Source organism: Staurois parvus, unplaced genomic scaffold (genome assembly GCF_062004578.1).
Source record: "Staurois parvus isolate SC_StPar_1 unplaced genomic scaffold, SC_StPar_1.0 ptg000089l, whole genome shotgun sequence".
Classification (NCBI taxonomy): Eukaryota; Metazoa; Chordata; class Amphibia; order Anura; family Ranidae; genus Staurois; species Staurois parvus.
The window spans coordinates 3761528-4049885 of NW_028317885.1; the positions used below are offsets into that span (position 1 = coordinate 3761528).

A 288358-nucleotide genomic window follows, 5' to 3' on the forward strand; every position below is an offset into this window, starting at 1 on the left:
AAAAATGTCAATTCTCCAGCACATTCATAATCCTCTCATCACTGTGTATGCTGACCCAGCTACTTTCCACCCACCTCACCTTCCTAACAGTCTGTTGTGTAGCAGTAGAGGGAGGAGCAAAAGGGGAATAGGTTAGCTTCTCTCAACATTCTCACCTAGAAGGAAGCCTTGCAAGAATGTACAGTGTACCCAGTAAAATTGTAGATATAATAAAGAATATAGAGTACATATAATTGACACACACTTTTCATACCTAAAGTATGTGCTATTTCACAAACCTTTTAAAACTGCTTGAAACTTCCTAAGGATAATTTTGCTTATTAAAAATTTTTTAGGCAAAAATATGTTGGCTTCCTTTTGACACAACAGTATTAAAAGCTTGACAGCACTGCAGCAGAGTATTTGAAGATCTCTGTATTTGACGTGAAGAATGGCACATTTGGGTTTTTAATAAATGGATTTAAACTGAAAAGAGCATGGTAAAAAACACTTTATTGACATATAAATGGGTACAGAAAAAAAAATTAAAAGTCATAAACTGACAAATATGTACAGCTAATATTCTAACAGCAAATTCAGTTTTGGCCAGTTGATCCAAAGCCACCAGCACCTCGCTCTGTCACATCCAAGGTCTGAAATGCAAAACAAAAAACGGAGGATAAGGATTTCAAAACCAAAAAATGTAAAGCAAAGAATGCAGTAGGAAATGCTACAACAATGTCTGGGAGTTTTTTGTGTTCAGCTATTCACCCTCAGCTTCGCTCCACCTACAATCCTGCAGAGAACGTACAAAGGAAATGGTAGTCACATAACCACTGAAAAGTAAGCCAAAAAGGCCAGCTATTTCTCATGGCAACAGCCACTATATGTAAAGTGCATGTTTCTACTCCGCCCTGTGAGGATTCACATCGGCTTTGAGTAATAGCTCACCACTTTAAATATCTGGACCTGTGTGACAAGAAACCCAACTGGCAGTATGGTGACTGCCAGTATCTCCAGACAAGGTGTACCAGTACTTCTGAGAAGGAAATCTTGTGAAATCTACATGGATAGATGCATGCTGCAAATTTTAATTCAGAGATGACATACACTTTAATATAAAATATCTGGCTACACCTATTCGCCTCCACTGTCTTGCAGGCATGTAGAAGTGCAAAATTAAGGCTTACAACACTAACAAACATTTTGTGTTCAAAACTAACATGGGAGTGGTATCAATTTCATACTGGTATTTGTCTTCTGCCCAATCCATAGCCATTTGTCAAAGCTCTATAGTTGCTGCCATGGTCCCTCCAGAGAAGCAACTCTGAACCAACAGAACCTATCCAAAAGCAGTGAAGTTATAAAAAGGAACATTGCAAAGCACAGAAACAATTCGTCTGGCTGAAAGGGTTCATGTGAAACACACAGGTACATGAGTAGGCCTTCTAGTTTTAGAATTCTTATGGTTTCATAATATTTGAGAAATTGTTTTGTAAACAATTAAAAGAGGATATCTACTGGTCTATATACCTGTTATTTCACACAAAACACAAGGCCACATCTCATGAAGAGTGAAATAAATCAAACTCACCTTAACCTCCTCCAGATCAGGATATAGGATTCGTTCACAGATCAACTGAGCTACTCGATCGCCTTTATTAACTAAAAGGAAAAAACAGTTTATGCTTTGTGTGTAGTGTTCTTTTTTTTAAAAGCTAAAAAGATCATAAAGAAGTGAAGTTGAAATGGTTAGCATTTATTTGCTCAGATATACATTAGTTACATACTGGCAAGGAATTATATTGACTCACTTAACTGTCTTTTCTACACAGCTATAAAAAGACATTTCTAAAATACCTGGATTTTGTGTCAGCAGTGTCCATTCAATTTTAATAGCAAAATGACTTTTATACATTCATTTGGCCAATTTAAAGCCTAACTGCACGTTTAATGTTCCTTTAAATATTTTGTTTACTGTACCAACAAGTGCTTACTGGGCGCTGTATTAGCTGTACGTATGTTACCTCATTTACATACAGTATACAGCGCTGTGCACCATCAGTGGGACGGGAACATCCCATTGCACTCATGGGAAAAAAACAAAAAACCCCCACACGCACTGAGCATTGCTCAGCCATTCACAGGAAGCTTCATATGTGTCCCCGGCGTCTTCAGTGTGGGCACCCAGCTGTGGCAGTTTGTGGCGTCATAGCCAGGCGCCCACTGCGAATGCGTGAGTAGCACTGCGCTTTATGAATGGCTCTGTAGTCTTCTGAGATCTGTCGTGCGGGTGTGGGGTTGAGGACAACTTTCTCTTCCAATCACTTAGGCAATTGCAGTAGAAGTGGGAGGTTACACCTGTCAATTTCGGGTACCCACTCGCCAAAAGGTGCCAATCCTTAATGTAGAGCGAGGGACCAGTCTTTAAAGATGAACTTCCCCTTTTGGGTGGCGCTCCACTTTAAGGTCTACAAGAAAGCATAGGCCTTGTGCAGGTTAAACTGAAACACGCGGCAAAGTGATATGCTCTCTCCCACTATTTGAAGGGATTAATAAGTTATCAGCCCAAAAATCTCAACTTAACTGAGCTGTCTGCCTAAGTAACTCACAGACATTGTAACCATAACCCAAAACTTTACATTTTGACAAGACTGATAGGAAGCAATCTTCTATACTTGAGGCAGAAACAACTGAGTACTGTCCGTGATTCTTTTTTTATTTGCAATAACACAATTTTGAGGACAAGCTTTCGGGGTATGTCCCCTTCAAGGTCCGAGCAGTACTATACTTGAAGAAGGGGACATACCCCGAAAGCTTATCCTCAAAATTGTATGTTAGTGCAAATAAAAAAAAAAAGTATCACGGACAGTACTCAATTGTTTCTGTCGCAAGTGCACGAATACGGCTACAATCACCTCTATACATAAGGGTAATTATCAGTGTGACCCAGGCTTTGTGCCATTTGCAGCATTCTACGTAGTATCTATGGAAATTTGTGGGGAGAAAAAAAAAAAAAATAATTTACAGAATGCTCCTTATAACAGCATGTGAACAAAGATATCCTCTGAAACATCACTTATTCCCAATTGTTAAAAGCCAACTTTGCCATTATTATAGTCTGCTCTAAGCATATCTAAATCCAAGACCAAAATCTGGATGTTTTGAAGCTTACCATTCCTTAGATGTAATGGCTGAATGATATCTTCCCCCGGTGATCCTGCCATGAACACACTACCTGTCCTACCTGGGGCAAGAACTGTGTGGCATCTAGAAGCAATTATGTCGCCCTAGGAAGGAATTGTGATGACTAAACACCTCCTCCTCTGATTCGCAACACTGGGAGGAGGTGTTTTATAGTCAGATATCAGTTAGCATTGTTCCCAGCTAACTGTCCATAGAGTAGCAGAGCACGGGAATCACACACTTCTTTTTCTGCACTTGTCGAACAGATATATCAAACGCTTTCAATGGTAGATTGAAAAGATTTACATAAAAGGAGGCAAAAAAAGGGGGAATTACAGTGAGAGGTGCAATTTACATACAAATTAACTGTCCGGTTGCCACAATGTCTTTGCATGAACTGGGTGATATTCAGAAGTCAGGTAGCCAAAAATATTTTAAATGGAAGTCTTTAGTTCATAAGTATTGTATTAGTATTCAATAATAACTACACAGGTTCTTGAACTCCAAATACGACTACATACCTTTAAAGGGTTCGTTGCCAAAATTAAACAACACAACACCAACATTTCCTCTATAGTCTTCATCAATAACTCCAGCTACATTTAAAGAGAAGCATAAGAGAGTTAAAAATGTGGCATGCACTATGATGAATAATGACAGAAAATGTATCACTAAGAAACACACCCAGAGTAAAATATAATCTCCTTGGAGGAAAAAAGTGCTCCTCACAACAGGAGGCCCAGACATTTATGCTGAATTGCCTTTGCGATGCAGAATGACATTTTGCATTGTGTAATATGGGTGGAAAGCCCGTTGCAGCCATCAGTGGAAAAAAAGTCACATTGGTGCTGGCAGGTTAATTTGATGGCCCTTAAAAGCAAGCTCCTTCTGTGTCAGTCTCTTGGCTCTAAAAGCTGCCTACGCCTTCCAGCTGTGGAAGAGAGCACAATGTTGTATTGTGCTTATTTCTATAGAGTATTCAAAATCTTTGGAAAACAAAATATTTCTAGACTAGCAGGAGAAAAAAAAAAAAACCCACAGTATACTGCACACACATAATACAAAACAAAAAGGCAAAGAATTTGTTTGCATTTTATTTCATGTGCTCCGTTGTTCACTGCAGCTTTGATATTAGAAAAGTATATGCAAAGGAGGGTAACAATTCTTAGCCACCAATTACTTGTTAAACTTTTCAAAAGGTTCAGCTATTGCATTGGTAAAATAATAAATGTACTACAGTATGCATAATCCTATGGACCGCTCAGCTTAACAGAAGTGCCCAGTGTTGTCCCACCTTCTCCAAAAGGATACCGAAAAGGGGAAGAATGGCACATTGCCTCATTTCATGGCATCACAGGTCTTTTAGAAATGAAGATACTGGACATGACAAAATTACAAACTGGCATCCAAGTTGGAAGATTTTTTTTTTTTCTGTATGCATTAGTGTTGTTCGTGCACACAAGCAATGTGTAAACCACTTATTTAAAGCTCAACTCCAGGCAAACAGGTAGAAGACCTAAAGAAAGAGGACGAAGATAAGATACAAGGGATAGAAAAGTGTGTGTGGGGGGGGGGGGGAACCCCCTCCACACCTCTTATGAATGTTACTGCTGACTCTCCTCTAATATGCCATGACCTTATTAATTGCTATAGGTGAGCTGTATTGCCAGCTACCCTACAGAAAACAGCTCTCATAATGAATAGGACTGAGGCCAATCAAGGAGAGCAAGCAGGGATGATCTTGATAATAAAGACTGTGTGGTGCAACACAGAGAACCTGGTGAAGATTGCTGGCGCAGGGAAGAAGCGAATATTTAACATGGCAGGCTGCATTTGGGCAGTGGTGGGTTAACAGAACACGTTCACAATTTTATTTGTGGGCACACTGAAATAAAAAGTTGCATGTATACTATATTGTTTTCTATGCACTCTGGGTCGTATTACACATATTTAGCATGAATTAGTATGAGTGGGCAGTACAATGGTTGACAAATCCTCAGTGTTAATTTAGCTGGAGCCCCTGAAATCATAACAGCCAAAATTGTTGGTACCGACTGAAAGTAAAAGGAATACTGAAAAAAGTTTTTTTTTTGTTAAAGAAAAAAAAAAAAAAAAAAAAAAACCAAACAAAAAAACTCCCTATGCATGTATACCCTTTAGTCTACAATGCAATCCATGTATCAACCCTAAACCTGCCTTGAATCTCGTTCTCAGGAAGTCAAATCTATGTACATTGATCTATGTACATTGATCTATGTACATTGCAGGTATTTTAACAAACTTGCACATTCCTAAAAAATTTTTGTTGGAGAAGCCAAAAATCTGACTTGCATCTTCGTGCATACTTTCGGAAAAATCAGTACCATATTTTTCACTCGATAAGATGCACCCCCCCCACAAAAAAAAAAAAAAAAAAAAAAAAATGGGGGGGGGGGGGAGAAATGTCTGTCTTATGGAACAAATATGGAGTGGCCAGCTCAGAATTCCCACAGCCGGGAATACCGGGCCGGCCACTCGGCTTTACTGTGCAGAACGCGCTCCTCGAGACTACCTGTTCCTCGGTCCAGCAGTGTCCTACTTTCACCGGCTGTCTTCTCTCCATGGCGCCTGCATCTGCAGTGTGGGCACCCGGCTGTGACAGCTTGCGACTTCACAGCGGGGTGCCCACTGTGCATGCACGAGAAGCGCTGCGCTTTGTGGATGGCCCCGTAGTCTTCTGGGGCCTGTCACGTGTCCCACAAGACTACAGACGGGGAGGGTTTGTGTGGAAGGGGGACGACAACTTGGCGGAAGTGGGTACATGTCAAATTCAGGTACTGTGTCCGCAGTCCATTGGTTCAGAATATATTTTTTTCTGGGGAGGGTAGGATCTGTTACTATTATAAAATTTAGCAAACAGGTAATTTTTCTCCTTCAATGATGTGTTCATGAGGCTGCACTGAGAGGCAGCACTTGTGGGAATTGATGAGGAGGCACTGATGCTAATGCACCGACAGGCAGCAATGATTGGCAGCACTGACGGGCACTTTTGGGGCTGCCCTGATCATCAGTGCAGAGGTCTGCTTTGACAGTTGCCGGTTTCTGGAAGTATTTTTCTTATGCTGTGACAGCGTGAGGAAAGTACTGCCGATAACTGGCAAGTGTATTTACATGGTGGTTAAAAGGACACAGCAATCAGACAGCGCCCTCCCAGAACTGGACGACCGCGCTGTAGCTGTCATTCAGCTATAGGGCAGTAGTAAAGTGGTTAAATAACATTACAATTACAATAGGAGTTGTGTCGCAATTGTATGTTTTATTTACCATTTTTTTTCTTCCCCATGAAAGTGGAGTTACCTTTTAACTTCTTTCCAAATTGACATTCGAGTGGAACTAAACTCTTTAACTTAATCATTTCCAAAAACAGTTCCGTTCAAGGCAGGATAGCTGTAACAGTTGTTTGTGCTCTCAACCTGCCATCAATTGGCTGGTGTTATAGTTGCTGGTATGTGCAGCACCATCGTAGCTGCACATCAGAGGCCAAGAAGACAGCTTCATTGTCTGTAAAAGGATGGGAGGGTTTAGTGGTCTTAAGCCTTATAAAAAGGACCTCAACATCCACCGTGTATTGCTTGTGACTGCTGACACAACCTTCGTTTGTTGGGAACATTAGGGCAGTAATTTTTAGAAAGTTTATTAGAGGTTACATTTTAATTTATAATACAGGTGAAATGAAAAGACAACTCAGCTTTATGCTTACATCCACAGTGCCCTCCTTCCTTTGCCAGGAAACAGGTATACAGATTTGAATACCTGATCCTGTGATTTCCACCAGTGCTACTCAGAATGTCAGAGCTGCCTAGGACTGAACCAGGATGGAAAAGCACTCCAGTTTCCTCTGTGCTCAGCTGGGACTGAAGGGCACTCAATTTTCTGTTATCAGGTTCTAGTCTGTATATGTGCTGCCGGCTTCTTTCAAAGATAGAAAATTAAATTAGCTGTGTATCGAGATCTACATGTTCCAGTGTGCACGGAAGGATGAGACTTGTAGTTTGCCACAGGTTGAAATCACATTGGTTCATGATTTTTATTGCTATGTACATAGACATTGAAGGAGGCCATAGACATTATAGGACATTCAATTTACCAGATCACACATGTAACTGATCCACCCTCTGCACTGAGACTACTTGTTCCTTCCTGATGATTGATGATGTACACCACTGCCATGGCGTTGTCAGACCAGATTCAAATCTAATGGAACTCAACAGTTTGGTCCCACACTGAAAAGGAAAAACCATATCGGCCAAAGCTCCAAAATGTTGATGGAGAGACAGTATTTCAACAACCAAGTCCCCTGCAACGATAAAGCACCAAGGGCTGATAGCCCTACAGAAAAAAAAAAAAAAAAAAAAAAAAAACCCCCACACAAACACCTCGTAAAAAATGTTGGTTAGCTGGAATGATAGGCACACGTAGGATTCCAACTTGTGTGGGGCCAAATGTAAACATTCAGCTGTGGATTGAAAGCCACAACAAAACGCTTCCTGCAAACAAGTTCCGAAGTCCAGCATTTTGCCAAAGTGCTGTATGTATATGCACCGACAAGCAGTTCATGAATTAAGCAAGCCAGGGGGCTTCCCAGCTGAAGTTTATCACAGACACCCGCTACATGTGCTCAGTGACCTGTAGGGTCAATGAATGGCAGAAACATCCCTTATAAAGAATTAGGACCAATCAGATATGGTTTGGCAAAGCAAAATTACAGCCAAAATCAGATGTATGGTACCTGTCAAACAGAACGTAGTTCTAGAAAAGGGGTCTTCAGCCATTTTCATCAGTCAGGTCCCTAAACTCAGGAGCATTATGTATGGGTATTGGTAGTTGCAAGACACAGCTGGTTCCACAGCTGAACAAATTCCTCACTAACTGGGTACAGAGACAGCACATGCTTAGGGGAGTAAAGCAACCATGTTTCCAATCTTCATACAGGAAGAACTTGAATTATGGGTGAAAAAGAAAAGCCTTTGCAGCCTTAACAGTCCTATAAGAACCAAGCCCAGAAAGTCAGGCGGAAGGCTGATCTTCAAATTGGTATATGCTGTAGAGACAAACCGTTTTCTTCACCTTGGGGAGTAATAGCAGTGGATGGTGACTACTCATTGGTCAAAGGCTTGAGTGACTCAGAAACCAAAGTCTTTGGATCAAATCAAATATAGAATCTGCTGGACAGGGAGCGGTAGCACACTTGTGGCTTCTGGAATGGAGTCTGAAATCAAAAATGGGCACAGGAATCAGCCCCATTCGATTGAGCCAAAGAGGACTGATAAGTGATCAGACACAAAAGAAGAACTCTGAGTAAAAACACCTTTACACATCCTTGTTGCTGATTTCCTACTGTCACTGAATATGTCATCCATCCTCTCGTTCACTCAGTAGTTGCTCTGAAATAGCCTATTCGTTTTCAAATCAAAACAACTAATGCTCTTTGGTTTTTCGTTTGTAAGACCAGTGGCTGCTATGCCTCCTATTCTCCCAGCCACTGGTCTTGGCACATCCCTTCTGTAGATCTTTCTCCAGGAAGCAGCAATGCCCTTCAGTCCCACTTGCAGTGGTGGGCAGACAAAGATTCTAAGACACATTCAACATGTACAAGCTAGTGTACCCACCCACATTCACTACAATTCCCTGTGGATGATGGGAACGGTTTCCTTTTACTGCAGAGAAGAGAAGATTCCTAGATTGTAAGCTCAAAAGAGCAGGCCCTCGAACCCCTCGTGTATTGTATTGTTTCTGTCTTGTCTCATGTTCTGTCCCCCTTGCTATTGTACAGCGCTGAGCAAACCCTTTGGCGCTATATAAATACTGTATAATAATAATAAGTAATCCCCGTTACATCTCCTCCTTGGCAGTGCAGATGCTTTTATCTTGAATTACAGAGATGAGGCAATGAAAATTCAATTCGGCTTTTCTCCTTACTGTTAAGGATTCTCAAAACTGTATTAACAGCTTAGTGTAGGGGGTGTATTAATGGGTGACTTTTCTTATGTTTCCCAGAGTTCTTCTATAAAAAATTAGAAAGCAGCATTATTTCAGGCTACAGATGTCACCATCGGGGGAAGGGCACTGCAAGTTGTTCCCAGCCAGTTAGTGGAAAGCATGCTGGGGGAACCCGGTGCTGCGAGACAAACTGCTCCCAATTTTTGAAAAGCAGACATGTTGCAGTCACACCCCAGTAAAGCACTGGGGTAAGTTCAGGGGCAAGGACTTGAGATGTATGGGGTTTATAGAAAATAAAAAAAAGCACTAGAAATGAGCGATCACACGGACACTGATCACTCACTTCTCGGTCTGCTTAGAGCTGAGACCAGTGACTGTCAATCACTGCTCTACTCTTCCAGCCCTTACTAGTGCTAGAGTGCCAGGCTGAGGAGGTGGGTGCAGATGGTTTTGGTTCAGAGCCCCAGCCAGTTGTAAATCTATCAGCTGGGTGGATCACAACAATATCAAATGAATCCTTCCAGAGCCTGGAGCAGCTCTGCCACAACAGCTGACAGCAGGCAATATCCCACTATAAGATGTCACGAAGTCACAGGAGAGCAAAAGTGTGTGTGTACTCCAGTCACTGTATGTTCTACATGGCTCCTTTCTGTAGGAACATCCGTGGAGAAAGGCTTCCCGAAGGAAAAAATTGTTCTGTCCCACGGTGTTGACCCCTGCCACAGCAAAGCTAGTAGGAATGAGGAATAAAGGTGCACAGTGACGAATGAAAATGAGGGAGTTACTGGTGCCCAGCCAGAATAGTCTAGCAAAGTTTGTCTTCAGAGGCAGGGCAAGCAACAGAGACAATGCCCACCTCTGAATCTGGAAAGCACTCCACAGATAACATAACTAGAACTGAGTCATGGAAAGTGCCCCCATAAAGCCAACTGCCCCAGGGTCACTTCCTTCTAGACTCCTCAGTCATCACCACCACCAATGTAGATAAATCTTGTCTAAAGAAGGGGAATATAAAAAAAAAAAAAAAAAAAAAAAAAAAAAAAAAGTGTAACTAGAAATAATCAAAAAGGTTAGCCTTGAAACAGCACAGCTGAAGAAAAGATGTTCAACCTCATGGGGCGCTAGCAAAAAACTGAGGCATGCTGGTAGAAGGTATTATAACTGAAGTTCTTTTGTTTGCCACTGTTCAGTCCTCCTGTAGCTGACAGTCTAACCTAAGGCCCCATGTACACGGGACACTTCTGAACGATGGAAACTGACTGCTGGAAAATGCAGGTTAATAAAAAAACCGTCTGTTTAGCTGCATTTGCATACTGCGTTTTGTTTTTTTTTTTGTTTTTTTAAGATAACCTCAGGAGACATTCCAAAAAGTCCAGAATGCACTGAAAAACAGTAAAAAATAAATATTTCAGACATTTTGAGAGAAATAGAGAGAGCAGAAGCAGAGAGAGCAGTATTTGCTGAGATTAGCGGTCTTTTTTTTGTGGTGTTTGGATGTGTTCCAATTAATTTCTGTGCAGAAATTATTGCAGCAGTGTCTAACATTTTTTTTCATGCAAAACCTCAAATATGGTGTACCAGGTCCATATGAGCACCGGGAAAACACTTTGCATGCATTTTTCATGTTGAAAAAAAAAAAGCTCTGGACAGCATCTGGAAATGGAAGAGTTAAAACATTTTTTCAAACGCCTATAAACGCAGTTAGCGTTTGAAATGCTGATAAAGTCTACTGCTGAACGCAAGTTTTCTGCATTCAAAAAAACATCTGTAAACGACGATGTGTACATAGACACATAGGAAACCATTAGGGCGAGTACAGGGGCTGCTGAAAAAAAAGGGTGAACAGCCCCTAAAACATGAGATTATCAGCTGCAGTGTACTTAAACCCTAAAAGTGTAAGACTTCCTGTGTCCCTCTACGAATGATAACAAAAAAAAAAAAAAAAGTTTCTAATTAAGGGCAACATTGTCTGACCAAGAAAACTTTGATTCTGACTATGGTATCTTCCAATCAGATCTAGGTGCAGATTCCTTCCTGTACTCAGCTGCAGGTTAAAAAAAAAAAAAAAAAAAAAAACACACCCCACAAAGAAATGTAGTGGTAGAAGTTATTAATTTAAAAGTACATACCTCCAACATCAATGAAGTGTTTGGCAGCCAAACCAGATCGTGGAGCTGAGTTGGTAGGGAAAAAAAACAAAAACACAAAACCTGCTTAAAATCGATTCTCACAGCATATACAGCTCACATTTAATTTACATGAAACAATGAGAAATAGGAACACACACTTTTGTTTTGTCAAATAAGGTACTTTTGAGGATTAAAGTGTAACTATCTAAAATGAAGAAAAAAAGTTGCCTTTAGAGTGGAAAGGGATTAGAACCCATCAGTTTGTATTGCTGTCTGTGCCCCCATTAGGGAGATTCACCCTCTCTCTTTGTCCTGTTCACCACTATCGCTGAAAATGAAAGAAAATCCCAAATTTTGGGTTGTCCCCAGAAAAATAATAGGGGAAATCTTCCAATGGGGACACTAGTTCTGCTGACCTGGGGGCCCAAAGAAATTCCCTTAATTTGCAGGGATTTCCTTTCACTTCCTGTTTGGACATGGTACAGGAAGTGAATGGAAATCCCTGCGATAGGACACAGATGGCAGAGAAAAAAAAAAAAATATGATAGCGGTTATTACCCCTGGGAAGAGAAAAAAAAAAAAAAAAGTTGCCTATAGTTCTACTTTAACAGGGCAGAGCTTACACATACGTAGCCGGAAGAGGGGGTAGTTTTAGTAGTTACTGTGTCACAATATGTAAATGAAAAATAGAAAAACAAAATTAACAGGAAATGAGCAGAATTGCTTCCTGAGACAGCCATCAAATGCAGTGGGTTTCAGATTTGAAGATATCTGCTTTACTCTTGTGCCAGTAGTAACTGTACAACTTTCAATCTCCTCCCCGCCGCCCTTCCTCTTCATTTGCAGCATAGCTTATACAGCCTAGATGATCGGGGAGGGGGTGTCCCACTGCTTTACTGCAGTGAGCCCTTTTTTCATGATCTACTTTACAGGAACATGCTTGGGACTACAACACACCTTTATATTTATTTAAAATGTTCATAAAAAGCTTCATGTACCGTGACAATTCTCACATCTGTGGGTGCAAGCAGAAACTATGAACCATGCCGCTCTGGAAGAAACCGCATTTACCTATAGAGGATATTTTCAGGTTGCAGTTCTCTAAAGTCATGAAGGGGTTATAGTATGTGATAATTTTAGATGGAGTGCTCCGGAAACCTGTCTGCTCAATTGACTGTCATCACTCTGCAAAGATCTACCACGTGCTCTCCTTATATAACCCACCTAAGCACTTCCTTTTCAGCTCTCAGTAGCAAAAGCATTTTAGTAATTAATGCAGTGCTCATCTGCTGTGTAGGGGTTAAAGGATGGATAATATAAAGACATTGTAGGGAGTTGCAGCACTGAAAATGACTTGTAACACCATCAAACTGCATAGAACTGGATTATTTCAGCTGGGAATGTCACTTTACATATTATCTGACTCACCAACTCGACCATAGCATCCTCTTGGTACACAGATCTGAATGTCAGTTTTGACAATAGCTTTGTCATGTGGAGCAATTGTATATTCATAAGCGCTACAATATGGAGAAAACACAAATATGATTTATGTGAGAAACATGGACACCATATATTTTAATTGCTCAAGTTTTAAAGTGGCGTAAAATAACATGCATTGCATAAAACCCCTTCATGGCTGCATTTACACAGAACGCGCACCACTGCAGATGCATGGCATGAACAGACACAAAGAAAATAATTTATCTATGTGCCGTGGTGTAGAGCCTGTGCTGACCTATGCAGATCAGAGGACATGGTGTCAACAGGCCTTAAAGAATAAGTTCACCTTTTGGAACAAGTTACACCTGTTTTTATGGTGGACCATGTAACATGATCCCACTGCTGCAGCCCGATGTCCTCTCAAACTGTGACAGCCGTATGGGAAGAGGTTCCCCATACTAGCTGTCACTTTTTGAAAACAGCATGGTTGTGCGGAGCTCCACCCACACAGCCGCATCTTTAGTTCATTCACAGAACTCTGAACTAAAAATCCTGACAACCTTTGTGGCCGTGTGCTTGTAGTTTTCAATGAACTACCATGATGCTGTTGAGCGCAGTGGTAGTACATTGATTCTTCCTGTCACAGAGTATCTGCTTGGCCATATGAGCACAGATAGGTTTGCAGAAGTCCTGCATAGCACCAGTAAGCCAAGAAAAAAATGTATATATATATATATATATATATATATATATATATATATATATATATATATATATATATATATATATATATATATATATATATATATATACACACACACACACATTTATTTTTTTCAAAAGTGAACTTATCCCTTAAAGAGAAAGACATTTTTTTTTTTTTTTACGGTATGTCTCCTTGGCTCTCAGGAGTACATTTGCTTTTGATCTCCTGTGACCAAGAGTCAGCTGGCCTATTGTCTGCTATCAGCTGATGGGGCAGGGCTGATACTGTCGGGATCCACCTGGCTGCCTGATTGACAGTTAACTCAGCCATTCAGCAAGCAGTTGACAGCCAGAGCCAGCCACGCCCACTTCCCCCCAGCCTGTCACTGCAAGAGCAGAGCAGTGACAGTCACTGGTCTCTGCTCTAAGTGGACCAAGGGCTTAGCGATCAGGAGACTTGGGATTGCTCAGTTCTCAGTCTGAGGACCAGTTCACACAACAAAAATGCACTCTGGATATGTTTTTGCCTACAGTTCACGCCACAATCTGTTTAGGTGCATTTTTTAATGCGTTTTACTGTGTTCCAGTACAGCTGTGCAGAAAAAAAAAAGTAGCATGTTCTAATTTTTCTTCTGCACCAGGAACTGACTGTATTAATGTGAACTAGAATTAGGAGTGCATGAAAATGAATGAAAATTATGGTGCCTACACTGAAAATTCAGACGGAACCAAGATGCAGCAGCACTCAGTCTCCTCTACAGTACTGGCCAAAGGACATTTTTGGCACCTGTTATCGGTTCTTTTTTTTTTTTTTATATCGGCAAAATGCAGGTAGGGCTTATTTCGGTTTAAACAATTTAGCAACCGAAACTACAGTGCACCCCTAATTGGAATACATGGAAAACACTGCGCATGCATTTTTGATTCCGGAAAAAAAAAAAGGCACTGGACTGCATCTGGTGTGGTCCAGCCCTTAGAGTTGGTGTGGGATAACTACAATGTCACACAGATGCAGCAGTGTGGAGGAGAGTAGGTTTGTTTCTTGTGTACCCCAAACTTCTCCTTCAGGCCTCATGCACACTGAATGTTTAGCCCCTGTGCATGAGATCCTGGCTTCATGCACCATCTAGTCTCTTAAAGAGCTTGATTCTTCATTCAGTACAAGTGCTAGCACCCATTCTGCATGCAGGGGGGTGTTTATTTTCTTATTTGCATCGAGCTGTGTGCAGGCAGCCTATAGCGGTAGATGCAGTGGCTGAAAGAACACAGTCATATGTGAAAATCTGACCAGTGTGTCAGTGAAGCTGCACAGCCCCGAATGCACACTGTTTGCATTCCAGGCCATACAGCTAATCTTGCCGAGCTCTCAAATTTTGATATGTGGCTGTGTCCGTGTAGCCACTGTTGCTCTAAAATCTTTTATTAAAAATACTACAGTGTAAAAGTTTCAGTTACAGTCAGTTGTCATGTTTCATCCTACATGGCTTTAATGAATAAAGCTGTGTGGGCTGAAACGCATCAGCTGGCTGGAACTGAAACTTTACATAGTTAGTCTGCCTGAAAAAAGACAAGTCTTTTCCAAAGTTCAACCATAGAAAAAAAAAAAAGTTATAATCCTATACCCACAGTTGATCCAGAGGAGAAAAAAAACCCAGCAAAGCATGATCCAATTTGCTCCTGCTGGGAAAAAAATTCCTTCCTGATCCCCCGAGAGGCGATCGGATATTCCCTGGATCAACTTTACCTATAAATGTTAGAATCCAGTTATATTCTGTGTATCTAAGAAAGAATCCAGGACTTTCCTACAGCAATCCACTGAGCTGGCCAGAACCAACTCTTGAGGGAGTCTATTCCACATTTTCACAGCTCTCACTGATATGAACCACTGATTTATACATGTTCATATCCCCCCTTAACCACTTGCCTACCGGGCACTTACCCCCTTCTTTACCAGGCCAATTTTTCAGCTTTCAGCTCTGTTGCACTTTGAATGACAATTGCACGGTCATACAACACTGTACCTATGACATTTTTATCATTTTTTCACACAAATAGAGCTTTCATTTGGTGGTATTTAATCACTGTTGGGTGTTTTATTTTTTGAACTATAAACAAAAGAAAAAAAATTCTTTGTTTCTGTTATAGAAACAATTGAGCACTAATATGGCTACAATCACCTCAAGAAAATGGAAGTTGTTTCTGTTATAAAATTTTGCAAACAGGTAATTTTTCTCCTTCACTGATGTGCGTTGATGAGGCTGCACTGATAGGGTGGCACGGATATGCAATGATGGGCATTGATAGGCAGCAATGAAATATGGAACATAATCACCCCAATCGTGGCCATCAGACGCACGTTTTGTTGCTCGCCAAAACATGAAGGACAAAAACAAACAACAACCCCCCCCCCCCAAAAAAAAAAAAAAGCATAGCTACTTTGGCACAGGAAGGCTGACCTATACAGGTGAACATTCTGTTCAATGCTGTAGGCAACAAATGCAAAATAAACCCCCCCCATGCTTAAGCATGACATGCGGGTGTGAATGAGCCCTCCAATCCATGCTGGTGTAGTAGCAAGATCAGCCCCCCCGAACATCTGTCCCCTTTGCAGCAACTGCGCATGTGCCTGTTGCAGGCATAAGAAGGCGATCGCCGATCGCGCTCTGTAGCTTACAGCTGCCTGTTAACCCCTTTTAGGCTGGATTCCACTGATACCAACCGCTGAATCAGATCCCTCGGATCACTGGTGTAAATGGAATCCAGCATAAAAGGGGTTAACAAAGGCAGCTGTAAGCTACAGAGCGTGATCGGCTTCTGATGCCTACAACACACACGCGCAGTTGCTGCAAAGGGGACAGATCCTCAGGGGGGGGCTGATCTTGCTACTACACCTGGTTCTGAATTGAATGGGCTGCCAGAGCCACGTGTGCAGAATCATATATATGGTGTGTAGGAGGGGCTGATCCGGGCAATAAATAGATGGAGAGTCCTCCCCGGAGCTGGCAGCTCTCCTACAGATTGAACCCCTGAGAAGCCTCCATAGGAAGACACAGAGCCCTCTTACCTGTACAGGTCGTACCCCGCCGCCTGGGCGGACCCTCTGGTCGGGGTGCAGGCATTCTCCGACAGCTTGGCGAAGCGCAACACCGACCGGCTCCTCTCACTCACATCACTTTCTTCTTCTTTAGGCCGTTTGGCGGGAGAGGACGGCACCGGAGTGAGCGGCATGGTGGAGAAGGAACACAGTCAGCTCTAAGGAACCCGCCAAAACGTCTCCACCAATAGCAGAGCAGTCACATGGTCTTACACCCCTCCCCACACAAAAGTACAGTGAGCTACAACAAAATGGCCGCTACAGCGGGGACGCTTCTTATAATACCACTACAGCTGACGGCTGCTCCGCCACCGCTATAAGTATACATTCCAAGCCCACAGCTGCTTTAATATCACACTGCTAGGCTGAAATCTAAGTCTTATCGGGCAGTCCCCCCTCAGGTACTGGAGAACTAGAAGTCCCAGCGAGCGTCTACTTACTCGTGGAGCTTGTCGTACATACCTCGCCTGGAAGTCGCCGGGGAGGTGTGAAGGAAGGGCAAACATGCCGACCTCCGGTACGTCTGACACAGCCGGACCCGGAGGGTGCACAGGACACTTACCGCCTTGGCCTGCATGACCGGATCACATGACTAACACACGGAGCCGTTCTGACCAATCACAAGCGTTTTACACGGCCCGCTAGAGGAGGGAGGAGGCTGCAGGAGCATGCCTACAAGTGTCCCCCAGTCCCTGCGCCCCTCTCCTCAGTGTAGGTTGATGTAAGACCTCAATAAAATGGTGATAATTAAAGCTGGAACTTTGTGTTTTTGTAATATAGTTGTGTTATAGATGGAAGGTTAAATATACTTTTAGTTGTCAACCACTTGCCCTTCGGGCCACTTCCTGACCAGGCCACCTTTTGTGATACGGTGCTGTGTTACTTTGACAATTGTGCGGTCATGCAACGCTGCACCCAAATTAAATTTACATCCTTTTTTCTCCTACAAATTGAGTTTCCTTTAGCTGGCATTTGATCGCCTGTGCAATTTTTTTTGTGCTATAAACAAAAAATAAACCTCAATTTTGAGAAAAAAAAGCAATATTTTTGATTTTTTGCTATTAAACATCAGTAAAAAAAAGTAAAAAATAATTTCATCATAAATTTAGGCCAAAATGTATTCTGCTCCATGTCTTTGCTAAACAAAAATCACAATACATGTAAAGGAGTTGGTTTACGTGAAAGTTATAGCGTCTACAAATGGCGGCATATATACTGGATTTTTTTTTTTATATAGTAATGGCGGCGATCAGTGACTTATAGCGGGACTGACACTGGGAGAGAACTGACATCCAAATGACACTAATACAGTGATCAGTGCTAATAAAAAGCACTGGCACTGTACTAATGACACTGGGCAGGAAGAGGTTAACATGAGGGGCGATCAAAGGGTTAACTGTGTGCTGTTTTACTGTTGTCTGTGTGCTTTCCTGTGTCAGCACACTGCTTTGTATGGCTGTGCTATGCACAGCCATACAAAGCAGCATGCTGGAGCAGACAGGAGAGATCTGTATTGTTTACATACAGACCTCTCCCCTGTCAGGGATACTCGGCGATTGCCGGGTGCCGGTGGGGAATCACCAGCCAGGACCCGGGGTTCAACAGCTGAAACCGTCAAGGGCGGCGCAGGTAGGACGTGCACGCCCCCTACCCAGAAATGCAAAATCATGTATATCTACATGATTTTGTGCAGCCATGCTGCCCTGTAGCAGTAGTTCTGTTATAGGGTGGTGAGTAAATGGTTAAAGCTGAAGTTTATACTTTTGGGGATGCGACATCACACATTAGTTCTGTGTCATGGTTCTTATCCCATTAGGCCTTGTTCACACAGGGATCTGTATTCTACACCAGTGTGGGGCGTGAGGCCCACATTTGCTTGGGCAAGGCATCCCATTCATTTTAATGGGCTGCTGTGCCACATGTCCCGCACAAAAAAAGGTGCATGCAGTCGCAGGAAAACCTGGTCATTTTGCGCATGTGGTTTCCATGCAGTTCCCGCACTGGCGATTGCGCTGCAGGCTGAGATGCTCAGGGGTGACATCCAGAATGAATGGCAGCCCCGTGTGTCTTGCAAGAACAGAGTGATTCGACTGCAGGTGGTTGCTGGTGACGAAACAGGTGCAATTCTTGCACCCGCAACCAGCCTGCGGGCTTGTGTGAACCCAGCATCACAGGACTGGGATGTACAGGCGTTCCCTACAACCGCATGCAGTCAGTCCCATAGCGGTCAATTGGGATGCAGCAGTTGCACAGACACAGCCGCTGCTCCCAATATGATATCTATGTGGGTGCACAGCCCTGAGCACAACGGGTTGAGCCTTTCCCAGCCACAGCTTGGTGGAGGATCCTACAGGAACCCCTAGTAACCGCTGGAGATAGCCCAGAGTTCCACCAAGCTCTGGGGGAGAGAGGCTGGTCTAAATTCTTTGTGCTGGAAGATGTCCCTCCTGTCTCTATACTAGGTTCACATCTATGCAGATTGCGTTTGATGCATTTTCTGGGAGCATTTTGCGTTTTTTTCACACTTGTTTTTCATGCAATTTGTTTTGCATTGTTTATGCATTTCGTGATTTGCGCAACTTTCGCTGGTTAAGGAGTGGATGGCCACCGGCTTCCTTAACAACTAGCGTACAGTCACACAACACACAAAATGCATAAAAAAGTATAAAAAACTCAATACTTGCGTTTTTGGTGCTGTTCCATTGAAGTCTATTACACGCAAAACACAAATTGGAAAAAAGTCCTTGAGCCTCAAAACGCACAGATGTGATCTAGATCCATAGGAAATTATGTTAAATGAACTAGGGTGTGTTTCTGCCAAATGGAAAACGCAGTGAAATCCACATAATTGTGAACCTAGGGTAAGTTCCGGTTCACACTGAGCTTGAAAGAGTAGGGCCCTCTTACCCCTCGTACGCTGTCTGTTTTTGTTGTACTGTGCCATGTATTGTCCCCCCCCCCATTGTACAGCGCTGAGCAAACCCTTTGGCGCTATATAAACTCGATGTAATAATAATAATAATGCAGAGCGGGAAACACAGCGTTTCCTGTGCGTTTCCCACACCGCATAGCAAATGCAGCATTCTGTCATCTGCAGCCTTGGTCTCTGAAGAGCTATCCACATCTGATTTGCTCTTTAGAGAGCATTTGACAGATAGCGCAGAGGCTTTTTTTTGCCTCCTCACCTCCTGCTTTAATCCCTTGATCCCCACAGTAGTGCATTGCATCCGGTTTTGAGATGTTTGCAGAGCAGCCCCATTCATTGTATGGGTCTTTTTTGTCCACTGAAAGCAACAGATGGTATAATGCCTGCCATGGTTGTGAAACAAAGCATCGTGGCCATGGCACGTGTACACCCCCACCCAGCTACTGCCTCTGCAGCTAAATGGTGTAGTGATTGGGGGTGGTAAAAGTGCAGCTCAGCCTGGGGGATTTACTGCCCCCTACCCCTGCTAGTGTGAAGGAGCCCTAAGAGCAGATGATCTCTGTTTTTTCACACAGGACTTGCTAAAGTGAACTAAGTAGAATTTTTCAGTGATGGAGTTATTACGAAAGAGCATGTAAAACATAGACAGAATTTTTATTTTTTCTTTAGTTATGCTACATCAATGTGGCTGCAAAAATGGTGATACACTTCAAAGCTTATTTCCACTTTTGCAGTCAAAGTTTCAAACAGCACGCCTAAAATTTTTTTTATTAAATGTCTCAGGAGGAGGTGTCATGGCTAATAGCAAGGTTTGTTCAAGCAATGTTAGAGTGAGCCTGTCCCAGGTCTGTCCTCATTAATATACAATGTAACAAGCCCGGCTTCTGCATCTTTAACCCTTTTGTTAAGCCAGCCAGAGATAGATATAAACTCGGCCGGTTCAGCGGGGACCAGCTCTGATTTGATCCATCCCTGGGCAATCCATTGGTCAACTTCAGTATAACCAGCCTGTCGGATTTTTTGCATGAGATTTCTACTGGCAGCTATAGTCACTAGCAGGAATCTGTGCGTTCTGCCGGCAGAACACAATACCACTGCAGGAGGGATTCCCCTATCAACACTGACTGTGTTAATGGGGGAATCGAGCGATTTTCTTTCCTGCAGAAAATCACATCATCTATGGCTTACCTTAGGACAGGCATGGAGGAATTCAGAAAGGGTGTTATAGACAGATGTCATGAGAACAAGTGCCCCCATTGGAGGATTTCCCATCTATTCCTGTTCTGGTGGCAACTAAACGTTCATATAAATTCACAGAAACTTTGGTGTTTAGAACAATTAGAAAGATTGAAACACTCTAAGAGGAGCACAGACACAGGGGCGGACTGACCATTTGGAAACTCGGGCACTGCCCGAGGGCCGGGGGTTAGTAGGGGGCCCCATGAGATACCCTGGTACCTTTTTCATAGGCTTTTTTGAGTTTGGGCAAGGACACGGGCCCCATGATCCCCTATTGCCCGGGAGCCCCATGAGTTGTCAGTCCGCCCCTGCACAGACAGCAATAAAAATCTGATGGGATCTAACCCCTCACCACTTTATCCAAAAAAAGTTTGACCTTTAGTCATACTTTAAATAAAAGTCTTACCTATTTAGCCCTAATAAAATATTTCTTCTCCCTGCTCACAATAGATTTTTTTTTACTCATTTAAAAATATGTTCATACGTCATTTGTTGTACAATTTTGTTCAATTTCTTTGTTTTTGTATTTGTATTACTGTATATTTTGTATAGTAAATCGTAAATGATTAATTACTTTTTTGTAATTCATTTTGCATGTTTGTTTAATTATTTACTATACCAAATATAATACAAATACAAAAAAACCAAATTAATAAGTACAGGTGAAACTCGAAAAATTAGAATATCGTGCAAAAGTTCATTTATTTCAGTAATGCAACTTAAAAGGTGAAACTAATATATGAGATAGACTCATTACATGCAAAGCAAGATAGTTCAAGCCATGATTTGTCATAATTGTGATGATTATGGCTTACAGCTCATGAAAACCCCAAATTCACAATCTCAGAAAATTAGAATATTACATGCAATCAATAAAACAAGGATTGTACATAGAACAATATCGGACCTCTGAAAAGTATAAGCATGCATATGTACTCAGTACTTGGTTTGGGCCCCTTTTGCAACAATTACTGCCTCAATGCGGCATGGCATGGAAGCTATCAGCCTGTGGCACTGCTGAGGTGTTATGGAAGACCAGGATGCTTCAATAGCAGCCTTCAGCTCTTCTGCATTGTTCGGTCTCATGTCTCTCATCTTTCTCTTGGCAATGCCCCATAGATTTTCTATGGGGTTCAGGTCAGGCGAGTTTGCTGGCCAATCAAGCACAGTAATCCCACGGTCATTGAACCAGGTTTTGGTGCTTTTGGCAGTGTGGGCAGGTGCCAAGTCCTGCTGGAAAATGAAGTCAGCATCCCCATAAAGCTCATCTGCAGAAGGAAGCATGAGGTGCTCCAAAATCTGGTAAACGGCTGCGTTGACCCTGGACCTAATGAAGCACAGTGGACCAACACCAGCAGATGACATGGCTCCCCAAATCAACACAGACTGTGGAAACTTCACACTGGACTTCAAGCATCTTGCAGTGTGTGCCTCTCCATTCTTCCTCCATACTCTGGGTCCTTGGTTTCCAAATGAGATGCACTGAGCAACAGACAAGGTCTGTTTTTCTTTAGCCGAGGTAAGACGCTTCTGACGTTGTTTGTTGTTGAGGAGCAGCTTGACAAGAGCAATACGACATTTGAAGCCCATGTCTAGGATCCGTCTGTGTGTGGTGGCTCTTGATGCACTGACTCCAGCCTCAGTCCACTCCTTGTGAAAGTCCCCAACACTTTTGAATGGCCTTTTCCTGACAATCCTCTCCAGGCTGCGGTCATCCCTGCTGCTTGTGCACCTTTTTCTTCCACACTTTTCCCTTCTACATAACTTTGTATTAATGTGCTTTGATACAGCACTTTGGGAACATCCAACTTCTTTTTCAATTACCTTTTGAGTCTTTCCCTCCTTATGGAGGGTGTCAATGATGGTTTTCTGCACAACTGTCAGGTCAGCAGTCTTTCCCATGATTGTAATTCCTACTGAACCAGACTGAGAGACCATTTAAAGGCTCAGGAATCCTTTGCAGGTGTTATGGCTTAATTAGCTGATTAGAGTGGGACACTTTGAGCCTAGAATATTGCACCTTTTCACAATATTCTCATTTTCTGAGATTCTGGATTTGGGGTTTTCATGAGCTGTAAGCCAGAATCATCACAATTATGACAAATCATGACGAGGTTCAGTTGTACAGATTTTGAATGCTCATGGTTACTGCATCAGTAGTTATCAGACAAGGCAAATGTGTTGTTTGCAGAAATCTGCAGCAAGAAATGGGTCTGGAGCTCAGACTGAAGGTTGAGCAACACATTGATACAAAGACTTATGCAGGCCATAGACAGGGAGAAAACCGGCCGTTTTGTTTAGAAAAATGAAAAATCGTTTCGTTCAATCAGCCGACGTTACCACCATTGGTAAAAAAAAAGTCGGCTGATTTTCGTCCCGTCTACGGCCAGCAATAGAATATGCAGAAGAAGAAGAAATAGAATATGTAGAAGAAATAGAATATGAATAAAAAGAAAAATAGAATATGCAGAAGAAAAGAAATAGAATATGAATAAAAAGAAGAAACAGAATATGAAGAAGAAGAAGCAATAGAATATGCAGAAGAAGAAGAAATAGAAGAAATAGAATATGAATAAAAAGAAGAAATAGAATATGCAGAAGAAGAAGAAATAGAATATGCAGAAGAAGAAGAAAATGTTGCAACATTGTATCTATTTGTATCCATTTCGGATACAGATGTTTCTATTCGGATACAAATAGATACAATGTTGCTATACTTTTAAATGTCAAATATAATATCGGACTGAAATTCTTTTTTTTTCTTCTACTTCTTCATATTCTATTTCTTCTTCTTCATATTCTATTTCTTCTTCTTCTTTATATTCTATTTCTTCTTTTTATTCATCTTCTATTTCTTCTTCTCATTCATATTCTATTTTTTTCCTTTTCTTCTTTTCCTTCTTCTTTCATGTCACTGCACATGCGCATTTTTTAAAATCGGAAAAAGCTCAGCAGATTTGTCCATCATTGCTGCGAAAATTGACAGAATGACAAATTTGGCCGATTATTTCCCAGTAGGATCGATAATTGAAAAGGGCAAAAATCACTAAAAATGACCGACTGATTACCGCACTAACGATCTGAAAATCGGGCGATTTTTTTTTTTGCCCGATTTTCGGACATTTTTCATCCCATCTATGGCCCGCATTAGACTTGATGAAAGGTAACATTGTGACAACAACAAGATCTGTAGAAGAAATTCAGATGTTCAACAACTTTGTGAGCAAATAAATGCCTATAGAATCTTCACAAAAGGCTTTTTTGTCTTTTCTTTCTGATTTGCAGAATGTCAGGTGATGTCAGGGCCATACTGAATTGTAGGAGTTTGAAATTATTTGTGGGTCAAGTCCTTCATGTTGGAGTTTGTGAAAAGTAAATCTGGGTACACACTATCAGTTTTTTTTTTTCGTTCAGAAAAACTGAAGAGCTTGAGAGGAGTTTGCTGTACTAACGATCTGATGTTAGTTCAACGATCTCCCCGCAGGGCTATTGTGTTCTCACAGGGGGACCGCCCCAACAAAACACATTGGTCAGCGCTGGCAGCCATTGGCCAGCTTCTCTCTTAAATCTTAAAATCTTAAAAATCTGTCCTTGGCCAGCATAAGGGGGAGGTTGGAGGCCAGATTTTTTTCTTCTGTTCAATCATTTGGAAACAAAGGAGTGTATTTGGCTGGCTATAAGGGGAGGTTGGAGGCCAGATTTTTTTAAAATATCTTCTGGCAAAAAAAGAGTGTTTTTGGTCAGCTATAAGAAGAGGTTGGAGGCCGGATTTTTCTTTGGTTTTATCATCTGGAAATAAAGGAGTGTGCTTGGCTTGCTATAAAGGGAGGTTGAAGGCCGGAGTTATTTTTTTGTTGTTTTGTCAACTGGAAGAAAGGTGCGTTTTTGGCCAGCTATAAGGGGAAGTCAGGGGCAGTTTTTTTTCGTTTTGTCTGGCTATAAGGGGAGGTTTGTAGCCAGATTTATTTTTTTTTGTTTTATCATCCAGAAATAAAGGAGTGTGCTTGGCTGGCTATAAGGGGAGTTTGGAGGCTGGATATTTTTTTAATAATCTGGAAATAAAAGTGTATGCTTGACCGTTTATTAGGGGAGGTTGGATGCCAGATTTTTTTCTTTTTTACCATCCAGAAATAATTTTCTTTTTCTGGAAAGGCAAGTGTAATGCTGATTCTTCTTTCTCGTCTTTTGCTGCAAGATTTGTGTTTTCATCATCTGGAAATAAACTAGTGTGCTTGGCCGGCTTAAAGGGGAGGTTGTAGACCTGAATTTGTTTTACTACCTGGTAATAAAGGAGAGTGTGTTTTACCGGCTATAAGGAGAGGTTGGAGGCTGGCTTTTTTTTCTTTTTGGAAAGATACGTTTAGTGCTACTTCTTTTTAAAGGTTTTTCCATTTGCTGTTTTGGCCCTATACTGTAGTGGTAGGTTCTCGTGAAACTTCCTAATCCAAAAAGGTGTTTTACTCACTTAATATCATGGTCATATGATGTTTCTGGTCTCGAGTCTGCTCTCCTCTGTAGAGTGGGATAGTCCCTCTTTAGGTGCCCACATCGCTTTCTGGCTGGTGTGGACACTCCACATTGGCTTTTCATCAGCAGAGTCCTTACAGGTTCCAGAAGACTGCAGTTGAGGGATGAAATCACAATGTGAGTGGAGCAGACAGCGATGGACAGACTGCAATGCTAAATCACTGGTCCCTATGTCCAGGTGAGGTTTAAGCGAGGAACACAGGGATTGTGGATTAGGTAAGTATAAAAGGGTTTTAAGAAAAAAAAATTTCTAAAGAAATGTCAGTGGGTAGAAGGGAAGGATAGGGGAGGGGTTTTACTCAGCCCAGAGATAGGTAGTAAAGTGGACTAAATCAAACTATAATTTGGCAAGTCATCTTCCTAAAGCTTACCATACATGTTACTATCTGACTATACCACCTCCATTAGATCTACCATCAACTATGTAGAGTGAGGGCCTGGCTGACTGGATACATATTGATTGTATAGTTCATGCGGGCACTCATATTAAATAATTTTGGTAAACCAAAGCCAATTGTATGGAGATTGTATGGTGAGATTGTTATGTGTATGGTGAACTTAACATAGATCCTGCCCTGTACCCTAGCTGTAACTGGGAAGCAGCATGTCACTGGCCAATCCTACTAATAGGCAATAAAAGGCTTAAGTAAGCTATAATAGGTTAGCTTTACTAAAAAGGCTGTGGGCAGGTGCAGTTAGCTAGCTGGCCACTGAATGGCTCTGTTCTCATTATATGGAAAAGGGAAACGTTATAAGCCAATTATAGCTCCCTTTTTAGAAAAGTCCCTCCTTAGTGTCATAATGGGTGTAGTCAGCGAACATATTAAAGCCAGGATGGGAGGAGCCTTAGGCAGTCAGATCATGGGAGTCAAAAATCCCACCAGCATGCAAATGTAGTCTACTAATGCAGAGGCCGTGTACAGGGCTGAAGGTCAGGGTGAGAGCAGCCTACTCTCAGAAGAGCTAGCTGTAGTCATCCTGCCTCACTGAACACAGTCTAACTGGACTGGGGGTGGGATGCAAAAGGGCTTTTAAGAAGTATACCGACACTAGAGGAGTAACTGCAGCAGTCCTGTCCCTTGAACAACATAAACGGGAGTCATGAACTGGATGCAATAAGCCTAAAAGGCAAGTCAGAGCCCTCCGAGTGAGTACTAATCACCCTGGGGAAGAGAGCGTTACTAAAGAAAGATGGCTTAACAATGACATGCAATGTGAGGCTTTCACATAATGACTGCTACAGTACGTCCACTGTGTATAGTTAGCAAAGAGTGCCAAGTGACCCCGGACAATATGTCTGTGTGATGTGATTTGTCATTGACATCTGTGAACATCAACAGTAAAGTGCAGTAACTGAAATCTTTGTTTGGACATTCCTTTCTTGAGAATATAAAGGCCAGTGGCTGAGAACATCATGGGAAGACCTCTGGCAAGGAGTTGGGCACAATATGGTGAAGGCAAACAACTACCAGCTGGTGGGTCTCATTTCTATGCAAGAAGAAATGGGGCGGGAGCTTGGATATTTGGCACCAACACCCAGGCAATCAAAAGCTCCCTTACAAGGTAATGTGAATGGAGGATGATGCAAAAGAAGGGTGGAACTAACTATAAGAGCATCCCATAGCTACAAAAATGTAGTGACATAATGAAAAAAGCATTACATTTAATACTACAAAAATAAAAACAAACACAATTTTGACAAGCCCTTTGATAAGAAAAAAGTCCCGCAACAAACATCCTCCATCCAATATGTCATCTGCCAATGTAGATCCACAACAATCGCCATATCCGCCACCTGCCAACCCACCAAATGACAAATCTTGTGAAGGACAGCTGAGCATAAACAAAGGTATGGGGTCTCCTCACTGACGTCATTGACCAACTATGACAATTCATCAAGCTACGCTGCATAGACAAGTAACCCATGTAACCAACGAGTGCATGGCTTTACAGTGGTACCATACACAATCCAGAAATGAAGAGAAAAGCAGCACATGAAGTAGATTCAGCAGCAGAATTTATTGAAGTCCCATATCAGCAAAACAATTACACCATTTCTAGAGCACGTTGGCCCTCTTTTTCAAGGTGATTCTGTCACCTTGAAAAAGAGGACCATCATGCCTTTGACAATTTGGAAAGTTATTGATCAAATATGGACATTACAGCTTTATTCTTCTGCTGTTAATGGTTGTTAAGGAAGCTGCAGGTGTCTACACCTGCAGCAATCTTAGCAACCGGTGAGAACGTGTTAACAACAAAGCCAGGGCTTCCCTGCCACTAAATGAATGGGGCAGTATGACATCAATGGTTGCTACGGATACTTAATAACCTTTGACAAAACGGACAAAGGAAGCTGTCATATGTAGTAGCAGGAGAAAATCCCAATACAATATGTGAAGTTTTTAAGTGATGATAAACAATAAAACTGCGCTAAACTGTGTATAAACACAAAATGCTGCCACTCTAAAAATGAATAAATGAAACACATAAAAGAACACTTAGCAAGTGATCAAGTAGCGTATAAACTCTTATCCATGTGAAAAATTACAAATACATATGTAAATAGAAAAATAAATAAAATAAAAAATAATAAACAATAAAAATATATGAAGTGTATAGTCCCAAAAAAAGTCCAAATGATATTAACCACTTCAAGTCCGGACACTTTCACTCCCTTCCTGTCCAGGCCAATTTTCAGCTTTCAGCGCTATCACACTTTGAATGACAATTGCGCAATCATGCAACACTGTACACATATGAATTTTTTAGCATTTTTTTGAGACAGATAAAACTTTATTTTGGTGGTATTTATTCAGCACTGGGATTTTTATTTTTTTGCTATGTAAATTAAAAAGTCCAAACATTTTGAAAAAAAGTGTTTTTCTTATAAAATTTTGTAAATAGATACTTTTTCTTCATAAATCTTGTGAAGATTTAGTTATCTTTTTAGCAAAAAAATAACCCAAATTGGTTTATAACCAAAAATGATAATTAAAAAAAATTTTTTTTTACATTTTTATTTTTTTTTTTATATTATTTATGTTTTTTTAACATACTGTCACCCTAGTGACACTGTACTACTTGTGGGGGGGGTGATGATTTTTTTTTTTTTCATTGATTGCTTTTACACCCATAAAGTCTGCAAAAGCAATCATTTCTCTTTCTCTCTGGCTGCATTCTTGCAGCCATTGAGAAATACTGTGAGAGCTGTGATTGGTCACAGCTTGTCACATGGTACAAGGCTGTTGTGAATGGCCCTGTAACATGTGACCTCAGTGATCATTCACAGATTTCACACGTAGTAAGCAATGATGTCAGGAAGTGACATCTTGTTTACTACTATTCATGTGATCACTGATTGGGCAATCAGTGATCATATGATCAGGACCTCACACAGTGGTGCAGCACACTCCCAGGGAGCACACACAGGCTAAAATGGTGGGCGCCATTTATGAACGGCAACCTGCCCCTGCACTGCTCCCTTCCGGTCGTATATATACATGGGCCGGATGGGAAGTGGTTAATTTATCCACCAAAAAATTCTTCAAAAACTCCTTAAAGGATCACCACCACGTGTGAAAATATTTTTTGTGAAAAATATGAGGTTCCCCTCTCTCAGGTGTACACTCACCAGAAAGTGTTGCCTCCCACTCTCTTGGTTGGCAAAATTGTCTTAATAGACATTCTCCAATGGAAACAAGAGATTAACCAGACCATTATATTCCAATCTCCTTCCCTTTCAAAATGACCAATATATGAAATTTGGCTCCTTTCAAACAGGCTAAAATTCTGGTGTATGGACAAGTTCATGGACTAAAATTTTAAAATTCTGGTGTTCGGACTAAACTGGGAGCTCTTCCCTGCTAGCAAAATACTGGTAGCGACCCAAAATATGCAGTTGCAAGTAATGGTAGCTGGAATAAGTGACAATTTCATCTTATGGGGTAAATCTATGAACCACCAGGGAACTGCTTGGAAGTGGGGTAACCTACAGTGGAATCAGCTCCTACTGGTTCTTCCTGCTGACCTCATGTCACTGCCTACTCCTGCAGAGGAACCATAGAGATCGACACTCCCAGAAGTGTTAGTTTGTCAGCGGACTTCAGGGGACAATTTCTTGTGATTGATGCAGTGTTCAGTAGTGTGGTCGGCAGAAGAGGTGAATATCCAATCTCTTCTTTACATGTATGGCCTTTTTTTAAAAAAAAAAACATAAAGTATGTGATAGGGTCATTCTACACTGTTCAAATACACATACAGACTGAGTACCGTCTTACCTTTCAAAGCATCTGTAATCCTGTCCAGCCACTTCTTTCATTTCTGCGAGACAGCACAGCCAGGTAGATGACACCACTTATCCTACCATACTAAATTTACACTTGCTCCTAAAGTGCTGTGTTTGGATCGGTTTTCAGAGGCATTTGTCAGAAGGTAAGGAGGTGATGTGGTGCCTACTCACTGCTGGTTTTCATCCTATAAGTGCTGTACCTGCGGGATTGCACATGGTTGTGGGGTGTTTTAGGTATTTCCTCATTCACATGAATGGGTCATGTTTGGCAGACCTACTGACCACCAAATGCGACAAGAGCAATAACTTTTGCTGCAGGTATGAAGCCAAGCATAGTAACTGCAGCACGTGAACATCCCTGTTGGCTGCCTTTGGGTGATGGGGGTGCTAAAAGCTTTTCTAACTGGAAATATCTGTATCGAAGCTCTTGGTTCCTGTCTCCTGAATCTTGCAACCTCTCCAGAAATGCACAGGCATCAATCATACATCATCTAGTGTAAGGAGATAAATCTTTAAACTGGTATCCATTTTCTATAATGCCTCCATTTCAGATATGTAACAGTTTACATGTAACAGCTCAAGTTTTGTTTCTCAGGAATTGGTTTTTATTTCTCTGTAAACTGATGCACCTTATATGGTGCCCCTCAGCTATTTGTAGTTTCTGTTCTTCATGTATCTACACTGATAAGAGTGGAATGTTTCATTGGTTATCCTAAATTAAGCAACGCCTGTTTAGTTCTGTATTGTTGAGTTCTGTATATAATTTCTTACTTTGTATTAAACTTTCAGAGATACAGCTTTTACACTTCGTTGTCTGGAGCTTTATTTCTCCTGGATCCAGAGGTAGAGATAATCGAGGACAGGTTAGCTACAGACAGAAATTGATCTTTTCATCTAGAAGAGCAGTCACTAAATGGCGGACCGTGGTCTGCGAATGGCCCCAACAGCACTGACAGATACGCCACTGAGTAGGGTGGTCGTCACGGCAACATTACATCATGTTTGCGCCCCGCCCATTTCAGCTCACTATCTCCCTGGCTCCTGCTCCCTGCCTGTACACAAGCGTCCAGCAAGGATCCCGGCACAGCTCCTGTCTGCCCTCAAGGTAGGGTGTAGTCTTACAGGGGAACTCTGATGGGCACATTGAATGTTAAGGGGCACTCTGATGGGCACAACTATTTGTCAAGTATAAATGAATAGGCTGCACATTAATGATTTAATCCTTTGTGACGTAAAATGCATTAGAGCAGGAAATGGAGAGATGAGAGCATTGGTGAAAGCATCAGTGTGCGGCCCGTTCATTTCTACCCTACTGGTGTAAGGCCAACTTTAGAGAGGGTATCCTGGTCAACTCTTGAATAGGTACCTTTATGAATGTTGTTTGCTATCAGTGGATAGAGGAATAGGTATATTTATATTGGCACGATATGAATTATGGCTTTAAAAAAACACATCTGTTTACTAGACTGAGGCTTAAAAGCAAAGCTAGTACTTGTAATGTTCTAGTAAACCTCAATCAGACATATTTCCATACTAATGACAAACACCAAATTAAAAGTTTTATTATTTTTATTGATTTATTTTTCAACAGAAAGACAAATAAAAACATTACAAAGCATTCTAGATGGAAAACATCAAATCAAATATAGTAAACATAAAAGCAAGACCAAAAGTGCCTCAAGAGGAAATTTAAAGATTTAACAAGCATGAGAAAATAACTTAAATATATTTTTCTTTACATATATTTAAAATGTCTGCTCTTAAAATGGATCTACTGTAGAAATGTGAAACTTTATTACTGATTCTACAATTTGGATAAAAATATAAATTGCACTTGTATTTTCTAATGTACATGCCGTTCATGAAGTGTAAAATATAACAATTTCCTCTTATTTCCCTGTGTATGTATTGCCATGACAAAAGCTATTGCACTGAACTGCATGTGACCACGAAGAGCCAACCAAAAGTCTATCATGCATACTGGTATTTTTTCATTTAAAGCAAGATTCTCAGAGGCAAACTGAGAAATGCTCTGTGCTAATAATCGTGCTGTTCACATCCTTAGGGATACATATATAGCTAGATTATCATAAAAATATAAAATATAGTTTATGTTTTACAACTGATATATTATGCTATTAAAGAAAGCTAATCTTAATACCCACTTTACACATAATAGAAGAATGCAGTTAAAATATATTATCAAAGCAGCAGAATATTAAAATTTAACAATGGTAATTTGCACTTTGAAAACAAGATTTTGGTTTTGATGATTATATTAGGCAGTCTCATCAATTCAATGAACTTAATATTAAATTTGATTTATTGTTAAGATCAAATACTTGCTTTTTTTCTTTTTGCCTTTACTGTAGAGCTTTACCATTATAGTTTACATTTTAGAAATCTAGTTACGCACTTTGAATACAAGTAAATATTGACTTTAATATGAAGATAGGTGAAGTTTTAGTGTTAGGAATAGAACGTTAGTACACTCTTGTGATTTCCTCTAACCAGAAGTACAGGTGGAAGATTTTTAGAGAGAATTTCCACCCATGCCATATAAAGGTGATCGGATACTGTTCCTTTTCTTGCAACTGGAAGGCTCCTGTCAATAGAAAAAACAAGCATTGATCATTAATGAGACTCTGTCATTAACATACAGATAGGATTTAGCTAATAGATATTCTCGATTAGAACAAGACTAAGCTGCAGTTTCAAGGGCTTGTTGCATCTTCAATTAAAATGTACCTTTGATAGGGATAAATAGATGATAGGTATGCTCTGGCTGTGGTTGTTACATAGATACATAGTTAGTTTTTATAGTCAACCATAAAAAAAAAGTTATAATCCTATACCCACAATTGATCCAGAGGAAGGCAAAAAAAAACAAAGCAAAGCATGATCCAATTTGCTCCTGCTGGCAAAAAAATTCCTTCCTGATCCCCCAAGAGGCAATAGGATATTCCCTGGATGAACTTTACCTATAAATGTTAGTAGGGAGTCTATCCCACATTTTCACAGCTCTCACTGTGTAGAAACCTTTCCGTGTTTGGAGATTAAATTTCTTTTCCTCCAGACGTAAAGAGTGCCCCCTTCTCCTCTGTGATGACCTCAGGGTGAATAGCTCTACACCGAGTTCACTATATGAACCACTGATGTATTTATACATGTTGATCATATCCCACCTTAATCTCCTCTTCTCAAGAGAGAATAAATTCAGTTCCTCTAATCTTTCCTCATAGCTGAGCGCCTCCATGCCTTGTATTAGATTGGTTGCCCTTCTCTGTACTTTCTCCAGTTCGCCAATGTTCTTTTTGTAAATTCTACATCCTACTTGTGCTGCTCTCATCAGTTTCTCATTTGCAAAGCAGAACTAAAGACAAAACTTTTTTTTTTATTATTTTGGAGAGAGTAAAAGGAAGGTTATAGCCCCTGTACATTTCTTTCCATCTGTGTCCCATTGAGGAGATCCCCCTTCATTTCCTACCCCACAGCCAGAATAGGAAGTAAGAGGAAATGCCTCCTATGTGAAGGAATCTCTGACTGTCAATTCCTGTTCCAGTGATAATCCAAAATTTGGGATTTTCTTTCACTTTTACTTTTGATGATAACAGTAAACAGGACAAACAGACCAGAACAAAAACATTACAGGTGTTCTAATCCTTCTCCATTTTGTCAAAAATTTGAAAAGTTAGTTTAGTCATATTTTAAACAATCAAAGTGATCCTTCCTACCTTGCAATTTTTCTTTACATACAGTCAGGTCCATAAATATTGGGACATCAACACAATTCTAACATTTTTGGCTCTATACACCACCACAATGGATTTGAAATGAAACGAACAAGATGTGCTTTAACTGCAGACTGTTAGCTTTAATTTGAGGGTATTTACATCCAAATCAGGTGAACAGTGTTGGAATTACAACACTTTGCATATGTGCCTCCCACTTCTTAAGGGACCAAAAGTAATGGGACAGAATAATAATCATAAATCAAACTTTCACTTTTTAATACTTGGTTGCAAATCCTTTGCAGTCAATTACAGCCTGAAGTCTGGAACGCATAGACATCACCAGACGCTGGGTTTCATCCCTGGTGATGCTCTGCCAGGCCTCTACTGCAACTGTCTTCAGTTCCTGCTTGTTCTTGGGGCATTTTCCCTTCACTTTTGTCTTCAGCAAGTGAAATGCATGCTCAATCGGATTCAGGTCAGGTGATTGACTTGGCCATTGCATAACATTCCACTTCTTTCCCTTAAAAAACTCTTTGGTTGCCTTTGCAGTATGCTTTGGGTCATTGTCCATCTGCACTGTGAAGTGGTGTCCAATGAGTTCTGAAGCATTTGGCTGAATATGAGCAGATAATATTGCCTGGAACACTTCAGAATTCATCCTGCTGCTTTTGTCAGCAGTCACATCATCAATAAATACAAGAGAACCAGTTCCATTGGCAGCCATACATGCCCACACCATGACACTACCACCACCATGCTTCACTGATGAGGTGGTATGCTTAGGATCATGAGCAGTTCCTTTCCTTCTCCATACTCTTCCCATCACTCTGGTACAAGTTGATCTTGGTCTCATCTGTCCATAGGATGTTGTTCCAGAACTGTGAAGGCTTTTTTAGATGTCGTTTGGCAAACTCTAATCTGGCCTTCCTGTTTTTGAGGCTCACCAATGGTTTACATCTTGTGGTGAACCCTCTGTATTCACTCTGGTGAAGTCTTCTCTTGATTGTTGACTTTGACACACATACACCTACCTCCTGGAGAGTGTTCTTGATCTGGCCAACTGTTGTGAAGGGTGTTTTCTTCACCAGGGAAAGAATTCTTCGGTCATCCACCACAGTTGTTTTGCGTGGTCTTCCAGGTCTTTTGGTGTTGCTGACCTCACTGGTGCGTTCCTTCTTTTTAAGAATGTTCCAAACAGTTGTTTTGGCCACGCCTAATGTTTTTGCTATCTCTCTGATGGGTTTGTTTTGTTTTTTCAGCCTAATGATGGCTTGCTTCACTGATGGTGACAGCACTTTGGATCTCATCTTGAGAGTTGACAGCAACAGATTCCAAATGCAAATAGCACACTTGAAATGAACTCTGGACCTTTTATCTGCTCATTGTAATTGGGATAATGAGGGAATAACACACACCTGGCCATGGAACAGCTAAGAAGCCAATTGTCCCATTACTTTTGGTCCCTTAAAAAGTGGGAGGCACATATGCAAACTGTTGTAATTCCTACACCGTTCACCTGATTTGGATGTAAATACCCTCAAATTAAAGCTGACAGTCTGCAGTTAAATTACATCTTGTTCGTTTCATTTCAAATCCATTGTGGTGGTGTATAGAGCCAAAAATGTTAGAATTGTGTCGATGTCCCAATATTTATGGACCTGACTGTATATGAGAATAAATTCTACTTATTGTAGTACGGAAAAACTGTTGTGAAAATGCCTCAATACTCAGACATTTGTACCACTTCCTTTATGATAATATCAACTTATTTTTCTTTAAGGCTAAGTTCCAATTTAAAAAAAAAAATAAATGCACATATTTTTGCAGGTAAAAAAAAATGTGCATTTATTATTTCTTCTAAAGAAGCCTGCAGAGCATTGCACCCATGATCAGCAGATTGTGGGTGCAATGTCAGGCCCCTGAAGAATCTCAGTATAGCTGTCTGTCCATACCTCCTCTACAGGCAGACAGTTACTAGAGAGCAGGAAGATCAATGAACTACAAGTGTGCTCATCAGTACCTTTGTACTTTCTTGAGAATTACAAGCCATCTGTTATGGTGGTAGGTGGTAGTTGTAGCTCATTCATTCACAGATCACAATGGATGACACAGCCGCATGGGCAAAGCCCTGCATGGCCACGTTTTCTTTTCTTTTAGTTTTTTCTTTTGTGGTTTTTTGTCTGGGGGGGGGGGTTGTTTTTTTTTTTTTTTTGTTAACTAGGTTTGTCTCAAGCATGTTTGAAGCTATTTACCATTGACTGGCTCAATACCTCTGCTGGAAGTTTATTCCAAGCATCAACTACTCTTTCAGTAAAATAGTACTTTCTGAGATTAGTTTTGAACTTTTTTCCAGTTAGTTTAAGGTCATGATCATTTGTTCTTGATTTTGGTTTCCTGTTGAAAATACTGCCTTCTTGAACCTTATTCACCGTCTTAATGTATTTAAAGGTTTCAATCAAGTCTACCCTTTCCTTTCTTTGCTCCAGACTGTACATGTTAAGTTCCTGAAGTCGCTCTTGATATGTTTTATGTTGACATCACGTCACAATACTCTGGAAGTTGGTGATGAGTTTGACAGATAGCAAGACTGGCTCCAAAGTGTAAGTAGGGACAAGGTACCCCCTCAGAAAGTGACTGATAGCATTGCTTGACATCAGGAATTATGTGAAGCTACAAGGATGGTGGCACTAAGACTATGCTCCAATGGCCGCACAATACTGATTCTCGCCAGTGGTTTTAAACACTGGCTGCACACACTGTGTACCACTAGAAACAGTTGTCAGATATGTACTCTGTACAAATCAATGGCCAATGTTGCTGCTGTTCGCATGTTGATCGGTTCCATGTGAATAGATTCTCCGACCAAACCTGGAAGCAGACAGTGTGGTGCATCCATGGTCAGCATTTTTGCAGAGTTCTGACCAAACAACAAACTAGTTGCAGCTAACTTGCTGAATTTTACGCGCTAATAGCACAGAGTGTTGCTGCATCCAGTGGTCGTGCTTAGCCACCTCCGGACGCAAACTGTGCCCTTGGTCACCTGCGTGAAAGTAGCATAACTGCTCAATTTCAGCAGTAGCAAGAAGCTGCCAGAAATAAACAAATATGTATGTGAGGACCTTTATAAAGCTTATGGGTACGTTATATACATAGATTCACAAAGATATGGCAGTAGGCCTAGAAATGTTAGGGCTTCTTTAAATACTGTTGTTGCCTAAACTGCTAAGGCTTTACACTTCCTATATAATAATTCATGTCATCAAAGGCTAATACCATTTCATTGTTTAACTTTTTAAAACTATTTATAACAAAGGCACTCAGACATCTGAATTTCAAACTTGCGTGTTCTTTGACGATTGGAGGCTGAGACCAGTAGACCCAAATACTTCATACTTACAAAACAATGAGGTTTGCAGATCGGGAATGTTCTTGCAGAAGTTCATTAAGTCTTACTTGTCTGTAACTCTGCAAGTGAAGAAAAGAATATAACAAAACTGAGCACTTAATGGATGTGACATACAGTTTTACAGGGTTCCTGCTTATATAAAATGTGATGGGTCCATTTACTGCAGCAGAAGATTTGTAGGATGTGACCTTACTGCCCATTGTATTTTACTAGACAATCTGGTCACAGTAAAGGAACAGAGCTCAGAACAATCTTATGCATTTTGAATATCTAAAGGCTTGTTCATACCATAATGTGCTATAATGTACGTAATGACTTGGATTACAATACAGGTTACTGCAATGCATTGTAAGGCATTGTAGATTTGCCGAGCGTTGCCACGTAAACTTAAGGCACCCAATGCAAATCTAAAGTACATTGATAGCCCAAATATCTTTTTTTGTTTCTCTTATATTTTTATTAAAAATAAGGAAACTTCACTGGGTACAGACAGAGAACATTGGTAATGTAGTGCTGAAGACCATTAAAGAAAATAAAAGAACATATGCACAATACAACAGGAACGTGTAAAAATGTAAGAAGGAAATCTGGAGAAGGGGGACGGAGAGGAGAGAAAAAGGGGGGCAAATGTAAGTATGTAAGTGAAATGGGGATAGAGAGAAAGAGTTAAGGGGAGGGTTACCTCACACCCCATCCTCCCCCTCAAACCTCCTAGTCTTGGGAACCTGATCAAAGAAAATAGTATTGAAGGCGCCCAGGTATCTGCTGCAACCACTGGTATTTACAGGGACTAAGAAAAAGGAAAGCCCAACCATTCCTAGGGAAAGACGGAAGGCAGAAAGCCTTCCCTAGCTAAAGGAAGGGTTTCAGGATCGACCAGTCCACTTAACTTAAAAGGAAGCACAATAATGCATGAGATGCAGCACATTTCATTATGGTGTGACTGGTCCCAATATCATAACCAATCTGCAGAACTGCCTGGTTTATTTTGTTTCAATAGTTAGTAACCAACATTGACTGAAAAGAAATAGACATGATTTTCAAAATCTGCTTCACCTGCTGCTCTTGCCATGTCTAAACTGGATTCTGATATCTTTTTTGGAGCTACAGTGATGAGATACAGTATCTCCACAAGAATTCCTAGTTGCTCCCAGCTGGGGCAGTCTTTACAAAACCACATAATGTAGAACAAAAAACTAAAGAGGCCTGCTGCATGAGAGTAACACGATAATGGAGTCTACAAGAAAAACATAAAGGAAACTTGGACCACCCAGGGAACTAAGGTCAGTTTTAGGTAAATCCTTCTTTGTAAACCTAAAACATTATTATTATTATACAGTATTTATAAAGCGCCAAGAGTTCGCTCAGCGCTGTACATTACAATGGGAGACAGTACATGCAACAGTACAACAACAATACAATGCGACACATGAGGGGTTCGAGGGCCCTGCTCCTTGGAGCTTACAATCTAGGAGGGAGGGGATAGTGGTACAGGACAAAATAGCTGTGGGGGATGAAGTGGTGGGAAGAGTGGAGTAAGTCGGCAAGTAGCAGGGGGTGGGGTAGGCTTCCCTGAAGAGGTGGGTTTTCAGGGTGCGCCTTAAGGAGAGGAGAGTAGGTGATAGTCTGATGGATTGGGGTAGGAAGTTCAAGAGGATGGGTGACGCTCTGGAGAAGTCCTGGAGACGGGCATGGGAGGAGGAGACCGGGGAATTAGAGAGAAGGAGGTCTTGTGAGGAGTGGAGAGTGCGTGTTGGGTGGTACTTGGATATTAGGTCTGTGATGTAGTTTGGGGCAGTATGATGGACAGCTTTGTACGTCAGTGTTAGGATTTTGAATTTGATCCGTTGGGCAATCATAAGCTAGTGGAGTGAATGGCAGAGGGGGGGTGGCGGAAACGGAGCAGTTGGTGAGGAGGATAAGTCTGGCTGCCGTATTCAGGATCGACTGAAGCGGGGATAGCCTGTGGCTATGAGTTGACTTTGTATAAAATGTTTACTAATACCCTTCAAAAATGAGCAAAGACTCCTGGTGATGGTTCAGCGCAGTACTGGTAGGATATGGAGCCAGAAATTTCAGTTTGTGATTTTAAAGATAACTTATGAGTTTTTTATAAAGGAAACCATGCTTTGTTTGATTTCCCCTCCCTCCACTTACCTTTTATTTTTTCCCCTGCTGCTCTGTTTACCCATTTCTACAAACTCTACACCTTGGCGCCGGCTGCACGCATATATATGGCTTCTCGGTGGGTGGGCCATAACGGTAAGAGGCAATCAGGAGCTTTCCGATCATATGACCACTGTGACAGCCAATCACAGCAGTCACATGATCACAAACCCTGCCTCCCAGCATCTAATACCCCTAAAAGGGCCAGGAGGCGCTGGCGCCAAAGGGTTAAATACCTTTTATTCTTCTGTCAATGCAGCATTTGATGACTGAGAAGCCAATGGTCAGACTTGAGTCCTGTCATTGGGGATGGGCTGGGAGTCCTTAGCTCTGACCAACCCAGCTTTTAGCTGGAGCTGGAAAAAATAAAGCATTTCCTTTTCAAAAGAGATTTTTATTTATAGCTAGTAATGTGCCCTTGAACTTCCTAGAAAAGTTGATTATTCCAGGAAGAGTCTATTTCCTAGCACAGCTCCCTCCCCCCACCATCCCGCCTTGTCATAGCCTTCTCTTCTTCTGAGTTAAATTTTTCATCGTGCTGGCCCAGGCCCCACCCCTCCCTTCATCTCCTATATAACCTTTCAAGTATCTGCTAGGGAAGGAGCATAATAAATTACGATAGAGTGTCACTTGAGTGATGGCTTTAAGTCTGCTGAGGATTGTCATCACAAGGGGGAGGCCTTTACAGGTATTTATTTATTACAGGTACTTATATAGCACTGTCAATTTATGCAGCGCTTTATTTATATATATTTTACATTCACATCAGTCCCTAACCCTCAAGGGGCGTACAATCTAAGGTCCCTACCTAAATTCATACATACATACACTAGGGCCTATTTAGACAGTATCCAATTAACCTACCAGCATGTCTTTGGAGTGTGGGAGGAAACTGGAGTATCTGGAGGGAACCCACGCAGGCACAGGGAGAACATGAAAACTCTAGGCATGTGGTGCTGCGTGGTTGGGATTCAAACCAACGACCCTAGTACTGCCAGGTGGAAGTGCTAACCATTTAGCCACTGTACTGCCCAGGTATATAACACACATAAAATACACAAAATGAAATATAATCTTATAGGAAAGCTTTTTGTTGAAATGAATAGTCTGGTGAAAAGGTCTCTTTTAGGGCTAAAGTTGGGTTGGGCTTTTAGAGGTTAATGGTTAGGAGTTATGGTTTGTGGTTACTTTATGGGATACTGCTTGTTCTGTCCCCTCTCATGTAATTTCTCTGTGTTGTATTGAACTACATCAGGTTATCATTTTTCTGTAGTATGCTAACATCTAGTGGAAGCATTGGGCCACAGCAGCTTGTTTACTAATGTGATTTTGGTATCTTTGTCTGTCCTCCCTTCCTGTTTAATGCTAGTTAGCTCAGTCCTGGGTAGTCACTCCTTCCTTCCATGTTCCCTCGGTGTTAATTATTCACAGAGCTTAGAAAAGTCATTGTCTTTTTACACGTCAAAAGACTGGAAATACAACCTCTGTACTGCAATTAGAAGAAGTAAAATTGCATTGCATTCAACTTCTGTGTCTTATTGAAGAATTAAGCTGCCTATGGATGGTGCCAAGGTCAGCAGTTGATCATACTGTCTGGACAGACTGGGTCTAAGGAGGTATGCCAATGCAAAAGTTAATTGTTAATGCAGAACTAAACCATCCTCTCCTTTACAGCCACGAAAGCTGCCATGTCAGCCTCTGTTTGATCTGCAGTTGCCATGGTTTTGCACATATGATCATTTATGACACTAGCCATTTGATGGCTTGATGGTTAAGAGTACAAGCAACCATGACAGTTATTGTTCATGGCACGCCTTGAGTGAAAACTGTGTTGGGAAACTGTCAAATTAGTGGATTTAGTTCCTGTTTACGTCTAAGGGTAAGGGAGCCAAACGTGAGTATCACCAAGTTCTTCAAGGTGAAACATAAGATACCACCAATTTAATACATAAAACATATGTACCGAATTTGAGTTCACTGGAATTTTGTTCTTGGTCAGAATTATTGGTGGGAAAGTGTCTCCCAAAGCTAAGATTTAAGTTCCTTTAGCTAAATGTTATTATAGACTTGCTGTGTTCCTTAGGATATATCTAGCAGACTGCCATTGAAGACACCGAAAATTAGAGTTATCAGTTGTATTGTGACATATAATAATCAACTACCTTCTCTTTGAACATTTCAATCTCAGAATCTGTTATTTTCCATGGATTTTCTCTTCTTATTTTCTCAGCAGTAGGTACATCTTTGGCGCTTTCGTGGAGTCTGTAAGGTTCAATCATCTCTTCGAAAAACTTCCAGCTACAAAACATGAACAAAAGACTGTTAAATGGAGGCCTTCCGGCACCTCTAGCTATGCCTTATGACATTTTGCATGAGAAAACACATTACAAAAATTATCAGAAAATGAAAAAAAAACTAGAATTAAACCATAAATTGACGCTTTTGCGGAGGTTGTAAGAAATGGCTTGCTATTAGGGATAAAAGGCCAATATACATTTTCATCCAGCTACCCATTCATTTTCAAATGACAAGAAGCACTTGGTAGTAGACAGATGGAAAGTGCAGCAAAGTCTGGTGAATATTTCAAATATTATGGCACATAGCGATACTCAGTCATACACGAGACAAGGAAACACTTCAAAATGTATTTGACACCAAAAACATGCGATCAGACTTTTTTGGCTAATACTCTGTAATTATTACAGTTTATGTGTGTTAGATGAAATACACCTCTCATTCACAGTCATGACTAATTATCACATCACTACGGCTAATGGATTAAACTTGACAACAGGAAAAACTAAGCAGGATAGGGATATTTTCTGCAGGTAGAAGTCACAAACACATCTGACAGATAAAAGATGTCCTTTTCCCTGAAATGTAAATACATAGTCAAGTTTGTACTCTACAAGGAGACTTGTGAATGCATTCTTAAATACACAAAATATAAAATGTATGTAATAACAACAGAGATGGTTGATCCAGGGGATATTTGTTTGCCTTCAAGGGACCAGGAAGGATTTTTTTCCCCCACTGGAGCAAAATTGTACCATGCGTTATAGGGTTTTTGTTTTCCCTTTGGATGAACTCTGAGCCTGGGGCTCAAATATATACGGAGCCGGTTTGCAGCACGATTTCAATCCCAGTCTGGTGTGACTTTGCTCAGTGGTTCAGGTGAAATTCAGGTGTGAATTGTTAAAGTGTATGACATTGGAAATCACACCTGAACCAGGCTACAAATCGTAATGGACTGTTTTTTAAATCGTACTGAGGCCGGCCCGCACATATGTGAGCCAGCTCCATAGAAAAGCCTTTTGGTTCATGTCATGCGAATCAGTTGTGGTTCAAATGTACTGTATGTATATGTGAACTGGGGCTGAGTTCTGCATATGGAGTTTTTCTATTTTCTGTTTATTCATTTTATCTGTTGGTTGACCTAGATGGGCTTGTGTCTTTTTTCAAGCTAACTATGCAATCTCTGGAAGAATCCTCCTTTTCCCTGTTTCACACTACTGCGGGCTATGCATCCTGTGTTTGCGCGGGTATGACAGCCCACTGATTTGAATGGGCTGCTGTGCCCACTGTCATGATCCACCCGGCGGTACCTCTAGCAATCCACAGGACAGGATTCTCCAGAGCGCGGAGTCTAAGTCCCAGTCTGCTTGTTCACCAGGGCTCCTGATGATGGGGATGGACTTGGAGCAGACAGTGACCAGGTCGCGGCCCCTGAGTACACCCGCCTGTGGTAGAGGGATCCGCCAGAGGTATATACTGGTAGAGAGCCTTACGTGAAGAGGCGGAAAGGCCTGAGCACTGATGACCGGATCTGTGCAGGACGGATGGATAGCAGAGTAGCAAGCATGGTCAGACAGGCCGATTCGGTAACGGAGGGGTCAGTGAGGTACAAGGTAGCAGGCAAAGAATAGTCAGGTCACTCACCGGGTTCGGTAACAGGAGTTCAGATCAATAGGGATATCCAGGAGAGTAGTCAAACGAGCCAGGGGTCAGAGCAGAAGATGGTCAGCAAGGTCAGGATCAAGCAGGGTCGGCAACAAGTCAATCAGCAGATACACAGGAACAGGATAAATAGACCATACGGCAACTAGTGTCTGTGCAGAGCTGGTTTAAATAGGGCGCCCAGCGTCGTCATTGGTGCCAGGCGCGCGTCCGCGAACGCGAGTGCGCACGCGCGGCCGTGGCCCAGGTTCTACCGCCAGCCGATTAGAGCGCATTGCCGTTCTGCGCATGTGCAGATCCGTGCGCCGTCACGCTTGCTGACACCCACATTTTACGCAACCAAAAGGTGTATGTACCTTTTCCAAAGTGCATGACCATGAGAACTGCGTCTTTTTGACCATGCAGTTTCCGTGCAGTTGCTGCACCCACAATTGCGCTGTTGGATGATGTGTGGGGGCACCCCGGTGTGTCTCACATGAGAATCTTGTTGTGGCTGTGGGTGGCTGTGGGTGCTAGAATCGATGCGACCAGCCCACAGTGTGTGGGCTAGTGTGAACCTAGCCTTACAGATAACTAAAAAGATAACTGGTGTCTGTAGTTACTTATCTGAAAGGCAGAAATTACTCACTTCTCGATAAACCCATAGCAATCTCTGGAGGAACCCTAGGGTTTTCTCGGGACCCTGGTTGAGAAAAGTTGGCTTAGACAATAGAGTTGGGTTACTAAAGGCAAATAGGATATTCACTTTGGATGGGAGGTTGCTTTTTGCAAGGGAATTTTTCCCAGAGCTTAGTGAATAAGGTGAAGCTCTGCCGACTTCCATCATGCAATCACATGCAAGTAAAAATGCTTTGCAATGTGAAATTTTACCACATTCAATGAGCTCTGGGGAAAATTCCCTTACAAAGTGAAACTTCACTTTCAAAGTGAACAGCCTAGTTATCTTTAGTAAATCAACCTCAATGGCTCAACATGTACTACCGAACCCTTGTCTAACCTATGTAGCCTTAAAGCGGAACTACACTGTATCTGGGTACCACAAGCCAAAAACACTATTTAATTCTATTTTTAATATTCAAAGCAAACTCCCCCATCCATCCATGTCTTTATGGTTTATTTTGATAAGATATCACTTAGAAAAAGACCCCCTAGCATGTCTGGCTTTGGCCATCTTGAGTAAGGGCAGATGATTCCTGTACCATTTACTTCCTGGAATCCATCTGGCAGGAGAATGGGCTTAGCTAAGAAAGCTGCTCCTCATCTCCAGAAGACCAGTGGCGTCCTTATGGGGGTGCGGGCCACACTGGGTGACACCATCACAGGGGGTGCAGGAGCAGGATTCCAGCAGAGCTTCTGGGCTCTGTGAAAGTCCTGGCCATTTATTGGGGTGATCCTGGATTCCCGGCACAGTGATAGCTGCCCCCGGTGTAGCTGTAAAATTAGTATCCCGACCTGTGAAGATATGTATCCCCTGAAGCAACTGTGCATGTGCCGGTTTCAGGCCAAAGAAACCGATCGCCGATCTCTGACTTTAGCACAGAGCTGCCATAGTTAACCCCTTACAGGCTGCAAACCGCTGAAGCTGATCCCGCGGATCACCATGGGTTGCAAGATCAGTTAACCCCATATAGGTAATTGATCTTGCAACCCATAGTGATCTGTGGGATCAGCTTCAGCGGTTTGCAGCCTGTAAGGGGTTAACTGTGGCAGCTCTGTTCTAAAGTCAGAGATCGGTTTCTTCTACCTGAAACCGGCACATGCGCAGTTGCTTCAGGGGATACATATCTTCACAGGTCGGGATACTTATTTTACCATTACACCAGCACCACTCCTTCCTCTCTGGAGGGGTGACACCACGTGTTACCGCACCGGGTGACACCAACCCTAGGGACAGCTCTGCAAAAGATTCCTGGGATGTATGACATCATTTGCCATGGCATGAAAGCCAAGAAGTAAGTGAAGAAATGTAAAAAAAACAGTTTTAAACAAATAAATATAATATACCTTCCAATCTATTTACTAATGCTAGCAGCATAAGGATTACAAATAGTCAATGTTGATTTAGAGAGTGAAGTTCCACTTTAACTTGTTTTATTTAAAATATAACTGCAGTCAGTCACAGGGGACTGAGCTGATCTTGATGATGTAGCAGCACAGTTAAGATTTGTATTGCAAACCCTATAAAGCAGCTCTTTTGATCTGTTTGTAATTGAAATTGTGGGTTTATTTACTAAAAGAATAGAGGCTGTTCACTTAGCAAAGTGAATGTTCACTAAGCATAGTCAGTAAGGTGAAGTTGTGTTCATTTAATTAACTAATCATATCCTAGCAAAGACCTCTCTTTTTAAATTCTTTCATACCTGATTGGTTAAACAAAGTAACACAGGCTCCAGTATCACCAGCAAGTGTGTTCCAAGTCCAGCAAATTACAGACAAAGGGATTAGGAAGAACTAGTACAGTATAGTAACTGGAGTAATAAAGTTTTATTAAAGATATTTTTTTAAAACTTAAAATAACAAACATGTTATATTCGCCTGCCCTGTACAGTGGTGTTGCACAGAACGGTCCCAATCCTCTTCTTCTCAGGTCCCCCGACGGCGATCCTGGCTCCTTCTTTTCTTTCTTTGTCCCCATAGCAAGCTGTTTGAGGGGAGATTTACTAAAACTGGAGCACTCAGAATCTGGTGCAGCTGTGCACTGTATCCAATTAGCATCTAACTTCAGCTTGTTCATTTAAGCTTTGGCAATAAAACCTGGAAACTGATTGGCTTCTATGCAGAGCTGCACTAGATTTTACACCGTGCTGATTTAGTAAATAACCCTCACAGTCAGGGGTGTATTTACCACAAGGCAAACAAGACACTTGCCTAAGGCGGCATTTTTCAGAGGGGCAGCACCTTCCCCCAGATGAAGGGATGGAAGAAGGGACACGCGTGCCATGGGACCCAGGTGGGATCAGAGAGAGGCTGCGGGCTGCTTTATGGTGTATGTAGAGCCTTACTCTCATTCCCGGGGATGTCTGGAGCTGTGGAGATGAGTATCTTTCTCTCTATTGCTGGGGGGGGGGTGTAGTGGAAGGCTTTCCCAGGTGGGAGGCAGGGGTGCTGTTGGTCAATGTTAGGCTCTTTCCGCGGGAGAGGGAAGGGGGTGGTGTTGGTTTGTGTGCATGGGGGCAGACGATCTTTGTGTTGCCTACGGCAGCACAAAACCTAAATACACAACTGCCCACGGTGTCTGCTCGCTTCCAAGCTGTGTTTCTATGGAGCCGTGCTTCATAGACTCACACAGTGGGACTTAGTCCCACCCCCACTTCCTCTCCACTGCATTTGATTGACAGCAGCAGCCAATGGCTCCTGCTGCTGCTTGAGTGCTGTGTGAAGAGGAAGAGAGGAGAATACATGCAGCCATGCACAACACTGGATCCCTTCTATGCTCTCTTCCCCTTCACCCAGTGATAGTGATATATAAAACAATTTTTACCTTAATGCATTAAGGTAAAAAATGTTTTTTTTAGCTTTAGTATCACTTTAACAGCTAAGCTCCTTACAGTACATGTTTCTCAAGGGTTAATTCTAGGTTTTTAAGGGAGTGGCCTATAATTATATAGCTCTGTATAAATAAGCTGCGATCTCAATGTAATATCCATAAAACCAGAATAAAATAATCAATGTGGTATATACAGTATGTTCATAAGTATGTAAGGAAAATATTGATTTTATAATTATTTTGTTCTGATTTTATGAATAGTAGATTGATTAGTGTATAGGGAGATTGCAGTGCAGTAAAATTTATTCACACATATATTTTGCTGCGTTGGTTAATACATTGAGTACCACTGCTGGTCAGTTGGTTCTAGGTGTGGTGAGAGTGAGAGTTTTTTTTAACCACTTGCCCTCCAGAGGATTTACCCCCCTTCCTCACCAGGCCATTTTTTGTAATACGGTGCTACGTTACTTTAAGTGACAAATGCGCGGTCATGCAATGCTGTACATAAATGAAATTTATGTCCTTTTTTTCCCACAAATAGAGCTTTCTTTCGGTGGTATTTGATCAGCTCGGTATTTTTTATTGTTAGCGTTATAAACAAAAGACTGACAATTTTGAATAAAAAGAAACAATATTTTTTACTTTTTGCTACAAAACATATCCAATAACAAAATGTTAAAAATCTAATTTCTTCATAAATTTAGAGCAAAATGTATTCTGCTACATGTCTTTGCTAAAAAAAAAAAAATCCCAATACGTGTGAATTAATTGGTTTACGTGAAAGTTATAGTGTCTACAAATGGAGGCATATATACTGGATTTTTTTTTGTTATACTAGTAATGGCGGTGATCAGCGACTTATCAGCAACTGTGGGACTGCAGCAGGCATTCTGACACTGGGTGGGAACTGACTAACTGTCATTGACATCCCCAGTAACACTAATACAGTGATCAGTGCTAATAAAAGGCCTTGACACTGTACTAATGACACTGGGCAGGAAGGGGTTAACATCTGGGGCAATCAAAGGGTTGACTGTGTGCTGGGAGTGTTTTACTGTGTGCTGTGTTTTACTAGGGAGACATGCTGCTTTGTATCTCTCTGCTGTGCAGAGAGATACAAAACAGCATGTCCATGCTAACAGCAGAGAGACCTGTATTGTTTACACACAGGTCTTCCCCCTGTCAGCTTTCCCCGATGATCACCGAGTGCTGGCCAAGAATAGCCGGCCAGGACCCGGTGACTGACATCTCTAGCTACCAATAGCGGCGAGGGTAGGGCGGAGTGCGTGCCCCCTACCTGGAAATGCATATCACGTATATATAGGTGATTGTGAGCAGCCCTGCCAGTATTTCTGCTATAGGGCAGACTATAACTAAAGAAATGAACACTGTATTGAAGTAATTGTCTGACCTGTGTAATACAGTAATGTTTACAAGTATTTGTGACTATATTTCTGTAGTTGTGATTTTAGTCACAAAAGCAACAACAGAATAGACAAAATCAGTGGAAAGGGGAACAAAGTAAAAAAACTCCATACCTTTCTTTGCTTGGCTTTGTATTAATATCTGCAACAATGTATATATCTGCAAATTTGATACGGAATTTACTCAAAAGTGCTGCCATCCTGCAGAAATAAATATTAACATATAAATGGAATATTAGCATGGTTGTTAGGCAATTTTCATTCAGAAGAAAATGCATCCATGTATCTTCCTTTACATAGCATATCATATACATCAACCATCAGTTGGAGAAAAGGTAAACTCTAGATCCTAGCGAGAATGTATATATTTACATATTTAAGGAAACATATTAATGGTGCTCTCTGTCTGTGAATAAATCAAATGTCTACACTTCACTTCATAAAAGCTTGGCAACATGCATAATTACGTTAGTTTTTCATCTTCAATACGGTTCACTTTTCCTCCAATGAAAATTCTCAGTTTACAGTCCTTCCATTTCTTTCTGAGGGTCAGAATATGTGGGATAAGAACAGTCAAGCCTACAAAAAACACATTTAAGATAGTCTTCAATGTCAATATTAAGTATGCATCCATAGGGATTTCATAAGAATTTGTCACTATGCAAGGCTCTAGTGAATAGAGACCATTACATGGTGAAAACTTTGGTTACTATAGATTGTTTTACTTTTTTATGCTTTGTCAACTGGCTAAACACATGCTCCTTGGTGCTTATTTTTTTAAATTTTTTTTATTTATTTCAGGTACTTATATAGCGCCGTCAATTTACTCAGCACTTTACATATATATTGTACATTCACATCAGTCCCTAACCCTCCAGGAGCTTACAGTCTAAGGTCCCTAACTTACATTCATACATACACATACTGGGGCCAATTTAGACAGGATCCAATTAACCTACCAGCATGTCTTTGGAGTGTGGAAGGAAACCGGAGTACCCGGAGGAAACCCAGGCAGGCACAGGGAGAACATGCAAACTCCAGGCAGGTGGAGCCGTGGCTGAGATACAAACCAGCCACCCTAGTACTGCCAGATGGAAGTGCTAACCATTTAGCCACTGTACTGCCCATGAAAGATTTATGAAAGATTCAGAAAAACATATTTCACAGCACCACAAATTCCAAGTAGAAGAATGTTGGGTGGATGAGTTTCCAGTTATTTTAGCCAATATTGTTGTAGGTGTTCAACCAATCCCAATCAATAACGAAAAACATAAGAGCTGCTCTGCCTAGTTGGACATGCAGGTGGCAAGCGTGTGTCCACATTAGGATTGACTTACTAAAGGAGTAGAGACTGTTCACTTAGCAACTTGAATATTCACTGAGCTTAGTAATGCGATATTCAATTCAATCAACTATTCGTGTACTAGCAGAAATCCTGTGTTTCTTATTTCCCTCATACCTAATTGGGTGTTCAGATTGAACTGCCTCTTCTTCTTTAGTAAATCAATGCTTTAGTCTGACTTCACCGGTTGTGTCCCATAATTTTAGACATTTTACCTAAGTGACATGATTTGTTCTGTTGGCATATACACTCACCGGCAACTTTAGTGCCAAGAAAACATCCCCCATACCATGACACCACCACCACCAGCCTGAACCGTTGATACAAGGCAGGATGGATGCATGCTTTCATGTTGTTACACCAAATTTTAACCCTACCATTTGAATGTCGTGTCTGAACCAGTCTGACCTCAGACATCAACAAGCCACTTGGAGCTTCCCCCTTCCCACTCTTGAAGAGGTGTCTGCAACCTCTTATATTAGGCTGCCTGATCTCTGCATATGCTTTATAATATTGTGCTATGGTACATTCGTTTAATGGCAACACCCCTGTACACACTGGTGTTTATGTGCCATTTTTGTGCTTCTTCATACACTGTTTTGTAAAATCTCAAAAACCTAAGAAATTCTTTGACAAACAAATATACTCCCAGATATATCAGATACTAGCTTTGTTCTGATTACTTTTTTAATAATAATACAAATGAGTGTGGTCTTGTTGCTAACTGAATACAATCAATACAGACTAACTGTCATTTTCGGTAGAATTACTAACTTCCATAGAATGAGCAACATGTTTAGTTACAACACATTAGTCTTTCCTATTAATTCATTATAGGAATGCAGCATAGAGTCAGTGGATCTTGATAGTATTTCAGTATTTCTTACCTCCATCATCAAAAAGCCACCACACATCAATTGTGCCTTTGCCTTGCTTCTTCTTAAACTGCTCACTAGCTTCTACAAGTCTTTGGTTGTATTCGCCAGCAGGCATGGGTGGAAGAGTGTTGGCATCTGAAAAATACAGCAAAACCTAGAATTGCTAAATCTGCATAATGACCATATTTACAGTACAAGAGGAACTTGTCGGCAAAGAAAATATAGATTTGCTGATTTCTCCTTCTGATAATGCTACTTACTTGGTTGTCAAGATGATCCATTGGTTAAAATACTTTCTGATCCATTGACCCAGTACTAGTATGATGATAAGGAATTCTGACTTCCTTCTAACATCTCTAGCTTGTTCTGGGTCAATGGTTCAACAAGTAAGGCTGCTTTCACACTGCTCCATTGAAAAAACCTGGTAAAAATGCTTATATTTTTCTTTTGCTGTGTTTCCTGGGTGCCTATTACCCAGTATGCACCTGTGAAATTTGGACATGTGACCAAAGAAAATGCATAATGCATTTTTATGCTTTTTCATTCATTTCAATGGGAGGTGTGTTTTTGACATTTGTTTTTTAACATGCACCAAACATGCATCATAATGCTGCAAGCAGGACTTTTAGAAGTGAAACACAACTAACCGGTGTGAAGAATTCCATAGGATTTAAATTGATGCATTTTTCATACATTTTTCTTCTGCTTTTTTTAACTGAAAAACTGATTAGTGTGAAAAGGCCCAAATGAAGCCAGAGACAGCCATTTTAATAAAGAGTTCCCCATATCTATCTCTGTACAAGTGTTCTCTATAGCAGAACTAAAAGGGCTTGGTACTTACCTTTCCAATGGTCCCTTGCTGGTGCCGGCATCTTCTCCTGTGTGCTGGTCTTCTGACGCCTTCATTGGCCCATGCGGGATGTGGCCTTCTTCTGCGATAAAAACCTGCCTGCTTGCTTTTTTATACAGTGGGACTTCAGCTCTGCTTTAAAGTTCTGCCCTCTATGAGAGAAAATACATGTAGTACTTTGTCCCATGATTCTAAGTGCTTTCAAACCTTAGTTATGAGATCCAACCTGCCCCCTCTCCTCCTGCCATGTTCGATCCAACAACAGCTATTAAGGAGACGGCCATTTCATAGCTGCAGCTTGCCATGGCTGTGAGCACTTTACTGAGCCAAGCAAGAGCAAGAGGAATGTAGATAGAGGGGGGTACAGCGTGTTAGCCTCTGCATTCAGCTTGCCATTGCTTGTCTTGGCAAAGTGCTCACAGCCCTGACAAGCTGCAGCTATGAATCACCCATCTCCTTCCTAACTGTTGTCAGATTGGCAGCAGCAGGATGGGGGGGGGGGGGCAGGTTGGACCTCAAAACTAGGGTTAGTACTTCATGTTCCATAAAGGACAGAACTGTAAAAAATTATAATAAGATAGATCTTCTTTAATCACTTCCCAACCATGCTATAGCTGAAAGACAGCTACAGCGAGGTTGTCCAGTTCTGGGAGGGCATCCTCCCAGAATGCGCCCCCAGTGGCGTGCACCCGGCGCTTCCGGTGATTAGGTAAAAGTACGATCACAGCGGCCTTTTACCATGTGATCAGCTGTGTCCAATGACACAGCAGATCACAATGTAAATACAGTTGCCGGTTATTGGCAGCACTTTCCTCACGCTGTCACAGCAAGCATGCACCTCTCGATCTCGCACCTGCGCAATAAGGACACTGCATGGTGCAATTTGTTTAGAACAGGTTGCCGTAACAATGACGGCAAAGGCGTACGTTCCCACCCCGTTCTTATGGCAACCTGTCCTTCCTCCGCCGATGCTACAACAGCACTGTAATCAAAGGGAACGATTTCCCTATTTAAAAACGTTGCTGGTCTCCACCTGGCATTGCGTCTTTTCTGGTTTGGAAATACTGCGATGCTACAAGGGGGGATGCTCATTGATTCCTGGGATTGGTGACTCATCGATCCCAGGAAACAATGGATGGGCGGATATGACGTACCGCGCCGCAAACAGATATAACGGAAGTTCATTTACAATGCCAATTAAAGATATGTAAACTTTGGAGAGAAAAAAAAAACCTGCCAAACATTTTTGGGGCACCATAGTTACATAGTTAGTCTGGCTGACAAAAGACAAAAGTCCATCCAGTTCAACCATTAAAAAAAAAAAAAGTGATAATTCTATACCCACAGTTGATTCAGAGGAAGGAAAAAAAAACAGCAAACATGATCCAATTTGCTCCTGCAGGGAAAAAATTCCTTCCTGATCCCCCGAGAGGCAATCGGATATTCCCTGAATCAATTTACCTATAAATGTTAGTATCCAGTTATATTATGTGTATCTAAGAAACAATCCAGGCCTTTTTTAAAGCAATCCACTGAGCTGGCCAGAATCAACTCTTGAGGGAGTCTATTCCACATTTTCACAGCTCTTACTGTGAAGAAACCTTTCCGTGTTTGGAGATTACATTTCTTTTCCTCCTGATGTAAAGAGTGCCCCCTTGTCCTCTGTGATGACCTCAGGGTGAATAACTCTACACCGAGTTCACTACATGAACCACTGATATAATTATACATAGAAATCATATCCTCACTTAATCTCCTCTTCTCAAGAGAGAATAAATTCAGTTCCTCTAATCTTTCCTCATAGCTGAGCTCCTCCATGCCTCTTTTCAGTTTGGTTGCCCTTCTCTGCACTTTCTCCAGTTCCCCAATGTTCTTTTTGTGAATTGGTGCCCAAAACTGAACTGCATATTCCAGATGAGGTCTTACTAATGATTTGTACCGGGGTAATATGATATCTCTCTCTCTGGAGTCTATACCTCTTTTAATACAAGAGAGGATTTTGCTCGCTTTAGAAACCGCAGCTTGGCATTGCATGCCATTATTAAGCTTGTGATCTACCAGAACTCCCAGATCCTTCTCCACCATGAATACATACATTGAGAAAAAGTTTAAAAATCAGGTGGAGCTCTGCTTTAAGGTAAGGATTAACATGATTAACGTGTACATATCCACAGTGACCATTAAAAAAAAGGAATCTTTACTGATCTGATGTAATTACACTGAAATTGACTGGTGGATATAGAGGAAGTTACTGTGTTTAATGTTCTTTTCTGTGTATTTCTGACCAAGCACTTATGTGACAGTTCAGGTAAAAGATTCAGTTGACTGTAACATTACACATACAGGTGCATATTGGGATGAGAACCTTGCAAAGTTTAGGAAATGTCACTTTCAATTATTTAGTAGACGGACATTTACAGCACACATTATTTAATGGTATCAGTCTGCAGTAGCTGCATGTGTTTTATAATTGTGTCTGTCTTTCAGCATGTCACCCACTGTTGGCAAAATGTCTCCTATATTTCACTTACAGGGACCTGCACAGCTCATCAGACAATCAGTGGCAGCACATCACTTTCAGAGCATTCTTTTTGTCCAGTCCGTTCTGTGACATTTAACTCAGAATAAAAAATGGATGAGCCATCACACAACCAAATGAAGATGACAAAGTTCGCCTTTTATCTTGCGGAAAGCCAAAATGTACAAAACACTGAAGTAACAGATATACTACATTTTGCACATTACAGCACTCTCTAGAAAGTAAAAAGATAATGTTATTGTCACTTTTGTTATGCCAGCCAGCCCTTGGTTCTCACACTGTATTGTCTTAGTCTCAAGATTGTGAATGAACAGTTATTTAAAGCGGAACTTTAGTCAGAAAATTCAATCCTGCTATGTAAAACATTTAATATAAGTGCCTATACTGTATAAAATCCAGCAAAACACTTTCTCATCCTGCTCTGCACATGCTCAAATGCTCTCTATTTTTTGGCACCGTGTCGAAAATATAGCGGCCACTCTGCTGACAACCTAAAGATTTATTACTGCTCAGGGGCTCTGGGCTTCAGCAAAATAGCAGCTTCCAGCAAGAAGAAACAGGAAAAATGTTGGAGGCTTTTCACAGCATAAACTAGTTTTGGAAGCATAATTATTAATGTGGAATGTACTGTATGCTCCTTGTTAACCACTTGCCCTCCACAGGATTTACCCCCTTCCTGACCAGGCCATTTTTTGGGATTAGGCACTGCATTATTTTAACTGAAAATTGTGTGCTCATGCAATGCTGTACATGAATAACATTTATGTCCTTTTTTCTCCACAAATAGAGCTTTCTTTCGGTGGTATTTGATCACCTCTGCATTTTTATTTTTTTAGCACTGAACAATAGACCAACAATTTTGAAAAAAAAACCAAACAATATTTTTGACTTTTTGCTACAAAATATATCCAATACAAAAAATAAAAAAAATCACTTGGTAAAGCCAGCAGGGCTGCGCAAAATCACATATGTGATTTGCATTTCTGGGTAGGGGACGTGCATGCGCACCGCCCTACCTGCACTGCCATTGGTGGCTAGGGATGTCAATCACCGGGTCCCGGCTGGAGAGTCCCTGCTGGCATCCAGCAATTGTTGGGGAAAGCTGACGAGGGAGAGACTTCTGTGCAAACGACACAGGTCTCTCTCCTGCCAGCAAGGACATGCTGCTTTGTATTTCTCTGCACAGCAGAGAAATACAAAGTAGCATGTCTCCCTAGTGAAACACACACAGCACATAATGTAAGACAGCACACAGTTAACAGCCTAAAGATTTGCTGCTGCTCAGGGGCTCTGGGCTTCAGCAAAATAGCAGCTTCCAGCAAGAAGTAACAGGAACAATGCTGGAGTTTTTTTTACAGCATAAGCTTGTTTTGGTAGCATAATTATGAATGTGGAATGTACTGTATGTTCCTTGTTAACCACTTGCCCTCCAGGGGATTTATCACCCTTCCTGACCAGGCCATTTTTTGTGATTCAGCACTGGGTTATTTTAAGTGACATTTGTGTGGTTATGCAACGCTGTACATAAATGAAATTGATGTCCTTTTTTCTCCACAAATAGAGATTTTTTTTGGTGGTATTTGATCACCTCTGCATTTTTTATTTTTTGAGCTATAAACAAAAGACTGACAATTAAAAAAAAAAACCCAATATTTTTGACTTTTTGCTACAAAATATATCCAATAAAAAAATGTAAAAAATCAAATTTCTTCATAAATTTAGGCCAAAATGTATTTTGCTCCATGTCTTTGCTAAAAAAAAAATCCCAATACATGTGAATTAATTGGTTTACATGAAAGTTATGGCATTAACAAATGGCGGTATATATACTGGAATGTTCTTTTTTATACTAGTAATGGCGGCGATCAGTGACTGATAGCAGGACTGCAGTGGGCATTCTAACACTGGGGGGGGGGGGACTGGCTAACTGCCACTGACATCACAATGAAACTAATACAGTGATCAGTACTAATAAGAAGCACTGACACTGTACTAATGACACTGGGCAGGAAGGGGTTAACATCTGGGCGATCAAAGGGTTAACTGTGTGCTGTTTTACATTTTGTGCTGTGTGTGCTTTACTAGGCAGACATGCTGCTTTGTATTTCTCTGCTGTGCAGAGAAATACAAAGCAGCATGTCCTTGCTGGCAGGAGAGAGATGTGTGTCATTTACACAGAAGTCTCTCCCCTGTCAGCTTTCCCTGATGATTTGCCAGGTGCCAGCAGGAACTCTCTAGCTGGGACCCGGTGACTGACATCCCTAGCCACCAATAGCAGTGCGGGTAGGGCGGTGCACGTGCGCATCCCTTGCCTGGAAATTCAAATCACGTATATATATGTGATTTTGTGCAGCCCTGCCACCCTGTAGGAGTATATCTACTATAGGGTGGTGGGAAAGCGGCTACAGAACATTATTTTTTATCAAGTTGTTATAGGTGAAGTTCAACTTTAATCAAACTTTAGAGCTACATTTCTCAACTGTTTTACCCTGAGAAACCCTTGAAAATCCCTTAGGTCTCGGTGGAACCCCTGTTAAACCAAATATTCTGGAATAGTGCAAAAAATGCTCCTTAAATTGGTGGTTAGTGGGAAGAATAAAGTCCTTACAGTGGTTATCTAAATGCCAATTTTATAGGCAGTTAAAAAAAATGAATTGGTGTCGTGCTGCTGGCTTTACCAAGTGGTGTTGGCCCTGGAACTATTGAGGTATCATCAAGTTGAAGGTTAACCTCCCTAGCGGTCTGATTATGTCCATATTTCTGTGCTCAAAGCGGTAAATTTTTTTGCATGGAAATACGTATTTTTTTTATTGTAGGCCTGTAATTTTTAGGAATAACTCACTGAAATCTGTCCAAACAAGAGTCTAGTAAACATCCCCAGTATGTTACAATTTGAAACACGAAATCATAAATTATAACTTAATAAATAATCATAAAAAATAATAATATAATAATAAATTTAATTCACTAATATAATCAAACCAAAAACACTGAAATTTGAAATATAGCGCCAAGTTCGCACATCACTGAGCAAAGTCGCAAAATAGTTTTCAGTGTCTGATGACGAATTTCCTCACGAATCATTATCACTCAATTCTGCTAGTAGTTCTGATTTACTATCGCTGTTCTCTAGCTGGTCTAAAACCGATTTTGACCTAAAGGGACGCTTTTTGGACGCCTTGGACGCCATGGACGTTTCTCAGTTTCCAGGCAGAAAGAACACTAAAATTGTAGGCAGGGCACAGGACAAAGCACTCAGGACAAAATGTATGTGAAATGGTTTGATACAGTAATGTTATACTATGTGATTTTAATGAATTTAGTGAATGTCACTTTTTGTCATTTTCAAATTTCCTGCCGTTCCGTCCCCCGTACGTCCCGACATCGCAGGGGACAAACCCAGAAGACAGATGCCGGCATCCACCGGAGGAGATTACAGGGGACACTGCAGGAGAGACATTGCGGGAGCGCAGGACAAGGTAAGAGAAGAACAGATACTGGAGCAGCGCCGCATGGTAAGCCCGAGTGTAGCTCGGGGTTACCGCTTGTGGTACTGAAACTTTACCCCAAGCTACACTCGGGAATACCGCCATGGAGGTTAATCAGCCACAGCTCAATGAACCCCAAGCAATGTCTGGAGCAGTGTTGTTTTATACTTTTTTCAGTCAAGGCAGCCTTTAAAATATGCACAATCTTGAGGGACCCCATTCTAAAATCACACGTAGGACACCCAACATTAGAGCTGATTTGTTCTTACAAAAGAAATACAATACACCTTTGCACATTGGAACTGACTAGTATTCTTGCATTTCTCTTCCTCACGTAGCTAACATGACCCCATTGCTAATGAAGAGGGGCAGTGAAGGGGCAAACAAGATTGCTGTGCAGGGGTGCAGCGTCCTCTTTATCAACTGATGATGCCATCAATTGACTGGCCCACATGGTGCCCAAGGTTGTAATGCTTACTGGCAATTTTTGGGAAATTTGGGAAAACTCTTCAGCGTTTTGCCAGAAGCTGATTGAAAATGGCTGCACTAGAGGATTTATAAATGTTTCCACCTGAACCCCTCTCCTAAGTTTGAAAGTTGGATAAAATATGTCGGTCTCACCACTAGATGGGAGAGGATGCAGATCTGAAATAATGACAATCTTAACTGCACCCCAATTTCTCTTTTTTAGAAGCTAGTACAAGCACCCTTAATGTCATGTTAATTTGTTAGTAAGCTTACATGATCATAATTAATATACAGTATATACTGTATTTTATGTTTATACCAGCAAATCAATCATTGCATCTAAAAAATGCTACGAACCCTACATAACAGCTTACTACTGCTTCTGCCTATTTATACATTATCTATACCTGCAAATAGAAAAGCCTAATTTTCTTTATTTCTTGCAATCAACCTGTATATTTTTTAAAACTGTGATGCGTATTACACATTACAGTTTAAGAGTTTCTTTCCGTGTATGGCTTTCAGAAAAAGTGGAGCAATATTTCACCACACTTTCAGGGGAACACATGACTTTTATGCTGCAGCATCAGTTCCTTGTGACTTGGTGGCTCAGACAGCAATTACAGTGATAGATGGCCTGTCATAAGGATGCTAAGAGTGGAGATTAGTAGCGCTTGACATCTTCAGCATTGCACAACAGAGTGTAATGGAAGGGGTGATCATACTTTCAAAGATTTGAGATGTATCTATTGGTAACATTTTTATCTTCTTACAATAGAGTGTAAAAAAAATTATCAATTCGTTTTATTTATAATTCTATTATATTAATAAAACAAGCAATAGTGTATGTACTTGAAATTTTGCAGGGCTTTATTATCAACTCTTACATTTCCAAATTGAATTTTATATTTGTATTGTTGTAAAATTTCATGGTTCCATTATACATTATGTTTTATAGATCCATTAGCGATTGAATAAAAACTATTTTGCCTGTATTAAAGTGTGCGCTGTGTCATGCAATCCTGAGCTCATTGACCAAGAATCTTAACTGCAATCCGCCAATCAGTCATCAATCAAATGAATTTATAATGCCAACATTTTCTGCTTATACAATTCAACACTTATCTCTGAGACATCTTGGACAGTGATTGAATGACCCTTTTCCAACAGACAGACTCAACACTGTCATTTCATATTCTACCATCACCAAAATGTATGACCTTATGTTAATAATTCATACATAGGGCTCACTTCGACAGGCTTCAATAGACAAATAAGGTGTGCTTTTACCATCAGTTTGAGACGCTTCTGAGGTCAATCAGAATTAATTACAGGTGCATCTGACTTGAAGTTGGCCTGCATATGACTTGCTCCAAACTGCTTTGTATTCCCATAGACTTGTATAGGGAGAGAGGTCTACCAACACAGGCCTTTATAACTCCTAAAAGTATCATATGGACTGTTAAGCAGTTGATTTTCAAAAATTGGAGCAAAAATGCCCTTAGTAAAAATGAATCAGAGCACCCAATCAAATTTCATCCTATCAACCAATCTAGCTTGTTGCAATAGGCAGATATATATTTTTGCTCTCCATTTTTATTGGGATTCATCTTTGTAAATCATCTTGGTACACTGTTTTCTGTGTTGTCAGAGCTATACACTATAAAGCATATCTAGTTCAAAATACTACTAATATACACAGCATGATTTTGTCAGTAGGTCCCAGTCTATGATTTATGGCTGGGACCTGCTGAATGACTGTATCCAATCACAGCCCAGAGGCCTGTGTTGACAAACAACACAGGGCTCTGTACAATGGGAACGAGCTCTTAGATTCTTCTCCCTCCACAGTGCTAAATAGCAAAAAATGGCTTGATCATGAAAGGGGTAAAATTTTCCTGAGCTCAAGTTATTAAAGCTTACTCAAGCCAATAAAGAAAATACTCTTTGGGCTTGCTTCTTGTAGGTACATTATTTGGTTTATGTCTTTTATAATTTTCTGTTTTAATGTTTGTTTGCTCTGATCATTTATAATATTTAGAGAAATATCATATGTGGCATAAGTAATTTTTAAAGGGGCTGTAAGGAGCTAAAATGTGAAAACATTGACTTGTAATAGGGCTGTAATAGCTGTAATCTCTAGCAGTCCCATGTAATGTATCTCCAGTCTCCAACAACTCCTATAGCATTTTTGTACTCTCTGATAATCTTCTGTTGCTTGTTTACAGCCTCTGACCATTTTGTGTAACAATACATTCACTGAAAAATATATGCTGCTGTTTGGCGATGCCAGGGGCTGCATTTGAGGCCCAATACATCAAGTATGTTGACCATCACTGCTATAAAGGTAGGAGCCCAACACTCTAAATTTATCATGGGAGCTATTAAAAAAAATAGAGAAAAAAACTGGAACAAAAGGTGTGGTCATATCAAGAGTTACCATTCAGCTGGTGCATGTGAGTGAGAGCACTGGATTAATAGAAATGACACATTGGTGTTTTTGGGTTTGACCCAGACTGGGTCTTCCTCCAAAGGGGGTGGCAAACAGTGGCTGTGCCATGTAGAAAAGGACCTAGTTCTGGTCCTGCCCTGCTATCACTCTAATAGTCTCAAAAGAGGACCTGCAGTAGATAGTAATGCTTTGGGATGGGTGTTGAGGAGTGCCCAGTATAAAAATCCATGATTAAAAGTTTCAGTCCAAAATTTTATTTGAAAAAGAATATCATGAGAAGACAACCCATTTCAGGGGAAATGCCTCCCCCTTCACCAGGGCTGAAGTAGTAGATTGGAATTGGACTAATGGGCTGAGCTGTCAGCTTTATTAGATCAAGCCTAAGGCAAGCCATAGATGATGCGACGATTTAATTTCCTGCAACCACGGGTTGTAGGAAAAAAAATGGCTTGCTTCCCCATGAACATATCAATGTTGAAAGGGGATTCCTTCCCACTTTTTTATTGTGTTCTCATGGTGGGGAGCCATCTTTGCTGGCAGAACACAATGGTCACTGATGGCAGCTATAGCAAAAAAAATCTGACAAGCTGGTTGTACTGAAGTTGATTGATGGCTCAACTTCAATACAACCAGCCTGCCCATATATAGATCAAATCTCAGCCAGTCCCTGCTGAACCGGCTGAGATTCGATCCACCTATGGATGGCTTAAATCACAGGTATCCTAATCGAACTTACTGTTAGTCCTATTCAGATACACTACTTCAGCCCCAATGAAGGGGGAGGAGTTTCCCCTGAAACGCATAGGATTCTCTTGATGCTCTTTGTCAAATAAAAATTTGGACTGAAACTGTTTTGTGTCATGAGCTTTTATACTGGGTGCTCCTCAACATCCATCCCAAAACAAAGTGACCAATCAGACTTTGGATTTTATTCTCAGGGGGAAAGATATCTTGTACCAAACCAACTGTGAAACATCCTGTACTAGAGGAATTCTAATATTTGCAGTAAATCAGCGTCCGCGGCAAGTAAAATAGATTCCAGTACTAATTGGTTATTTAACAATTCCAAATACGCTTCCCGTAGGAATCATCTGCTTATGAATAAGAATGAAATGCTTTATTATTTAGATGACCTGACTTACAGTATCTTATATGAAGCAGAATTTGTAAGTATTAAATGCATTGTTGCATTTTTGGCAATTTTCCCAAGGAACAGAATAAAGATAATCATATAAAATACTGTATATCAAATTCAGTTATTTGCTGTAATTAGTGTAATTCGATTTGCATTACTGCAATACTTCACACATTATGTAATTATTATATTCCAAAAAGAGAGACACAATTAGGGAATATCAAAGAGTTTGAATTGGAAAGGCATTGCTTGAATATCAGACAATCACATTTCACTGATGTGTATCAGAATTTGTCTGATTGTTGCTATTTTTCAGAGAATAAATAGTTTTTGACAAGATAACTGTAGCGCTTCTGTAATCAAAGTGTGGCAGTGTATCTAAATCAATGACCCTGTCAGCACTGGCAATCACACATTCATTGCGTGCATCTGGTATTAAAATCAGTTTAGTAAGGAATAAAATGACATCAAATACAAAACATGTCATTGTTTTCATGGTACGTGACTTGATTCTGAAACAGGGCATTTGATAAATTGATTAAATGGCTTGTTGCCATGAAAACTGTACATAGTGTATATTATCTTCACAGAAGAATCATTGAGCTAGGCTTGTTTTTCATAAAGTGTATTTCCACTTTTGCAATCATCACATTTGGGAAAACTCCACTAAATGTTATATATTCCCATTCATGCAGTATGCCTAAATGATTTCATTTTTAAAAAAATATATTTTACCTTTTTTTAGATGTTTCTCAGTAGAAGGTTTTATGTACGGCTTCAAATATTATGTTAGAGTGAGTCTGTCCTAAGGACAGGTTGAGTTTCCTCTCATTAACCTTGTATTGTATTGTTACTGTACTGTCTCATGTATTGTCTCCCATTATAATGTACAGCGCTGAGCAAACTATTGGCGCTATATAAATACTGTATAATAATAATAATAATAATTAACATACAATGCAAGAAGACCAGCTTCTAAATCTTTAACCCTTTGTTAGGAGATATGTGTTCAAATCTAGTTTACAACTGATAATGCGATCTGTCAGGACAGTACAGAAAGGTTAAGGCATGCCATAGATTATGCAATTTTCTTTCCTGCAACCATGGGTTGCAGAAAAGAAAAATACTTGATTCCCCCATCAACACAGTAGGTATTGATGAGGGAATGCCTCCTACAGAGCTATTGTGTTCTTCCGGTGGTGGTGGTGGTGGTGGTGGGGGGAGCAGCGTGGAGCCGTTCCTACCGGGAGAACACAGTGGTTATTGCTACTAGTTATAGTGCTGTCAACAATAACATTCTAAAAATCTGACATGCTGGTTATACCCAAGTTGATCGATGGATCGACTTGGGTACAAGTAGCCTGCTTGTGGATGGATCGTATCTCAGTCAGTCCCTGCTGAACCGGCCAAGATGCAATCCATCTATGGCTGGCTTAAGTGATGAAAAACAAAGTTACCCAGCCCCCTAATAAATAACGAGAACTAGAAGGATTGTACAATACTGGAGTTTCAAGAAAAGAGCATCCAAAAAAAGGTAATAAGCATTTTTAAAATATTGGTTTTAAAGTGATTCTAAAGTTAAAACGTTGTTTACCTTAATGCATTCCCTGCATTAATGTACAAAATGTTTTACCGCTTGTTGTGTACCCCTTTCCCCCCACTTACCTGAGTTCTCTCTTGATCCAGTGCCGTGCCCAGCTGCAGGACTCTTCCATCCAACTAGTCTCAGAGGAGACTCAGGCAGCAGTGGTAGCCATTGACTCCTGCTTATATCAGTCAAATCTTGAGAAGAGGGAGCAGGGGGCGTGGCTGAGCCAAGCTGTGTGTGTCTATGGACACACACAGTCCAGCTCAGGAACGCACCTGCATGGGTGCCCCCATAGAACATGGCTTGCTATGGGGGCACTCGGAGGAGCAGAGAGGGCCAGTGAAGGACTCAGAAGAGGAGGTAAGGAACCACTCTGTGCAGTACTATTGCACAGAGCAGGTAAGTATAACATCTGTTTTACTTTACCTAAAAATAGGCTTTACAATCACTTAAAGTTCTGCTATGCAAATGGTAACATAAAACAATCATAAAGTAGGTGTCACGTGTTGAATCACACATCGCACAGTTCCCTGCCGCAGCCAGCACTGCACTAGTCTGTACGGTAAAGCGTTGTGTTCTACCATGCAGGCTTGAGTGAATGCAGCCTAATAAATGACAAATGAAGCAGTTATGTTGGATACATTTCGGCATGCTGTTTGAACGATTCATCATTCTTATTCAAATATTTGTGCATAGTCAAGTATACAAAAAAAGAAGTAAGACCTCACAGAAGCATATAATTGATTTCATTCAAATACCAGCAAAAATTGAGTGGTAAGAATCTGTTTTTTGTGTGCACTGTCCATGGTGCTGATGGCACTGCACAGATTAAAGCTGTAAAAAGCCAAAAACAAACAAAAAAAAATGACCTTTATTTTTACCTTGTGACACTTAAGGTGTCTCCACTTCACTGGAAGAGCAACATGGACACCTCGACAGTAGCATTGTCAGTCTGAGGTAGTGTTAGGTGCACTAGGAAGTTTAGATGGACTTGACTAATAAATTAAAGCTGAACGCCAGCTAACATTTTTTGATTTGTTAAATAGCAACAGTTTTGTCCCCCCTTTTGGGATAAAGGTTTTTGGGCTTAACGTGCTATTAAAGGCTGAAGGTTTTTACCTTCAGTATTCTATGCATGAAGGTAAAAACCTTTAGTATGCAGCTACACCAGTAGACCCCCACTTATAGTTACCCGAGACAGATCCCGATCTAGTGATGTGCATGAGAACAGAAGCTCTCCCAGGTCTCTTTCTCTCTTCAGTGGCTGAGACAAGGCAGTGGGAGCCATTGGCCCCTGCTGCTGTCAATCACAGCCAGTGAGGAGGGAGTGGGGGGCAGGACTGAGCCACGTTCCGTGTCTCCCATAGACACACATAGGCGGCTCGGGAGCAATCATGCACAAGTGCCCCCAGAGCAAGCAGTTTTCTGGGGGGGCACTCAGGAGGGGGGAGAGGCCAGGAACGTTGGCAGGGAACTCGAGACGGAGAATTGGAGCTGTTCAAAACCACTGCATAGAGCAGGTAAGTATGACATGTTTGTTATTTTAAAGAAAAAAAAACCCAAGCCTTTATGACCACTTTAACTGCAAGCAATCGCAGTTGGACTAATGCAATGCAAGAATCTGAATATTCAGGAATACATTTTTATAACTGTAAATGCTTACCTGTGAACAATTGATCCCCCTCTACTTTGCTTTTCTTATGAATCTGACCTTTTGGCCTAAAAATCAGGGCAGAATACACCTGAGGCCTACCCTGTCAAATCTCTGTCTTCAACAGGGGCGGACTGACCATTTGGAAATTCAGGCACTGCCCGAGGGCCCAGGGTCAGTAGGGGGCCCCATGAGATGCCCCTGGTACCTTTTTCATAGGCTGTTTTGAGTTTGGGCAAGGACACAGGGGCCCCATGATCCCCTATTGCCCGGGGGCTCCATGAGTTGTCAGTCCGCCCCTGGCCTTCATATCTTCTAAATGTGCACAACAGCATCACAGCCCCACAGTGGAGAGGAGTCAAAATTATGGGGCTTGATTACGTGATACAGATATGCACATTTAGATATAGCAACAAATGCATCAAAGTGTTTTTCACAGCAAAAAGACTGATCTTGTTTTTGCTGAAATTCCAATGATAGTCTCTAATTTCACAATGTGTCACTGGTAGGTAAAAAAAGTTCATCCTTAAAAGGGTAAGTTCATCTTTTCGTGAAAAATGAAAAATGAAAAGGTGAACTAGCTCTAAATATCCGGTCACATCTCTACACCATGCTGCACATAGCCATGATTCCCCATGCTGCCATTGTAGCGGTCTCATAAAACAGCCCCAGAGTATGACCAATGAGAAGTGGTGATTTCTTCTAGGATACCATACTAGAAGACAAAGCCTCAGATGTGATTCTCATTGGTCAGCAGGGTCACCTGGCTGCACTGACCAATGAGTGCTTGCCTATTTATGCATTATGATGGATATTAAATCAGGTGCTATGTATTGCATTGTATAGTGTTTGAGCCACTACACTGGAGCATCATGGCCATAGGTCATGGGTGGCCAGGATATTTCGTGTTAGTTCACCCTTTCATTTTTCATGAAAAGCTTTTAGGCACGTCGAAACTGCTTAGTGATTTAGGAACTGCCCCAGACTGGGTTGATCTCACTGCTCCTGTTGTGCTGACTTTTTGGAGCATCATCCGGCCCACCGGTGATATAAATTGAGGGAAGGCTGAGGTCCGAGATTCCAACTTTACCCATGGAGAGCCCTCTAAGAGTTCCTGTGCTCTGCTGTTGCTCCCGTTTCCAAGAAAAGTCCAAGTCATCTTCCCTCTGTACCAAGATCCCAGGATGCTACCATCTATTGACTATGCCACCAACCATGGACTATGCCACCATCAATGGACTGTCTAAATTAACTGTCACCTGAAGGTTTTTCTTGGCCATTTATTAGTTAGTTATGTTCAAGACACCAAGAAACCAGCCAAAGCGTGGTACCTGGGTAAGGTGATGTGTCCTCTGGTAGGGAGAGAGTTGCTATTTAGGCTCCCTCCCTAATGCCTCCCTCCCATAGCAATCAGGAGCAGACTAGTGTTATGGAGGTCCTCAGCCTAACTGCATGGTATGGAAGGGGAAGCGTTAATGAAGGACACACATGAGTTCCATGCTATGTGTCTGGCGGGATCCCATTCTGTTACTGGGAATGAAGTAACAGAAGTACACGGGCTGGTGGAGGTGGTGCAGCTCTACCTAGCACTCTGAATGGAACACATAATAGTCACTGTGCATGGAGCTATGTGACAACAATTTTTCAGGAACTCAGCTTCATTCTACATGCAGTGTTCACTCTAAATCAGGAGTTTGCCTTAATGATAACTGCACACGTAACTGCATTTCACCTAGTGCTGGGCATTGATGAGCATGCCTTTGGGCAAGATACCCCTAGTGCATGGGCATGGTAGGTCCCACCCACAATATGGCATAGTTGGTATAACCCAACCACCCTACAAGCTGAACGTACCCTTAAAGGTAGAAGAATGCAATGCACCTGACTGCTGCACCCAGGTTCTGTGTGACCTGTCACCAGGGGCAGACTGACAACTCATGGGGTCCCAGGCAATAGGGGATCATGGGGCCCCTGTGTCCTTGCCCACACTCAACCCACACCCAAAAAAGCCTATGAAAGGTACCAGGGGCATCTCATGGGGCCCCCTACTGACCCTGGGCCCTTGGGCAGTGCCCGAGTGCCTGAATGTAGGGGCGGACTGACAACTCATGGGGCCCCCAGGCAATAGGCAATCATGGAGCCCCTGTGTCCTCACCCACACTCAAACCACACCCAAAAAAGCCTATGAAAGGTACCAGGGGCATCTCATGGGGCCCCCTACTTACCCTGGGCCCTCGGGCAGTGCCCAAGTGCCCGAATCATCTGTCACAAGGTGACATGATGATCACATACCTTTGTTCATAAGTAAAACAGGGTTAGGTGAACTGCTGGAAGAATTACATCAGTGCTCCTGCTCTGAACTTCTTTGATGCATCAATCCAAAGTACCTGAAGCTACAGAGATCAGTGCAGGCATGTTTTAAAACTTGGCAACTGCTGTTATGAATATCTGAATACTTGAATGCGCACAGCCTGCTAACAGTCTCACTTTAGGACTGCACAAAAACCAGTGATGAACATGAAAAAAACAAATGTTTAAATTAGTCCACTTTAAGGGTTCACTTTAATGAATAAGCCTATCAACATTAACAGATAATCAAAGTTTACCATGAGAGTAAAGAGCTAATATGCTGAGTTTGAGAATCACAAAGTACTGCTGCCATTAGCAAAAAAAAATCACTCTTTAATAGCAATATTCAATAGGTTTTTTTTCTACGTAAAGCATATATCACATCTCTGCTAATTTATATATTTTCCTGCAATCATTTCACTTGTGAATACATAAGAAGGAAGCCAGACTGCTTACAATGCAATAAATGTAAACTCCCTCCAAGCCAAATGCAAATATTGCTTTTGCAAAAGCACGCTATTATTTAGGGGGAGCTACTTTGACAGCTGAACATAACATAAATAGTTATAAGTAGAAATACTTGCAATGTATATAAATTACACGGCTATTTCTTTGGGCCCTAATTTTAATTTAGATGAAGTCATATATTCTTCTTTTGGCGGAACCATTTTGCAAATTGTACAGAAAATGGAATAACTTTGCAGAAATTTGTTAAGGGAGAAAAAAAACCTTAAACTTCAAGTTTTTGCAATGTTACTTTTCTAGTGGTGTGCTGACTCCAATCAGCAAGGGTAAGACAGTGGAAAACAATGGGAACAAAGGTTACCTTTTTTAGAAGGGTGAGATGTGAGATTTAACTTGGAGGATTTACTGAAGAATCGGCGGAATTTGCTATTCCCATCTTGAAATTCACTGTCTTTAATTGCAGCTTCCAGGGCCAGTCTTTCTTGTTCCAATCTCTGGAATTCCTCTGTGAATTTAAATTACAAAAGTGAGTAATTGGAAATAAATTGTGTAATAATAATAATCATCATCATAATAGAGTATTGCAGAGTACAGAGTATCTTTTTGGTAATAATAAAAATTGACAAGGGTTGAAAAAGAGATATATATCTTACACACACTCGGGTTGATTTACTAAGGGAAATTAGACTGCTTACTTTGCAAGGGAAGTTTCACTTTGTAAGGGAAATTGCTCCACAGCTTAGTAAGTTTCACTTTGCAAAGTAAGACAAATAAAAAAAAAAACAGTTTTTTTTTGCTTGCATATGATTGGATGATGTAAGTCAGTAGAGCTTCACCTCATTCGTTAGGTTCTGTGGAAAATTCCATTCAAATGTGCTACTTCCATTGCAAAGCAAACAGTCATACCCCACTGCACCATTACAAATCCTACACTCTCCGGCCATTTTATTAGGTACACCTTGCTAGTACCGGGTTGGACCCCCTTTCGTCTTCAAAACTGCCTTAATTCTTCATGGCATAGATTCAACAAGGTGTTGGAAACATTCCTCAGAGATTTTGGTCCATATTGACACAATAGCATCACGCAGTTGTTGCAGGCTTGTCGGCTGCATATTCATGACGCAAATCTCCTATTCCACCACATCCCAAAGGTGCTCTATTGGATTGAGGTCTGGGGACTGTGGAGGCCATTGGAGTACAGTGAACTCATTGTCATATTCATGAAATCAGTTTGAGATGAATTGAGCTTTGTGACATGGTGCATTATCCTGCTGGAAGTAGCCATCAGAAGATGGGTACCCTGTAGTCATAAAGGGATGGACATGGTCAGCAACAATACTCATGTAGGCTGTGACATTTAAACGATGCTCAATTGGTACTAAGAGGCATAAAGTGTGCCAAGAAAATAAGCCCCACACCTTTATACCACCACCAGCCTGAACCATTGATACAAGGCAGGATAAATCCATGCTGTCATGTTGTTTACGCCAAATTCTAACCCTATTATTTGAATGTTGCAGCTGAAATCACGACTCATCAGACCTGGCAACATTTTTCCAATCTTCAATTGTCCAATTTTAGCGAGCCTGTGCAAATTGAAGCCTCTGTTTCATGTTCTTAGCTGACAAAAGTGGCACAGGATGTGGTCTTCTGCTGCTGTAGCCAATCTGCTTCAAGGTTCAACGTGTTGTGCGTTCAGAGATGGTATTCTCCTCTGACCTCTAACATCAACAATGCATTTTTGTCCACACAACTGCTGCTCACTGGATATTTTCTCTTTTTCAGACCATTCTCTGTAAACCCTAGAGATGGTTTTACATGAAAATCCCAGTAGATCAGCAGTTTTTGAAATACTCAGACCAGCTAGTCTGGCACCAACAACCATGCCATATTCAAAGCCACTTAAATCCTCTTTATTTCCCATTCTGATGCTCAGCTTGAACTTCAGCAAGTAATCTTCACCACGTCTAGATGCCTAAATTCACTGAGTTTCTGCCATGTCATTGGCTGATTAGCAATTTGTGTTACCAAGCAACTGAACAGGTGTACCTAATAAAGTGAGTGTAGAGTTGCGCTACACCATATTGAGCTTAAAAAAAAGATATGTGTTTCTGTTGTTGCTATTTCACAACACTTCTTGTTCTGTCTTTCACCTTCTAAACAGGCAGGAAGTGAAGAGAAGTTTCTCCAACCAGAAAATAGATCACAATACAAATTCAACAGAGATTCTAGTTTGGCCCAAAGAAAATAAGGGCAGGCTGATATATATTCAGATTCATATCTTCTATATACCTGAATTGGTTTTATGATGTAATAATAGCATATTTTAAATTATTATCCATTCACCATAAACATACCATATAAAAGGTCCATTTTTATTCTAGCCATTCAATTCAATCTTTAATGTGATTTTAAATTTCATTTTTGATAATATCCTTCATCTGTCACAAATTGTAAGTTGAGACAAGTTAATGGGCTGTTTGTGTCCTGCATATCATACATTACAAATGGAGAGAAGGGCATGATTCACATTTAAGCACAAAATATTTTCTTACACAGTACAGTGATGGGAGCAATAGACTGTGGTAAAGGTTCCTCTCCGGGAAAGTTACCTTTCATTGTACAAGAATGAAGTAGAGAGCTAATCTTCCTTGTCAAGGAAATGGCCTATCTAAATGGCTCCTACACAGTGGATGGTCGACTGATACCGGCCTTAATTACCCATCATGGCACCTACGATTGCTAATGCTCTTTTAATTAGGCTCTGCTATAATAATATGATGAGTGCAGTTAATAGGATATACTGTTACTCATGCATATGATTCAGTAGTAAAGGTTATCTGTTCTCATTCTTTTATAATGTGGCAATCTATTATGTTGGGAATTTTTCCTATATTTGTAAAGCAGTTTTTATATATGAAGTCTTAGTTCAGGAGACTTGTGTGGCACTACAGGGAGGCAGAATTATGGAAATTGTAGCAAACCAAATAATATGGCTGTTGTCCCAGAAACCAATCAGATATCTCTATTTTTCACTGGAAAAGAGAAAATGAAGCCTGACAAGCTAGATCAACAGCTCCATTCTATGTTTTAGTTTTCATAAACCCACCAAAATAAATTGGTGCGGTCAAATGGCCAAGCTGCAGAGACAGGAGAAATTAGGCACTGAACAGCCTCCCACCTATATGCTATCTGTCAGGTTTCTATGATAGCGAGCCCTTGTAGAAAGCCAACTCAGGGTTCCCCAGGGTGCAGCATCACTAGCCTGCTTCTTCACCAGGGCTCCTGATGGTGAGTATGGACTTGTAGCAAACTGGAACCTGGTACGCCCAGCTGACAAGACCACTCGCACATGCAGAGTACAGATGCCAGGAGACAGAAGAAGATCCAGGAAACAATCCAAAGTCAGGGCAGGTAAGGGAAAACACTAGACAAAGTCAGGGTTGGTACATGGGTAATAAGGCACAGAGTACAAGTAATATAAGACAAACCAGGAGCACAGAGAAACTAGGAAGTTGCCCAGGCAATGCGGGCTGCACTAAGAATGTCTATATATAAGGAAGCATGCTGGGAGGTGGGCAGGGAAGTGATAGATGCGTAAAGGGATATAAATCCACAGTAGAGTAGGCAATGTCCATAGGTGAACACAGAAGCCGGCAGAACATGAATGGAGTCACGGGTCTAACAAAACCACTGGAGCAAGGAGGTAAGAATTTCGCAAAAAGGAAACTGCAGGCTAGACCATGACATCATCTTTATTGTTCAGCTTGGCACAATGTGATTATCCATATCTTATATCCCCAGGGTTGGTGGAGATACTGGCAACCATTGTAGTAGACCACATTGCATATGGTGATAGCTGCAATCTTCTTGGTACTGCTCAATCAGCTTCTGCTTTGCACACTGAGCAGAGGGGTTTGCTTACTCAGCATGACCACAATTCAGAGAACGCCTTGTATTTTTTTTAATGAATGCAAAGCTTTCTTTGATTGGAATAGGGTAGATTGTGATGCCATCTGCCCCTCCTCTCCACTCCACCCAATTAGAGAATTCCTTGTATTCACTGAAAAAAATTCAAGGTGTTCTTTGAATGGAGTTGATGCTAACTGAGTGACCTTTCCATGTTCAGTGTTCAAAGGAAAAGGTTGTTCAACCTGGAAGGTGGATTTCAGCATCCCCAGTGGCCCTCCAGATATAAGATATAGATAGTTACGTTGTGCCAAGCTGAACCAATAGCAATAAAGATAATTCCTAAAGTTCTACTTTAATACTACCAAAAAAGGAGTGTAGGGTTTACAAAGTCACCCTACATTTCAACCAAAATATTTAAAGTCAAACTCAAGGTAGAAAGAAAACATTAATTAATGCAATGATGTGTATATTTACAAAAATCATCAAATGTATTTTTCAATGCAACTAGCACAGGGGTCAGCAACCAGTAGATCATGATCTACCAGTAGATCTCGGCCAGGTGACTGGCAGATCATGGTCAGGGCTTGCCGACCCGCCATCCACAGCATCAGAGTGCAGTGCAGAGGGACTATTTGCAAAGTTGGAGCTGTAGTAGGGAGCAAGAGCTGCATAAGCTGATATCTCTTCTGTAGTGCTGACTTCTATACCCTGTCATGGTTGGTGGGTGTAGCACCTACCCAGCATTACCCATTCAAGTGAATGAGGCTGCTCTGCAAGTGCCCTGCAACATTGCGCAGTACAGAAAACAAGGGGTTAGATGGGCAGTGGTGTGTTGCTTTCTCACCAACTGCTTTAACCCCTTGGACCCCCCAGAAGCATCCAGGTGCAGGATGCTTGCAGAATGGCCCCATTTACTGGAATAGGTCATGATTGGGAGGCGATAGTACCCACCAATAGCAACAGGGGGGTTAATTCCTGCTGTGACATGTGAACACCTTTGGCTTCTTCCTCAGCAGCTAAAGAGGGTAGGGATTGGGGGCGGTAAAACTGTGACTCAATGACAGGGTTTTACCACCACCCAACTTTACGTGTGAACAAGCAATAAGGGTGCCGCTGCTGGATGCAACTAAGGGCTCATTCACAAGTGCAGCAGGCACAAACCGATCCAAGGGTGTTTGGCAGGTGGTGAGGAGGCGATATGTTGCCTCCTCACCACCTGATTTATTGCAATGCAATGCATGTGATTGTCACACGGTAGTACGTTAATTAGTGATTTAAATCGAGTATGAAGAGGTGACACTGTGCCCGGTGATCTTTGACTTCTCCCATGTTGTTCAGGTAGATTTTCGTGCATACCCTTATGAATACGTGCGGTTGCATGAAACGTGAGCTGGGTGAGCAAAGTACGATAATAGACCAGACCACATTCCAGAGGGTTTCCTGGATCCATACCTTAAGAGGGGTTATCTCTTACATGCGCATATTGATTGCGCATCTGGTGAGTGCGCAGTCTTATATCGATTTTGGATATCACCACGTTTATTTGTCAATAGGGATCCTCATGATCCTCTCAACACTCAACCCACTGGGATATTGTGGACTGGGCACTCATGATTATCTCTGAATTAGTCACGATATAGTGACATATATTTTGTGGACTTTAATTTCTGAACTTTAATGTATTTTGCACTATGATGTGTTGTTCACAATAATTTATGCAAAACGAGATACTGGTTTAAAACCAATTTTTATTTTATTCATTTATCTAGGATTCCATAGTGCTGCACCTTTTGTTTACATATGAGTTCCTATACTGTATATGTATTTCAACTGCTTGCCTGGAGTTTGGTGTCACATGCCTGATGAAGGGGTCCTGCGAGACTCCAAAAGGTTGCCTTGCTGTAACTATGTGATCATTTATTAAAACATTTGGACCCATATTTGTGATCCTCGGTGTGCTGGTGACATTCTTCCTTGTAGTCACACACAGAGCCGTGGCTCGGCCCTGACCCCTCACTTTCCTGATTGGCTCGCTGGCTGTTAATGATAGCAGCGAGAGCCAATGGCTCTTGCTGCTGCCTCAGCCAATTAGAAGAGAGAATCCCTGGAGGACTGAGGCTCTGCAGGACATCGCTGGATCGAGAGGGGGCTCAGGTAAATAAATATTAGAGGGGGCTGGAGGTGATGATACACTCAGAAGGTATTTTACCTTTATGTAGAGAATGACGTAGCCCCCCCCCCCCCCCCTCAAGCTCCTGAGGCCTCCTGGCCACACATCCCAGGAGGCTCTGGGTCAGCAGTAATTATTTAAAGAGTAATGGATCAGCAGTCTCTTCCTACTTCTTGCAGCCAGAACCCCCCCCCCTTCCCTGCAAGAACCAGTAAGGGATCCTTCATACTAGCAGTTGAGGGGCTGCTCTGCAATGCATGCGGTTGCAGCACAGTAGTGTAGAGGTCACAGAGTTAAAGCAGGTGGAGAGGAGGCAATACAATACCTCCTCACAGCCTATCAAATGCTCTCTGATGAGCTCACCAAACATGGATTGCTCTTCAGAGATCAAAGCATGTGTGAATGAGCCCTAAGAGACAGACGGCTAATAATGAGTTCAGGGAGCAAGATGGTGATGCAGAATTGGGTGACAGCAGTGGAGCAATGAATCACTACAGGGTGCAGTGGATATGCTAGATGTGTGAGCTTGCTTAGTAAGCATAACCCAGCAAACCAGGTAAAAGGGAATTGGAAAAAAAAAACAATTTTAAGGTAGATTTCTAAAATGTTCATGTGTAGCACTGGCAAGTGCTGGTTAGTGTTAGGCAATATTTGACATTTAAATGAAGGACCTGGGGGTTTCTGTAGTTTGTGATTAAATCAGTACCTGACAGCTGTCGATAGCACAAACATCTTCCTTAGGAGATAGTTCACCCTTTCTAGTGATGGGTGTCAGGCACTGGAGGAAGCACAATGACTTAATCCACAGGTTAGTCTCCTTTATGTGGGCTCTGGTGTTCAGTTTGTAAAGAACTGATGTACATTAGTGGGATAGAAGAGTAACAGCTAACAGTGCTAGTGCACTGATCCACCTACCTGGGAATACAAAGCAAGACAAATAATGTGCAATGAGAATGAGCAATGGGGTACTGGAATACTGCAAAGGAAGGAAGAGGGATACACAACTGACTAGTGTGGGAAGTACTGGAACTTGAACACATTTAAAAAATGTGGCAAACCAGAACCCTACAGCCTGACTTTGGTGTTGTTGATGTCCTTCTTCCACCCTACCTACTTTACTTGTTTTCAACCCTTCTCTAATACATTTCTATACCGTCTTAATGCAGAGGTCCTATTACTTTTCTCTTTATCTCTATTTTGCAGCAGATTTATATATACAAATGGAATCAGCAGTGCCTACTGTATCTGTATCAATGTATCGCCTAATTTGTAATGAGACATCCATGGACAGTGATTTTCTGATTCAGCTGATCTGGCTAGGATCAGCAGGGTGAGAGGATAGTTGTACAACTGATTGGCTCTGATGTTCTGCAGTAATTGGTGTCTCCACACTTCCTAATGTGTGGTAACAGTGCCTGTCCTTCATTTACACAGACAATTGCGTATTTTCTGCACGGAATGCAGAAAGAAGAAGACCTTACTTAAAATACGTACCTGAAGTACTTGGGTTTAGATCCCTGGTGCCCAACATGTGACCCTTTGACATTTTTTATGTGGTCCTTGGGGCCCCTGAAGACACTATACTGTATTTCCCTAATGCTCTGTTTTAGCAATGATATCTAACAGTCTCATGTAATATGTCTCCAGTCTATTAGTGTCTCTTCAAGCATGATCCCTGTCTCTAACAACTCCTATAGCATATTCACAGTCTCTGATAATCTCCTGCAGCATGCCTGCACTCTCTGACTGTCGTTTGTATCACGTCCATAGTCTCTGACCATTTCATGTATCATATCCATAGTCTCTTACCAACTCTTGTATCATGCTTGCAGTCTCTGACCAGCTCTTTTGGCATGCCTGCAGTCTCTGACCATCTCCTGTATCATGTCCACAGTCCCTAGCCATCTCTTGTCATCACCCTTTGGTGATGTTGATGGTTGCACTTGAGGCCCCCCATATATAGAAAGATGACCACCACTGGTTAAGATAGACTTAGATGTGTTAAGACCTGTGCAGTTCTTCTAGTGTGCACAGTGGCTAAGTGGTTAGCCCTTCAGCCTAGTAGCAGTATGGATGTTGGTTTAAATCCCAACCACGGCACTACCTGCCTGAAGTTTGCACATCCTCCCTGTGCCTGTGTGGGTTTACTCCAAAGACAATGCTGGTAGATTAGTTGGCTCTTGTATAAATTGTCCCTAACATGTGTATGAGAGAATAGGGACCTTTGTAAGCTCCATAATGGTTAATGTAAAATATTTATATGTAAATTGTCAGCACTATATAAGTACCTGAAATTAATATGTATGGATGGAGCGGTGTTCTTTTTTAAAATGCTGCACATTTTTGTTTGTAGGCGCAGCTGTGTGTATGGCCCCATCGATTCCTATATTGCATTTAGATGCATACAGGATTCTGTAGGTATCTAAATCTAGCATTTTGTGAATGAGTGTGAATGAGCCTCAACTGTTTCTAAATAATCTCATAGATTGTTCTATACAATACAAAACAACAACATAAAAGTAAAATGGATATAGTGGGCGGCTCAGTCATTAGTGCTTTGATCTTACAGCATTGAGGTCCTGGATTTCATAGATTCATTATCTACTTAGAGATTGTATGTCCTTCCCCTGTATGTGTGGGTTTGTGGTGGATTACTTGGCATCTGACCAGGGGTGTATTTACCACAAGGCAAACAAGGCATTTTCCTAGGGTGGCATTTTTCAGGGGGGGGCGGCACTGCCCCTTGGAAGAAGGGATGGAAGAAGGAACACACGCGGCATGGGGACCTGGTGGGTTCTGAGAGAGGCTGTGGGTTTCATGACGATGTATGCACAGCCCGATTCTCGTTCCTGGGGATGTCCAGAGCTGTGAAGGTGAGTGTCTTTCTCTCTCTCGCCATGGGGGATGGTGGCTGGTGTATGGGGGGCAGTGGTAGTGGAAGGCTCGGGTGGAGGGCATGAGTGTTCTCGGTCAATGTCAGGCTCTTTCTGCTGGGGGGGAGGGGGGTGCGCCAATTTTTGTGTTGCCTAGGGCAGCACAAAATCTAAATACACCACTGCATCTGACCCTAGTCTGAATACACAGGAAAAGCATTTTGTTTTCGTTCCTTAAAGCTGAACTTCGGGCATGATCTAAATTGCATTCTTACATTGGTACAGCCTGGACCAATGTAAGTATGCATCTCTCATACCTGGGGGATTGCTGGAGAAGCTGACAATCACTGTAGCAGTCAGAACTACTCCAGTGATCACTGTGATCTTCCGGGTCCTGTGCCAAGTGGTGGCCCCACTGCATACTGACCACATGGGGTCACTTGCTTTGCACTGCCACCATTTACAAGGCAAAAAGGAACACAGCGCCTCTAAGTGTGTACTGTAGTAGTATTTAATAAAAAGATAAGTAGTAACTCACATCTTAGAAATAAAAAGCATACTCAAGTGGTGAAGAGGTAAAATGTCTTATGCCAGATGTTTTGGGTGACTGTACCAGAAGGAGATAGCCTAGGTCTGCCAGCAGATGGTGCTATGTATGTGTAGCATGGGTGGTGAAGCCTGGCAGAGTCTCCAAGATGTCCGAGATGAAAGAGTGTGCCGGGCGACGCTCGTCCCATGCATGCCCAGAAACGCGTCGTACATTGATGACGTCAAACGCCAAACGTGACCAACCTTGGACATCTTGAAGACTCTGCCAGGCTTCACCACCCATGCTACATATACATAGCACCATCTGCTGGCGGACCTAGGCTATCTCCTTCTGGTACAGTCACCCAAAACATCTGGCATAAGACATTTTACCTCTTCACCACTTGAGCCTGCTTTTAATTTCTAAGATGTGAGTTACTACTTATCTTTTTATTAAATACTACTACAGTACACACTTAGAGGCGCTTTGTTCCTTTGTTCCTTTTACCTCAGAGTACACTTCGCTCCATCACAGCTTGCCCTCAGTGCCTACTGGACTATCCCTACCCATTGGAACTTCTTACCACCTACATGGATTACCGCACCATGCACCTGTCATTCTCCTTTTACGCCATTTACAAGACACCTGGGATTTTTTTCAGTGAGTAAAATGTGTTCTCTGATTGGACAAGGTGGATATTGTGACATCATCGCCCCTCTTCTCCACTGTATCCAATTAGAGAACACCTTGGGAGTGAAAACTCTGGTGCAGCTCTGCATAGAGACCAACCAGCTTTCAGGTTTTATTGCCAAAGCTTAAATGAGCAAGATGAAGTTAGAAGCTGATTGGCTGCCATGTACAGCTTTTTTTTTTAAAGTCTGCAAACGTGCAACTATAACGAAAAACCCATAAGTGTTCACAAAAAAAGTGCAAGTGCAAAACACCACACGAAAAAGTGCACTTAGGGGTGTGCTTTGTCCTTCCCCCGCAGGGGATGGACCACTACCCTGATCCCCCGAGCCACGAAACTCCTGACAGGGACAAGGTTCCCATTTGGTCCTCCTGGCCAAAAGGCCTGGTGGACCACCGTTCCTTGTGTCCAGCCGAAGCCGGACACCCAGTACTTGGTCAGGGGGCTCTCCCGAAGAGAAAACCCCCTAGGGACAGGGGAGGAAGGAACCAGAAGGCCACACATCCTCCCCCTAGACTTCAGGGCAGGCCCGAGGACCCACACCCTCCATCCTGTGAGAAAAACACACACATAAGTAAAGAAAAAGTGACAAAACGTGGGAGGTGTTAAATTAAATAAATAAAAAATAAAAAAGTGGTCGTGCCAAATTGTGCACAGACCAGGCCCTGAGGCCTGTAGCAAAAATTGCCCTGGTCCTAGCCAAAAGGCCTGGTCCTAAGGGCGCTGTGCAGAAAAAGTGTAAACACAGTGACCATGTGCCATCTTCACACTGTGGGGTCCCACACCCAGGTGTTACCAGTGACACCCCTGAGGCGACTACTCAGGGGGCACTGGTTTGCGGACTCTCTGCCTTCCCGACCCCTGGCCAGACAAGGTAGATCCCTTCAAATCAGGAGGAACTGGGTCCTTCCGGTCTCCTCGGGGGAATTACTCCCAGGCCCCAGCTTAACTCGTGGGCTCCCGGTTTCTGTCCCGCCGGTACTAGCCGTCCAGACCCCCATCATACCAGCAGGGGTACTATACAGTCATCCCCGCAAAGCTAGAATGACCGTGGAGCACCCCTACTGGACACTGATAAGAACAGATACTACACTTGATCTTAGCCAAAAGGCCGAGAAGCGGTGTACAGCTGCACCAGCTTTAGTAAATCTCCCACCTTGCATTCATTAAAAATAATCAAGGAGTTCTGTGGATGGCGGCATGCCAAGTGAGTGACCCCTCATGGTGAGTTTGAAGAAGGGAAGCTACTCAACACAGGGACCTGGAAAATCATGGCGAGTATTGTAATAGTGCCATCTACTACATGGATTGTCAGCTTCTTCTCAGATGTATACGTACAGTACATTGTACCAAGCTGGACCAATGTAAGTATGCAATTAAGATCATATCAGGAGTTCAGCTTTAAAAACACGACAACAGCTGAAAAGGTTATCATAAGTCAGTATCACCTCAATGGCACTAAACAGAGAGCAGTAGATGCAATAATAAGTAAAAGGTATGTAAAGCAGATCATGTCATCTGTTGCTTTACAGATATGTAGTATCCCAATTTTTCCAGAAGATGGCAGCAGATCTATTCCTGCACATTAGACATTGGATCTCACTCTTGTCTGAAACATGGAGCTAAATAAAACACCTGTTACATTATTAAAACAGAAAACACTTGAATAACATGAACTAGACAACATGTGTTTGTAGAAAGGAATAAATGAACTGATTTGTAAAACAATTAATTAAAATTTATGATACCCATAAATATTTTTTTCCAGATTGGGAATTCCAATATCCCCATTCTAAAAAAATAATCAATACATATCCACTAGTTAATGGTCCTGTAATCTATTTTACACGAAATTGTGTTTTTCTGCCTCCTTATAACGTCTTCCTCAAGCTCCTGATCATCTCCCTTTCCCTCTCACTTTCATTTGTTTGGAACAAGCAGTGCACATTAGTTGTGGTCATGTTTACTGCTCTACCCATATGGAAGAAAAATATATTTGAAATATATTTTTAAAATATTCATCCCAAATATATTGACATATATTCGAAATACTACAATTTTGGCCATATTCTATATATATATATATATACACTGCATGTTGAAATGCGTTTTTATTACAAAATATATGAACAATATTTTTACAAATACAGTTCAAATATACTGTAAGTCTTTAAAAATGCAAATGGACATTTTTGGAATGCATTTACAAATATATGTAAAAATATATGTTAAAATGACTTTTTTATAAAATATATATATATACTGCATTTTGAAATGTGTTTTTATTACAAATATATGAAAAATATTTAAAAAAAATACATTTCAAATATACTGTATGTCTTTAAAAATACAAATCTACATTTTTGCAATGCATTTAAAAATATATGTTAAAATGACTTTTTTACAAAAAAATATATATATATACTGCATGTTGAAATGCGTTTTTTATATATTACAAAATATATGAAACATTTTTTTAAAAATATATCCTTCAGATTTTTTTTAGCATATAAAAAAGTAATTTTAACATATATTTTTACATATATTTGTAAATGCATTCCAAAAATGTAGATTTGTATTTTTAAAGACATACAGTATATTTGAAATGTATTTTTTTTAAATATTTTTCATATATTTGTAATAAAAACGCATTTCAACATGCAGTGTAAAATATATATACATACATAAATATATATATATATATACACAGTATATATATATATATATATATATATATATATATATATTGAACTATATTTTGAAATATATTGAATATGGACAAAATTGTAGCATTTCAAATATATGTCAATATATTTGGGAAGAATATTTTAAAAATATATTTCAAATATAATTTTCTTCCATATGGGTATGCATCCACACCACAAATCTATCTGTAGGCCATCTTAGGAGCGGGCAAGAGAGGGTGGTTATGATCCTACATAGAGTGAGACCATGGAGAACAAACTTAACCACCTTCTATCAGATTACAGCAGCAAAAAAAAAGAATTGTGGATTTGGAGGAGGCTGTGATCAATAGCAGGGATTTTTCTGAGTTAAGAATCAATACTTGAATAGGATTTTTTATTTAGCCAGAGTTTTGTGTCACTTTAAACCCTGCCTTATGGCTGACCACTCTAACAAGTCACCTCCTGCGCTCAGAGTCCCAGATCAGGAATTAATGGACAGACCATCCTTGGCTAAACATATCCACCAAATGAGAAAATCTGTGCAGCCATTTTAGAAGGCTGAGGAAGCTTAGGACAATGCTGCAAAATAAGAACAAAAGAAGGCGCACCAGCCATGCGAGTTACCGCAGTGACAAGAAATTTATTGAAGGATAATACAGATGTATACTCACAAACGCCAACATTTCATAAGCACGTAATATCCAATACTGGACAATCAGACCAGAGTCATGTGCAAGTAAAGGAAGATCCTAACAAATGGCTGACGCGTTTCGAAGGGAGATCCCTTCTTTCTCAGAGCCAGCAGAGGCTCTGAGGAAGAAGGGATCTCCCTTTGAAACACATCAGTAATTTTTTAGGGTCTTCCTTTACTAGGGACTTGCACATGACTCTGGTCTGATTGTCCAGTATTGGATATTACATGCTTATGAAATGTTGGCGTTTGTGAGTATACATCTGTCTTATCCTTCAATAAATCTATTGTCGCTGAAGTAATGTGCATGGCTGGTGTGCCTTCTTTTGTTCTTATTTTGCAGCGACCCTGATTCAGATCCATCCTTAACAACAAAGGTGGTCCCCTATTCCCACACATATCAAAAGTGAGATTTGGCATTCAGCTGCAGTGTGTGTAGTAAGTCTATCCAGGATGATGTAATGGCATCTATGGGAGTCCTATTCTATTGACCTTGATTGATGATGAATTAGATTTGACTTGTATTGTGGATTGCAGAGTTTATACTTAGCTACTGCTTATGTTATTTTTCATGGATATCCAAATTCATCTTTTTCGAGCACCAATATGTGAATGAGCCGCTATATCAACTGGGATATTAGAAGTGCTGAAGAACTGTGACAGCTGGTTGGCAGCAGGCACTGTTCAAACAACAGTTTTTGGCCCGGCTACTTCAACAAAAATCATAGTTACATAAATAGTCAGGCTGAAAAAAAAGACACAAGTCCATTTAGTTCAACCAATAGAAAAAATACCTAATAAAAATCCTCCATATACACAATCCTATACCCACAGATTACCCAGAGGAAGGCAAACCCCCCCCCTCCAAAGCAATCCGCTCCAGTGGGGTGAATTCCTTCCTGATTCCCAAGAAAGCAATTGGATATTCCCTGGATCAACTATTCCTTTTCCAATTATATTTGGTGTATTCAGAAATACATCCAGCCCTTTTTAAAAAAAAAACAATCTACTGAGCTGGCCATAACTAGTTCTTGAGGGAGTCTCTTCCATATTTTCACAGCTCTTACTGTAAAAAAGCCTTTCCATATACAGAAGGTAAATCTCTTTTCCTCCAGATGTAAAGAGTGCCCCCTTGTCCTATGTAATGATCTGAAAGTGAATAACTCGATGATACACTATACGAGGTGACAATTTAATTCCTGGATTGTCCGTGGTGTAGCACTATGGTGGTAAGTTACATAGACCCTACCCGTGCTGCCATTCGCGGCTGTCAATCACTGGGTCCCGGCCGGTGATTCCCCACCGGCGCCTGGTTATTACCAAATATCTCCGACGGGGAGGAGGGCTGCTTTGTTTACCAACAGTCCTCCTCCCTGTCAGCTCGTGCACACTGCTCTGGATGGCTATGCACAGCACAACCATCCACAGCAGCGTGCTTACAGTGAAGCACACTGACATAGCCCCCTAGTAAAACTCCCTGCACACAGTTAACCCTTTGATCCCCCTCATGTTAACCCCTTCCTGCTCAGTGCCGTTAGTACAGTGTCAGTGCTTTTTGTTAGCACTGATCACTGTGTTGGTGTCACTGGGGATGTCAGTGACACCAAGTCAGTTCTCCCCAGTGTCAGAATGTCCGCCGCAGTCCCGCTATTACCGCCATTACTAGTAAAAAAAAATTTAAATTCCAGTATCTATACCGATATTTGTAAACACTATAACTTTCACATAAACCAATTAATTTACATGTATTGGGATTATCTTTTATTATTAATATTATTATTATTATACAGGATTTATATAGCACCAACAGTTTGCTCAGCGCTGTACATTATAATGGGAGACAGTACACGAGACAGTACAGTAACAATACGATTCAATACTTGAGGGGTTCGAGGGCCCTGCTCCTTGGAGCTTACAATCTAGGAGGGAGGGGATAGTGGTACGGGAGGAAATAGCTGTGGGGGATGGAGTGGTAGGAAGAGTGGAGGAGTTCAGTAATTAGCTGAACTCAAGGATCCCTTGAGAAAAAGTCCAGGAAGTGACGAAACGTGTCGGGACACGTGACGTCTGGCGCACCTACGTTGACCGGAAGTGTGATCGCGGCCATTTTGGAAGTGGGAACATGTGGTTGTTTCCTTGCTAAATACATACTATTGAGCTGTGTCTTTGCCACTGGGAGCTGTCATCTTCTAATTTTAATGTAAGGTGTTGAATAAATGTTACTATATTTTATATACCATCATCTCTAAAATCCCTGATTTATTTCATGAGGAGAATGGAGGAGAAATCATAGGAATAACTTGGACCTTGGAGAATGTTTGCATCCTTTATGTGTGAAATGCCCTTCTGATACTGATATAGGGTAATTATTCACTGTTACACGAGTTGGGGTGGTTTATTATGATTTCACAATCAATTAGGATTTTTTGGATAGAGTGGTTTGTAGTATATCACTGTTTGATATTTAATGTGGTTTACACATTATTGGAGTGAATCACTGTTGTTTGTTTGCAGTGTTCACAAATTAGAGTGGATTCATGTTTGCTGGATAAAATGTTTTATTTATTTAATATTTTATTACTATAATAATATTGAATATATTTTATATTTTTATTATAATTAATTTTTATTGTGGTATAATAATTTTTTTTTTCTCTTTCTCACGTGTGTTTTGCACAAGTTATGCAGTTTTGCATGATTCACTATTAGTGACACATTGATACTTTAACTAAGGGTAATACACTATTTTGAGTTTATGTTTTTTTGAGGTACAAGAAAATCGGGATACTTCACGGTGATTAAAATAAAGAGAGACATTCTTTTTGGAGGAAGAAAAGACTTTATTATATGGAATTGTGTAAATATAGTGTGATTAAAGACATTTTGGAACACTTTCGAATGGGTATTTAATATAGGATATTGGAAAGAAAAGGTTTATATTCATATTTATGTTTGCTTTCAAGGGTGAAAGTGATTGACTTTTCTTTTTAGGAGCACTATTGGTATAGGTAGTCTGGTGCTGATTGATAGATTTATATTGAAGCCGTGAGAGTGTATCAGTTGGCCAAGGGAGGAGGTGTAGATGGAGAAGAGAAGGGGCCTGAGGACAGAACCTTGAGGGACCCCAACAGAGAGGGGGAGTGAAGAGGAGGTGGCAACGTTATAGGTAACACTGAAGGAGTGCTGTGATAGATAGGAAGAGAGCCAAGAGAGAGCGGAGTCTCGGTGGCCAAGAGATTGTAGTTTTTTGAGGAGGAGGGGGTGGTCAACCGCGTCGAAAGCCGCAGAGAGGTCAAGGAGTAGGAGCACTGAGTAGTGGCCATTAGCTTTGGCGGTGAACAGGTCGTTGGTGAGTTTGAGTAGGGCAGTGTCGGTGGAGTGTAGGGGGCAGAAGGCAGACTGTAGGGGATCACGGAGGTAGTTGTCGGTGAGGTGGGAACTCAGGCGATTATAGACTAGGCGCTCTAGGAGTTTGGATGTAAATGGCAGCACGGAGAGGGGTCTACGGTTGTCCAGGTCGGTGGGATCCAGGGAGGGTTTTTTTTAAGTATGGGAGTGACGTGCGCGTGTTTTAGAGGGGTGGGGATTGTGCCAGTAGAGAGGGAAAGATTAAAGATGTGTGTGAGGGAGCGTAGGATGGAGGAAGAGAGTGATCGTAGGAGTTGTGAGGGGACAGGGTCAAGGGAGCAGGTGGTGAGGCGGGCTTCAGAGAAGACCTTAGTGACCTCTTCAGTGGTAGCGAGGTCGAAGGAGTGGAGTGTTGAGGGGGTTTTAGTGTGAGGAATGCTGGGGGGGTGGAAGTCTGGGCAGTGGCGAGGTCGAAGAAGTGGAGTGTTGAGGGGGTTTTAGTGTGTGGGATGCTAGGTGGGGTGGAAGTCTGAGCAGTGGCGATGTCCCTACGAATTGCGTTGATCTTGTTTTTGAAGTGGTTAGCAATCTCGTGGGCGGTGAGTGAGGTACTGTGTGGAGGTGGGGGTGGAGAAAGGAGGGAGTTAAAAGTAGAGAAGAGCCAGCGAGGACTGGAGGAGAAGGTATTAATGAGGGTAACAAAGTAGGCTTGCTTGGCAGTGTGAAGGGAGGAAGTGTAAGTTAGGAAGGCATTGGGTGAATGCTTGTTGGGATCTGGTTTTGCGCCATAGTTGCTCCAGCGCACGACTGCGTCGTTTGAGATTTTTCTTATGGTCAGTCTACCAGGGTTGTAGCTGTCAGGGTCTAAAGCTTCGTGTTGTTGGGGGTACTAGCGAGTCTAGGGCGGCTGATAGCGAGTTGTTATAAACAGTAGTGGCCAGGTCAGGACAGGGGAAGGATGCTGTCATAAAGTTGGTCAGCAGCGGAGTGGAAAGGGGCAGGGTTCAAGTTGCAGAGGTTTCTGCTGGTGATAGTTTGACGTATGGAGGGATAGGTGTTTGATGACGAGGAGACTGTGAAGGTGATGAGATTGTGATCAGAGAGGGGAAATGGGGTGTTTGAGAGGTTATAGGGAGTACAGTGGTGGGAGAAGACAAGGTCTAAGGTTGTCAAAATCTGCCTGGCGGCGTCTCTATTGGTCCACAGTACAGAGTTCCTCAGGGCGCGGGGTCTAAGTCCCAATCTGCTTATTCACCAGGGCCCCTGATGGTGGGGATGGACTTGGAGCAGACTGAAACCAGGTCGTGACCCCTGAGTACGTCCGACAATGGTAGAGAGCACCGTCAGAGGAGTAAGAAGTAAGGAGTCTGATGTGAAGAGGCTGGCAGACCTGGTAACCAGGAACGATCCCTGCGGGATGGATGGATCGTCTGGGTGGCTGGAAGCGTAGTCTGGCAGGCCAGGTCAGCAACGCGTGGGCAGCGAGGTACCAGAGGAAAAGGCAGAGAATGGTCGGGGTCACAAGCCGGGTTCAGTAACTAGCGGACAGCGTGGTACAGAGGGTCAGGCAGAAGGATGGTCAGGCAAGCCAAGGGTTAAGCAGGATACAATCAGCAGGGTCAGGTACAATGCAGAGGTCGGTAACGGAGAAACACAGGATCAGGTATCAGGAACAGAGCACAAAAGACCAAACGGCAATTTGACATACCTCTAGTCCCGTTTAAATAGCCCGCCCTGCGCTGTCATTGGTGCCAGGCACGCGTCCGTGATCGCGAGTGCGCATGCATGGCCATCGCGATCACCCAGGTCCTGCTGCTCACTGGTTAGGACGCATCGGTGTCCTACGCATGCGCTGCCCGGCGCATCGCGGCAGGGACACCGATCCCTGACAAAGGTATTTCTGTTGGAATGAGTGCAGGACTGAATACACTGCACTAGCTCAAAAGAAGAGGTTAAGTGGAGGATCGTTTAGCAAAGACATGTAGCAGAATACATTTTGGCCTAAATTTATGATGAAATTTGATTTTTTACATTTTTTTACTGAACATGTTTAATAGCAAAAAGTCAAAAATATTGTTTTTTCTTAAAATTATCTGTCTTTTTTTTATAGCTCAAAAAATAAAAACTGCACAGGCGATCAAATACCACCAAAAAAAATCTCAATTTGTGGGAAAAAAAGGGCGTACATTTCATTTGGGTACAGCATTGCATGACCACGCAATTGTCAGTTAAAGTAACGCAGCGCCGTAACGCAAAAAATGGCCTGGTCGGGAAGGGGGGTAAATCCTCAGGAGGGCAAATCGTTAAGTATCTAAATTTTGTTGAGCCGCCAGGTCCACACACTTAGAATTCTGTCCGACTATTTGAATGAGCAGAAATTCTAACAGTGTATGGCCAGATTAAATGAAGTCAAAACTCCTGATCTGCATATTCCAGTTCAGTGACTTGGAAATGGTTGAGCTGAAAGGGTCGACACACCTGCCAGTCATGTGGTATTATCAGTAGCAGATCAGCAGTTGCAGACTCCTACTTATTTCTGTTAGGTCCCATTCATCTCAGCATTGCAGGCAATTCCAGTAAAATTGCGGCAAAATGTGCATATTCATAATGGCACCCCAAAAAGGCGTATTTTTTGCACAACAAAATGTGCGAGAAACACACCAAATCGCGTTGTCCAAAAGCATGCCAAATTTGGATCTAAAATAAGGTACAGGAGCTACTTTGGCATGTTTTTGGAGCAGAGGGCAGCACATTCAAGTGAATGGTGTCACCCCAGAAACATGCAAAAAATCTTGCAAAAACACGACACTCCCACGCTACTAGATATGAACGGGGCCATTAAATATGAGACGTTGTGAGAAGAAGGGAAAGGTCCATGCTGATATAGAAGAAGCCCAAAGCAGATAATAATAGGAAGATCATTGTGGAAGACAGATATATATCTCTAGGCGTAGGTTGCCTTCATGCGTTCTGTCATTTTTTGCATCAAAAGCTGTCTGAAAATGATTGCTGTTACTAGAAAATTGCTTTGTGTATGGCTGGCGTTAGCAGCACAGAGTTTAAAAAGACAGGGAGAGTATATCACCCCATATGGTGACCATACACTTAACAAATTTAAATATGAGCATAATTTCAATAGATTTACTGTCCAATCAGAAATACGACTGGATGTTTGAAGTAATCATTCGATGCACCATGAACTTATCTATCTTATCAAATAATTTACTTTCCTTTGATCAGATTTTCAATTTGCTCTAAATAGATTTGCCACTAGAGATTAAAGAAAAGTTTCTCTTTAGACTGGAGTTCTCCTTTAACTACTTCGATACCAGGCACTTATACCCCTTTCCTGCCCAGGCCAATTTTCAGCTTTCAGCGCTGTCGCACTTAGAATGACAATTGCGCGGTCATGCAACACTGTACCCATATCAAATTTTTATAATTTTTTTCATGCTAATAGAGCTTTTTTTTGGTGGTATTTAATCACCACTGAGTTTTTTTATTTTTTTCTAAATAAAACACCTGAAACATCCTTTTCTTCATTTCTGTTATAAAATTTTGCAAATAAATAACATTTCTTCTGTATTTCTTTGGTGTAACTGATTATAAAGTGTTATTTGGAGTTTGGCTTCAATTTGTACGTTTCTTTAAATCAGCTAACACATCAAACACTCCTCTCCTTCAGACTGACAATGATGCTGTCTGCTGTGCCCCCTGTGCTCCTTCACCAAGAGTGGGGGCATTCTAATACAGGAGATGTGTTACTGGCCAGATCACCAGGTGAAAACAGAGGGGGAAAATCCTATAAAAGAAAACTAATGCAGCCACCACATCTAATTGTGCCATATATTAAATATTTGATTTTGTGTTTAATAACATTTTAAGTTATCACATATTACACCAGCAGACTAATTTAATAGGACAGAGCTTAGCACAGTAACCAATGACAACCAAGGAACTGCCATTCTTTATCTGACTACAAGATGTTGATATCAACCTGAATTAAGGCTGCCATACAAATCAATCTGTGGGTGCCCCTGCGGGGCTCCACAAAAGTCAGCCAGACAGTGACTGTAGCCTATCAGATGCAGCCACTGTTCGGGCATTCTGACAACCATGGGTGCTGGCTGTCAGGGTATAATAGCCTACAGGGGAAATTGATTCATGCACATTGCTTAGCGCAGATGGAGAAATGTGAACAAAATACTGTACATCTATGCATGTATGGCCAGCCTTAGTTCTTAGGTAGGCTCCTACAAACCTCATATAGTCATATTGCCCTGCCTCGTTAAGTAGAAAACTACCAATACACCCATGCATGGACAAGTACTCAGACATCATGGGACAACTGGGTTCTTCCAAATGCTGGCTATATTTAAAAGGTCAAATTTAAATTAGAACTAATGGCAAAACTTTCTTGATTTTGGATAGAGTAACCCCTGACAGTTATTTATTTTTGTATTTTTAATTTTTTGCCATCTGTATCCTATTCCCTTCACTACCTGTCCCTCAGACAAGACAGGAAATGAGAGGCAAACCCCTCAAAGTAAGGGCATCTCTGGTTGTCACCAGGGTCATCGGAACTAGTGTCCCCATTGGAAGATTTCCCCTCTATTAACCACTTCCAGTCCGGCCCATGTAGATAAACAGTCGGATGGTAGCAGTGCAGGGGCCATTTTGGACTGTGTGCGCTCCCTGGGAGCGTGTGGCACAACGATCTGGTGCCCCACTGTGTCCGGAGGACCAATCGCTGTACGGGACCTCTGTGTGAGGTCCTGATGATGTGATCACTGATTGGCCAATCAGTGATCACATGAATAGGAGTAAGCAAGATGTCACTTCTGACATCATTGCTTACTACGTGTGAAATTTGTGAATGATCACAAAGATCAAATGGTACAAGGCTATTCACAATAGCCTTGTACCATGTGACAAGCTGTGAACAATCACAGCTCACACAGTAGTCCTCAATGGCTGCAAGAATGCAGCCAGAGAGGAGGGGAAATGATTGCTTTTACAGCCTTTATGGGTGTAAAAGCAATCAGTGTAAAAAAAAAAAATCTTCATCACCCCCCACAAGTAGTACAGTGTCATTATGGTGATACTGTACTGATAGGGTGACAGTATGTTTAAAAAAAAACCCCATAAATAATTATATAAAAAAATAAAATGAAAATGTAAAAAAAAAATTTTGGAAAATTATAATTTTTGGTTTTAAACTAATTTGGGTTATTTTTTGTTACTAAAAACATAACTGAATACATTTTGGCCAACATTTATGAAGAAAGATTTTTTAGTTGCAACATTTTATAAGGAAAACACTTTTTTCAAAATTTTGGGACTTTTTCATTTATATAGAAAAAAAATAAAACTCCCAGTGGTGAAGAAATACCACCAAAATAAAGTTTTATCTGTCTCAAAAAATGCTAAAAAATGTATATGGGTACAGTGCTGCATGACCGTGCAATTGTCATTCAAAGTGTGACAGCGCTGAAAGCTGAAAATTGGCCTGGACAGGAAGGGGGTAAAAGTGTCCAGACATGAAGTGGTTAATGTTCTAGTGACAACACAAAAATCTGGGATTTTTTTTTTCCACAGATGACGGTAAACATGAAAAATAGATAGGGTAAATCTCCCTAACAAGGACACAACCGCAATAAAACCCTGACAGGTGTTTGTCTTTAGGTATTCTTTAATATAAACCATCTCCCCAAGCCACATACCCATTACTAAAATCCACGGTCTTCTCAAAATGAAGAAATAATATCTTTCAAATATTGTGCTATATTTTATAAAATTACATATTGGGCTACACATTGCTTCTCTTTGGTATCTGCAGAATGGAGAGTGACAACGTATAAATCACGCATGTTATCATCATAACCGAATGTGTCACCGTGTGCTACAAACCATTACTATACTGGTTCAGTCCACCAGTTCCAAGACATTTATTACTATCATAATTGATGTCACTTTCATTGAATGTAACATTTTCCTTTACACTCTGTTCCCCACTATCATAGAATGAGTTATGACAATGCTAGGTAGACAGGAGGATGTGTATTTTATCTCTTTTCAATAAACAGATTACAGGAAATTCACAGCTCAAATGTGAGTTAATTATGGTTTTATAGAAAACCTATAATTTATAAGCATCCATCTCTGGAAATGAATGAAACAAAACTGTGATTAGATACTTTTATCTCCTATAATTGTATCTGCCAGAAGCAGATCGCTGGGTGCTGGCAGAAAAGGCCATGTGGTTTCATTGGTTACCAATTTCCATAAAGTTATATGTCGGTGCAGAGGTAAAGGTAACATCCCATATATAACAGTGATTGGCACACATCGTGACCATCCTGTCATAGGATATACTGTATAATATGATGTATGAGTGTGTTGGGGGTGGCTTTTCATTTTTCATTTTTTTTTTTTAACCCAGCATCCAAAATCCCCTAGTCTATATACTGTGTATATACACTCACCGGCCACTTTATCAGGTACACCTGTTCAATTGCATGGTAACACAAATTTCTAATCAGCTAATCCCATGACAGCAATTCCATGCATTTATGCATCTAGACGTGGTGAAGACGACTTGCTGAAGTTCAAACCGAGCATCAGAATGGGAAAGAATTGGAATTTAAGAGACTTTGAATGTGGCATGGTTGTTGGTGCCAGACAGGCTGGTCTGAGTATTTCAAAAACTGCTGATCTACTGGGATTTTCACACGAAACCACATCTAGGGTTTACAAGGAATGAACTGAATAAAAGCGGCAGTTGTGTGGATGAAAATGCCTTGTTGATGTCAGAGATCAGAGGAGACATTCAGATGGTAGGGTCAGAATTTGGTGTAAACAACATGAAAGTATGGATCCATTCTGCCTTGTATCAACGCTTCAGACTGGTGGTGGTGTAATGGTGTGGGGGAGATTTTCTTGGCACTACCAAGGTGTACCTAATAAAGTGACTGGTGAGTGTATATGAGTGAGGGGACAAAGATCCTTCTCCAGACCAGACTTCAAGATGATACCCTCCAGCAAAAAGAAACCTCCAGGTTTCCCCCTCTTTCCCTCCAGCCGACTTTCAGCTGCTTCTGGGAGAGACACACAGGGCATCATTCCTGTAATTGCTCCTCCACTACACCGATCCCCCTCCCTGTCCTACCCATATCTGATTTCCATGTCTGCTGTCCCCGGAAATGGATCTCAGTATATCCTTGGCTCCTGTGTGTCCACACTGTAATCAGAGGACCAGGGAGGAAAAGCTAGGCGGAGGAGGTTCTGGGCAGGATCATTACTCTGCTTTACCTTCTAGGTGGTTAAAAGTGATGGTGGTCAGGACAGGAGAATACATGGAGAGTCTAAAGGACAGCTGGGATTTGGAGGGAATGTCCCTCTTCTTAAAGAAAAAAAAAACCAAACACTATTTTTAACCACTTAAAGTCCAGACACTTTCACGCCCCTCCAGTCTAAGACAGTTTTCAGCTTTCAGCGCTCTCACACTTTGAATGCCAATTGCTCAGTCATGCAACACTGTACAAAATGAGATTTTTATCATTTGTTTGAAACGGAGCTTTCTTTTGATGCTATTTCATCACCACTGTTTTTTTTATTTTTTGCTATATAAATGAAAACAGTCTGAAAATGATGACAGAAACCCTGCATTTTTCATACACAATTTTTCAAATAAAAAATATTTCTTCATAAATCTAAGCCAAAATGTATTCTGATTCCTTTTTTTGGTAAATAATGGGAAAAAAATTATAGTTTCTAAAAACATTTTTTTCTATATTTATTTTACATACAGTCCCGGTATGAGTACATTGTCACCATAATGACACTGTACTACTTGTAGGAAGGTGATCAGGATTTTTTTTTTTTTACACTGTGATTGCTTTTACAACCATGCTGTCTGTAAAAACAATAATTTTCATTCTCTCTTGCTGCTTTCCTGCAGCCACTGAGAAATATTGTGAGAGCTGTGATTGGTCACAATGCACAAGGCTGCTGAGAATGGCCTTGTACCATGTGATCTCTGTGATTGATCACATAGCTCACAGCAGTAAACAATGATGCCAGGAAATGACATCTTGTTTACTACTGTACATGTGATAGATGATTGTCCAATCAGCACTCACATGGTACTAGGGCCACTCACAGTGGCCCGGCACAACGATTTGTGTTCACAGGGAGCAAGCACAGGCAGCTGATGCGGGAGGGGGGGGAGGGGGGAGACACATTTAGAAACCTCCACCTGCATTGGCGCTGCTCCGTCCGGCGTTTTTGTGGATGGGTTAACCATGTCAACCCCAGCCTGTATATGCCTATATACCCCTTCATTACAAGACCTGATAATTTTAAAATTTAAAATTTCATTAGAATGAGGATGGAATAGGGGGAGCAGTGGTAGGTGGGGCTGGTGGTGAATGGTGTGGAAAAAATGCATTATCAGTGGGAGGGGCTTCAAACTTCAGGAGCCAAAAGTATGTAATTAGATTTAGCAAGAACTTTGTAAGTTATGTTGTGTTTGTGTCCGATAATAATGATTTGGGTGTATTTTTAGTGAACATATAATTTTGATATTTTTTTGGTGGGGGGGCTGTCAGGTAGGCTGTATGGGGCACAATGATTTCTAACAGCACCCCTGCCAACAATTGCTGAAGCCCACACAGCAATTCCAGTACACAGGCTGCAGAAAACTCTAAGCAGGCTTCCTAAACATTTATCACCTCTTCAGCCACCTTCTGGGTACCCCTCTCCCAGGGATTGACTAGGGTCTGATACATATTCATAAATGAGTGATTGACCCTCCTATTCTATTTTCTGGAAGCCTCCTCCAGAAGGAAGCCGACAGGAACAATCGACCACTGACCTTAGGGAATCCCTAACCAGACCAAAAAAACAAAAAACTAAATTTAGTCTATGTTTTGACAGGGCACTGCACATGCACAGTCTCCCAGGAGCTGCTGCTACAGAGGAATATCAAGCCAGATTAGCTGCTGGGGGGGCACACTTCTAAGGTCTGGCCCATCCTGCCATGGCGTAGGGGACCTAGCTTCCAAGGAGTTTTTTTCAGAGCTTTGGACTCTGCTTTGGTCTTGATGATGTCAGGATCCTAGACCATTGGAGCATGGGGGAGAAGAAGCTGCAGGGACTGGTCTAGCTGCAGGTAGGAGCAGAGGTTCGGGTAAGTACATTTTCTTTTTTGTTCCTTTAGACCAAAATGAACCCTTGCAGTTCAGGCACAGGGATAATATTTTAGTTGCCTGGAGCTGAGCTTTAAAGGTGAACTAACACTCTAACAGCATACGGTTTTACAATAGCCTTTGGATACTCCTTACATCCTCCACGGCAGGAAAACCTAGACCTTTAGAAATGTGCTCCAACGGCCACTCTGACGTGTTCAAACGCCATGTGTTTGCAAGGTGTAAGCCCAGCTATTGCTGCTACATCAGTAGTGCAGGGTTTTTTTGTACTAGATCAGCTGCTGGAGGTGCATTTCTAATGTCTGGCCCATCCTGCCATGGAGGGGGGTCAGCTACTGGGGACGTTTTTGGGACATTGCATGGCATGTATGGGGGGGGGGTCAGGATCTACTATTTGAATAGAGGAATTGGTATGTAATATGATGGGGATGCTGAAATGCATGGGGAAATAGCCATTGAAGATGAACAGTGCCTGTATATTTTTACTGCACAACGTTTTCATTTTATTTTTTCTGAAGGTTTATTTAAATTCCATCAGTCACAAATTTATTAACAGAAGTAGGGAGAAACCAGCAAAGATAAAACAACACTTGTATTTGTAAAAATAATAAAAGCAGCGGTGTCAAAGGAGACTCAGAATAGCTTAATAACCTATAAATGTTTCCTCTGTTATTTCATTCAATCATCAATGGTTTGTGACACTTTCAGCATTCTTACCTCTGTTAAACCAAGACCTGCTTCTTCAAAAACAAAGCACTCACCTTGAGCTTGAAGCACTGCTGAGATGTCAAATCCCTGGCTGATTCTCACAATTACAACTCCATATTCAAAATCAAAAGCATCACTGTGAAGAAAACAGATCTCATTTAGGTTACTGTTTCACAATAATGAAACATTTTATTTTCTCTATTGCAGCCTTACTCAACCCTTTTACCCCAAAGGAACCATTTAATTTATTTCCAGGCAGGGGCGGACTGACAACTCATGGGGCCCCCGGGCAATAGGGGATCATGGGGCCCCCGGGCAATAGGGGATCATGGGGCCCCTGTGTCCTTGCCCAAAATCAAAAAAGGCTATGAAAAAGGTACCAGGGGCATCTCATGGGGCCCCCTACTGACCCCGGGCCCTCGGGCAGTGCCCGAGTTTCCAAATGGTCAGTCCGCCCCTGTTTCCAGGTTTCCATTGGTGGTCAGAGTGCCACTTGCATAGACAGCTAAAAAGAAGCTAGCTACATGTGTCATATAGCTGGCTATGCCAAGAGGTGTTAGCCTTGAAACCATGCAGGCACCATCAAATGGGAGGTCAATTAGCCACAGCTCAAGGAACCCCCCCAAGCAACCTCTGGAGGAATCTTGGTTGAGAATGGCTGGTCTTAAGGAATAGTACATTACATTATTACTATATTGGGACCTATACACGCAAAAAACACTGAAGTGTAGGAGTAGGAAGTGAAGAAGATGGCATTGTACTTGGCCCTTCAAGCAATGAAGGCGGTCCCATGGAACCCTGGTCGACAATGGCTTCTCTAGTAGTTCTTAAGTATTTACACTGTTTTGGGAAAAATTCAAAGCAAGCTTTGTGTTTAGTAGATGAAATGCATCAAAATATATGAAAAACCAAATAATGTCCATGGCGATAAATAAGTGGCATACAAATTTTTTGGCATTCACTATTTCACTTTTTATCTTGGTTGCCACTCTTTTTTGCCACTTATTTATTGTCATTGACAGCATTTGTTTTTCTTCTATGTATTTTTTTATGTAATTTATCCACTGAACACTTGATTTTTTTTGCATTCACTATTTGGTCACTGTTGCCACGTGTTGCCACTTGATACACTTATTGTGGATTCACTTTTGTTGATATTCTTTTGCACATTAGTTATATAGTTCTATGTGGATTGTTCACTAATTTTTGGGTTTATGTGATTGCTCATTAATTTATCGGTAGTGCAGCATTTTTTACACATATAATCTTTTACATTTTTTTTGTATTTATGTGTATTGCTTATTCACTTTTAGGATACGTAGCGCAGCACCATTTCTGTTCATACATGTATTTCACTATCTTATTATAGTTAGGTGCTAGCAGCCACTTAGTTTTTGGGTTAGTTTATTTGGCAGCACAGGAGGCTTTTCTCTTTTTTCTTTCTTGTTGAAACTTTGTGTTTGCTGAAAGTAAAAACTATCGTTTTTCTTCAAAATTTTTGGTCTTTTTTTGTTTATAGCGTGAAAAATAAAAAGCGCACAGGTGATCAAATACCACCGTAAGAAAGCTCTATTTGTGTGAAAAAAGGACGTAATTTCATTTGGGTGCAGCATTGCATGACCACGCAATTATCAGTTGAATTAGTGCAGCGGCAAGTAGCAAAAAGAGGCCTGGTCATTAAGGGGGGTAAATCCTCAGGAGGGCAAGTGGTTAAACCCCAGCTCCAGGAAATCTGAAATTTCAGCTTGGCAGTGGGGCTGCACCTATTCTAGGGGAGAGTAAATGTACTTTTACTTACCCAATCTTCAACTCCTCTGGCAGACGCTGCGCCCCTATGCTCCAGCAGTGGGCTGAACAGCTTGGCCCCAGTTAACTATTTAAAGACATAGTAAACCTGGAGGTAAGCTCTAAGACACCTTTATGCAATCACCAGAAATCACCAGAAATATAGATTGCACAACATGGTGGTTCTACAATTTCCACACTCTTCATCCTGTTTTTGTATGTTCAACATTGATGATTGGATTAAGGTGTCTTAAAGTGTGAAATGGTGTATCTTCCCGGCTCTTAATGGAACTGAAGAAGTCATTTGATAAGCTATGAAACATCTTCAACAATGCAGAACAAGTCGAGTTGAATGTAACTTACTACTAGCTATATGTTTTGTGCTATACATACAAATAATAGTTTAAGTATCAATTCAGAAACGATTTCCAATGTCAGGTGTAAATGCCACAGAAATAGGTAGCCCCTCAAAATGTTGCTGTTTGGCCCTATCATCTGTAGTCACAGTCATGTGTCCAATGGATGGGCCTGGACAAAACAGCAGCTGTAGAATGCTTACTGTAAGGCAAAAGCTACATTTTTTAGGTTAATATGTTTGCAGATGTTTCCAATAAGATAGAAAATCTTCACTGTTTGACTTCAAGTCCACCTTTGGACTTTGCAGGGCTTAGCAGGAGTTTATTTACCAATGCAGATCCCACCATATTTTATATTCTTAGTCAGGGCAGACTGACAACTCATGGGGCCCCCGGGCAATAGGGGATCATGGGGCCCCTGTGTCCTTGCCCAAACTCAAAAAAGCCTATGAAAAAGGTACCAGGGGCATCTCATGGGGCCCCCTACTGAACCCGGGCCCTCGGGCAGTGCCCGAGTTTCCAAATGGTTAGTCCACCCCTGTTCTTAGTGCATTTCTACTTAGATAGTGGATACAACAGTGTAAACACAGAACTTTAAATAAGGTACTTTTATACTGTGTGTTGTGATTTGGTGATTCCTTTATTTTTTTCAATTCTACACCCCCTCGCTCCCCGTTTGTAGTCTCATGTGCAATGGTTTTCAACCTTAATGAGACCAGGGACCGGTATATTCTTCTAGGACATTCTGTAAAATGTGGGAAGACTCTGGATGGGGCTAAGGGTCACTTTGGGGAGATGAAGGTTCTGGGGGGGGGGGGGATTAGGGGACTCTTCAACAGACTGTATGACTCTGTAGGGTACATTTTTTTTTTTGAGGAAGTTTGGGGTAACTGTTGGGAATGGAGTCTCTGGAAGGGACCAGGGTTTTTTTCCGGAGGCTAGGAGTTCAGGGGAAATTTTGTAGATTGAAAGACACTTTAGAAGCTAGAGGGCACTGGGAGACATTGTTGGGGGCACTATGGGGGGTAGAGACTATGCAATAAGCTAGGGAGAGAGCACTGCGAGGGGTTGGGAGTCACTGTGAGAGTTTGGTGGTCACTCTGGGGACTGAGCGTTCGAATGGGTCTGAGGCCATTGTGACAGGTTAAGGGGCTCTGCTGGCCAATATGAGAGGTTGGGTGGCACTGTGGGAGCTGGGAATCACTGTGGGAGCTGGGGATCACTGTGGGAGCTGGGGATCACTGTGGGAGCTGGAAATCACTGTGGGAGCTGGGAATCACTGTGGGAGCTGGGAATCACTGTGGGAACTGGGGATCACTGTGGGAGCTGGGAATCACTGTGGGAGCTGGGAATCACTGTGGGAGCTGGGGATCACTGTGGGAGGTTAGGTCATATGCAGGTAGCTGTGTAACAGTGGTTCCATGCTTGGTGAAAGAAGCTTTTTGATGATTTTCTTTGCACAAAGTACAGACCACAACCAAATTGGAGTGTTATTTTTCTGTTAATGAAACAAGGACCCAGTGGAACAGTGTAGCCTAATGTAATTTTACATCTGTAATGAAAAAAAGCACCTGTGAATGGCAAATAAACAATGCACATAATATTGCACATGACATTAGAAAACTCATCAACTCAGTAATCCATGTAGAGCAGCAGAGATAAGTAAAAAAAATTCTCTTGATTTGTGGATGCGGATAGTTCTGAATTATTTAGGACAAACGCCAAATTTGCCACTGTAGTTTTTTTCATATTTGTACACTTTTGTTTTATTTTAGTGAAACTTTTTATAAAGTTCTCGTGAGAAACATACAGAATATCTATTATGGCAGTTTAAATGACGTTCTGGACTTCTTTTACAAGTGAGGCGGCGTTTACACAGCATGTGGTGTTTGACAACTCGCCTGTCATTATCGCTGTCACAGTTGGGCTGCATTTTTAACACGCAAACTGAGAATTATGCTAGCCCTATCTAGTGTTGATATAGAGCTTCAACCAAAGGAAATGCATTATGCATTGCAAATGTAATTCTGGTGCAAGTGTTTGGTCTGTCATTTTTATGTTATGCTGTTGTGTTTTTGGCAAGATGCGATTCTACGGAGAGCAGGTGTTGGCATCACCTCGGCTCAGTGAGCAAGTGGAACAGTTGGCAATTAGAATAGCATCCTCAAGTAAATATTGATTTTTTTATTTTTTACGCAAACCTCGGTACACCGCCTATAACTAACACGGGCAAAAACAAATAATCTGGATCTAATGTAAAATAATGAAATGAATTGTATGCATATGCCTCCACTTCTTTTCCTAAATGGAAACAAATGGCTATTGTATGTGGTTCTGGCCTGCAGGCAGCTAGGAGGAAACACTCACTGTAATAATCCCACGTAGTTTGCCAGGTCCACAGCGCTGGCCTGTCTCCAGTCCTTCTTAAATCCCATCACAAGGGTATTTGGTTTCATTCTGCCTAAACCAGCCGCCTGTACACAAAAAAAAAACAATTATAAATCACTTATTGCAATTATAGAAGAGGAAATGTTTACAATGTGATAATCTACTACAAATCACAAGGTAACAAATATAAGCCATTGTTCTAGAGATCAATGTACACATTTCACATGGTATGGTATGAACATTTGATTAAAGTGTTACTAAACCCACCATAGAATCATTCTGTATATACAGTAAAGCATGTTTGTTATACTCACTGTGGAACCTAAGGGGTTAATCCTCCATGTTGTGTAAAAAGGCTGTTTGATTCTGTCTTATCTAATCCTCCCCTTCTTCCACAGTCACCAATCTATCTGCTGATAGTACAGAGCCCTAAGAGGTACTCTGCACATGCTCAGTTTGGTGTATTCTTGGAGAGGGTTCATGTGATCAGCACAGGGCCAATCAGTGCTGTCCAGACAGAGGGTCATAGATTATGCAGCCTCATAGGACAGTCAGAGGAAAATTGTACTGTCGATCACCAGGTCCCACCAGGAGATTCCCCGCCGGCACCCGGTGATCGCTGAAGAACACTGTTGGAGGAGAGGACTGTATGTAAACAATACAGATATCTCCCCTGTCAGCTCCAGCATGCTGCTTTGTATTGCTCTGCATAGCATGCTTACACAGTAAAACACACCCAGCACACAGTTAATCCTTTGATCTCCCCAGATGTTAACCCCTTCCTGCCCAGTACCATTAGTACAGTGTTAGTGCTTTTTATTAGCACTGATCACTGTATTAGTGTCACTGGGGATGTCAGTGACAGTTAGTCAGTTCCCCCCAGTTTCAGAATGCCCACCGCAGTCCCACAATCTCGCTATAAGATGCTGATCACCGCCATTACTAGTATATAAAAAAAAAATTCCAGTATATATATCGCCATTTGTAGATGCTATAACTTTCACATAAACCATTAATTTATACGTATTGAGATTTTTTTTAGTAAAGACATGTAGCAGAATACATTTTGGCCTAAATTTATAACGAAATTAGATTTACAATTTTTTTTTTAATGGACATGTTTTATAGCAAAAGGTCCAAAATATTGGGTTTTTTTCAAAATTGTATAGCACAAAAAATAAAAAACACACAGGTGATCAAATACCACTGAAAGAAAGCTCTATTTTGTGAAAAAAAAGGACATAAATTTTATTTGGGTACAGCATTGCATGACCACGCAATTGTCAGTAAAATAACGCGGAGCCGTATCGCAAAAAATGGCCTGGTCAGGAAGGGGGGTAAATCCTCAGGAGGGCAAGTGGTAAACCAGTGCTCAGCTGGACACTAATAGACATCACAAGACTGCTATATACTACTGATGAGAAAATGTATTTAGCAGTTTGTATTTACTAAAATAACTACCAATTTCCATGTTTTGTGAGAGACCACATATAGTGAATGCAGGGTCCTGAGTTTAGTAACACTTTAACTGCTTGCTGACTGTGCTATAGCCGAATGATGGCTACAGAGTGATCATCCAGTTCTGAGAGAGAGTCCCAGAACCCCACCCTCTGTGCGCCCCTTTGGCACACACTAGGCATGCTCTGCAATCACTATGTCCTTCAGAAACAGCTGATCACAGATCAAGGTAAAGGGCCAATCACAGCAGCTCTTTACCATGTGATCAGTTGTGTCCAATCACAGCTAATCACATTATAAACAGGACTTTTCATGTTCAAGAGGGCGCTTACACCCTGAAGGAGCAGACCAGTTTTAATGGCCTCTGATGCCTTTTTGCTAGCTGTTTTCTGGAGTATCCCAAGGCTCACCCCACCCAAGTTTTGATCAGCAAATAAACTGCAAAAAGACAAGCATAAACTGTTTCCTGACTTGAGTGACTCTGAACTACCATGTGCCTGGTTGCCATGTGTCTATCAGGGAAGAGAACCTGGGATTAAACAGTCAGCTGGGTCTGGGGTGTGTGCTACACTTGTTTACATTGTCATCACTAATCACTTTGTTCACTAAAGACCGGCACCTGCTCTCTGCTCAGTGAAGACCGAGAATGGAGCGATCAGCCGTCTTTGATCACTCAGTTCTCGGTCATAGAAGCATCAGACCGATGCTGCATCCACCAAGGTGAGTGTACAGTATGTGTTTATTATTTTGAAATGCCATACTGCTCTTTTAACATGTTCTCCATGATCTCTTTTTCTAACCCTCCCCTTCCATTTTCACATTTAGTTAGTTTTTATTGGGTACCAAGTCCCTTTTTCAGCATGTACTTGATCATCTTTCCAGTTCTTCACCTAGACATTGTGCTAGGACCACACTCTCTTCACCCACAGCCTCTTTGGTCACACATTACAGGAGGCTACAGGTCCAGTCTACTCCAACAGGCTAATCTTGTGCCTGCACAGTAGGGAGCCAGCTGTGAGTCATCAGGAAGTGACAGCCATCCAAGATGGCGGCATGGAACCTAAAGAACTGTGGAGACTTTGGGTGCTAGGAAGACAGCACTTGACCTCATGGACTAGTACTTGTAGCTACTGGCTTTTATTTTTATAAAGATGACTAAAGTTCCTCTTCATATACTGTATATAGTGTTGTATTTTTTATTGCAGAATAACATGTATACTGAAATTACAGACACTGAATTACCCATATAAACTGACACCAACAGAAACAGACACAAATGCTTGCAGACTAGAAGTTTAAACATCTGCAAATGACATACCAGTCAGTACAGAAATGATGGGCCTTTTTATGAAAGGTCCACAAAAGTGTGTGCCTGTACAGGGAAGGGGTAGTTTGTCTCTCCTTTTCTTTCTAAATGGTTAAATGGTTGCGGATGAATGAAAATTATTTCCTTGCAATTAAGAGGATTTGAATTTCAGCTGCCAAGCTGTCATTTCAATAGATCTGTAACTTACTATCTGCACAGCACATATTGCTTTCTAGGGGTTTTATTGTCACAGAAATGACAAGTTTGTTCCTGGTTGACTTTATAAGTGTGCAGCTGTGATATTTATCACAAAAAACGTGTTGGGTTTTATTGATTTTTGTCATTCAAAGACTAAAAAAGCCATCATCATTTTGTGGGTGTTTTTTTAGATGGAACATGAGCAATATGCTTATTTTACATATCGTTTTCTAGTTGGAAAATTCATTTCTTTACAGTATTTCCACACAATGTGCACAGTTACAAAGACGCTTATTAAACTTTTTAAGTATGGAATAACAGAAAAGTTAAAGTGGACCTATCACCTAGACAGAGAGAGACAGTTATTTTCTGTTTTGACATGTATTCTTGAGAAACCTGATAAATAATGCATGTTCTATACAAAAGGATTTACTAGTGTGAACAAAATAGATTGGAAACCCCTTTCATGGACATACTTATTTTTAAAGGAGGGATTTCCCAAGGTTTTTTATGAGTGTCCACGACCAGACCTCGTTCCCGTTGACTAAAGGTGGCCACAGATCAACTGAAATTCGGCCAGTGCAGCAAGGACCAGCCAAATTTCGGTCCATGTGTAGTCTTTTCTGTTTTACAGATGTCCATCTACCTTGCTTCTGTGGATGGAGAAATCCATTCATTTTTTTAATTTAGTCCACAGGCTGGTGGAAAAGAAAACAAATATTCTATGACAAGCTTAAGGATGAGAAGGTCCAAGTATTCTAACCTCAGAGCTGCTCTTACAAAGCAAGTTACTAAACACCTACTTGAGCCCAATCTTGATCCAGCACTGTGCCCGAGGCCATCGGATCAGCTCTCTCTCCCCCTCCTCACTGGACTCAGTGAGAGCAGCTGGAGACATTGGCTCCTGCTGCTGTCAATCAAATCCAGTGATGAAGGAGCAGCTCAGGATCAAGCTACTTGCTGTGGGGACACTCGGAAGGCAGGAGGAGCAAGGAGTGCCGGAGGGGGACCACAGAAGAGGAGGATCAGGGCAACTTTGTGCAAAACCATTACACAGACCTAGAATAAACATGCTTGTAATTTAAAAAAAAAGAACCTTTACTATCACTTTAAACTTCGGCTTTCTTGAGATACGAAAGAAGACAAGAAGGCAACATATCACACATACTTCTATTCCCTCTGACCCCATCACATATCCTGCAGCCATAATCTTCTGATGTTTGATGGAAAAGTGGTCTATGACTGGATCAGGCAGACCTTTCGTTCAACCACATGTTCTCCATTCATAGATTGCTTTCCATCCATGAAATAGAAAACTTCTATGAATGGAGGGGTCAAAAGGGCGGGCATAGTCATGATGAGTACCTGTCACAGGTTCAGCTCTGGTATTAACCCCCACAGCACCAGAGGATTATGGCTGCAAGGTATGGGAGGGGGTAGAGGACTTTGGTTTTCGACTATGGAAAAGTAAGTAATATCCTTTGCCCCTAAACCTAGGATTTAATGTATATGGAAAAATGGATTTATGTTTTTTTAAATCTATCTGGAAAAATGGATTCAATCTTCATCATCGCTCATAAGTGTGCATATATCGACAACACACTGGCATATGACATGGTCAATGTGCAATATTCCAGAAATAATCTGTGTTAATCATAACGCACAGAAAATGAATTGTTTTTTTACAATCTCTGGTTAAAAATGCATTCATTAAAAATGACCCACAACTTTTTTTTATAATCAAGTTTTACTCTATAAAAGCTTCTAAATGCATTTGGCCATCATTAAAAATGTAACAGTGTATAAAACAGTCAGAAAATATGTCAGCCCTGGAGCTGTCCAGTTAGTAGCTAGCACTAGTACACACTGTTACAGCAGATTTTAATGATGGCAGAACATGTTCTGAAGTTTTTATGTTTGCAAGGACATTTTCTTCATTACCAAATGTTGTGGATCACTTGCAATGACATATTTATGCTATATGCAAGGCTCAGAGTTCCTAATGTCTCATCTGCTGAAATTCGTTAAAAGTGATTTTCTTCTAAGATGGAATATGATATATTGTTATTGCTTATTGACACTAACAAGGTAACTGCTGTGTATGGAGGTCTAGTAATTGCTGTTCTGTAAAGAACATGAAAAGGTCACACAACTCTAATGCTGTGTGTCTTTTAAACCCATTTGGACAATTGTATTCATGGTAATAGCTCATGTTTTACAAAGGCCTAGATCTAGTTGAAAGTTTCCATGTATACTTGAAAGTCCACATTGCCAGTCATGCCTGTTCTCTACAGTCTGGGACAGGGGAGGACTGGCAACTGGGGCCCCCAGGCAATATGGGATCATGGGGCCCCTGTGTCCTTGCCCACACTCAAAACACACCCAAAAAAGCCTATAAAAAAGTACCAGGGGCATTTCATGGGGCCCCCTACTGACCCCGGGCAGTGCCCGAGTGCTTGAATGGTCAGTCCGCCCCTGGTCTGGGAAACCTAGTGCCATGGTTCGCAGTCTATGCAATGATTAGAACACTTGTACTATGTAACATACTGTATGTATGGGTTGGACTTAAAAAATATCTTTACAGGGTGAGATTATTGCCAATTGTGACCTGAGGGTATATTACAGAGTAGTGTACATGGTCATTACAGATCAGTTAAATTAATTAATATCAATTTGTGCTTGTATTAATTTCTTTATGCAAAACAATGAGTAGCAAACACATGGCAAATTCATGGATATTGCATTGAAACCCAAACACATAAAAAAGCCCTTAAAGAGCAAATGGTTGAATTCATACAAGGCCCTTACAGACATCTAAAAAGATCATTGGTGTCATGCAGCTGTCTCTGCCAAGTGGCATTGGCCCTGGAACTATGTGGGTACCATCAAATGGGGGGTCAATTAGAAACTGCTCAAGCAACCCCTAGCAACCTCTGGAGGAACTTTGGTTGAGAATGGCTGGTTTAGAGGAATACATGAAATGATTACAATTATGTGGATCTATACAAGCAAACAAGACTGTTTGAAGAGTAGAAGAAGGAGGAAGTGAAGAGGTAGGCATTGTACTCGGCCCTTCCAACGATGAAGGTAGTAGTATATTTTGAAAATGCTACATGTAAAGGTACCAAAAGACATGCAATAACCCTCAGCCAATCTGATTAGCTATGGCAATCTTCTTATCTAAGAGTGGAAGCAGACAACACTGGTCTGGAATGTGTGTTAGCTTAGATCTGGCTATGTATCTCTCTTCCTCAGCAGTAAGGAGCAAATGGAAGAAAGTTAGAGATATTGTTGGATTGACAGAACATTGGACAAATCTGATGCCTATGGCTGCTGTAGTCCAGAGTTCCTTCCTACTGTCTGCATGTCCCTTTAGAAGTGCTAGTAGCTTAGCATGTGGAAAAAGAGATTTGACAGGTTGAACCATCATTTATCATATCAGAACTCGAACCTTTCTAGTTTCACAGTTTCCTATTTAAAGGATAACTAAACCCAACAACAAACATACAATATGTTGTAGCTTATAGCCTTTACATGGGGTGATGTATTAGGTTTCGTTTAGTAACCATAGAAAATCATTGCTGCTCTTCCCAGAAAATGCAGTGCCCTTGTCACTTTTTGTGAACTGCACCAAAGAAAATTTTCCTCCCTAGCTATCTTCAGTATACCCTTCCCCCATGTAATGAAACTAAAGCGATGCAGACATGTTTGTAGTCCATATCAGGAGAACAGCTTAGAAGGACCAGCTTGGTTCTCTACAAAGGTACAGTGGAGGAGCCCATATAGAAGAAAAATATATTTAAAATATATTTTAAATATATTCTTCCTAAATATATTGACATATGTTTGAAATGCTACAATTTTGGCCATATTCAATATATTTCAAAATATATTTCAATATATATATATATTATTATTATTATTACATCGAGTTTATATAGCGCCAAAGGGTTTGCTCAGCACTGTACAATAGAGGGGGGGAACAATACATGAAACAGTACAGCAACTACAAACAGCACACGAGGGGTTAGAGGGCCCTACTCTTTCGAGCTTACAATCTAGAAGGGAGGGGGTAGTGATACAGGAGGAAACGGCTGTGGGGGATGGAGTGGTAGGAGGAATGAAGGAGAACGGCTGTTAGGTGAGGGTGGGGTAGGCTTCCCTAAAGAGGTGGGTTTTCAGGGAGCGCCTGAAGGTGAGGAGGGAAGGTGACAGTCTGATGGATTGGGGTAGTGAGTTCCAGAGGATGGGGGAGGACCTGGAGAAGTCTTGCAGTCGTGCATGGGAGGAGGAGACCAGGGAGCAAGACAGAAGGAGGTCCTGTGAAGAGCGAAGGGTACGGGTAGGGTGGTACCTGGGAATCAGGTTGATGAGGTAGTTAGGGGCAGTGTTGTGAATGGCTTAGTAGGTCAGAGTGAATAGTTTGAATTTGATGCGTTGGGCAATAGGGAGCCAGTGAAGGGATAGGCAGAGGGGGGTGGCAGAGGTGGAGTGGTTGGTGAGGTGGATGAGTCTAGCCGCTGAGTTCAGGATGGTCTGAAGCGGGGAGAGCCTGCACTGGGGTAGGCCGGTGAGGAGGGAGTTGCAGTAGTCGAGGCGTGAGATAATCAGGGAGCGTACTAGTAGTTTAGTGGTGTCTGGGGTAAGGAAGGAGCGTATCTATATATGTTTGTGTGTACTGTATGTTGAAATGCATTTTTATTACAAAATATATGAAAAATATTTTTAAAAATAAACTTTTCAAATATACTGTATGTCTTTAAAAATACAAATCTACATTTTTGGAACGTATTTGCAAATATATGTAAAAATATATGTTAAAATGACTTTTTTGTATGTTAAAAAAAAATCTGAAGAATATATTTAAAAAAATATATTTTTAAAAATATAAATTTTTTTAAATATATTCCTCAGATTTTTTTAACATATAAAAAAGTCATTTTAACACCAATTTTACATATATATGTGAATGCATTCCAAAAATATAGATTTGTACTTTTAAAGATATACAGTATATTTGAAATGTATTTTTAAAAATATTTATCATTTATTTTGTAATAAAAACGCATTTCAACATACAGTATATGTATATATATATATATATATATATATATATATACACACATATATATATATATATATATATTTATTGACATATATTTTGAAATATTTTGAATATGGCCAAAATTGTAGCATTTCAAATATATGTAAATATATTTGGGAAGAATATTTTTAAAATATATTTTTCTTCCATGTGGGAGTGATGTAGCCACCTAAAGACAGGAAGTGTTTTATTTGCGAGATCACCAGGTGAAAATAATGCAAAAGATGTTTGAAATGAAAATGAATGCAGCCCCCACACCAAGAATTGGTAAGCTGCAATATATTACAATTTGGGGTTTAGAGGCCGTGGTGATGGTGGTAGTTGGGGAAGGGAGGGGGGTTATACCCCCTTACAAAACTTGCTGAAATTCTTACACATTAAAAAGTGCTATCCATTCTTATTTGAACACTATTCTTCTACTCCAAAGTTTAAGGCACACTTTCATAGCTGCATGCAAAATGAAGAAACCCAGAGCAGCCGTATAGATTATCTTTCATTGAGGAAACATTAAATCTGATTGCCTGCTCCTAATAACAGTACTTTGCATATCATCAGTACTTCTTGTATTATCTGGGGGCAGACATTGAGAGGTTCTATGAAGAAGGTTTGTAAAGCAGTCAGTCTTCCGTTGTCACACAGTCTCACCTGCAGGAGTGTTCTTGTTCCATCTCTGAACGAGTCGGCAGCAACGGCAGCATAAAATGCTTTTCTCTTGCTTTTATTTAACCATGTCTGCTTCTTGATCATCCCGCTGTTCATTTCTTTTACAGCCTGTTTGCGCGGCCCCTGAATAACATAATAAAGGTTCAAGGGAATGAAACATTATCAAATGATACTGGAACATTGCAGCTCAACTCAATCTTTGGAAAATGTTTTTGTGCTATAACCTGAAAATAAAATGACTATATTTACTTTTATGACCCACAATGAAGAGCAGAGACATGTGAGGTTGCATATTACCAGCTTGGGATGAGTAAAAACGTGAAGAAAAATTATAATGTAAACAGTATGTCAGTGACCATACACTGACTAAATTGTTCATCTTCTATTGGACAGCTGATATTCATTTTTAAAATCCTTAAGGTCCTAGCTATATGGAAAATCTTTTTTTCAATAGAGCTTACCCACATGGAAGAAAAATATATTTGAAATATATTTTAAAAATGTTCCTCCCAAATATATTGACATTTATTTGAAATACTACAATTTTGGCTATATTCAATATATTTCAAAATATATTTCAATAAATATGTATATATATATATATATACACACACACACTGCATGTTGAAATGCATTTTTATTACAAAATATATGAAACATATTTTTAAAAAAATATTTCAAATATACTGAATATACTGTATGTCTTTAAAAATCCAAATTTTTTAAATGCATTTACAAATATATGTAACAATATATGTTAAAATGACTTTTATATGTTAAAAAAAATCTGAAGAAAATATTTTAAAAATATATATTTTTTTAAATATTTTTCATAGATTTTGTAATATATAAAAAACGCATTTCAACATGCAGTGTATATATATATATATTTATTGAAGTATATTTTGAAATATATTGAATATGGCCAAAATTGCAGCATTCCAAGTACAGTGTATATGTCAATATATTTGGGAAGAATATTTTTAAAAAATATTTCAAATATATTTTTCTTCCATGTGGGTACATTTGGACATCTTATCTATATCTTGTTTGTTCAGATAGCACTTGACCGTACTATCGTGTGCTGTTTCCAGAACATCTTCTGCCCATCATCTTACAAATGTGGAGAATTAATAGAGAGGTTTCAGGACAAATATATGGCTGTTCTTTTCCTGTCATAATTTTTTATTTTTTTCTAACCAGTACTGAACTGGGATTAAAGTGCATAAACACTTTTGCGGTCAAATTTTAGGCGAGGTTCACATTATCATGTGTTGAGAACATGTGCACATTCCCGAAACGCGAGAGAAATGTGCTGCTCTTTAGCAGGCACACAGGGGTGCCTGATGAACTGGCTGAGATTTGAACCGTCTATAGGCAGCGTTACCTTTTAGATGTTTCTATGGAGAAGATATTATGTCTGATTGTAAACATTTCTGGACAATCTCAGTGTCTTTGTCATCATACAGACTCAGGTATCCCTCTTTAACATACAATTCAGGGGGAAGGAGGGCATTTTCTAAAGCCAGCCATAGATGGAGCGATTTTATTTCTTGCAACCATGGGTAGAAGGAAAGAAACTCGCTCAATTCCACCATCAACACAGTGAGTGTTGATGGGGAAATCCCTCCTGTGGAGCCATTTGGTTCTCCTGGCGCTGGGGGCGGGGGAGCCATCCCTGCCAGGATAACACAGTGAATACTGCCATCAGCTATAATAGGTGCTAGCAATAATCGCATGTACAATCCAGCAGGCTGGTTGTTCCCAAGCTGCTTAATCAATCAACTTGGATACATTCAGCCTGCCCATACATGATTTGAATCTTAGCTGGTTTGTGCTGAACCGGCTGAGATTCGAATTGGCTATGGCCAGCTTTAATTTTTAACTCTTTGGTAGGACAGACAGCATTCAAATCTAATTTACAGATGATAATGGAGACCTGTGAACACAGTACAGACAAAATTAAAGTGACTGCTTCATGTAAACATGAAGCAGTGAGCATGCTGGCACTGATCTGTGGTTGATGGGATTGAGCCTCCAGTAGCACGCCTCTAGTAATTTCACATCCCTGACTTTCATAGATAATAAGTGTCAGGAAAGGCCTGCCCATAGTGCAGGTGAAGTTCCATGGCGCACAAATATGCACATGTGCAGAGTCCTTGCGATCTGAACAGATGTGCAGGCACTTGGACATAGGTGCGAGCATGCGCACTTGTCTCGGATTATTCTTCTGTCTCCGCTCCTATCTGATTGATCTTTCCTTGCTGACTTGATCTGTGACCTGACTACTCTTCTTCCTGCCGCTGTAAGCCTGATCTGCCTGACTGATACCGAACCCGGCTCGTCGGACCCTGCATCCTCAACACGCTGCGCTCGAGTATCCATCCATCCCGCACGGCTACATCAGAACCCTGCTCCTTGCATACAACTCATCAGCTCATCAGCTATTACTGGACTGATCACAGGCACTCATACCCCACCGTGCTCCTGCGACCGCTGTCTCACCATCAGCAGTCCTTGAGCCGGAGTAGTACGGGAAGCCTGCCTCTTCATGTCAGGCTCACTATCCAGGTACGTGACAATAAGGGAGCAAAAACAATCTCTAATAGGTAAGCCTGCATAATCAGAATACGAGATAACTGTATATTTTAATATTCTTTGTTTAAGCCCAGTTGTTACAACCAACTTCTCCTTATGTCAAGAAATTATCAATCACATCTGCCTAGGACATCATCTTTAAAGGTTTTTTTCCTTACAACAAACACTTCACAGCATAAACAGAGTCCTATGTTTCTGGTGAAAGAGTGTGTAATATCCAAAAGGGCTGGTCTTGTCATTGGTGCACCAGTTAAAACCAAGCACTGAGGTCTGCAACGATAAACAGAGAAATTACACTTACATACTGGTTTACAATGGCAGAGTAGACTACACAGTGCTGAATTATGGGAAGTACCTGAAATTTTTTACATGGTCATCTATGATGTTTAATTCCAAGGTAGCGTTTAAGGCATTTGTGTAGTAAAGAGCTTGAGTTGAAGATCCCCAATTTACATCTGCATAGGAAGACAAAAATCTGTTAGTGAAGTTTGATATTGATGGAGAATGAAGTGATAATTGTCTAAAGACCTCCGTCTCTATAACTCTCTGTTTACACTGTAGCACATTAGGTAAGCTTTATAGGTGGTATGGTGCAAACACAATGCTGTCTGGAGGAACCCATAGCTCAGGGGTGCTCAACCCATGACCCGCGGGCCACATGCAGCCTGCTGAGCCCTTTGAGGTGGCCTGCTACCTCATGCTCTAGGATGGCAGATCAACAAGGCCAGATTGTGATCAATGGGTTGTTGACTTGCCATCCCAGAGCATTAGAGTGCATGGAACAGAGAAAGCAAACAGGCCTGGAGGGACCAGAAGCTGCATAAGTCAATGCTTCCTCTGTAGCACTGGCTCCTGTGCCAGGTGGAGCGATACCAAGTGCACATCACCTAGGACCTTTCTAGCAGACTGAAGAGCGATGCCAGCAGAAGCTGTAAGAGGACAAGGCCAGTGTATTAACCATCATATACACTGCACATTTGAAATCAGCATATTAGCATTAAAAAAAGGAGTTATTAGACTGCTTTCACACAGATCCACAGGTGCAATACAGTGCACTTGCGGCTTTTATGTGGTTTTGCTGCACTGAGCCATAGACTTCTATTATATTCTGTGGGGTTGGTGCACTTTCAGAAAGTGCACCACACATGCAAGATATAATAGAGGTCTATGGCAAAGTGCAGATAACCCACAGGAAAGCCATTGGTGCACTGCAGTGACTTTAGCATGCAGCAGTGAACTTTGCTCCATATTTTTTTTTCAAGGACATCTGCTTTGGTAGGTCTTTGTGGCTTTTCGGTAGCGTGAGACCTTCTGCAAAGGTCAGACCTAATATCTGAGATCTATCTGACCTATGATCATCTTTGCTTTGTGATTGTCTGACCTGCGGTGCACCAGGAGTGCGGGTAAATCGCAACGTATCAGTGTAAAAGCAGCCTTATAGGGGGCTCATGACAGTAAGGGCTCATTTACATTTGCATTTGGGGGGTGGTGAAACCCCAAATTTAAGACATTTTTTATCACCCCCCCCCCAACCACTGGTGTAGTGACAGGGTTTGCAATGGCAACCACGCTCCATGCTTCAGAAGGCCAGTGTGGCCTCATTGTCATATTCTGTTTTACACTTTGACAAGAGGGGTGGCCATTTTCCTCCTACAACCTCTGAAATCTGGCTTCTCCTCCTCTCCCCTCAGCATTCAGCAGCTGCAGCAAGAAAATGTTCATTATGCTATTTCAAATAAAAAATTCTATATTCGGAACCATTTTATTTAATTGTTGCCCACGAATGGTTACCAAATCACTTAAGTGGCCCTCACTCTTAAAAAGGTTGAACACCCCTGCCATAGATATTAGCCCCTTCTCATAACTTTGGTATAACTGGACACCTGCTGGGTCATTTCTCGGTGACTTTAGCATGCAGCAGTTATCTTTGTTCCATAGATTTTTTTAAGGACATCTTCTTTGGCAGGTCTTTGTGGCTTTTGGGTAGTGTGAGACCTTCTCCAAATGTCAAACCTAATATATGAGATCTATCTGACCTATGATCATCTTTGCTTTGTGATTGTCTGACCACTACAGATAGAACTGTTAACACAAATTTAAGTGATAGCTAGTACTAAATCATCCCCAATTTGATATTACTTAATATATTAGCTGCAGGATCTCCTAACATATTCTTTCTAACTGTTCCAGTACAGTTCCCTGACTCAGGAGTCAAGTGTAAGGTTGAGGTGGTACACATCTTTCCAGATAGAAAAGTGCGGGGAGGAGGAAGGCTTGTCCTTGGCTATCTCTGTGTCCTACCATGGCCTAGTGAGTTGCAGATGGAGCTTCCACAGTATGTAACCTCCAACAAGCAACTGAGTATATTACATTTTTATCCTTAACATTTATAATTGATATGGCACATTTTCATTCTTTCATACCTGGTTTCTTGTATGTCACATAAATATACAGAAACAATTCTATGCCGTATGTGATGACAGCCGCCCACCAGTTGATGACGAACATTACACCACAACAGAGCATGGCTCCAAACAAAGACACCCACATGTTGTAATATTTGAATGCAGGTCGCCAGCCTGTGTAAACAGAAAACCATTTTTTGTATAAGATTTTGGATTGTGCACTATGAAAAAAGAAACATGACTAAAAATTGTAGTTTTCTAAATCTTTTATGTGGTATTTTATACCCCTACATAAAAAGAGTTATTTCTTCTAATTTTTTTAGTATTTACGAACAATCAGTGATTTGTGTCATTTTCCAAGTAATAGAATTTAACAAGGAGAGTTCAAAATGTTTCCACACTTTTTGTGTGGAAACTTTTTGAAGAACCCCCGTATATTGTGAACATTGCTTACAATTGTGTCTTTAGCATATACAGTAGTTACATTGTTAGTGAGGTTGAAAAAAGACACAAGTCCATTTCAGTCCATTCAAACAATAGAAACGTTGAATAAATAAATAGAAAACCTCCATGTACAAAACCCTGTATCCTTGCTGATTCAGAGGAAGCAAAAAACCCTATAAAGATCTTTTCACACGGGGTAGACTCTGCTTGACTCCAGTTTGCTCAGCGGGGGATCTATCCATTGATCCCCTGCTGAGCAGAGCAGAGAGGGTGGATGACAAGTCCGTGTCTGCTCCGTTTATGCAGAGTGGACATGGACACAGACCGCTCTGCTCTAAGGGGTGCCCAGGTGTGAATGGACTGGCCTTCGTTTTTTTTTTAACTGAGTGGATCAGATTGGGGGTAGGCAGGTGTGAATGGACACAAGTCTGCCACTCCTTAGAAGTGAATGGAGGGTCCAATTGGGTCTGCCTGAAAAACGGACAGGCGGAACCAATTGGACCGATCTTTGAAAGGGCCTAAGGCAGCCTTTCTCAATCTTTTTACCCAAAAGGGTTAACATAATATTCAGGTGTCTGGAAACCCCTGCTGAGATTAACCCATCATGGGTCATGAGGAAAATGCCCCTTACATTGGTGGTTAGTTAAAGAAATGAGCCCTTACAGCGCTGGTTGGAATGCCACCGTAACAGTCAGGTTAAAAGATCACTGGTGTCATGCTACTGACACTGCCAAGTGGTAATGGACCTGGAACTATGAAGGCACCATCAGATGGAAGGTCATCTAGTCACAGCTCAGAGAATGCCTATCAAGCTCTAGAGGAACCCTAGAGTTGGATGGAACCCTGGTTGAGAATGCCTTCTATGAAGCATGACTCAATATGCACCAAGCAGGGGGAAAAATTGCTTACTGGTCCCCCAAGGATATACATCAAAGGAATACCTTCAGCATAAGCTTTGCTATGACTGAGTACCACCTCTGATCCTACAATCTGTATGCAACCAATCAGATTTCAATTTACTGTAGTCAAGTCAGTAAGTGATGAATTTCATTTGGTTCATAGGCATTACTGCAATAGGAAAATAGTTTTTTGTCTTGTTATATGCATATCTCATAATTTACTATATAAAATGCTCTCTTTTTACCATAAAAAAAATTTCAGCTCTAGAGAGGTTTAATAAACACTGCAGACTAATGTCTTTTTTAATTCTCTTTATCCCTGAGCTGCTTGTTTCTTGCCAATATCACCATCAAATATCAGGTTATTATTACTGGCTTAGTTAATACTGTGTCATAATTTCATATAGCTAATCAATAAAACGATGCAGAAATGTGTGTTTTTAGAGATACGGCTTGTAAGAAGAATATTGGCATTCCTGTCATTACATATTCTATAAACGCTCAGGCAAGGTTCAGCGAGATGCTAGATAATGGCAGCTCCCTGAGCTGACTACTGCCTGTGCTCTGCCGTTATTTATTTTATGAGTTTGTGTAAGCGAGTGTCCCCTTTGTGCTTATTAACATTCAATTTATCATTCATACAGTATCTTGCGTAGTGTTTTTACAAATTATTTTTTTTTCAGAACTGTAAAACCCAATACCCAGAAGTAATGTACAGTATAGATGTCATATTTCTATATTTGGAATGTGACCATTTACTGTATACTAACTAATCTGATGTAAAACTGTGGCCTTCTCTGACCATTTATTGCTCTGTCATATCTGACAATGCGACACCTTCATACAGTAGTAAGGTAAAGTATTTTGCTAAACCTGAATCGAACTCCAGCCCAAATATTTTGCTCTAGATTTGGATACCGTGGGGAAGGGTTAGAGCCCCTGTCAGGATTTTATTGCTGTCTTTTTTCTCACTGCAAATACTTCTAGAAAGACAGACAAATACATCTTTGCTGCAAGGGAGAGCTGGATGTCAATATTTCTTCATATACACTCAGCTTCAAGGATGGCTCAGACCTTGCCAGGCCCCTTTACAAATTCAAGGAATCCTTACATCAATCTTGCAGTATTAGTAGGGGTTTATTTAGTTCATCAAACAATGTGCAAACAGCATCATATAAAGAACCTTTGACGCGGTTTGCACTTCTAGTGCTTACTCATAGGGTCTCATAAGAATTTTACAAGAGTTGTGAAACGCGCCCAGATTCTTTGTATGATGCTCTTTGTACACTGTACTCTTGAACTAAATAAACGGCCAGTGATACTGCAATACTCATTTTAGGATTCCTTGTGTGTGTGTGTATTCGTTAGCCACCAGGATAGGAAGTGTGTAGAAATTTCCTAGAGGGTACACAGATAACAATTAAAACTGAACAAGGAGTCTAACCATTCCACTGTGCAATTTCTGTCTGTGCCAGTATTAGATAAAGGACCAATTCCTAACTTTGGGTTATCAAAGGCTTAATAGGGCTGCTACAGGGATTACCTGTAAGCATGCTAAAGCCAAAGCTTACTGGTTTTTACATTTAGTACACATAAAAATGTAGTGTTTGTATACCCACTTTTAATATCTCCAGCGACGGCATGATCCCAGTACCTTTTTTTAAAAGCCAACAGTCGGATCTCTTGTAATAGCAGTCAGAGTGGCTAATTAGCTGCCTAATTGCTATTACAAGCAGCTTTACGGAGCAGACAGACGGCAGGAACCATCGTCAGAAGCCGCGCCTTTTTTCTTTAATTCTTTTTTCGGGGCGGCGGTGGGCATTGTGATTGATGTTGGATCTACTGCGGGGGACATTCTTTAATTTTTTTTCCTTTTAATAAAGGACTTGCCAAAGACCGTGTTATATCTTTTTTCACACTACACTTTTTGTTTTTTGTGAATGAGTATTGGGACCATGTACCCCATACTCATTCACATGGGGGGGGGGCGGGATCTGGGGGCCCCCTTGTTAAAGGGGACTTCCAGATTACAATAAGCCCCCTGCCCGCAGACCACCACAACTACCGTCAAGGGTGTGGGGAAGAGGCCCTTGTCCCCATCAACATGGGGACAAGGTGCTTTGGGGGGGAGCCCCATTGTCCCAAAGACCACCCCCATGTTGAGAGCATGTGACCTGGTATGGTTCGGGGGGGGCGCTCGCACGTCCCCCTCCTTTCCTGACCTGCCGGACTGCATGCTCTGATAAGGGTCTGGTATGGATTTTGGGCGGGACACCCACGCCATTTTGTTTTAAATTTTGGTGTAGGAGCTCCCCTCAAAATCCATACCAGACCTGAAGGACTTGGTATGAATGGAGGGGGGACCCCACGCCGTTTTTTAATTTATTATGGTGCCAGTTTTTAAATTAATTACCGCTTTTTTTTTTCTTCACTATAGCTCAGAGGTTCAGCTCTCACTTTCTCTCCAGCTAAAAGAGAGAATGTTTCCTTTTAGTTTCTTAAAAGAAACAAAGCTTCCTTTAACTCTGGGGAAAGTGACAGCTAATTCTGTGAGCTATAGTGAAGAAAAAAAAAGCTGGCAATTGCATTTAAAAATCGGCACCGACATACACTTCGCATTGCAAAAAAAATTAGTAAAAAATGTGTAAACCAAGGCATTATTTTCAATGGATTTTCATTCGTAAACTGAAAATTACATTAACCAAGGCGTTTGTAAACCGAGGTACACCTGTATACAGGTGAAACTCAAAAAATTAGAATATCGTGCAAAAGTTCATTTATTTCAGTAATGCAACTTAAAAGGTGAAACTAATATATGAGATAGACTCATTACATGCAAAGCAAGATAGTTCAAGCCGTGATTTGTCATAATTGTGATGATTATGGCTTACAGCTCATGAAAACCCCAAATCCACAATCTCAGAAAACTTGAATATTGTGAAAAGGTGCAATATTCTAGGCTCAAAGTGTCCCACTCTAATCAGCTAATTAAGCCAGAACACCTGCAAAGGGTTTCTGAGCCTTTAAATGGTCTCTCAATCTGGTTCAGTAGGAATCACAATCATGGGAAAGACTGCTGACATGACATTTGTGCAGAAAACCATCATTGACACCCTCCATAAGGAGGGAAAGCCTCAAAAGAAGTTGGATGTTCCCAAAGTGCTGTATCAAAGCACATTAATACAAAGTTATGTGGAAGGGAAAAGTGTGGAAGAAAAAGGTGCACAAGCAGCAAGGATGACCGCAGCCTGGAGAGGATTGTCAGGAAAAGGCCATTCAAAAGTGTTGGGGACTTTCACAAGGAGTGGACTGAGGCTGGAGTCAGTGCATCAAGAGCCACCACACACAGACGGATCCTGGACATGGGCTGAAGAACAAACAATGTCAGAAGCGTCTTACCTGGGCTAAAGAAAAACAGACCTGGTCTGTTGCTCAGTGGTCCAAAGTCCTCTTTTCTGATGAGAGCAACTTTTGCATCTCATTTGGAAACCAAGGACCCAGAGTATGGAGGAAGAATGGAGAGGCACACACTGCAAGATGCTTGAAGTCCAGTGTGAAGTTTCCACAGTCTGTGTTGATCTGGGGAGCCATGTCATCTGCTGGTGTTGGTCCACTGTGCTTCATTAGGTCCAGGGTCAACGCAGCCGTCTACCAGGAGATTTTGGAGCACTTCATGCTTCCTTCCGCAGATGAGCTTTATGGGGATGCTGACTTCATTTTCCAGCAGGACTTGGCACCTGCCCACACTGCCAAAAGCACCAAAACCTGGTTCAATGACCGTGGGATTACTGTGCTTGATTGGCCAGCAAACTTGCCTGACCTGAACCCCATAGAGAATCTATGGGGCATTGCCAAGAGAAAGATGAGAGACATAAGACCGAACAATGCAGAAGAGCTAAAGTCCGCTATTGGAGAGACATAAGACCGAACAATGCAGAAGAGCTAAAGTCCGCTATTGAAGCATCCTGGTCTTCCATAACACCTCAGCAGTGCCCCAGCTGATAGCTTCCATGCCACGCCGCATTGAGGCAGTAATTGCTGCAAAAGGGGCCCAAACCAATTACTGAGTACATATGCATGCTTATACTTTTCAGAGGTCCGATATTGTTCTATGTACAATCCTTGTTTTATTGATTGCATGTAATATTCAAATTTTCTGAGATTGTGGATTTGGGGTTTTCATGAGCTGTAAGCCATAATCATCACAATAATGACAAATCACAGTTTGAACTATCTTGCTTTGCATGTATTGAGTCTATCTCATATATTAGTTTCACCTTTTAAGTTGCATTACTGAAATAAATGAACTTTTGCACGATATTCTAATTTTTAGAGTTTCACCTGTATATATATTTGTCTCTGGTTACCAGGCACACTAAAGCCATGGCTAATCTTGTACATGGATTATACTGACCTGGAGATTTTGCATATGAAGCATGAAAGCAGGAGAAATTGATCAAAGCATATGAGGCCAAGAAAAAGTTTGAGATGATGGGGGCAATGGTGTTCAGTTCAGCTGTAATAAAATGCAAAGGAACATGTTAAATATAGCCACAGCAAAGGTACTGTAAACTCATTGGGGTTGATTTACAGAAGGAGCAGAAAGTGTTCTCCTAGCAAACTGAATGTTCAATTAGTGAAAAATGTACAGCTGGGTTCACATCAGTTATCCAATCACATGCAAGCAAAAATAATTTACTTTGCACATAACTGGTTATTCAGCATGAACACAACTTTCTCAACATAATTGAACATTCACTTAACTAACAAAACAAGCTCCAATAATTTCTCTAAAGCAGAACTAAAGTTAAAGAGGAACTCAAATGTATCTAAGCACCACAAACTGAAAATTTAATTAATTTTTAATATTTAAAGCAAATTTACCAATCCATCTATAGCTCCATGCTTTATTTTGTTGAGTAATCATCTTTAAAAAAACACCCCGCCCTAGCATTTCTAGCCGTGGCCATTTTGAGTAAGGGCAGATGATTAATTTAACATTTACTTCCTGGAATCCATCTGCTCTTAGCTCAGGCATGGAGGAAGGAGGGTGTGCTTAGTTGAGAAAAGCCCCTCCTCCTGTCCTCCAGATGAAAGAAAACAAAATACCCATGAAGACTCCTGGAATGTATGACATTATTTTGGTCTAGGCCAGTAAGAGGGAAGCAACTGAAGAAATGTAAAAAATAAAAAGTTAAAAGAAGTAAATATAATATACCTTCCTATCTATTTACTAATGCTAGCTGAAGGATTTAAAATAGTAAATGTTGACTGAGTGGGAGTTGTGCTTTAAAACTTTGTTATTTTGGATAGGGTAAGGGAGGATTATAAATCTGGCCAGTTTTTTGCCATCTGTGTCCTAATGGAGAGATTGCCATTCACTCTCTGTCCCATATCCTCAACACTACATTAGAGGAGATCCCTCCAAAGTAAGGGGAATTCCTGGTTGTCACCAGAACCAGTGCCTCCGTTAGCATACCTCCCACGTGTCCCTCAATTGAAGGGACTTTCCTTCTTGAAGCATTACCCCCTCAGGGGTCACTGAGTAATTTTTCGGTTCCCTGTCTTGTCTGATCCCTCTCTAAAAGCCCAACCCCTGCTGACACCACCTTAAACCTTGAGTCAGAGGAACCTTCTGACTGCCAGTAACCCCAGCCCTGAGATATCCTTCCCCAGCGAGTAGAAAAAAATTACCAAGCAGAGCAGCTAGATCGCTTTGGGCTCTCAGAAGCAGGTGACAGGATTCAATTCCGAGCTTAAGAAAAAAAAAAACTCTGGAACTAAATAGGTCCCTTTAAAACGCAGTATAATATCTGTGTGCTCGATGGGGCCTGAGTTGGTGCACTTTAAGAATTCAAATCCCTCTGGAATAAAAACTAGAAGTTCTTTAATAAGGTGTGAATAAAAAAGAAAGGAGCTGCCCTTTTAAGTGGTAGGTAGCTTGGACAGTACCCCTTTAACGCACAAGTTGAGATGTAAATTTATGCAGGGATTAAAGTATGAGCAGAAGCCCTTTCTGTAGGGATTCATTTCTCTTGCGACCCCAGCAGCTATCTGCAGCAGTGCAGGAGCTCTTTGGTAAATGTGTGCCAACTGTAATGGAAGCAATGATGTGGCTTAACTTGTGGAAGGCAAGACATGGCAATGGGCTCTTGTGATTGGATTATGCTGAAAGTGTAGTAACCAGTAGGCTGGGTGAACTAGGCCTTAACATGTGTAACTTGTGAACAATGTCAGTTCAACTAGGCAGAAAGCAGCAGACTTAAATAATGCCATTGGCAACTTGAATGGCTTGAGAATTAAACTCCCTCACCCGTTCCGTGGCATTTGTAAGGTGGCTGATGGTCTCTTTGTAGATGAGTGCCCTCAGTGTTCCTACAGATCCTGTTTCAGAGATCACTTCAGACAGCAGCACTCTGGACCACCGGCCGGCTTGCAGGGTTGTCCACCAGGCATGTCAGCAGTCAGCAATTTCTCCTTTCTCCTACAGTTTCTGCAGCCTGGCCTGGCCTGGCCTAGACCTCCTGCATCCTGCACATGCTTCTCTTCACACCTGCTCTCCCCGTTCATATCCTGCTCTCTGGTTCCCGGGCTTCTGTATTTATCTGCCCCCACCCATTAGCTAACTTTTCTGGGAAATGTAGTTTATTAAACAAGGAAGTCCTGCTATCAGCCTGCATGTCCAATAAAGATTTTCTTCAACAAAGTCTGCATGACTGAGCTGCAGGAAACTGTCATCTTGTGTCCATTTAACATCCTGCAGGGTGTTACACTCTTTTGCTACCAAATCCCTCTGTCCTTCTCAGTTGTCCTCTTTTTGAGTTGATATATAGACCCCTAATAAATGCATTGTTTAACTACCAAATGTGTTATACACTAAACTTTTCATTCTATTGCTGCCAGAGCCATTTTTGTGTTTTTTGCACACGTTTAAAAAATCGTTTTAGCCCTGAACATTGCATAAACCCCCAAAACATTATATATTCTCTGAATACAGAAACCCTAGGGAATAAATAAAATAAACAGATCTTCTGGGAGAATCAAAACCTGATAAACTTTGTTACCGTGGGACACAGTAAATGCTGTGCTATCATCATACTGTATATGTCATTTTTAACTTTGAGTAAGTTCTACGAGCAACATAACTAACCAATCAGGATAAAGGCCAGTGCAATCACAAAGGTAAGAACGTATCCTCTGATAGGCTCGTTGTTTTTTCCATGTCCTTTAGCGAAAAAGTGAAGTGCTCTGTAAATGTTATCCTTGCAGAGAGCCTGTGGGGAAATCAATACACGCACTTAACTTATTTTGTTGCAGTAAAAATGTTCCAATCCACTATATGACCCTTCATCACAAAGATAATTTACTGCCTTGAACTGATTACAAAAAGACTGTCATCATAGGTTGCATTAAATTTTATTGGTGCTGCCATATAATATTTAACCAGATAATCAGTTAGACTGTACCTTTTGAAGATGCAGTATAAAATTGTTAACATCTCTTGTAATTTGAAAGTGGTGTCGATTGTGGCACAAGTACCTTTTTTCAGCCTTTAGAACTAATATTACATGCCATTAACCTATTATCTGAATGCCCCTTTCATAGTATTAAAGCCTACATTTTCTACCTCTCATAACCCCTGCTCAACTCCTTTATTGTTCACATGCTAATTTCTGTACGGCATGAAATTAAACAGTAATAATATACACAACTCTTGAGATCAAATCAATTCAATTAAAATCAATTTCTAAAAAGGATCTCCAGCAGTACACATTTGTATATCTAGCTTTGTTGCAATATACAAGTTTTCAGGATTTCTTAGCTGAAGGGTCTTATTAGCATTAATGGTTCCAGTAAAAAGAAACTATCCTGCTGTTCTATTATAACTATTAATTTTTACATTTGGACTGAGCTATGATATAGCCTATGTTAGTGCTTCTAAAATGTATTAAATACTGTACTTTATAACAACATCCAATATTTCTTTTTTGTCCATTGGGGGACACAGAAAGTCTTTTACCCTTGGCTTATACTGCCATCTACGGGAGGCATGGCCACAAAAAAACCCCAAAAACTGTAGACTAGCCAAGGATAACCACTACCACTGTAGGTATGCTTCAGATTTTTTCCAGCATCAGGGGGACAGAAGATGTTTTTATTTCAGCTGCACTGTTAAAAGACAACGCTATTTTTTCTTAATTTTTCTTTAATAAACACTCTTCATGACCTGCTCTTAGGCTTGCTTTTCTAATGCTGCAACGTGACCCTGCTAGGCTGAACATTGCTTGGCTAGTCTGGAAGTGACCTACAGGCACTGGGCTATGCCTAAGGCAGTTTCAAGTCCCTCTTGTGGTAACAAGTTAGCCAAGAAGCACTTTCCAGGTCCAGAGCTGTTGCCTTGGCACTTGCCCTGTCTCTGATTACTCACTCTGTGAGTACGCCAATTGGGGTGAGCACCAGGAGCAACCTAATTTTTTTGGATTGCTGGGTGTCTTTAAATTTCAACTTTCCAATGGTTTCTGCCCATCAGCAACCATCTTTCTGCTGCAGCATCTGCATTGCAAATATGAAATATATTTGCTCTCCCTAAGCACTTATTAGTGCTTATCCATTTGAAAAGGTCTTTGTTAAACTAAGGTCTTTTCTGTTTGTGTACCTGCCAGTGTCCCAGATTTGGTGGGAAGATGCACCTGTCTTTAAAGTATTATTAAAGGCAAAACTTTTTTTTAGTTTTGGACAGAATGGATATCGATTAGAACACCTGCTTGGTTTTTATTGCTACCTCTGCCCCCATTAGGGAGATTCAACCTATTGGTCCTGTTTACCATTGTCATCAAAAATTAAAATAAAATAAAATCCCAGATTGTGGGTTATCCCCAGAACAGTAAAAAGGGGGAAACCTTCCAATGAGGACATTAGTTCTACTGACCTGGGGAGTCCCAATGGATTCCTTTAATTTACAGGGATTTCCAAACAGGCAATGGGACAGGAAATTAAGGTAATTCTCGCTAATGGATCACAGATGGCAAAAAAAACAAAACAAAATGACAAGGATTATAACCCTCCATTACCCCTTACTCTATTCAAAATTAAAAAAAGCTGTGGCTGATCCCATGAGCATAGAACATTTGGAGCAAATGGTGGTAGCTTAAATTTATTTATTTTAGGTACTTATATAGTGCTGTCAATTTACACATATACAGTATATATTGAATATTCACATTAGTCTCTAACCCTCAAGGGGTGTACAATCTAAGGTCCCTAACTTACATTCATACATACACATAATAGGGCCAATTTAGACAGGAGCCAATTAACCTACCAGCATGTCTTTAGAGTGTGGGAGGAAACCCATGCAAGCACAGGGAGAACATGCAAACTCCATGCAGGAGGTGCCATGGTCTTGAATCGAACCCACGACCCATTTACTGCAAGGCAGATGTGCTAACCACTAAGCCACTGTGGATTCTCGTCTTATCAGTCACATGCATCTCCTGTTTGTACACATGCAGACTATACATTGGTTAAAGTGCTAGGTATTGTTCACATGGATGACACCGGATTGATTTTCAGAGGGTGGTTGACAGGTAGCTAGGAGGTAACATGTTGCAGTTGAATGTTCTTTTTTAGGTAGGTGGTACCGGGAGAGTGTAAAACTGACTCAACCACCTCTTTTTACCTTCCCCTGGCTACCCGTGTATACAAGGCCCTAAACTGCGGAACCCCCATCTAAGAAGCGCTTGTTCTGTATGGACAATATCTTTTCAGAACTACTCTGGATGCTATTCTGAGGGACAATACTGGTGATAAGAGAACCCATTTCTCTTGGCCAAAGAACCCCAAAGCACAATCTAGGAAGGCTTATGTAAGGGACCACCTGGCGGCACCTCTAGCAACCCACTGGTCAGGTTTACTAGAGCGCGGAGTCTAAGTCACGGATCACTTGTTCACCAGGGCCCCTGATGGTGGGGATGGACTTGGAGTGTACCGAGACCAGGTCGCGACTACCGGATACACCCACCAGTGGTAGAGGAGTCCGCCAGAGGCTCCCGCAGGGTGAGAGCCTGACGTGAGGAGGCCGGGAGATCCCGGTGGGATGGACGGATGGACGGATGAGCAAGTGCAAAGTCAGACAAGCCGAGTCGGTAGCCGGGGGGTCAGTGCGGTACAAAGCAGCAGGCAAAGAATGGTCGGGTCACACGCCAGGTCAGTAACAGGAGGTCAGATCTATAAAGGGGCATTCAGGAGCGGGGTCAGGCAAGCCAGGGGTCAGGACAGGAGAAATCAGCAAAGTCAGGCAATCCGGGTCAGAAATACTCACAATACAGGTTCAGGAACAGAGATCACAGAAAAGACCATACGGCAACCAGTGACAGCACAGGGGGGATTTAATTACCGTGCCCTGCGCTGTCATTGGTGCCAGGCGCGCACCCGCGACGTCGCAGCAGCTGGCCGGGACCTAGCGCCCACATCCCCGCATGAGACAGCATACTGCGCCTGTGCCGGGACCAGCGCCGCGGCGATCCCTGACAGCTTATCTCTCGCATGAATTTGAGAAAAGGTTCTTATTTGTTACTCTGCTTCTGAAACCTCCAAATCCAAGCCTAAGCATGGCTCCTAGTCTGCCCACGAGGTTTGGAGTTCAAAGTTTCTGCTCGTTGTCTTGTTTCAGAGACCTTTGGCCTCTTATTCCTTGATTAAGATCTTTGTTCGAGGAATCTCTCATGTAACACCCTCTGATCTTTTCTTTTTGAATCCGGGGAATTTGGTTCTCTTGGTACTTCAAAAACCACAATTTAAACCCTTTAGATACAGTCCTCTCCCTACGCTTACCCACAAGATGGTATTTCTTGTAACCATCACCTCTGTGAGGTAACTGTTTGAGCTAGTGGCCTTTTCTTGCAAAAAAACTTTTCTGATTTTGCACAAAGACAAGTTAGTGTTAAAGCTCAGAACATCTTTTCTACCTAATGTAGTTTATACTCAGCCAGGAAATCATTCTTTTGTCCCTCTGTCTAGATCAAGTTCATCAAAAGGAGATTTCTCTCCATTTGCTGAATGTGGTTTGCGTTGTGGGAGGTAATCTCTCAGCTACTGCTACCCTTAGAAAATCTGAATCCCATGTTGTCATTCCAGTAGGTCCCTGCAATGGTGAACTGGCTTCTAGTTCCACCATCTTTAGGTAGCTGATACAGATAATTATTCAGGCTTATGGTCTCAAGGATCAGGTTCCACCCTTTCCTGTCAAGATGGGCTCTGTAAGATCTGTGAGTGCGTCTTGGGCTTCTTGGCACCAGGCAGTCAATTATAATATTTGCAAGACTGCCATCTTGTCTTCAGTTCACACATTCTACAAGTTTTGCCAAGTGGATGATCAGGCCTAATCCATTGCCAGCTTCAGGTGTAAGGTCCTTCGGATGGTTCTTTGTGCTGCAGGTAGTCCGCAATTCCGTTGTTTTATCTTGGACCTGTTACCATTGTTTTGTTATGTTGCCCACTCCTCAGATGAACTGCCTTTGGATGTCCCAGAATGGAAAGACTGTGTTGCTTGGTGCATGAGAATGAAGTTAGGATTTCAGGATTTGCCATAAAATCCTTTTTCTGGAGACCACTGAGTGACACAGGTCCCACCCTTTGTGTTTCTGATCATGCTGTTGGTACTGCTTTGCTACAAAACTCTAGCAAACTGTCAGGAACCTAGTACTGCTAATGCTAATTCACATGTGGCTCCCATGAAAATAATTTTACCGTAAACACAAAACCCTGATTTTACTACTATCTGCAATGTGGGTTACCTTTTTTCAATTACATGAAAGTATTGTCAGCACCCTCTACAATTATTTCCTTATTACTTTAGAGATACTATCACAAGATGTCTGTGAATACTTTGGAGGTTGGCAGAGCAGGAATTGCTCCTAACATGAGATCTGGTCAAAACAATTTACCAACTAGAAACATTATATATATATAGTGCAGCGCTGTAATTAAATAAAATTAAAATTAAAATATTTCGTAAAGTCCTTTCAATAAAATCAAAATATGTGCAGGTCTCCTCCTCATTAGGTGACTGGAATCAAATGGGAAAAATGCGCACTCACCGACCGCACATTTATAATGCGCCTGTGTGTGATTTTATCATATATCTATATATCATATATCTAATTTTATGGTTTTATCAGTGTATTGTTGTACACAGCATCTGGAAAGGACTCCTTTAGTCTTGGATGTCCCTGAGAGTCTTGAGGGCATTTAATGGTGAAATGGGGTATAATATAATTTTTGCGACCTACAGGTCGGTGTAGTTAACACCCCCTTTTTTCACATTAGCCCCTAGGATGGTGGAAAAGGAATATTTATTTGTTTCTGACCTTTATTGATGTATCCCACCCTCTCTGTGATCACTATCTCATGGCACCAGGATATTATGACCTATGATGTTAACAGAACATATCCCAAATTTATTATAGATGTATCCTTGTGGGATGCCTGTGTGCATATTTTAACCTATTTTTTACCTATTTTTTATGTTCCGTTATTTGCCCCTATGCCATGGATATAATTATTAAAATTACTATAAAGAGGGGTTTTGGCTTCTATGGCTTCTGTAGCACCATAGTTGTGCGTTCCCACACAGTTTAATAGTCCATCTGTGTTTGGGGGAGGGTATCTACCTATGTACCTGTGAGAGGGCTATCCGACCTTCTATCACCAGCCAGGGGAAATGAACTTTTGAGTATATGCCCGTTTTTTACTCCTTTAACAGCAGCTGTTGATTTTCACAGCTTACTGTTTATGATCCATGGCAATATGGCGGCGATCGGGCGGCGCATGCGCAGTTTAATACTGCACAGCCGCGATCCACGGTAAAATGGCGGCTATTCGCGCATGCGCAGTTCCGCTTTTTGATTATCGGACGATGGAGCGGGATTTTCGCGCATGCGCGAACCGCGTTTAAAAGGAAGTCTTACTGTCACACTGCTAGTGGCGTCCATCCTCTGATGAAGTGCCGTAGCACGAAAGGCCTCAGGAGGAGCCAGTAGCAAGTGTGACTTCCTGACCACTGAGACCAGGAGGAGGTCCAGTGGTCTCTGATCTTTACTACAGCCGGGTTAGTACATGGTTTACAATATTTTCACTCTTACCAGTCAGCATATCGGCTAATGGTATCTGTATGCACATGTGACCCTGGCTTTATGATTGTTGCTCCAATAAAGTTTTGAACCCACCACACTATTGGCGTTCCCTCTTTTCTTTGACTCTCCGGTTGGAGGGTTTCAGATCTACATCTACCATTTCTGGGGTACCTGGAACCGGAAGGGGGATCCCTGTCTACCTATCATTCGGGGCGAGAGGGTCTCTGGATCTGGAGGTATTGCTGCACCCAAGGCTGATGTCAGTGTCTGAGAGGGAGGATCCATTGTGTTATCTGGAGCTGAATGCCAGGCCGGTCCTCTGGATAAAATCACACACAGGCGCATTATAAATGTGCGGTCGGTGAGTGCGCATTTTTCCCATTTGATTCCAGTCACCTAATGAGGAGGAGACCTGCACATATTTTGATTTTATTGAAAGGACTTTACGAAATATTTTAATTTTAATTTTATTTAATTACAGCGCTGCACTATATATATATAATGTTTCTGTTATGAGGTCCAGTGATCCCTTGAAGTGTTCCAGCAGCTGGTTCTTCTGAGCGCTCGCTATATTCATTATTAATTTACCAACTAGAACTGCCTCAACTAATAACATACATCTAAAGCAGTTGAGAATCTTCCTCTAAAAATTGTGTGAATATTCACTTTAATTATCCAGTCATTCAGAAAGCAAATTTCTGCTCATCTTGAATACTCACTCATGTGCAGATGCTCTTGACATGACTGGTTAATTAAAGTAAATATTCAGGCACTTTTTTAGTAAATCAGCCTTATAGTTTAACCATTTGCCGCCCGGCCAATGGCCGTTTGGCGGCTTGAAAAGCGCTGCAGCTTTCCGGGTGCACGCCATTTGGCGTGCTCCCGCACATGCGCGGTTTGCGCGGTTGCAGAGCGACGCAGCAGTGTTATCTGTCAGCGCCCGTGCACCTCGGACACGGCCGATGACAGATCCGAGTACCGGCTCCCGTTGACCAATCACAGCAGGTCACATGACAGTTGTATACAATGGATGGCTTCATTCATGATGCCATCCATTGTATACTAGTTCCTAGCTGTGAATGGTCACAGCTAATCACATGCACATGTCATGTGATTAGCTGTGACCAAATCACAGCTAAGCACAAAAAAAAAAAGAAAAAAAAAAAAGCTGAATGAATCGATTTCATTCAGGTAAATGCTTGCTTATAGCAAAGTAATTCTTTGCTATAAGCAAATTGTGTAAAAAAAAAAAAAAAATAAAAATACTGATCACTTCCCCAAAGTAGTACAGTGTTACTATGGTAACATTGTACTATTTTGGTCATAGTAAAATATGAAAAAAAATCTTAAAAAAAAAAAAAAAAAAAAAGTAATAAAAAATTAAATATAATAAAAAAATAAAAAAAAATAATAAAAAAAAAATATATTTTTTTTTCATACTGTCACCAGTCAGTGTCGCTGTTCACCGCCATGCCAGTTATATGATGACGCTGTACTGCACTGGTAACAGTATGTAAAAAAAAAAATAGTGAAAATAATTTTTTTAATTTTTTCATTTTCCGAAAAATTATGACAAAAAAATACAACTTCAAAAAACTCGCCATGCCTCTTATGAAGTACGTCGGACTGTCTACTCTGCAAAAAGGGGTCATTTGGGGATATCTGTACTATTCTGACATTCTTGGACCTCAAGATATTAGATTGGCTGTCAGTACTTCAGGATTGATCAATATTCAGATATATACCATAGTTTGTGAACTCTATAACTTTCCTACAAACTAAAAAATACATCCTAATTTGGGTTATTTTCACCAAAGACATGTAGCAGAATACATCTTGGCCTAAATTTATGAAGAACAATTATTTATTTGTAAACATTTATAACAGAAACAAAGAAAAATGTGTTTTTTTTCAAACTTTTTGGTCTTTTTTTGTTAATTTAGCAAAAAATAAAAACCCCAGTGGTGATTAAATACCACCAAAAGAAAGCTCTAGTTGTGTGAAGAAAATGATCAAATTTTAGTTTGGGTACAATGTTGTATGACCGCGCAATTGTCATTCAAAGTGTGAGAGTGCTGAAACCTGAAAACTGGCCTGGGCAGGAAGGTGTAAAATTGCACGGTATTGAAATGGTTAAACATCATTGTCAAGTTGGCCAAATGTGTCATCCCTTACACTTAAAAATTGGTTGAACCTCTTTTAGCAATAATAACTGCTATTAAACTTTTTCTGTAGCTGCTAAACAGACATCTATAATGCATTAGACTATGGACCATTACCTTGATATTCTCATGTAAACCTTCTTGCACTGCAGTTTTGATTTCACTGTTCGTTGTATGATGATAGCAAGCTATCTTGGAATTCAAGCAGCTCAACAACCTTTCTTCACCATGTTTCACAGTTTGAACAAGATTTTGTTGCTGGTGTGTGCTGTTTTATTCTCCAAAGATTGTGGTGCATACTTCTAACAAAGTGTTCTACTTTTTGTCCTTTCCATCCATAGAATATTTCCCATGGTGCTTTATGGACCTTTCAAGTGCTCTTTTGTAAACATAAGATGCCCACCAAAGTTTTTCTTTTTGGAGTACATCCATTAACATATTTTTTTATGTACACATGAACACAGATGTCTGGTGTCTGGTCCTGTTGTTGAAGGTTCTTTACATTTGCCCTAAAGTTATTTTACAATGACAACTTAAACACATTTTAACTTCTTGCCGACCGCGCATAGCCGAATGACGGCTTCACCGCGGCCGGCCAGTTCTGAGTGGACGTCATATGACGTCCTCCCAGAACGCGCTCTCCTGCGCGCCCCAGGGGGCGCGCACCCAGCGATCTCCATGATCGCTGTGTCCTACGGACACAGCTGATCACGTGATGTGGTGAAAGGCCGATCCCACCGGCCTTTTACCACGTGATCAGCGGTGTCCAATGACACGCTAATCACAGGGAAATGCAAGTGCCGGTTCTCGGCTGCACTTTCCTCACGCTGTCAGATCGTGAGGAAAGTACTGCCGAGAACCGGCAGTTGTCAGAGCGGGGATCGGCACCGATCATCAGGGCACTGATGATCAGTGCCCTGATGATCGGTGCCCAGCAGTGACACCCGCAAGTTCCGCCCAGCAGTGCGCCCACTAGCCCCGCCCACCCGTTCCCAGCAGTGCCCCCACCTGTGCCCAGCAGTGCCCCCACCTGTGCCCAGCAGTGCCCCCACCTGTGCCACTCTGCAGTGCCACCTACCTGTGCCCAGAAGTGCTACCTACATGTGCCCAGCAGTGCCACCCACCTGTGCCCACCCACCAGTGCCACCCACCAGTGCCCACCAGTGCCACCCACCTGTGCCCACCCACCAGTGCTGCCCACCAGTGCCACCCACCAGTGCAGCCCAGCAGTGCTGCCAGTCAGTGCCACCAGTCAGTGCCCAGGGGTTGTGCCAGTCAGTGCCGCCAGTCAGTGCCCAGAAGTGATGCCAGTCAGTGGCGTCTATCAGTACCCATCATCAGTGTCACCTATCAGTGCCGCCTATCAGTGCTGCATATCAGTGCCGCCTATCCGTGACCCCTATTTAGTGCTGCATATCAGTGCCGCCTATCCGTGACCCCTATTTAGTGCTGCATATCAGTGCCGCCTATCCGTGACCCCTAATTAGTGCTGTCTATCAGTGCCGCCTATCCGTGCCACCTCATTAGTACTGCCTATCAGTGCCCTTTAGTGCTGCCTATCAGTGCCCATCAGTGCCGCCTATCAGTGCCCATCAGTGCCGCCTCATCAACGCAAATCAGTGAAGGAGAAAAAATACCTGTTTGAAAAATTTTATAAAAGAAACAAATAAACTTTTTTTTTTTTCAAATTTTTTGCACTTTTTTTAATTTATAGCGCAAAAAGTAAAGCGCCCAGTGGCGATTAAATACCACCAAAAGAAAGCTCTATTTGTGAGAAAAAAATGATCAAAATTTCATATGGGTACAATGTTGCATGACCGCGCAATTGTCAATCAAAGTGCGGCAGCGCTGAAAGCTGAAAATTGGCCTGGTAAGGAAGGGGGTATAAGTGCCTGGTAGGCAAGTGGTTAATAGAAAGGCAGACTCTGTCAATAACTAAAGTTTTCTAATAGGCCAGGACACCCTTGAACCACATCATCCTACTAACTAGAAAACATGGGTAAAAATAGCCTATTGTCAGGATTTTATTCAGAAATTTCACAATATTTTTCCATCAAAGACCTTGACTGTTTAAAACTTTTGTCTAAAATTATATAACAATGTAATATGATATTTCTGACATTTGTTAAATTTGGCTATTTTTTAATGTCATTATGAAAAAAATAGATAAAAGATCTGGTCAAGTTTTAAGAGCCACCATTGCACAAATTCCAACATTTCATTGCAATTGTACTTACTAATCATTGTAGTATTTATGATTTTTGATAAACCACAACACTTGATAAACGCAACGTTTTCAGGGCAAGCATTCGGGATGATTCCTTCTTCTTGGTTCAAGCAGTGCCTTTTTCTTTCTTCTTGGTTCAAGAAGAAGAGAACACCCCAGAAGCTTGTCCTGAAAGTTTAGCTGTTAGTGCAAATAAAAAAATTATAATGGGCAGTACTCAACTGCGTTGTTGCAAGTGCACCTATATGACTCTGACCACCTTAGGCCCCTTCCAAACAGAGCAGACTCCAGGCAGATTCCACTTGCTCAGTGGGGAATCTGTCCAATGATCCAACAGATTCCCCACTGAGCACTCCGCTTGCTCAGTGGGGAATCTGTCCTATGAGCAGAGCAGTGCAGGCGGATCCTCTTATGCAAATCGGACACAGCCCGCTCTGCTCTATGGGCAGTTGCATGTCAACAGACCGGCTGTCCACTTACACCCAACTGCCCTCTGATCCGATCCACCCAGACTGAGGGGAACAGATCTCCTTCCATTTGTTTTTGGCAGATCAGATTGGATTGGAGGTAGGAGGGTGTAAACAGACACAAGACTGTTTACACCCACCAGCCCATACAGCAAAAGGGAGGGTCTGATCGGGTCTGTCTGCAAAACTGACAGGTGGACCGGACGGCTTGCATGAAAAGGACCTAATATTCAAGCAAACGTTCAAAATAAGCGCTGCGTTTCCACTTCTGGCCAGCAGATTGCCTACAGGAGAGTGTGATCTACTTGCAAACAATTGTTTTCTATGTAGATTTACTTTCCAATATTCTAGCCCCATTCAGGCAGGGATCTGATGACTATTCAGAGTGAATGTGTGAACCTCATATGAAACAGTGTACACAGTGCAAGTTTATAAAATAAATATGGTCTACAGACAAGCAGGAAAAGGGTTATCTTATACCTGAAATACTTTCGGTGCACTGACTAGAGATGCCAATGCTGAAGATAGAGTGGCAGAAAAAATACCAGCGATAATCAGAGGGCCAAATCCAGACACCATACTCATCACCTAAAGGATAAATGATAAAGAAATAATGGGAATCCTGTTACAGTACAAATACAAAGTATGTTGCATGTTTGTTTAATTTTTTTCTTTTGCATAATTTTGTATAATTTCCTGTATGATTAGTTAAACCCACAAGTGCTTTTTTTACCACTACTATTCCTTTGTATTGGCTTTCAGACTTACAAAGGCAGCAATTTAGAAATTGGATGAAAGGCTTTACATTGTAAAACACTTTTTGATAGATAAACAGTGCAATTTATATACAACTATATAGATTAGACCAAAATGAGGAACAAGTGAGAAGGAAAGAGGGACAAGGGGATCTTGTTCCAAATGAGGGACAGTCCCTCGAAATCACGGACAGTTGGGAGCTATGTAAATGTCCCAAACACAGGTAGTGTGAGTTTGGTTCATTACATTTGTGAGCATGGGCTACTTTACACTAATAAAGGCACATAGCTGCATACAGCCGCCTTCACCCATTCATGTCTATGGGAGGCTGTACACAGCTCCAGGACATCTAGAAATACGCAGTGTGTTTATGCTGCATAGGCAAATGCTCCCATGTACATGAAGCCTTAATATATATTTAAGGCCTGAACAATATAATGCCACTAACAGCTCATTTACACTTGCTTCAAAATGTGGCATTGGACACACTTTTTTAAAGAAACACCCTATGTACCAATCAAAGCTCCTGTCACTAAATAAAATGGTTATCTTACAGTCCTGTTTACACACCAAGTTTACTTTGCTTTGCTTAAAAAATTATACCCCATGTTGCTTTCTTAGTGCTTCAAAGTGTCTCCAAAACCTCCATAGAAGTCTATGACAAAGCTCACTAATAGCACCTGTAGCTTTGGAGAGGCTTTTATTCAGCTTTAGTTTTGCTTTGTTTTATAGGTATTGCTAAAATGCGATATCCCAGGAATGCACTGGGAAGCCAACAAACGAACTGGAAAGACGTCATCAGCAGTCACTTCAGGTTCATATGTATATATTCTGGAAGTGTCTGGTGCAGACATCACATCTGGTGTGCAGTGAGGAGCAGCAGAAAGGTGAGCGGGGTCCAGACTGGAGAAGAGAAACTAGCAGACAGCACATGTGGTGTGCAACATGGGAACACAATAGCAGAAGGAGAGTGGGGACCTTAAAAGGACAAATTAGCAATGTCACGTGTGGTGTGCAGCATGGGAGCAATATAGCGGGAGGTGAGCGGAGACTAGAGAGAGAGGAGGATCACCAAACCAGAGGATCAGCAGAGCTTGGGGGGTTACTACTGGGGGGGGGGATCAGCAGAGCTAGGGATTACTGAGCGGGGCATCTGCAGAACTGGGGGTACTACTGAGCTGGGGATCTGTTGAACAGGGGTACTACTGAGCTGGGGATCTGTTGAACAGGGGTACTAATGAGCTGGGGATCTGCATGGGGGTAGTACTGAGCCAGGGTTTAACTGGGCCCCTTTAAAACATATAAAAAATCAACAAACATACAGGGCATTTGCCAGGCTTCATTAAAGCTTCAAAAAAGCATCAACAAAACATCAAAAACACATAAAAAATGCATGTTAAAGTCGAAGCAAGTGTAAATGAGCCCTAAAAGAAAGACTGCCCTAAAACAGCAAGGCTTCCACCAGAAGCAACTTCACTGATGAACCTTACAAGGCTACACCATCTTGTTTAACCACCCGCATGGAAACAGTTAGTAGGAAAATATCACATAATTGGTTATTGAGGAAATGAATCTAAACTGTTTCACTATTATGAATTACATTGACCTAAAGGCACCACTGAGAAGCTAAACAGAAAATTATTGGCTATACTGAAAAGACGCAGTAAAACACTCCATTATGTTTTATGCCTCATACAATGTGCATTGTTATAGTAGGTCCCATTGATCAATACTCACCTGCATGTTATTCATCAGCCCGTAGTTACATTTCTGAGTATTACATACAGAAAAATCGTAGCCGAGTTGGCAGGCGGCAGACCCATTGCAGTATAAGGCAAATGTGATCGTGTCATTGATGTTCCCGGTGGCGTCACGTACTACTGATGCAGCTTCAGAAAAATATGTTACATTGTTATATATTTTAATATATTCATCATTATTGGATTCAACAGATAAAGACTAAACATAACCATTGTTAATGCTCTAACTGTAAAATCTGATTTGACTGAAAATGTATTTTTGCTGAGCTAACTCATGCTTAGATGAAAGACCTACGATATATATTGTCTTGGGTCATATACAATGAGGCAACCTTTGTGTAAATTCAAATAAAAGAGTTTATTACAATAAAATTCTACTTCTAGGCTCCTTCGGCACCCAAACACACAGTGTAGACAGTGATGACCGAAGGAAATTTGCTCTGCTGCATTATCATACTGGAGCTACAAAGGCAAGTATAATTTTACACACAGATGGTGTGTATCAGCCCCTTCACATAAAAAAAAAAGCAACTATTTTGGGTAGAGATTTTAGATCGTACATGGATTACAATTTATAGGTAGCAAGACTTTAGGAAATACTTTATGGGAACTGAAAAAAAATGACTCTTTAATGACTGGCATAGTGCCACTTTACTGGTGTAAGGCCAATGTGGTGCCTCTATTTAAAAAGGGATCAACGTCTTTACAAAGTAATTATAGACCTTTCAGTGTAACTTCTATAGTTGGGAAGATACTAGTGAGTTTAATAAAATACCACATAGATGAGATCTTGCTGGTAAAAAATATTTTAAGCAACAGACATCCTGGATTCATGAACAGAAGTTGTCAAACAAATCTGATTTCTTTTTATGAGGAGGTGACCAAAACCTTGGACAGAGGGGTGGTGGTGGACGTGGTATACTTGGAGTTTGCAAAAGCATTTGACACAGTTCCCCACACAAGGCTAATATGTGTTTAATTGGTTAACTACTGTATGTGGCAAATGAGGTTTAATGTTGATAAATGTAAGGTTATGCACTTGGGGGTTAAGAATATGCATGCATCATACATACTAGGGGGAGTACAACTGGGGGAATCAATGGTGGAGAAGGATCTGGGAGTTCTGGTAGATCACAAGCTTAATAATGGCATGCAATGCCAAACTGCGGTTTCTAAAGCGAGCAAAATCCTCTCTTATATTAACCACTTGCCTACCAGGCACTTATACCCCCTTCTTTACCAGGCCAATTTTCAGCTTTCAGCGCTGCCGCACTTTGATTGACAATTGCGCGGTCATGCAACATTGTACCCATATGAAATTTTGATCATTTTTTTCTCACAAATAGAGGTTTCTTTTGGTGGTATTTAATTGCCACTGGGTGCTTTACTTTTTGCGCTATAAATAAAAAAAGTGCAAAAAATTTGAAAAAAAAAGAAAAAGTTTCTTTGTTTCTATTATAAAATTTTTCAAACAAGTAATTTTTCTCTTTCACTGATGTGCGTTGATGAGGCAGCACTGATGGGCACTGATAGGCGGCACTGATAGGCAGCACTAAAGGGCACTGATAGGCAGTACTAATGAGGTGGCACGGATAGGCGGCACTGATAGACAGCACTAATGAGGTGTCACGGATAGGCGGCACTAATATGCAGCACTGATAGGCGGCACTGATAGGTGACACTGATGATGGGTACTGATAGACGGCACTGACTGGCATCACTGCTGGGCACTGACTGGCGGCACTGACTGGCACAACCCCTGGGCACTGACTGGCGGCACTGACTGGCACAACCCCTGGGCACTGACTGGCGACACTGACTGGCAGCACTGCTGGGCTGCACTGGTGGGCAGCACTGGTGGGTGGGCACAGGTGGGTGGCACTGGTGGGCACAGGTGGGTGGGCACAGGTGGGTGGCACTGCTGGGCACAGGTAGGTGGCACTTCTGGGCACAGGTAGGTGGCACTGCAGAGTGGCACAGGTGGGTGCACTGCTGGGCACAGGTGGGTGCACTGCTGGGCACAGGTGGGTGATCTGCTGGGCACAGGTGGGCGGAGCTAGTGGGCGCACTGCTGGGCACAGGTGGGCGGAACTTGCGGGTGGCACTGCTGGGCACCGATCATCAGGGCACTGATCATCAGTGCCCTGATGATCGGTGCCGATCCCCGCTCTGACAACTGCCGGTTCTCGGCAGTACTTTCCTCACGATATGACAGCGTGAGGAAAGTGCAGCCGAGAACCGGCACTTGCATTTCCCTCTGATCAGCGTGTCATTGGACACCGCTGATCACGTGGTAAAAGGCCGCTGTGATTGGCCTTTTACCACATCACGTGATCAGCTGTGTCCGTAGGACACAGCGATCACGGAGATCGCCGGGTGCGCGCCCCCTGGGGCGCGCAGGAGAGCGCGTTCTGGGAGGACATCATATGACGTCCACTCAGAACTGGCCGGCCGCAGTGTAGCCGTCATTCGGCTATCTGCGGTCGGCAGCTAGTTAAAAGAGGTATAGACTCCAGAGAGAGAGAGAGAGATATCATATTACCCCTGTACAAATCATTAGTAAGACCTCATCTGGAATATGCAGTTCTGTTTTGGGCAGCAATTCACAAAAAGAATATCGGGGAACTGGAGAAAGTACAGAGAAGGGCAACCAAACTGAGCTATGTGGAAACATTAGAGGAACTGAATTTATTCTCTCTTGAGAAGAGGAGATTAACGGGGGATATGATCAACATGTATAAATACATGAGTGGTCCATATAGTGAACACAGAGGGCAAGGGGCACTCTTTACATCTGGAGGAAAAGATATTTAATCTTTAAATAAAGAAAGGCATCTTCACAGTAAGAGCTGTGAAATGCGGAACAGACTCCCTCAAGACCTGGTTCTGGCCTGCTCAGTAGATGCTTTAAAAAAGGCCTGGATCCTTTCCTAATTGTGCATAATATAACTGGATTCTAACATTTATAGGTACAGTTGATCCAGGGAATATCCGATTGCCACTTGGGGGATCAGGAGGGAATATTTTCCCCTGCTGGAACCAGTTAGATCATGCTTTACTGGAGTTTTTGCCTTATTCTGGATCAACTGTATAGGATTGTATAATTTTTTTCCCTTTTATTGGATGACCTATATGGACTTGTGTCTTTTTCAACCAGACTAACTATGTAGATATGGAACTATGTAACTTCTAGATAATGCTAGTTTTAAATAGCAGGCCTGCATAGGAATGTATAACCCTTGGGCTTTTAGAAGCATTAAGTAACCTTTGCCAAACCAAAACACCTAACCATGGACAATGTGGCTTGAGCCCCAGGGCCTTATCAGCATACGGCTATTGGAATTGGTGTGGGTATTGGAAAATAGAGGTTGACTATTACCTTCAACCCTTCACTTAAAAAGGTCCAATGGCCAACACAGGACTGTCCATGTGCTGATGTTCTGTTCTGCAAATGCTCCATGATGCTTAAAAGCTTGGAGAGTGAAGCATTCATTTACTGGCCTTGCAGTGTTAAAATTGTCACAACAAAAATGTCCTTTGGGAGAGGGCTATTTGTATCCTATTCTGAAATTATCTATCAGCCCAAGCACAGTGTTGGATAATGGGCTGCCCTATGTACGAGGCTTGAAAAATGCACACAAAACCCGAGCGGGAACACGCGTTTTTGTTACACTCAGGTGTGAATGACATGTGCTTGGGAGGAAGTTTTTAAGCAGCAAGGATGACCAGGGAGGAGAGGTGAGTGTTGAAAAAACCCACTGTGTCACGGATAAAAATGCACGCCCACGGCAACTAGCTGAACGAGGTGTGGTCCGTGACTTGGGGTAAAGAGGGAATAAGGGGGGAGCATATAAAACTAGCTCCACTGTGATCCACTTTCATAGCCCGCACTGCCTCTGGCCACCACTAGAGGGAGACTCCATTCCAATCCAGCTGGCTGACCACACACAGGCAGATAGGAATCTTACATACAATCTGGTGCACTCTAAGGGTTGGGGAGCAACCTAGCAATTAGCACACCCTTCTAGGATTCCTCCAGCTATCCTACAAGCTAGAACTCCGGTGTTAATCACTCTTCCACTGTCCACACCCCCCCACACACAAACGGTAGCTTGCCACCACCCAACATTTTGTCCGCAGACTGGTCTGCTTGGTCACAAAACACACACAGATCTCCGTCTAGCAGATTTGCTATGTTACAATCTTCATTCGATCTGCCAACACGCAGTGCAAATGCATACAGGTTGGCAATGAACTTAGACCGAGCACATAGACATTACAATACAACAATCTCTCTGGGGATATGAGCTTGAGCTTAAGTACACAGAAGTCACTTATTAATTTTATAATTTTATATCCGGAAATTGGTAAGTGCATAAAATATGTATTAAGAAAAAACAGTCATAGAAAATATAAAAAAGACAAAAAGATAAACAATTGGCTATTCACTATGCAATAAAAAGGGAATAAAAACAGAAATAAAACGTTCACTAAGATTTATTCTGCAACTGGAGCAAGTCAAAGAAAGTCCTTGATTTGCCAGTCAAATGGATCCGGCTCTGTAGGAATTACATATCTCAGGGTCATCAATTTATTGAAATATGGATGTGGGTTGGACTTTAGCCCTTGGTCAATCAACCCCAGGGGGTGTTCCTGTACCAGCCCATAGGACGTTCTGTGTTCTGAAGTGCCCGGAGCTGCATGGGCCAGGAATGACTCACTGGGTCAGGGATAGAACGTTCGACACCAGCACACCAGTCTGATCGTGACAGTACCAATCACTGTTCAGTTGTCGCAATCAGGCGCCAAATAACCATTTTGTGTGTTTCTCCAGAATTCTACAGAGGCTACAAATACAGTTTTACATGGACACGGAGCCTAAAATGTGTCCAATCAGAAGTAATTATTTTCATCTATATGCAACTAATATTTTAGACTTTGTGAGAGATGAAATAGATACCTCTGATCTGTGGATATAACTCAAAGCTGGCAGACAGGACTTTGTTAAGGACCCGGTTGAGAGGTATAAGACAGGTATTTGAAAAACCTGAACCCTCAGCAACTGGCTGAGGATTCAGATTTTACCACCCCCTATCTTGACTCCCTAGGGCAGCTGCCTGATCTGCCTTATGCTGGCACTGGCCCTATGTGTTAGGGCAGGGCTTGAATTTGTTTGGAATCTAGGGGCCGTTAGAAAAGTTTGGAGACAGGTGGGGGGGGGGGGCATGACAAGTGGGGGGCAGCAGGACAAGAGAGGGAAGTGTCAGGGGATGGGGGCAGTGGGATAGGAGGGGGGGCAGTGGGACAGGAGGGGGGCAGCAGGACAGGTGGGGACAGCAGGACATAAGGGGGGCAGCGGGACATGAGGGGGGGCAGTGTCATGGGGGGGTCAGTGCCACAGGAGGAGGGCAGTGGAACAAGTGGGGGCAGCAGGGCAGGTGAGGGGCAGCATCACAGGAGGGGAATTGGCTGGGGGGTGGCTTTCATGGGGCTGTGTGGGGAGATCAGGGGGATTCTTTGCCTGGGAGTGGTGTGCACTGACAGGCTCTGCCTGGACTCTGAGGGTGCGAGGATACTGGGCTGGGCTCCAATCTTTGGGGCAGGAAAGAGGGGCAGGCCGAGGACGCAGGGTGGGGGATCACTGGGCAGTGTGGGTTGGTGGTTTATGGTCAGCGCAGCAACCTGGCGCCTGGGATTTGATGAGCCCTGTGTTAGGATACACTTGAGGTTCTAGAATAATGGCAACGCCTGAGTAAAAAAACCCTGGCATCTGAGAATAATTTTGTATGCGAAGTGAATCATTTTGTAATTTTTTTTCTTAAATATGGTTATATAAATCCAACAAGTTAAGTTCTTCCCCTAAAGGATTTACTAGAGGTGTGTATTAGCACCCAGAAACATCTCATCACATCTAATGGCTATGGGTACCTTTACTTTTATAAATATCAATAATACAAGGAGATTATACCGTATTACAAATCAGGAGACTGGCACTCACCTGCACAAATAGCTACCGCCAGATAAGCAATAGTTGTGATAATGATGGCAAGCATGGTTCCCTTGGGTATAGCACCTTGAGGATCCTGACAAAAATATCAAAATGTGAGTTTAGCAACAATACCTGAAAATGTGCATGGTGCTTTTGCTGCAAGTAAGATATCACTTTGCCTTATGTGTCTAAAATGGCCTACTGTGCCAACATTATTGTAACAATGACAGCTATCCGCAGGGCCTTTTATTGCCCCTTCTTACTCTGGCCACAGATGTAGGATTTTGCACAATTTCATGTACCACATATAAAGTGAGATTCTGTGTAATGAAATACTAATTGCTTATTCTTTTTTCCTTACAGGTTTATAAATGTAAAAAAAAATGGCATGGGAAAAGTTGGCTGACACTCTAGGCTTAAAGTGTTTGTAAATCTCAGACATCATATATAAACAAAGCATATCTCTCTATAGTATATACTCAATTAGGAGCTCTAAGTGTCATTTCTGTCTGCTGCTTTGTTCCTCTGCTACCAGCATGAGTCACTTCTGACATGTTTTCCTGACACCAAGAGAAAAATGGTGACAGGAGAGGGACCTTCAGCTGATTGACAGCCTCAGCTCTGTTGCTGTGAGATGTGTGAAGGGGGGTGTGTCTCTTCCCTCCAATCAGCTCTCAGAGCTCTCAATGAACTCTGCAGTGTGTGATTTCAGCTCTCCGCCCCCTTTTAAAACTCTCAGACAAGCTTTAAAATTCTGCACTTTGAACAGCTGTAGAGAAGAGAAGGCTAAAGATAGACAGGTACAACTTATGTACGAGGATTTGTTTCATCTGTGTATCACCTTAGCCAGTCACTTCACTGGATACATGTAAGAGTTTACAACCACTTTAAAGCCTAATTGCAGCCAGAATAAAATAAAAAAGCACAGAGACATAACTTACAGTCAATAGAATGTGTCCCTTCTGCTTATGACTCTTCTATTGGGTAAAATTCCCCTCCGTCTATGCCTCTTCCTACCCCTGCCGCCATAATCTTCTGGTGCGGTGGGATTAATAGAACTAAAGGGCTGTCACCAGATCTCACCAAGGGTGCCCAACTATGCCAACCCTTTCCACTCAGCTATGCCATTCATAGAAGCTGTACCACAGTGAACTATGAATGGAGGATGGGCAGATGATTGAAAGCTCCACCTCCTCCATTCAGAGATCCTGTTTCATCCATAGCTGGGCAAATAGGGCAAGCATAATTGGGCACTCTTAATGAGAGCTTGAGACAGCCCTTTAGTTCCATTAACCCCGCTGCATTGGAAAATTATGGTGGCAGGTGTGGTGGACCATGAACGGAGGAGGTTTTCACCTAGCAGAAGTGGGAATCAGCACAAGTTATGCCCCTTGCGCTAATTTTTATTTTAGCTACTCCTACTACTTAGACTTTAAAGAAAATTTCAACTTTGCAGCCAAGTTGGCATAACACCTACTTTATATTTGTTACATGTAACTTAACATTTTAATTGCTTTTTTCTGGTAACTCCAGCCCTGAAAATTCCTACTTTATATGGGGAGAGAGGGGTGTGCTTTCCATATTCAACCCTATCTGTACTATGCTGGTAGATTTCATTATCAGTTGCTAACTAGATTCGGACACTGTGGGGGAGATTTAAGACTGGAGAGTGCAAAATCTGTTGCAGCTCTGCATAGAAACCAATCGGCTTCAAGGTTTTCTTTTTAAAGCTTACTTGAACAAGCTAAAGTAGCTGACTGGCAACCATTTACAGCTTCACCAGATTTTGAGTGCTCCAGTTTTAGTAAACCCCCCCTGTCTGTCTTAATAGAAGGTTAAAATCTAGAAGTTGGACTTTTGCATTGTATGGTAATGAGAGGAACTCAACTTGGCCATAGATGGTTCAAATCTCAACTGGTTCAGGAGGGACTAGCCAAGATTCAAGCCATTAATGGACAGGCTGATTGTACCCAAACTGATCCATCAATCTTGGGTACAACCAGCATGTCGAACTTTTACATGTGATTATAGCTGCTAGCAATAATTACTGTGTTCTCCCAGCAGGGACGGCTCCCCTCGCCTCCGCCGGGAGAACACATTCTCCCAGCAACACTGACTGTGGTAATGGGGGACTGGAGCTATTTGCCATGGTTACAGGAAATCAAGTGGCATCATCTATGGCCTGCCTCAGCCTATCTTTAGCCTTTCTACTGAGACCAGACTCACTCTGAACTTGTTGAGAAATGATTGCAGTGTTGCCATGACACTTTGTCCTAAGAAACATCCAAAAGGTAAGAAATATTTTTTTTAGGTATGCTGTGTAAATGGAAAGACATAACCAAAATATAATGTGCATTTCTCAAATTTTACTGCAAAAGTGGAAATACACTTTAAGCACTGGTTTGCCTTTTACAAATCTGGACCTACATAGAACAGACCAGGTCGGTGTACCTGCAAGTCTCCTGAAATATTTGCGCCTGCAAGAATTCCAGTAGCTGCTGGGAAGAATATGGCAAAGACAGAGAAGAAGCCTTCTCCATTCCTGAAGTCTGGTCCAAAGTTTTCAGCAAATATTGAAGCTGTAAAGGAAGAGTACTTGTTTATTACTTTGTAACCTTTTGCACATGGAAGCCATGAATAAAGATAGTGATCAGTAATAGGTAGCAGGAGCAGTGAGTTAGAAAAGAGATTACAGTCCCTTGTGTTTGCTATGCAACTCCAATATAGTAGGGTAATATACTGTAGTAGCTGTGTTATTAGTAGTGGCTCCTCAGTCATAGAGAGTAGGCTGTATCTACCACCCTCCTTAGCAATGTATATTGCCATCCCTAGTAAAAATCAGATTCTGGGATAAAACATGTATAATATATTAAAGCTAACTATAAAATGCATGGGTGTAATCTTTCTGGAATCTTGGTGTCCTTTGCGTATTTCTTCCAGATCTGTGTAGTAATCCATCATGCAGGAGCTTCCTGTGATAAAGATCAGTCAGTTTCTTCTTTCTCATTGTGCAAGGTGACCGGTCTTGTATCCACTCAGCAGAAAGCCTGTAGTGAGTGGTGCTGCTGGACACCTCCCATAGCTCTGCTCTCTGCACAAGCTATGTACAGCACATTGATGATCTTGGGGTGCAGCTGAATGAGAAACATTGAGGGCATCAGTTCCGCTATATGCCACCCCTCCTGTCCATCTTCCCTTTGCTGCCTGCAGGCCTGGCAACTTCTGTGCTCTCCCCCCCCCCCCTCTTCTCTGGTCCCCCCTGTGCTCTTCTCTGGTCCCCTGTTCTTCTCCGGTCCTCCCCCTCCCCATGATCTTCTCCGGTCCCCTCTGTTATTCTCCAGTTCCCATGCTCTTCTCTGGTCCCCTGTTCTTCTCTGGTTCCCTCCCCTTCCCCATGCTCTTCTCTTGTCCCCTCTGTTTTCCTCCAGTTCCCATGCTCTTCTCTGGTCCCCTGTTCTTCTCCTGCCCCCCCCCCCTTTCCCCATGCTCTTCTCTGGTCCCCTCTGTTTTTCTCCAGTTCCCATTCTCTTCTGTGGTCCCCTGTTCCTCTCCAGTTCCCCCCTTCACCATGCTCTTCTCCAGTCCCCTCTGTTTTCCTCCAGTTCCCATGCTCTTCTCTGGTCCCCTGTTCTTCTATGGCCCCCCCTTCACCATGCTCTTCTCCAGACCCCTTTGTTTTTCTCCATTTTCCATGCTCTTCTCTGGTCCCCTGTTCTTCTCCGGTTCCCCCTCCCCTTCACCCTGCTCTTCTCTAGTCCCCTTTGTTTTCCTCTAGTTCCCATGCTCTTCTCTGGTCCCCTGTTTTTCTACGGTTCCCCCCCCTCCTTCCCCATGCTCTTCTGGTCCCCTGTTTTTCTACGGTTCCCCCCCCCCCCTTCCCCATGCTTTTCTCCGGTCCCCTCTGTTTTCCTCCAGTTCCCATGTTCTTCTCTGCTCCCCTCTGTTTTTCTCCAGTTACCATGCTCTTCTCTGGTTCCCTGTTCTTCTCCGTTCACCCCCCCTTCCCCATGCTCTTCTCTGCTCCCCTCTGTTTTTCTCCAGTACAAATGCTCCTCTCCGGTCCCATCTGCACGGGGGGTTCCCCCCTCCCCTCTCCCACTGGCTGCTGCGGTGGGTAATGTCAGGATGGAGAGCAGGGAGGGGGCCGGTAAATATGTCATTTACTGGCCCTCTCCTTGTCTAGGATGACAGAGTCAGTGATCAATAGTTACACTTTTGGATGATGCCACAACTACATGACAAGGTTAAACCTAGTTTTGCAAAGGCACTTACCTCTTGGATGGTTATCTTTCAGTGCCATGCTAGCTAATGTAGCACTCGGGGCGTTTGAGAGCCACACTCTTCTGTACCTTTCTTTCTTCTGGGATGGCTTAGAGCAATTCTCATTGGTTAAAATGGTCACATGTCAGCACTGTCCAGTGCCCGCTCACCAGCATGATACTACACAGCCTCTGGGCTGTGTACTGCATTTTTTAGATGCCAAGACTGCTTCACTGGCTGAGTGGGCAGCAGAAGACAATCAAGGATGGAAAAAATTGCAGCACGGAACAGGCATGTGGGGAGGGTGCAGTGAGTTAGGTCACCTTTTAATTTGTTGTGAAAAGGTGAACTAATCCTTTAAAATCTCATATTTTTAAAATGCTTAAAGTGTTACTAAACCCAGGACCCTGCATTCACTATATCTGGTCTCCCACAGCACACAAAACATGGAAATGCAATTATTTTAGTAAATATAAACTGCTAAATACCTTTTCTCATCAGCAGTTACATCAGTCTTGTGACTCCTATCAGCGCTCAACAGAGCACTGGTTAAAGCTTGCAGGAGGAGTTTTCTCTAAGAGGATGCAAAACCCCTGACCTTTGTCTGGACAGTGTTGATTGGCCCTGTGCTGATCACATGCACTCTCCCAAGAAAAAAATAAAACCTCTCTAGCAATACACACTAAACTGAGCATGTGCAGAGTATCCACAGACATGCCTTATCAGGAGACAAGAGGGGGCACTGGAAGAAGGGGAGGATCATAGAGGTCAGGATCAAACAACCTTTTTTACACTGCAGAAGATTAACCCCTTAGGTTCCACAGTGAATATAACAAGCATGCTTTACTGCATATGCAGACTGATTTTACTGCTGTGAGTTTACTAACACTTTAAGTAAATGTAAAAAGTTAGTTTAATTTTTTATCTGCATCATTAAAATAATACCTGGTGATCCTGCTAATACGGTCACAATGCTATATCCCTGTAAGTAAACTGTACTCCTGTGTTGTCACACTGGATTCTGATGGAGACTACAAGTGGCCATTTCAACACACATTATGCAGGCATGGCCCACTGTTGTCACCATCAAGAAACCCACCTTGAGACATGTAGTGCTGCCATAGCAGCATGTAGCTAGAAGATGACTGCAAAGGGGCTGGGGGAGGTCAGCATCACATAGGTGTAACAAAGGATGAAATAAAGCGTAAGACAAGTAATTTAGTTGTAAAAATGGCAGTTGTTTATGCTATACAGTGCTTTAGCCAGCTTTGGGATTGATTTGCTAAAACTGGAGAGTGCAAAATCTGGTGCAGCTGTGTATGATAGCCAATCAGCTTCTAACTTCAGCTTTTTAAATTAAGTTTTGTCAATAAAACCTGAAAGCTGATTGGTTTCTATGCAGAGGCTGCCCCCGATTTTGCAATGTCCAGTTTTAATAAATCAACCCCTTAGTCCTCATGCACACTGGATGTTTTTACAGCTCCTGTTTTTGGCTTTTGGTGGTTTTGTTCTACAGCCAGTAAACTCCTCAGCCTATTATCCTATGTGTCCATACACACATAGGCTTTAATTAGTGTTTTTTTTGGCAGGGGTGTTTTTTGGCAGGGGTGTTTTTTGGCTGGAAAAAAACCCAGAACTTGGGTTTCTAGAGGAGTTTTTTAGCTGTAAAAACTGTCTGACTCTGAAAAACATGGCAAAATGCAGTAACACATGGGAAAACAAGGCAAACCAGCGTTTTGGGGTGTTTTTGTGTGTGTAAAAAAATGCTAAATGCCAAAAACTGCTGAAAAACTTGCATTTTTAAAGTGACTTTACACAGCTAATGCTACCAGAGTTGTAAAGACGCCCAGTGTGCATGAAGCCTAAATGTCATTCAGTTAGCATTTACACCTTCTTCATGATTTCAGGCCTTCAAAGACTTAGATACTTTTGGGGCTCATATTGAAACCAAGAAAAAAAAAGAGGGAAAAAATAAAAACCCTTTACCAAGATAATCAGGTAATGTAAGTTTGAATATAATAAGAATGGTAAGTACCTTTAGCGCACAATGCCCATACTATACTTGTTTTAAAGTGATACTAAAGGTTCCTTCTTGTGTCCCCCCGCCAGAGCTCCTTCTGGAGGAAGTTCCTCCCCCTTGCTGAGTGCTCCCAGAGCTAGCTGTTTGCTATGGGGGCACTCATGCCTGCTCGCTCCTGAGCCACCTCTGTGTGTCTATAAGGCTGTGATTGACAGCAGCAGGAGCCAATGGCTTCCACTTCTGTGTCTGAGCCATTGAGCAGGGAGAGACCTGGGAGAACTGCTGCTCTTGTGCACATCACTGGATCGAGATAGGGCTTGGGTAAATATTAGGGGGGATGATTTGGGAGCTGCACAATGAAGATTATTACCTTCATGCATTGAATGCATGAAAGTAAAAAAAACCTTCAGCCTTTAGAACCACTTTAAATACAAAATATATGCAATCGTCGTTTACCTTGGTAATTAAAGAATCCTCGTGATCTCTTTTCCTCTGTAGTAGGGATAACGGTTCCAATAAAGAAATTGGCAATGGCAATAAGCAGTATGATCAGCAGAAGAATCTGAGCCTGGAAGTAAGAGGAAGGTTCAGTGAGTGTGCTGACAATTTAGTGTCTGGATTCAGATAGAGGAAACAGGTATACTACAGTCCATCAGTTACAGCTCAGTAATAGAAAAATAGCAATAAAATTATATATGTCATCATTTTCAAAGCTTGTCCTGGTACAATTTCTACAATATAGAAAGATGATAAAGCCAGCATGTTTCGTATATTGCTCTTCAACAATAAATGTACAATATTGCTTTAAGTTTCAGCAGAGCTTCGCAAACCAGAGTTATAAATTGGGGAAAGTACTGTATTTGCAGTTAGCTTAGCCTTGAACTGAAATTGTTAGTTTACAATGAGCCCTATGTAATAAAAGAATTAGTTCGCTTTACAAAGTGTCTGCTTCTGAAAAAAAAAAACGAAAAAGACAAACTAAATACCTACTTAAAGTGACACTAAATGATACAAACAAACAAAAGGGTGCAGAGGCCTAGTGCATTACCAAAAATTTTGTATTTGAAAATAAAACCAAACATATACATACTCACAAAAGCCGTAGGCTATCCAGCAATGTACATCAAGCCAAGTGGTCCTTAATTAGAGATGAAACTCATATAACTCTGACTTCCATTAGACTTGCAAACTGACGCGTTTCGAGGGACAGGCCATTCTGAAGAAGAGGTCATGTCCCTTGAAACGCATCAGCTGGCAAGTCTGATGGAAAACAGGGTTTTATGAGTTTCATCTCTAATTAAGCTTTCAACGCTGGCGCCTCCGGGCCCTTTAAGGATTTTCAGATGCCGGGAGGCAGGGCGGGGTTTTGGGGTCATGTGATTTGCTGTCACGGTGATCACATGATCGGAAAAGGTCCCGATCGCAAGGGGAGATTGGGACCTGTCTGTAAGACACCGACATATGTGCTGGGAGCACGCAGGGCACGCGCTCTCAGCACATATGTGTTTTCAAATAGTACATAAGGCCCAGCTGTCGAGAGGCCACATATTTGCGTACGGTCGGTGTCAAGGGGTTAAAGTGGAACTTCACTCTCTCAATGAACATGGACTATTTGTAATCCTTATGCTGCTAACATTAGTAAATAGATAGGAAAGTAAATCTTATTTACTTGTTTTAAACAATTTTTTTTGTTTCTAACATTACATCTTGGTTTCTTGCCTAGGAAATTGATGTCATACATCCCAGGAGTCTTCTGGAGGGGAAGAGGGGTTTTCTCAGCTAAGCACACCCTCCTCCTTCTATGCCTGAGCTAAGAGCAGATGGATTCCAGAAAGTAAATGCTACGTGAATCAGCTGCCCTTTGCTCAAGATAGCCATGGCTAGAAATGCTAGTGGGTGTTTTCAAAGTGATTTCTCAGCAAAATAAAGAAGAAAGACCTGGATGGATGGGGAAGTTTGCTTTGAATATTAACACCTTCCCATCCGGCCTATAGCAGATTGACAGCCGGGCGGGACACTCGCTGTTGTGACTGGGCGCCATATGATGTCCTGTCAAAACGAGCCACGCAGCGGAGCGATCTGTCCAAGGGACACAGCCAATGACATATCACTGCACCGGCCCATTGCCAGTGTCATGTGACCGCTGTGACCAATCACAGCAGATCACATGTCAATTGTATACAATGGATGGCTTCCTGTCATGCCATTCATTGCATACAATTATGTTGTTAGCTGTGACTGGTCAAGGCAGTCACATGATACAGACAGGGCCAATCACAGCCCATCTGTATCATGTGATCAGCTTTGCCCAATCACAGCTAATCACAACAAAAGACTTAATGAATCCGTTTCATTCAGTAACAATGATTGCAAATATCAATGAAATACATTGGTATTAGCAATCATAATGTGTTAAAAAAAAAATCTGATCACTTGCTCAGAGTAGTTCAATGTTACTATGGTAACATTGTATTGCTTTGGTCACAGTGTGCTGAAAAATAAAATAGTAAAAAAAAAAAAAAATGTAATAAAAAATAAAAACAAATGATAGAAACATTTGAAAAAAAAAATACAAATTCAATTATTATTATTATTTTCACCAAAGAAATGTAGCAGAATACATTTTGACCTAAATTTATGAAGTAATGTTATTTATTTGCAAAATTTTATAACAGAAATTAAGAAAAGTTTGTTTTTTTAAAATGTTTGAGGTGTTTTTTTTTATTTAGCAAAAAATAAAAAACTCAGTGGTGATTAAATACCACCAAAAGAAAGCTCTATTTGTGTGAAAAAAATGATAAAAATTTCATATGGATACAGTGTTGCATGACCGCGCAATTGATCTGATTCTGGGTTATATTAACCTGACCTTCATGTAAATGGATAAATATGGTTTTTGCCTTTTGTTATAACTTGAACACATTAATAATTGCACTAGCAATGTGTATGTAGCCTAAATATTGATATTTGCACTGTTTTGCACTGAAAACGGTAATTTTATGTATTGTTTTTGAGATGCCAGTAAAAAAAGTGGCTCTGTAAATTTCATGATTTTTGCCAGTAAAAAATATATATATATTGATGCTGTCAGCAAATTTTGGCCTTCCTGTCAGTAAATTTCTCTTCGGGGTGTTGGCAACACTGATCGAGGCTGCCCTATGCAAAACTATTACACAGAGCAGGTAAGTATAATATGTTTGTTATTTTAAAAATCTTATACAGTCGGTTTAAGAATACATAGCTGAATAGAATTGCTTTAACCAATGTTTAGTGTCACTTTAAGTGCTGATACCAATAGATGTCAGTGTTCAGGAGACCTATTCTGTGGGCTTAGTTAACCCCCAAATCTAGAAGCAATCCATGACATCAGGGGGTTTATTTACTAAAGCTGGAGAGTCCAAAATCAGACTCCCTTCTGCATAGAAACCAATCAGCTTCCAGGTTTCATTGCCAAAGCTTTATTGAACAAGCTGAGGTTAGAAGCCGATTGGTTTCTATGCAGATGGGAGTCTGATTTTGGACTCTCCAGCTTTAGTAAATAAACCCCACTGAGTCTAATTTATTATGGGAGTTGAGAATGTTCACTCAAAGTAAGAGTGATGATTCAATTTAATTATTCAATCACATGAAAAGAAAATTCCTGATTATTTATTTCATCTGCATGTAATTGGATAATTGAAGTGAATCTGCACTCTGTCGTGAGTGAACATTCTAATCTCTTTCAGTAAATCAGCCTCAAGCTCTTAAAATTGACCTCAGATAGATCGAATCTCGTCTTGTTCAGCATGGACTGTATGAGATTCGATCCAGCTATGGGTAGGCTGATTGTACCCAAGTTGATCCATCGATTGACTTGGATACAACCAGAATGTCAGATTTTAAGTCTGCGGTTATTGCCAGTAGCAGTAATCATTGTGCTGTCCACGCACCCTCCCCCCCCCCACCCCATCAGGAGAACACTATATCTCTGCAGGAGGGATTCCTGCACCAACACTGACTGTGGGAACCCATGGTTACAGGTAACAAAATCACATAATCTATGGCCTGCCTAGGTCATGCCATGCCACCCCCATGCCATGCTTTGAAGAACTTTTGTAGCCAGTAGAGAGGCAGTTTTTTATGGAAGTTATATTACTTTAAACCAGAACCTAACTGTATCTGAGCACCACAAACTGAAACTGCTATGTAATTCATGTTTAATATTCAATGCAATCTCACCCATTCATGTCTCCATGCTTTATCTTATCAAGAAATCACTTTGAAACCCACCCCCCTCAGCTATGGCCATTTTGAGTAAGGTCAGATGATTCATGTAGAATTGACTTCCTGGAATCCAGCTGCCCTTAGCTCAGGCAAGTAGGCAGCTGAGAAACCCTCCCCTCTTTCAGATGAAAGAAAAAAATGCCCTTGAAGACTCTTGGGATGTATGACATCATTTTGGCCTTGGCCATGAAGCAGGAAGCAACTGCAGAAATGTAAGTAAAATAAATAAATAATATACCTTCCTATCCATCTACTAAGGCTAGCAGCATAAGGATTAAAAATAGTTCATATTGAGTGAGTTTAGTTCCAATTTATTATTTTGATTCATGAAGAAGGGGGAGAAGAGTAGGATGTTCAAACCCCCCGGTCACTGCACCAGCTGCATGGGCATTGACAGATAATCATTCACAAGGGTAAGTGCAGGAAAGACTGGGGGGGGGGGGGGTGAGGGTTAGTAGGGTGTTACTTTACCTAATCGATTTTTGTAAAAAGGTGAACTTACACTTTAAGATTGCTCTTCACTTTTATGACCGCAACAGAAGATAAGCATGTATCAACCAAATTGGGGACACATGGCAATAAAAAACATATATATTGCTGCTACATGTAGGTAGTGTAAGTATATGATAGTAAGTAGAAAAGGTAGGTATTCAAACATATTTTTTAGTTTCCCTGCAAATGAATTTTAGAAGGGAAATATTTGTGCAGAGATCTTTTAGGTCTGAGAATCAGCATACTTGGGCTTAAAATGCAAAGTGCAATTAAAATATATAAAATGCAGCAGCCTACAGCGTCCAGCCAGAAAACACTGTTCATTCACCTAACTACAGGTGCATCTCAATAAATTAGAATATCATCAAAAAGATAATTTACTTCAGTAATTCAATTCAAAAAGTGAAACACGTATATTATATAGCTTCATTACACGCAGAGTGATATATTTCAAGCATTTCTTTCTTTTAATTGTGATGATTATGGCTTACAGCTAGTGAAAATCCAAAATTCAGTATCTCAGAAAATTAAAATATTGTGAAAAAGTTCAATATTGTAAACTCGTGGGGGTTAATTTACTAAAGCTGGTTCACTCAGAATCTTGTGCACTTCTGCATAGAAACCAATCAGCTTACAGTTTTTATTGCTAAAGCTTAACTGAACAAGCTGAGGTTAGAAGCAGACTGGCTACAATGCACAGGTGCACCAGATTCTGAGTGAACTAACTTTAGTAAATAAACCCCATGGTCTCACACTCTAATCAGCTAATTAACTCAAGACACCATTTAAAGGTTTCCTGAGGCTTTAAATCATCTTTCAGTCTGGTTCAGTATGTTACACAATCATGGGGAAGATTGCCGACTTGACAGCTGTTCAGAAGACAGTCATTGACACCCTCCACAAGGAAGGTAAGTCACAAAAGGTCATTGCTAAAGAAGCTGGCTGTTCACAGAGTGCTGTATCCAGGCATATTAATGGAAGGTTGAGTGGAAGAAAAAACTGTGGTAGAAAAAAGGTGTACAAGCAACAGGAATAACTGCAGCCTTGAGTGAATTGTGAAGCAAGGACCATTCAAGAATTTGGTGGAGATTCACAAGGAGTGGACTATGGCTGGTGTCAGTGCTTCAAGAGCCACGACATACAGACATATCCAGGACATGGCCTACAACTGCCGCATCCCTTGTGTCAAGCCACTCCTGAATCAGAGAAAATGTCTGAAGTATCTTACCTGGGCTAAGGACTGAATTGTTGCTCAGTGCTCCAAAGCCCTCTTTTTGGATGAAAGTAAATTTTGCATTTCATTTGGAAATCAAGGTCCCAGAGTCTGGAGGAAGAGTGGAGAGGCACAGAATCCAAGTTGCATGAGGTCCAGTGTTAAATTTCCACAGTTGGTGATGATTTGGGAAGCCATGCTATCTGCTGGTGTTGGTCCACTGTGTTTTATCAAGTCCAAAGTCAGCGCAGCCCTCTACCAGGAAATCATAGAACACTTCATGCTTCCCTCAGCTGACCAGCTTTATGGAGATGCTGATTTCATTTTCCAGTAGGACTTGGCACCTGCCCACACTGCCATAAGTCCCAATACCTGGTTTAATGTTCATGGTATCACTGTGCTTGTTTGGCCAGCAAACTCGCCTGAGCTAAACACCATACAGAATGTGGGGGCTTCCATAACACCTCAGCAGTGACACAGGCTGATGGCCTCCATGTCATGTCGCATTGATGCAGTAATTCATGCAAAAAGAGCCCCAACCACGTATTGAGTGCACACTTTACTGTACATGGACATACTTTTCATAGGCCAACATTTCTGTATTAAAAATCCTTTTTTATTGGTCTTATGTAATATTCACATTTTCTAAGATACTGAATTTTGGGTTTTCACCAGCTGTAAGCCATAATCATCAAAATTAAAAGAAAGAAATGCTTGAAATATATCACTATGTGTGTTATGAATCTATATAATATATTAGCTTCACTTTTTGAATTGACTTACTGAAACAAATTAACTTTTTGATGATATTCTAATTTATGGAGATGCGCCATGTCTTTGTAGGTTACGTACATCCTCAGTGCTCCTTGCGGTGACTTATTGAATAAACCTGATTACCTATACTCATTACTGAAAGCCATCTTCATGGTATACTGTACATAATGATCTCCAGTTTACTAGAAATCTCTGATCAATAACTACGAACGACGATTTTGAATAATAGTTATTAAGAGCCTAGATGATGTAATCCACTTTTCAAGACCTGACAGGCTGAATTGGGTACACTAAATGTATTCCAGTATATAAAGTTAATCAGTTGCTATGGGTTGTTGCACAAAATCAATAATGCCATAGATATAAATTGAAAAGTACTTGACCCGGTAATTTCTTTATAGTCTGTGTGTGTGTAGAGGATATATAACATGACCTCTGATTTATGTTGCTGAACATATCCATGAGTTAATGGTCTTCAATGTGCCACAAATATTACCTTTCCCAGGAACAATGTTAAAGTCCAAAATAACATAAATGTATAATGCAATTAAAGGTGAATGACTTTTCCAACTAAATTTCACAATCTAAAAAGAATTTATGACTACATATTCCGTACTTTACATTTTTAACTATTGTTATTATTGTAACCCTTGACAATTTCAAGATATTTATAATGTAAGTGGAGACAAATGGTAGACATTGTAAATTGTAGGTTTATGACACACTTACAATGTAGCTGCTATTGTGAATAACGTTACAAAGACAAGTTCTCTGAAGGCAAGATAGCGGAACAGAGGACAAAAAAGTCACAGTGTGATGGTCCATCATATATTATTACCAAGTTAAACATCTGTGGTAGTTAAGTCTGAGTTTTATGATATTTAGTGACTGCTCTTAAGTAAACTCATCTTGATGCAAAGTTCATGTCTTGAAGATTCCCCTCATTTGACTTTCCATGACACATTGAAGTGGCTATAAAATATGTTGGATAACCTCAAACCAATCTATATATACATTTATGATCCGCCATTAATATACAGACTACCTGTTGATGATAAACTTGATGCATGTATAAGTTATCGAATAGTACGTACATTTACTTAATTCTCAATATCTAAACACTTTGAATCCTCTGCAAAAATGAGTGTAAGTCTTTTACATATCAGGGACCCTGTCAGCAGGGATTGGCACCCCTTTTAGTAAGGTCCTTCCTTTGCCTATGGCAAGTGGGTGGAGTGTGGTGTCCCTATAAAAACATGATATGGGAGGAGTATCAGGCAGGGAACTGAAGGAAACAGGCTACCCCTCATTTACGCTATGTAGATTTCTAACCTGAGAAGGAGAGTACCCTTTGGGGTAGGCTGTAGAGACTCAGAGAGAGAACTTATTAGAGGAGGACCTACAGGGAAGAATATGGGAGAGTTACCAGATATTCTTTGTTATGATGTTGATCTGTGTTCTGTATATGGAGCCATTGAGTTGAGAAAGATGATATAAGGATTAATGGTGCACTGAAATGAAAATTCTGGTTCCAAAAACCAAAACCGAAAATTCAGGATGAACTTTGCCAAAAACCGAAACTGAAATGTCTGTTTATGTGGGGGGTGGGGAGGCTCAGATTTTGTTTTTTTACTTTTAATGGGTGTTTTTATTAATTTGTTTTAAGTTATGATTTTATTGCTATCACATAGGGGACCAATAGTCGCCTATGTGATAGCATATAAGTGACCGGTCCTCTTTGTAGGGGGAGGGGCAGTGTGTACAAGCAGGGGGCAGGAGAGGAGCAGTGTATACAGTGGGGGAGCTGTGTATACAGACAGGCTCCCTCACTTGCTGCTGCTAAATGTCATTGCCAGTTTTTAAATGCACTTGGGGGCTTTTTTTTTCTTCACTTTAAAGCTCCGAGAAGGAGCTGTCATTCGCCTCGCCGCTAAAGTAAACAAATGGGCGGGGTCACTATGCAATGTTACTGGATGACCCTGCCCCTTTGTTTACTTTTGAGGCAGGGCGAATTGCAGGTCCTTCTTGGAGCTATATAGTGAAGAAAAAAAAGCGAACAAGTGCAAGTGGATGGCTTAGAACAGTGTTTGGCAAGATGTTAGTCGCAGCATACCTGTCAACCAAAGCCATGTTAGGGCATGAAAGGTTTTGGAAAAATGTATTGAGCCCTAATTCCACCAAGGTTGATACCACTTTCCTAGGCATGCTTGAATAAGCATAGCCCTCAACTATTATATTTTATCATTAGACAAACATTGAAACCACAATGTGCAGTTAAAGATGGCTGCATGTGACATGAGTCTTGGCAATCTCAAAAGTCCCTCCCACTTCTGATCTTCTGATTTACCCAAAAGTATCCAAGATGGCCAGAAATTGTAACTCTTTCTGCTTTATTATGATTTTCTAATATGCAACTGCCCTACGTACTGGCTCACATGCACTTTAATGAAAAATGGGCAGCACAGTCGCTAAGTAGTTAGCACTTCCGCCTGTCAGCACTAGGGTTATCAGTTTGAATTCCAGCCATGACACTACCTGCACAGAGTTTGTATGTTCTCCCTGTGCCTGCGTGGGCTTCCTCCAAAAACATGCTGGTTGGTTAATTAGCTCATGTCTAAATTGGCCCTTATTTGTGTGTGTATATACACTGTTCAAGAAAAATTAAAAGAACACTTTGAAAGCACATCAGAACTCAATAGGGAAAAATATCACACTGGATTTCTATACTGATATGGACTGGGTAATGTCTTAGGAACATAAGGATGCCCCATCGTTTGATGGAAATGAAAATGATCAACCTACAGAGGACTGAATTCAAAGACACCCCGAAAATCAAGTGAAAAAATGATGCAGCAGGATAGTCCATTTTGCTGAAATTTCATTGCAGCAACTCAAAACTCAGTAGTTTTATGGCCCCCCACGTGCTTGTATGCATGCCTGACAACATAGGGGCATGCTCCTAATCAGATAACGGATGGTGTCCTGGGGTATTTCCGCCCAGATCTGGACCAGGATATCATTGAGCTCCTGGACAGTCTGAGGGGCTACCTGGCAGCGTCAGATAGACTGAAACATGATATCCCAGAGGTGTTCTATTGGATTTAGGTCAGGCAAGTGTGGGGGCCATTCACTGGTATCAATTCTTTCATCCTCCAGGAACTGCCTACATACTCTCGCCACATGAGGCCAGGCATTGTCATGCACCAGGAGGAACCCAGGACCCACTGAACCAGCGTAGGGTCTGACAATGGGTCCAAGGATTTATTCCCGATACCTAATGGCAGGCAGGGTGCCATTGTCTAGCCTGTAGGGGTCTGTGTGACCCTCAATTGATATGCCTCCCCAGACCATCACTGACTTACCACCAAAACTGTCATGCTGAACGATGCAGCATAACATTCTCCATGGCTTCTCCAGACCCTTTCACATCTATTACATATACTCAGGGTGAACCTGCTCTCATCTGTGAAAAGCACAGGGCGCCAGTGGGGGACCTGCCAATTCTGGTGTTCAATGGCAAATGCCAATCGAGCTCTATGGTGCCGGGCAGTGAGCACAGGGCCCACTAGTGGACGTTGGGCCCTCAGGCCACCTTCATGAAGTCTGTTTCTGATTGTTTGGTCAGAGACATTCACACCAGTGGCCTGCTGGAGGTCATTTTGTAGGGCTCTGGCAGTGCTCATTCTGTTCCTCCTTGCACAAAGGAGCAGATACCGGTCCTGCTGATGGGTTAAATACCTTCTACAGCCCTGTCCAGCTCTCCTAGAGTAACTGCCTGTCTTCTGGAATCTCCTCCATGCTCTTGAGACTGTGCTGGGAGACACCGCAAATCTTCTGGCAATGGCACGTATTGATGTGCCATCCTGGAGGAGTTGGACTGCCTGTGCAACCTCTGTAGGGTTCAGGTATTGCCTCATGCTACCAGTAGTAACACTGACCCTAGTCAAATGTATAACTAGTGAAAAACAGTCAGAAAAGATGAGTAGGGAAATATACAGTATGTTAGTGGCCTCCACCTGTAAAACCATTCCTGTTTTGGGGGTCGTCTCATTGTTGCCCATTTAGTGCACCTGTTGTTAATTTCATTAACACCAATGCAGCTGAATCTGATTAGCAACCCCCTCTGCTAATTAACTGACCAGATCAATATCCCAGGAGTGTAATTGACTTGATGCTATACTCTGACTAAAAAGTGTTCCTTTCATTTTTTTGAGCAGTCTATGATTGTAAGTTAGAGACTGTTCTGTGTGTGTGTATATGTATATATATATATATATATATATATATATATATATCGCTGAACAAATTGATGGCACTATATAAGTATCTGTAATAAATAAAAAATACAATTAACAGGTGTGCCTAAGTGGTCTGCTCCTCCACACAAGACTGCAATCATTCACCAACATTCTTGTTCAACAAATTCATTCAGCCTTACTGTAGCTTTAACCCCGGGTACTTTGTGTCCCAGGTTCTCTTCCTGCTAGTGCCAGGTAAACAGCAGGTTTTACTCTTCTGGAATAAGAGTCTACAGGTTGCCTTTTTTAAAAGTTAATTGCAAATCAACTTGGATGGGGACTAGGAACTATGGGATACTCCAGAATACTAATTCCGAATGCAAGGACACTACCTCCTTAGCAGCAGCGACTTAACACAGCAAAGTATTAGGAAATGAAGTGGACAGCACTGGTAAACCATTTGCAATGTCCCAGACCAGGCAAGCCTTAATTGAATGTGGCACGGATTAACAGCAGCAATAGTCACAAGGTTCCCTGTACTCAGTGTCCCCAAGGCTTGGCTGTCTCCCGTAGACTCCAGTAGGCAGACTCTCCCATAAAGCTCCCAGATAAGATCCTCAGGGGTATCCATCTTTTGGCTAGCAAGGACTTGAAGGATAGGCCCCCCAGCTGGGTACAGCTGGAATCTCAATGAACGGGTTGGATCCTCAGTAGCATGGCCAGGAAGGGCAGGCAGCCCTTAGGGATGGGAACCTCTCCTCCAGGGAAAAGGACCCTGCTCTCTGTGGCTCCAAACTATTTATGCACTCCTCAACCACTGGAAATCTCCAGAAAGAAGGGAGAAGCAATCAAACTTACAGCCTGCAAAGCCCAGACCAGCCTAAAGTAATCACAGACTGCTCTGCTGGTTACAGGAGAGCTACATCACTAAATTTGTTTAGCAGCCTATCTAGCAGGGTACTACATTACATTTTTGCCAACATTTTAATTTCTTCTTTTCACATTTAATTCTTGTTTCAATAAAATGTTCAATATTTTAAAAGAGGAAACATCTTAAGATTTGCCAGCTAATATTTCCACTTTGAACTAGATGAATCTAACAACTTACAGTGATTTCCTATGAAGAGCTGCACAGTTCTTTCATCTACATCCACACTCCCTACAGATTTGCTGAAAGTTTACTGAGAGTATTCTGAAGATTCACTTAATCCTTTCATTTTCCATTTGCTGTAATTACTCTATGCAATATTTGCCAGTGGCCAGCAAAAGGGGCTAAATTTGTTCATCTGTTATAAAAAAAACTTCTTGGTTAATTTTTATGCCTTTGCTATGCTAATATTTTAGTGTTTTAGGATCTATTGCATTCTGAATTGGAACTAGATATCCATTACATTGGAGTAAACCCACCATATACAGCACATAGAGTTATAGTTGCTCCAGTAATAATGCATGTTTTACTTTTTTATATTATGCAGTTTTTGAAGACAGCATAAAATGTTGCAATATGGTTGGGGTCAATAAAAGAAAGAATAATTAATGCAAACAAGAACCCATATACAAAAAAACACTCAAAGCACTGCGAGACATCCCCCTGTAATCCAAAGCATAGATTGGGTGTCGACAGGGGTGGACTGACCATTTGGAAACTCGGGCACTGCCTGAGGGCCCTGGGTCAGTAGGGGGCCCCATGAGATGCCCCTGGTACCTTTTTCTAGGCTTTTTTGAGTTTGGCCAAGGACACAGGGGCCCCATGATCCCCTATTGCCCGGGGGCCCCATGAGTTGTCAGTCCGCCCCTGGGTGTCGATGTTCAAATAAGTCCATCCAGGTTAGCAGAAACAAAACGTAAAACAGAAGGTGAAAACATAGCACACTGGGAAGAAGCCACTATATAGAGAGGCAAAGTTAGGGCTTCAGCCTGAACTCCTTTTGGCTATGCTTTTCTGACATATATCGCTCACCTATGGGGCTTAAACATAGAGATGAGATCAAGCCCCATAACGGGGGCAAAACATGCAAGAGGAGCAAAGCCAGGAAGAGTTCAGACTAAAGCCATATCTTTACCTCTGTATAATGGCTAGGTTCTGGTGTGAGGTGTTTCCACCTTCTGTTTTCCAATACAAACATGGAGTCACATACACATGGAAAATGTGATTTGAAGCCATTTAGTAATATGGAGGGTTATATAACTTTGTAAAAATTGATTGCGTATCAGTTGTCTTACCTTTGCTTCCCACTCCATGCCAGCTACAGAGATGCCAAGCAATAAGATAACTGTTATTGTGCCCACAATCCTGATGTCATTCATGTCATCCACCATAAGTGCATTATTGTCCTAAAGAGAAATAAAAGAAAAACAAATTGTATATCTGCTTGTGTGCTATTCATTCATTCACACAGTAAGTCAACGTGCGTCACACACAGTAAAGAACTATTAGTATCATTGACGAATATACCGTATGTGTGTGTGTATATATATATATATATATATATATATATATATATATACATTTTATGCCAACATAAATGTAGTTGTAAAAGTATAACTTTGTTTTAGAAGTTAGCAGTTATTTTTTTAATAAGGTGTCAAAATGACATTTTCCGTAGGTCTGCCATGACAGATGGTCCATCATATGACAGGAACATGATGGAACTTAATTATAAGTTTAGAAGGGAGCACATATCTTAATCTCTGTTCTTAAAAGTCAAGAGTTCTATTGTTTTAAAGGAGTTCTGGTGTATGAGATCTGTTTGCTCTGAAATATCCCTGCCTGGCAAAATATAAGTAAAACAAGTGAAATAAAATGTTTAACCCTAGTCTGTCCCAAATCTAAGGAAGTGCTAACAGCACTGGTATTTTCTAAAAAAAAACAAACAAACAAATCAATTAATTATGGCTACCTCTATAAAAAGTATTATATTTGATATACAGATAAACTCTTTTGAGCAAAAAATGGTGTTTCACTTTAAACTGATTATTATAACAATATGTAAAGCGCTTTAGATGTCCTCAGTCAAACTTACGAACGGAAGGCAAACATAATGTTAATGTAATAAAAAAAAAAAGGATATCACTTTAAATTGAATGTTTAAAGCCTGAGCTTAGGAAAAATGTGTGCTGGTGCCAGCTGAAATAGGGGAAATCTGAAGTCCTTTGCTCTGCTTTCATACCCCGTGTCTGTAATCTTCTGCTGCTGCCGGGGTTAATAACAGTGCTGGACCTGTGACAGGCACTCATTAACAATGCCAACTATGCCCTCCTTTCGAGCCCTCCTCCTCCATTCATAGGAGCTGTATTATAGTTTCTATTGCCAGCAACACAAATAACATATAGTGTTGTAGTAATGTCCCTTGTAATATATTTTTTTAACATGTTTTGATTAATCTTAGGCTTTAACCACTTGCCTTCCTGAGGATTTACCCCCTTTCCTGACCAGGAAATTTTTTGCGTTACGGTGCTGTGTTACTTTAACCGACAATTATGCGGTCATGCACCCAAATGAAATTTACATCCTTTTTTTCCCACAAATATAGCTTTATTTTGGTGGTATTTGATCGCCTGTGCATTTTTTTTTATTTTTTGCGCTATAAAAAAAAAAAGACCAACAATTTTGAGAAAAAAAACAATATTTTTTACTTTTTCCTATTAAACATGTCCATTAAAAAAATTTTAAAAATCAAATTTCGTCATAAGTTTAGGCCAAAATGTATTCTGCTACATATCTTTGCTAAAAAGCAAAAATCCCAATACGTGTAAATGAATTAGTTTATGTGAAAGTTATAGCATTTACAAATGGCGGTATTAATACTGGGATTTTTTTTTAAAATTTTTACTAGTAATGGCGGCGATCAGCAACGTATAGCGGGACTGACATCCCCAGTGACACCAATACAGTGATCAGTGCTAAAAAAAAAGCACTGACACTGTACTAATGGCACTGGGCATGAGGGGCAACCAAAGGCTCAACTGTGTGCTGTTTCACTATGTGCTGTGTCCGTGTGCTTCACTGTAAGCACACTGCTTTGAATGGCTGTGCTGTGCACAGCCATCCAAAGCAGTGTGCACGAGCTGGCAGGGAGGAGAACTGTTTTGCTTACAAACAGTTCTCCTCCCCACTGAAAATGCTTGGCAAGGACCGGGCACCTGTGAGTAATCACTGGCCGGGACCCGGTAATTGAGAGCTGCAAACGCAAATGGCGTCGCGGGGAGTGCGTGCGCGTGCCCCCTACCCGGAAATGCAAAATCATGTGTATATATACGTGATTTTGTGCACCTGTGCTGCCCTGTATTTCTGCTATAGGGCGGTCGGGAAGCAGTTAATATTCTTGTGTCTGTTTTATATGTGCTTAACTGTGGATGTAATCAGGCCTGCTGAAAAAACAGAAAACTCTGCCATCTTCCGTATAGGCGGAGTGGATCTGAGGCAGTCCCATAGAGCAGAGTGGAGTCTCTCCATGTCTGCTCTGTATAAACTGAGCGAACATGGATGTTTCATCCACCTGCTCTACTCCAATCAGCAGGGTATCAGTGGACAAATCCCCTGATCATCACAATGGAATTTGCCCCATGTGAAAGGGACGTAAAAAAGGTTTCTAAAAGTTACTAAGATCCACAATAATGAGTGGATAACACTGAACTTCGAAGAAGAAAGCCAGCTGAGTTACAAACATATGCTGTCATTTTTGTAATATGCTAGTAATCTCAGACTGTCAAAAATGTGAAAACAATTGTAAAAATAGACTGAAAATGGCTGTACCTGAAATGAAAACAACATAAATTTAATATGTGTAAACTACGTAATTTTGTTATTATTTTTTTTTGTAACGAATGGTTGATTAGCAATTATTGAAATAAAACCATCTGATGCTATATTATAAGGATATCTACCTAGGAAGAAAACAGCAATTTAAATATAAAGCATCCCAGAAAAAAGTATGAATAAAAACAGCTCTTTTCAATATCCTTGTAAAATGGGACACAAAACAAGGAACATCTACATGGAGTGACTTTGAAGAAAGTGTTTGAGAAAAAACAATCACAAAACTACTTAAATACACTTGAGTTGTTTATTACCCTCTAGAAAGATTAATGATCTCGGTGAGTCTATTCAAACATCTTTATAGATATTAAATTTCATTTTTTAAAGGCAATAATACTCACTTTAAGAAGCTCCACAACAGTTTCTGAAAATCCGACCACATACATAGCTACAGCCACAGCGTTGGCGAAGGCAAAGATAAGTCCTATGGATCCACCAAATTCTGGCCCTAGACTTCTTGATATAAGATAATACGCCCCACCTAAGGAATATAACAAAAGCTAAAAGCTAAAAACACTGCAGCAGTTAGGGGCAGCATTAGGGGATAGTCTACCAGAACTGCCAAGTTCCCTAAGCAGACCACTGATGGATGGGATACATTGTGTATTATTTAACCTGGGGCACAGACAAGAAAAGAGGCATTAATATGACATCCGTGCCCCGTACACATACAGAAAAATATATATGAGAGGGGAAAAGGAACATTTGCTAGTCGTGATAAAAAAACAACAGGGTTTTCTATATTTGCAATAATTTTAACTTAATTAATGGCCAGATCTATAGGAATTAGATATGCATCGTCTAGTTAGTGTTGGGAATAAATATAGTGGTGACCAAACCACATATATAGGCATATGAAGACATTCTACAAATGTAATTTTCTATTCCCAACTGGCATTTGTGCTCAATACATGGGAGCAATACCAGGAAATTACCTAATCTGCTAGAAAACTGGCTTATATATGAGAATCTTAAAGTACACCCTTTCTGTTATAAATGGTGTTAACATAAAAGACCAAGGACATCCAAGGGAGCATGCCATGAAATTACTTATCTGTGTTGAAACAGGAGCAGCACAGAACAAGTTAGGCATTAAAGGTGTTTCTCGTAGCCAGTTTGTTATATTTTTCTTTTATTGATTCTGTTAAGCATTAACTCATTGAAGATGTTATTGGTGACAGCTCTGTGAAGGGAGAAAGAATGGGTCCATTTATTGAACTTGGAAACTTGAGGGAGCTATTCCCTTTGCTGCACCCCATTATTTGCTTTTATATCTAAAATCATTCAGGTTTAGTCATTTTCAGAATGCAGAAATTCAAAATTGGCCAATTAGTCAGTAATTACTGGACATTAATAATTCAAAGAATATTCTAAGACATGCAGTAACATCATTAAGATGTGAGAAATAGAAATAAAGATGGAATATTTCTGAAAAAAGGAGTTGGAAGCAGGCTTACCTTAACTGAGATGGCTTGTAATGCAGAACTTATTGATATATATAATACTTAGAATGTATAATCCTATGTATTCTAATATACATTCATCTTGAATGGGTAGGAAGGAGACTGGTAAGAAATGTTATGATAGAACTCTTCTGGATCTGTGATACTGCCTTGCTGAACAGACTCGTTCTTACTTACCTTCTTATTTTACTTACCTTCTGCCACAAGCTCTGCCTGATTGGAAATATCATACTGCAGTTACCTTAAAGAACTAGTTTGCCTTCTAGCATGCAGACTAAACTTCTGTCAGCCAAAGAAAATTCTGCCATAATAAAGGTGAACAGTAACAGTTAGGAGTCTCCCAGCAAAACTCGTAGCAATGCTCTAGGGCAGTGGTCTCCAAACTGTGGCCTGGGGGCCGGATGTGGCCCTTTGCCCACCTTTATCTGGCCCTTGGGGCATTACTCTATCAATGATGGAGCACTAATCCCCCTACTAACACCATCAATGGGGCAGTATTCCTCTAATTGATATCAGCAATGGGGAGCTTTTCCTCCCATTAAAACCAATGATGGCACTGATGCCAGGGCATTTTCTACTCCAACTGGCCACAGTCTAGCCCCCCCTAAAGCCAAAAGCACAGTAAACTGGCCCTTTGCTTAGAAAGTTTGGAGACCCTGCTCTAGGAGTTTCCCGGTCAGGATTCATGAGGTAAGTAGATGGCCTACATCTATACAAAGGCCATTTTTCAACTTTGGTCACAGCTGCACAATGTGTTTTTATCTACAGATGCCCCTGTAAGCAGTTTTTTTGGCAAAGGTGGGCTATGCCTGTGAACATCTTTTGAACAAACATTTTGGGAGTAAGTAAGGGCACAACAAGTGTAGTGGTCACCAATGGACAAGCCTCCTCACTTGGATGCAGTGTTTAGAAGAGTACTGGAAAGGGGTGATAATATGATGGTCATAGCTGCTTAAAAGATGACTGTACTTGCTGCATGACTATAACCCTACAATATTCATGCTCTAGTTCTAAAACTGTAAATTTAAATAGGTACCTTGAATTTAAGATTATCTGTTTTCCACTGCCTGGCAGGTACCGACCATTATATCCTTCGGCCTTGGTATCCAGTCAGTAACAGTATTGCCACAGAATTGGCAATACTCTGAGATAAAGAAAAGGGAAGAGGGACTGTGTTCAGCCCTGTACACACATTGAGAATATCGGCGATTGATCACCCTTTTTTTTGCATGCTAGTCTCATATTGAAAATTCCCGTATGACAGAATACAACTTCGGAAGTGATGTATAGTATTGTAAAGTATTCTTTCATTTCCGAGAATGTGCATTCTTGGTCACTCGATTTTTTTTTTTTCAGCTAAATACTGTACTGATTAAATGAAAATCGTTTGTTCATACATTTTTTGTGCTCCTCCATTTGGATATCTTTGCATGAACTGTCGTGATTGGCTCTCAGAAGCTGTGTACTAATGATCAGATTATCGGATAATTGCTCCGAAAGCAGTATTTTTTCGGCCAATTTTCTTTTCGTGTCTACGGAACATTAGGTTGGTTTACGTTGATTATTGGCCAGCCTGACACAGATCCCCTCCCCCGCATCCTTTTTCTAGAGTATGCACCTATCCATTGCCTTTACTAAAGTTACATATACACTAGTAGAATTTTGTTCCAAAAATGGTCATTAACGTTTGTAATCATTAGTGGGGTCAATTTTGACGTTCGTTTTTGACCGTAGTGCCGTCAGAATTTGAATGATCAGGATGGAAAATATTTTTCTCCAATGAATGACTGTTTTAATAGTGTATTTGGTTTTCGTTTAGGAAAATGTGTTTGTTACAAAACCCAATGTTAAAAGCAATGAAATTTTGAAGCACTTTCAAACGAAATTTGTCCAGTCATGAAATGTACACAGAATTCTAGTACAAATGTTCGAACGAACAATCATTCGAAAATCCATTGTTGCATAATAGCCAGCTTTACTGCATACAAACACAGGAGACTTTAACCACTTCACCAGTGCCTTACTGGTAGAGTAGCAGAAAACAAAGGAGCTTTCATAACTAGGTACTCATTTATATTTATAATTCTTCTGTACAGGTTATACCTATTGAAAGTACCGGTATGTTGTTTTGTTGAAAGTACCTTTTATTCTTTATTTTACAGGCAACTGTTCTTATTTATTCATGTTCACTGGTATCCAGTAGGTATAATTCTCGTTTCAGTGAACCATCATATAACTAGTCTACTATTCTGCAACATAGATCCAGTCACATTGGTAGATATTCCATAGAAAGATGATAAAAATCTACTGATTCAAGCAATTTAAATGGGCTATAATGAATTACCCTTTCTATTACAGTATATTGTATGTCCTTGGTAACAGCAGACATTTTGTATGAACTTTGGGCTTAATATACTGTATATCAATAGGTATTGACCATATAATGCTATGCTGAAAATGTACCATTTTGTTTCTTTAATAACGGTGTTCATTAAATTGTTGCAAGTATAAGAAAATCGTATTTGTTCTGATAATAATGGGCATATCAAAAATATTGAAAATTTCAGCTGCCAAAATATAAAGAGTAAGAGGCTCGGTCATTGTATGCCTGTTGTTTTTCTCATGCTAAATGTAATCTCTGTGTAAACCGATGTGTTCACAGATGACTGTATTCGGTTTCCTGTGTGTGTGTGTGAGATGCCTTCTGGGCCTGCTCCATATTCCTGTTTGGTTGCTCTTCCAGAGCAAGTCCTCTCTGTACATTTTTTGAAAATGATAAATACAGATTTAAAAAAAAAAAAGGAACATATAACAATGAGATCTTCAAGTGTTACCATTTTCTACTATAGAAGTACTTACCTCCTCTGACTATGCCATTGGTGCATATGGCAGACATAGAAAGACCAGTTAATGTGGTCACCACCACGCTGAGACATATGACGACCACTCCAAGCCCTGAAAATAGCAAAGATACTTGAAGTTTACCTGTACCATACACAAGCGGCCAGCAAAGACTTCTTCTGTACCCAAGGATAGGGCAACACATAATCCTTGACTGTCCTGTAATGCACTTTATTTAAACACACTTACCTTGTTGGTAGCTCAGTTCTACACAGACACAGTAGGGAAGATGTGTTTACATTTTTTACAATAAATTGCATTTTAGTGAGCATTACTACAGTGCCAAAGTGACATTATTAGAGTCACACTATCAAAATTCATGAAAAAAAGAGAAATTATACTTTTTTTCATATATTTTCAGTATCCTAGCAATAATGAATCCGCCCTATTGTGTCTGTGTGAATTATCAGGCTTAGAAGACTTTAATAAATTACTGATCCAAAAAAAATCATAATGATTACAAAATATTGTCGGTTTTACAAATAAATAAGACATAATTGTTCTATGTAATAAAATGTTATTTGTTAAAAAAACAGTAAGTTCCTTTTCCCCAACCTGCCTGAAACCAATTTACTTGCCTCATTGGTATATTGGTGATAAAATATATTAGTTGCCTGAAGTCCCAACAGTTTCAGAGAACACTGTTCGTGTCTTATTTATTTGTATTTCAGAATGTAATTATAATATCTCAACACACTTTTATGTATTGTCCAATCCTTGATTCCAGCCAGTTGTGCTGTCCATTCTTCAGAAGATACCACCTGAAATGTCCTTAAAAAACAGTTGTATCTATGACATTTGCCCTATTCTTCAATGGTTATATCTAATACTATCATTGTAAGTCTTTACAGTTCTCTTGGGGTAATTTCAATGTATACAACCATAGCAAGGGTTAAAATTGTTTTTTACTGCCAAGTTCAAATGTGACATAGAATGTAATGGGCATGGAGCTGTTTGGAATTGAATTGCATTGCAGTCACTAATGCTTTCTGTAATGTTCTGAAAGGCTACATCCAACTTAAAAATAAATAAACACACATATTTTTGCATGAAAAGCATTATTTGTTTGCATAGGAGCGTGAAAAGCTTTGCATCCGTGATCAATGGATTGCAGGTGGAATGCCAGCCTTCTCCAGAGAGCTGGAGGAAGTGTCCATGGACTATGAGTGTGGTAAGCACCACACTTGTATTCCATTGACAATGACAAGTCTGTCTGTAGGAGCAGACGGGACTTGTAGTTCATTCACAGATCTCTGTAAAAGAATGATGTGTTGTGCATGTGATGCCCTATAAAAACATACCATTTTCAAAAGTGACAGCTGTTGGGGGGAAGAAGAACCCCCTCACATTGTCAAGGGAAGGTGGGGGGGGGGGAGTTTGGAGATGTGGATCTGCATTTTGTTACACCCTACAAATGCTGCAAATGGTGGAGTAAGGCTACGTTCACACTAGCTTTACCGCTTCCCAAATGCCTCGGACAATTCTGCACATTGCAGCACATGGTGCTGTTCTAACAGGAGCGTTAGCGTAGCGTAGCATTGCGGCAAAACGGATGCCTCTGGTCGAGTCAGGAGGCGTTGAAGCCTCCTATTCTAGTCTATGGTGCCGCGGGCGTTTGCAGAGCGGTAACACCATTCAAACTTCATTATAGGCATTTGTGGGGCTTTTTTAACGCTCAGCAAATGCTAGCAACCGCCGCTAAACCACGCATGCGGCATTTGCAGATCACTTGCCGAGCGTTAAAAAACGCTCCACAAATGCCGGACCAACGCTTGCCAAACGCTATAGGGGCATTTGGCAGGCGTTGGTAAAACAGTCAAGTGTGATTGAGCCCTTAGCGTTTAAGGCTTCCCTTGAATGGATATTCACAAGATGTAAAGCTGAGACACCTTTTGCTCTACCTTGACATTACCTTGATATATTTTCTCCATATTGGGAGGACCCACAATGACTTTCCAGGCCTGAACTCAGAACAGTTAGAATCTCATACTTAGCCATGCAGAGATCCTATATTATAAGTAGCCTTAACTTTTTACCTCCACGGACAAAACCGTTGGTTGCAATTGCAGAAGTTGACAACCCAGTAATTGAAGTTACCATGGTGGCAAGAAGAATTATGATAACTCCAAGACCTGTTAGTGGTGAAAACATCAAATATTTTATATAGGCATCTCATCTTAAAAGTACACTTTATATCTGGATCATCGCAGGCTAGAAATCAGGGACTCGCTGTACTGAGAAAACGTACTGAACTCCTGAAAACATTATAGAACAAGTTACTTATGATAAACTTGTGGACGTGTGGAGCCATCCTTCCTGAGTAAATCCTGAAACTGGGTACTTAGGAGAAAGACTTAAATACTGACTGAGATGAACTGCGGCATCCGTATATAATCTCCAGAAATAAATTCTTCCACTTGGTTCTTTTTTTTCTTTTCCTCTTTTTTTTGGCTCTGTGCTCCAGCCGATGCTAAAAGAAAAAGCCTCCAGCGAGCCAAGTGTGTGATTACCTTAAAATAATGAGATTCTGAACTGGCTTCGACCTTTAGAGCATTCATGGCTCATATTTTATTACCTCCTCTGACACATCCATTTGTGGCAATTGCAGAGGTGGACAGGCCAGTTATAGAAGTTACTGTCACAGCTAACCCGATGATAATGACACCAAGACCTCAGTGAAGAGAGAAGAATACAGTCTGTTAGCTATTTCAACATGTTCTCCATTTTCCCTTGTACAGAACATGCAACTCTAATAAACTTATAGAATTCCTCTATTAGTATATCTGAGACATCATCATCCCTTTAATACAATATCATCTGAATATTAATAGCCACAGTCAGCAGGTTAGCAGGATATTGAAAAGCTACAAAAAAGCCACTTGAGTTTTTCTACCCTTAAAGCAAAGACGATGAAAAGCTAATGTAGTGCAGTTGTAGCTTTAAAGTACAGATAAAGGCTTCTATATGACAGTATAAACAAATTCCAAATCCAGATACTATGTGATGCACAAGCCTTATAAAGAAAAAAAAATGTCTTTACCTTCCCTGACTGAGGAAAATCCTCCTTCATTTGTGTCTCACATGCTCGCCCTCCCAGACACTGCAGCTTGCAGTGGGAAGGTTTTAATGACAGAGGCAATGCTGTCAGTCAAGGAAGCAGTGGGCAGGACTAGGTGTGGCCACGTGTTGATTGACAAGCTGCAGGCTTGCGACTCAGCAGTGACAACGCTAATAGCGATACTCCCTGTCAAATGTTTTGGCATACTCTAGTGCAAGTAGTTACAACATGAGAGAAGTAGCTATGCTTTAAATTCAGGAGTAGTGCAACATCATTGCGATCACAGGAATCTGCATTAGGTGGACTTCACTGGCAGGATCAACAGATATTTGTGGAACTTTGCAGGAGAAACTAATTGTAAATGCACTTACGATTAAAGGGTAATTCCAACATCATTTCTGCTCCTTCAGTTTCTGTTGTACCAATCTGCTGTGCTGACAACCTTCCACTATGCACATACACCGCCTTGAAGGCTGTGCAGCTACATGATACCAACAATGGCTAGAAGTCACGTTTACCTGTTTACCAATTTGTACAATTTTATGCTCTGTACATAGCCCTGGAGGATGTAGAGCAGCATAATGTTGGCAGTAGCTAGATGTCATTGGTTAGCGTGGTCATGTGACAACACTCACAATGAGAGTCTTTTCTTACTTCTGAGACTGGAGAGACTCTCATTGCTCAGTGCTGTCAATGATAGCATTGTATGGATCATTACACTGGCAGATGTGGACCACATATGATTATTGGCACAGCAGATAAGTGCAGCCGGGACTAGAGGAGTTGGGAGGGTATTGAAAATTCAACTTTTACATTTTGGTGCAACGGTGGAATTACCCATTAAAGGAAAAGTGTTGGTGCCAGGACTTGCATCACTGCTGGTGGCACTGTGGTTCCCTGGGCTGAGAGTTGTTATTCTGGTGTCCACCAGCAGCAGGTGTCTCCCAGCAGCTAGCAGATCCCAGCAATCAGTTTCCACCTGATGCTGGCTGCTGGGAGGGTATTTAGGGCCTCCTTTTTAGTGCCTTATGGCTCCAGTGCTTTGCTGCTGCCACACTCTGTTTGCCAACGATCTGATCTTGCTCCTGCCCTGCATCCTGTACCCTGCTGCCTCTTTCCTGTTCCCCTTGTATCTGATCCCAGTTTTGGTTCCCCCTTCCCAACTGCCCCTCTAGTTTTTCCTGCCTTTCTGTGTTCCTCATTTTGTATATATTGTATATAGTTAGTTGCTAGTTAGTCTTTCTGTTTGTTAGATATTAGTCAGGTATCCTGTCACTGGGTTTTTGGGTCACTTATATTTTTATGGTTGCTGCGTGGTGGTGTTTGGAAGAATTTTGTTCCACCGTAAATAAGTCTCACTTAAAGCATATGCAGTCTGTTCCCAGTTTCCTGAGTGTTGCCTTGCAGATCTGGCCATCCTTGCTGTTGATTCCTGAGACTGGGAATAAAAAAACTAAAACAGCTATACTCACCTCTATGGCTGCAGCATCAGTGTGATGCTGCAGCTGTCCCTTGCTGACTCAAAGCCTGAGAACTCAGAGAGCACTCAGTTCTTGGTCCACTCTGAGCAGAGAGCATTGACTGTCAATCACCACTCTCCACTTTGCCCCTCCAGCACTCACTGGAGTGCCGAACTGGGGAAGGGGTTGGAAGTGGCTGGCTCAGGCTCTCAGAAGCATGAGAGGCTGAGCTGCTGAGAAGGCATCTTGGTGGATCCTGAGATTATTTTCGGGATCCTTTCAGAGCCTTGAACAGCTCTGTGGTGTCAGCTGTGATGTCGGTTGATTCACAGATAGCAAAAGTAAGTGCACTTCTTTGACTAGAAAAGTATGGCCAAAAAAGCTTTGGCCATACTTCCCTTTTAAGTGCTGCAGTACGTTTTAACGGTAGGCCATAGTTCTATATTAAAATATTCATTGATGTACTTTAGTGAAGTACCTAAAATTATTAGGAATCCAGAATACTTCAGTTTATATGGCAGGTTGAAGTAAACAAGAGAAATACAGCGGCTGCCATTGCTGAGTTGTGCTTCTGAAAATGATTGTTTCCTGGAGGCAACTGTGACTCTGTGGCTTTCTTGCTTTCCAAGTCACTGACCCAAAATGAATATGTGGATGAAAACCTTTCACTTTTCTTTCTTGTTTCTTTTCCTCATATGCATATTTATGATGGGTCAGTGACCCCAAAAAAAATTAAAGCAAGGGGGTCAGGAAAACATTTTTTTCCGAAGACAATCAGCAAAAGGTAGCATCCATATTTCTTCATTTAATGGTACACATCCTCTCTCACCCACAGAGGGGTATGTACCATTTCTGGTTCCTTGCCCATTTTTGGAAACAATGACCTTTTTTCTTTTGCAGCTACTTGTTTAACAAAGAATATTACATTAAAACAAAGTCTTTACGAGAGTGTGGGAGCTGAACAAATATATATTTAGGTGTATTCACTTCAATTGTGGTTTCAAACATGGCCTTGCCTTGGGTAGGGCTGTAAGCAAAACATTTTAAATAGTAAAAACCCCAGACACGTCTGTATAATCTCAAGCAGCTTGAAATTAAATGACTATTGGAAAACATTTATTTTGAAGCAAGGAAGACCTGTTCCTCTGGGTTACAGATTCACATCAAACTAACTGAAAAAATAAATGACGCCAATTTATCAGAAAACAGAAAACTGCCAATGTGCCATCTAACTATAAAATGACTTAAGAGGTTAATATTAAATATACAGCCATGCAGCATAGATCTGCCATGTATAATACAAAATCAACTGTTTTTTCAATAAAAAAACTTTTTAAAAACATTTTCAACACTCTGCCATAGATAAATAACTTAAAAGAGGAAAATCCTTCTGGCCTCAATCACACCTGGGAGCAAAGTAACACTTCTTAATGACCCAAATAAGTTACCAAACTGCCCTTAGAAAACTAATTGTGCATGAAAGCCCAAAGCAAAGAATTGGCAGGTTTCAAAATGCTCCCTTTTTATGAGAGGACAGAGACAGGGCTGTACCCCTGTGGCTATAAGGTTTCATTTGCTATGCATCATAAAATCACTGAGTACTTAATTGTCAGGCACAGCATATGCTGAAGTGCAGGCCAGAGAAAATGAGAACTTTCAGAATTAGTAATATTTGTCTTTTGTGTGAAACTATCTTTCTATACATCTCAAATGACTCAGTTCTGTTTTATAGTTTTGGCATAAGATATTCTCATTAAATGAATGATGAGCGCACAATTAAAAAGTGCCTATGGGTAAAAATGTCCTTATCTTACCATTTGTGCACATTGTGCAATTAGAAGGATGTATTGGCTAAACTCTCCCTTTCAACACTTGAGGTCAATTGGGGTATGCTTGTTCATGGACTGAAAAATTGTTCCTGCTGTGTGGGCTTTACAGGTCATTAATGCAATGGGTGCATTAGCTATCCTGTTCAAACAGGTGTCCCTACACCTACTGTATGTATGCATTGTGGTGGATGAATAACAACTGAATGAAAAATTGTATATTTTATAAGCATCTGATCTACATTTGGTGTTCTAAAAAACTTATAAAAAGGATCAACCTCATGATATAAAAAATGAAAAGTGTCATTAAACATTAGAGTGTAACTCCAGTCAAAACCTAACATAGCTAAAGTCTATAACCACCCCCATTCTAAGTCTACTCTATCTACCCTGTAAAAGGAAAGATATCTATACTTACCTATTCTGAAGTCTCTCTAGTCACATGATCTCTCCAGTGGTGGCTTCAGTGTTGAGGAGAAAGCAGCAACAACGGCTGCAGAGTCTGTGCATTGACACCACCTCTAGGCTTACTATGGGGCAGCTGTAGTCAACTGCCCCACCTCTATGGTAAAGCCGGTGCTGGGACCCGATCACGTGACCAGATCAGAGCGACTTCAAAATAGGTAAGTATGGACGTTTCCTTTTACAGAGTAGATAGAATAGGCTTAGAAGGGGGGTGGGAACAGGTTTAAGCTTGGTTAGGTTTTGACTAGAATTCCACTTTAAGGCTGTTGTGATCTGGCAATGCCAAAGCCGGTTTAAGACCAAATAAAGCCCTAAACAAGCTTTGCATTGTCCATCCTCCGGAAACCAACGTGCCTACAAGTATTCAACTATTCCAATATTATTAAAGCAGTAATACAGACAGGCATAGATGTTCTTCTTTATTACTGCTTTATCATTTAATATATTGTAAACTAATTTATCTGAATTAATCTCATATGCCTTGATTAATTAGAAGACCCTCCATCTGCCTTTTTGCTTCTTTATACCCTAAAAACCAGTAAGATTTTCCACTTTCTGTATACTCGTTCCACTCTAATAGATTGTTAGGTCCCCAACCATATGTAGCCCACACTATAAACTAACAGATTGTATTCTCTGAAACCTTCTATATCTCTCCATTATACCCAAACAGATTGTAAGCTCTTCTACCTTCTATATCTCTCTGGTATACCCCAATAGATTATAAATTCATCCGGAGGATGGAGGGCCCATTGACAAGTATCCTGATAGACTGTAAGCTCTTTCACCTTCTGCTTCCCCCCTTATATTCTTCTATTTCTCTCCCTCATACTCTAATATTGCAGATTGTAAGCCATCACTCCTACTGAATCCTCTGTTCTACCCTAATAGAATGTAAGCTATTCTGGACTGGATCCTTCCTGATACCTTAAAGTGATACTAATTTCTTGTTTTTTTTCTTAAAAATAACAAACATGTTGTACTTACCTGCCCTGTGCAGTGGTTTTGCACAGAGCAGCCTGGATACTCCTCTTCTCAGGTCCCCCACAGGTGCACCTGGTCCCTCGTTCCTGTTGGGTGCCCCCATAGCAAACAGCTTGCTATGGGGGCACCCGAGCAGGTGCACTCCAAAGCCTCTGCTCTGCGTGTCCATTCACACACAGAGCCGCTTCTTGGCAGCGCAGGGCAGGGCAGCCCTCTCCATCAGGAGTGAGTGTCCCTGGAGAACTGAGGCTCTTGTGGACATCGCTGGATCAAGAGGAGGCTCAGGTAAGTGTTAGGGGGCTGGTACATACAGAATGTTTTTTACCATCATTCATAGAATACATGAAAGTAAAAAACCTTGAGACTTTACAACCACTTTAAAAGACTGTAAGCTCCTCTGCCTTTTTTGTATCATTCTTCATACTCTGATATATTTTAAATTCTTCCAACTTCTATATCTTCCCATACACCCTAATAGACTGAAAGCTGCTCCACCTTCTGTACCCTCCATTATACTGCAAGTTCTTCTACCTTGTTAATCTTTCCCTCATACCCTAATATATTGTAGATACGAGTAGTAACAGTGCTGCCCAGCCTCTCCTAGTGTCCCAACAGCCTTGGCCAGGAGATTGGTGTGTGCTGCCCGGTAAGGGGACTAAAATCTACTTGCACTCCAGAAATCTGCAGTATTGCAGCACATGGAGGTGAAAAGCAACCAGTTCTCAACTCTTGCCAGCTCTCGAATTTTCAATTCGGCCACCACTTCTCTCTTCATGTGTGAAATTGGCTATGCACGTTACAATCCCATTGTAAAATCTCCTTTACTGAAAAAACATGTAGCCCAAATATCTGCCTGATTTACTACAGACTGAATGGACTGTTAGGGCTCCTGCACATGAGTGTGAAAAATGTAACATTCTTATCCACTGCTGATGTCACCTGTGTCCTTGCAATAAAATGCCATTTATGTTGTATTGCTGTCGGTATGTAAATGCTGCTCAAACATTACATGCGTACAGAGCACTTTTTTATGCAGGATCTTTCAGCCAGCTTCTGCCAGTAAGATCCTGTGTAGCAGTTGCCTTTTTTTCATATGACCATGTGCATGTACCCTTGCAGTATGTCCTTATATTGTATAGTATTAGTAGATCTCATGGAGATTTTATAGATTTCTAAATTATATTCTGATCTCTTTTGGGAAACAATGACCTTTGTGAAAGGGCTTAGTACTCTATAAAGATCTGAATAACATGTGCCAGTGCTATATAAATATGGCAAATAATAATACTTACCAATTCCAGCTTGACCTACAATCCATGAGAGGCGAATGAAAAGCATCACACCCCATATGTTTAACATGCATCTGACCTGTGAAAAAAAGTACATGGAAATGAATTTAGGGATGGAAAAGCAAAACAGTTTAATTCCATTGAAAGGCAATTTTCTTTAGCCACTACAGAGCTCCACAAACCATATGCAGTGGCCACTTTCTAAGGCCACCTCTCTTGTTCTGGGTTTGATTTTGCACACAAAACAGCCTACATTTTTTGGTCAGTACTGACTGAATACCATTATGTAGTAGTTCCTGCATATTCAGCCTGAACTATTTACATATGATAGGATGCTTCTATTTATTCATGCTGCGAGTTTGGACCCTACCACCTGTGTGTTGCAGTACATATTGAAGTCTGTCAGACTAGGAACTTTTTATCAATCTGCATTTGTCCAGTTATGGTAATGTCATTGTCATCATAAACTCGATCTTCTGTTCTTAGTTTTTTTTTATGCATTCTGTTTATTAAGGGTTTTACCAATTTGTACATCAAAACAGATATACAAATTACAATAAAAAAAATTAAAGAAAAGAAAGAACATAATATATCCAAGGCAGCCCAGTGGGCTAAGTAACATCATGCAGGGTTCCTTAACAGAGGGTAAGGCACATAACCCTGTACAATGCATGTCTAAGACATATTCAATAGAATTTGTTTATCAAGACTGAGATTGAGTCTTCGATTGCAATGAAAGAAAGCTGGACCAGAGTCCCCTGAGCCTGAGAATATTGTGGAAATATATGCCTTGGGGTGGTGGGGCTTACGGGAGAAAGGAGAAGATAAACGGGATGGTAGAGAGAAGCTGGGAAAGATATTTAGGGGGGGTATTGCTCCAATCCCCTACCCGGCACTGAACTTTTGTTTTAGTTGACAAAAATGTGTCCTGGCATGCTTTTTTGCTGGAGTAGTCTATACTCTTCAAAGTGTACGAATGATACATTGTTTTTTATGCAATATCCTTTCCGAAAAGTGTTTTAGGAGCAGTGAACCTTCTGCCAGCTAACACTTGGCTGGATGTTGTGTATTCTTCTCTAACCTCCCCCAGTAAAGAAGTTCTTGCCCTACTGAAATGGCAGTCACTGGATTTTTTTTTTTTTGTGTTTTTCACATTATTCAGCAGTTTGTGAACAGTCTGAGAGTCTGCAACACCATGTCTAGCACTTACAGTCATTCCACGGTCAAACTTGCTTAGATCACAAACCCTCCCCAGACCAAAGTTTGGTCACACAACAACCAAACCTCCCAAGCTTGTCTGGATGTTTTATTTCAAGGTCTCAAATCTTGTAGTGGGCTGTAGTTTGATCTGGCCTGCAGCTGATGTGCGCAGTTTCCAGTCTGATGGGGATCCCAATGTAAGGGGAAACCTGATGTAAGGAAGGACTTTGATGGGGACTCTGATGTAAGGGGGACTCTACTGTAAGCAGACTTTGATGGGGACCCTGACTCTTATGACAAAGGTGCAGACTGATTGTATTTTTGTTCAATCTTTATTAATAGTTCAAGTTTACTTAGAATTTCTTTGCTTTGTTTTACTGAAGTTATTTCCTTGGTGTTCTGTATCAAAGCATGCAGATTACAAAAAACTCCAAGTAAAACTTATTCATTCATTTAAATTTTATTCATTCATTTATAAAATTATTTTTATTTTGGCTACAGAATATTTTAAAAATGGAACACCCTACATTAATATAGGTTGCAGGATATTAAACAAACACAAGATGGCAGTCTTCTGCAATTCAGTTATGCAGACTCTATTAAAGCAAAGCCTTGTTGAACATGTATGCTGGTAGCAGGACTTCTGAGCTCACACAAGGAGTAAACAGACTATATTTCCCAGAAGAGCTGGCAAAGGGGCAGGAGCAAATATATAGAGAGGCCCGGGAACTGTACCGGAAGGAAGTGAATGGTGAGAGTCTGAAGACGGGTGTGTGTGGAGAAGGCCATTTTTGCCTTCATTATTTGTGTTAAAAAGACTATACCTAAATTCAATATCACTAATCTTTATATGATTACACCATCTTGATGGAACCTTGCTCTCACATCAGAGGGGAGCTGAAACATAATAAGACTTGTAAACCAAATGCATTTAAATAAATCTTTCTTATTGCTAGGTGATATATTTTTTTCAATGGACAGACTTACCAGTACACCTTTTATCCATCCAAACTTTACAAATCCACCCTTTTCTTCTTCTGCATTTTGCTCTTCCTCATTCATGACACCTTCTCCATTGGAAACTGATCCAGGGGTGACTGCAACATCCTATATATCAGTAAAATAACAATTACCTCTTTGTCTTTTGACAATGTGCAAACGAAAATTAGTAATTAAGCATATGGCTTCATGATCCTGTAGATCTCGCTAAGCACTATAAATTATTTCAAGAAATATTTTTTTAAAAAGGCATATTATAAGTGATACCACTATTCTCTAAAAAAAAAAAGTAACAATAATCATGTTCTCTAATGTATGTTCTGTTTTGTATAAATCAAGTGACATATTAATTGTATAGTAACAATTCACATTGTAGAAACAGTGGGAGGGGGAGAAGAAAGGATGTATTGTGTTATTCCAGTTTTCAACTATAACTTAATTGGAGGGATGGTTCCTCTTTTGGAACCAAATAACTTTGTGCTTCTGCTCTCCTCAATAGCCCTTCTTCTTTTTTGGCCTGATGTATAGACTTCTACAAAATGTATTGATTAAGTGTGTATACTACACTAAACCTTTTATCTAACCTCTAAATGACAGAAGACAGTAAAATTAGTGGTGAACTCCAGGAATTATTTGATTTGCATACTTACATTTATTCCGGCATGGCACAATGTAAGTATACTGTATATCTATCTCATACCTGATGGACCTTTCAACTTCCTGAGTTGAGAAAGAGGGACACCTTTTAGCCCAAAGTTTCTGGAGATAAAAATGATTTATAATAAAGCTGAACCCCAGGAAATATTTGTATTGCATACCAGTTTGAGAAAGTATGTATTACTTATACTATACGGGTCGTTAGGGAAGCTGGAAATCACCATAGTGGTTGGCATTGGTATAGTGATAGTTTTTCCAGGTCCTGCTCAGGCTGCCCCACTGCACACTGACCGCAGGGGGTTTTCTCACATGGCACTGCTGCTACCCATAGAATGTTTTGTATTTTTTTTTCATGGAGATTTGATGTCATTGTCCCTCCTATCCATCTTGTCCAATCAGAGAATACCATGTATTCATTGAAATAAATATGAGGTGCTCTGTAAATAGCTTTGGTGCCCAGTGAGAGACCTTCTGTGTTCAATGTTCAGTGAGGCAGCCGCTTACATAGAACCAGAAGATGGTGGCTATTATTTTATTAGGGCTGACTGCTCCAGTGATTTCCAGCTTCCCCAGTAGTTCATCAGGCATGAGTAATACATGCTTTGTATTATAGATGGGGAGATTTACTAAAACTGCAGAGTGCAAAATCTGGTACAGCTCTGCATAGTAACCAATCCGCTTTCAGGTTTTTCTGTTAAACCTTAACTGAACAAGCTGAAGATAGAAGCTGATTGGCTGCAGTGCACAGCTGCACCAGATTTTGCACTCTCCAATTTTAGTAAATCTCCCCGATTGTTTCAAGTTGTTATGCAATACAAATATTTCCTGGGGTTCAGCTTTAACCAGTCATTTGAATTTCCTGCAAACTTTGGGCTAAAAGGTGTCCCTCTTTCCCAAATCAGTAAGCTGGGAATGTTATTCTCCAAATATAAATATATTGCACATAGTGGTGTTGATTTACTAAAGGAAAGGTTCACTTAATAATAGTAAATAACGTGAAACTTTGTTCATTTTGAATACCCAACCACATGTAAGGGAAATGAAAAAATGAACAGGATTTTTACTAGCATATTTTGGGTTGGAAATTAAAAACAATTTCACCTTATTGCTAATGTTCACTTTGCAAAATGAGCATTCACTTCACTAAAGCTGGTCATGCACTAGTAGAGTATTTTCAAAAAGTTTAATTTATAAGCTCATTTAATCAATTTTCCAAATGTTAGTGGAGTCAAATTAATAGTTGTTTTCAGCTGCAGTGATGGGGTAATTTGAAGGTGCAAGATGGAAATTTTTTCTCAAACAAATGAATTTCTAACAGTGAATGTGGTTTCTGTTTGGGGAATTCAATTCACTACAAAATCGAATGTTAAAAGCAAATGTTTTTTTTAAGTACTTTCAATGGTTTCTGTCATGTCTTCAATGTACTGATGAGAATTTTCGCACAAAAGTTCATACAAATGTTATTTCGAAAATCTACTAAAAGTGAAAAGTATTTCCACCCAACTATGCTACATATACTTAAACTGGTACTTAAACTCTAAAAGTTGCAGACAGGTAGGGCTTTTATGACATAAGAGACCCTGATGGTCTCTTCTGTCATAAATGCTTCCCCTACCTGCTAGCTGTTATGTACACCAATCCGGTGCACAGCCCAATGGGAATGTGACTCCTGTGCACATGTGCAGATGTAATGTCACCACAGCATGGCCATTTAAGCAGCTGAAGTGGCAGAACCCGAAAAGAAAACCAGGAGAAGATGGAAGCACACAGGACCAGCGCAGCACTGGAGGACTTAATTTGACACGTAAGTCTGCCATAATATGCAAATATGCACGCTGACTAGCACATTATGTTAAAACCCACCTAGGGACCCATGTAATGGAAAAAAAAAGAGAATCTGGTTAAATACTACCTAAAGCAGAAGTATACTCATCTGTTCTCCAGCACTGTGATGTCCCATGGCTTCATGCTGGCCACTGACATCTTCATCCAGGAGGATTCTGGGTTATGATCCTTGGACATTTCTATTGGCCTGGCAAAGATGACATCAAACCCTTGCATGCACAGGAGTTCAGTCATCATGGCATTGCTGAAATTATTTTATTGCAGAAGAAACATAACATGTCTCTTCTGCATTAAAAAACCTGCATGTTCTCATTTTTTTTCTAGGTAAAGTTCCACTTTAAAGTCACTTGAATATTATTTGAATATTTTTTTGGGGGGGCTTTTTTTTTCAAATGCTGTCAGCAGTTGTTTCATGGAAAATTTCCTAAAAAATGGACAGAATAAGCAATCAGGTAGCTTTATTAAAATCTGAGCTGTGAAGTTGAATTCAGCTGAATTATGACCGTGCCAAGTCATGAAGCAGAGTGGGTAGAGTGCATAACATTTTGACAGCTGTATGCTTCATTTCACAGAGAATATAAAAACATAAATGACAAAAAACTTTTCTCTGCAGGATATAAAACGTCCTGTTGTAAATTAAACACACACACACATGGCTTTAAATACAAGACAGAAGCAATTCTACACAGCCTGAAAGGAGTATTTTTCTGTTCTTTTACCAAATGCATTTTCCTGAGTTTCCAAAGTAGTATTTATATAGTATGAATGTGAAATTATTTTCTTTTCCCATTCCCAGTGTAGAGAGAACTTAATGCACAAACAAATGATCTCCTGCAAATAGACCACTAATTTGGTTAACCCCCCATATGCCTGTGTCTAGATGACCTGGTGCAGTGTTTTGTATGCATGATGGTTGTTAACACTGGGAGTCAGTTAACAGGGAACATTTTCAAGCAGCTATAAATACCAATGTGCCAAATGCATACCACTGATGAATATGCATATCTCTATTTGTAGAGCACATACAGCCACATTTAACTGACAAAGAAAAAAAACTAAAGTTATTGCCACCTGAAACCAGTTGATTCTAGAATATTTAGAATTAATGCATGCTTTCACACACCATTACCATAAATAACACTTCCTAATGTTCTATTAATGTGCTCTGAATTCCTCTGTTTGCAGTAACAATTACTCATTTACCAACAGATTTTTCCTAAGAAAACTATAAGTCATGCAACATATAACTCTATGTACAAATCGTTATAATAAATGAAACTATCAAAACCAAAAAGATTGCATAGGAATTTACAAGAAGATAGTATACTGTTTCCAGGATATAAAACATGTCCGTTCATGTATTTAAAAATAAAGCAAAGGGTCACAGACCCCCTTCAATAACTGAACCAGAGGCTATATGGGATAAAACCTTAAAAGTTTGGGAAAAAAAAAATCTATATGCTCACTTAGGTGGATGCAGCATCGGACCACTGCCACCTCTAAGACAGAGAACTGAGAGATCAAAGGCCACTGATTGTTCAGTTCTCTGTCTTCAGTTAGCAGAGAGCTGGTGGCTGTCAGTCACCGACTCTCTCCTCTGCCCCTTCAGCGCTCACTGGAGAACCGTGCTGTGGGGGAGTGGGAGGGGCTGGCTCAGGCTCTCAGTGGCTCACTGAAAGGCAAATCTATATGCTTACTTAGGTGGATGCAGCATCGGACCCCTGCCACCTCTAAGACAGAGAACTGAGAGATCAAAGGCCACTGATTGTTCAGTTCTCTGTCTTCAGTTAGCAGAGAGCTGGTGGCTGTCAGTCACCGACTCTCTCCTCTGCCCCTCCAGCGCTCATTGGAGAACCGTGCTGTGGGGGAGTGGGAGGGGCTGGCTCAGGCTCTCAGCAGCTCACTAAGAGGCTGAGCCAGCTATCAGTCCTGGCATCTGGGTGGATCCCGACATTAAAGTTGAGATCTCTCTAGAGCCTAAACCAGCTCAGTGACGTCAGCCAAAAATAGATATTAGCCCATTGAATATGGGTCACAGGAGTGCAGAACTAAATGCACTCCTGTGACCCACAGGAGAAGTAGGGCCAGAAGGGCTTTGGCCTTACTTCTCCTTAAAAAGGCAAATTCAGAAGGTCAGTAGAAAGACCAATGGTGAGGTGCAGGAAAATATCATCCAATCTGATCAATATTTTTCTCTGATATTACTACATTATATCCTAAAGTGTACCTAGAGTCAAAACTTCAAGTAGTGAAGGAGTAAAACCCAAATCAGAGTATTTTTTTGCTTTCTGTACCGCATCAGGTAAATTGGCCTTCAATTCATATCCCAGACACGCAACAAAAATTTAGATGAAATCTCCCAAAGTGAGGGAAGTTCCTCATATAGACAACTGCCCCTGAAACAGCTGTTCCTCATGGCAGATTTCCCCCTACCTCTTGATTTGGGGAACACTAACAGTTTGGATTTCACCTCACTTTCTTTCTTAGTGAATTTAGTCACCAGCACAAATAGAGGGCTGAATTTCCCAAATGGGGACAAAGAAAGCATTAAATACTTAACAGAGGGTCTAACCCTTCTCCACTGCAAAACGAAACAAACATGCTTCACCTGAAAATACACATTAAAATGATTGATTGATATTGATTAATATGCCTGTAAATGTACATTATTTTTTGCCAAATATGAAAAAAAAATTAAAGTTAAAGTTTCATCAAAGGGATACTGTCATGTTTTTCTAGGCCAAGACTGTAAGATTCCATTCAGACTCTAAAGCTAGCTATACACAACTGGCTTTCTCTTGTCCAGCCCATGGCTGACTCAATAGATTCCCCCATCTACTTTGTCAGCATGAAATAAGGATTCTGCACTGCTGACTATTGTTTTCAAGCAGCTACAGCACCAATGGATGTTTGAATACTCAAACAGTGACTACATCTGATTAGATTTATTATTGGGTTGAAACTTTTCCACCTGGCCCCTTTGTTTATGTAGTCATGGTTTCTCGAGTTGGGTGGTACTGACAGGGTTGAATTTAGACCAGTTCAGCAGAAATAGGCTAGTTCAAGCCTTGTATGACCAGCTTTAGGGATCTACAGTAGGTTTAAAGCAGTTAATTTGACTTTCCCCAAATGTTTTCTGATGGAGAATCTTCCAGGTCCAATAATAATTGATTGTCCACTAGAGAATGTTTAGTGAAAATCATATTCTTTGCTGTATAAATAGACCCCCAAGAGCAAAGTATATCTAATGCTAATGCTAATCCTTGTTTAGGATTAGGATAGGGTAGGGCAGGGGGGTCAAACTGGCAGCCCTCCAGCTGTTGCAAAACTACAAGTCCCATCATGCCTCTGCCTTTCAGAGTCATGCTTGTAACTGTCAGTCTTGCAATGCCTCATGGGACTTGTAGTTTGGCAACAGCTGGAGGGCCGCCAGTTTGACACCCGTGGGGCAGGGAATGATCAAATCCATGTCAGTCTTTTTCATCTATGTCTGTTTGAGAGAACGACCTTCACTTCCCACCCCACAGACACATCAGGAAATAAGAGGACAGTGATTACCAGAACAGGGGCGGACTGACCATTTGGAAACTCGGGTACTGCCCGAGGGCCCGGGGTCAGTAGGGGGCCCCATGAGATGCGCCTGGTACCTTTTTCATAGGCTTTTTTGATTTTGGGCAAGGACACAGGGGCCCCATGATCCCCTATTGCCCGGGGGCCACATGAGTTGTCAGTCCGCCCCTGTACCAGAGCAATGTTCACATTGGGAGATTTCCCATCAGTCCTGCCACTGCCCTAAACTAGTATGTAGTAGTAAGGGACTGGTGGCTTTCTACTTAGGGTTAGCATTTATGAGCATCAAACTCAGAAGCCAGGCACATGCATCATGCTTTTATGTAAAATGACCTGCAGGTGCATTTGATATGTGTTTACTATTCATTTGAACTGCACTCCTATGATGATGTATAGAGAAACAAGCAAAACAACAAGCCTGTGTGCACACATGTTTTTATAGTGTATTTATGTGCATTTTGAATGCATTTTCAAGTATTTTTGTTTTGGCAAATGACTAGCAATATCCGCTGTGATTGTTGATAAGAGAAAGAGACTGAATGTTTAAACCCAACTCCGATCAGACAAAAAATGATCCCTTGTAGTGGTGCTGCTCCCACACTGCATAGGTTAATTGCTTGTTTTGTCTAGAGGAAAGGAGAAACAGTTCTACTCCCCCGGCAGGCGGCACTACTCCATGATCTGGCAGTGCATTGTCCCTCAGTGTCCTCGTGTTCCAAAGCAGGGCTAGGGACTCAGCTCTGCTCTTAGGACTCTAGACTGCTGGATCAGGGGGGTGCAGAAGCTAGGGGTCACTAGTCTAGTGGTAAGTAAATCTCCTTTTATTGTTCCACTAGGCATAAATGAGCAATTAACCCCTGCAGTATGGGCACAGTCACAGTGCAAGGGATAATTGTTTATTTGGCTGGAGCTGTACATTCAGCACAAAACCACACCAATAATGCACAAACATGCATTCTTAATGTGCTGCCATTGAACTCTGTGAGGCCAAAAAACGCAATGGAGTTGATTTATTAAACAGGCTGTTCAGTTTGAAAGAGAAGTTGTTCTTTTATGGAAAATGTTCCTCAGAGCTTAGTGAATTCCGTTAAATTTCACTTTGTAGAGAATACCCTCCCTTCTTGACAGGGTGCTCGGTGTAACCCTGGACCCTCTCCTTTCCTTTCAGCCCCAAATCCAATCACTGCCCAAAATATATAGACTTGTACATTACATCTCTCTAAGATCTCTAACATATGCCTCTTTTTAACCAATGAAACCACAAAGCAGAATATTCATAGGCCTGACTCTACACAGGTCCCCCCCCCTTCAGTCTATCATGAATGTTGTTGCCAGATTCATCCACCTTTCCAACTTCTCAGTGTCTGCTACCCCTCTCTGCCAATCCCTTCACTGGCTTCCAAATGCCCAACAAATAAAATTCAAAATACTATCAATAGCATACAGAGTCATTTACAACTCTGCCCCAGGCTACACCAATCTTGTCTCAATATATCACCCAAACCATCCTCTCCTCTCCTTCCAAGACCTCCTGCTCTCAGCTTCCTTGTCTCCTTCTCCTATACTTGTCTCCAGGGCTTCTCCAGAGCTTCTTCCATCCTCTGGAACACTCTACCCCAATCTGTCTAGCTATCTCCTATTCTGTCCACTTTTGATGATCCCTGAAAACTCATCTCCTCAGGGAAGTCTATCCTGCCTTTAGCCAACAACTGAATCTTTTAATTCTTCCATTATCTCTTCCCTCACAGTTATTACCTTTTGTTCCACTTGCCCCTCCCTATTAGATTGTAAGCTCTCAGGAGCAAGACCCTCTGAACCCTCTTGTATTGAATTGTGTTGTAACTTTACTGTTTACCTTTATAATGTAAAGCACTGCGCAAACTGGTGGCGCTATAAAAATTCTGTATAATAAAAAAAAACAAAAATAATAATACCAAATCATGTGCAAGGAAAATAAAATAAAATTGTGCATTGGTGCTTATTAGTCTGTAGCTAGATCCTAATTGTTAGCTAGGAAGGCTGAGTAGTAGCCTGGGTATGATAGCTAGCAGGGGTCAAATTGTGGTCAGAGCTGAGAGGCTCTGCAGACCAGTTCTTTGGGATTTCCCCCTGCTCTAGAACTTGAAAGAAAGATGTAGAAGCAGTGGGCAGAGGTGAGGAGTGGCTGGTCTGTACTCTTAGAGGATGATGGCCAATCCCCAACAGGAGGCTTGGCAAGGGGCCAGGACAGCCTTTAGACTAACAGAGCCTGTTCAGCAGCAGGAGAGGTTGGGTGGATGATGGAGAGGAAGTGAGAGGCTGGAGAGCAGGAGCCTGAGAGAGGACTCAGATGGAGAGGGGCTCGGCTACAGACAGAGGACCTTGGAGGGAGGAAAGCTTGGGACTTCACCTGCCCCCAGAGCAAGGACCACCTGTGCAGCAAGGAAGGAGCGGCCCAGCTAGAAGACCTGGTAGCAGCCATATGCCCACCAGCAGCACAGGAGAAGGAGTAAGTAAGTAGACCTGCACCCCCTGGGCTAGTAAAGGGACTCTAGTGGGAAACTGGATTAGCTTTCCTACTCGGGACTGTCTCACACTGCAGTGGCAGGGACTGGATACCCTGCCCAGGGATTCACCCAGTACAGCTGGATGAGGAGAGGATTCATTTGGGGTCTGGGGTGGTACTACAGGAGATGCTGGCTAGTTCTCCAGAAGATACATTTTTGCTGAGTTTGTCCTCTGTTGCCATTACCCTTGGGCTTCCTGAACACCCCTTACCCCATCCAAGTTTAAACCCCTAATAAAACTTCAAAACAAAGCTCAAGGACTGGATACTGTCTCCCGGATGCAAATCTGTGTGAAGAAAATGCATTTTGACTGGCTGTGCAGGACTCTAGGGGGACCCAAACTTCAGCAACTCCTAAGGGGGTAGTGCCACTATTCTATATAGATTCAAATATGCAATTAAAAATCCATACATTACATTTTAATTCCTTCAAACATATCTGACAAGTGCATGACAGCAGCAAAGAAAGGAAAAAAAATGTTTTCAAAGTATTCACTCCAGTGAACTTTATAAAATAAAGTGTTTCTGGTGGAAGCTAGACAAACAAAAGAGTTGTCACCACTTTGAACAGCAAATCTGCTGTAAATGTAATCTCTTTATGGTCTGAATGATTTCACCCCAAGTTTGAAATTGTGATTTAGGGACATTATCTCTAAAATTCGCAGATAAAATAAACTACATTGATTTTCAGGTCTTTTGTGATATACTCAGACCTATCAGAAATAGGGTCAGTCCCAGTTCTTAGGAAATAACTCATGGCGTGACCATTCCTTATACCAAGCAGTAGGTAGGATTAATTTTCCACTAAAAATGTTCCTTTAGAATTTAGTGCACAAAAAGTGTCAAATTTATGGGGTCATTTGGCACAGTTAGAGTATTGTTTGCTTGGCCTTGGTGCAAAAGCTACTTGAAGTAGAATATAACCATATATTAGAACATTCAAAATGTGTCTTTGATTGTTGCCTGGGTAACTTTTTTTGTGAATAATGCAGCATTGTTCACAGAACTCAGAAAAGAACCTAACCTTTTATCCTTGAGACCGGATTCTCCTAACTTAAGACACAGCCTAAAGCACATGACAAGCGAAAGTTGAAAATGCATTTTTCTTCGAGAAGGGGTCTGTCTTGTTTGATGTCATTATTTATTAGTGAAAATAAGAGTACTGATATCAGTTGACATATCTTTGTCCTAGCATCTAGGTAGATAAAATAAACCTCGGACAACATTCAATTTTGAAAAGATTTATTCATGTAAACTAATCAACATTTGGGTTGTCAGTCTGGCTTCATCAGAACATATCATCTTGGTGAAGATGGATTGACGTGCCGGTTTATTCATTTCAGCTTGTACCATTATGCAAATGAACCTTTTCTATACTTACAGGGGCTGCCAAGTTGATTTTATTTATGGAAATTCATACAGCAATGGGTTCAATGTTCTCCTGCATGCAAGCAAGATTATACTGTTCGGCCTAATGTATGCTTGGAAATTTTTCCCTAATAAATGCCCTATGCTTCACGCAGACCAGGTTTTTTTGTTGTTTACTGTTCATCAAGTTCCTTGTCAAGGCTTGCAGACAAGGCCTTCTTAAAATGCAGCGATGAAACGTCTTATGATTTCTTAACTGGAAAGTATTGTTGGTGGATACACAAATGATATAGGTAAGCCATAAATGTGAGAAGATTGTCATCCAATCCAGGTGATAACGATCTACCCAGAAGTGATTTTATGTCTATGGGTGCCTGCAACAAAGAGCCTCTGATTGCAGGGAACAAAAATCACCCTTGTTCCCCTGTGATTAGCATGACAGCAAGTTGCTCCATTCTGCAAATACACAGAATAAATGTGTGTGGCCTCTTTGACTAAGCCCACACGGGTGAAATATGTTGCAGGGGCTCTTCTGTGGGTGGAGAACCGAGCTGAAGCCAATTCTTATCATTTTTCACTATTTTAGCTTAACAGTCTGTTGATCCTATGTGCTGCCAGGTGCCATTTTCTTCTAGACAGATGTGCAGTAGTTAGTTCTTTAATCTACTTTCTTATGTGTATGGTCTTCCATACATTATTATTATCTAGCAGGCTAGTCTGTTAGGAAAACTGAAACAAAAGAAGAAGTTGTCCTTTACAGAGCTAAAGAAAAATTACCTTCAGACTCAGCCTAGAAATTTTCACAGCGTGGACCTGTCCAGTGCTCTACAGCCTCTGCTTAAAAATGTCCTCAGTCAGGCCTGGTGACATCTCTGCATCTAGTCTGCATATGCACTGTAGCCACATTCATTCCTTTGACTTGTCAGTATGTAAGCTGAGGTGACTACTGTTTCTTTTAAGGCCACAGAGCATTTCAAGGGACATTTCTTCAAAACTGAGACACATAATTACAGTAAGTACACCCAGGGCCACAAGCCTCAGTGTGGCCAAGCTTACGTGCAGTGGGGATGCCAAAGCTTCAGCCACTCCATAAGACACACTCCATCTATCTGATGAACCAGCTTTTACCCTTTAGTGTAAAGGCTCACTCTAAAAGGTAAAATAAAGATAGTCTCAAGTATAGCTCAGTATAGTGATAATCTTTTCCTTTATTCACATAAAGTAACAGGCATTACAAGCCGACGCTTTGGGACCTTGCACAATCCTTTTTTCAAGGCAAGGTATCTGCCATACTCTGCACTGAAAGAGGGATCCTTCGAGGTTCCAAAAGGTTGACCTGTGATGTCTGTTATTATGTGAATAAAGGACAAGATTATCATTATACCGATGTGTCCTACTGAAGATCCTTATTTTACAGTGATGATGGTGGCACTATTCACTACAGGAACCTACACAAAATGTGCATGAGCCTGTAAAGAGTGATACAGATACAATACAATCTCATTCTAGGAGGTCAGTTGAATCTTTTCCCAGAAGTTCATTCCCTTTAGACTCCTGTATCTACATGTCAGACCTAGGGTAAGAAAAAGCATCAACCTTCCTTGACGTGACCACAATTATGTGCTTGATCACACCTCAACGTTTTCTGCTAACACACATTCATAAATAGCAGCTCTATTACTGCTGCAGAAAACACATAAAAATTGACATCCTTGAACCCTCAAAATAAATCGTCCTGCTCCCTGGACACCCACCTTGATAGACCCCCTTTCCCCCCTTCTTAGTGGTGCACCCAGTGGATCGTGGACACTGCTGATTTAAGATCTTTGCAGTAGCTCCTTTTCTACAGAAGTGACAGCTATTTCTAAATCTATTCTGGACCTGCCACTGGCCATGGTGTGTAGGTGGCTACTGGACTATCCACCTTGAGCTTGATGTGTGCTGTCTCATATATAAAAAGCGAGAATTGCCACATTGTTTTTATTTGATGTCAACTTGCATGCACTCTTACTTTTTCTTTCTGTTATTAGCATTTCAGCTTATGGATGCCCTCCATTGTTGGTTCTGCTGGATCAAGTATACCTCCTACTGCCTCAAACAACCTTCCATTTTGCACACACTTTGGACAAGAATTGCTCTTTTGCCCCCTGAGAATGTATATTTTACGTACTGTGCACTTGTTTCCACCCTTTTCATTTTTTTTGCATCATCCCTACACTTAACTGTAACTTAAATGTACATCAATAACCTGGTAGCTTTCATAGTCAGTCTCTAACAACACAGTCTGAGAGGCATATCTATAAAGCAGTACATTTACCAAACATCTAAAGGTTAATCTTTCTGGTCAATTTCTTTTAATACACAGGAAAGAATTCTACAGCAGTGAATATTTATTATTAGAACTTTTTCTGCTTATACACAAGAACGTGCATTTATGAGCAGCACAGTGGCTAAGACTTCTGCACTTGGTTTGAACCACATCCCCACCTGCCTGGACTTTGCATGTTCTCCCTGTGCCTGCGTGGGTTTCCTCCGTGTACTCCAGTTTTCTCCCACACTCCAAAGACATGCTGGTAAGTTAATTGGCTCTTGTCTAAATTCGGCCTAGTATATGTATGCATGAATGTGAGTTAGGGACCTTAGATTGTACACTCCTTGAGGGATAGGGACTGATGTAAATGTACAATATATGTAAAGTGCTGCAAAAATTGATTTTGCTATTAAGTACCTATAATAAATAAATTCCTAAAGCTCTGCATGTTTGGGTCAGAATGCCAACATTTGCTGCACTTGGTTTGAATGTTATGCAACCCCTATGAGACACATGTTGTTACATATTTGTTTGCATCATTTGCTAAAATTACATATTACACAAAGTTGTTTTATATCAGGGTGCTTGGCTACATTCATTTTTACAGTTTTTCACTAGAAGAATACAGAGTTCCCCCTTACATTGTCCATTATATCCTGTTTGCATCACAGTAATATATCAAACTGCAGTACTGAGGGTGGATCAGTTACAGGTGTGAACTAGTAAATTGAATGTCCTATAATGTCTATGGCCTCTTTCAATGTCTATGTACATAGCAATAAAATCATGAACCAATGTGACTTCAACCTGTGGCAAACTACAAGTCTCATCTTTCCATGCACACTGGGACATGTAGATCTCGATACACAACTATTTTAATTTTTTTTGTTTGAATCAAGCCGGCAGCCCATATACAAACCAGAACCTGATCACAGAAAATTGAGTGCCCCTCAGTCCTGATACATCAAACTGAACACAGAGGAAACTGGAGGGCAATGCTTTTCCATCCTGTTTCAGTCCTAGGCAACTGTAACATTCTGAGGAACACTGGTGGAAGTCACAGGATCAGGTATTCAAATCTGTATACCTGTTTCCCGACAAAGAAAGGAGAGCCCCATAAAGTGTATATGAAAACGTTACAGATTTTCTACAGCAGGGTCATATGTGGTCTCTGTGGATGTAAGCACAAAGCTGAGTTGTCTTTTCATTTTACCTGAATTAGAAATTAAAATGTACCTCTAATAAACTCTTTCTCAAGATCATTGCCCTAATGTTCCCAACAAACAAAGGTTGTGTCAGCAGTCACAATCAATACACAGTGGACGTGGAGGTCCTTTATAACTGCAATCGTTAATGCACAATAAATCCAGATATCAGTGTGGCTCTCCATATTAGCCAGCCTAAAGCCGCCGATCTGTCCTTTAGTGGAGATGACCCCAGATCTTCAGGCTCTGGGTCCCAGACAGCTTCTGATCTTTTGCCTCACACAGCTTCCAAGTCCATCTGCTAACACAGATGACTATTCTCTGGGTAGCAATTACACACAGTGGCCCAGGGAAGTTTTAGGTCTACTCAGTATCTGTACCCAGTATCATTAGAGCAGAATTAGAAATACTCAGAGGTGGTTGTTTGATAATTGCAATATAATTCCAGGGATAAGTAACCATATGGCAGGGTATTTATCCATCCTCCATGGAGTCTGCTGAAAGCCCTGAATACAAAACAAGTGTTTGCATCTTCCACACTATTACCAAAACCTAAAGCATCATTCCCTGAAATTCTTATATAATACATTACCAAAAGTATAAAGAAAACAGAAAGTGCACCGATATACAAGTGGTTTATCAATTTATTAATAATAATTCAGCAGCAGAATGTTGTACCATGTTAACAATTAACAAAAGTAGAAATTCATATTTAGAATAATACCAGTTATAGGCTAACTACATAAATAGCTGTGCAAGCTTTCAAGGCACTGTTTTTTTTTTTTTTCAAATATTGAATGGAGAAGAGGCCAGTGTGCCTAAAACGTTTTTAACAACAATTCAACACAGTAGAAAACTTAGAAAGGAGGGCAGATTGCTCTCAGAATGTGAAAATCTCACCCAAAAAAATCAAGATACCCCAAGATTCCCCTTCCAGGCATAGCATCTTATAGGCATACTTGACTGTGCAGCATTGACCCCTGATGTCAGCCCCTGAAAAGGGCATTTTATGGCAAACTGTCCAGCTTTTGTCTTTTAATTGCTATTAATAATGTGATATTAACACGGTTATGTTGGTACAGTCTTGTGCCTGCTTTATGTTTTCATGTAACACTGATAGTGGAAAGTCTTTCCTAAACATTTCAATAAAGTCTGAGGATCCAGGATTCTTTCTAAGGAAATGATTGTTTGTGGTTGTCACAATTGCTAATTATAGGTTTGTTTTTGTCTTGAACTCTTATTGACCATGATATATGTACCAACAATGTTGTTGGAATACTTAGCCAATGTCACTCCTCCCTCAGCTAATGTTTGTTCTCTTCTAATCTCATGCCTATTCTCCCCCCCAGCCCATGTCTATCTTCCCCAGCTCCATAACTCCATTGCAGCTTATCAACTGTTTTCAGACCTTGAGGAAAGTTCAATACTGGTTCTAATATAGATCTGTGAAGTCATTGATTTCTCTAAGTACATCCAAGTTTTATCCTGTGTTGAGCCCTGATGAACGGGGAGTGTTGTTGCCTCTGAGACACTTGGGTGGGTTTTATATGACTTTTTTTCAACAATTAAAATGACCTTGGACTCTTTTATCCAATTTTGATCTGGCACTTTCTGTATTTTTATGGTTTGAGCTCCCTTAATCCTTGTCTGTCCTCCCTTCACTTATGTCTTCTACCAATAGCCCATGCTTGTCCTCCTTATGCCAATGCCTGTCCTTCCTCACCCCTAGTACACCCTCCCTCAACCCATATCTCTCCTCCCTCAGCCGATATCTGTACTCCCTCACCTCTTGGCTGTGTGTTGAGTTATTTGGGGGGACAGCAAATTTACACTGTTATACAAGCTGTACTCACTACTTTACATTGTAGCAAAGTGTCATTTCTTCAGTGTTGTCACATGAAAAGATAGAATAACATTTTTACAAAAATGTGAAGGGTGGACTCACTTCTGTGAGATACTGTATATGTAACGCACTGCATAAATTGACAGCACTATATAAGTACCTGTAATTAATAAATAACATAGAAATGTTGTTATATTGAAAACCAGAGCATGGCTTGACTATTAGTAAAACAATTTCATGATCACTGTAATTTTACTCCCATTTGGCACTGTTTGTACCCCTGTTGTGTGTTTAGCCTGGATGCAGAGGATTTGGTATCTTGGTGCATAAGATCCTGACGTTGTGAATGAGAATGATAACTGTCCTGCAGATGCACCTGTATTGTGCTACATAGCACACTATAGTCCAGGGGTTGTATCTAGGACAATGCTCAGAAATAACAGCATAAACAAGGGAGAACTGTGCTTGCCCTGGTGCCATACATTGCAGCTTCTCCTCTGCTGTTTACTTTCCATGTCTAAGGACTGCATATTCCATGGTACCTTGCTGCCTGCAAGCAATGATTCCTGTCCTGACTCCGCCTCCTTAAACTCCTCCTCTGAGTACCTCTAGTTCAGAAGGCAGTCTCTGTGAAATGTGTGACACAGTAGTGCCTACTCACAGGACATAGTGAATGCATGTCACAGATTTCATGGAAGTAAAGGCATATGGATCTCAACTCCTTGGCACCGTCACCTCCCGACCCTTTAAGGGGTTTGTGATGTCAGGAGGCGGGGCGGGGTTTAGAGTTATTGGCTGTCACATGACCGGAAAGGTCCTGACTGCAAGTAGCGACTGGGACCTTTCCGTGAGGCACCAGTAAATGTGCCAGGAGCATTCAGGGCATGTGCTCTCAGCATATTCTTTGTTTACATTGAGTATGCAAATATGCAGCCTCTCGGCACCAAGGCCCAGTCGCAGAGAAGCCACATATTTGTGTTTTCCTGGCACCAAGGAGTTAAAAAGCAAGTTTAAAACCTTGAAGATCATTCAGAGTAATAGAAGTAGGCTAGAAATATTTAAAGTACAATGTGGAAAATAATATATGATTTTACATTTTGATCGTAGATATGCTTTGAAAACAAATAAGAATGACATAGTGGGCTTTAAAAAGTTGAGACTCGATAATTTCCAACATAGGGTCAGCCAGGGCCTGTGCTACCACTAGACAAACTAGGCAGCTGCTTAGGGTGCAGCCATGGCCAGGACCGCCGATAGGGCAGTAAAGCCGGCCCTGCTGTAACATTAATTTTATTTTCCCTGGGCTCCATCAATTTATTATGAGGCGAGGAGCAGAGTGGGACTCTTTTTTTAATTTCGGGTGCATACTGCTAAAGCCGTGCTGCGTTTTGCACTGCTGATCAATGGCGGCCAGCCACAGCTGCTCACAGCCTTTCACTGATGGAGAGATTCTTTCACTGGCAAAGTGATTATCCCTTCCTCAACTGGAGGAAGGAAAGAAAAGGCAAGGCTGTAGCCCAGTGGTAGGAGGTGATTCAACAAAGAGATGGCTGAGGGCACAGGCAGCAATGGGAACCTGGTGCACAGGCAAACTCACAATTTCTGTTTTATGGGACATAGAGATATAGCCATACACTGTATACAGACAGACATTCTGCACCTTCTGTACTGTGTAATAATCATCATAATAATGATGATGAACACATAAGCACAATGAGGTGCCTCCTGATAGTTCTTATTTACACTTGTGTTTGAGGGACATTAAAAATGTGTGGCTGAGACACACTTTTACCATCCCCCAACCACTCCCCATTATGCTGCAACGGCACTGCCACCGTACATTTTTAATGTCCCTCAAACACAAGTGTAAATATGAACTAACAGGAAGCATCTCATTGAGTGTGTGTAAATCTGACAGGCTGACTGTCGGGTTGATCTAATAGCTGTGCAGCCTCCAGATCTCTTCCACACACCCCATGTGCCCTGCCATGCTTCCCAGGTTCTGCTATCCCATCAGCAGACCTGCATGCTGGGTGCCACTGGTAGAAGGGAGGGAGATCAGCGAACACCTGTTCACTGATCTCCCCTTCCTGTTAATGACCCAGAACCAGTGTGTAAAACATCACTTATGGGTCCTGGTGTCACTATACCCAGACAAGATTGGACTATGTTATCTGGAGACAAAGCCATCTCTTACAAACTTCAGCCAATCCATGAAGAAGAAATATCCAGCCAATGGGGTGCTGTGCATGCCATGCTGAGTGCAACATCACTTCCTCCCAGCTCTATAATCACTCAGAGCTAATGTTGGCAAGTATTAGCTCCGTGTGGAGTTTTATTTATTTATTTTGAAGGTTTATTTTTTTTTTTGGGGGGGGAATGGGGGAGTGGTGCATGTAGCTGGTCTTGCCTAGGGTGCAAAATAGTCTAGCACTGGCCCTGAGGGCAACCTAACATTTACAGGAAATGAAGTCATCTTTGTTGATTAGGCAGTGAAATGGTAAATGTGTGAGTGGTAATTAGCAAGGCAATCTTTAAAAGTTCTGAAAAATCACTATGAGTCAGTGTTTTTCCATTTATTCAACAGAATATAGAAAAGCCAGTTGTAATACATGCCTTGTAAAACACCGCCTGAGTAAAAACAAAGGGCTAAACTATATCCCTGGTGTAGCTATCTTGGCAGTGACAAGCTGATCTCTCATCGCTGCTAGTCTGGAATCTGCCCTTCTGTAGGCAGCCAAATGCTGCTAATTCTCAGGAGTTTCTGATGGTTCATTTGGGAGAAATGAGAACCTTGAAAAACTTTTCACGTTGTTTAGTGCCTGTCCATATTACAATGTTTGGTGTCTCATACATTATCCAGATGTCAAAGATGCAAGTATAGTTTATAACAAAAACTCAAAAGTGTCAGATGCTCTAAGCAATTTATAACCAGTAAAGCTGGCTATACACATATAGATATACAGCCCTGGCCAAAGGTTTTGAGCAGACTTTGTGAAACTTAATATTTGTGCCATTCTTAAAACTTTTGGCCAGGGCTGTAAATAATTTTTTTTTAGTCTGTGAGATAAATTAATTTTAACACATTCATCCATCCAAACTATACAGTGCAGAATGGCAAATTCTCCCTGCCAAGTGATTGAATTCCAACAGGAGGCGCCACTGACTGTCAGAATACCTGAACAGTGCCTGCACCTGATTGGATCCAAGTACTGTTTGGCTGACTATCTTCAACAAGCTTCTTTGACAAAAGTTGATTGCATAATTAACTTTTGGCAAATGGATCGTGGTGGCAGGGCCATACACTGCACAAATTTTGGACCAGCAGGAACTGACAGAAGTTCAAGCAAAATATGACCAACTTAAAGGTGCACATGGGGGATAACAATTCACTAGATCAAGGATCTCCTAACATTTGAAACAAAGACTCAGTTTATTGTCTTTCAGATCTTAGGGGGACTGAACTGTGGCCACTGGAATTGGAAAGTGCCCCAGAATCAGTGTAAGCAATGCTGGCTTTTGGTGGTCGGTAGAAGCAAAAAACAAAATTACATAATACCAGTAGAAAATAGTACCCCATCCTTGGTACTAGTGGGTATTAATGGGATTATAGGCATTATATCCTAGATTGTAAGCTCGAAAGAGCAGGGCCCTCGAACCTTTCGTATATTGTTTTGTTACTGTTTGTTATTGTTTTGTTGTCTCATGTACTGCCCCCCACTATATTGTACAGCGCTGAGCAAACTTTTTGGCACTATATAAATACTGTATAATAATAATTATTGGGAGAAATAATGCCAATTTGTTGGTGTCAGTGGGAAGAATACTGCCTTATTGTTGGTGTCAGTAGGATGAATAGTGCCTTGTGTCAGTGAGAGGAATAGCACCACAAGGGCAGGATGAAGGCAAGCAAAGGGCTACATCCAAACTGGTAGGCTGCAGTTTGGAGACCACTGCACTAGACATTACAAAAGTCCCTAGCAGTTTATTCAGCTAGCCAGCACAGGAAATCAAATTATTCACTGTTTCTAACATTTGAATTACAGAGAAGCTTTTGCATACATTTCCAGATAAATCTAAAGCTACACTGCCATGTCATGGCACCTCTTTGCTCCCTAAGTTTATTTTATAGGAGCCCCAAGACTGCCTCATTGAGAGTAGTTGTGGGCATAAGGTGGTAGCCCGAACCTCCTCAAATGCACATCAACACTCTAGATCAGGGGTGTCAAGCTGGCGGCCCTCCAACTGTTGCAAAACTACAAGTCCCATCATGCCTCTGCCTTTGGGAGTCATGCTTGTAACTATCTTGCAATGCCTCATGGGACTTGTAGTTTGGCAACAGCTGGAGGGCCGCCAGTTTGACATCTGTGCTCTAGATGTTATAATTTGTATAATGCATCTTTTTATATGTGTATTGAATTAAGCTTTGAGAAAAAAACAAAAACGGAAGCTGGTTGGTTTCTATGCACAGATATACACCAGATTTTGCACTCTCTAGTTTTAGTAAACCAACCCTATTGACTCAAGTGTGTTAAAGTTATTAGATCGCAATGACAACCAGGTCAGCAATGGAAACTTACATATCTCTCAATAAATATCACTTTTAGCACATGGAAAGGAATGAAGCAACTGTTGCTCTCTGTTGGTAGTTGAGGTTTCATGATATTGCATTATTTCTTGTACCTTGCCTCCAATTGGTTAAATTAAACTCTGTTAATCTTTAGTCTGTACAATTCCTCTGTTGACGTAGATGAAATGATATTTCTTTATAGCAGCTAAGAGGAATTATTCCAGTACTTTAATAGCTGGCAATGCAAATTCTTATAAAGCCATTTTGATGTCCTTGGGCTCAAGTTGTAACTTTCGTACTAAAGTTCTATGCAAAACTCCTTAACAGATTTCTGTACTGTGTGTTGCAGTTTGCAATATGTTTGTTACTTAAAGACTGCCTACTGTCTCTAAATGTAATTAAATTGTAATTGCATAGCTGGGCCCACATTTAGAGGGCAAGTCCACCCACAAGCAATAGCTTAGAGGAAGTTAGCCTCTGGCCTTTTACATGTCCTGATTAGTGCAATAATGAAATCACCCTGCAATAATTTTTTACTTTGTTCATGTCTACCTGGACATTTTGGGAGGTTCCTCTTATCTTTGTTCTGGAAACTTCTGGGACCTCACTGATCAGTCTAACATCCACCAAAGCTAACATATTCGTTTTTATTGGATTGACCTGTTAATATTAAGATAGGATTTAGGCTTTATTTGTAAAAGATTGGTTTAATGTTGACATTAATGAAATCCAGTTTTTTTAAAATGGGTATAAAATGAGAAAGGGAGAGATCCATGTTCATAAACCTTTTTTCGGATATAAAAAGGACAACCCAAGTATGGAAAATGGTGATCAAAAGTATTTATCCAACAGAAATGTCAACCTTTTTAAAAATACTGTTGATACTAATTAACCCCTTTTTGGGTTCATACAAATAAGAAGTGTATAACTCTGCAAATGCCCTGATGAGTCAGGAGCACATGCACCACCAAATGCAGCTGAGAAGAACAAGGTACTTGTAGGACATTTATTGGGCACTACTGATATTAGGTATGCTTTGTAACATGAATGCTGTATCTAAAGAATAATTAATGTAAAGGACCTGTTTAATAAATTGTCTGAGCTTTGGGATTGCAAGATTTCCAATGCATGGTTCCTGTACAAATGACTTTTCAAAAGACCATAATGGGGGGAATATGGAAGCTTTCAATACTGATGTCTCCCTGAGAATGTCAATTACCTGGCTGACTCTAACAACACTAACATTGACTTGTCACAAGACTGAATACATATAAAAGACTCTAAATATTCATAGATGTTCTAAGTCATGTGATGTAATATTAAGTATTGAAGCCATTGGATCATCATGACAGTAACATAGCTAGTATTTGCAGCAGAAACCTTCAGCAATGACAGCTTCTATACCACTTTATTACAGGATAAACTTTAGCTGAACTTTAGAAGTATAGAATGATATAAAATAAACCGTACTATTTTCATGGGAAAGGTGAGGTTACACAAGAAGATTTATTCATTTATCAGCCTTATGTGGTCCAACAACAATAAGACACTCTGCTGATCTTCAAGCTGTGCTGTTGTGCTGGGCCTATTCAGGTGTCATTTGTACTAACAAACTATTTGAGATAACATAAAAAATCTATTGCTTCCCTTAATAGAAAGTCTCTGAATCCCTTTAATTTGCCCAAAGAGTAATCATTTTGTGTCACTGATCCGCTCTCTGTCCTATTTTATAAAAATGAACAACAAAAATAAAACACGGAATGCTTGCTTCACTTGGCTTACCTTTGACAGCTGCTCATGGATTTCTGCCAGGCTTGGGCGACTTTTCTTCATCCCTGAGACGCTGCCAGTGTTTCTGTAATAATCAATCTTGGGAACGGCATCCATCGTGTTGTGTCCAAATGTTTTCATGTAGTATGTGTGGCTGTGAGTGTCATAAGGATGGAAACCTATTTCTGTCTTAATGGTATCTCCATTGTGTAGAATGTTGTTAAACATCTCCCTATTCCCTTGCCCATAATTCATTCTAAGCCCATTGTCTTCCCCAGAAAAAGATGTTTCCTCATATTGTGGTGGGTCTTTATCTCCTTCACAGGCAGGGTTGTCATAACCCTCATTAACTACATTGACCTGAAAACGTGTCGGGCTAATGGGTTCTGTGTCTGAAAATGTGTGAGAATTATTCATGGTGAGTGACACTGTGGTACTATGTGCACTATTGGTAATTTGTGCACTATGCTAGTGGTACAGAACGTCCAGTACGATGGTTACAAGGTCATGATAACTCCTTCAGTTCTCAACAAAGATTCCAGGTTGTCCAGACTCAGAACCAACCTAAAGTAATGAAAAACAAACCTACTGTGAGGGCATTTTAAAAATACTGTTGGATGTTTATAATTTACGTACATAATAAGAGTGAAAGAAAGGGACATAGAGACAGACCAATCAGATGACAGGCATTTTTTATGGCAAAAGGGTGGACTGAAAGATAGGTAGATAAATATAATAGAATTAAAGTAGTTGTAAAGTGGTAAAAAACCTTCTCTGCACAGCATTCCCCCCTGTCACCCTAATACTCAACTAAGCCCCCTCTTGATCCAGGGATGTGCACTGGAGTTTCGGCTATCCTGGGGCTCCCTCTCCTTATTGGCTCCCACTGCTGTCAATCACAGCCAGTAAGACAAAGAGAAGAGAGAGGGAGGGTTGTGTGAATGGACACAAGCAGCAGTGGCAGGGGAGTGCGCATGTTCAGGTACCCCCATAGCAAGCTGGAAGCTGGATGAAGGGGCCAAGAGTGCCTGCAGGTGACCCGAGAAGAGGAGGATCTAGGCTGCTCTGTGTAAAACCACTGCACACAGCAGGTAAGTATAGACATGTTTGCTATTTTTAAAAAAGAAAATTTAAGCCTTTAGAATCACTTTAAACTGACTCTAAACGATATCCCCATTCTCCAAAAATAATCCATACACATCCCTTATGTAATGACCCTGGAATTTAATTTTCATGAAATTGTTTCTAAAGCTGGCCATACATAGATCGAATCTCAGCCGGTTAAGCAGAGACCAGCCAAGATTCGATTCATATATGCACAGGCTGACTGTACCAAAGTCGATCCATTGGACTTTGGTACAACCAGCCTGTTGGATTTTTCTACATGCGATCGCTGCCAGTGACTATAGCCGCTAGCAGTAATTAATTTGGGAAGGCTCCCTGCATAGCCCCTTCCCCCCAGCAGCAAAAATAATAGCTCTGCGAGAGGCATCCACCCATCAACTGTGTTGATGGGGAATTGAGCGATTTTCTTTCCTTACACTCATAGAAGAAGGAAAGAAAATCAAATAACCTGTCGTCTGCTTTACTGTGTTTTTCTACGTCATTGTCTTTGGCGCTATATAAATACTGTATAATAATAATAATTGTAATTTCCTGACCCTCTCAATTTCCCATCACTTTTGTTTGTTTGGAATGAGCATTACTCCATTAGCTGCAGTCATGTGCACTGTCCTGTGCACAGTGATCATCCCATAGCCCATCTTGGGAGTGCGAGCAAGAGAGGTGGCTACATTCCTACATACAGTGGGACCATGGATAATGAACATAGCCACCCTCAGATCACAAGAGCAACAAAAAAAAAACAACAACATTTGGAATTGGAGATTTGGAGGAGGGTAGAAGCCTTAGGAGCTACTTTTGTGAGTTAGGAATGCATACTTGAAAATATTTCTCTTTTTTAAATCCCTTTCTTTCACCCACCCCAATGTCCTTTTAACTGGGCTCATATGCATGGGGGATGGAAAGGTCTGCCTAGTCATGTGACCACTGTGATAAGGTGTCACAGTGGTCATATTCCCAATCATTAGCATAGACTGAGAGCTGTATTGGAATATTTGTCTCTGTGAAGTGAGTGCGCTCTCAGCACAGAAATCTCGACTGCCATGGATGTATATGTGAGGCATGTGAGTGTTAAAGCCTACCCTCTTTACAGCCACATATACAGTATGTATTATATGGGTGTCAAGAGGTTAAAAGAAGAATTTAATCTCAATTTAAAGGTAGTTAGGCACCATAGGTAAAAAATTGCACAGCCAATGAGATAGATAGATAGATAGATAGATAGATAGATAGATAGATAATATATAGTTCTAATTGTACAAATAAATCTCTTCATATTGGAAATAGACAAGGCAGACAACAGGTACATTGATAATAGACAGAGAGATCGCTTTATCATACAAATATTTGCAATGAACATTGACATTGGTCAAAATGTATCTTGGCTCTTATGAACCCCATTAGGACAATTACATCATTGTGATTGACGTGTTTACATTGGGAGCTTCTGAACAGTGTTCACAGCAGAAATATCAAGAATCCTGTAATTGTGGAAGCCTGTTGACCCCCATAGCATAAATAATGACAGTAATGACCTATTTTAGCCTCAAATACTCAGATGTAACTCTGTCCCCTGTAGCTAAAATAGTTGCCACAGACTTCTAAGTAATAGGATTGTCATGGCATCTCTTTGGCTCAGTGCTTTAACTCATTGAGTAATGCGTTCCATATGATCTATAACAGTCATGATACAATATAGCTTGCTTTGCCCTTTTTGGAATCCTAAACTAGGAATATAAGCTAGCAATATACTGCTCAGATTTCAGACTATTCCTGTTGGGTAGGCCAACATTTGAGCATTGTATGGCCCTGAAAAGTCAATTGTTCAATCAAATTTTGTTAAAGGAGCCTGTTGGAAAAATTTCAGATGATCCGATCATATTCAGACAGGTAGTCTTTGGGCATTCTGACAGCCAGCACTGCCCGGCAGGGGGGACATATCCATCCACGCTGTTAGGCAAGGCATATATTATTCTTTTTTGTTGTTGTTTAACAAGTGAGTTGAACGAAAAAAAAAAGACTGGATTCCCCCATCCATACTCTCAATGCGGATGGGGAAATCCTTCCCACTGAGTTATTGTATTCTGACCGCGGTAAGACTTCCTCACTGTTAGAATACACTGATCGATCAAAAAAAACCCAACAAAATGGTTGTACAGAACTTGATTGGTAGATTGACTTTTGTACAAACAGCCTGCCCATACATAGATCAAAATTCAGCCAGTCCCTGCTGAACCAGCCATATTTTGATCTATGTGTTGTCACCTTTAGTGTTGTTGGAGAAATGTGTTCGATTTCTTTCACCTACAGGTGGAATGAAAGAAATAATGTGTATGGACAGCCTGATATTTGATGTTTCTGTGTTGGCTGAGAAAAAATGCCATTATTATTCAGGTCAATAAATTATCATAGAAACCAGCCACATTACCACAATATTTTATAAAGGTCTGTTTGTGTTCTATAATATTTTAATAGGTATGGAAAGAGTCTCTCTAAAGCACATGTGTCAAACACAAGGCCTGCAGGCTGCATCCGGCCCACCAGGCCATTTCATGAAGTCCTCACACCTCTCCTGCAGATGTGGCACCCCTTTCGTCAACACCCCTACCTTGTCTCAGCAGTTGGCAGCAGAGAGGAGGACAGAACTCCTCCACCACATCCTGCGCTTCTCCATGCAGCCACAGGGAAACTCGTCTCTGCTCTCCCCCTGTCTCAGTAGTCTGGAGCAGGGAGGAGGACAGAACTCCTCTTGTGCCTCTCTGTGCAGCCGCTACACCCCCTTTTCTCCTCCTCCCCTGGTCTCAACGTTCAGCAGACTCTGGCAGCTGACTCCAGCCATCCTGTAGTCCTCCTCCAGATCCTGCTTCCCAGCTTTGCCCCAAGCTTCTTCCTGGCAGCAGTACAAGGTAAGGGGGGAAGGGTGCACTGTGTTTTAAGGGAGGGTGGGGGACTCTTGAATTCCCATGATGGGGGAGCTCTTGACATCTGATGTAAGGGGGGGGGTGTACTCTGAATATCTAGTCTTGCAGATACAACTTGAGGGCAACCATAATGCTGATGTGGCACATGATGAAATTGAGTTTGACATAACCTGTTCCAAGGCATTTTATTCATTTATTTTACTATGCCTTCTGAACAATATGTGAATAAAGTACAGTAAAAGTCAAGGAAATGAAATGACCCGAAAGTTTTCTCATCTGGATTGGGTTTTGTACCTATGTAAAGCAGCAAAGCTAAAATGCCTACCATACTCGATTTCAAAGAGGTCATTATGAAGAACATTAGAGTAGTACATTTTTTAATTTATTTGTAATTTTATTTAAATATATAATGATTATTTTTATGATTTAAGGAGCTTTTTACATTTTTAGGATCACCGGGTACGTGATGACTGATGTCTGTTCGATCAGTTTTTGGTTTTCAATATTATTTTTGTGGGTAAAGCAGGTGCCCATTGGCTGACTACCACCTTTACAAATATTTTCAGGATGTTTTCACCTGAGAAGTGACACTGACAACGTCTGCCAATGAAACTCTGTTTCTCCTCTCCTTGGGAATTTAAATTAAATGAATTTAAATGAAAACACATGTTTAAGCCAATTTTCCAAGTTTAAGTAAAATTTTTAGGTGATTTACCCATGATTTAGATGATTTACCAGTGTCTACCAAAAGCTGAAACTTCCATTTTGGGTGGACCTTAGTAAGTTTGACAGTAAATGTTTTTGCATGCCAATTTCAAACATCTAAAGTTCCTTGTACCCGATTCTAAAGAAACACTTTTTTTTGCAGTACAATCTTTATTTTATCAACCTGAGCACAGTGCAATATTTTCGTACACAGTTTTGTTAAGGTTGGTAAAAGTACAATGTGCTCAGATCTATAGATGAAAAATAGGAGTCCATGGTCAGTTTTTTCCGCATACACGCATGTGTAAATGCATGTACAGTATACATACATTCATACGTAAATTTAATTCTCGGCTTAATAAATTAATGGAAGAATAATTTAAGGATGTGTATGCATACAGATGTTTATGTATCTATGCTTGTGTATATGCAAGCACTTTACTGATCTCACTTGCATTTTTATACAGGATCTTTCTGCCAGCTTCTGCCACAAGATCCTGCGTAAATACATCAGTAATTTATTATTTTTAAAATACCCCAATCAGCAAGGATCCTTAGTTGTTCTGAGTTTTTAATAGCCTACACCAGGGGTGGGCAACTGTGGCCCTCCAGCTGTTGGTGAACTACAAGTCCCATGCTTGTAACTGTCATGCTTGTAACTGTCAGTTTTGCAATGCCTCATGGGACTTGTAGTTCTACAACAGCTGGAGGGCCACAGTTGCCCACCCCTGGCCTACACAAACTTAAAGAATGTCTAAAGCCGGCCATAGACAGTGTGATTTTCACTCGATCCTGGTGAGCCATTATGTGGGGGAGAACAAAGTGATTACTGCTAGCGGTGGGGGAGAACAAAGTGATTACTGCTAGCGGCTGTAAAAGCCGCTAGCAATAATCGCATGTAAAATCAGACAGGCAGGTTGTACCCAGGGTGATCGACCAATCAGCTTGGGTATATTCAGCCTGCCCACACATGGCTCAAATCTTGGCCAGTCCCTGCTGAACTGGACTACATTTGAAGCGTCTATGGCCAGCTTAAAGTCTCAAATGTTTTTTCCATTTTGGAATAATTTGAAATGGTCAGTATATATATACATATATATATATATATATATATATATATATATATGTATTGCCATCTGTGTACCATTGGAGAGATTTACCTTCCCTATCCTGGACACAGAATAGGAAGTTAAAGGAAGTCTCCCCAAATAGTTGTCACTAGAACAAGTGTGGTTGTTGGAAGATTTCCACTCTAATCGTATTCTGATGATAACTTAAAATGTTGGACAGTTAATCTCCCTAACAGGTACACTGACAACAATGGAAACCTAACCAGAGATCTAACCCCTCACCACTAAATCCAAAAAAAAAAAAAGTAGGACCATCAATATGGAGTAGAGCCAGCCATCCTGTATGAGGTCTGGGCCCCATTAGTTCAGTAGGGGGCCTGGCAGACAGGGAACTCATTAAATACCTTTGAGTACATGCACAGTAATCCCACAGACTTTGGCTCCCAACAAATAAATAAATGTTCCCTAGGCCCCATCAGTTCAGCAGCAGGCCGGCACTGGTTGCTTCCTTAGGAACTATGGACAAAGGAAAGCTGTCATATATAGAAGTAGTAGAAATAAGTTCCCACCAAACAGGGTGCTGTAAAGCTGAACTGTTGACTCATTCCTACCCAAGGGAGAGGGGCGCTATCAAGCAGGCAATATGGGGCCACAGGATTTCTAATTGGCTTTACATACAGTTTAATAGACCTTTCATATTTGAATATCATAAAACATTACCCAGCACAAAATCTGTGTTAAAAAACGTTAATGGTATTAAAAGCATCAACTTCTCCCCAAAAGAGACTGTGTATACCTGCTGCTCATATTTCACATATATCACCCCAGATGAGTTGTATTCTATGGTGCACTATGACTAAAGATGTTATTAGCAATCTGTGCAAGCTGGGCACAGATCTTATAATTATACGCCCATTCAATTACCATTTTAGGACACACTTGGGTTGATTTACTAAAACTGGAGAGTGCAAAATCGGGTGCAGCTGTGCATGGTAGCCAATCAGCTTCTAACTTCATCTTGTTCAATTAAGCTTTGACAAAAAAAAAAACTGGAAGCAGTTTGGATTCTATGCAGAGCTGCAGCAAAGTTTGCACTCTTCAAATTTAGTAAAAACAACCCCACTTTTTTCAACTGTTTTCTTAACACAACAAATGCCATTTTTGCATGATACATTACTTAGAATTGGTGTAATTTTGCTACAATTGCAGTCATTTCAATTCACTTGCCTGGCGCATGCATAGACTTTGGACAAACAAGATAATAATAATATAATAAATAATGTTCTTTGACATTTTGCTGACCATTTTGGTTCAGATCAGCAGGGGGTCGATATACCATATGTTGATTTATCAATCTCTACAGAGCTCAATAGCCTTAATGATAGGACGTGTGAACTGGGCAATCAGGATGCAATTTTATGCAGCTGCAATCAGGCAGTGACAGCAGCAATATAAACTAAGGAGATTTATTAACCTGGAATTTTTTTTTTCTTTTTTTTATTCAAACATGACATTTTTCTGTAACAGACAGCAGGATGCATAATACATGGTACATTTTTCCCTGTGTATTCCACAATTGTTTAGTAAAGCTGTGCAAACAGTAATGATACGATCACAGGAACCTGACTTCATTTGACTAAAATCACATCACTGACAATGTAAGATCTAATTCTGATTTTTTCTGGAGCTAAAATTACACTAAGACAGCAGATTTTAATATAAATTTCCAAAATGGTAAATGAGTCTTAAGGGACCACCTAACAGTTCTGAACTGGCGGCATATTGGCATTGGGCGTGCTTTTACACCATATGCATGTTTTGCGGCCTGTGGGTCTCACTGTGGATTAGCGACATCTGGTAACCTTGCAGCTCTGTTGACAGTTTAAGCTGTCAGAAAGCAGTTAGCTATGAGAATCTGAAATTCTGTCATTTATGGGTCATTACTGCAAACTAGAGCCTTCTGACTGCAATATGACAGGGCGTATCAATCCCCTGTAAGTGATGAAAGTATACTAAAATAAAATGGTTTCTATGAATGTTTTGCTTAGACTTATGCTTGTATCCTATAGACTGATCACAGACAGTAAGATCTGGATTGGCCAATCTAGCCACGTTTTCCACAAGCATGTAATATGAACAGGGTCAGATTTACCATATAGGTCCTTGTGCTTGTTCACAATTTTCTAAGCCAGGTTAAGACCTGAAATAACCCAAAAGTCTCAAATATTGAGTGTGTAGAGGTTCCAATAATAGAAATCTGGTCTTAGTAAGGATTCAAGCACACAAGCAAATTTGGGCATACAGAACAAGAATTCAGCTTATTTCCAAGCCTGAGAGTCACAGGTGTTGATGTACAGCTGCGAACAACAGCTCTACAACCAAAAATTCAGGAGGACCCAAAAAACATAACCAAGGTTCTAGTTGTACCAGGGAACCCAAGTCGTCATGCAAAAATTTTATTATGCAGGACCAAAGCAGGTGGAAAAAGCAGCCAGGGGCCCTTTGACACTTATGGCACAATGGGTTATACCTTGCTAATCAAATTGATGTATTTAACTAGTTAGGTGAGCATATAAGGCCTACACCTTTTAAAGTAATTTTTTCAATTGAACAAACTTCTTCTGTATGCAAGCAGCTTAAATGGCAAAGCTTAGGGCCTTGTATTGCTGGTATCAGTACAAACTAAGATAATGAACTTCGACTTGTGACCGCAAGGTGTGAAAACAATGCAGAAACTAAAGAAAGATAACTCAGTCCAAGTCTCTAAAAACAACAAGCTCATCAGTCATGGAAGGGACTGAAAGATGTCCTCATATATATGCCATATGTGGAAAATTCTAGATGTGGACTTAAATACCACCTTTATCTACCCCTAAACAACTGAAATCAACTTATACAGTATATTTTCTATACATTATACCAGCCATTACCAACCAGGGTTCCATTGATCCCTAGGGTTCCTCCAGAGGTTGCTAGGAGTTCCTTGAGCAATAGCTGATTAATCTCCTGCCAGACCGCCAATGTAAGGAGCACTACAAATATTCATATTTAAACATCCGGATTTGTTTTTGGCCAGTAATATTAATATTATTAATAATTTTGTTTGATGATTGTTACTGAAGATCATTTTTTTAACACAGCAGGGAGGTGTTAAATGAACCCCACTGGGTGTTACACTCACTAAATACTCCACATTTTGTATTATCTTAATTAATAATAATAATAAAGAAAAAATAATATATATATATATATATATATATATATATACACAATGTGGTGGCCATGCTATTGCAGGTATTGATACAGTAATTGTTAGTAGCTGTTCCCTGACCTGAAAACACATTTAAGGGCTCCTTTGGGGTAAAAACTGTATTTTTTATTTTCTTCTTTTATGGTTGTTATTTATATGATGTATATCATATGTGTTTGTTCACAATAATCTGAGGTTCCACAGATGAGCTTCTGACCTTTTCCTGTTGCATGCGCTGAACCATTTTGCTAATACATAACGTGTGGTATCTTTAGGAAAAGCATTAGTCATCCCCATAGTGTGCTTGATTTACTAAAGCCAGCCATACAGGGATCAAAATTTGGTCGGTTCATCAGGAACCAGCCGAGATTCCACCCATGTATGGGCAGGCTGATTGTGCAGAAGTTGACCTATCGATCAATTTGGGTAAAACCAGCCGGCAGCAGTAAACTGGCTGTGTTGATGGGGGAATCGAGCAATATTCTCTTTCCTTCCACCCATGGTGAAAGGAAAGAAAATCAAATCATTAACAGGCTGATAGGGGCTGCTTTAATGAGTAGAGGATGCTTGCATAGCATAGTATATACAGCAACAAATAATGCAAATAATACCCAGAGTCAAGTATTCTATGCTTGCTCTGAATACCCAATCATGTGCAAGGGATATAAAAGAAAACAGACTTTTTGCCTGAACATGATTGGTTGATTGAAGTGAACACAGCTTCCCCTTATTCACTAAACTAAGTGAACATGCCCTGTTCCTTTAGTAATTAAACCCTTATGGGTTAAAATATATGAATATATATAGAACAACATACCTATTGAGAAATTATTCTTTTGTATACATTATTACATTTACTACCTATAATTGTATTGTCTAAACAGATCTGATGTTCTTAAGGTGGCCATAGATTACTTTTTTGTTTTTTAGCAGCCAGCCAGTGGGCTTATCGGAAAAGAAATGAACAGATTCCTCCATCCACACAAGCGAGATGGATTAAGGAATCTTTTCCATTGCAACATTGTATTCTGACAGAATACACTAATCAGCAGTTGCAGCCACTGATCGAGAAATGTTTTCCAATATTCCCGTTTGTCAGAAGTCGATTTAACGATCGGCATCTATTGAACGGGGAATTTCATATATAGATCAAAGCTATGAGAGGAAGGGACTGTTGGGGGAGCTTCTTGGCATTGGATCTTCAAACCAGTACTGCAGAGGTAAGTATCTTTTCACACATGGCTCTCCTTATGATCTTCCAACCAAAATGATATTACTATTAGGTTTGGTAAGGGTCTTTTTAAATACAGCTTTTATAATTAACTGAAAAAAAATGACATTTTCCTAGGAATGATGACAAAATATGGATTAATAACTTCCGTCCTCAAGGTCCAGATACAAACCAGGACTTTTGCCAATTAAAAGTTTTCTTTATTGGTCTTGACTGGCTACTTTATAAATACTTGCTAATTAGAAACATTCTAAAACCATTGGAGGAGTATGGTCCTTGTGGACTGGAGTGGAGTGGCCCTGGGATAAGATGTAATAAAAGAACTGTAAAAAAGTCATGCTCATTGTATTTAGATCCTGAAAGAAATTGGAGTGAAAAATCTATACGAATTCAGAAGACACCTAGATTATTAAAGAAACCACTTATGTGGGTGACACTAACCTTTCAGTCTTCAGAATGACGGCTCAATGCCTCGGCATATGAACTGGATAAATTATCAAAAGAAAACATGAGCTTTTATATCATTCTGTCTGACTCTACCCTGCCCATAACACCTCAGGAAGCAATACAATTGGTTTGTTGCCATTTAAAAACACAGAGCATCTCTACCAGTCACAAGCCCAGTAGCAGCATTTGGAAAGGAACTCATTAATGGCTTACTTACTCAACCCAACTGTTAAACATCAACTTAAATACAAATATATAAACTAATTCCATTGTACTTGGAAGAAAACTAGAAAGGACACTTGTACATTCCAGAAAACATATTTACCAAGTTCCCAATCTGAAACAAAATCCTAATAGGATTTACAGCTATTGTAAAATGACATCATAACTTTCATCATAAAATGTCACTCATTACACTTCTGCACTATTTATAAGCAGGTTTTCAAGTCAACATCATCAAGCTGTCAAAGGTTATTTTAAAATGAGTCATGCTACCAAGCTAGATGTAACAAATTTTTACGTTCGGTTTACTTTTCATTTTTAAGTAAAAATGAATACTGCAGTAATAATAATTTATAGTGAAGTATACAGAGCTCGGCTTCCCATAAACATTAGATTGGGTGATAATCCCATATCTATAAAAGCCCTGACCCCACTATCCGATGGGACCAATGATCGGGCAATTTGGAAAGTAAGTTTTATGTGAAATATGAATTAATAAAAATATCACAAATAAACTTTTGCTGCAGTTCTGGAATATATTTAAGAAAGAAAATATCTAGATTCAGATGACACTGTTAAACGATGAAATATATAGAGTATATTCAATCAAACCAAAATCAGTATGTCATGCAGCATGAATGAAGTATCCAAAAGCAAAGTCACATACAACCAAAGCAGTTGGCTATATACTTTCCCTTGCTGTTGCTCGTTTATCAATAGGGTGATCATAAGTTGCTTTAAATGAAATGCAATAAATGAAAAATTGATTAGAAGAAAAATGTAATGAAAGACTGACTTCCCTGCTTAGCTTTAGGTGCCCCCCTTAAACCAGCATTTTCAGCCAAATTGCTAAAACAGCCTATGGAATAAGGGAGGACATAGGAATGCTTAGGATGAAGTGAAGATGGAATCACAAGGATGTAGGACACGTCATTGAGATCTTTTAAAATTACTAAATTAAAACAAACAACACTAATTTAGATGACAATAAATTAATCCCATCCTTTTTATAGTGAGTTATTTTAATGGTCGATTCTTGACAGTGTGGCAAACAAAACCAAAGGTTGTAACGTTCACGTTGATGTTGACATTGTAACCAAGATTTCTCTTTTTTTTAATGCACAATGTTTTAATCCAATGAAACCAATTTAAAACCATATCTATAGTTTCAATATATTTTATTGGACAGTTTTAGAAAGAGAATTATACGTAAATATGAACATACACAAGTCTGTGCATACCCGTTAGCAACAAGATTCATGCAAAGGACATGCAACAGATACAGTACACAAGATTGTGGTTTAAGAATTTTTCAATAATTTATTCAGGTGAGCCCGGACCAAGCTAACTCCAAGCTTTTCTATGGTAGAAAAAATAGGATTTGTGGGGGAGAGGGGTAGGGGAAACGACAATGTTTGATTCTAGTTTAATAGTGCAGTTCAAAGGCTGTGTCTTTTCTCTTACTGCAAGTTGGTAGGTGTGATTGAAAACATTTGCTCTCTGTTGGAGTTCTTATGTCAAAACTAGATTAGAGAGTCTAATCACTGCAATGATACAGGTAGCAATAAAGAGGAAATCTACATGTATATGAAGTACAATAACAGAAATGATAATACAGTAAAATAAAAAAATTAAATTTACATTGAAAATTTCTGTAGTATAAACAATACAATATGGCCTAAAGTGGAACTTTTGGTAACAAATAAAAATTAGCGACCCGACAGAATTTTTAATGCAGATGAGACATGCTTTGTTTATTCTGCATTACAAATGACCTGTATTAAACCAGTGCAATAATCATCCAAAAGTCCATGTGCAACAAGAGACTTCCTTATGCTCTCACCAGATTATCAAGTAATAAAGCATTGTATACAAATAAATCCTCCTTTCCTCCTCTTCTCTTCCGTCCACTCCACTGCACGTACTCCCCAAAAATCAAAGGAACAAATATAATGTAGTGTGTGCTAATTAAATAAATATAATTCATAATGTGCTTACTTTTCAAATTAAATAGTCTGCTCCAAAAAATTATTAATCACCGTGCAATCATCACCGACCACTGTTCTCAATATTTACTCTTACCCTCCAAAAAAAATTACATGCATTTAGTCTATATGTGTATCTTCTCCACAAGTCCTCCTCAAAATCTTCTCAGTGTATTTAGTGCACCATTCACCTCAGATGTTCACAACACCACGAGTGCTCCTCATCTCCCCTCCAGGTCATGCACCTTACCCTCTGTAAATTGAATATACACCTCTTTAAAACTCCCCATTAGATCTCCAGTGTTGTCTCTTTTTCTATATATTTTCCATGACATCGCTGTAGCCAAGGTAAGTATAGTTCTGCTTTAAAGTAGATGTATATGTAATGATTAAAACATTATAAAAGTTTTAACATTTAATTTAATTTCATAAGTTGTTTTCAATAGTTAAAATATGCAGATTGCAATAACAAAAAAAATCCCTGTTGATCCTGCCATGAAGGTCCTTGTTTAGGCACTTCCTGTCATGGGAAGCCAACGTTCTATTCCTGTCTCTCATTTTTGCTTCTGTATTGCTACCCTGTCACATACAACTTTAGTTGGAAAGACGTAAGGTCCACCTTTGTAGTTATCAGAAAGTCAACCGAAAAAAAATTGATGTGCATCCAACACTGGAGCGAATACATGTAGATATGTAGTCAAGCCATATCCCCCTCAAAGCTGCCCCATAGACCGTTTTTCCTGTCTCAGGTTGTTACTTCCTCCCTATGATGAGTGGACAGGGCTAAAGAAAGAAAATGTCCTCAGTATAGGAGGGGCAGCCATTATGGGGCAGAGCAAATGTAAAAGAGATATTGACAACGTCTACTGAGACGAAACAAGGTTGGGCAGAGATTGTACTGACGTCACCCATGCCTGTCAGCGGTGTTTATGACTTACCTGCTCATTTGTCTTCTTGAAGTTTCAGATCACAATAAGGGGCGAAGAGAGGAGGAGAGATACCGAATCTGTGACACCTCTTTTCCATCTAGGATGTTACAAGCAAGATATGTTCAGCATCACGCTCTGTTAGATCACCTATAATTTGGGGTCTAACTATTCGATAAGGAGCAGTGTGTTTTTGTGGTGGTGGGCACGAGAGTCTCAATTTCACTCATAATTGGGATTTTGTCATCAAAAGACTTCTTCATTGTTTGGTGTTTCATGCATTTTGACTTATTGGTAGGAGCACATTTAAACTATAAGTGACTCACTATCAGTATATTTTTTATCAATAGCGCTTGCTGAGCAGCTGTACTGTGTTAAGAGGGACATTCTGACCAGGGTAGCCATGTGTTACTGCAGGGCTTGTGTGCATAACAGTGTAGCGCTACCCTTTTGAGGGCTGCCTATGAGCTGCACAGCCAGGCAAAACACATTTTCCAACACTCTCATCCAAAGTCAGTAAAGCACTCCTTGTGCCTGGTTTTGTTGTTTTTTATAGGGTTTAACAACTTGGATGGGATCTAGGGTATATGGGATGCCCAAGGAACTGTACAACTTTGAGGACAACTTTTCCACTGAAATGGACAAAAAATCAGCAACCAGTCTAGTAAGGAGCACTGAGTCCCCTTTGGTGAACTTCTTCAGACCCCAGATGAAAATCTCCACATCCACCTGGCTGTCTTGAGATTGTCCTTGAGCATGGGATTCCAAGATCTACAATGCAGTAGTGCCAGTATGAACTAGTTGGGTATTGCACCTGACCGCCCTCTTCTTTCTTTGGCTCCTGTAGCTTAGTGGGTTGCAGCTGCTTTCAGGCCTTACACTGGGGTGACTCCTTCCCTGCTGGCAGGCTGTCTTTCCTAGCAGTAAATCGCAGGGTAAGTGAGCGCTTAAAATAAAATGATAAAAATGAATAAAATGAGATAATAGCAGCTGAACACCAAAAAAAGTACCATATAAACCTCCAAAATAGTCAAAATACATAAAAAGGGGGGTGCAGCGCTAAATTATTGTGCTTAGAGCATATAAACATGTTCACGCAAGGAAAACAGCATGGTAAAACAATATTAAAGTGCAAATAAAGGTGCAAATCAAAATGTCACCTATTGGTGACTATAGGTGATTGGACACTAAACCAAAACACAGTCTATGACGTGATCAAGAAAGATCCCAAAAAGATCTTCAAAAAATCCAATGGCTGGATCCGTGGATGAGGTGATAAATATGTAAAGATTGCGCACTCACCAGATACGCAATCACAATGCGCATTTAAAGCAGATACTCTCAGGACATCAAGGATCCTTATATGAGTCTGGTCAGATCTGGTCAAATGCCCCTTGCCACTTGATAGTATTGCCACGTTTGGAAAAGGCCGCTCTGCAGATGTGAATGGCTCCCACCGGAGTTGCATAGGTTCCACAGACTATTGGTCCGCCGATCCGCCACTCCGCAGCGCCGAATTGATGTTGATCCTTGCAGCGCCTCCCTCAGCTGTCTTTCCTAGCAGACTGTGGAGATTCTTCTGTCCAGCTTCAGTCTATAGGTAGGCTCCCTTCTTCTGGGGCCTCCTCCCAGGCTCCACACACCAGCACCTTCCTTCTCCCCATCTTCCACCAACTCCCCTGCTGTTCAGGCTCTCCCACAATTAAGAGCTATCCTATCAACTATGCTAGGCCTCCTGCCTGAGGATTAGCCAAGTTCCCTCAAACATGCAAATCTAGGCCTCCTCTCCCCCTCTTCTAGAAAGTTCTAGCAGTTTCTAGAAGGGTGGTAGGGCTCCAGAAACCCTGAGCTGTACAGCCTCCCAGCCTGGACTGACATAACCTCACTGCCTTACTCCCAGGCTGACTCATCCCAGGCTTCAGACAAAAATCCTATCTACAGTGCTCAGCATAAATGAGTACACCCCAACAGATTTGTCAGAAAACCTTTCCTTTCAGAATCAACATTTTCTATGGGCACTATACTACAAAATACTCCCACAATTGCGGGCCATTGATTGCAAACAAGATTTGTTAATTTGCACACACAAAAAAAAGTATTTTTCCTTACAAATTCATTCAAGACCATGTTGCAAAAATGAATACACATCAATGAAAGTCTTAGGAGCAAAGCTAAATTTTAGACGACAAAATCCTAGTTAAGAAGAATTCAACTACAAGTGAGTCTCATTGTTCATTAAACTGGTGTCCAGTAGACAGTTGATTATAAAAGGACCTTACTTGACAAGGAAAAGCCCTTTCCATTTCATGCTGTCAGCAATGGCACCACATGTAAGAGAAATGTCACAAGGCCTGAGAAAGAAAATAATTTCTTTACACAAGAAAGGTGAAGGCTACAAGATCAGCAAAGCTTTACTTATCAGTCAGAATACTGTAGCAAAAGTGATCCAAAAATGTACCAAATGGCTGTAAGTGAAACTATTGTGCAGCACCCATGGGTCTGTGTGTGACACTGCAGAACAGAACCAACTAAAAGGAAGCTGTAAAGGGAAACTTCAGAGACTCAGCAGAAAACTCTGAGAGGGCCTACACTTCCGGGTTCACGTTGCATGTTGGCAGCTGTGTGATGTGTGACATCATCATGCCGACAACAAGAGGGGTGGCGCGCCTGCCTCATGGTTGGGGAGTGGCTACCATGGACAGCCAGGAGATGATAGGCCACCTCAACTCACTAATTTCTTTGTGGATTTGGATTGGTGAAATTCCAAGCCATCCCTCTCCATAATAGATGCCATTTTTACTGCCCATATTGTGCACATACAGCCACTGGACAGGTTACCTCATCCCCTCCTCACATTTGGTATGTCCTTCCATATATTTTTTGTTTCACTCGCTGATGTATATATACACTATTTACATACTTGATACATGATTTTTCTATAGATTTAGAAACATCAAGGAAGTTCCTACATGCCAGTTTGCAGCAGCAATTTGTGGTTTAATGTGTGGAGGATGATCTGTACCCCGCCTGTTAAGTAAGCACATCTTTGTTTTAAAGGAGGCAATATTGGTTAGCACTTTTTGCAGCAGGATGTTAGGTACTTATTTCCTTTATTATTATTCATATTGTTTATAAACTAGTTGGAATTTTGAAATATCTTGCCGATCCTCCTGGTGGCGCCCCTGGGGGGCCGCTCCCGGAGGCAACAAGGGCACTGTGACTTCCCTTTTTACACACCGATCTGGGAGGATTTGGGATACACACGTTTTCTGGTTTTACAACAGTGGCGGTCCTTCTAGCTTTGTTTCAATGCTGGGTTATGTAAGTGACCTTTATATATTTGTGGATGGAATTTTAAATGGATGAATGCAGCAATGTAATTATACTTATATATTTACATCATAGGCATCATGCCCTATTTAGGCACTTCTGAGGAAGAGACTGGTTGTTATCTCAAAACGCGTCAAGTGTCCTATCATGATTCGAATCCCACCTTTCTAGCTTGTACATCATTTGTAACAGATATGCAATGTATAGCCATGTTATGTATGTGTATGGAAATTTTAAACAATCTGTGTTAAATAAAATATAGTTCTAAACTTCTGGTTGTGCCTTAAAAATCCCATAAAAAATCCCACAAAAAAGAGGGTTTTTCATATGTGGTTTTATAAGGGATGATGGCACTACTTGTTACCACACCCGCTATTTTCTTTCCAGCTATATGGGGTGAAATTTAAGGCTCGGTTGGCCAATTTTTGAAATCATTGGTGGCACCATTGAATTACAATATGAATGACATTTTTGATTTTCGATCAACAAATTGTTTGGAATTCGACCCCTGTATGGCCTGCATAAGAATATTTGTTCTAAATTCTATCCATCTATGGCCAGCTTAACTGTATTCATTCACAATCCTGTCCAGGGGAGTGGACAGTGAAGAAATGACAAATCCTGGGACTGTTATGAGAACACCAGAATGGTGAGAAATATATTGGACATCTGCTTTGCTTACACCTTCCTTGTCATGTATTGTGCATTAAAGGACCATCTTAGACCTTTTACAGCATCCTCTTTCTCACGGGAATAAAAATATTTCCTTTTTGTAAGAGTGTTTCAATAGACCACTCAGGACCCCAACACTCACTGGCAAACTTTATGCTGTGTACCCCACTGGCCAGAAGAGTAGTTAGGTCTCCTTGCATCTCTAGACAGAATATTTCTTAGTGTCTGCGCAGTCATATGGAAATAGTCATTGGTGATTTATTGCAATGCATCTGCCCAACCAAACTTTTATTGCAGGGCGTTTGCTTGTTTAATATAGCCTGCTTTCTGTTACCTGGATGGTCAGGGAGATGGACTCAGCCAGGCCAAGTCATCACTGGCGGAGGACTGAGGAATCCAGCTATCAAGTGGGTCCTCTAGGTGTAGGCCTATGGACAGAAAGTAAGTCAAGGAGACTGAAAGCGATCAGCAGAAAAGAGATGCAAACAAGAACTCCCTGTTCTTCCTGACACCTATCAAATGAACAAAAAGGGAAGGAAAATCTAAATAAAGGGGCACATACAACATTAAAAACTAGACATGCTATAATCATTTTAGCTAGATTTAGGATGTAAGAATTCTTCTGGAAAAAAATATTTGTATACCATCTGCAAAATTGAGTAACAGACCCTTTGCATGCAAACTATGAAATAAATAAAAAAGCAGATAGGTATTTATTTCATTTTACCAAGGTCTTTATTTAAGAAAGATTCTTATAGATTTTTCTAATATCTGCATAAAATGGAGTAATTCATATGAGATATCATAAACTACAGACTCAACTTTCAGCCAATCCCACCAGATGAACTTAAAATAGCCCTACTCAGCATATCTTGGCTATCATCTCCTAACTGACCTGACTACAGCAAACTAAGGTTTGATGGATTGCTAGGGGTTACCCTTTGCACATTGTCATTGTACGTTTCACTTCTTTAATAAAAGAAACCAAAGTTTTAGAGATTTAGATTAGATATTCATCTTATGTGGTCTGTACGTTTTTACTCTGCCCAGTGAAGTTTTATTCCCTTGAAATACCCAACCACGTGCTGTCAAATATAAACCAAAAAGAGGGAGGCTTCTAGAATGTCAAAACTAACCTAGAAATCTTGATATAAGGCTTTCCATCTAAACAGAGCAATTTTGAAGTAGTAGTTAATTTTCTTGGAAAATTTGTGTGAATGTTTTATAATGGGTCCTTTCAAAAGCTTGCCAAAAAATGGACATTTATCACATCATCTATCTTCTTACTTACATTTTTTGTATGCACATTTCTTTGCAGGCATCACAGTGGCTAAATGGTTAGCACTTCCGCCTGGCAGTACTGGGGTCATTGGTTCAAATCCCAACCACGATTTTGCATGTTTGCATGTTCTCCATGTGCCTGCATGGGTTTCCTCTGGGTACTCCAGTTTCCTCCCACACTCCAAAGACATGCTGGTAGGTGAATTGGTTCCTGTCCAAATTGGCCCTAGTATGAATGTGAGTTAGGGACCTTAGATTGTACACCCCTTGAGGGTTAGGGACTGATGTGAATGTACAATATATGTATGTAAAGCGCTGCGTAAATTGATGGCGCTATATAAGTACCTGAAATAAATAATGGGCCTATTCAAACTTGAATGTTGCAGTAATGTACTGCATATACTGTGATGCATCATGTTGCAATGCAGTGCCATTCAATGTAAGTACTTGTTCTCATGGGCACACTAAAACATTGTCTGTGCAAGGGCCATGTTTGCCCACACAGGCATGTGCAGGTATCCAGTACATCCCTGTACAGGCAGTCCCATTCATGTCAATTGGTACACAGTGGTTAACTGCTGTGTAAGTGCACGGCCCTGAATGCACACTGTCTGTCCCAGTTGACATGAATGAAAATGCCTGCACAGGAAAGCATGCTATAGTGTGCCCATGTGAACAAAGCTTAAATGCCAATTCAACGCAGTAGCAGCCAACACATACACACAGTGGTGTATCACATTGCACATGACTTGCGTTAGGGTTTAATGCGTTTTTGGTTAATTGTAGTGAGCTTGCAGCCCATTCATAATGAATAGGCTGCCTTAAAGTGGAACTTCACTCTCTCAAGCAACATGGACTATTTTTAATCCTTATGCTGCTAGCATTAGTAAATAGATAGGAAAGTATATTATATTTATTTGTTTTAAACTTTTTTTTACATTTCTTCAGTTACTTCCTGGTTTCCTGCCTAGGCAAATGATCTCATACATCCCAGGAGTCTTCAGGAGGGGAGGGATGGATTTCAGCTCAGTCATTGCCTGAGCTAAGCACAGATGGATTCCAGGAACTAAATGCTAAATGCATCATATGCACTTACTCAAGATGGCCACGGCCAGAAATGCTAGGGGGTGTTTTTCAAAATAATTTTTCAGCAAAATAAAGCATGGACACATGGATGGATGGGTGAGTTTGCTTTGAATATTAACAATGAATTAAATCACATTTTTGGTTTGTGGTGTTCGGATGCAGTGCAGTTCCACTTTAAGTGAAAGCATAATTCATGTTAATGTAAGTGTGTAAAGCTTCTGCAAAGGACCACAATGGTAGGAAGTGGCCTTAAACTAGATTTGCATACATAGATTATTTTTGTTCAACCTATGGACCGAATGAACATAATATAAAATATTCCCCCATCCATGCTATACAGCGAGGATTGGAAGCTCTCACTGCAGCTATTGTATTCTGAAAGCTGCATCCAGCGCCTGTCAGAATACCTGAACAAGGGCTGCATCTAATTGGATTCAGCCACTCTTTGGTCACCAGTTTCCACCAAGCTCCTTCATATTTGGCAATCAAAGAATGTCAGGTGGAAGGCAGGCCACCCATGTATGGAATTTCAGCCGATTCCTTAGGAGCCAGCTAAAGTTTTTATAGTGTGTACTGAGCTTTAAAAAGATAATCCAATGATCTTCCAGATAACAGATGAACACATTTTAATGACATCTGTGACATTCGCTGTACCTGGAATTATCTGCCATCATGACATGCGTTAGAATTCTGGGAACAATAAAATGCCATTCGTGTTTTTGAAATTATCTTTTGTACATACTGTCAGAAATTGGTTGCAAGTTTGGAAATCTCGTGTCTGTGGATAGCATAAGGCAGCCCATAGATGATTAATTTTTTTTGTTCAACTGGGGGGTTGAATATAGTATTAAATTCCCCCATCCACACATTCAAGGTAGACGGGGGATTCCTTATGCTGTGTCTTTGTGTTCTGAAAGCAGGGAGACTTCCCCACTGTCAGAATGCACTGATCAGCGCTGATCAGATCAGATCTATAACCATCGAAGTTGATCAAGCAGAAATTTCACAATAGAGCAGTTGTACAGAGATCGACCTGTAAATCGACTTCTGTACAACCACTCTGTCCATACATGGATTGAAATTCATCCGATTCCTGCTGAACTATTTGAATTTCGATCAATGTATGGCTGGCTTAAGTCAAAAAGTTCAAAAAGTTAGTTAAATCACAATTTCAGTTGACAATGGCAATGTGGATAAGAACATGATAAGATGAGGTAAATGAGGTAAAAAGGGGAATGCTTTGTATGACACCTGTGAAAAATCAGATAGCTAGAGCTTCTAGATGAGCATGTTTGGCCTATGTATTATCCAGACAAAAGAGTAGATATTTCTGCAACAAGCCAGTCATCTATCAAGTATAGTTGTTTGAGGGCTGACAAAATTTAACTAGTGTTTAATGAGGAATTTAGCAATCTACTACAGGCTTGGGTATTTACATTTAGTTTCTGATAAGATATGTTGTACTTGTATTTATTTAACCTACTGATTAGTTTGGTTCTGTTTGCTTTCATTTTTATACCACAGCTCAGCTATAAGGCTACTTGACCCCAACCTTCTGTATGTTTAGATTATTATTACTTTACTTTCCTACAAATGCTGCTAAACTCCTGTAGGGGAAAAATAGTCTTTAAAGTGACACTAAAATCTTACAAAAAAAAAGTATCATACTTACCTGCTCTGTGCATTGGATTTGCACAAAACAGCCCGGATCCTCTTCTCAGGTCCCCCACCAGTGCTCCAGACCCCTCCCTCCTGTCGGGTGCCCCCACAGCAAGCAGCTTGCTATGGGGGCACCCAAGCAGGTGCACTCCTGAACTGCGGCTCTGCGTGTCCATTCACACACATTCACGGTCCATGCTCATCGTGGCACCCAGCCAGCCAAAGGAATAATTAGGGCCGGAGCTTTCATATGCACTGGGCACAGAACCCTGCTGGGCTTTGTAGAACTTGAAAGTAGAGATGAAAGTAAGCATTCAAATATGTGGGCTACACTGAAGGGGGTAGAGGATATTTAAAAGACAATTTTACAAAAAGGATCCATTCACACAGCCATCCTCCAGTCTGTTCATCAGGGGTCAAAGAACAGATCCCATACTGAAATCGAGCGGGATGGGTGTCACTTTGATGTCATATTTGACTGTTCAGTTACTTTCTGCATTTTGCAACTGGACCTTTGTGAACCTGTGTTGGATCTATAGGCGGCCAGATAAAAGCGGACATGCGCCCATTTACATCAGATTACCTTCAATCTGTTATGTTTAGGTATGGAAAAATGGAAAAGGACCTATTCTTTTTTTTTCGGGACCTGGACTGGCTCAGAGATAATGTCATGAACCTACTAGGAGCCTGAGATGACGAGGTTGGGCTCATAGGTATCTGCAGTCTAGGCTCCACTGAGAGTGAAACAAGGGACAGGAGGAACACAAGCGCTGGTAGATGTTGCAAGTAGAACTTGCTGCTGTTGATGCAGGTTTGGTAGACTTGGCCGGACACCAGGTCAGGAATGGAAGCTATGCAGGATGGACCAGCCGGATTTAAGGAGGAACTCTGTGCACACTTCAGGTTCACAAAGCGTGGCTCCCAATAGGCTTGTGGCAGGAACTCACTTTGATGGCTGGAGCAGATGCACATGACAGCCAGGGCAGGCACTCAGTATATATATCATGCAGTGCGGAATCAGAGACAGAAGCATTGTCATTTGAATAGCCAAGGACAGCAGCGGGCAGGCAGCAGATAAAGATGCAGGATCAAAGTTGTGAGAAAGCCGAGGTTTGTAAAGGGTAAACAAAAGTGAGGGCAGAATCCAAGATCAAGGTCAAAGGCAAGCTGGGTCAGCAATGGAAGACGCACAGGACACTAGGAGGACAGGATGTATCTGAAGACCAGTCAGCACTGATACTGAAATAAAGCTTCCTTTAAATAGGCTATCTGGTGCCAACATTGATTGTATGTGCTCACGCATTTGCACACATGACTACGGTGTTCCTTAGCGCATGCGCGAATGTATTCAAGCCAGCCTGCTCACAGGAATTCCCTGAGAGGTAAGGAGATATAAACAGATGTACATTAGATTACATCCTGCCCATAGACTTACATGGAGCTTCCGATCAGGCCCGCCTGAAAAACTGGCAGGCGGCTGATCGGAAAGCCCCTGTGAAAGAATCTAAAGAGGAATCACTGAGCAAAATATGGAGACTGCCATTACTGACTCAAGGCCCGTGTCAATGGGCTTGTGGGTGCTGCCAAGAGCTGTGGTATGCAATGGAGAGGGGGCACTCACACAGAGACCAGATGGTAATATACGTTCTTGTATTTTAATAATTAATTTTAAAGGTAAATTGCAGTAACACTTGTAGTAACACTAGTACTTTGTTCTTTACAGCATGATTCAGTAGTGCAGTTGGACAGTCATTAATGGCACAGGTTGCAGCACATGACATACAGTAAGGCACTGGTGTAACAGCAGCAATGACACAGTAATACAGCGGCACTTTATCACCAACTCAGTAGTAAGGCACTATTCCAGGCCTTGGCCTACTTCACCAAGGATGGCATAGAATGGAGGGCTGGTCAACTGAAAACACACTTAGTGGCTTTTCTAGGCTGTACCAGCTCCGGTGATTGGAAAGAAGAGGAAAATCAGTTGTGTCCCTACACTGTCCTCAAACAGGAACCTTTCCCTATGCAGGGGTGTACTTACCACAAGGCAAACAAGGCATTTGCCTAGGGTGGCATTTTTTAGGGGGGCTGCAATGCCCCCTGGAAGAAGGGACATATGTGGCATGGAGACCAGGTGGGATCCAAGAGATGCTGCGGGCTGCTTGATGATGTATGCAGAGGCCAACTGTTATTTCCAGGGATGTCCGGAGCTGTGAAGGTGAGTTTGCTTCTCTCTGTCGCCGTGGGGGGGTGAATGTTAGTGGAAGGCTCTCACGGGTGGGAGGGGGCGTATGATTTTTGTGTTGCCTAGGGTAGCACAAAACCTAAATACACCACTGTCCCTACGCTCACCCTAACAAGTGGGGATTCTGTCCCTAACCTAGCCACTGCCAAAAAGCACACCGAACCCAGCTGAACACTCCTATTTAAAAGAACTAACCAGCCTATGATGGCCTCAGAACATTAGTTTGTCATTTGAAAGATTTTGTTTCCTTTTAACATTTGATTTTGGAATGAATGGACTTTACCGAACAAAAACCACATACACTGTTACAAATTTGTTAGTTCAAAAAAAATTTTCCATCCTGCTCCTTCTAATTTTCCCTTCACTGGGGTTTAAAAACAAATGTTGATTTGACCCACTAATGATTAGAAAAGTAAACAAACTTTCTTAGATCCTTCTTTTGCTAAGAATTGTCTTTCAAAATTCTACCCATCTATGGCCAGCTTAAGCCTTCTGGAAATGCTAGCTTTTAGTTTCAGTATTTCTGAGTTTCTGAACCAAAACATATGTGCTGAATAAAGGAGAAGTATGGCCAAAGCTTCTTTGTCCATACTTCTCCTGTCTGTCAGAGGAATGCATTTCGTTCTGGTCCAGGCTCTGCGCGGATCCCGACCGTAATGTTGTGATCCACCTAGAGTGCACTTGAGAACATAGCGATCCACTGTGTTTGATTGCGCAGATCATGGTGTCGGCAGGGGACAGCTGAAGCATCACATCGGAGCTACATCCACCTAAGTGAGTATGAATGCTTAATATTTTGAAATCCCACACTTCTCTCATTCGCACTGTCCCAACTGCTGCCGCACATTAAACTGCTACAGTTTACTCTGTGGAAGCTGTCCATTCTGGCTGCAGAGAACCAGCAACGGGGGGGGGGGTGTGATGCACATTTCAGCGCATCACACAGTGTCCTTTATTTTGGTTCAACTTTACTTGAAGAGTACAAAGTGACACTTCATTCACTTCACTGTAGAGCAGCGTGGTGTGTTGTGCTGCTGTACAGTGACATGTGATCCTTTATGCTGCGATAAAATGCAGCATGACTTAATTTTATCACAGCTCACTGCAGTGCAGCTCCGGGCTGGATTGCAGTGTGAATAGGACACACAGAAAGCAACTGTTTTCTGTGTGTCCAGCAGTGACTGGTGTTCTAGTGTGGAAAACCGCCAGCCACTACACTAAGGCCTTGTTTGTACTTGCTGAAAATACTGACGCTGAACAAATGCGCCTAAAGCAATAAACCTTTGCTTGTTTGACGTACACTAAAGGCACATTAAAAATGCACCCCAGGCTCCTATTTTTTTTCTCTCAAACAAGGCCTAGCACACCGCACACACATGCTGACACGTTTCTGGCGTGTTACCATAGACTTGAATGGAAGCCTCCTTCCAAAATTGACATGTAGCTTAATTTTTGAAGTGCAGTGATGCAAACGCTTCATGTTTTGATAATGTGAACAGCTCTGTGCCCTGCTTTTTAACTGCTTCCCCACCTCCCTATAGCAGAAGTACTGCTACAGGGCAGCAGGGATGTGCAAAATCACCTATATATACATTGAAGGAAATAAGTATTTGATCCCCTGCTGATTTTGAATGTTTGCCCACTCACAAAGAAATGATCAGTCTAAAAATTGAATGGTAGGTGCATTGTAACACTGAGAGACAGAATAGCAACAAAAAATTCAAAAGAAATGCATGTCTAACAAATTATGCACTGATCTTTATGTTTATGAGGGAAGTTAGTATTTGATCCCTTATCATTCAGCAGGATTTCTGGCTACCAGGTGTCTTTCCTACAGGTAACAAGCTGAGATTAGAAGCAGTCTCTTAAAGGGAGTGCTGCTGATCTCATTTTGTTACCTGTATAAAAGACAACTGTCCACAGGAGCAATCAAACAATCAGATTCCAAACTTGGCAGCTTGATGAGAAGGTGACAACAGTTGGTGCAATCATTCGCAAATGGAAGAAACACAAAACAACTGTCAGTCTCCCTAGGTCTGGTGCACCATGCAAGATCTCACCTCATGGAGTGTCAATGATCATGAGAACAGTGAGGAATCATCCCAGAACTACACGTGAGGATCTTTTCAATGATCTCCAGGTAGCTGGGACCACAGTCACCAAGAAAACAATTGGTAACACACTACGCCAACAAGGATTGAAATCCTGCAGTGCCCGCAAGGTCCCTCTGCTCAAGAAAGCACATGTCCAGGCCTGTCTGAAGTTTGCCACTGAACATCTGAATGATGCAGAGGAGGACTGGTTGAAAGTGTTGTGGTCAGATGAGACCAAAATCGAGCTCTTTGGCATCAACTCAACTCGCCGTGTTTGGAGGAGGAGGAATGCTGCTATGACCCCAAGAACACCATCCCAACTGTCAAACATGGTGATGGAAACATTCTGCTTTGTGGGTGTTTTTCTGCTAAGGGGACAGGACAACTGCACTGCATCAAAGGGACGATGGAAAGGGCAATGTACCGTCAAATCTTCGGTGAGAACCTTCTTCCCTCAGCCAGGGCATTGAAAATGGGTCATGGATGGGTGTACCAGCATGCCAATGACCCAAAACACATGGCCAAGGCAACAAAAGAGTGGCTCAAGAAGAAGCACATTAAGGTCCTAGAGTGGCCTAGCCAGTCTCCAGACCTTAATCCGATTGAAAATCTGTGCAGGGAGCTGAAAGTTCGAGTTGCCAAACGTCAGCCACCAAACCTTAATGACTTGGAGAGGATCTGCCAAGAGGAGTGGGCCAAAATCCCTCCTGAGATGTGTGCAAACCTGGTGGCCAACTACAGGAAACGTCTGACCTCTACGATTGCCAACAAGGGATTTGCCACCAAGTACTAAGTCATGTTTTGTGAAGGGGATCAAATACTTATTTCCCTCATGAACATGGAAATCAGTGCATCATTTGTTAGACATGCATTTCTTTTGAATTTTTTGTTGCTATTCTGTCTCTCAGTGTTACAATACACCTACCATTCGATTTTTAGACTGATCATTTCTTTGTGAGTGGGCAAACATTCAAAATCAGCAGGGGATCAAATACTTATTTCCTTCACTGTATGTGATTCTGCATCTCCGGGCAGGGGGCGCACATGCTCCCTACCCACGCTTCTACTGTCTCACCGGGTCCCAGCCTCTGATTCTCGATCAGGACTCAGTGATAGTTGGCGGAGCTGACAGGGGAGAGGTCTGTATGTAAACAACACAGATTCCTCCCCTGTCAGTACGAACAGGCTGCTCTGCACAGCTTGTCTACATATAAAACACACACAGCACACAGTTAACCCTTTGATCGCCCCAGATGTTAACCCCGTCCTGCAAAGTGCCATTAGTACAACGACAGTTGTTTTTATTAGCACTGATCACTATATTAGTGTCACTAGGGATGTCAGTGACAGTTAGTCAATTCCTCCCAGTATCAGAATGCCCACTTCAGTCCCACAGTCCTGCTATAAGTCGCTGATCACCGCCATTACTAGTATAATATAAATTAAAATCCCAGTATATATACCGCCATTTGTAGAGGCTATAACTATCACGTAAGCCAATTAATTTACACATATTGAGATTTCTTTTAGCAAAGACATGTCGCAGAATGCATTTTGGCCTAAATTTATGATGAAACTTTCATTTTAAAATTTTTTTACTGGATATGTCCTATAGCAAAAAGTCAAAAATATATATTTTTTTCTAAGTTGTAATTTTTTTTTTTTGTTTATAGCACAAAAAATAAAAACCGCACAGGCGATCAAATACCGCAGAAAGAAAGCTCTATTTGTGGGGAAAAAAGGACATAAATTTAATGTATGTACAGCGTTGCACGACCACGCAATTGTCAGGTAAAATAACGCAGTGCCGTATTGCAAAAAAAAGGCCTGATCAGGAAGGGGGGTAAATCCTCTGGAGGGCAAGTGGTTAATACCTACGTGAACAGGGCTCACTATATGTGTGAACAGGCCCTAATAGTTCTGACTTTACTCAATTCCAGCTTTCTGTTTGCTTTTCCGCCCGAGCAACTTAGAAGTTAGCAGCCAGGCAACTAACATTTTCAGAAAGTGTTCAACAACAACAATCATAAGATGCAAAGTTAGAGATAGCCAGACACCTAGCATTTTCAGAAAGTGTTCAACAGCGACAGTCATAAGATCCAAAGTTAGAGATAGCCAGACACCTAGCATTTTCAGAAGGTGTTCAACAACGACAGTCATAAGATGGAAAGTTAGAGATAGCCAGACACCTATCATTTTCAGAAGGTGTTCAACAACAACAATCATAAGATGCAAAGTTAGAGATAGCCAGACACCTAGCATTTTCAGAAAGTGTTCAACAACGACAGTCATAAGATGCAAAGTTAGAGATAGCCAGACACCTAGCATTTTCAGAAAGTGTTCAACAACGACAGTCATAAGATGTAAAGTTAGAGATAGCCAGACACCTAGCATTTTCAGAAAGTGTTCAACAGCAACAGTCATAAGATGCAAAGTTAGAGATAGCCAGACAACTAGCATTTTCAGAAGGTGTTCAACAGCAACAGTCATAAGATCCAAAGTTAGAGATAGCCAGACAACTAGCATTTTCAGAAAGTGTTCAACAGCAACAGTCATAAGATCCAAAGTTAGAGATAGCCAGACACCTAGCATTTTCAGAAAGTGTTCAACAGCAACAGTCATAAGATCCAAAGTTAGAGATAGCCAGACACCTAGCATTTTCAGAAAGTGTTCAACAACAACAGTCATAAGATCCAAAGTTAGAGATAGCCAGACACCTAGCACTTTCAGAAAGTGTTCAACAACAACAGTCATAAGATCCAAAGTTAGAGATAGCCAGACACCTAGCATTTTCAGAAAGTGTTCAACAACAACAGTCATAAGATCCAAAGTTAGAGATAGCCAGACACCTAGCATTTTCAGAAAGTGCTCAACAACAACAGTCATAAGATCCAAAGTTAGAGATAGCCAGACACCTAGCATTTTCAGAAACAGTTCAACAACAACAGTCATAAGATGCAAAGTTAGAGATAGCCAGACACCTAGCATTTTCAGAAAGTGTTCAACAACAGTCAAAAGATGCAAAGTTAGAGATAGCCAGACACCCAGCATTTTCAGTAGGTGTTCAACAACAACAGTCATAAGATGCAAAGTTAGAGATAGCCAGACACCTATCATTTTCAGAAACAGTTCAACAACAACAGTCATAAGATGCAAAGTTAGAGATAGCCAGACACCTAGCATTTTCAGAAAGTGTTCAACAACAGTCAAAAGATGCAAAGTTAGAGATAGCCAGACACCCAGCATTTTCAGTAGGTGTTCAACAACGACAGTCAAAAGATGCAAAGTTAGAGATAGCCAGACACCTAGCATTTTCAGAAAGTGTTCAACAACAACAGTCATAAGATCCAAAGTTAGAGATAGCCAGACACCTAGCATTTTCAGAAAGTGTTCAACAACAACAGTCATAAGATCCAAAGTCAGAGATAGCCAGACACCTAGCATTTTCAGAAAGTGTTCAACAACAACAGTCATAAGATGCAAAGTTAGAGATAGCCAGACACCCAGCATTTTCAGAAAGTATTCAACAACAACAGTCATAAGATCCAAAGTTAGAGATAGCCAGACACCTAGCATTTTCAGAAAGTGTTCAACAACAACCGTCATAAGATGCAAAGTTAGAGATAGCCAGACACCCAGCATTTTCAGAAAGTGTTCAACAACGACAGTCATAAGATGCAAAGTTAGAGATAGCCAGACACCTAGCATTTTCAGAAACAGTTCAACAACAGGCAGAAGATGCAAAGTTAGAGATAGCCAGACACCTAGCATTTTCAGAAGGTGTTCAACAACAACCGTCATAAGATGCAAAGTCAGAGATAGCCAGACACCTAGCATTTTCAGAAAGTATTCAACAACGACAGTCATAAGATGCAAAGTTAGAGATAGCCAGACACCTAGCATTTTCAGAAGGTGTTCAACAACAACCGTCATAAGATGCAAAGTCAGAGATAGCCAGACACCTAGCATTTTCAGAAAGTATTCAACAACGACAGTCATAAGATGCAAAGTCAGAGATAGCCAGACACCTAGCATTTTCAGAAAGTGTTCAACAACAACAGTCATAAGATGTAAAGTTAGAGATAGCCAGACACCTAGCATTTTCAGAAGGTGTTCCGCAATAATAACCTACACGTTTCCTTAGTATGGTTGTGTTTTTCCATTATTGATAAACTGATAAGTGATGTCATTTATAGAGTACATAATCCTGCAGCGCTCTCGGTTTTTATCTTCTCAAGCCATGTACATAATGCCAAAAGCAAAAATCTTTCTGTACATTTCCTGTTACAAGTACAGTTTTCTCCCGAATCTCCCATTTCTCTGTGTCAGAGAATATCTTATGTTACATAAGTACTGCGGCTCAAGAAATCCACATTTCTTCCACCACCCTGGGCCTGGATGATTGCTGTCAGCTGGGGGTTGTCACCGTTCCTGCTGGCAGCCTGAGGGAAGACACAATTGCTGAGCTTTCTTTTCCCAGGTGTGAATTTAAAAGATATTTTTGTTTGGTCCCCTAACGTGTATCAGCATCAGCATCAAAGATTAGCACAAGTGCCCTCCTCTACACCGCATGAGCTGTATGAAGGCATTAAGGCAGGCGATCTAGTGCACAGGACAGAATGGCCCCTTGCAGGGTTTCAAGTTTTTAATTAGCAAGAGATATAGAGGTGAAACAGCAATTTCCAGAGCGCAAAGTGGTCTGTAATGTGCGGTGTACTAAATGTCAACCTACGGCCCTAAGAATAGGCATTTACAACTTACGCCACCATAGTGAGTCATTATTTTACAGATACAGAATGATCAATATGTCCATGTAAGGCCTCGTTCACGCAGGGAGTATCAATGTGTACCGCGTGTGAGGGTCATGTTCACCTGCATGAGGTTGCATAGGTGTTCTGGTCATCACCATGCAGGCATGCGCGGCCCCAAATGCACACTGTCTGGATTCAGGGACATATACCTGCATGGATGTCAAGTTGGGAGCAGCGACTGTGTGCGTGCAGTCACTGCATTCCTATAGACATCAATGGGACTGTCCACATGGGGATGCATGGAACACCTGAGCATTCCTGTGAGGGTAAACTCAGCTCTTTAACTGCTTCCCGTCTGCCCTATAGCAGAAATACTGCTACAGGGCGGCATGGGTGCGCGAAATCACATATATACATGATTTTGAATCTCCGGGTAGGGGGTGCGCGTGAGCTGTGCGTGCGCCCTACCCGCGCCACCATTCTCAGACGCAGCTGTCAATCACCGGGTCCCGTCTGGTAATTACTCGCCAGTGCCGGTGAATTCTGAAGATCTCCAGCAGGGAGAAGGACTGTTTTGTTTACTAACAACTTTCCTCCCTGCCAGCTCAGGCACACTGCTCTGGATGGCTGTGCACAGCTTTGAGTGAACCCTTTCAGACATATGGCAACCTGTTCCCGCCCGGCAAATAGCAAAATGATGGCCAAGTGGGATGCTCGTCGATCCAGGTGGGCATCATATGACGTCCGCCTGGATCACTCCTCACGCATGCCCGTGGGATCACGCTGTGGTGAGACCTGTCACCGACTGTGTACCTTAGACACAACCGATGACAGATCTGCGTACCAGCCCGTTGCCAGTACCATGTGACCACTGTGACCAATCACTTCAGGTCACATGACAACTGTAAACAACGCATGGCTTCCTTTCATGCCATCCGTTGTATACAATTGTGTCACTAGCTGTGATTGGTCACAGTGATCACTCCTACAGACTGGGCCAATCACAGCCCATCTGTGTCATGTGATTAGCTGTGGCCAATCACAGCTAATCGCAACAAAAAAAACCTGAATGAATTGATTTCATTCAGTTGAATGCTTGCTTATAGCAAAGAAATTCTTTGCTATATGCAATCATAATGTGTAAAAAAAAAAAAATACTGACCACTTCCCCAGAGCAGTGCAATGTTACTATGGTAACATTATACTACGCTGATCACAGTGTGTTATGAAAAAAAATCATACAAATCGCGAAAAAAAAATTAAAACATAATTTAAAAAAACGGAAAAATAATTATTTATATATTATTATATTATTATACAGTATTTATATAGCGCCAACAGTTTGCTCAGCACTGTACATTACAATGGGAGACAATACACGAGACAGTACAATAACAATACAATGCGATACACGAGGGGTTCGAGGGCCCTGCTTCTTGGAGCTTACAATCTAGGAGGGAGGGGATAGTGTTCCGGGAGGAAATAGCTGTGGGGGATGGAGTGGTAGGAAGAGTGGAGGAGATCGGCAATTAGCTGAGGGTGGGGTAGGCTTCCCTGAAGAGGTGGGTTTTCAGGGTGCGCATAAAGGAGAGGAGAGTAGGTGATAGTCTGATGGATTGGGGTAGGGAGTTCCAGAGGATGGGGGAAGCCCTGGAGAAGTCCTGGAGATGGGCATGGGAGGAGGAGACCAGGGAACTAGAGAGTAAGAGGTCTTGTGAGGAGCGGAGAGTACGTTTTGGGTGGTATTTGGATATCAGGTCGGTGATGTAGTTTGGGGCAGTGTTATGGACAGCTTTGTACGTCAATGTTAGCATTTTGAATTTTATCCGTTGGGCAATCGGAAGCCAGTGGAGGGATTGGCAGAGGGGGGTGGCGGATACGGAGCCGTTAGTAAGGTGGATGACTCTGGCCGCAGTATTCAGGATAGACTGAAGTGGGGATAGCCTGTGGTGAGGTAGGCCGGTGAGGAGGGAGTTACTGTAGTCAAGTCGTGATATGATAAGGGAGTGAATGAGTTGCTTAGTAGTTTCCGGGGTTAGGAACGGACGTATTTTGGAGATGTTGCGGAGGTGGAGTCTACATGAGTTTGTCAGTGATTGGGCCTGGGGCTTGAAGGACAGATTGGAGTCTAGGATGACACCTAGTACTCTGGCTTGCGGGGTAGGACTGAGGGTGGCATTGTTGGTCGTGATGGAGAAGTCGGGGGGGAGCGCTGGCTGGGGGGAAAACTAGGAGCTCGGTTTTGGAAAGGTTCAGTTTGAGGAAGTGGAGTGATATCCAATCCGATATGTCGTTCAGTAGGCTAGTGATTCGGGCGGAGACTGAAGGGGTAAGGCGAGGGGTAGAGAGATAGATTTGCGTGACGTTGGGATAGAGGTGGTAGTTGAAGCCGTGAGAGTGTATCAGTTGGCCAAGGGAGGAGGTGTAGATGGAGAAGAGAAGGAGCCCAAGGACAAAACCTTGAGGGACCCCAAAAAGAGAGGGGGAGTGAGGGGGAGGTGGCAGCGTTATAGGTAACACTGAAGGAGCGCTGTAATAGATAGGAAGAGAGCCAGGAGAGAGCGGAATCTCTGAGGCCAAGAGAGTGTAGTTTATTGAGGAGGAAAGCCGCCGAGAGGTCGAGGAGTAGGAGACCTGAACAGTGGCCCTTAGCTTTGGCAGTTAGCAGATCGTTGGTGAGTTTGAGTAGGGCTGTTTCGGTGGAGTGTAGGGGATGGAAGCCAGACTGTAGGGGATCAAGGAGGTTGTTGTCGTTGAGGTGGGAGCTTAGGCGATTATAGACTAAGCGCTCAAGGAGTTTGGATGTAAATAGTAGCAGGGAGATGGGTCTAAGATTGTTCAGGTCGGTGGGATCCAGGGAGGGTTTTTTAAGTATGGGAGTGATGTGCACGTGCTTCAGAGGGGAGGGGAATGCGCCAGTAGAGAGGGAGAGATTAAAGATGTGAGTGAGGGAGTGTAGGATGGAGGAGGATGGTAATTATAGGAGTTGTGAGGGGACAGGGTCGAGGGGGCAGGTGGTGAGGCGGGCTTCAGAGAAGACCTTAGTGACCTCTTCAGTGGTAGCAAGGTCAAAGGAGTGGAGTGTTGAGGGGGTTTTAGTGTGAGTAATGTTAGGTGGAGTGGAGGTCTGGACAGTGGCGAGGTCGAGGGAGAGGGGTGTTGAGAGCGTTTTTCGTGTGAGGGATGCTAGGTGGGGTGCAAGTCTGAGCAGTGGCGATGTCCCTACGAATTGCGTCGATCTTGTCTTTGAAGTGGTTGGCAATCTCGTGGGCTATATACTGTATATATATATATATGTTTGTTTTTTTTGGTTCTATCACTAGTCAGTGTCTCTGATCACCTCCACACCAGTTATGAAGACACTGTACTGCACTGGTGACAGTATGTAAAAAAAAAATTGTGAACTTTTTTTAATTTCTTCATTTTCCAAAAAAGAAAACAAAAATTGACAACTTCAAAAAAATCACCGTGCCTCTTACTAGAAGCCTTGAACTGTCTACTTTGCAAAACGGGGTAATTAGAGAGATATCTGTACTGTCCTGACATTTTTGGGCCTGAAGAAATTAGATTGGTCGTCAGTACTTCAGGATTGATCGATTTTCAGATACATACCATAGTTTGTGAACTCTATAACTTCCCTACAGACTAAATATTAAATACTGATTTGGGTTATTTTCACCAAAGAAATGTAGCAGAATAAAGAATACATCTTGGCCTAAATTTATAAAGAACAATTATTTATTTGTAAAATGTTATAACAGAAAGAAAGAAAAACTTGGTCTTTTTTGGTCTTTTTTTATTAATTTAGCAAAAAAATAAAAAACCCAATGGTGATTAAATAACACCAAAAGAAAGATCGAGTGTGAACAAAATGATATAGATTTAGTTTGGGTACAGCTTTGCATGACTGCACAATTGCCATTCAAAGTGCGAGAGTGCTAAAAGCTGAAAATTGGCCTGGGTAGGAAGGGGGTAAAAGAGCCAGGTACTGCAGTGGTTAAAGTGGGCAGTCTAGTATAATTAATGAAGATCAACCACTGAAAAATACCATACCCTGCAACATAAAGGCCATATTTGGTCAATAACATCATTAGCTTCCGCCCATTGGTGTATGTGCAGCTGCAGGGCAGAGAATGTCCTGGCCACAGTAGATTGGAAACAGTGGTTGGAAGTAACAGCTTCAGTCAAAACCCAAGTTCAGATCAAACCTTTGCTCATCATTACTCTCCCCCGTTTCTTTCTCTGTCCTGCTCACCATGGAGTCCTATGTTTTCTGATGCAGATGGCTACCTAAAACATAAATATCAGCTTTGAATGGACTGACTCTTTAGAACATATGTTAACACGGGTCTTCTAGGATAATTACTTAAAGTGGAAGTAAATTTTTTCAGTGATATTCAGTGAATATCTCTTAATATCTACCTAAATTGTAAAAAAAAAAGAATTATTGCAAGACAGAATCATGAAAGTGAAGCCTTGTTTGCCCTTAAAAAAGCAATATATGTATTATCTTGTTATATTAAAGCAGTAGTAGTAAACCACAGCATAAAAAAACAAAAAAACAACAAATAAAATTGGGCCCTGGCAGTTTAAGTCATAATGTGTTAGTATGCACCCCATACTAGTACATTGTGACAGACTTAACTGAAAAACTCATTCATGAACTCTAAAGTTTTTCAGAGCTCAAGATAGTGATCTGTGATTGGCTGGAGCTGGTCACATGGTACCGGGTGCTGTGATTGGCCCCATGTATTATGTGACAGCTGTGGGCCAATCACAGCTTACTATTAAGAGAAGCAGAGCTGTTATGAATCAGATTGATTCATAGCAGATTTGCTAACATTGTGATCATATGATCGCATAGCGCTTTGCCTGCAGCTTCCGCCCGGCTGCAGTACATTGCGGTTAAAATAATCAAATCAACAAACAATCCAATAAGCCTAGCTTGCATTCTGATCGACTTAGGCTTGGTTTACATTGAATTCCATCAAACTCAGTCAGTGCAGAAATTATCAATTGTTTTCCATCGATCGGCAGCACTGATAATTAGAAGGGGGTGTTATATAATTTTTAGCCATATACTTTAGTATGTGAGATTATCAGGTGGTCACACGCTTTTGATCACATAGTGTATTTTGTTGATACATACAATCGAATGGGTTATCAACTATCCATCAATTTTTTCCATTGGAAGAGATCAATTAGTAAAAAAAAGAATAATTTATAAAACCACAAAATAGGAAAATATTAGAACCTCTGTCAGGTTACTATTACCATCTTTATACCCAATGGCTTAGTGATTAGCCCTCTTGTCTTGCAGCACTAGGATCCTTTGTTCCCATCTTAACCAGAATATTACCTGCATGGAGTTTGCATGTTCTCTCTGTGCTTACAGGTTTCTCTAACTTAATGAATTTAGAGACCAAGCTGGTCCAAATGAAATGTTTGCTTCACTATGTAAAGTTAAATAGAACCAGGAGTTATGCTTTAAGGGCAGGGGCTAATGTGAATGTACATTATATAAAGTGCTGTGTAAATTGTTGCCACTCTATAAATACCAACTGTGACTTCCTGCCTCTGTGACAAACTTTGCCCTTATTACAACATTATAATGTTCTGGGTTACTGCTCTTTTTACATTGATGTTACAGTTTGCATTGATCTTAGTATGATTATGAATGTGATATCCACTACCCTACTCAGGCCCAACCATAGATAGAAACACCTCTGTATTTGACTATGTAGGCCGTGTTCCCAAGATATGAGCACTTCTCTCTATAAACGTTAAAGGATAAGTGCATAACTAGACATTATAAATTGATATGTTCCCTTCCTGCCCTCTCTAATTTTTTGGGGTAAAAAAATACTTACCTTTCATTGAAGAAGCTACTGTATGCTGCCTAACAAGTCAGCAATTGGGTTTCCATTGAATCCAGGTTTTCTTCAAGAGCCCCAATGGATGTAATTGAATTCTGTCTCTCCTGCCAACTTTCAATTCAATGGAAATCAGGTGCACTCTAGAAGGGAGAATACTTGGACCTGTTGTGCCATATAACCACATATTTAGTAAGTAATTGGGGCTTTTACATTCGTTTTTTTAAATGCAATAGCATGCAGCTAGAGAAGGGTTGGTAGTTAGCTTGTTGGGGGAATCCCTGGCCAGAATGGAGTCAGGGATACTCCACATATTAATAAGGAACAAAATCATTATTTCCCATCCTATGCAATAAACATTTGTGCCAATCAAGTAAAAAATATTTAAAAAAACATCAGTTAATGCCTCCCGAACAAATTCTCTTCAGTCACTTTTGGTCATGAAGGAGTTAACCTGTAACTCCTCTCTTAGAGGAAGTCTTTGGGTTTTAAACCCAATCTCTTTACCTCTCTCACGTTGTCTTCTTACCTCTCTTCTTCATCTTGTTTTTTCATTCATCTTGTCACTTCTTCCTCTCCTGCACAGACCATATACTGTAATTACTACTTGGCCTCCTCCACTTTGCCCTGTTACCCCTTCTCCTCCCCCACACACCACACTGTCACATCTCTTCCTCTTCCGCATTGTCTTGTTACTCCCACTTTTCCCACACAGGCTATTGTGTCACTTTTTTCCCTCTTCTACATTGTCCTGCACTCATTCTCTTCCCAGTGGGAACCATCCGTCACCCCTTTTCCTTTCCCAGTTTGTTCTGTTATCTTCTCTCCCCCCCCAACCCAACATTCTATCATCTCTATGCCTCTTCCACACTGTATGATTATGTTCTTTCCTCCCCCACAAAGAATACTATCACCTCTTTTCCTCTTATACATTGTCCTGTTACTGTCTCTATTCCCCCACAGACCATCCTGTCACCTCTTTTCTTCTTCCACATAGGCCTGGACCCTCTCTTCTCCCTCATAGATGATCCCTTTGCCTAAATTCTTCTTCCATATTTTCCTGTTACTCTCTTTTCTCCTCCACTGACCATCCTGTCACCTCTTCAACTTTTCACACTGCTACCCTTTTTCTCCTCTACTGACCATCCCATCACCTCTTTACCTCTTCCCCACTCTTACCCTTTCTTCTCTTCCACTGACCATCCCATCACCTCTTCATCTCTTCCACATTGTTACCCTTCTTCTCCTCCACTGACCATCCCGTCACCTTATTACCTCTTCCACATTGTTACCCTTCTTCTCCTCCACTGACCATCCCGTCACCTTATTACCTCTTCCACATTGTTACCCTTCTTCTCCTCCACTGACCATCCCGTCACCTTATTACCTCTTCCACATTGTTACCCTTCTTCTCCTCCACTGACCATCCCGTCACCTTATTACCTCTTCCACATTGTTACCCTTCTTCTCCTCCACTGACCATCCCGTCACCTTATTACCTCTTCCACATTGTTACCCTTCTTCTCCTCCACTGACCATCCCGTCACATTATTACCTCTTCCACATTGTTACCCTTCTTCTCCTCCACTGACCATCCCGTCACCTTATTACCTCTTCCACATTGTTACCCTTCTTCTCCTCCACTGACTATCCTGTCACATTATTACCTCTTCCACACTGTTAGCCCTTCTTGTCCTCCACTGACCATCCTGTCACGTCTTTACCTTTTCTATACTGTTACCTCTTCTTCTCCTCCACTGACCATCCTGTCACCTCTTTACCTTTTCTATACTGTTACCTCTTCTTCTCATCCACTGACCATCCCGTCACCGCCTTACCTTTTCCACACTGTTACCTATTTTTCTCCTCTACTGACCATCCTGTCACCTTATTACCTCTTCCACACTGGTACCCTTCTTCTCCTCCACTGACCATCCTGTCACCTCTTCCACACTGTCCTGTTACCCTTTTTTCTCTTTCCATCAACCACCCTGTCTCCTCTTTACGTCTCTTGTCATCCTTTACCTTTCTGTCTGTGGATTTTGCTGGGTCAGCCATTTCCATACTGTCTGTACAGACGGAGATCCAAGTAAGTAGTATATGTCATTGCATAAAATGACATTTGAAACAGGACAACACTGTACTACTGAATCAAGGATGGAAGGGAGTGATATTTACAGAGACACCATACTACTGAGTCAGGGAGGAGATGGATCTTGCCAGGGACACTGTACTACTGAATCAGTGCTGAGAAGGATCGTTCTAAGGACACTGTACCACTGAGTCAGGGATGGAAGAAAGTGATATTTCCAGGGACATTGTACTACTGAGTCAGGGATGGGAATGGTCCTTCCAGGGACACTATGTTACTGAATCAGGGATGAGAAGGATATTTCCAGGGGCACTGTACTACTGAGTCAGGGATGGAAGGGAGTGATATTTTCAGGGACACTTTACTACTGTGTCAGAAATGAGAAGGATCTTTCCAGGGACACTGTTCTACCCTGCAGGATTGGAATGGGAGTGATACCTCAGGAAGAGGGCACTATTGAATCAGAGATAGGAGACAGTGATAATTCCAGGGACACTGCATTACTAAATCAGGAACAGGAGAGATTTGTCCAGGGACACTATACTACTATATCAGGAATGGGAGAGACATCTCCAGGGACATTGTACTACTGAATCAGGGATGAGAAAGATATTTCCATGGGCACTATACTACTGAGTCAGGTATGGAAAGGAGTGATATTTCCAGGGACGCCGTACTATTGAGTCAGTAATGAGAATCATCTTTCCAGAGACACTGTTCTATCCTGCAGGAAAGGAGTGGGAGTGATATCTCTAGGAACACTGCACTAATGAATCCAGGATAGGAGGCTGTGATCATTCCAGGGACACTGCACTACTAGATCAAGAATGGGAGAGATATCTCCAGGGACACTGTACTACTGCACTCAGAGGACAAGAGGGCGCTCTTTATGTCTGGAGGGAAAGAAATTTAATCTCCAAACACGGAAAGGTTTCTTCACAGTGAGAGCTGTGAAAATGTGGAATAGACTCCCTCAAGAGTTGGTTCTGGCCAGCTCAGTGGATTGCTTTAAAAAAAGTCCTGGATTCTCTCTTAGATACACAGAATATAACTGGATACTAACATTTATAGGTAAAGTTGATCCAAGGAAAATCCGATCGCCTCTCGGGGGATCAGGAAGGATTTTTTTTCTTTCTCTGGATCAACTGTGGGTATAGGACAGGGGTGGGCAAACTTTTTGACTTCAGGGCCGCAATGGGTTCATATATTGGACCCGGGGGCCGGACCAAGAGTAGATGAAGGATGTGTATGTGTCATCCATAGTAAGTATAGTAATATTCCCCCATAGTAAGCATAGTAATTAATCCCCCATATAGTAATTCATCCCCCATAGTAATTCATCCCCCATATAGTAATTCATCCCCCATACTAATTCATCCCCCATAGTAATTCATCCCCCATATAGTAATTCATCCCCCATATAGTAATTCATCCCCCATATAGTAATTCATCCCCCCTATAGTAATTCATCCCCCATAGTAATTCATCCCCCATATAGTAATTCATCCCCCATAATAATTCATCCCCCATAGTAATTCATCCCCCATATAGTAATTCATCCCCCATAGTAATTCATCCCCCATATAGTAATTCATCCCCCCTATAGTAATTCATCCCCCATATAGTAATTCATCCCCCATAGTAATTCATCCCCCATATAGTAATTCATTCCCCATATTAATTCATCCCCCATATAGTAATTCATCCCCCATAGTAATTCATCCCCCCCATAGTAATTCATCCCCCCTAGTAATTCATCCCCCATATAGTAATTCATCCCCCATAGTAATTCATCCCCCATATAGTAATTCATCCCCCATATAGTAATTCATTCCCCATAGTAATTCATCCCCAATATAGTAATTCATCCCCCATATAGTAATTCATCCCCCCCATAGTAATTCATCCCCCATATAGTAATTCACCCCCCATATAGTAATTCATCCCCCCTATAGTAATTCATCCCCCATATAGTAATTCATCCCCCATATTAAGTCCCCAAGTCCCCCCTGTGTCAATTCACTTACCTTTGCTCCGCGCGTTCCTCTCGCCGTGTTCCCGCGCCGTTCCGGTGTAGCATGAAAATCTGTCTCCTATGAGGATCTGTCCCCCTCAACGTATCTGTGCATGTGCCAGTTTCAGGCATTAGCAGCCGATCGGCGATCTCCGGCACATGCGCAGATACGTCGAGGGGGACAGATCCTCATAGGAGACAGATTTTCATGCTACACCGGTCTTCAGGGTGGACTGTGAGAGGAGCCTAGCGGGAGCCTAGCTCCGCGGGCCGGATTAAAAGGTCCGCCGGCCGTATACGGCCCGAGGGCCGTAGTTTGCCCATTGCTGGTATAGGATTATAACATTATTTTTTTTAATGGTTGAACTGAATGGACTTTTGTCTTTTTTCAGCCAGACTAACTACAGTAAGTTACTATGTAATTATGGATCAGGGATGACAGTCAGTAATATTGCAATGCTCTGCATTGACAGTGGTATATCCAGGAGCACTGCCTAGCTGAAAGGTTTATTTTTTAAGTACAAACACACTTTTCTTTTATCTTGTTATCAGTCAATGACAGGCCATGCTTTTACCAGTGATACCTATAGTCAGTGAAATATAAATACTTTTGACATTTTAAATGTTTATCTGTAAGAAATATTCACAATAACACTTTAAACATCTAGCACTTTTCAAAGCAGTCACCCTACTGTGCTAGATGAAGGAAATGATCGAAATCATTGGGGAAGGGGGGGTCAGGCACTTGCGTATGTCGGAGGGTTTTTAAAATGTGTGGAATAATAAAGTGAAGGCTTTACTTGGTGAGCGCGGGGGTTTGTTTACTTTGCCTAAAAGGAAGATAAGTGAAGATGCTTTGTCAGTAATTCCTGCACCCTGGGAAATCTATTCAAGTGAATGTAAAGTGGTTTCATACATATTTTTTATGTATTATGATTGAAACTTAAAAAATGTAAATATAAAATATTACGTATTAATAATATGCAGTCTTCTATACGTCCAGCAGATGGATCTCTATTCACCTTTTTACATATTTACCTATACAGAAGGAAAAACCTTTTTTTCAGAACTTCAGTGGGCTCAGTACAAAGATGCATGCATACCATTTCACCATGGAATCACCACCAATTGCAGAGATTTGAATTCAGGCAAACATTGCTGATGCTTGTAAGCCTGCTGGCCTGGTTTAAATGGTTCAGAGAGCATTATGAGTATTTACAGGATGAATTGATGTGAACTGAGTTTGTTTCTAAGATACGTATCAACATCCCCCTCTTTGGAATATACTACATGTGCCTTGACTACTTTGGCTACCATACGTTCTTTATAGTGACTTACTTACATAGGGCCTGGAAGCTGGTCCTTCTATTTTAGATTATGTGTACAAGACCATTGTCTGTTTTTTGAATGTACCTACATTTCCTAAATGAGAGGCAGTGGCTTCATGTTATGAATTCCAGTCTACCCCACTGACTGATATTACTCTATTAAAGATTAGAAGTATGAGAGTCTGTCACATGTGCTCCTGAAGAAGGATTCCTGAAACACGTTGAGTCCACATGTGAACTGTAATCGGAATCTTTGCATGTTGTGAACCCCTATGTGGAGAGTAATTTTTTATGTTGTGTAATAGATTTTAATGGCACGTTAAATATTTTTCACGGTACTCAGTTTCTCTGTATGTACACACAAAGTCCATGGCTACATATTCTGCTCATAAATGGTCAGAGTTCCTCCTGCGCTATGAGAATGGAAGTGTGCAACCTAGTCTAAAGCTGCCAACACTCAAAAACTGATACCAAAACAGTGTTAGTGATAAACAAATAAGTAGTGTAGCGCTCTTAACAAATAAATAAGTGCCAAAATATGCTAAATATAATCCTAAAAATAAAATGAAATAGAAATACTCCTTCATATATATAGTAATCAAATACAGATAAGATTAGTGCCAAACTAAAATCTATTCCCCACTTGATGTAGTGAGTGCCTATTAGTAAATATCACAGTGCACACACACCTATAACAAACACAAATAATACAAAGGGCTATATCCAATAAAGGATAATAAAGTATAATACACAGTGCTCACACAGTGCCAAAGTAAAACAGTGTCCTCTAAGTTGGAACAAACTCTTAGCAATGTCCTTTTGTGAAAACAATATAATCATGCAGTGTAAAATGGTGATATATCCGTGATTGTGTCAAAGATTGTGTCGTCAGTGATTGGTCAGTGCAGTCAGATGATCAACTTTTTGGGAAAAGGTGAACTTACCTTTAATTCCTGGCCAACGGGCTGAAAATAGCCCATAATGAAGAAGGGGGTGAATAACCCAGTGTCCCCTTATTGTAAAAAGGGGTGGGCCCATGGCAGCCATAATGTCAGTGATTTGAATTGGCTGACGGGAGAAGATTGTGAGAGCAGACAGTCTACATACGGAGAGATTAGGGCCAGTTAGTGAACTGTGCTTTACTTCTTTGAATCGCACTTGTGAGATTTTGTGCCCCCCCCACTCTATGTGTGTGTATGTAAATATATATATATATATACACTATATTGGCAAAAGTATTGGGACTCCTGCCTTTACACACACATGAACTTTAATGGCATCCCAGTCTTAGTCTGTAGGGTTCAATATTAAGTTGTCCCACCCTTTGCTGCTATAACAGCTTCAACTCTTCTGGGAAGGCTGTCCACAATGTTTAGGAGTGTGTCTATGGGAATGTTTGACCATTCTTCCAGAAGCGCATTTCTGAGGTCAAGCACTGATGTCGGACAAGAAGGCCTGGCTTGCAGTACCCAATTTATTTCATCCCAAAGGAGTTCTGTCGGGTTGAGGTTAGGACTCTGTGCAGGTCAGTCAGGTTCCTCCACCCCAAACTCGCTCATCCATGTCTTTATGGACCTTGCTTTGTGCACTGGTGTGCAGGCATGTTGGAACAGGAAGAGGCCATCCCCAAACTGTTCCCACAAAGTTGGGAGCATGAAATTGTCTAGAATGTCTTGGTATGCTGACCCCTTAAAAGTTCCCTTTAGTGGAACTAAGGGGCCAAGCTCAGAACTTGAAAACCAACCCCACACCATAATCCCCCCTCCACCAAACTTTACATTTGGCACAATGCAGTCAGGCAAGTACCCTTCTGGCAATCGCCAAACCCAGACATGTCCATCGCATTGCCAGACAGAGAAGGGTGATTCTTCACTCAAGAGAACACGTCTCCATTGCTCTAGAATCCAGTGGCAGCATGCTTTACACCACTGCATCCAACGCTTTACATTGCACTTGGTGATGTAAGGCTTGGATGCAGCTGCTCAGCCATGGAAACCCATTCCATGAAGCTCAATGCACACTGTTGTTGTGCTAATCTGAAGGCCACATGAAGTTTGGAGGTCTTTAGCTATTTACTCTGTAGACAGTTGGTGACTTCTGCGTACTGTGCGCTTCAGCATACGCTGACCCCATCTGTCATTTTACGTGGCCGACCACTTCACGTGCTGTTGTTCCCAGTTGCTTACACTGTATTATAATACCACTAACAGTTGAGCGTGGAATATTTAGTAGCAAGGAAATTTCATGGATGGACCTATTGCACAGGTGGCAACCTATCATGGTACCGTGCTTGAATTCACTGAGCTCCTGAGAGTGACCCATTCTTTTGCAAATGTTTGTAGAAGCAGTCTGCATGCCTAGGTGCTTGATTTTATACACCTGTGACCATGGAGGTGATTGGAACACCAGAATCCAATGAGTTGGAGGGCTGGCCCAATACTTTTACCAATATATTGTATAGTGCAATTTGAGCAAAGACATCTCTTAGTTTCCTTCTAGGTCTGCTAACCATAGTTTTAAGCTCATGCCGTGCATTACGGTTAAAGAGATTCGCCTGGGTGAATTGAGACATGAATTTTGTGAATTTCGTCCAGCGGCAGCATCAACTCCAAGCCTTATCCCTACACAAGATTGCTTTCTTCATTTACATTTCTGTTCTCAAATACCATTCTTTATTGTTAATGTCATTTTGCACAAACCAAGGGTTAATGTTGAAGTCATTCTGTCTTAATGCAGTAATATTCTGTGGAGTTTAAAAATGTCTGACGACTCCCCAGGCTACACTGTTTCTTAACTTACTAATGATCTGCAACACATAGCAGGAGTTAAGGAAGAGTGACTGTGAATAATAGATAAGGCCTTTTCTTCAGCAGTTGTAAATTCATGGGAAAAAAAACTTTTTCGATTTTTGTTTTCTTGGGTAATCATTTGCTGGACTTACCAGAAGCCAAAATGCAGATTTCAATGTGAAATTTAAAAGAAGAATTTTTCAGATCATTAGGATGACTGATGATTCTTTCATGTTACATATAATTAAAGTAGCAGTAGAACTTTGTAACTTAAAATCAACCTTCCAGTAACTGCATGTATGAATTCCTGATATGTCACAATTAGCGATGGGCCGAACACCCCCGTGTTTGGTTCACGATCGAACATTCAAACCTATTGAAAGTTCAACAGCGAACTATGAACCAGGACAATTCACTAAGCGGTATCTTACCTCATCTGAGTATGCGGTAAGATACCGCACAGCTACTAAAATACTTTTAGTAGTGAAAACATTATTTACTGTTTCAGCTGTCAGCGGGTTCCCTGCTGACAGCTGAATGAAAAAAAGAGCTGCCTGCATTGCCCAGCAATTAAATTTTTTTTAAACGGTGTGGGGTCCCTCCATTCATACCAAGCCCTTCAGGTCTGGTATGAATTTTGAGGGGAACCCCCATTCCAAATTTATTTAAAAAAATGGTGTGGGGGTCCCCCCAAAATCCATACCAGACCCATATCTGAGCATGCAGCCTGGCAGGTCAGGAAAGGGAGGGGGGCGAGCGAATGCCTCCCCTACTGAACCAAACCAGACTACATGCCCTAATGGTGGCGGTGCTTTGGGGCAGAGAGTTCCCCCCCAAAGCATCTTGTCCCCATGTTGATGGGGACAAGGGCCTCTTCCCCACAACTGTAGCCGGTGGTTGTGGGGGTCTGCGGGTGGGGGGCTTATCAGAATCTGAAAGACCCCTTTAACAAGGGGGCCCACAGATCCCGATCCCTCCCCATGTGAATGTGTATGGGGTACATGGTACCGCTACTCATTCACAAAAACAAAGTGTGGTGTAAAAAATGAAAGAAGACGGTCTTTGACAAGTCCTTTATTAAAAACAAAAATTTAAAAAAAGTACCCCAAAGTAGATCCAACATCAATCACGATGCCCACCGCCACCGCCACCACCGACCTGAAAAAAGGAAAAAACAAACACTCCGCTCTTGAAGCTGGCTCCCGCCATCTGACAGCTGTGCCGGCCTGACAGTTCCTAAATACTGTGATGACGTCACAAGGGGATGTGGTCACCTCACCCCTTGTGACATCATCATGCGCTGTGATTGGTCACAGGTCAGGTGCATTGCTTTGGCCAATCACAATGCACTGTCAGGGAGCAGTGCTCTTGTGGGGCCTGGTGGGTGAATGCCCTTAACGTTTGTGTGTTCACCAAAACATATGAACGGCTGATGTTCGAGCCCAACTTAAGTTCAACTCGAACATCTAGCCTGACCCTAGTCACAATACAAACCAAGCATTCTCAACTAGGATTCATCCTGAGATGGCTAGGGGTTCCTTGAGCTGTGGCTATGTGACCTCCCATGTGATGGTACCTGCATAGTTCCACGTGCAGCACCTCTTGGTAGAGCCAGTGGCTGACTCCAAGGGGGGTATTTTTATCATCACCGTAAGAGAGGCATTCTTCCCACTGACCACCACCAATGTAAGGGGCATTTTCCCAATGACCACCATTGCACTAAGCTTAATAGGGGCTCCCTGAGACCTGACAATTATTGCAAGGGCTCCTTTGGGGAAAATAGGTTGAGAAAAGCTGATATAAACCAACAATATAGTTTTTCCAATCATCCATTACTGTTATCATCAGCGTACTCCAGACAAGTGACTTTGCCTAGGCTGAAATGATTGCTTCAGTGTGTTGCAGGCAGAAGGATGAATTTCCTCAGTCTCCCCTCTCCCAGTGACCAGACTTCAACACTGTAACTTTGACATAGAGGTCAGCAGGAGGAACCACTCTGATGTGCAAGATTGGTAAGCTATTTTTTTTTTAGAAACCCTGTATAACCAAGCACGCCTAAAGAGGAATTCCAGGTATGGCTATTTTATTCATAGTTACATTGATCCATCTTGGGCCAATGTAAGTATGCATGTACCAGACCTGGACACGGTCCTTGGAAGCTGAAAAGCGCAAACACTGCTACTCCAGCAATATCCATTTTCTTCCAGGTCCCATATTGGTGTGTCTGATGCATCGTGAACACAAGAAGTCATCCGTTTGGCATGGACGCCATTCAGAGAATGCAAAGCATTCCCTGATCGGACAATGTGGAGAGGCGGGGCAGTTACATCATGCTCTCCACTGTATCCAATCAGAGAACGTTTTACATTCTTTGAGATAATGCATAGCATTCTTCGAATGGCGCCTCTTTTTTATTATTATATCTTTTATTAATTTTAATTAACATACATTATTTCGCATTATACAATGACATTTTTTCCGTATCAAAAATGTTTACATGAAACAAATAAAAGAACAAACTCTACACACCCCCTCCCTGGTCACCTCAGTTAACATCATTCCTTCTTTTACCGCAGACTTCCCCTTCTCTTTCATCTTCCTTCTTCTTCCCCTTCTCCTTTCTCTTTCCTTCACATTCCTTTCAATTCTGCAAAACTCTTAATTGTTTTATAAATTATCCACTTCTCCCATGTTTTTCTAAATTCTTTGGTTTTATCTTCTCCAATATGGTAAAGTTCCTACATCCTATACACATATTCCACTCTGCTAAACCAATCTTTTATTTTAGGGGTTTCGTTACTCTGCTTTCAATGGTGCCTCTTGTGCAGATCTCTTGTGTTCAGAATTCAGTAGGGCAGCCATTTGGCACAGGACCCAGAAGCAAGTGGAGATCTCTGGAGTAATGGTGTCTACCTCAGTGATTTCCAGGGGCATCGTCCAAGTATGGTGCATAGATAAATTGGCCCAAGCTGGAACAATATAACTATGTATGAAATAGCCATACCTAGAATTAATCTTCAAATTGCTTGTGTGTTTGTATTTTTACCTAGGAAAGCTACATCTACCAAACATATTTTTCCAAAATAACTGATTGCTATCCGTAAGATTTCTAGAGGTGACTGGTAAAATCCCCTGGTGTCCATAGACATGAGCACACTCCAAAGACATAATGGTAGGTTAATTAGATCCAGTATAAATTGTCCCTAGTAAGGGTCCTTTCACACGGGCGTTCCGTATGTTCGTTTTTCCTAAGTCCATTTATGGATAAAAAATGGACACCCATGTATTTCTATGGACTAGCGGATGTAAGCAGATGATCATCTGTTTACATCCGTTAATGTTCGCATCCGTTTTTTTTGAACGGAAGAAAAAACTATTTTTCTTCCATAAAAAAACCCAGAATGGATGAAAAACAGATGTAAACGGACATACAGTCCTTTTTGCATCTGTTTTTGCATTGGTAAGGCCCCTTTCACACAGGCGTTTCATATGCCCGTTTTTCATCTGTCCATGTATTTCTATGGACTAGCAGGTGTAAACAGATGATTATCTGTTGACATCCATTAATGTCCGCGTCCGTTAACATCCGTTTTTTCTAACAGAAGAAAACCCTATTTATCTTCCGTAAAAAAAAAACCAGAACAGACAAAGAATGGATGTAAATGAACATAAATGGATGTAAAAGGACGAAAAACGGATGTAAACAGATGAAAAAAGGATGTAAATGGAAATGAAATGGATATAAACGGATGTAAAACGGATGTAAACTAATAAAAAATCTCATGTAAACTGATGAAAAATCTCATGTAAACTTATGAAAAATCTCATGTAAACTGATCCACGTTGGAAAAAACGTGACTGATCTGATGAAAAAAAATGGAATGCCCGTGTGACAGGGGACTATAGGATGTAAAAAACTGATGAGAAACTGATGAAAAAAAACGATGTAAGCCTGGGTTCACACTGATGTGGTGCAAAATTTGCACTGGTTTCTGTGCGATTTCTGTACCGCATCATAATTGCACCCCTTTCCCACGAACCACTGCGGGTGTGTATTTTAAGCTAACGATACCCCGAAATCAGTTCGCAAAATGCGGTGCAATGTGCAGAATCGGATTGCATAGGTGTGAACACCCATGCGATCTGATTCTAGTGCGGCCCAAAAAAAGGGTACTGCAACTTTTTGGAGCGAATGTGGTGCAATTTGAGTCATACAAAATGTACAGAATTTGCATGCGATTTGCACAGGAATGGGGTGCGGTTCCTGTGCGAATCACATGCAGTATGTTGCACCGCACAAGTGTGAATCCAGCCTAAACTGATCCATTTTTTCTTTGATAAAACGTGAGAGATCTGATGGAAAAAATGGAGCGTGAGGTAGGGACCTTAGATTGTACGCTCCTTGGGCAGCAGGGACTGATGTGATTATACGTTATGTAAAGCACTGTGTAAACTGTTGACGCTATACAGACACCTGTACTGATTAAATAATAGATGAGGATAATTGTTTCCCATTGAAATATGTTGCATCAATTGATGTCCATCGGATGTTTATGAATCATCTTTAGAATTATTACAAGATGGGTGTTGTCCGTATGTTTTCTGGATCATATAACCTGATGGTATCTCTTGTTGTGCCAGCTTGGTTATTTTCATCCTCTAGAGTAAACACACGTAATTCCATTATTGCTTACTTAACAATCAGTAATTAAAACGGAGCTTTGCAAAGAAACTTAGAATTCATGATCTGTTCAAAGCTTAAACATCATCCCCCACTGGGTGTAAGTACAGCTTGTTAACACCTACAAGTATTTCACTGTATGTGGCACATAACTCATTAAATCACAACTCCAGAGTGAGCTGCAGTCCATTTTATATTCCATATTAAAGTCATTGCATGTTGCATAATTCCAACAAAAATAAAAAATCTTTAAAGTGGAGCTCCAGTCGCTTTTCTAAAAATTAAAAGTCAGCAGCTACAAAAACTTTAGCAGCTGACTTTTAATAAACGGACACTTTCCTGTCCCCGGATCCAGCGGTGTGCTCATCCAAGGAGGGCTGGGTACTGTCTTCAGTCCTAGGCGCCGGCATCTTAGCTGTGGGCAACCCGCTGTGGCAGCTTGTGGCTTCACAGCTGGGTGCCCACTGCGCCTTGCTGCACACTGTGATTTGCTCCGTATTCTTTTGGGACATGTGCTGTGTCCCAGAAGACTGCCGGGAGGGAGGGGGAAGGAAGACTTCAGCTCAGATTGCCTAGGCCATCCTAGGATTGGGTACCTGTCAAAATCAGGCACCCGGCCCCCCTCCCAAAAAGATTGCCAGTTGTGAAAGAGGATAGGAGGAGGAGTGGAACGTCCCTTTTTGGGTATAGTTCTGCTAATTTGCCCGCCAGGGGATTTACTCCCCTTTCTGACCTGACCGTTTTTTGCAATACGGTGCTGCATTACTTTAACTGACAATTGCGCAGTCATGCAACGTTGAACATAAATGAAATTTATGTCCTTTTTTCCCACAACTAGAGCTTTCTTTCGGTGGCATTTGATCACCCGTGTGTTTTTTATTTTTTTGCGCTATAAACAAAAACATTTTTGAAAAAAATATATATTTTTTACTTTTTTGCTATTAAACATGTCCGATGAAAAAATTGAAAAAATCTAATTTCGTCATACATTTAGGCCAAAATATATTCTGCTACATGTATTTGCTAAAAAAAAAAAATATCAATACGTGTAAAATAATTGGTTTACGTGAAAGTTATAGTGTCTACAAATGGCGGTTTTAATACTGGATTTGTTTTTTTTTTTTTTACTAGTAATGGCGGCGATCAGCGACTTATTGCAGGACTGCAAGACTACGGCGGGCATTCTGACACTGGAGGGGAACTGACTAACTGCCACTGACATCCCTAGTGACACTAATACAGTGATCAGTGCAAATAAAAAGCACTAAGACTGTACTAATAACACTGGGCAGGAAAGGGTTAACACCTGGGGCGATCAAAGGGTTGACTGTGTGCTGTGTGTGGTTTACTGTGTAAACAAGCTGCTTTGTGTTGCTCTGCTGTGCAGAGCAATACAAAGCAGCCTGTTCGTGCTGACAAAAGAGATCAGTATTGTTTATGGCTGAGAAAGTCGGAACCCGGTGATTGACATGCCAAGTAGCCAATAGCTCCTACCATAAAATACAAAATCATGTATATACATGTGATTTTGCGCATCCCTGCCACCCTGTAGCAGTACTTCTGCTATAGGGCATTCGGGAAGTGGTTGAAGTGTTACTAAACACACAACAGTAAAATCAGTCTGCATATGCAGTAAAGCATGCTTGTTATACTCACTGTGGAACCTAAGGGGTGAATCCTCTGCATTGCGCAAATAGGATATTTGATCCTGTCTTCTCTGATCCTCCCCTTCTTCTACTGTCCCCAATCCATTTGCTGATAGAACAGAGCCTTGGGGGCAAGATGCACATGCTCAGTGTATTGCTAAAGAGCTTCTTTTTTATTGGGAGAGTGCATGTGATCAACACACAGCCAATCAGCACTGTCCAGACAGAGGGTCAAGGGTCTGGCAGCCTCATAGGGGAGAATGAAAACTGCTCCCACAAGCTTTATCCAGTGCTCTGCTAGACACTGATAGGAGTCACAAGACCTATATACTACTGATAAGAAAAGGTATTTTGCAGTTCATATTTACTAAAATAATTGCACTTCCATGTTGTGTGTACTGTGGGAGACCAGATATAGTGAATGTAGGGTCCTGGGTTAAGTAACACTTTAGGTTTATGAAGGCAAAAAGTAAACAAAAATATTTACTTATAAACTTACCTAAAATGTAAGTTTGTAGAACCCTGCTTTATATGAAAACGTTTAATTAAAGGATAAGTTAACCTCTCGTTACATATTACATGTTACACCCTTATTCAGGGTGTAACATGTTACGAAATGACTGCTGTTGTGCTGACCGCTAGCAGGGGATCTTCTCTTCTCGCTAGCTGACACAATTTTTTAAAAATATGGCTATGCGCACCAGAGACTGATGCAGTCCGCCATTTTGTTAAGCATCTCCATGTTGTCCCTCATTCTCCCCCTTCCTCTCTGCTCAGCCACAGTGAAATCTGGTTGTGGGTCACTGGCAGGCTAGAGCCAGCAGGGAGCCCAGAGCTATAAAACACCTCTCTGAGCCTGGGCCTAGCTGTCCAAAGAACCTGTGCAATTTAACACCTCGGCAGAGATAAGGCAAGCTTTCCCAGGAATTGAAAGAGATGCCAACCTAATAAACCTAACTCAGCGTAGATGACAGAATCAGATAACCTTTGTTAAAATCCATCTTTCCCCTATGTCTCATATCTTGGAATATGAGAGACTTACATAAAAACCAGGCATATCGTCAGATGCGCGATGAGCAGGCGAACAGTTTGATGGGTCACTCGCCTTGTCTCGGACACATAGGAAAGCAGAAAAATAGATCTCATAAACCGTGCAGTGTATAATTTCATAATTCATATATAATCAATCCTCATACTTGTCTACATAATAATCTACCTGCAGGTGGGATGTCACTTGTGCAGATGGAAAGTTATGGGCCAAAATATGAGTTAGGGGAGATTTTGGCTCTAGTTGAGGTATCCACCCATACCTCCACGCCCTAAGCGGGGTATTGGTCCTTGACTTCAGAGACACCCCCTGCTGGGGACTACAAAATAGGCTGTCAGGCCTAAGAGTGTGAGTTGAAGACGTCTCCCATTTTAACATCAATAACACCTGGGGAGACCCGTGCCCTTCTGCTCGGAAACTTGATCTACTTAATTCCAAGGCTTAATGGCAAGTACCTTAACCCTTTAACCTCTCCTTGTTGTCTCTTTGCTGTGCTGTTTTCTGTATATTTATATATATCTTAGTTTCTGTAAATATTTTTATTGCACCCGTTTGACCTTTTAGTAATAAATCTTTCCTTCTGAAAGTGTTGAACTGTTTCTACAGCTCTTTATTGCAATTTACGAATTCCTGCCTCTTAAAGGGCGCTACCGTGTTTGTTTAATTCTCTGTATAATCGGCCTGCGGTAACCGTGTTATACAGACGATTATTTCAATCATTATAGTGAATAGCTGATATTGCCGGGTTTCCTCTTTCTCTGTATAAAAAGGAGGTGATGGCAGTGTGAAGGGTTAATTGCGTAATTAACCTGATCCATTAACAATTGCTCAGACTGCCGGAACATCGATCTGTGGTCCATTAGCTGGAAAATCATTGTGCAGGGTGCAGCTGGGTGTGGCATTGTTACGCAAGTGACATTGCGGTTTTAGCTTGGCTAGTCCTTCGGTCACGAGTTTGGTGAGAAGGTCTGGGGTCTGACGCTGCGATTGTGACACGGGTCTCCACTCACATGGCCGCATCACTCATTTACAGTATTCTGTGAATGGGAAAACTGCAAGTTCAGATTGCTTTTTCAGCTGTCAGCTTGTAGTTCTCGATGTACCACCACGGCGCTGTTGAGCGATATCTTAGTTGATTGATTCTTCCTCTCAGTATGTATTTGCTTGCCCGTATGAGGTATGAGCACACACAGAAACAGGTCTGCAGGAGTCCTGCATGGCACCAGCAATCTGCTGATCGCTGGTGCAATGCTTTCCAGGTTTCCAAAACAAAAAATAATAAATGCTCATTTTATTACCTGCAAACAAATGTGCATTTAATATTTTTTTTTTAAAGGGAGAACTTATCCTTTAATTATTAACTCACTGGTTAATGGAGTTTTTTGTTTCATAAATATTTAAACAATCTTATTTTAAAGCTCACTGCCAATATAATCATTTTAATAACTTTTAATGTCCTAATAATTTTTGCATTCTGCTTTGTCATTACATTACAATAATCATTTATCTTCCTATTCGTAATAATAGAGAAATTAAAAATTGTAATCATACTGATTTACAGCCTCTACTTTTACTTGTTTTTATCTTTAAAGGGGACCTGAAATGTTCAAGTTGCCCAAGAAAGGCAAGATCTATCCACCAGTATTGGCTGTGGTCTCCCTTATGTTGATCTTTTCCCATTACTGACTTAGGGTAGGTTCACATCTATGCATGTTGCGGATGATTTATTTCTTGTTTCGTTTTACATTTTGGAACATGCGTTTTTTTTATGTGTTTTGCAGGGGTTTTTTTGGCTAATAGGAAATTATGGCAGGTCTGTTCATGTAGTGTGACTTTGGTGCGACTTTGATCTTTGATGCTACTTGAGTGCCAGAGAGTGTAAAGTTGCATCAAAGTCGCACTACATCAGTGTTTCTCAACTCCAGTCCTCATGGACCCCCAACAGGTCATGTTTTCAGGATTTCCCTCAGATGAAACAGCTATGGTAATTACTAAGGCAGTGAAACTGATCAAATCACCTGTGCAAAATAATGGAAATCCTGAAAACATGACCTGTTGGGGGTCCATGAGGACTGGAGTTGAGAAACACTGATGTAGTGCGACTTTGATGCAACTTTACACTCTCTGGCACTCAAGTAGCATCAAAGATCAAAGTCGCACCAAAGTCACACTACATGAACAGACCTGCCATAATTTCCTATTAGCCAATTGGTCCATGAGGACTGGAATTGAGAAACACTGCACTACATGAATAGAACTGTTTTACTTTCCTATAAACCCACAAAATTCATGAAAAACTTATCAAAAATGCAACACGCATTTTTGGTGTGGGCCCATTGAAATCTATTACATGCAAACCGCAAAACTGCTGTGGGAAAAAAGTCCCTTACCCTTTCCAAAAAATGCACCGGCTCAAAACGCACAGATGTGAACTAGATCCATGGGAAATCATGTTAAGTGGACTGTACTGCGTTTCTGCAAACTGAAAAACGCCCTGAAATCTGCATACGTGTAAAGCGAGAATTACCCAGGAGAACTCAATAAAACTCTAACACTTTTGTGCAGTATGTGCCTAATTCAGGCCAGCATTTGTGCCAGTTTCAGTAACATTAACAACATGGGTTACAAATTTAGGTAGTTCGAACTACTGCCATTTTAAAAAACTGTCCCTATGGCAGTGACAGGTTCTTTGAAAATTACTGAAAGTTCACATATTAAAAAATTGAGGGTAATTAATACCAGCCCTGAGGTATGCCGGTGCTCAGAGTGGAGCAAGTCTGTGCTAGAGTTGCCACCTCATCCCTTTAAACCTGAACACATATTCATTATACAGGTTCTGTGGCTGATTAAGGTGGTCATTAGTCTCACTTATTTATTTATTTATTTATTTTATCAAGTTTATATAGCGCCAAAGGGTTTGCTCAGCGCTGTACAATAGAGGGGGGACAATACATGAAACAGTACAGTAACATCAAACAGCATACAAGGGGTAAGAGGGCCCTACTCTTTCGAGCTTACAATCTAGGACACTTAGTGCCTTATCTGTATTAAATTAGCCTGTGTAATGAATATCTGTTCGGGTTTAAAGGGATGAGGTGGCAACCCTAGTCTGTGCTGGGAAGCAGTCATGTATGTGGCAGCTTCCCACAACTGGTTCTATACCTGGCCCGATTCAGTTGTCAGCTGGGAGATTCCCCAACCAAAAGAGAAATGTAAACTAAGTGCCCAGAGATAGGGATGATGTCATTATCCAAATAGGGCAATCCCCATGTGATCAATGATTTGTGTCACTGGGTGGATGGAGCCTGATGCAGAGTTTAGTTCCCCATCAGGTCCACCTTACTGTGATTGACAGCAGATGGCAGTGGGTGGATTTGAAAGCCGCTATTGGATTTAGTAGACAGTAAACAGCAAGGCAGTCGTGATGGGGAGCTAGTCTAATTTTTTATCACGCTCTGCCCACCCTACTACAAAACTCTTAGGCTATGCCTATGAGAGTGATAGGCACAGAAGCCGGGGAGTGAGCGTGCAGAGGAAAAAGTGTCCAGTATGGACACTGCGACCTCACTTCCTGGCACCGACAGACTCCTGTTCCTGCCAGTGACAGTACATAATCCAGGAGCTAGCATGGACAATTTCAGTGTGGAAGGCCAATGAAATTCTAAAGGGTGTCTCTGACTACCTTTATGAATGCTCCCCACCATGTCTTGTTCTACACTATGCTCCTGTATGGAGGTTGACACCTTGGTAGAAACATGGCTTTGCTCTTTCCCCTTCAGCAAGGAAAGCAGTGAGTAGTACAATAGTGACATTAGGAAATATTTCCCCTATATCTGCCCATGTCACACTGTAGATACATTGCTAGGAGGCTGTAGGCATAGGAGTACCTAGGCACCCTTGCTTACCAGGAAGTGTACTGCTATTTTTCAGGTGGAAATTCACTTTTTGAGTTTGTTTCATTAAGAGTGGGGGGGTGGGGGGGTTATAATTCCTGTCAGTTTTTTTTTTTGCCATTTGCTTACCATTGGGGAACTTTCCCTTCACTCCTTGTCCCAAAGCCAAAGCAGGATGTTAGAGAAAAACCCTCCAAAGTGAAGGGATCCTTGGTTGTCACCAGGGTCTTCAAAACTAGTGTCCTCATTGGAAGATTTCTCCTCTATTTCTGTTCTGGTGACATCACAAAAGTTAGGATTTTCTTCCACTTTCACTATCGGTGAAATGCAATTAACAGATACAAATAGAGAGAGTGAATCTCCCTAACAGGGACACAGGTAGCCATTAAAACCAGACATAATCCCTCTTCATTCTATCCAAAACGTTAGTTATATTTTAAAGGTAAAGCTCTACTTTCATTTAAAACTCAAAACAATACATACAATTATTACTTAAACCAATTTAGTAATTTCCTTTAATTAAAATGACCTTTACCTTTCAATTTGCATCCAGCTATTTCTCAAACATCTTGCAAATAAAATCCAACATAACTTGTTTGTAACTATGGCAACCATTGCACTCAGAACTCACCCCAGAATTTAGATTTCCTTCAATATCTTACTTTTTCTCAATATTTTTTTTATAACTCTAAAGACTAATCAAGTAACTATAGTACTGAGGAGGTAGAACATGACTGTAGGAAGTAAGAAGTGAGTGGAACCCATGTGTATGTCTCTATAGATAATTAATTCACTGAAAGCAGACAATCCTGAGAAGAACATCAAACTTAATAAAGATACTACCAAGAACTGTCTTTTAAAATTATATCAAGGTAATATAAAACACCAACCCTGATACAAAAGATTTTTTCCAATGCAGAGAAAACTGGATCACTGTGCTGGAAATGCAAAGACCAGCTAGACTTATTTACACATGTGGGATTTCTGTTCCCAAATGTACTCATACTTGTAAAAGATTTATTTCTTTATGAAGATAATTACATGGGCTGATATGGTTAATGGGACCAGTTACATTTTTATTAAAGGAGCTCTTTTGGAACTAGCTCTCCGGTGGTTCACATGAGTGCACCTTGATGTGTACTCCTGTGAGCCAGATTCAGCCAACAGCGGACTAAAGCTCACTGTTGGCTGACATCATTGAGCCAGTCCAGGCTCTCGAGAGATTCTGACTTTAAAGTGTTGCTAAACCCAGGACCCTGCATTCACTATATCTGATCTCCCACAGTACACACAACACGGAAATGCAATTATTTTAGTAAATATAAACTGCTAAATACCTTTTCTCATCAGCAATTAGAGCAGTCTTGTGACTTCAGCAGAGCACTTGTTAAAGCTTGTAGGAGGAGTTTTCTTTCTGCTCTAGGAGGATGTGAAATCCCTGACCCTCTGTCTGAACAGTGCTGATTGGCCCTGTGCTGGTCACATGCACCCTCCAAAGAACAAATTAAAAAAAAACCTCTCAAGTACTACAGACCAAACTGAGCATGTTCATGTGACTATGGATTCAGTCTGTATCAGGTGGTCATTTCAACAAGAGGAGGTGCAGAGAAGAAAGGATCAAACAGCCTTTTTACACAATGCAGAGGATTAACCCATTCGGTTCTACAGTGAGTATAATACGCATACTTTACTGCATATACAGACTGATTTTACTGGTGTGGGTTTAGTAACACTTTATTGTCAGGATCCACCCAGATCCCGGACCGGCAGCTGGCTCAGTTGCTGAGAGCCTAAGCCAGCCATTCCACCCACTCCACAGCCGGGCACTCCAGCGAATGCTGGAGGAGCAGAGCAGGGAGCCTGTAACGTCACCAACTCACCAAAGATTGAGAACTTAGTGCTCAGTGGTCTTTGATTGCTTAGTTCTCGGTGTATAGCCGTTGGGAGATAGATGCAGCTTTGGATCAATGCTGCATCCACCTAGGTAATTATGAATGTTTGTTTTATTTTAATCCCGCACTTCTCTTTTAAAGCTTTATTTTGATTAGTCTTTGTTTTTTATTTATTTGAAAATTGATGATTTTGTTAATCCCATCAGATATTGATAGACTTAAAGCAGAACTATACCCATAACAACTTGATAAAAAATAATATTCTATACCGAGGAACATACATTCTACATGAATAATTATGCTACCAAAATTAGTGTGTGCTGTAAATAGCCTCCAGCATTGCTCTTGTTTCTTCTTGCTAGAGACTGCCATTTTGCTGAAGCACAGAGCTCCTGAACAGCAGTAAACCATAAAGTGAAACCCATTGATTTAATCCTGGAATACTTGTGTTCTCAACCGAACTGTCAAACCATCAAATGGCTGGTGTCATGACGGATAATATGTGCAGCACCATGGCAGATCAAATAGAAGAAGCTTCCTTGGTTGTAAGGCCTCATTCACACCATACGTGCAGAAAAACTGATGGAAACTGACATGCGGATTTCACTTGCAGAGACATCAGTTTACATCAGTTTTCATGCCTGCTTCAGTGAGTTTTATACACCTTGCAGATTCTTGTACAAACAATCTGCATGTGATACTGGTGTTGTAGTGTGAACAGGGCACATAGATAACAATAGATTTTGTTGTGCCCTTGCAGAACGTGTGCAGAAAGACTGACTTCTCTGTACCATGGTGTGAACAAGCCCTAAAGGATAGGAGGGTTTAATTCCGCTTTAAGGCTGTCAGCAGATTGGCCTCTACAGATTCAGCAGTTATTTCTGACAGGTTATACCGACACCACAGAATCTTGGGAGACAAGCTCACTCTTCTCCAGCACACAGAAGGCGATTGACAGCCTCAGTTATGCATGTTTCCTTATAAGACTGGGGGGGGGGGGGGGTTGATTTCCTCCACTAAGGTCTCAGATCACACTCAGCTCTCTGCTCTTTGCTATGCAATATGTGACATCAGATCCCGCCTTCCTTGCCTCCGGAAGCTCAGAAATGCTGTGTAAATTCTGCACTTTGAAGCAGAGGAAAGATTGTTGCAGATAAACAGGTACAACCTATTTAGAAAGATTTGTTTAATCTCTGTGAGTCCAGTCACTTCACTTGGTATTTATAAAGGTTTACAACCACATTAAAACAACAAACATTTATAAAAAAAAGATTTTAACTTAAAAACTACAATTTAAGGATTCAAAGTGTTACCAAACTCAGGACCCTGCATTCACTAAATCTAGTCTCCCACAATGCACAGAACATGGAAATGCAATTATTTTAGTAAATATAAACTGCTAAATACCTTTCTCACCAGCAGTTAGAGCAGTCTTGTGACTTCTATCAGTGTTCAGCAGAGCACTGGTTAAAGCTTGTAGGAGGAGTTTTCTCTAGGAGGATGCAGAACCCCTGTCCTCTATCTGGACAGTGCTGATTGGCCCTGTGCTGATCACATGTACGCTCCCAAGACAAAAAACCCTCTCTAGCAATACACACCAATTGAGCATCTGCAGTGTCTCCACACGATATGTCTTTTCAGGAGATAAGAGGCAGACACTGGAAGAAGGGGAGGATCAGAGAAGACAGGGTCAAACAGCATTTTTACACAATTCAGAGGATTAACCCCTTAGGTTCCACAGTGAGTATAACAAGCATGCTTTACTGCATATACAGACGGATTTTACTTTTGTGGGTTTAGCACCACCTTAAAGGATAGGTTTACCTTTGGGAACCTGTTTTTAGGGTGGAACATGTAACATGCTCCCGATCCTGCAGTTGCCACCCACTGCCCCCCCTCTCCCAATGACAGGAGTACAGTGAGAAGTTCCTCAAACTAGATGTCACTTTTCACACGGCCGCATCATTCACTCACAGTCCACTGTGCATGAATGGACTACAGGTCCCAACTGCCTTAGCGGCTATCAGCTTATAGTCCTCAATGAGCTACCACGGCACCGTGGAGCGCTGGGGTAGTTAATTGATTCTTCCTCTCAGAAGTATCGGCTTGCTCGATACTTCTGACTTTTTGTACGAAGTATTAAATAAATGTCAGTTAGCATGTTCAATACTTTTTGCCTGCCATTCCATTTTATTACACATAACCTAATTTCTGAACCTATTTGTTTTGGTTTCTTTGTATGTGTGGACTGCATGTGTTGTTAGCAACATGTGGTGAAAATTTCATGTCAATAGTACCTTTAGAAATATATTTACAGAGAAAAATAGTGAGGTGTTCAATACTTATTTTACTTGCTGCACTTTTACAAATACCAAATAACGTATATAGTTGACATGGTGTATTCATTCAAATAATCTAAAAGAACGAAAATGCATTTATCACATGAAAAAAAATAAGTACATATCTACACCCCACCTGGTGAGATTTTTTTCTTTTCAAGGTGGAGTTACACTCAAATATCATTTCACATACAGAAAATACCTATATTACTCTATAGCAAATAAATACACATTTCTACTCACTTTCACAGTTTTATTACTATTTTGTATTTGACTTTTAAGGCGCATTGATGAATATTTTCATATGGCAATCAAGAATGATGACCTAATGCAAAATATCTGTAATGATCACCACTTCTTTAACACTGAATCAAATGTTGTTTTAGTTTTCGGTGAATTGAGGCAGGATTTTATCCACTATCAAGTCTTTACTCCTATCTTTTATATGGCAAGATGCATTCATTAATTGAAAAATGTTGTTTCGTCATATTCGTTATGTTGAACAGATTCGTTTTTGGGATTCATCTTGTATCTTTGGCATTCATTTCATATATTCATTGGTATCGGAAGGATTCAATATTTTTTATTATGATCCAAATTAATTGTAAAGAAAAGCTGAATGTTACAGAGCTGGTGGTCTGCCGCATGTGGGGGACCACACCCCATTTAAAAGAATTTGGTGTGAGGTAACCCTCAAAATCTATACCAGACCCTAGGCTGGATTGTTGGGGGATCCACACGCTGGATATTTTTTTTTATTTTTCAGTGTCAGCACTTGTTTGTTTACATTTTCCTGTCAAAGGGGAATCCCACTGACAGTACGAGTCATGGTTGTTAAGGATGCAGCAGCCGTCCGCTCCTTAACAACCAGCTATACTTCACAATAAATTAGGACAAATTTGATAATTGAACTCATCTGAATGAAGCAAATGCATTTGTTATTTTCATTATAACTTTTTTCAGATTAGTTGCCATTCATTTTTATGTCCGTTTAGAAATTTGTATACATCTGAATCTCAGAAAACAAAAATTTAGTCCAAAAACAAAACAAAACAAATTGCACATGTGTAAAGGTAACTTGGACCCTGCTTTTGGCTAAATGTTCTATCTAGTTCATCTCTGGATTACATTCTTTATTTATTCCTAGGGGGAAGCCACTAGAGGACTGGTAACATTCAGCAGAAACCGGACGAGTCTCGATACATGGACGGGCACTGCGGTTGTACATAAGTCAATTTAACGATTGACTTCTGTAAAACCTCTGTCATATTTTCCCCTCTCAATCAGCACAATCAACTCTGATCTGTGCATTCTAAGGATGGGGCAGTCTCTCCATTGTCAGAATACAATGACACAGCAGGGAACATTCCCTCATCCACCTTGAGTATGTGGATGGGAGAATCGGGATAAACTTGTTTTGTTCAACCCGCTGGTTGGACAAAAAATTGATTCATCTGTAGGATGCCTAAGGCTAGCTGGAGTCACTGGCCTCCAGCAGGATGAGAAGTTGTGTCTATGCAGCCGCTGCATCCCAATAGACAGCAATGGGACTGCCTGCACATGGATACATGCAACACTAGCCAATAAAACACAGCCCTGCACCGGGCATGGATATAATCAGCCCGTGTAAAGGAGACCTAAAACCTGCGAAAAGTATGAGTTATCCTGGAAGTTTGCTTCTTTAATAACTCAAGTTAGCCAATAAAGGCCATCACTTAAACTTTAAACCGATCGCTAATATGATGCAACACTGTACTTGCTTAACCTCTTCCCTACCGCATTATAGCCGAAAGATGGCTACAGCGCGGTTGTCCAGTCCTGGGAGGACGTCCATAGACATCCTCCAAGAACACTCCCCCTGCACGCCCCCAGCGGCACGTACCCGGCACCGCCAGTGATTGCTGTGTCCTACGGACACAGCTGATCATGTGATATGGTAAACGGCCAATCCACAGCGGCCTTTTACCACATGATCAACTGTGTCCAATGACACAGCAGATCAACGGGTAAATACAGTTGCCGGTTATCGGCTGCACTTTCCTCACACTGTCACAGCGTGAGGTAAGTGCTGCTGATAACCGGCAATTGTCAGAGAAGTGATCGGCACTTATCATCAGGGCACTGATGATCAGTGGCCAGCAGTGCCACCCACCTGTACTACCCACCTGTGCCACCCAGCTGTGCCCATCAGAGCCACCCACCTGTGCCCTGCAGTGCCACCCACCTGTGCCCAGCAGTGCCACCCATCAGTGCTGCCCAGCAGTGATGCCCATCAGTGCCCAGCAGTGCCGTCAGTCCTACCCATCAGTGCCCACCAGTGCCACCTATCAATGCAGCATCATCAGTGCCAGCTCATCAGTGCCGCCTATCAGTGCCCATCAGTGCTGCCTATCCATGCCACCTCATCAGTGCCCATCAGCACTGCCCATCAGTGCTGCCTATCAGTGCAGCCTCATCAACACACATCAGTGAAGGAGAAAAATTACCTGTTTGCAAAATTTTATAATAGAAACAACAAAAAACATTTTTTTTTTTGCATTTTTTTGTTTATAGCGCAAAATATAAAACACCCGGTTAAATACCACCAAAAGAAAGCTCTATTTGTGTGAAAAAAATGCTAAAAATTTCAAATGAGTGCAGTGTTGCATGACCGCGCAATTGTCATTCAAAGTGTGACAACGCTGAAAGCTTAAAATTGGCCTGGGCAGGAAGGGGGTATAACTGCCCGGTAGACAAGTGGTTAAAGTGCATTTCCACTTTTGCAGCCAAAACCGAGGATACCACCCACTTTATATTTTTTACATGTCCCCATTCATACAAGTGCAGTGGTTAGTGAGGGTAATGGAAGATTGACAAGCAGCCTGTTAGTGTGTATCTGTTAGAGAGGGACCAGCCTCTAGCAGCAAGTGAGATGTTGTCGGCACTCCTCTGTTTCGCACAGCAATGGGGATCTGCATTGCAGAGGTCTCCATCCTGTACAGAGGTATGAAAGCTCAAGAGCAAAGTTCCGTGCATGTGTGGAGCCCGCGGAAGGTGCATGGCAGGTCCAACTCCGCTACTGGGGAATAATAGTGGCGAACGCTGGACAGGTGGTTGTGGACAAGGCTCAGCCTGTCCCTTCTAATTGTAAGTCTACAGTGGGAAGATGTACACTTACATGGGAACGTTCATCTTTAATAGTAGAGGCCCACCTTAAAGTCGAGTATTCCCTGGCAGCAACCACAGACTTCGCCCACGTGTAAACAGCACAGAGTAATGGTATCTCATCTGTATTGCAAATGAAATAGTTACAGGTGCCTAGCGTAGCCCAGAGGAACCCGCCCCGGGGGGTAGTCCTCTCATTTGACCCAGTCTTGGTGCCCAACGAATTAATGGGGGACATGGAGGAAGGTCCACTACCACCCGTTTACCCTTTGCCAACATGTTGATGGGGGAATAGGGCAGTTTTCTTTCCTTTCATTCATGGTGGAAGGAAAGAAAATCACATAATCTATGGCCTGCTTAAAATTCCTAAAAAAAAGCCTTGCAGTCCACCATAATACCTCATCCAAAAATAAAAAAATATTTTTAGGTATTCTGTGGACATGATAACAAACATATAGCAAGGTTTTCTCAAATTTGAATGCAAAGGTGGAAATATGCTTTAAAACTAGCAAGTCTTACTATGCCATTTTAAACCTACCTAATACAGCTGCTGTTTTTGAGGGACAGTCCCAGATTTACAAGGGTCCTGTCATTTTGGGAGTTTCAGATTAGCAGATGAAGAAAGACCAAGTTAATCTCTCTTTTTTTTTTAGAATGAGCTTTTGGAAAAGTTGTTGATATTTCTGTTTTAAATATAAATTGCAATATGTTCATGTGGACAGCCAGTTGAACTCTTCCTATAATGCAGACTAATGATTATATTTAATATTATATACATATTTTATAGGTTTCAGAAATCTTCTACATCAGACACGTCAGGAATACTCTAAGGCCTTGTTAAGTTTTTATGAGCTCAATATATCAAAACATTTTTCTTCTTTCCTTAGCTAGTGTGAAAAATCTGATTCGGATGTGTTTCTTACTAACTTCCACTATTTGAAACAAAGAGTGTTGTGAGCTCTGAACTCATTTTCATTTTCTTAAAAACTGTTTAATGGAAGCTATTTTAATTAAAGACACTCATATTTGGTTTAGTACATTAAAATCAACATAGTGATATCATGTAGTGGAGTGTCCATTTACTGGCCATACACAGGAACAGGTCCTTTCAACTCCATTTCCCCAACTCCCTGGCTTTCTGAATGTACTCAGGGAATGTAAGCAAATTTAAGGTTTGACATGTTTATTTTACTGAAAAAGTTGGTAATTTATTGTGTTGGTGTGCCCTAAAATTACCTTTAGTGTATTTTTCAGTGAAATTCTGTGTTTCCTAGGCCTTTGCGATAATATTGTGTGACATACCACTATTATTTTCTCTACGGTGTTTGCTCTTCAGGGCTAAAATGATTTTTTAAACATGTGCGCAAAAAATGCAAAAACGGCTTCGGCAGTGAAAGGGAAATGAGTACATATTAGGCTCTTATACAATGCATGCTGTGGACCCATGCATTGGATTTTAACATGACTGGATTGTAACAGTGTCAGGTACTAAAGTAAAAGTGTAATTTGGTTGCATACGTTTTACAACTCCTTCTCCAAGTTATTTAATCTACAGTCATTTTAAATGTTACATTTTTTTAGTCTTCATTCACACTCCTGTGCTGCAGGAATGTGACTGTTGCGGTGCTGCAGTGCCATTAACTCTTAACGGCACCCTAACATACTTTTCCAACGAATGTTCCTTTTAGCTCACCACAACACACGTAATGTACTAATGTGCGTTGCCTTTCAAAAAAAAAGTACCTGCACCTTTTTTGGTGCATTTTTGTACACTTGGGAGCCAAATGGGCTGCCCTAATGTAACGCACCTTGACACATAACGTGGTGGGCCAACTCAATATTGAACCCTACGGACTAAGACTGGGATGCCATGTTCATGTGCGTGTAAAGGCAGGTGTACCAATACTTTTGGCAATATAGTGTATCTAAAAAATAATCTAGTTAATTTTGCCACCTATAGGCTAAAAGTGGTATTGCAACATTTTGTTCATTTTTTTCAGATTCTGGTACTGTATTTGTTTGCCATATTGTGGAGCCCAAATTAAAAAACATTCACCTGTGAAATCACTTATAGTGTTATATAATGTATTATACTATATATTGTTTTTAATTTGTACTCACTTGCCTAAGTAAGTATGAGGAAAACATGTTTGTGGTGTGTTTAAAGCTAAACTCCTGGTATAAAAACATTTATATATATATATATATATATATATATATATATAAATATGCTCCTCAATAACCACTAAAGATATAAATTCACTTTTTGTGCACCAAATGCTATTCAAACTCAAATATTACCTTAGCAATGACATCATCACTGTGTTGCATATAGCCGGTGTTTGAGAGCGGCACTGTCAGAGGGACCCAGCAGGTCCACTTACTACAAGCTGCCTTCAGAAAACTAACCAGTAAAGGGTGGACACAAGACCAGTCCCCCTGCATGTCAGTAATAAAAGAAAAATAAAAAAGGGTTCAAAAATCAACTCACCAGCCAGCTTGCTAACAACCAAATTAAGTAATAAAATAAAAATAAAAAAAGGGTTCAAAAATCAACTCAGCTGCCAGCTTGCCAACAACCAAATTAAGTAATAAAGAAAAATAAAAAAAAGGGTTCAAAAATCAACTCACCAGCCAGATTTCCAACAACCAAATTAAGTAATAAAATAAAAATAAAAAAAGGGTTCAAAAATCAACTCACCAGCCAGCTTGCCAACAACCAAATTAAGTACAGAGAGAGCAGCAGTGACCGGTCCCTATAACTGGAAGCTCCTGCAAAGGAGGAAAGTTGCACATTGGAAGTAGCTCGTGCAACACCTGGAAGATCATGGCTGGGACTGTATGTAGCGCAGACTACTCCAGTGGTTCCCTGACAACCCCCTGGATATCACACAAGGATACTTACATCAAGCCAAACTGGACTGACGTGGATTTGCAGTTAATTCCTGGAGTTTTGCTTTGAGTAACTCAGCAGGAAGACACCAACAGTGGAGCTCTGTTTTTTTGCTATTGGTGTAGACAATTTTCTTCTTCTGACAAATAATAATTACTCATGTATTAATATCATACCAAAATAATATACCAAAATGGTATTGTTGGCTTTTTAAAAACAGTAGTGGCCGAATGGGCAAATATCCTAGCATTAACTATGTAGTATATCACTCAATTTGACATTGTGCATAGTTACCACATGAGAATTTAGCTTAAATAATGCTTGCAGCAAATTAAATACTAGTAGAGACTGCATAACAAGCATACTTTATTGTATTACAAGCATGAGAGCAGGCCTAACAAAGTGTAGCTGCATGACATGTTAGGGAAAATAGATTTTGCAATATATTATTTTTATAAAATGCCATGAAGACATAGCGCCCTCTTCTGTATGCCAACAACTAAACATGATGGGTGTCTGTATTCTCATCTACTAGCGGATTTTTAATAAATGTTCCATTCAGAGAGAACAACATTAATTATAATAAAGTAATACTAGAGCAGTGTGGTAAGATATAGCATAACCCAGGCATGCAATACATACATTTATCTATCTTCTCTCTTGGAGACTGTACATTTCAGTTCTCAAGATTATTATTATCAGTGGTAGTCCTTGATGACTCATTGAAACGCAATCCGTGGTGGATCACACAATGGGTGGATTACAGGCAGCTGGGAGGCTACTCACTCCATGTTAACTCCAAACCATGCCCCAACCGCTTGGGTGGTTGAAGGGCAATAAAAGCACTGCTTGTCCACCTTTTTTTTTTTACTGCCCAACAGCTGCAAGTGTGAATTTCTACCGCCCTTATTGGAAAACTCATATATAAAAAAATAATAATGATACATATATATATATATATATATATATACTGTATTTAGTGACATTTGCCATTTTCATTCAATTTAATATTTTTAAAAATCATATTTCTACTTTCCTGTTGCAGCTTTATTGTCTTGCAAACAGTGTTCCCAGGGTAGTATGATACATAGGTTAGTGGTTGATATCACAAGGCTAAGCATGTTCTGGATAGTTAAAATTGTAGAAAAAGTAAGCTTCCAAAAAAAAGAGGTAAATAAAAAAGGAGTATTGACCAGTCTTGAACCATGACTATTTTCTAACATAGTCTCCCTTCAGCAGTTATCAGCCTGTCTCAGAGACAGAACAAAAAAAAAAAGTGTGTGTGTTTCCCAGAATCCCTTACCAATACATTTTTAAGTGTTCTTGCATGGCAAGACCACTTACTGTTATCTCACATATATATTCTTATTATTATAGCCAAATTTACCAACCTAGCTCCTCCCACAGTTTTTACACTACATAGAGAGTAATATACCGAAACGTGCAGATTGTTCCCGATTGGTGTGCTATTACTTTGTGGAACGTTTCGCCGAATGGTTCACAAAATATCAGCGTTTTTGTGGTGAAATTGGTCCCATAGGAATGAATGGCGGAATGTTCAAAACTAGAGTGGGAGCTGACAAAAGCTAGAGTGTGAGCTGAAAAATCAGGACATGATTTCTAAACTGCCATCACTCCCTCATTTTCAAGCCCACCTACACAAATCTTATATCAAAACGTTCAGCTATCCCTGCTGCCACTAAAAATGTCCACGGCTAAGCCATAGTCCTGATAGTCTTCACAATATGACCATTTGTTTGTAACTCACACCGCCCATTGACCTTTTCACAGTTACTCCAGCCACTCCAACCATGCAACAGTTACTCCAGCCACTCCACGCAGTTACTCCGCCCACTCCAGTTGTAGACTACTGGTGGAGGCAAGAACACTTCACACAATTTCCCCAGAAATTGTAGCTTTTCTTATATTCTATTGCAGTAACGGCTCCTGTTCAGTATACAGAAGCTCAGGGGTTGGAGACTGTCCACTGAAACTTGTAAAGTTATTAAAAGTGGAACCTAAGGGCTCGTTTACAGTAGTCGCAGCCCTCGCTGCCACTCTGAAAAGTGCTCTGTGTTGGAGAGTTTTTTGGGTATGGTGGCTAACCCAAGACAATTCGACTGCTCATGTGAGGGATGCCAAATTAAAATTTTCCTTGAGGTAATAGGCCCTCTGGTCCTTTCAGTCACAACCAGGTCTACTCAACTGGAGAGTGATGGGCCCTTTAGAGTCCACCTGTATCGCAGGTGCAGCATGTTTACAACCCACTACAGTCTCCTGACTGCAAGTGTGCATGAGCCCTTTTTTAAAAAGCTCATTAAAAAAATATATAACATAGTATCACAACAAATACAACATAGTAACACAAAGCAATGTACAAAATAATGCACAAAATAGCAGATTAATACAATCACACAAGTCAAAGAATTGTACAGTAATATAACAGGAATAGGACTTGGCTGAATATCAGGATTGACCTACGAATCACAGAGGGCAAATATGGTTCAGGTAGTCAATGGAACATTACAAATCAGGCAGAGAGCAAGAAAAATAAGAAAACAGACATAACAAAAACAAGTGAAATAGAGGACCATGTCAGGTCACCTGTAACAGTTTTACACGTAAATCTACACATCTGCTTGAGCTTATAGTTATAAAACATTCAGCACTGTGAGCCAAGTGAATTGTTAGAGATGGTGGGGGAAACTTCTAAAAAACCATAAGTGGAATTGTCCCATTAAGACCAAAAAGATCTACTTGGTCTCGCACTTTAGGGGAGTGGGATTTGTCGCTTAACTACTGTCAGGATATGTGTGATAATTTTCTTTGCATATTTAGACAAATCAGCATTTCTACTTTAGCTGGTCTTTACTTCTAACTTGATTGGTCCTCTGTTCCCCTCAGTCACATTCAGGTCTACTAAATCAGTGAGTGCTGAACCCTAGAGGCTGCAGTCCTTCATGCTAATACCATACCTTCCAACTTTCTGAGATGAGAAAGAGGCACACCTTTCAGTACAAACTATGCAGGAAAAGAACTCCCCATGCCACACCCCCTTTTACAGAGACTATGAAGAATTAATATGTAATATGTTAAAGTTAAACCTGAAAGTCTCTATGCAAAACCAGATAAGGTTCCTTGCAGGATAAGGCCACCAGTTCAGACGCTAGCCTCACAGAGGTATTGGCTACACGGAATACTATCCTACATGAGAATGTCTCTAATGGTTTTAAACGGTATTATATAAAACACACCAGGTTCAGATCATATGGAATCACAGCAAAACAGCAGGGAGGGAGCTACAAGAGCCTTACCAGGTTGGTGTACCACATCCACCTGTGCCAGGCTGGAGCAGACTGGAATGCCCTCCATCTTGAACCTGTGAAGCAGACGAACAAGAAGTCTCAGGAGAGGAAAGGCATAGAAGAGGGTGTACTTATCCTACAACCACCAAGTCCTCTGCCGCAATAGAGTACCCATGACTCCTTCCCAGTCTCAGAAGCTGGTGCCCAGTGTGAGGATCCAGAGCTGTATTCCTCAGCCACCAGGTCAGAGACAATATTATACTTGGTGATACATAGGTCTGTCCAGAGACTGGATCAATTTGTCCCATGTTGCCAGAATGTTGTATTGTAGAGGTCCAGAGTGAAACTGGGCAAAAGGAACTACCTCAAAAAAAGTATACCATTTTAGGCGGCATACAAAGTACTGTTTCATTGGTATTGGTCCCGGCTTGTATAGCCCAGGCTAACCCTGCCTATAGTGATCGCTGCTTTCGGGGTTGCGGCCATCATGGAGATGTGTTGCATGTATGATGGTCATGTCCGAGACTGCTTCGTCTTTGGTCTCGTGCCTCTGGCCTTCTTTACACCTTGTTCCATCTCTCCATATGCCAAGAGGTTCGGTATGCTTTGCTTCATTGTCCCATACCAGGCCTGTTGGCTCATCAGCAGAAATTGGCTTCCTATATGTTTCTGTCAGACACTAGAACAATTGCCCAGGCATGGAAGAGCCTGTCTGTCCCTTTTCAGGGGTGCGGGACCATATGACCACTCTGATGCTTAATGAACAGATGTTGAGTATCCGTAATGACTCCCAACGAAAATTCTTGAAAATATGGGAGCGGTGGTTGAAGTATGCTTTTCCCACACGCCCCCTGGCTAGTCTGGGTTTATGACGCTGTATGGTAATGGTGTTCCCGCATCCCTGCTTCTGGTTCTGTTTTCTTCTTCCTTTTTTAATCTTTTTTCCACTCTCTCTTTTTATTTTTTTAAATTATGATAGATTGAGGCGATAGATATTTGCCTTTGGATGGAAATTTGTGTTGGTGTTATATCACTGTTTCTGTATTTTATGTGCTTATGATAGCCCCTACGTGAGCACGCCTCTTTCATTATTGAAGTTACAGTACTGTTTCTTTAATTTTTATGTACCAATGATAGCCCCTGCGGGGGCATGTCTTTTGCTCTAATCCTTCTTGTTAAATTGTTTACAAAAGTTATTAAAAACCATTGAAATACAAAAAAGGTATACCATCAGTCCTAGGACTCTCATGCAAAAGTAGAGAGTCATACAGTATGGCTCCTTGACTGAAAAGTTTCAATCTGAGACGAAGTGTGTGAGCTTTCCCTACTGAAATTAACACTCTAGATTGGACTGAAGCCAGATACTCCAAATAATGAGTTTGTTCCAATGACAATTTCTTAGGGTTTAGGATCCATTTGAATTGCTGTAACATCTAGATGGTCAACTTAATGTTTTCTGAAAGAGCCTGTTCTGGCTTCCCTTGATTTGAGGGTCAACCAGGTATCTCCCAATGATGAGGCAATGAAATCACAGAAGGGAAAGAACAAGGCTAGCACCTTGGTGAATACATAAGGTGCAGGAAAGAAACCAAAGAGCAGGGCCACCAACTGGTAATGGAATTACTGATATACTGGAAAGATGGGCACATGTACGTAAGCATCTTTGTTGTTCAAAAAGAAGAATGTTACCCTCATGAATGGAGCAAATGATGGTAGATCCCATGTGGAGAGGTTGGACTTTAATTAACACATTTAAAATTTTGAGATCCAGAATGAGGATAATGCACCCTTTAGTCAATCAGATACTGAATAAGATGAAGTAAAGCCCCTGTAACCATTCTAAAACAGGAACTGGGACAATGACACCCTGTTTCGGAGTATCAAAAAGGGCTTTCTGGAGATCTGCTAATCTGTGAAACCGAGGCAGGGATTGAATCTCCAATTTTTAGCCCTGGGAGACTACCTTCAGCACCCAAGCATCTGAGATGGAAGCTACCCAAGCATTGTAAATGTTAACAAGTGTCCCCCCACTTAGCAGACTTTCCACACTTTTTGAGTGGATAGGGAGCCTTGGATATTCTCTACATAGGAAAGAGGGAGAGGAGAAAGCAATGTTTCTTAATAAATATGGAGCAGAAAGACATTGACGTCTGTTTTTTAAGCTTCTACTGCTTAGAAAAATGGGTGCTGTCAGGAAAGTCAAGCTCAGGGCTATGCTCAAAGGAATGCCCATTCCAGTACATTTTCTGTTTGCTTGATGCTGGCCTTGGCTCTAACTCTGCTCCTGGTTCCTGACTTTGCACTCCTGCTGCCCGGTTGTTGCTGACCTCTGCCCATCATACCAAGAAAGCTGAGATCCAGTATCCTCCTACTGCCAGTTGGCCTGCTCCAGCTCTGCATCTACTTCCAAGATATTCCAAACTGGATCTCCTTCAGGCACACATGGAACTCTGTGCCCTGTTATACCCTGTCATCATTCCCAGGGGAAACAGAACAAGAGCTGTAAGGAAAGCCCTCTCATCAGCTTAGCCTTGGCCAGGTATGTTTACAGGTGCTCTTGGCACCAGTAGCATCTTTAATAATATTGTTAAGAACTGGTCCAAAGAGTTGCTGTCATGTGAATCAAAGTTTTTTACACAAGGTTTTTCAGTACCACACTTTAGCGCCCTACGCTTATGAACTTACATGAAAAATGCAAGATAGCAGACTTATTTCAAACCATTGCATCTAAAATTTACAGCCATCCACTCTACATATTCTACATATGAGTGATCAACCTCAGGAGTGATCAGATCACTTTTTAAAAGGGATTTTGACTGGTCAGAGATCATTTGAAAAAGTAAGATTACAGCCAGTATCAAGTGAGGAGAAGGACCACTAGCAAGAACCAAGTTCTAGAAAGGGTTTCAACTGCTTATTGGTTAGGTCCTTAAAGGCAGGCACATCCTCTACCAGAATGGCATAATAATTTGGGACACTTCTGGAGTCAGAATAAACCACAATCAGAATAAACCACTTGTGCAGAAAATTGTTTAGGAGGAGAAAACAGCTTGTCAGGATGTTTCCAATCTCCCCTGAGAAATAATTTGAAAAGCAGGTGCAAAGGGCAAATATTTGACTCTGCTGTAGGGCTTTTAAATATGTTTTCTGATGTAACTGCTTAAATGTACTTGAACTGATAATACAGCCTGTTGTCCTTGAAAACAGGTTAGAACAGAAGGAGCAGCTAACAGTTTATGGACAATCAAGCCTTGGTGTACATTTCATGGAAGCCAAATTCACCCAACAATGTACAACAAAAGCTGTCTTGAAAAGAAAAGGCATTCCCAAAGTATTTTTTGGGGCTTTATAACTGACCTTACAGCACTGGGTGTGGTATTGTTTAGTGTCTGCAAGTCTTTTTGGTATTTTATAAAGTAAACACATTTAAAAGCATCAATGATATCACAAAAAAAGTAGATTCCATTCACCAATCATTGAATATGGTGCAGGCAAATCACTGTTGTTCATAAAACATTAGAACACAACTGGAGTTGTTGCCCATGATGATAAACCAATATTCATCTGCTCTTCTCTGGGAAAATAAAAAAAATGTTTATTTTGATAATTATAGGCAACTATTCCATCTTTGTTCCTGTTTTTTCTCTTTTTTTTGACAGAATATTATATTGTAGAGGTCTAGAGTGAAACTGGGCAAATTGGACTACCTCAGAAAAGGATCTACCATCAGACTTAGGAATCTCACGCAAAAGCAGAGATGTACAGTTGCAAGAAAAAGTATGTGAACCCCTTGGGATTACGTGGAGTTTTGCATGAATTGGACATAAAATGTGCTCTGAACGTCATCTAAGTCACAACAATAGAAGAACACAGTCTGCTGAACATAATACTACACAAACATTAGATGTTGCCATGGTTTAATTGCACATAACATGTAAACATTCACAGTGCAGGGAGGAAAAAGTATGTGAACCTTTGGACTTAATAACTGGTTGACCCTCCTTTGGCAGCAATAACCTCAACCAAACGTTTCCTGTAGTTGCAGATCAGACCTGCTCAACGATCTGGAGTCATTTTGGACCACTCCTCTTCACAAAACTGTTTCAGTGTAGCAATATTCTTGGGATGTCTGGTGTGAATTGCTCTCTTAAGGTCATGCCACAGCATTTCAATTGGGCTGAGGTCAGAACTCTGACTGGGCCACTCCAGAAGGCGTATTCTGTGCTGTTGCAGCCATTGTTTTGTTGAATTACTTGTATGCTTTGGGTCATTGTCCTGTTGCATCACCCATCCTCTGCGGAGCTTCAGTTGGCGGACAGATGGTCGTACGTTTTCCTGCAAAATGTCTTGATAAACTCTGGAATTCATTTTCCCATCAATGACAACAATCCATCCAGGCCCTGAGGCAGCAAAGCAGCCCCAAACCATGATGCTCCCTCCGCCATGTTTCACAGTGGGGATGAGGTTTTGATGTTGGTGTGCTGTGCCTTTTTTTCTCCACACATAGTGTTGTGTGTTCTTCCCAAACAACTCAATCTTGGTTTCATCTGTCCACAGTATATTTTGCCAGTAGTGCTGTGGAACATCCAGCTGCTCTTTTGCAAACTTCAAACGTGCTGCAATATTCTTTTTGGACAGCAATGGCTTCCTCCGTGGTGTCCTCCCATGTACTCCATTCTTGTTTAATGTTTTCCTTATTGTAGATGTGTCAACAAAAATGTTAGCATGTGCCAGAGATTTCTGTAGGTCTTTAGCTGACACTCTGGGATTCTTCTTTACCTCATGCAGCATTCTGCGCTGTGCTCTTGCAGTCATTTTTACAGGACGACCACGCCTAGGGAGAGTAGCAACAGTGCTAAACTTTCTCCATTTGTAGACAGTCTGTCTTACCGTGGACACATGAACATCAAGGCTTTTGGAGATACTTTTGTAACCCTTTCCAGCTTCATGCAAGTCAACAATTCTTGATCGTAGGTCTTCTGAGAGCTCTTTTCTGCGAGGCATGGTTCACATCAGACAGTGCTTCTTGAAACTAGTAAACCCAAAACAGGTGTGTGTTTTTTAAGGGCAGGACAGCTGTTAGCAACACATCCAATATCATCACACTGATTGGAGTCAAGGTTGGCTCACTCCTGGCTCCAATTACCTCTGGTAGAAGTCATTAAGCTAGGGCCTCACATACTTTTTCCTCCCTGCACTGTGAATGTTTACATGTTATGTGCAATTAAACCATGGCAACATCTAATGTTTGTGTAGTATTATGTTCAGCAGACTGTGTTCTTCTATTATTGTGACTTAGATGACGTTCAGAGCCCATTTTATGCCCAATTCATGCAAAACTCCAGAAAATCCCAAGGGGTTCACATACTTTTTCTTGCAACTGTATAGACAACTATAAAAATGTACTATTTAAAATGGAGCTCCACCCATAAGGGGAAGTTCTGCTTTAAATACTGGTCCCCCGATCCCTGTGAGGAATTGGCACCTTTGGGGAATGGGTACCCGATTTTGACAGGTATTCGCTCCCACTGCTACTGCAATTGTCTATGTGAACGTTGCTCTACCACTCTCCCTCCCCGTAGTCTTCTGAGACTCATGACAGTTCCCAGAAGACTATAGGACCATTCACATGCATCACTACTTGCACGTGAGCATCGGGCACCTGGCACTGAAGCCACAAGCTGTCACAGCTGGGTGGCCACACTTGGCTGGGGAGCGAGGACCGCCGGTGAGACCGGCTGTGGTGAGTACACTGATGGATCGTGGGACGGGTGAGTGACTGTTTTTTAAAAGTCATCTCAGTTATTGTAGCTGTTGACTTTTATTTTTTTTTATCTTTCACTGGAGCTCCGCTTTAACTCTCTCTCTCTCTCCATAGGCTAAACTGGTCAAAAAAGCATTGGAATCGCATAGTATTTGAATAAATAACCATTTCACATGTGCTTTCTATTTAAGTTTATATATACTTCGGTACCCGGAAGTGATGTCACTAAGCTCCGCCCCCACACATTACGTCACCCTTGAGGAAGCCACGTGGGTTGGTAGTGTAACGCATCTGGCGGAGCATAGTGAAGGTACTAATGGTTACGGAGCCGCGGACCGGAAGTTTATACTGATACGCAGTTTTTACTAAACAAATATGTAAGTGCATATTTGGTGGTTTTTAATTGTACATTAATTGGTATTAGACGATCGGAGGCTGTTCTCTCTTCCTTTATATGCTGATGTTGAACGGAGAAGTTTTGAGAGACTGTTTGCACTTTTTTCACTACTTAGCACTTTATTATTTATTATATTGTTTTTGGATTTGTACTATGTTTATTCCATATATGGCATTATAGTATTGTGGTTCACGGAGTAGCGCAACACTGACTCACTTTATATTTAATCCTAGGTTCTGGTAATCATAGTATTAAGTAGTGGCCACTTGCTTCTTGAAGCTTAAAAAATTTGTTTTTGCAACCTGGAATGCAAAAATGTGGAGAGGGAGTAAAACACTTCAGCAGGTAGTGATATATTTCAACACCAGATGCTAAGGGGCTGCTGTGGAAAGAAAACTATAGAAAAAAAGTGAAAAAGTTGCTTTTGGCTATTAATTATTATTTTTTATGTTAAATAATAATTTATATAGCACTTTTCTCCCTGGGAACTCAAAGTGCTTTATCTGCTGTTGGGGCAGATGGCAAGATAGTCTTCTTGGGTGTGTAGAATGTCACACTAGTACCTATTTTAGACAGAAGTCAATTAACCTACCAGAATGTCTTTACAGTGTGGGAGGAAACCGGAGAATGCAGAAGACATCCACACAAGCATAGGGTGAGCACGCAAACCCCATGCAGACAGTGTATTGGCCAGGACTCAAACTGGGGACCCAAGTGCAGCAAGGCAGAATTTCTAACCACTAAGTTGTTTTTAAAACTAATGAAACCTGATTGGTAGCTCCAGGCAAAAGCTCCATTTTTGTTCTATATGTCTTTGACCCATTCTTTGTTAATCTGCCTCATGGAGTACTTTATCCTGAATGGATACCATGTTGAGTTATCTGAGGTGGTATCAAAAAGTTTCGAGACTAGCTCTGTTTACAAGAAAGTACTTTATTTATCTACGTTTACACACTATCACCTTCAAAATAGTCCCCTTGAACAGCAATACAGCGCTCCTGCCACTTCTGGAATGTGTCCTGAAGACTTCTTTTCGAAGTGTGTCAAGCACCTTCTGTTATTTGCACTGGATCTCCGCAATGATGTCAAAAAGGTGACCTTTGAGCTGAATCTTCATCTTTGGGAAGAGGGTAAAATCCGCAGGAGCCAAATCTGGTAAGTAGTGTGTGGAAATGAGATCACTGCAGCCTGGGGACAAACCTGGGCAGCAACACGGCACATGTTCAAATCACAGGAGGATTGCCTGGACTGTTCCGCATGACACACCCACAATATCAACAATGTTGTGGTTTATTCTCCGACGATTATTATGCATAAGTTGCCAAATTGGTTTGACATTTCAACATTTTTGGAGGTTGAGCTCCTTGAAGATCTTCCTGATCTCTTTCATGTTCTAGTGATGCTCTTCCTCTCTTGAAGCACTTGTACCACTCAAAACACCTCAAACTACTCATTGCAGCATCGCCGTAAATAATCATGTCAAACCTCTCTGTGGCAGATTTGCCCAGTTTCATGAAGAATTTCATGTTTGCTCTTTGTTCTAACTTACCGTCCATGGTGAAACAGCAGATGTGGTAATGCACGTGGTCAAAATAGCACCAGTTGCACAGCTCCTGATGTATACAGGATGATGTCTTTTGACACACTGACTTATAAAGGTTGCTGCTCCCCGTGACTGTGCGTGCAGCCTTGTGCTGCCATCTTTTGGCATGTTACAAATTGGCTCTTAATGTTTGACAAGTCCCACAGTAAAGCAATATTAAAAAGCACTGCGCCTATAGTAAACAGGGTAATGATTCCAAAGACAAAAGGATGTAAATGAATCTCACTATGTCTTTTACATCTCTATGCCTCCTGCTCTATCATTGTATAAAAGTATTAACCCCTTCTGGGTTTTCCCAGGAAACACTGCTTCTTATGTGTCTCTACATGATTTATCAACGTTTTGAAAAAGTACCTTCAAGACCATTTACCATTTCTGAAGACTTGATGGGGTTTACCCTTTTAGCTGTATGGACCCTGTACAAGAAGAATTAATCTCATTTGTATTCAGTGATTTTTCTAATTGAAAACTATATTTCATGTGTAGCATTTTTCTTTATAACAATGAAACGAACGCTGGAACAACAGACATCTTTCAGCAAATTCCAAATTAGTTTTGCTTCAGTATGTACATTGTGCAGAATGCTTTTTTCATCTCGGTAACTTGTGCTGCTAAGAAATTAATTCAGCTCTAGGGCTTCTTGCAGAAAAAGGCTCATGCAGAGGAACTAATTCATTATTGATTTGCCAATAAGATTTTTTTTCCCCCTATAACTTGTTTCACAAAACAACAATATCAATTTGTAACTTGCAGTAGGGAGGATTCAGCATAGAAATATTGAAGAGTTCAATATGGCTGTTTTAGCTACATTTTAAACTGAAAACAAAATGAGTGCAAACTGCAACATGCATTTGTTTTGGTAAATACAGAGTCAATATATTTTTGTAATGTCTAACTTTTGCGCATTAGAAAGCACTGCACATAAACAAACCCAGCGAATAATTCATTTTAGTGCCACTGTTATGCAGCTTTCAGAAGCAAAATATACTTATACCCTGAAAAGAACATTACAGCCAAAATATACTTTAACAGCCAAATAGATAGATTTACAATGCTGCTAGAGTATGCTTTGTAATATAAATACAAGGGAAAAATAGAAATCTGATTTATGAACGCTAGAGTAAATAATCTGGGCTACACATGAATACGCATGCATGGATTATGCCAGGATTTTGAGAGGAAGGAGTTCACAATGTATGTGAAGGTTCTAATAATGGGACAAGGCACATTCTAAAAATGAAACAAGAAGGAATTTCATTTCAATTGGTGTGAATAGACCCCAAGGCACACCACTCTCCGGTAAGTCACCGCCTCTCTGCTCTGCCCCTCCAGAGCCAGCTGACGCTGCCGGTCCAGGCATCTTGGTGGATCCCAACAGTAAAGTTGGGCTCTCTCCAGAGTTTGGACTGGCTGGACCACTGTCGACTGAATATGGGTCACAAAAGTGCACTTTTTTCTGCACTCCTGTGACCCATATTCAGCCAACAGTGGGCTTTAGCCCTACTTCTCCTTTAGGTGTACCAGTTCACTTGTGGTTCAGTATAGTACACTTCAGTGTAACTGCAATCTGCACATGAGCACAAATTTTTCAGAAGCACAGATCACTGTGGACTGATTGGCAAAGTTGATGATGTAATTTTGCCAAGGAACACTTGCCTATAGCCCAGTGTGTATGCAGACCAATGGGGGAGTGGGGACAATCAAACTTGGACATGGTTCAGTTCAACCATAGGGCACCCTGAGCTCAGAACTCTGCATGGATCGCTGAGCACAGAAGCCGAGATCACTGTGGACTGGTAGGCAGAGGTGATGATGTCAGCACACCTGGGAACATTTGCTTATAGCCTAGTGTGATAGCAGACCAGCGGGGGATAGGGGACAATCTAGCTTGAACAGTTTCAGTTCAACCATACTCATTGTAAAGGCACCCTAAGCTTTAATGTAGGGAGTTGGATTGGCTTCCTGATCACATGACTGTTGTGACTGACTCTCACAGGGGTCACCTAATTGGGTACCCTTCCTACTGGCACCTGATTGGAAGCCTTGACCAACAGCTGTTGGTGTAAACTCATTCAGCTGGGAGAGCCCAGTTAGCATGTTCTTAGCACACAACCTCAGACCGTGGATGCATATACAGATGTATACATATACAAAATAATAGCAGTCAGACATCACTAACCTGATCAATCACTGTTTTTGGTAGAAATGATATTTCTACATGGCAAATAATTTACTAGCAGATGTAGTAGAGTAATAGAAATCCAACAGACCCAACAGTCATGACATGCATGCTGCTGATTCTGTGTAATTGAATCACTAATTGAAAGGGGCATGTTCAAAATAATAGCAATGTGTTCTATTAGTGAGGTCATTCATTCTTTGAAAAACAGGTGGCAATTATTGCCCTTATTTAAGGAAGGAAGGCAGCAAATGTTGTACATGCTGCTTACAGTGCATTTCTCTCTGAAATTCTAAGGAAAATGGGTCGTTGCAGACATTGTTCAGAAGAACAGCGTACCTTGATTAAAAAGTTTATTGGAGAGGGGAAAACATATAAAAAATAGCAGAAAATGATAGGCTACTCAGCTAAAATGATCGCAAATGCTTTAAAATGGCAACCAACACCTGAAAGACGTGGAAGAAAGCGAAAAACTACCATTCGAATGGATAGAGGAAAAGCCAAAATGGCAAGGACTCAGCCAACAATCAGCTCCAGGAAGATCAAAGAAAGTCTAAAGTTCCCTGTGAGTACTGTTACAATTAGAAGACGCCTATGTGAAACCAAGCTATCTGCAAGAAGCCCCCGCAAAGTCCCACTGTTGAAAAAAAGACGTGCTGAAGAGGTTACAATTTGCCAAAGAGCACATTGACTGGCCTAAAGAGAAATGGTGCAACATTTTGAGGACTGATGAAAGTAAGATTGTTCTTTTTGGGTCTAGTGGCCGGAGACAGTTTGTCAGACGACCCCCAAACACTGAATTCAAGCCACAGTACACTGTGAAGACAGTGAAGCATGGTGGTGCAAGCATCATGATATGGGGATGTTTCTCATACTACGGTGTTGGGCCTATTTATCGCATACCAGGGATCATGGATCAGTTTGAATACATCAGAATACTTGAAGAGGTCATGCTGCCTTATGCTGAAGAGGAAATGCCCTTGAAATGGGTGTTCCAACAAGACAACGACCCCAAACACACCAGTAAACGTGCAGCATCTTGGTTCCAGACCAACAAGATTGATGTTATGGAGTGGCCAGCCCAATCCCCGGATCTTAATCCAATAGAAAACTTGTGGGGTGACATCAAAAATGCAGTTTCTGAGGCTAAACCAAGAAATAGAGAAGAACTGTGGAATGTAGTCCAATCATCCTGGGCTGGAATACCTGTTCACAGGTGCCAGAAGTTGGTTGACTCCATGCAACACAGATGTACAGCAGTTCTCAGAAACAGTGCTTATACAACGAAATATTCATTAAGTGATTCAAAGGAAAGCAAAATCTTCAAACATTTTTCAGTTTATATAGTGAATGTTTGAGTTTGTAAAGAAGAATACAAACACTGCTATTTTTTTGAACAGTCTAATATTCACTTTTCTTCAATTTTTTTAGAGGAACAACACAAATTTGATATATTTTTCTTCATGTTTTGATTTGGAATAGAATGTGTAGTGTTCCCAATGCATTTGTGTGTATGGAAATAAAAGCTATTAGAAGGATTTTGAGCTTTATTCACTTTTTTCAACACACTGCTATTATTTTGAACACAACTGTATGCGGTGGCTGGGCATTAAGGACTCTACCAGCAGCCATATATAGGTGTCCGTTTATGACACACAGAATAGCTGAGATTCAGAGGATCACAGCTATTCTCTGGTCATTCACAGTTTAAGACACCCAGAAGAATATGTTCAGCCCTTCTCTGGAGAGCTGTGTTCTCCCTCCAGATTCTCCAGCCCAGAGCTGGAGAATCGGAGGGACCAAAAACTAAGCAGAGATAATTTACCTCTGTTTAATAAACTGATCTTTTACTGTAATCTCGCGAGATTATAGTAAAATCAGCCGTTTTCCAGCGTTTGTAGACCGTTCTCCCTTCGTTTGGAGAACTGATCTACATATGCTTCATAAATGGAATTCACAGGAGAACTGTGTTCTCCGAGAATGCCGGAGAACTGAGCAGCGATCTATTACTGCTGGTTCATAAACGGACACCTTAGTTACATAAGTAAGTAATGTGGAAAAAAGATGCCAGTTGATCCAGTTCAACTTGCGTGGGTATGTGTGTATTCATGTCAAAAATCATATCCTTGTATTCTGTATTCGCTAAGATGCCCATCCAAGAGGTTTTTAAAACTATCAATACTTCCCGCTGACAAGATGTAAAACCCGCGCATATCTACAGAAGACGCAGTGCGGTGATGAGACACTCAGCTGCAGTAATACATTTGAATGGTGGAAACAATTCAAAGATGGCTGTACATCTGTCAGTGACGATCCCAGCTGTGGTGGTTCCCAGCCCACAGCAGTCATTCCTTTGAACATTCAGAGTGTGGAACGCCTGATCCTGGATCAGGCACATGAACTGAAATTGCACAAGAGACGAATCTTTCTGTGAGAACAGAGAAAACAATGACGAAATGAAGCAGGCTGTCCTAGGATGGTTCAGGCATACTGACAAATCTTTCTATGCCAAAGCTTTCCAGGAATTAGTTAAATGCTAGGATAAGTGTATAAATGTAGCAGGAAAGTAAGTTGAAATATAAATGCAGTTTCCACTTGAAATTTGTTCTTTTATTATATAAACTCAAAAGTCCCGGTTTGACTTGAAATGCCCCATAGATTCTTTATGGGGTTCAGGTCAGGCGAGTTTGCTGGCCAATCAAGCACAGTAATCCCAGAGTCATTGAACCAGGTTTTGGTGCTTTTGGCAGTATAAAGCTCATCTGCGGAAGGAAGCATGAAGTGCTCCAAAATCTCCTGGTAGACGGCTGCGTTGACCCTGGACTTAATGAAACACAGTGGACCAACACCAGCAGATGACATGGCTCCCCAAATCAACACAGACTGTGGAAACTTCACACTGGACTTCAAGCATCTTGCAGTGTGTGCCTCTCCATTCTTCCTCCATACTCTGGGTCCTTGGTTTCCAAATGAGATGCAAAAGTTGCTCTCATCAGAAAAGAGGACTTTGGACCACTGAGCAACAGACCAGGTCTGTTTTTCTTTAGCCCAGGTAAGACGCTTCTGACGTTGTTTGTTGCTCAGGAGCGGCTTGACAAGAGGAATACGACATTTGAAGCCCATGTCCAGGATCTGTCTGTGTGTGGTGGCTCTTGATGCACTGACTCCAGCCTCAGTCCACTCCTTGTGAAAATTCCCAACACTTTTGAATGGCCTTTTCCTGACAATCCTCTCCAGGCTGCGGTCATCCCTGCTGCTTGTGCACCTTTTTCTTCTACACTTTTCCCTTCCACATAACTTTCTATTAATGTGCTTTGATACAGCACTTTGGGAACATCCAACTTCTTTTGCAATTACCTTTTGAGGCTTTCCCTTCTTATGGAGGGTGTCAATAATGGTTTTCTGCACAACTGTCAGGTCAGCAGTCTTTCCCATGATTGTGATTCCTACTGAACCAGACTGAGAGACCATTTAAAGGCTCAGGATCCCTTTGCAGATGTTATGGCTTAATTAGCTGATTAAAGTGGGACACATTGAGCCTAGAATTGTCAGGAATCTAGGAATGACCAGAAAGGTGTGGACTGACACAGGGAAACGCAGGTTTCAGGTATAGTATAATAATACAGTTTATTATTAGCCACCCAGATATATATATATAAACGCACAGTGAACAAACCAACCTTCCACTAATCTTAGTAGGTGCAGGAACATAGGCGTAGTCAGGGCTGGGGAGGTGGAACGGTCAGGCCGGCCGTAGGGTTCTGTAATGACCGTTTGGTGGTACCTCTAGTGGTCCCCAGGACAGGATTCCCCAGGGCGCGGAGTCTAAGTCCCAGTCTGCTTATTCACCAGGGCCCCTGATGGTGGGGATGAACTTGGAGCAGACAGGAACCAGGTCGCGGCCCCTGAGTACACCTGCTAGTGGTAGAGGGATCCGCCAGAGGTATGTGCAGGTACGGCTGGATCCGTGCAGGATGGATGGATGGCAGAGTAGTTAGCGTGGTCAGACGGGCCAAGTCAGCAACGTGCGGGCAGCAAGGTACCAAGGAGCTGGCAGAGAATGGTCAAGGTCACAAGCCGGGTTCAGTAACTCACGGGCAGCGCGGTACAGGGGATCAGGCAGAAGGATGGTCAGGCAAGCCAGGGGTTCAACAGGAGATGGTCAGCAGAGGTCAGGATCAAGCCAGGTCAGCAACGAAGCAGGAACACAGGATACCAGGTAGAGAGGCTCATGGGAAAACATACACCAAGGCCCAGAGCACAGGCCTAGCCATGCCTTAAATACACCTTTCTGCAATCAGCCCCAGGTTTGGCTGATTGCACGTGTGAGCTTCTGGCTGCTGAGAGCACCCGCTGGTCAGCTCTGGTACTGCAGCCCACACGGCAGGTGAGTCCCACCACCAGTGCTGAGTCCATTCCTGACAAGAATATTGCACCTTTTCACAGTATTCTAATTTTCTGAGATTGTGGATTTGGGGTTTTCATGAGCTGTAAGCCATAATCATCACAATTATGACAAATTACGACTTACACTATCTTGCTTTGCATGTAATGAGTCTATCTCATATATTAGTTTCACCTTTTAAGTTGCATTACTGAAATAAATGAACTTTTGCACGATATTCAAATTTTTTGAGTTTCACATGTGTATATATATATATATATATTTATACAGGATTTATATAGCGCCAACAGTTTGCGTGCGCTTTACAAAATGAAGGTAGACATTACAGTTACAATACAATTTGGTACAAGAGGAAACAGAGGGAGATATATTTATACAGTGAAGGAAATAAGTATTTGATCCCCTGCTGAATTTGAATGCTTGCCCACTCACAAAGAAATGATCAGTCTAAAAATCGAATAGTAGGTGTATTGTAACACTGAGAGACAGAATAGCAACAAAAAATTCAAAAGAAATGCATGTCTAACAAATGATGCACTGATTTGCATGTTCATTTTATCCCCTTCACAAAACATGACTTAGTACTTGGTGGCAAATCCCTTGTTGTCCCAAATCACAGAGGTCAGACGTTTCTTGTAGTTGGCCACCAGGTTTGCACACATCTCAGGAGGGATTTTGGTCCACTCCTCTTAGCAGATTTTCTCCAAGTAATTAAGGTTTTGGTGACTGATGTTTGGCAACTCGAACTTTCAGCTCCCTCCACAGATTTTCAATCGGATTAAGGTCTGGAGACTGGATAGGCCACTCCAGGACCTTAATGTGTTTCTCCTTGAGCCACTCCTTTGTTGCCTTGGCCGTGTGTTTTGGGTCGTTGTCATGCTGGAACACCCTTCCATGAACCATTTTCAATGCCCTGGCTGAGGGAAGAAGGTTCTCATCCAAGATTTGATGGTACATTGCCCTGTCCATCGTCCCTTTGATGCGGTGTAGTTGTCCTGTCCCCTTAGCAGAAAAACACCCCCAAAGCAGAATGTTTCCATCACCGTGTTTGACAGTTGGGATGGTGTTCTTGGGGTCATAGGCAGCATTCCTCCTCCTCCAAACATGGCGAGTTGAGTTGATGCCAAAGAGCTTGATTTTGGTCTCATCTGACCACAACACTTTCAACCAGTCCTTCTCTGCATCATTCAGATGTTCAGTGGCAAACTTCAGACGGGCCTGGACATGTGCTTTCTTGAGCAGAGGGACCTTGCAGGCATTGCAGGATTTCAATCCTTGGTGGCGTAGTGTGTTACCAATTGTTTTCTTGGTGACTGTGGTCCCAGCTACCTGGAGATCATTGACAAAATCCTCATGTGTAGTTCTGGGATGATTCCTCACTGTTCTCATGATCATTGACACTCCACGAGATGAGATCTTGCATGGTGCACCAGACCTAGGGAGACTGACAGTTGTTTTGTTTTTCTTCCATTTGCGAATGATTGCACCAACTGTTGTCACTTTCTCACCAAGCTGCTTGGCGATAGTTTGGTAGTCCAGTCCAGCCTTGTGTAAGTCTACAATCTTGTCCCTGACATCCTTCGACAGTTATTTAGTCTTTGCCATGGTGGAGAGTTTGGAATCTGATTGATTGCTCCTGTGGACAGGTGTCTTTTATACAGGTAACAAAATGAGATTAGCAGCACTCCCTTTAAGAGACTGATTCTAATCCCAGCTTATTAGCTGTATGAAAGGCACCTGTAGCCAAAAGTCCTGCTGAATGATAGGGGATCAAATACTTATTTCCCTCATGAACATGCAAATCAGTGCATAACTTGTTAGACATGCATTTCTTTTGAATTTTTTGTTGCTATTCTGTTACAATACACCTACCTTTCAATTTTTAAACTGATCATTTCTTTGTGAGTGGGCAAACATTCAAAATCAGCAGGGGATCAAATACTTATTTCCTTCACTGTATATACAGCAGCTAGGCAGATGGGCTTTGACAGTGAGACAGCACTCACTACATGCTCCCAGCACAGTAACTAAGATGTCACAGTTAGCTTCTACTGCATACTTGTGATCAGTAACTTCTGATCATGTGACCACTGTGATAGTTTATCATTCTAAATTGAGTCTTAAGCTGGGTATACACACACAGTTTTTTTTTTCCTTCAACCAGTTGGTGAAAATGCAGGGATTGCCCTTGCTGTTCTATTAAATTCGAACAGTGGGGACCTTCCATTAGTATAAAAAGATCAGAACTTGCAGCCATTGGCTACAAGCGCTGTCCAATAGTGGTTTTCCAGCATGACCACGCGACAGAAGTCGGTTGCAACACTGGCTTCTGTTGAACAGGCAGCAGTACACACGGACTGAAATTTAGCCAGATCTATTGATCAACTTCTGTACAACCAACCTGTCAGGTTTTTCCTGAATCATCAGTGCCGCCAGTTATAGCCATCAACACTGATCATTGTATTCTGACTGCGGGGATGGCTGTCCACTGGCAGAACACAATAGCGCTGTGGGAGTGATTCCTCCATCCACATAAAAAATGAGGATGGGGAATCAGCACTTTTTTTTATTTAACCCACTGGCTGAATGGAAAATAAAAGTATAGTTTATAATCTATGTAATGTATATACTTACCTATTGACAGGCAACTCTGGTCTGGTCACATGATCTCTCGTGTCAGCTGATGCCAGCTACAGGGGAGAGAAGAAAGCATGTGATAAAGGCTGAAGTGGTGTCACCCATAGGCTTCAATGGCCCATCTGTTGTCGGCCCTCCCTCCCCTTCAGCCACGACTGGCTGACACAGGGGGGTGAGATCACATGACCGGACTGCAGAGAGTTTAAAACAGGTAAGTATACAGATCTTTCTTACACAGGTAAGCCAGCATAGGTGTTAGTAGGGGAGAGGGGTCACTTTTTAGACTAAGGGCTATTTCACAAGGCTCCACTGAAAAAAACACAGTAAACCGCATAAATGTTTTTGATGCATTTTTAGTGCATTTTCTGGTTGCCTGATTCCCAGCATGCACCTGTACAAAAAAGCATGTGACTCAAAAAGTGCACCAAAAATGCAACTGCAGTGAGTTTTTGATGCATTTTCTATTGATTTAATTGGGGGATGATACGGTTTTGTTGTGCTTTTTAAACATGCACCACAAAAGCAGCATGCAAGACTTTTAAAAAACGCAGCTTACTCGCAGTGCATTGGTGTGAAGAGTTCCATAGGATTTAAAGGGTTGCATTTTTCATGCATTTTTGTTCTGCTTTTTAACCACTTGATCTCTGGAAGGTTTTACCCCTTTCATGGCTAGATAATTATTTGCTATTCTGCACTGTGCTACTTTAACTGGCAATTGCTCGGTCATACAACACTGTACCCAAATTAAATTATATTATTTTTTCACACAAATAGAGCTTTCTTTTGAGGGTATTTGATCACCACTATTTTTTTTAATTATATAAACAAAAAAGACAAAAAATTTAAAAAAAAACCCTATATTTTCTACTTTCTGTTATAAAACATATCCAATAAAATCAAATTTCTTCAGAAATTTAAGCCAAATTGTATTCTGCTACATGCCTTTGGCTAAAAAAAAATCCCAATAAGTGTATATTGATTGGTTTGTGTGAAAGTTATAGCGTCTACAAACTGTGGTATATAGTTAGGTCCATATACTGTATATTTGGACATAGGCACAATTTTAGTTTTTTCAGGTATTTACCAAAACATATTCCAGCTATAGTTATATAATGGATATAGGCTGAAAGAGCACACTCTCAGGTTTAATTTGAGGGTATGTACATCCACATTGGAGGAAGGGTTTAGGAATTACAGCTCTTAAGAGTAGCCACCCCCTTTTTCAAGGGACCAAAAGTAATTCGAGAATTGAATCAAAAGCTGTTTCATGGCCAGGTGTGGGCTACTATTTCTTTATCAATTAAGCAGGTAAAAGGTCTGGAGTTGATTCTAAGTGTGGTATTTGCATTTGGAATCTATTGCTGTGAACCTACATCATGCATTCAAAGGAGCTGTCCATGAAAGTGAAACAGGCCATTGTAAGGCTTCAAAAACTAAAGAAATCTATCAGAGAGATAGCAGTAACATTAGGAGTGGCCAAATCAACAGTTTGGTACATTCTGATGAAAGAACAACTGGTGAGCTCAGCAACATAAAAAGGCATGGATGTCCATGGAAGACAACAGTGGTGGATGATCGCAGGATCCTCTCTATGGCAAAGAAAAACACATTCACAACATCCAGACAAGTGAAGGACACTCTCCAAGAGGTGGGCGTATCATTGTCAAAGTCTACAATCAAGAGAAGACTTCACGAGAGCAAATATAGAGGGTTCACCACAAGGTGCAAACCATTCATAAGCCTGAAGAATAGAAAAGCCAGATTAGACTTTTCCAAAAAACATCTAAAAAAGCCAGACGAGTTCTGGAAAAGCATTCTTTGGACGGATGAAACTAAGATTAATCTGTACCAGAATGACAGGAAGAAAAAAGTGTGGAGAAGGCTTGGAACAGCTCATGATACAAAGCACACAACTTCATCTGTAAAATATGGTGGAGGCATTGTGATGGCATGGGCATGCATGGCTTCCAGTGGCACTGGGTCATTGGTGTTTATTGATGATGTGACAGAAGACAGAAGCAGCTGGATGAATTCTGCAGTGTTTAGAGATATACTGTCAGCCCAGATTCAGCCAAATGCAGCAAAGTTGATTGGACGGTGCTTCACAGTACAGATGGACAATGATCCAAAACACACTGCAAAAGCAACCCAGGAGTTTTTGAAGGCAAAGAAGTGGAATATTCTGCAATGGCCGAGTCAATCACAATCTTCTCAACCCAACTGAGCATGCATTTCACTTGCT

At 41.2% G+C, this 288358-nt stretch overlaps 2 protein-coding genes and 1 pseudogene across 5 annotated transcripts; all 3 read right to left on the minus strand.

Annotated features, from left to right (window-relative positions):
- Positions 1 to 475: 475 nt before the first annotated feature.
- DUT (deoxyuridine triphosphatase) lies at positions 476 to 17130 on the minus strand. 2 transcript variants are annotated; one of them, XM_089670327.1, is made up of 7 exons: positions 16978 to 17130; positions 16486 to 16603; positions 12702 to 12793; positions 11274 to 11318; positions 3687 to 3761; positions 1574 to 1644; positions 476 to 632 (listed from the first exon to the last, which is right to left on the minus strand). In XM_089670327.1, exons 1-7 carry the CDS (start codon positions 17090 to 17092, stop codon positions 576 to 578), a joined length of 573 nt encoding a protein of 190 aa, XP_089526453.1. In that variant the 5' UTR covers positions 17093 to 17130; the 3' UTR covers positions 476 to 575. The 2 variants fall into 2 exon arrangements, with proteins under 2 accessions (XP_089526453.1, XP_089526454.1); XM_089670328.1 differs by lacking the exon at positions 16978 to 17130 and having other exon boundaries at positions 16486 to 16942.
- Positions 17131 to 31046: 13916 nt separating this feature from the next.
- On the minus strand, positions 31047 to 199615 carry SLC12A1 (solute carrier family 12 member 1). Of its 3 annotated transcripts, none has more exons than XM_089670337.1 (26): positions 199211 to 199615; positions 177503 to 177622; positions 175319 to 175394; positions 166192 to 166287; positions 162211 to 162350; positions 159274 to 159384; positions 146527 to 146638; positions 142242 to 142369; positions 139800 to 139884; positions 133779 to 133930; positions 131766 to 131873; positions 120447 to 120570; positions 117711 to 117812; positions 111972 to 112127; positions 109904 to 110003; positions 109707 to 109818; positions 106933 to 107073; positions 98201 to 98307; positions 93746 to 93828; positions 67236 to 67379; positions 49899 to 50024; positions 48137 to 48248; positions 47784 to 47870; positions 40964 to 41099; positions 36627 to 36694; positions 31047 to 32100 (listed from the first exon to the last, which is right to left on the minus strand). In XM_089670337.1, the coding sequence occupies exons 1-26, from the start codon at positions 199613 to 199615 to the stop codon at positions 31965 to 31967; spliced, it is 3267 nt and encodes a 1088-aa protein (XP_089526463.1). In that variant the 3' UTR covers positions 31047 to 31964. The 3 variants fall into 3 exon arrangements, with proteins under 3 accessions (XP_089526463.1, XP_089526462.1, XP_089526464.1); XM_089670336.1 differs by lacking the exon at positions 166192 to 166287 and adding an exon at positions 168270 to 168365; XM_089670338.1 differs by lacking the exon at positions 166192 to 166287 and adding an exon at positions 168809 to 168904.
- LOC149468350 (U2 spliceosomal RNA) lies at positions 78002 to 78172 on the minus strand (annotated as a pseudogene).
- Positions 199616 to 288358: the final 88743 nt, after the last annotated feature.

What these genes read in the sequence shown, in the direction of transcription:
- SLC12A1 (XM_089670337.1), bottom strand. Translation starts at nt 199,615, where the DNA reads ATGAATAATTCTCACACATTTTCAGACACAGAACCCATTAGCCCGACA. An exon ending in GTGCACCGAAAGTATTTCAG is followed by an intron (nt 120,571 to 131,765) that starts GTATAAGATAAC and finishes ATTTCCCCACAG; the next exon opens with GCTCTCTGCAAGGATAACAT. An exon ending in TGTGACATACAAGAAACCAG is followed by an intron (nt 110,004 to 111,971) that starts GTATGAAAGAAT and finishes CTTCCTATGCAG; the next exon opens with ATGTAAATTGGGGATCTTCA.
- DUT (XM_089670327.1), bottom strand. Translation starts at nt 17,092, where the DNA reads ATGCAGGCCAAGGCGGTAAGTGTCCTGTGCACCCTCCGGGTCCGGCTG. An exon ending in CCCGGCGACTTCCAGGCGAG is followed by an intron (nt 16,604 to 16,977) that starts GTATGTACGACA and finishes AACGGCCTAAAG; the next exon opens with AAGAAGAAAGTGATGTGAGT. An exon ending in ACACTTCATTGATGTTGGAG is followed by an intron (nt 3,762 to 11,273) that starts GTATGTACTTTT and finishes CTTTAAATGTAG; the next exon opens with CTGGAGTTATTGATGAAGAC.